The sequence below is a fragment of the Calonectris borealis genome, chromosome Z (assembly GCF_964195595.1).
Source record: "Calonectris borealis chromosome Z, bCalBor7.hap1.2, whole genome shotgun sequence".
NCBI classification, from domain to species: domain Eukaryota; kingdom Metazoa; phylum Chordata; class Aves; order Procellariiformes; family Procellariidae; genus Calonectris; species Calonectris borealis.
In genome coordinates this window covers 65,215,709-65,504,066 of record NC_134352.1, presented here as the reverse complement: position 1 = coordinate 65,504,066, position 288,358 = coordinate 65,215,709, and the positions used below count along the sequence as shown (strand labels likewise).

The 288,358-nt window shown below is 40.0% G+C and overlaps 5 protein-coding genes across 17 annotated transcripts; 1 reads left to right on the top strand and 4 right to left on the bottom strand.

Moving 5' to 3' along the window:
* Positions 1–88,647: 88,647 nt before the first annotated feature.
* Positions 88,648–114,602, bottom strand: DEPDC1B (DEP domain containing 1B). The gene is made up of 11 exons (XM_075137376.1): positions 114,535–114,602; positions 113,598–113,863; positions 108,363–108,498; positions 105,963–106,090; positions 101,672–101,802; positions 100,594–100,641; positions 100,006–100,146; positions 91,867–92,033; positions 90,252–90,428; positions 89,398–89,583; positions 88,648–89,075 (listed from the first exon to the last, which is right to left on the bottom strand). The coding sequence occupies exons 1-11, from the start codon at positions 114,580–114,582 to the stop codon at positions 88,914–88,916; spliced, it is 1,590 nt and encodes a 529-aa protein (XP_074993477.1). The 5' UTR covers positions 114,583–114,602; the 3' UTR covers positions 88,648–88,913.
* Positions 114,603–117,970: 3,368 nt separating this feature from the next.
* Positions 117,971–129,698, bottom strand: ELOVL7 (ELOVL fatty acid elongase 7). Its single transcript, XM_075138325.1, has 7 exons — positions 129,605–129,698; positions 127,355–127,545; positions 124,907–124,987; positions 124,436–124,492; positions 122,586–122,691; positions 119,643–119,779; positions 117,971–118,376 (listed from the first exon to the last, which is right to left on the bottom strand). Exons 1-7 carry the CDS (start codon positions 129,666–129,668, stop codon positions 118,173–118,175), a joined length of 840 nt encoding a protein of 279 aa, XP_074994426.1. The 5' UTR covers positions 129,669–129,698; the 3' UTR covers positions 117,971–118,172.
* Positions 129,699–172,391: 42,693 nt separating this feature from the next.
* Positions 172,392–204,541, bottom strand: ERCC8 (ERCC excision repair 8, CSA ubiquitin ligase complex subunit). 7 transcript variants are annotated; one of them, XM_075137372.1, is made up of 12 exons: positions 204,410–204,541; positions 200,696–200,791; positions 200,445–200,546; positions 197,762–198,061; positions 196,345–196,426; positions 195,628–195,720; positions 193,392–193,458; positions 190,483–190,586; positions 186,769–186,893; positions 180,417–180,614; positions 174,476–174,562; positions 172,392–172,760 (listed from the first exon to the last, which is right to left on the bottom strand). In XM_075137372.1, exons 4-12 carry the CDS (start codon positions 197,957–197,959, stop codon positions 172,692–172,694), a joined length of 1,023 nt encoding a protein of 340 aa, XP_074993473.1. In that variant the 5' UTR covers positions 197,960–198,061; positions 200,445–200,546; positions 200,696–200,791; positions 204,410–204,541; the 3' UTR covers positions 172,392–172,691. The 7 variants fall into 7 exon arrangements, with proteins under 7 accessions (XP_074993473.1, XP_074993475.1, XP_074993469.1 ...); XM_075137374.1 differs by having other exon boundaries at positions 195,628–195,696; XM_075137368.1 differs by having other exon boundaries at positions 197,938–198,061; positions 204,410–204,538.
* Positions 204,542–204,670: 129 nt separating this feature from the next.
* Positions 204,671–281,744, top strand: NDUFAF2 (NADH:ubiquinone oxidoreductase complex assembly factor 2). 5 transcript variants are annotated; one of them, XM_075137220.1, is made up of 6 exons: positions 204,708–204,903; positions 255,701–255,790; positions 265,633–265,673; positions 267,190–267,276; positions 269,640–269,753; positions 281,126–281,209. In XM_075137220.1, the coding sequence occupies exons 1-5, from the start codon at positions 204,777–204,779 to the stop codon at positions 269,715–269,717; spliced, it is 423 nt and encodes a 140-aa protein (XP_074993321.1). In that variant the 5' UTR covers positions 204,708–204,776; the 3' UTR covers positions 269,718–269,753; positions 281,126–281,209. The 5 variants fall into 5 exon arrangements, with proteins under 5 accessions (XP_074993319.1, XP_074993321.1, XP_074993320.1 ...); XM_075137219.1 differs by having other exon boundaries at positions 269,637–269,753; XM_075137217.1 differs by lacking the exon at positions 269,640–269,753 and having other exon boundaries at positions 281,126–281,744.
* Positions 281,745–282,249: 505 nt separating this feature from the next.
* SMIM15 (small integral membrane protein 15) lies at positions 282,250–285,157 on the bottom strand. 3 transcript variants are annotated; one of them, XM_075137224.1, is made up of 4 exons: positions 285,043–285,133; positions 284,749–284,824; positions 284,263–284,367; positions 282,250–284,076 (listed from the first exon to the last, which is right to left on the bottom strand). In XM_075137224.1, exon 4 carries the CDS (start codon positions 284,047–284,049, stop codon positions 283,825–283,827), a length of 225 nt encoding a protein of 74 aa, XP_074993325.1. In that variant the 5' UTR covers positions 284,050–284,076; positions 284,263–284,367; positions 284,749–284,824; positions 285,043–285,133; the 3' UTR covers positions 282,250–283,824. The 3 variants fall into 3 exon arrangements, with proteins under 3 accessions (XP_074993325.1, XP_074993323.1, XP_074993324.1); XM_075137222.1 differs by lacking the exon at positions 284,263–284,367 and having other exon boundaries at positions 285,063–285,157; XM_075137223.1 differs by lacking the exon at positions 284,263–284,367 and having other exon boundaries at positions 285,043–285,130.
* Between the last annotated feature and the right edge of the window lie 3,201 nt (positions 285,158–288,358).

Genomic DNA, 288,358 nt, shown 5'->3' with positions numbered 1-288,358 from the left:
ACAATAACTTGACTTTATATGTTCTTATGAGCAGAACAGTAGGATTAGAGAAACCAGCTACCACCTAACAGCTGAAGAGTTTGTCTTGGTCCAGGCAGAAGGATATGGCTTGCATCAGGTAAAATTCTAAGACAACAGAAGGCAGCGACTGGGAGAAAAGATGAAGCTTTAAGAACAGATTAGAGAGACACCTCAAACAGAACATGTCTTTGTCAGGAATAGTACAACCAAACAGCTCACTAAGATATCAGCATTTTTGCTTACGACCCCAGGTTCGCTTCCTTCACTAAAGCATATATTTTCATGCATCTAGGTATTGAGCGAGATCTGATTTAGATCATGCAAACAAATAACATCTACGCAAGAGAGTTAGCTGAGCTAGGAAGGAACACAGTGAAAGGAAATAGTCGTCTTAATTTTACCTTTCTAATGCAGTTATGTTGCTTTAGAAGATTAATGAGTGAGGAAATTACAAAATGCTGATCACGTTGCTGCTAATTTTTCTTATATGTTCTATTACAAGCAGCATCTCATTAAAGTAACAGAACTGAATCAGACTCTGCCCATGAGTTTAGGATGGCCTGGCAACTACTCTATCTGCAAAATTAGAAAGAAGTTTGCTTTGCTGCTGAGGTCAAAGCTGGATTTTAGGAAACTGAATTACATCCCTGGCATTTCTCTATCTTAGAGGGAGCACAACTGACAGAAAGTCACATTTTTCTCTGTACTTCAATTTATGAATGTATAGCACAAGAATAAATTTGCTATCTTGGTAAGTTTGTAAACTGCCTCTGTTAAAACAGTGAAGCTATATTGATGCAAGCTGCTTTAGTTTTTCATTTCAGAGCTACTGGTCCTTCACTGAAGTATAAAGACAGAGAATATTTTGCAATAATTATTTATATACATTTCTCTGCTTAAATGGAAGGAATATTATCATCAGGTGACCTTATTTTCCAAAATGACATTAAAACTTAAGACTTCTTATTTGTTTGGAAGGTCTAAACTGGACAGTTCCAGAAATTGCAGTCAAAAAGTTACAATAGGATGATATACTTAAGTATACAGGAGATACATTGCAGGGGTTTACACTTACAAGGAATAAAATAAACAAATAAATAAATTTTATCTTTCCTACCTCCCCCCTCTCCACCCTCTAACATATCACTAGTAAATCATGGGTAAAGTTTTATCTATTGAATAGACAGGCAAAACTATAACTGATTTCAAAAGGTCCTTGAATTATTCCTGACTTCACTGTCTATGCAAAATAATTTTGTCTTCAAATTTATCAAATCCACATCATACACAGCATAATGATTCAAAAGCATGATCACCAGCTTAAAAACTTCAAATTCAATGCTTAAAAGAGGGTGCTATTAAAATAACTCAGTGAAATTATGGGAATAGTAGCTTTAAAGCATGAGAGAAAGTAGGCCCTATAATATAACGGAATTCTATTTTAAGTGTTACATTTTCCTTTAGGCTTTTCATTCATTTGGAATTTTTAAACTTTCTAAAGTGTATCAAGCACTTCTCTAATGTGCAAGATCACATTAGTCTGGTTCATATTTGACTGGATAAAGTGACAGATAATGCAAATGAGAACACTGTCAGAATGAGAATAGAAGTCCTTCATCTACAAACACATTTAATATTCACATTCTGAGTCATGAATTCTAGGAAAACAAAATACATTCTCTCTTCTAAATAATCTTGCTCGGTATTAATTCCTTTTTACCTAAGTACAAAACAATTAGTCTGTTACCGAAAGGGAACAAATACAAACTGACTATCAGCAGAAACAAAATAATCAGAGTTCTTCCCATACTCTCCCCATAGAAGGAACCCCTGTAGAACATTAAAACTTCTGTTTTCAATTACCTACCAGAGTGCCATGAACGAAAGAGAGGAAAAATTTCTCTTTTAGGTAGCTTAAATGTTGCTATTTTGTATCTATGACAGTTATGACACTTTTAAGACATAGTAACGTAAGTGAAAATTTAATTTTAAAAGGAAATTTAAATACTCAAACTACATTTCCATTTGCATTTCAGCTGACTTTGAAATAAGTATGTCCTGTAGCTATATAGGTGGTACTAGTGCTTGGATTTCTAATGCTGGCAGTTATGGGAAGTACCACTTTTACCATCTGGCTCCTATGATTCTTCTAGTATAGTCTGTTTCATGTCAAAATACTATCAAAGTTTAACTTCTGTTCTATTGGCAGTATATTTTTCCTTATGGCTGATTCTCCTATATTAAAACAAATTATAAGTGTTCTTCTCTCCATTACTGAAATGGTTGCATAATCTCTTGCTACATCATCATCTGTTACCAAGGTTTAAAACTCAATTAAAATGCAAATTAAGTCTAGACAATGCAGCGAAAATTGTTACACATGAACAAAAGACAAAGCCAGATTCGGCCAGAAATGAAAATGTTTGAGTTGTAATTGAATTTACAATTATTTTCATTGGAATGCCTTCACAAATAGCATAGTAAACCAGTAGTGAATAAAGCCAAATGCAAATGCACCTGTTAAGTTATCAGAGCCAGTTCAATGTTTAAGTGAAAAATGGTGGGATGAGATAAAAACAGCAATATCTTCACGATTCCTTTTACTCCCTATTACATGTCTAAACTGACTAAACAGAATCTCTTAGTAAACAATCATGGAGGAAGACAGAAATCTAAATCTGTTTGAGCTAGGAAGAGAAGAGAGATTTCTATCACCATATATTACAGTGACACTTGAAAAGAACAACAGGGCGTCTCTATTATTGAAGGTTTCTCTGCAGTTTTCTTTCTTCTTTACAGATTCTCAGCAATTTAATACTTTGTTCAAAGTTTGTGAGAAGACTGCTATTCAATAATATCATGACCTTTTTCTTCCCTCTTAGAAAAACGGGGATAATTTAAATATGAAGACAGATATAATATTAGTTTTTTGTGAAAATCAGTGCTATGATTCCAGAAGCCTTCTGTTTAATTCTTTATTCATTCTCTGCAAGGATAGGAATCTGTGAGCAGAATAGGTTTAGCATAATCATATCTAAGATATGTCTTATTCCCTGGGTGAATTGAAAAACATGAGCAGGGTTAGGCTGAGATAAGCATTGGGGCAGCTGATGAAAGAGCAAGTCTTCCCTTAACAAAAGTACTCCCTTTTATTAATAATATCTTTCCCAACTTATTTTCTGTTGCAAGTATATGTAACACTTCATTTTAGGTTTTCAAAATATCTAGTTTTTCAAAACCTTTCATCTTATCATACAAAATGTATACCAAAATAAGGATTAAAGGAAAAATCTTACGTTGTCTAAACTGGAGAAAAGCAATAATACTTATTACCATTATTTCTATTTAATGACTTATTTCTGGTTTAAGGTGTTCTATAATATTCCTCACAAAGGCTAGGAATTAATGGGAAACAAGTTTTGCATTAAATTCCACATTTCCTATGTTATTGTATTTAGCTTATTCTTGTAATTAAAAAATAGTACAGAAAGTGTTCATACCATTTCTTTTACGTATCTAAATGAGGGATATAACTGAGCAATGTAAGGTGTCAGTATAACCACTGGCTCTTCCAGTGAGCAATACAGAGTATCTAAGAGTGGAGGTACCAGACACTTTGGCTCTTACAGCAAAGGAATTTTAAACCTGTCCTATCCCTACCTCTCCAGCTGTCTGTCACTGGGGTTTGTCTCCACACAGCTATACTAACACAACAGAGCCCTCCTGACAATATTTCAAACCAGATCACTGACATGATTAAAGATGCCTCTCCCCCCTGCATGTTTTTGTAAAGGGTTGCTTTAACCCAGATCGTTGCAGTGCTTTGGTTTGCAGCCTGGTCTCTTGATGCAGCTGAGAGGACAGCAAGTTGCTGCACAGGAAAAAGCTGGCTAAGGTGGGAGGGAGCAGGTGAGCCCTCAGCTGGCTTTATTACTACTACCAGCATAAAGTACATATCTGTGAGGTTAGCATCTTACCTTTTTCCAGCTGTATAGGAAGATTGTCTAGCCTGGCCTTCAATGTCAGACATATTTAAAATAAGGTGTGGTGGCTTTGACTGCCCAATTGGTTATGCTCACACACAGGAAGCTTGCATTGTATTTAAACACAGGGAAACAGACCTCCTCCCAGTAACACTGGTCCCTTACAACTTTGAGTGTTGCTAGCCAGAGCTTTTGATGGGTTTCCGTTAAAACAGAATGCATTAAAATTTTGCTCTATTTTCCTATGAATTTGTTTGATTTGTTAAAAAAAACTTCGGCAAAAATACCCCCCCGATGTTCTCTGACCCATAAAATGAGGATCAAACACTATTCCTTTTTGGTCAGTGTACAGTTATTTTTCTAGTAAAAATAAAGAGGTTATTTCTTCTGAGAATTTAAAAAGCCAACCAGATTCCAGGTACTCATTGGTCTAGAAATAAGAACTAGGTCTTGTCACCTACCTCCATTTATATGAACAAAGTCTTTTTTCACACACTATTACTCAAGATGCTATGAATCATGACACCACACTTGGAAGTGATTGCAGTGACCATAAAGAACACTGACATTTTAGAAAGTGTTTTTAAACAGCTGTGTAATAAACAATTGCAAAAAACAAAGACATAGTTATTTCTCTGATGGCTTTGTTAAATATCCACCAATACCACAATCTTAATACTACCTAATTTTGTTACATTTCTTAAATAAGTTCCCCTTTTTTTAAAAAAAAAAAAAGTTACCTTGAATTTCCAATTTATCTGTCCATTATTATATAAAGACTTCATCAGTCCTTGGTCCTTGTTCGCACACTTCAATGTAAAAAGACTGAAACTTTAACATCAAAGATAGTCAAAGTCTTGCTAGTTGCAAAAATTACCTAGTGAGAGCTTTGAAAACTTCAAGGCATTTGTCTTACATTGGTTTCAATAGGTTTTGCAGGAATGAGCATTTTTTGAAGTTCAGGAATTGCCTGGCTCAGTCTGTAGGTGTCTGTGGGACTCTATTGAAAAAGAACCCTGTCTCCTGGGATACTAGTTACTTCTGAAAAATGGGTATAGGGTATTTTCAGGATTTTGAACCAGATGTCCAACTGAGATTCAGACTTTTTTAGTATAACTTAGTATTCCTAGGATACCATAAATCATTTATTGAGCTATTTATTTCTTGAGCTTTTCTATGCATCAAACACAAGAAAAGGTCTTGACACTGAAAAGGCAATGACATTAGTGCTCAAAAATGCTGCACCACTTCTTCCATTTGACAAATGGACCAAGAAGACAGCTAAAGGGAACATTTTCTTTTAAACCTAGATTTTTACCTTACTAAAACTAGAACATACAGAAAAACAGAACATACAGGAAGGTTTGCTTGAACTACATTGTAAAAAAAGCCAGAGTTTTTAAAGTAGCACTTGTATAACAATTTTGTAGACCACACTTGGGGAAATGGAACTAGTTATGCTTTTTGAAGTTACTTTTCTTTCCACTGTCAGGTCTACTTGAAGAAAAATCCAATTGCTTGCATGCAATAACCACAGAGAAGCAAAACACGTTTAATAAAATGTAATATAAAGTGGTCAGGAATCAAGAAAATATGTTTTGGTTTTACTTTTACTTTGTTTTCTTATTTACTTGAATTAAATAATTAATTTTCTTTTAAATGTTAATATGATATGCTACAGACATGATAGCACTCATTTCATCATCTGACATATTACCTGCTGATAGACTAAAAGTGAAAGATTGTTTTAAATATTCTGGTTTACACGGTCCAGTAAAAACAACATTTGCTGTTAATGAGTCACTTTGCTATCTAAAATATAATGAAATGCAGAGCTAGCAGAGCAATGATGTCCCTGCTAAGCTTTCATCTACAAAGTATTAGTATGAACAGCAGCAGATATATATATCTTTAAGATAGGGTATAATTAAGAGTGGAAACAAAAGTGAAAAAACACACATCAAAAATAATGCTTCCATATGTGGAAGCAAGCAATGCTGAAAATGCCAGCAACTTATTCAAATTATTAAATTTCTACTTTAATTTTGTGCTGTGTACCTGCCTCAAAGGCAAAAGTACCTACCCACTTATGCTTAAAATACCATGGGGATGGAAAGGAAGGAAGATATAATACAACTGTAATGTAATACGTTAAAGGACATGAACCTACTTTCATGGACAATGCACAATTAACCAATAAAAAAAAAGACAGAAAAGAACCAAATGCAAAAATTATGTAGAGAACTATCAGTGAAAAACTGAGAGAAATTTTTCCACTATTGCTGGCATGCTAATTCTTTTTTCAACAGTTTATCTCACAAACTTGCAGATCAAAAACCTCAAAGTTTTGGTTCATAATCCTATCAAATTAATTATTAAATAAGTCAAAGATTTCAACAGGTTTTGGTAGTAATTCACATCCTGAATCTCTGGCACTGTCAAATTGCAAATCCATTTAGCTCAATTAAAAAAAAAAAAAAAGAGATTTGAGGACTTTGCATAGTTCTTGACAGTTCTTGAAGAGAACCACAGGTAAAATACGATTTTGTGTGCATAACTGTGGCTCCTAAATGAATTCAGAATACATCAGTTCAAATTTTCAGTTGAATTAGTGAATTGATTCACAAATATGATATCAGAAAGAGAATGGAAAGAAGGAAATTGGTTTCCACAACAACCAGTTCCACTGACATTACCATGATCATCTAAGCAGCAGAAAAACATCTGGGACACTTAATCTCTACTCAACACCTCTATGCAGCAGGAATATCAAGAGTGGTTTTTGTACCCGTGTATTTTCCCTTGGCTTATCTGGATCCTGAATTCCAGTTACAAAAGACCGAACTCCCAAGCACTGATTCACAGATAAAAGAAAATAATCGATCAAAATTTGATAGACATAAGCAAAAAAGCCTTTTGTAGTTTTGCATAATTCGAACTTGCAAAGGAAATCACCAATCACAACAGTGAATGATTCACAAGTAACTTCAAGACTCTTCCCTCAATATTTAACATAAATAATGTTCAAAATAAATGGAATTTAAATAGTTTAATGTCTTCTTTGCAAGACTATGACCAGTTTTGGAGCACTGAATTGCATTTATTTATTTCAGTAAGAAAGGTAAAGATCTGATATTAGGGCAACTTTAACAGCACAGAAGGCAGTGTAGTGGGATATGCTGCCTGGAAACACCATGGCTTCCCTCTTTGGAAGGCTTCTAGAAAAACCTCTCCCTTAAGTGGAAGTATAGGTATATTTAACTATGCCATGGGACAGCAGCACGAGCCAACAAATTATCTTCCAGCCCAGTGACTCCACCATAATGCTGTGAGCTAATTAAATCCTGGACAGACAACTGCTCAGTGCAACCTCCAGCACATAGAATTTCCCTACACATTAGGTACAGCCCAACAGATTCAGACAGAGAAATGAACTATGTTCAACCTTAACATACAAGGTTTTTATTTCTATTCACCTCCCAATCACGTGCAATTGCAGAGTCTCTCAAGAAAGTAGTGGAAACACTTAGTTATAGCAAGTGAAGATCTGCCTCTCAGCCTACCTGAAGAAACAGGACAATATATTGAAATTTATTGAACCAGTCTTGCCCTGGTTTACAACATAACTATGCAAAACCCAACCTGCAAGTTGAGTTGACTATTCTTAGCACCTACAAGCTAATAAGATGTCCTTTAACCCGTATCTAAAGAAGGGGTACAGGGGGCAGGGGGACACAACCCCAACCAAAAAAGCCAACCACACTGTGTCACTTCCAGCTGACGCCATCTCTACCGCTCAGCTAAGTCCAGGCATCCTTGTTGCCTTCTGTCCTCAGAAGTAAGTGGTAATAGTTTCCTTGGTCCTGAGACTGCTAGAGGTTATTTTGACACCTCAGGCTGGTCCTCTGCTCCTACCTGGTTTTAGCAACAGTCCTTAAACCTTGCATTATAAACATGCATATATTGAATATGCTCTTTGAGCCTCCACAAGTGTAGATAGAAGTTAAAGTCTATATTTTTAATTTATTCAAGCTCCAAGTGATCCACTTTTCAGTGAAGAGGCAGCTAAGTGTGTTAGCTGAGTGAAGATGCAATTGAGTTGTGCTGAGATAATGGTCTGGTACCATTCCATAATTCCCGAGCATTGCATATTTCAGTGCTTCTGTTTACTCACTTCCCACTCTACTGCCTACACCTGAAGACACTTTCTAGTTCATACACAGTCAGCATTTAACCCTTTGTTCCATGCAGCATCCCTTCATTTTTCAAACAGCTCACTGCAATTCACTCAGCAAAAGCCTGCCAAGCAGGCTGCCAGTTGAGCAGAGCCGCACAGGAACAGGTTGGGTTTGCACGCTTAGTTAGAGCTCCTTGTTACAGTCCAAACATTAGCCACAACTCACGGACTGTTCAAACAGCCTTGGCTCTCAATCCAGCCCTCTGATGAGCAGGACGTCAGAAATGAGTCAGCTGTCCTCGGGGAGGCTGAACTCCCTGTATGTGCTGTTCTTTGGATGGTAATTCAATCATCTGACATTTAATCACCGAGACCATCTCTGTCCATGTGAGTGCTTCTCTTCCATTTCGGTGCAAAATCCAGGAGACTAACCTGTCTAACCATGCAGTGGAAGAGAGCAGAGCAGTGTAAGCACAAGAAGGAGCAGTTATAACTAAAATACCTTCTAGTCTGAAACTGTCTCTGGAAAGAGAGTGAAAGTGGAGATGAAGCAGAGTACCTAACAGCGTAAATAACATCCACCACAAATTCAAAGGTGGCAGCCAAAACTCCCTGTTTACCTGCCACTGTACTAAAAGGTTTGACCTTTTATTTCACCATTACTTTCTCAGTAGGAGCATTATGTTTTTATGCTTTGAAACACTTAGGACTGAAACAGCAACAGAAAAGATAAACAAATTACATATAGATCACAGTGTACAAAGTGTGATTTCAGTGTCCTGGATGGATAGGCTAACAGAAATCTTGCATTCACAGTCTGACAATCTATTCAAGGCTAAACCTGGAGAATCACTTATACAGCAGGCAAACATTGTGCTCCAGTGTTGCCAGAGATACAGTTAAGTAGGAGCTACCATCTTCAATCTCTATTACAAGAAAACTTGCAAGAAGTATGGGAGGAGTTTCCTGGTTTTAACTAACAAAAATTACTATTCTGGAGGGTGCTGCATGCAGTGAAATGGCTTTATCTTTCATTATGATATTTGCAATGAAGTAGCTAGGCCATTATAATCTGCCATTCTTCACACAGTCTTTGCAGCTCTGCTGCACCGATCAATTACAACTGACCACTGACGCTTTGCTCCTGGCAACCTGCATTATGTAGTCCTAATGCTGAAATTTTTTTGTGGTATATGTGCTTGGCTACTCCGATTTATCTGTGGTGTGACATTTGGGGAACAGCCGCAATTCAGCTGTTAACAGCTTTCTGCAACATTCCCCACACTGTCCCCATTGATGATACATGCTGCTAAATTTGACCGCAGATAAACCTGAAATGCTTAAAGACACTTTTTGGTGAAGGAATGGCTCCATAGCTTCAAGCAGAGGGTGGATGGAGCTGCTAGCAGCTCCATTAGTATTTATTTCATCTGAGGGAAAGCAGGCCTCCCTTATTCAGGCAGGTAAACATCAGACCTCTTTGGCAAAAATGTTATCCTGCGCTTTTCCAGGGTATCCTGTGTTGTTGTTCACTTATCTGCCTTTGTGGTTGTTTGAGGTCTATCCGGAAGCTCTTGTGCCAAAAACCACATTAGAAGTTTAGTTTTCTTGTTCTCTGAATGCCAACTATACCTAAGAGATGTTCATCCTGTCCAGTGTCCTATTCAGAGTCCATGTAAAACATGCCATTAAAGGTTCAGAATCACTGTAGTGTTGCCATATATCCAAAACCAGTGAAAAAAAAAACAGTATTTTTGTACACATGGGACTGCAGATCAACACTTTCATATTCACTCCTTTGTTAACTATTTAATGAAAGACAAGGATAACAGTTGCAAGACTGCTGCTTTCTGTACAGAGACCTGCAAAGCAGAAATGTAAAACTATCAACTAATTTCAGTGTGGCCTGCAAGTAGTTTTAAGATGGCAATGATTTTCTGTAGCTATTGAATCAGGCTGTATTAAAGCAACTGATATGTTTTTATAAAACAATATATTGCACCATCTTTTCCTGACCCATTCCTGTCCTGATTAGAAATACCTCTGAAATTTCTGTAATCACTGGTTTTATTTCCTCTGCAACAGGAAAATATGTAGAAAATAAGGTATACTGTTGTGGTGAATTGAAAAGACATGTCTTTAAGGGAGAAAAAAAGAACATAGACACTTCAGTTATGAAACACAACCAGTACATTTCTGATGCTTTGTCCTAGACTTTAAGCACTCATGTGCTTCTGTTCTCTGGTACAAATCTTTGTAAGAATAGAATTTTAATCACACATCCTCAATACGATGCAGATCACACCAACTTCATTACATCTCTGGTATGAGAATTGGCTGATTATCTGATAACAAGTCTTTTTTCACACTTAAAAAACCACAATATGTTAATATAAGCCACATTCGATTTCTGAACTTTTTAGCTGTCTGGTGTGAGGGAAAGCCCTGGAAGAAGAGAGTCTGCATATCTCAAGAGACTCTACTTAGATGGGTTTTTTTGGTATAAGTCTATTTTAGTAAGGTACATTGCTTATTATGATGTTTCCAGATGTTCCCTTCTTGCTTGCCCTCGCACGAAGTATTCTATATTCTCTTTGGCTTAGGACACTTCAGGGGCAGACGGCACTTCTGACATAACAAGAGCCACACAGCTGAATAGCATACTTGCTGCTCTACACCCACGCTCTGCCAGTATCTGTCTGCTATATAACATCCTGGAGTGCTTTAGAGCAGCAGGGAGCTGCTGGAGAGAAACCACCAGAGAGGCCTTGTGGGTGGTCAAAAGAAAACGGTAACTTGAAATAGAGAACCGAGAAATATAGAGCAGTTCCAGCTCAGACTAAATTCCGATTTCCACCTAGTAAAAATGAAGGGTTATATGTAAAGGGACACACACCCTGTGGAGATTGTTTCTGAAGTGTGTTAAAGCTTCCCAGTAGGCATAAACATTGAAATCTGCAATCTTTGGTTCTATCATTACAGGCTCAGTAGATTTTAAAAGTGCAGAGGGAGAAGACAAACAAATGACACAGTTTAGCTGCTGCTGTGGATGAAAAATTGAATATGAGCCGGCAATGTGTGCTCGCAGCCCAGAAAGCCAATTGTGTCCTGGACTGTATCAAAAGAAGCGTGACCAGCAGGTCAAGGGAGGTGATTCTGCCCCTCTACTCTGCTCTGGTGAGACCCCACCTGGAGGACTGCATCCAGCTCTGGAGTCCTCAGCACAGGAAAGACATGGACCTGTTGGAGCGGGTCCAGAGAAGGGCCACGAAGAGGTTTAGGGGGCTGGAGCACCTCTTCTGTGAAGACAGGCTGAGAGAGTTGGAGTTGTTTAGCCTGGAGAAGAGAAGGCTCCAGGGAGACCTTATAGCAACTTTTCAGTATTTAAAGGGGGCCTACAGGAAAGACAGGGAAGGTCTCTTTATCAGGCAGTGTAGTGACAGGATGAGGGGTAACAGTTTTAAATGGAAAGAGGGTAGATTTAGATTAGATCTTAGGAAGAAATTCTTTACTGTGAAGGTGGTGAGACACTGGAACAGGTTGCCCAAAGAAGTTGTGGATGCCCCCTCCCTGGAAGTGTTCAAGGCCAGGTTGGATGGGGCTTTGAGCAACCTGATCTAATGGAAGGTGTCCCTGCCCATGGCAGGGGGTTGAAACTAGATGATCTTTAAGGTCCCTTCCAACCCAAACCATTCTATGATTTTAAATGGAGTTAAAATGAATACATTGAAAACTATCCATGGACTTATAAACTTGTTTGCAGTTCACATGATGTGAGACATCTTTTCTGTCAAATGTACATATTATTGATCCAACTCAGCACCACAGTAAAGGTTTTATATCCCATTCTGCCAAGTTAAGACATTGAAAGGCTCAAATAAGAACTTTTGCTGCTGACTGCTCCTATAGCCACAGTAACAAGTGAGTAAAAATACATTGAACATTGGAGACTCCAGTGAAAAATTTAAAACTCATTCAGGAAATGGATTTTTCATGAATATTTTTATAGCAAAGCTTCTGTTGATTTTGAATCAAATAAGAAAAGAGTTACTACCCAAAAAAAGGCATGCCAAGTTCAATATCTCTACTATGCAACAAGTGTATTAAGAAGTATTTGATAAGGCAAGGTACATAGACACAACCCGAAAGCATTTATAATGACGTCTCCTTTCTATTCATCCAGCTAATACAATTCTATTTACCACACACTGACAAATATACACACACTCTACGTAGACAACTATAAAGGACACACCCCTAAAACATGTCTCTATTTTTAGCTCTTTCTTGAATCTACCAGTTCAGGAGTAGTGAAATGACACCTACGCCATAACAAAACCCAAAACCAATGCATGTCATGTTTTTGCAGCTATAAACGGAAAGTAGAAACTCATACCATATTTTCAGAAATCTATGAATATTTGGAAGAATTGGTTGAACTCTAAAGGAAATGTCAGTGCAAAGTAGAAACCGCTTCGAACTGGTGTCTAAGGTTCCTTCCGAATTTGTATGTTTTCAAATCTGACTAACACAGTGATACCCAAAGGGAACAAATCCAGCCAAAACAGAACTAGAAAGGACAAACAAATCCATTTATAGCAACATTTCCAATCTACAAGGTTCTGACATTAAAATTTGTGACCTTCACCACCATGGCTAAGAGAAATCTTTCAGTGAATAGCAAGTTTTTCATTCAACAGCAAGACCTTCAGTAGGATCAATATTATCTGTGAATTCATATCAAATTCAGTCATCAGTTTCAGGTTAAAGAAATGGGAGATATCCTTTGATACTAGCAGAAACATGGATTGTAGTGGTAAGATTCACTTACATGAAGGTCCCATAGCATTTAAATAGGTGTAACCTATTTACACCCACCTGTTAAAGTTAAAAATTTTAACCATTAACATTCCTCCTTTTCCTCAGTTAATGAGTTTTTCAGGGACTAGATAGGAATCATTATGTGTAACGGATTTCCGTGAAGTAGAAGGCTTAGGGACCTGCTAAGACAGAGGGACCCTGGTGCTATCCAGCTCTCCTCTCCATGCCCAGAAAACCACATAGAGGAAGAAGCAGGTCTTGTTGCCAGCTGCCTGTTTCCCCAGATATTAAGGACTACCCACTTGCTGCTGCTTCTTCAGTCACCTTCACCTGGGAATACGCTCAATAAAACATGATTTCTGACAGTCTGACAAAATTAGACTGCATCATGATCTACTCACACTGAGATAGCACACAAGTAAATCCAAACTTTGGCCTGGGACATTAAAATCACTTTAGATAGCAGCTTTTTACATTATTATTTCTGCCATAGTCCAAATACCCTGTTAATTGTCATAAAAATAATAGCATTTACAATCTCAAAGTTAAATGGTTTGCATAAAAGTAGATTCAGAGTAATGTCAACCTTGGTTACAACACCAAACGAGATGTTGCAGAGAGACGATTTTGGCTTGAGCCAGGAAAAACGAAGATTGCCACCTTAACTAGAAGTGTAATCTTTTCTTCCCAGCTTCTTGGAGACACACAGAAGCAGAGCTAGCTTTCCTATCTGAACACAAAATATCAAGTTCATAACAGGAATTTTACCTCCTTGTATTGGGTTTGCGTGGCAAGGTTTTGGTAGTGGGGGGGCTATAGGAGTGGCTTCTGTGAGAAGCTGTTAGAAGCTTTCCCCATACCCAACAGAGCCAATGCCAGCTGGCTCCAAAACCACTGGCCAAGGCTGAGCCCATCAGCGATGGTGGTAGCGCCTCTGTGATAACATATTTAAGAAGCGGGGAAAAAAATGTTGCGCAACAGCAGCCAGGAGAGAGGAGTGAGAATATGTAAGAGGAACAACTCTGCAGACACCAAGGGCAGTGGAGAAGGAGGAGGAGGAGGTGCTCCAAGTGCCGGAGCAGAGATTCCCCTGCAGCCCGTGGTGAGGACCATGGTGAGGCAGGCTGTCCCCCTGCAGCCCATGGAGGTCCATGGTGGAGCAGATATCCGCCTGCAGCCCATGGAGGACCCCACACCGGAGCAGGTGGATGTGCCCGAAGGAGGCTGTGACCCTGTGGAGAGCCCACACTGGAGCAGGCTCCTGGCAGGACCTGTGGACCCATGGAGAGGAGCCCACGCTGGAGCAGGTTTGCTGGCAGGACTTGTGGCCCCGTAGGGGACCCAAGCTGGAGCAGTCTGTTCCTGAAGGACTGCACCCCAAGAAAGGACCCACGCTGGAGCAGTTCATGAAGAACTGCAGCCCGTGGGAAGGACTCATGTAGGAGAAGTTCGTGGAGGACTGTCTCCCATGGGTGGGACCCCACGCTGGAGCAGGGGAAGAGAGCAAGGATGAAGGAGCGACAGAGACAACATGAGATGAAAGGACCACAACCCCCATTCCCCATCCCCTTGTGCCACTCGGGGGAGGAGGTAGAGAAATCGGGAGTGAAGCTGAGCCTGGGAAGAAGGGAGGGGTAGAGGGAAAGTGTTTTAAGATTTGGTTATATTTCTCATTACCTGATTTGATTGGTAGTAAGTTAAATTAATTTCCCTGAGACAAGTCTGTTTTGCCTGTGACTGTAATTGATGAGTGATCGCCTTGTCCTTATCTCGACCCATGAGCCTTTTGTTGTAGTTTCTCTCCCTTATACAGCTGAGAAGGGGAGTGATAGAGTGGCTTTGGTGGGCACCTGGCATCCAGCCAGGGTCAGCCCACCACACTCCTCATGACAGGAGATAACAGATACCGCACTATTATAATGCTTTGTGGCTTCAGCCACCAATTTCAGCTCACAAGGCCATTCCTCTCTACCTTGTGGAAGAGCTGGTTTACTTCCATCCCCACTCTGCACTAAAAGCACAGACAGTGATAGCCAGAGCTTTCTAAATTCCTTTTTCTTAAAGGAGAGGAAGGTGGAGGAGAAAAGCGGTTCCCCCTGCCTCCCCCTCCATAAAATAAGTTCTGAACTGGCTTGCTTTTTTTTTTTTTTCGCCTTCAGGTTCTAACGGTGCTGCTTAAAACAATTCAGAGGGAAAATATTTTTTGAAAATGCCACCACTCTTGTACCAAACAATGGCTGTTACACACAATAGAGCATTTCCAAAGGGCTACCAAGTGCATCAGATAAGTTGGCACCTGCCTTGAGGCCTGCAGGTCAGGAGTTCTGGTTACTTCTTCATTCACCTATAGACACATGGGGTTGCATAAAAGCAGCTCCATCTGGTGTTAAGAGACCGACTCATTGATCGCAGTGATTGTCAGAAACGAGTCCCCTCAAGCGGTATCTTTTTTCCTTGTCACTTCAGAAAGAAGAAAATGTGATTTAGCTAGCACTTCAAGTAGCGTTAAGTGCTTGTTGCTTGCAAACTTATATTGAAAACCTTCTAAAAATTGTTGCAGTTGCTAGTATTGTCACACTGTCCCAGAAAATGTTTGTTAATAAGGTAGAGAATTCGCAAACAAAACATAGACAAATGGACAAATAGTCCATTGAAAGACACTACCTTGAGGAGTATATTTTATGTACTAATAGCCTTTTTAAACTGCCTTTCCCCACCCCTTCCTTCATTCCCCAAGTCTCCATCACATTTCTAAGGGGAAGATGAAATAGTCATGGACAACTCTATACAAGCTGCTTGACTGAGTTTGAAAGACACTATGCTGAACTGCAACCACCATCAGGAGCAGTGGGCTGGTCTCTTCAACAAGGTTGGTGTGCCAAAAACCTGACACAGTAAGAGTTGCATGAAGTTGGCATGCTCATGTTTCAGAGACATGAACATGGCTGGGTTCAAAGGCAGTTTGAAAGTGCGAATATCCTAGTTATATAGTTGAAGAGTCAGCACAGGATCAATATAGTAGCAGCAAAAAAGGGAAACAGAATCAGATGGAGAATTGATAAACAAGAATACACAATGAAATTTGTGCAAGGCAATGTGGTAGAAGTTAAAGACTGCTTGCTATCATTGCTTGTTGTCTCAACTTGGTTTTTTAATCATTTTTGTGCAATTTAAAAGGGACCTTGAAGGAGACCCCAAAAATATCACTTGTAAGCATAAATTACACACTAAACCCTCCAGATGTGAACACAGCACAGGTCGAAAATGCTATAAACCTAAAGAAATGCTAAGTGTTTCCTAGTGAATCAATGTCCAGCTTAGCAAATATCATTGCTAACTGAAGGTGCTACCTGTCCCTCAGCTGTTTCTTTTACCATCCATCTAACACAACCACCCAATGGCTTTGCGAGTGGAAGGGAAGGGTTATGAGGCACTTGCACAATCCAGGCCAATTAAGATAACTCAAACCATCTTCATCAGGTGTTTAATCTTGCCTAGCTGACTTTGCCTGAAGCAATACAAAAATCAGTCTTACAACCCCTTCTTTCATCAGCGGACTGTACGTCAGTATGGAGACAAGATGATGAGCAACATAGCAAAGCTATCTTCAGCTGGCATAGCTGGATCCAAGGGATTTATAGTCTTCTACTGACCTCTCAGTCTAAAGGCAAGGAAGCTCACTGAAAGCTTAGCTTTGACAGTACGTGGGGTTGCACAGGGAGCTTTAATTTTCTTAGTGGTTTCCAGCATACTACACCACAGAAAATCATCAATAACAGAGCCATGGTCTGTTCTGCCTCTGTATGACATTTCACCCAGATCATACTCTTTTCCTCATCTTAGGTTAGGTGCCAGGGGTGCCAGCTGAGCATTTCTGTAGATTCTTACAGTTTTTCTTCAAGAAATGTATTGAGAATTGGTATTAAATCCCATATAAGAGAATAATCCTAAATACATACCTATTTTTGGTCTAAGGAGGAATGGATCACTGCTCTTTATAAACAAATTCTAACAAAACCATTCTCATCACAGGCAGACACAACACTGTCTTCCCTTTATTTTGGTTATTTACTCCTATTCCTTGGAGTACATTTCTTTTTCCCTTAATAACAGATCAGTTCACATGCAAAAAGGTGTTTATTAGGCTTTTAAGTGGACTTACATAGAGAGGTGTATGGTCTGTAAGCAAATATGCTTAGAGAGATTAATACTACTGTGAACAACACATGTTACTTCACCTTCATATAACAAGAGAAAAAGAAATCAGAGGCTTTAAAAAATTAAAAAAAAAAAAAAAAAGAAGAGATAAAATGCCATTAAATGAATAAAAACCCAGGCCCAAACAACAACATTATCAGGGAGTCATCCTAATCACTAGTCAAACACTATATTTTATATAGAAAATACAGGGTCTGGTGTATTTCTGTTCTTAACTTGACTAAGTCTCTTTCTATCTAGATAACAATAACCAAGCCAGCCAGGCACAAACAGAGAACTATCCATATGCAACAATTAATTAATTAGACCAAAATTAATTCACCAAAACTGCTAGCTAATTATCAGAAAGAACAAGTGAGAAAGTGAGTCTCTTTCAATCACATGAACTTCCTAGATGCATACATACTTAGAATTTTTTCCCCAAAATTTGAGCTTCCCCATACACAAAAAGTTTTGTCACAGTAGGCATATACTAACAAAATGGAGAAGAACAAAGAGTCCAGGAGTTCTCAAAGGAGCAAGTCCGGAATGAAAGCAAGAAAGCACACAACTCCTACCAACTTTTCACCACCAGGGCTCTGCGGCCGCTCAGCGTGGGTTGCCGCATTAGTCCAGTTACGGGTCTTTTCAGTCTTTTCAAAGTTGGAAATGATCCAGGAGATTGGATTCTCTACTCCTGTTCTTCCTCTTTCTCTCTCTTTCTCCACTTTTTTTTTTTTTATCTTGGCATGGAAAAACACAAGGGATAAATAAGCAGGAGGAAAGAGAATGAGTAGAAAACAACAAATTTTCAGATTCAGAAATTCAAGATTAAAGTTTGCATATCTCCATATCAAGCTAAAAAAATAATGTAAAAATAAGCTACTGAAATGTCTTCTAAGAACACACCATTTTAAAGTTTTAAGTGAAAACCTTCAAGTTTTGTCTGGGAAACTCTTACCATTCAGAAATACCAGGAAGGTTACTTTCATATTTATCAGGTGGACAGTCAATAAATCTGTGGCATTTTTAAAGATTTTCCTTCAATTTCTAGCACTTCTTTTATGAAAATAGATGCTTGCTCATGAAACAACTCATTTCTCTTTATTTTAATGGTTTTGTGTCCATCCAAAGCTCTTTTGTAAATCGTTACAACTCAAGTCATAAAAAGCTTAGCATATTGCAACCATTAAGAGACATATTTCAGCCAAAACCTGCCAAAGAAGAAAGCCAAGAAGAAGCAAGTCTTCTTCCTGAGCAGGAAAAAAAGCGAAATCACAGATAACTTGCTGTCTGGTTCAGTAGGGCATGAATGTACTTTATTCCAAGTAAGACTCTTCTCGAAGGAATCATTTAAGAAAAGGTAACATTTATTTCACCAAAGAGGAGAAATTCAGATGCTGGGCACCTGACTGCAAAAGATTTATACTAATTATTTTCCACATAAGATGGTAAGATGTCACCATTAAAAAATGATCAAAGACTACAAGTATCCAGTTTTTTAACAGTTGCTTGTGGCTGCCATGGGTTACTTTGTCATCTTCAATCTTTTAGAAATCCATTACTCATCTCCATGCCTGAATGGCTTTAAAATCATAAGGACAAGTTGCTCGTAAATATGTGTCAAGAATTAAAGCCAGAATTAAAACACCATGCCAAAATGCACTTGGATGGTTCCTTCTCATTCTCAACTTATTTTGCATTATTTAATACTGTTTGTCTCAAAATACTGTTTTGTCTCAATTACTGTGACCAGGAGAATCCATAAAAATGTTCTTGTTGCTATCTTGGTCAGGAGGTAGACATGGCAAACAAATCTCATTTTACTGTCAATTACAAACTCATCATTCTTTTGCAAGCTGTTTTCTAACACAGGTGCTTCATCTGCAGCCAGACACTGGCAGTAAGGGCTCACTCTGCGACTGGCCAGTCAGTGTGAAAATAACTTGGAAATGGTGTAGGGCAACAGGTAACAGAAGGAATGCTCTTCAATAGTTAGCTGCATTTTCTGGATCAATAATATTTCTTTTCAAAGTTGCAGCCTTTTCTGATTTCAGACTAGTGCTTTCTCCATTTTCTCAGCCGATCGGCTGAAAGATGACTTCCTTGCACTGAGGAGAAATGAGTCTGAATTGGTGCCATTGTCTTCATTGGCTTTTCCAAAAAGTGAAATACTTCATATTGACTTACTTAAACCATTGCACAAGGAAGTTAAAATGTTACTAGTAATATAGTGTCTTATATATGTTACCAATAATATAGACTTTCTAAAGTCTATATGCTAGACTACACTTCTAGTCCCCCAAAATTAATGTTTATTCTGCATATTTTGTCACTTCTTTAAATGTTAGCTACCCGGAAACTAACATGTGTTTTTCCCTCCCTGAGTGCCCCTGCTTCCCCCACACCATTACCTTTAAAACTAGCCATGATTTTCTGGTAAAAGTAAATACTGTAATTTCCAGAAAGCACAACAATGTTGTCCAGCCATGACTTTTGGAAGTTCCAACAACGAGCCAAAAATCCTGTGGGGTTATTTAGTCTTTTTCACAAGTAGTTACTTATTTTAAAGAACGTCAAGATTTTTGAAACATCTTCCGGTACAAATGTAGGAAGTTCATCACAGAGACTGAATAAAGAAGATATAATGACATATTAACACATTTTGATGGGGCAAGTCCTTTTCAGAAATATATTATAGTTAACAAAAAGTCACTTTCACTCTTATTGACCTGTCATGTAATTTTTTCTAAAAGGAATACACCCTTTGCAAGTTTTATATCCTTATTTATTAACATTTCAAAATAATTGTAGTCAAAATGAGGCTGCATTGCAGTTAGGTTACCAAAAAATATCATCTCACTTTTTAATTTTGTAAATTCCCCGACAATACATTTTTCCACATACTTTGGAAATAAACAGCCCTGGTAATGATATGAACACAGAACACTTTCTTTAAATGCAGCAAAACATACACGATAATCAAAGGAAAAAAGCTGAAGAAAGAAGCAAGGGACTGGTATATTTATCACAGTGAATATTCAGGAACAGTAGCACAGATTTTGTAAAAGTCAAGAGGGCACTTGACACTGCATATTTCCAATCAGTATTCATAGGCAATATTTAATACTCTTGATCTAATGGATAAGAAACGCTACAGTGCTTCAGGCATCAAACACTGAGCGAACAAATAATGCCTGCAATCAACAGGCTAGCAAGCCCACATTTGAAGCATGAAAAAATTAATGAAAAGACAGGAAAAAAAAGGATCCAAGAAGAGATAGGAGCATAGGTTTTAAACAAGTGTTGAAAGTCTTCTCAATGACATTAAACATATTGAAGCACTGAGCCAGACAAGTCCTGGATATGCTGAATCAGCTTAGTTTAACTGAGTTATTTTATATTACAGCAGAAAAGTCACAGATTACATAAAACCATTGGTAACACATGTAAACTAAAACAGATACAGAAGAAATTTTCATATAAGTGTCCTGGTTTCAGTTGGGATAGAGTAAATTTTCTTCCTAGTAGCTGGTATAGCGCTGTGTTTTGGATTTAGTATGAGAAAAATTTTGACAACACACTGATGTTTTAGTTGTTGTTAAGCTGTGCTTATATAGTCAAGGACTTTGGACTTTTCAGCTTCTCATGCTCTGCCAGGTGCACAACAGGCTGTGAGGGAACATAGCCAGCACAGCTAACCCAAACTGGCCAACGGGGTATTCCATACCGTATGACATCATGCTCAGTATATAAAGCTGGGGGAAGAAGAAGGAAGAGGGGGGATGTTTGGAGTGATGGCATTTGTATTCCCAAGTAACCTTTATGCGTGATGGAGCCCTGCTTTCCTGGAGATGGCTGAACACCAGCCTGCCAATGGGAAGTAGTGAATGAATTCCTTGTTTTGCTTTGCTTGTGCACACAGCTTTTGCTTTCCGTATTAAACTGTCTTTATGTCAACCCACGAGTTTTCTCACTTTTACCTTTCTGATTCTCTCTCCCATCCCACCAGAGGGGAGTGAGCGAGTGGCTGTGTGGGACTTAGTTGCCAGCTGGGCTTAAACCACAACAATAAGCTATAAAATCTCTTAGGAATAAAAAGGGCATTCATCTGCTTCTGTTATCTCATGTTAGCAAGGCTAACTTTGCTACTGCAGAGATCTCTTAATGAAATGGGAAATGCTCGCACTTTCTTCCCACCTTACCAGAGTGTCTGTAACTGCAGACTGTTGAATAATTCTCATTTCATCAAATATAAAGCAATGCTATCTCCTACCAACACTTTGCTACCTTACCTACCCTTGTTTTTACCTTGGGACCCTTATGTTCCATTTTGTAGAAGTACACAGCTGCTATTTTAACACTCTGTAATGTCTAATTGCGTGCATCTGTTACAGGTTGTTTGTTAAAGGAGCATGCAACAGGTTGCAGTAGGTTGACATCAGGCTGACGGCCATACTGTCTGAACTTTGATTATGTTATTCAGGTAGTATCCTTCATTGTTTTCAGAAGCAGCATAGACTACCAGGATTTCCTTCTCATCATTTGGTTAGAACACTCAGTCAAATACATTCAACATTGAAAGTATGTGAGGAGATGCCCCAAGGAGTGATGTGTTCTCTCCTACTGCTGAGCACATTTTTGCCTTCTCTACAGGAAAAAAAAAGATGAATCGTCCGGTGGTAGAAACCATTTGGAGGACTTCTTGATCCTCCATTACCAACAGCTATGGAAAAATAATAGTATGGTCCTGACAGCGCTTCCTTGGGCAAGTATTAACAGCACAATACCATGCCCAGTCCTGGTTTGTTCACAAAATCGCACAAATGTGGACTTACTGTGAGCGATAAGAAAGTAGCTCCACTTAAGCAGCCTCTCAACAGCAAGACAAAGATACAATGATAAAATAGAGTGGGGAAGCACCAGCAGTTTTATTGCCACCACTGAAGTTCCCCTGTGGAGGAGAAAGGGATTTGATGCCACTCACTGAGTATTGCTTTTAAAGTACAGAAATACTACTTCTGGAGGCCTTACTTTAACTTAAAAATAGACACTTTAAATTTATCTTCCTCTGTTTGAATGGTTCTCACGCAAATAGGCTTGCCACTCATTTGGGAGTTTTCCTGTTGGTTTCGGCAATTACTGAGCCACACCTGCCGGCACAGAGAAATCTTCATGCCAGCCAGCAGGAAACTGGGACAGAGCCTGCGTCTGCGGCAGAACACCATCATTACAAACCACAAGCACATGCAACTTTCTTATTCCACATCCTCTCCCTCAGAAAACCTATGCCCTACAGCTTACTCTTTTGTGTGACAAATGTCAGGTTGGATAAAGAGGAGGAACATCAGTAGACTTAAACCTCCGATGCTGAGGCATTCATTAAAATTCAGGGCTGTTCCTCCTCATGTATACCATGCTATTAGCTATCAGCTGCCTGAGGAAGGTTACCATATTCACATGCAACAGAAATCAAATGAGGAGTCTCAGAAAACAAGCCATGATTTTCATTTAGCTTAACCCTCCTTCAAAAGTACAATGGTAAATATTTCCTTTAAATAATAATTTAGTAAAAGTATGTAAATGTCATAAATACTAAAACAGCTTGGACGTATAAAATGATAGCAAGACAGCTAAAAACAAATCAATGTTAAATACTAGTATATGTAAATATACTAGTTGCACTCCTATCTCTTTCTTCCTTGTGCAATTATATTGTCATTCTGTTTTGGGGAGGAGAGAGGAATTGTTTGTTTTTAGTGCAGAACTAGATGGATAAATGATAGGTCACATAATAGACAATTTTGTTATATATCACTTGGCTTTAGGGTCTAATTCTGCATAGCTTTTCACATCCTTCACACTATCAAATAAAAGCTGTTTGGTGGCCTCTGGGAAATGTGTGGAATACCTTAATCCAGTTCTTCATCCTCTAGTTTTATAGTTGACATAAATTAGCTAGATCGCACAAAGACCAACTGGTTTTCATTCAAGAGCAGTGAAGGCAAAGGACTGAACTCCAATCAAAATTACAAACCCCTTTAAAATCTGTTTCTTTGCCAAATACTTGGGGGGGCATGTGAGATGGGGGAGAGAGATAGACTGACTTAAAAGCAACACTAAAAAAAAGAGAGCTTGGAAATTAGGAACTGAAGCTTACACTTCCTTATGAGGTTAGCCATCTGAATTGTTTGTTAAAGTCGACCATCAAAATCTCTGATTTAAATATCAGGTTTACACAAAGGGCAGGCATGCTTATCGCAAAGCTTAAATATGCCATGCTGCTTGTCCAGACAAACCAAGCAGTTACAAAGATATAGAAAGGTGTATGAATAGTGAGAACATGCACAGTAACACTATATGCATGGATTTTAAGACCAATTTTTAAGCCAACTACTAACAAATTCGTAAGGAAAAAACCAGACCTGCGGGTATTCATTACAAGGACTCCTGCACATAGCAGGAATTTTGTTGATTTTCAGCAAATATGCCCACAAAGATGACATTATAAGAACTATTTTAGGACATGTAAAATGATTACACTTTGTTCCAGTGACGAGATGTCACAGGCATACTGCTATGGCAGCGTGTCTCAGCAATTGCTGTTATCATACCTGTTTGGAACACAGATTATTTCACCAAGCTGTTAATCCAGAGTCCATCTTAGTTGTTTTCTTGCAAGTCTTGTGAAGAAATATGTATAATAAAGCTCAAAACTGTACATGTTTAATTGTATTCTAAATACAAGTGCTGAAAAAGTAGCATGAGCTCAGATACTAAATAATAAGCAGCATGAAATTCCTTATTTTAATAGGTATAGTATAACAAATAACTTTCTTCTCATCCAGCAGAAATAAAGACCTTGTCATTCATACTGCATTCCAAACTCTAATCACATGAAGCACCTGGGAAGTTATTCTGCAATACATGGAGCACTAACATAACTCACATTTTACTATAAAAAAAAAAAACAACTCATCATTCTTGTTCATTTTTATTGGTAAAGCCTGCGTTCTCTTGAGGATAATACCTTACTGAAACACACTATTAAGTGAAGGGATATTCACAACATTTAAAGGACTTCCTCATAGTGTCTGCAAAGCAACAATGCTTTATTTATCAAGCGGTGGAGACTGTTTTCCTATTTAGAATTGGAAAAATCTACTCATTTGTTATTTTCCTTGTTTGGGCATTTCTGGAATTAACCCAAAACAAAGCAGATGTTTGGAATTCAAACCACTAGTTTAATTTGCAATGCATATCACCATGCCAGAAGCTGGGAGGCTATGTCAGAGAAAGCATTGTTCTATGCATGCCCTCTTATACTCTTCTGTAAGTATCTGCTTCAGGCCGTCGTCAAATGGAGACTACAGCACTCAGTGTAGCTTTAGAGTTACCAAGATTTTTATGGTTAGCAGGTAGCACCACTGACACAGAAGAGAAGAGGGAAAGCACAAATGGGTAAAAAGTAATATGAAAAGGAAACAGCAGAAAAAAGTAATAGAGATTATTTTTATCCCTGGAGTTCCCAATAGATTCCACAAAAGCACCTTTCAGAATCAGTTGGACTAATCCAATTTTTTGCTCAAAACTGAACATGTATAATGAGCAGTGACCCATACACTTGCACCACTAAAACTAGAGAACATATAAGAAAGATTTTTCCTCCCGTAGAAGTTGACAGTTTCACTAACTAGGTGAAACCTCATAAATTGTTCCAAGTTTAAAGCTGAAGTTTTTCCACTTCTGTTAAAAATAAATTCTACTGAGAGGCTAAACAGGGACTGTTTCAAAATATAACTTCACTATCCCTAATTGGATTAGCTTCCACTTCATTACATTCATCTAACAATGAACAAAGTACCTTAAATGGAACCATGTTTGGTTTTTTGGTCACTCCTTCGTAAACCATGAAATTAAGCTATCAAATTTAATAGTACAAGTAACAATTCTTCATTGAGCAGCAGAATGATGAAAGAGAAGCCTCAACAATGCATGCTCAAGGAGAAGGAATACACACTACAGACACATCTAGGAATAGTTTTCATTTGCCTGTACTATGTCCGCCATGTTTGCATCCATATGTGTATATCTCATGGCTCTTTTATTTAAATCCATGATCCCTCACAACCATTCACACTAGAACAGAAGTATTTAATGTAATTTTTAGTGACCAAGAAACACCTAATAGAGAATTTTTGCACATCCTAGATACTCATGTTCCAGTGACTGTTGATCTTCAGGACTATGCCAGGAGGAGTGTGAACCAGAGTGTGAAAAGCAATCACCTGGCAAGAAGTCCAGGAGCCATCCTGTACCATACCATGCTTAGGCCAATTCTGAAGTCATGAAAACACGAGAAGGCGGGCACCCCAGCTAAGAAAGTCCTTGTCCTACGTGCCTTGTATTCAACACCAGTTTTTTTTCTGCAACCTGAACATGCTAATTGCATGTTGATTAGCAACTTTTTAGTTCATTTTTCCTCTTCTTCTTAAACAGAGTTGCCTGGACTTCATTTGTTCCTGCTGTTTTGCGTTCTTACCATTCTAATGTTCCAAAGCAAAACAGTATTTATTTCAGAAGAATAAGTAGCAATAACAAGCTGCTTCATGAAAACAAGAATGGGATGTAAACAAAAGAAAGTAGTAAAAAAATTGCCTCCAAACAGAATTTCTTCAAGGTTTCTATATCCAGCTGTTGAATTGTGAAATTATACAAATGGCGTAAATTCAGCACCAGAAAAAACCTTCTATGCTGATCTAGTAATCTTTAGAGTAATAATTCCTTGTTATATATCAAATTCAAAAGGAGTTCAGTGTGATGCACATGGCAGAGTACTGTGCTGACAGGTGCTGTTCAGTAACTTTGGTCTAATACAGAGGTGGCAGCTGGGAACCCAACACCAAGAGGAAAAAGCTGTTCTATTATAAAAGTTTGCTTATTCATTAAACTGGTTACTCTGATGGCTCTGAAGCTGTATCTGATTCTGTCAAGTTGAGCAGCTGAAGATAACCTGTCTGGAACAAGGACTTTCCCCAGACTCTCTTCCGTGTTATTCTTTCAAAATCCAAGATACACCAGCATCTTAGCAACGCAAATATTTAACAAAATCTGAGCTGAGACTTTGGGGAATTAAATAAGTTCATTTCCTCTGGCAGTTTATAAGCTTTTATTTTCTCTTAAAGAAAATGCACATGCCTTCCCTACACATATAATCTGGTTAATGCATCCCTTGTGCACCTGCTTTTCAGTGTGAACTGATAATGAAATCCATTACTATGAAGTGTGTAATGAAAGTAGTACAATTTAAAATCATCCATCCAATTAAAACATTTTTAATAAAATATCTACAGATTAATAAATCTATCTGCCCAACTAAAGTGTTCAGCAGTATTTGTATTTGAGTGACTGCCCAAATTTAGACAAGTATCAGAATAGATTTACCTTGTAGATTAAAAAAAAAAAAAAATCCCAGAAATAGACAATAGTAAGAAGTACTTGGAATTGGAGTTTCTCAGCTCTGATGCAATGTTTACATTAATTCTCCCTCAAACTGGCTGATTTACAAGTACACAGACAACACACATTTTCAAAAATAACTATTTTGTACAAATGTGCTGAATTCAGACAGGAAAATCACAAAGACACGGGATAAGAAAGTATAAATCCTTGAAAAAAGTTAGCATAATAAGTGGGTAATTTGGAACTTTCCCAAAAATCATGAAAAATGTAAGGAAAAAATGCAGGAAAACAAAAAGCTGTTTCACAACTTGATGTACTATGAAAAATATGATACAGGGGAAGCTGCTATTCTACATGGTAAAAACAGCTTGTATTTTGAAATCAAAACAACATTATCAGTGCTAAAGACTTTGTATTAGTGATAACACACACATGAATGCCAATGAGTTATCCCTTTATCACCTCTTAGGAGATAAAACTTCTCAGTGAAAGACACCAACTAAAGATGGCTCATAAAACACAGTAAAAAATCCATTAATATAGGTATTGACATATTTCATGTTGCATTTCAGACAACGGCTGTGATTTGATCTATAAATCATACATATTGGTCTACTGGACAAAAACAAAAACCAGAGATTACGTACAAAATACAGTCCTTACCAAGCTAAATTCAAAAGCAAACAGGATCCTGTACATTTTCTGAAGCATATATATCAGAGCCATTGCACGTCAACCAGTGGAACTGAGTACAGCTTTACTTCTATGCTATTTTCACTATTCTAGGATTTCTTTTTTCCTTTTAAACCAAATTAATCTGGTGACCGGTGACCTTTCCAATTTAACAGCCTTGAAAAACAAAGTTTTCAATTTATAAATTAAATTATTTAAGTTTCAGATCTCTAATGAGGTTGCATTCTGAAGTGGTGTTCTGAAAGAATTGTACCACAAGAGAACCTTGGAAAGAAATATCACGAACTTTTACCCTTCCCACATTTGCACTGAGCTGAAGAATAATTTCTGCAAAACTTGTATGGTCATACCGAACTGTTGGTATTTAATATCCAAGCAATCGGCACAGGGTTTTGATACAAACCCCAAAAGGTACTTCAGTGAGCAAAGATCTTAACCTTAGCTGAGTACAAGTTGCATCTTATTTTCAGTTTAAGCAGCCATGTGTAGCAAATAGGACTGATGCATAATCCAGCAAAAATATTTCTGCAGCTATGTGTGAGTGAAATTTTTATACTCCATATTTCTCCTGAGTTTTACAAGTATTCTTTCCTCCTTGCCTCAAAATCGTTACAATGCTACGTCCAGAGGGGAGGAAGGAAGAATGGAACCTGATACAGGTTTTAATTTAACTTTTGTCTCTTAGATTTTTTTTTTAAAAACTCTTTTATTCCTTTATTACTGACTGATTTTTATCCACTTTCCCTTCCGTCAATGATGATTCTTACAATAGTCCCTTCTTCAACAAAGTTTAATAAAAACAAAACAGGTCTCTACCTTTCGTGTTATTTATGCGAAGATTATAGACATAGACGATATTGCAGGCAAAAAAAATCCCACCTGAAAGTTTAGTACAGCAATGGCGCTTACGCAAGGCAACATTTCATGTATTAAGTAGGGGCAATGCTTAATATTCACTGCTCAATGCAAATTAATGAGTTTGAATAAGGTTCCCTAGAAAAGATGCAAACAAGCAAAGGCTGAGTTATATTACTGTATGTGTTACAGTAAAGAAATACGTTGTTAGCTTTGTATATTCACTCCCCCTGCAGTCCTAAACTCAACTTCCAGAGAGTCTCAGTTCACTGGGCCAGTCAAAAATATCGGAAAACTGCTTGTGCACACAGTGGAAATTGCAGGCTTATGCTAGAACATACCACAAGAAGCAAGGTAAAGGATTAGGGAAAGAAATGTCCCATCCCAAGTTGTTATGGTAATTGAGCAAGCAAAGAATTAAGCTGTACCCAGAATTGGTTGAGAAATGGGAACTTTCCCAAAATTTCTAATGTAACAAAATAATTTTTATTCAAATGAAAGATAAGCCTTTTTTCCCCTTCCATGGAAAATAAAAGAGGAAAATTATAAGAAAGATACGGCAAGGGAACAAGGGCATACTGTCTTACATGCACACAATATTTTTGGGGGGTTATTTTATTTAATATTTCTTAATTATACTCCCAACAGCAAGTCCAACTTTGTCCTCTTCAGCAGGCAAGTCTCAACACTAACCTTTGCTGCAGCCACTGTTGTACCAGCTTTGTAAAGGATGAGGGGCAGGATGGATTGCTGTGCTATCCCCAGGCGGAGTACAGAGACGTTACATCAAAATCAGTTTAAGACAACCTGTGAGACACAGAAAGGAGCACAGTTATCCAAGAAAATAGGTGAGGGACAAAAGTCATAAACAGGTTTTTAACAATCAAAAAAAAAAAGTTTAAGAAATTGCAACTCAGATTTAAGACTGTTTTTCAATGGTATCCCCTCTACATAGCCACAGATTCTGTCCAGGAATTCTCGCTGAGAGCAATTCTAGCCCTGCGTTAAGGAAGATGCTATACTAATTTACTGTCAGCATGACCCCACACAGGGAAGCTTTCAATACATGGAAGCAGAAGTGAGGACACAGCAAACACTTAAGAATGGACATGAAAGCCAAGGTCCTTTTGTTTTGATTTCTATACCACCACCAGAATGACTGTGCAATTTATTTCACAAAAGTTTATTAAATCTGGTTGATTTAAGGAAGCTATTGCAATACTGAATGCCAACAGCATGATATACACAATTTTGCTACCTAGAGACTGCAAATTTCTACAAGATGGAGACAAGGGAGACTCAGTCCTAATGGCTACCACTGGGATGGCCAAAACACAGAAAAACAGAAAACCTGGAATCTATGAAACCAGGTTTGTTCTGCTTTGTCTATAAAGACAGGAAAGGGCAGAGGGAGGAAAGAAGTAGAATTTTCCTGGAAGGGCTGAAGTCTAAATATATTTAGGAAATAGAAAAGGAACCCAGAAAAATGGAGGATAAAAAGAGGACATTTCAGAGACTGAGGAGGTCAAAGAAGAATTACGTGATTTAGAGATGCTCAGCACAACAAAGGAGACCCAAAAATTTGAAAGGATCCTGATTCAAAGCCCAAAGGGCACACAGGAGTAGGAACTAACTAGCTACAAGGAACGGCAGACATGTATGTTACTGCTTTACCCAGTCTAAAATGAATCTAAAATGTTTAAATGAATCACTGTTCTTCAGTGCAAAGTCTCAATTTGATTTATCAATATTCTGTTCTTGGAAACCACACACCAGAACAACCTCAGTGGGACCACCTACCCTCATAGAGGTATCTTTCAGGGATAGCAGAGCGCTCACTGCCACTGAGTCAGAAGGTCCCACTTCAGGAAGGCGTGTGGCAGACTCTACTTGCAGAAGACAAGGCATGAGTGGCCACTGTAGATTTAATAGCTATGGGGCTGATCCAAAAACCAGGGGGAGTTTAAAAACCCAGGTGTGCAGCAGCAGTCCAAACACCAGCCTGTCGACGTACCATTGGGAGATTTTGAGCAGAGCAGCAAGAGAGCACAAATACTAGTTTGATTTTGATGTGGTCTAACAGATAGCACATGGGCCAAACCACCTTGCTTAAAAAATACTATTCAGCTCAGTCTTTCCCCTCATCAGTAAGGAAGACCTGATGTTCAGAAACATGTGTTACCACCAGCTAAATAATGACTCCCAAACCTACACATGGCCACCTGCTTAGACCCCAGACAGGCTGATACAGAGCAGAGGAAGGAGAAAGTTAAAGATTCTCCATATCACTGTGGCAGAGAGTATGGGGAAAACGGAGAGTGCAAAATCTGTGATTCAATTGCTGTAACTCTGCCACCCTGCACAAGTCACTGGAAGGTTCAATTAATCCTTATGAAAGACTTTGGAAATGGGAAGGGGTTTTTTTGCTTTGTTTTATCTTTTTAAATGACTTAAGAAAAAGTGCCAACAATGCCAACTCTCACTCCTCCTTTTTGAAAAATATTATCAAATGGAAAATGAGAACTGGTGAAATGCAAGGGAATCATGCGAATTCTGCATTGACAAATTAGACACCTGATGGCAAGGGCTGACAAAACCACCATTATTTATCAAGCTGATATCAGGTTTGCACTGGAACTTGCAATGTTTCTCCTACAAAAAGAAAACTTGGATGGGAACTGTTTTAATGCTTCCTGAGCTCAAAAAAACCTTCTCTACTGCTGAAATGCCTAGGAAATACACTCTATTTGTCATACAGTCTGAGAACAAGCATACGGTAGTGAATAAACTGTGCTAACATTCTCTTTCTGCCCAAAATGTAAAAAAGGTGACCTTGAGTCACAAAAAATAGCTATGAAGATCATGCACGTAAACCAATCTGGTTAAATTACTTGGACCTCGGCTAATGCTGTGACGTGTTACCAAGGGCTTACCATGTGCAAAACCCAAGTTTTGTATTAGATTTGGACCTTTCTGCAAGAAATCCCCCATATAGGACAGAAAGTCTCAAAATAGACATCTGAAAGCTTCCAAACTGTGTTATTATTATCCACCCACCAAGTTAAATTACTAACAAAAGAAAAAAAGATGTAATACCCTGCAACATCCTAGGCAGTTTCCATGATTTTACATAACATGATATGAATCTGGCTTTGTGAATAACTGTTGTCATGGCAGCGGTATCATGGTCCCAAAGGGAAATAAATCCTCCTAACAATTTGTGGCAAACCAGCCTAGCAAAGAAAAAAATTACTTCAATCTTGTTAAAGGATTATTGATTTATTATTTGAAGCTCAGCATTGGTTATTGAAAAATCACTACCATCTGTTTTTTGTATGTGTTTCCAAGAGCAGAATGGGAGATAGCTAAAGATTTTCTTTAGGGAAGATTTTCTTTCAGAATATGCAATTTCTGCAAAACCAGACTTTTTTCTCCCACCCAGCACAAAATTCAACGTTATTTAAAAAAAAAAAAAAAAGAAAAAGAAAAATCTGAAAATAGGTATTTAGTTCTGGTTGATTTGAAGTAACACAGCATATTTTGAACAACTGGAAGGAGGCAAAACATTTCTCTTTAAAACAGTCCAATATTAAGCTGAATTTCTTATTCATTGCCTGCAGAAGATGTGCTTGCAGTGAAGGAGGTGGATAAGACAAAGCTTATACCAAGTGTTTTTTCACATAAATAATTGACCTGTATGACTCCTACCCACATGGAAACCACACCCAGTTCAGGAAATCCCACACCTATTTCAGCATAGGGACATCCTGGAGTGCACTGGAAGTTAGGAGAGCATTATGGGGAAGCACTGTCTATGCTTGCTCTATTTCTACATCCTTCTCAGCCACTCTCCCACCAAAATTGAGATGGGATACGGGGAAAGATGGGCCTTTGACCTTTGCCACTACAGGCATTTCAATGAGATTCAGGCATCTGAATTGCTTATTGAAGATATATTTCATTTTGCTAGATTAGCCTACCTGGGATGAATCAGGCTTCTCTACTGGATGGTGTCTTCCGTGGTGCAACATAATCCTCTCTGACATTGATATGTTATCTTAAGGAATGGCCATCTCAAGGTAGAGGTCATGTAAAGATGCAATCTAATAACTGGAAACCGGAACAATAACTCAAAACTTAAACCAGGAAAATCTGGTTTAATATGGAATTGATCCAATATTAAAGACTTGGATTGTTCTGGAGCCGAAACAGAGTATTCCCAAATAATAACCATATTGAATAATGGAATTCTCTGTAACGTGAAAAGCCTTCATTTTCCCAGTTGCGCTTCTAATTTAAGTTAAATTACTCTATTGATCTCTCATTCCCCTCAAATGCCACACTGAGTACCCAAAATTTTAAATTTCTTTTGACAATTAAGAAAAGTTAGTTTCATTATAACTGGGGCTGATTAAAAATTTTAAAAACTTAAATGCCTATTAGTCCAAATTGAAAAAGGAATTAGTTGGCAGCAACTAAATATCAATATTATGCTTGCAAAGAAATCCAAATAATTATTTTTTCTAATTCATTGGTTCACAATACAGGAACATTTTATTCACTGTACCCTTGAATAATGTCTGATAATATTTAAAATAATGCTTGGAGCATCATGCCACTAGTCTGGCTGGTCTTCTGGTTAAGGCTAAGGAAACCATTTCCTCCCTTCAGATACAGATGTCCTGTGCTGCCACAGCTCCCTCTTCCTTGGGTGACTCACTCGCCCTCAGGCTCTGAGCTCAGCTGGCTTAAAGCTGAAACCTAGCCCCAGCAACAATTCCATGAGATATATCCACCCCAGTTAACAGAATAGCTGATCTGCAAAGCTACATCAGAGATAAAAACTTAACTGATGTTTTGGCTTCTATTTATTACCACCAGAAAGGGAGATTTCTCATAGTTTAGCAAGAAGACTCTCAGCAAACAATGTGCCTAGCTGACGTTGAGTAGGACTCAGCCACATCCCTGTTTAAGGCTCCATTTCACTCAATTCCCTGTCCTGATGACACAGGGTTGAAAACAGAGGAGGGGACTTCCTTCTTCCTTGCCAGCCCAAGGACAGCAACTGAACAATCTCCAGCTGAGTTCCTCTAGGCTACAATAGACAGCACATCCCAACGCCTTTGCCTCCTGTCTTCCTCATCAGGTCACTGGACTGCCCAAACTGGGCCCTTCAAAACCTTACCAAGGCTCGTCACATCCTCCAGATGAGATAGGTATGATGAAGCAAGCAGCACTTAAGAAGCAATCCTTTTGAGAGGTTTCTCAGCTTTGCTCCCATTCATCCGTGGCAGGTTTTTTTATTGATACCTGAGTCAGAGAACCAAATGTGCAATAGAGAAAGCAAACAGCTATTGAGCACATTTGGGGGAGGAAGGGAGCAGGGAGGGGAAAGGATGGCAGAGACAGGAACCATCTTAATAGCAGAATGAGCCGAAAAAGGATAGAAGCTACCAAAAGGAGGACGTTTCCCACAGCAGAGTGAGCATCATGGGGAAAAGAGACTGGACTGGGAGACAAGATTAAGCAAACATGAAAGGGTCTGTTGTGGGCAAGAAAAGTTGCAGATGATAATTCTCAGCTCATATTTTACGGAAAGTTTTACGTTCCTCATGTAAGGATGAGCATGCTTTTCGTCCACACAGGAACACGGAAATTCACTCTAACAGAATTTTGTACGAGCTTCATCCCTCAGCAGAGCTGAAGCTGGCTTGTGAACTCCTACTCCCGTTGTTTTCCAAGTACTTTATGAGCTGTCTGTCATACATTGAAATACAACATTTTATCCCAAGGCAGACATGTTCGGTCCCATGCAACAGACCCCACGTCTCACAGGAAGGATCTGAGGAAGCTAGCAGCAGTGATGCGGCACAAGTTACTAGAAATTCAGGAAGTTTGGGAGGGATTAGAGAAGGGTCTGAAAGATTTCCTCCCAGGAGAGAGAAGGAGGAGACAGCAAGCAAAGTAGTTAAAAAAAAAATTTGACCTGGATAAAAGAATAAATGCATAAAGGAACACAAGTAACGGGAAAGAATCAGTAGGAAGGGGAAGAATATTAAATTAACCAATCTGCACAAGTACAACCGAAGTGTCAGTACTTTTCATTTGGTTTCCAATCCCTTTGTGACAAAATTTAACTCTCAGCATCTTAAAATATGGTAGTCTTGCCAGCCTAGACAATACATCAGCCTGACACTAAACATCCCTATGTTTGTTTTTATCTATATCATGTTTTGGTAACTCAGTCTCTGGTGTACTATTCCTGATTGCCACCACATTCTTGTCATCTGAAAAGGTTATTGAACTGTACCCTGCATGTAACAGCAGCAGCTATACTTCACTGCGTATTGTGAAGTTTAATGAGTGTTCTTAATGACCTTTCAAAGATCATCAAAACAAAGTAACTATCTCATCAGCACATAGGAAAAGTGAAATTAAAATAGGGAATCAGTATGTGTGGGGGTGATTGTTCATGTGCATTAATTTCATCTACCATTTCTCTATGTGTTCCTTTCAGTTCTGTAATGAAGCAATTTCAAACCAGACATTTAAGGCTACATCTGCAGCTACGTTTTATAACTACCAATTTAAAGTTCTAAAGAGCCATGTCCATAATTTCCAAATTCAATTAAATATGAGAAATATTTATAGATACAGTTATTACTTCTACCATTATACTATGGCAAATTGAATCATCTACTAGAGATACTCCAGCTGATCAAAAGAATTACTATCAATCACTCGGAAATAAGGGAGTGAGAGACCTGCAGGCCTGGCATTCCAGCCTTGCAATGTTACAATAAGATCACCATGTTTCTTCTAGAGTTTCTTGACCTTTTAATGTCATGACTATTAGAAAACATCCTGTCTAAAGGTTTTTTTATTTTTTCCAGAATCTTTGTATATCTACTCTCAGTTCCATTTTTATTGTTCTTTTTTCCCCACATTTCCTGCTGTGTACTTACAACAAGAGCCTTCGATATCAAGAATCACAGTACTTTTCCAAACCGGATGCTGTCATGCCTCAGTTTCCTTGCTCTGCAGAATGTGCCTGAAATCTTCAGCTCAGATAGTGAATTTCACTACAAACCCTTCTTATGGGCAACCCATTTGTAATTTACTCCACCCTTTTCTCTTGTGCATGGGGCTAAACCTTTCTCCTGCTTTCTCACCAGACTTAACAGTCATTCTTGGCTTTCCTTCTGCACTTCATCAAAATGCTGTTAAGACCCCTGCCAACCTTGTTTCTCAACTTCTGGCTGTGTTTGCTTTTGTACAGAAAATTTCTTGGTTATCCACATGGCCTGTGATTGTGCTTGTCTGACATAGATGCTTGGCTGCTTTGTGCAGAGGACACCCCATCTGGGGCCCTTGTAGGTCTCAGCCCAGATTGGATGAAACTATTGGTGACACATCATACAACTGCATCAAAACCTGAACCTGAAGAAAAAAACAGTTTTATTCTCATCACTGAAAGAACCAGGAGAGTAAACCTGAGGAGAATGCAAGGAGAGCTGAAAACAGCTTTCATCTAGAGGTCCGAGAAGTATGAGTTACTACTGGGGCATTTATCCAGGTACGAGCTAAAGACAGTTAAAAATTTTCCAATGAGATATTTCATCAAGGAAAAATGGTTATGTGGAAATTTATTCATTTCAAAGTAGTTTTGCCTCAAAAAAGCACTTATGGAGATAAAAACATTTTCATATACCTGAAGAATTGCTTTGACCTTTTTAAAAAAGGAAATTTCTATCTGCCATTTCAACCGAACTCTTCATGTTTTAGTTTTAAAGAACACAGAATTACCATCAAAATGGAAACAAAACATCTCATGTCAACTGAAATGAGTTTCCAGAGTTTGTTTCACTGAGAACACTGAAATGTATTGTTTTCATTAGATTTTGGGACAGATACGTTTTTTTTCCTAACAACTGTGGATTTGCAGATATAAACCAAGATCCCACCCTGTTCAAGTCCTTATTGTGCCAAAACACACTGCTGAGGGAAGCTGCAAATATTATGCCCATACCGGTGCACCAAGCATTAAGGAACTCCCCTCTCCAGAGAATGGAAAAGAAACAGATATCTAATGCTGCTTTAACAAGCAATGGCAGAAATTAGAAGGAAGGCTCCTAAACATTATTACTTGCTCGCATTCATTCCCAAAGCCACCTAGGGGTGGCCACAGGTCAGACTGAAGATAGCAACGTAATCTTTACTTAGAACACCTAAACCAACTCTGGCTCAAGTGAGCTGCTGAAGCAAAATGCCATGCAGTTTACTTACGAATATACAAGACAATTGTTTTACTTTCTCTTAGATTTCTTTACAGTGGCTCACTTTTGTGATAGTTAATGCTTCTTGAGAATGCTGGTTTGCTTCAATTTAACTCCTTAAACAGAAAAAGATGCAAAAAGCATGAGAGTATGTGAATTGAGTCTATGAAAAAGTGATGACTTTATGTAACAATTCTCAGTAATTTCTACCTACTTGTTCTCAAGGCTCCGTTTTCCCAGAAACATTCCTGGAATTTAAGATCCTAGCCTATGCATATCTACTCCAAATAAGGCAATTGTTAAAGACTCTTAGCACTCAAACAGTCTTGGCCTAAAGTAAAATATAAGCCTAATCTTGGTGAAACCCGTTCTGCCCTATTTTGTTGATAGGAAGAAAAGAGGCAGGGTCAGAGGAATGGAAAATTCCCAAACGGAAAATAAAGAATGCAGCTAACAAAAGTGTCTTTTAAAAAAGGCTATAGTACTAAGAAAATCAGGAAGGTATAGAGGCACATGATTCTTAGTAAGCAGGAGCTTTGACTCCCAGAGAAGCTGAAAGGAAGCTAGCACACAGGAAGGAGCCAAAGGAGCAGCCAGGAAAAACCTTGGTAGAGAGAACTTGCAAAAAAACATGGAGCCAAATCCCCAGGAACACTTGAGCATACAGATGAAAGTGAGACCAGAAATGGCAATGAAATGATTCACTGTGTTGCCCAGATCCTGTAGTCAAACTGAGCTTGTGTACATGGTGTTACAAAGCGGTACTCCAAACAGGCTTAATAGTAAATGTGCTGATTACAGCACAAAAAAAAGCCGTGCTCGACTTCTATACCTATATAGATCACTGCCTATTGCTATGCATTCCCTGTACTTTCTGAAGCAAAGAGCACTCGCTTTATAAATACATCAGGATAAACTATATGCTACTTCCTTCCTAGAATTTGTCCTCAAAAGGATAAAAAGAATACCAATGCCGGGGTGGGGGAAATGGGAAACGAGAAATAGCCATTTAGGACCATTTAGGAGATGTTCGATATTTACGGCAAAGCATATCACGGTATCATGAAGCAGATTACGGTATGGACTTCTGTAAACATCTCTGTGTTGGTTACACAGCCCTTGTTTCTGAATGCTTTTTCACAACCAGTAAAGCTATATAATTACTTTTTTCCTAAGTAAGACTCTGGACGAATGATGGTTATCTATATCACAAGGAGGTACAAATCGCTCTATGTCAACTTGCCCTGTGCTCCCCGTGACAGGGGCTGTGCCAACAGCTTTGACAACAGGTAGCTGCATGTGCTCACAGGACAGTGCCTAAGCTAGTAAAATCCACCTGACGCTTGCCAACAGGGGCATGCTAATGTGCTACAGTGTCTCAGAGGCTCTCGCAGTAGGGTCAGCTTGTTTCCTGCTGGCCTGGAATACATTAACCACATGATTACGCTTTGGAGACTACAGCTTGCTTTCCATGTCCATCACATGCCTGCTCTCATCATGGAAAAGGGATGCAACTGCCCTTCTTGCCTGTTCTGAAGTAGGGCATTAGCTGATGTTTTTTTCCCCAGAAAAGAAACAAACAGTAAAAACCAACCCTTAGAAGAGAGGACTGCAGGTCAGGACGATACTGAAAACTGAAGTGTGGGAATATAGCAATGGGAATGCTGCACTCCCAGAGCTGCACAGTGAGGGGGAAGAAGGAAGCTGAACAGCTGCTTTGCTTTAAGATATATATTTATATCATTTGTCAAACTTCGCAACTCCTTACTACCCAGTAGACGATGCGGGGGTGGATGGAAGAATGTCGTGACCGTCTTCATGAATCTCATAACCTTCCAGAGAGATGGATAATGATGTTCTGAGAAAGGGGTTGCACTTCTGCCTGAACTCTGCCTAACGGGGCAAGAACTGATCAATTCATGCAGAGGGGTCAAACAATACAGACCCAGGCAAAATTTACCCAGGAACTGTTTTACCACAGTGGAACAAAAGGCTCAGAAATTGACTGTAACAAAACCAAACTGCAATTCTGCATTGAGAAGGACAGCAAGAAGCCTTTTCTTCAGCCCCTTTGGAAAGCCAGATTCAGTGCCTGCAGGTTCCATTGCAGGACTCTGCACTGTGGCCATTCCAGGCCAAGAGAACTCTGGACTTGAAAGCCAGAAAGCCAGAAACCCCCCAAAACCATGACCAGATTGAAGCAGGAACTTTCATTATTGCATTCCCACACATATACATGGGCCATGCCACTTCACATGAATCGGTTCAAATTAAAACAGAAACCTGATTTTACTTTGGTTGGGTTATATCAATATCAAAGGTGTTGACAATGATATTTGTAAGTGTGACTACTAAACGTTAGCTTCTGAAAAGACGCTGTTTAAAGCAAAAAATGAGCTTATACAAGTTCTTAAATGGGCAATGTGAGAGATCATAATTAAAAATGATGCTTCTGTGTCTGTGTGTACACATGTATATTGTCAGGGTTTGTGTTTTTTTTAAATGAGCTAACGTGTTTTGCTTTACAAATCTTGTTCCAACTAAGCAACATTCTTAGGGCATTTCCTTTTATGTACAGCTTCTAAATAAAGCAGTCGTCTATCCTGCATCTCCCTTGATTCTTATCAGATGCCTGCAAATGCCATGTACAGTCTGCACTGGACTTTCCAGAAAGAAAAGTACAAAATCCCTAACCGTGAAGTATTTTAAGTCATAAGGATCAAAACTACTCTTAGCAGAGGTAGTAAAAGCAAATAAACATATTTATAAAATCAGACTGGCAAACATCTGAAATGTTTTCCTGGCCCACTTTACAGTGAATAAAGGACACTACTGACACAAGCAAAAACGACATGAGAGAGAAAACTTGTTAGTATCTAAGATTAAAAATGCAGATTTCTACTTTTCTACATTGCACCAGAAGATTGCATTTGCTCTTATTTCTTTATCATTTAACACTGTTTTGCTCCTATGAGCATCAAGTTTGTATCACAGATTTTTCTCTACCACTGTATTTCAATATAACCAATCTCCCTTACCCCACCTTAACCTTTGGGTGTTGTCACATTACCATATGTCTCCCCTAGAGCAGAAGGGAACCTTTTGGCTGCACTACTAGTTGCATGCTCAACTATACCTGGGAGCAAAGGGAAGACCTGCACTCTTGGTATGGAGGAAGGGAGAGAAACCTGTCTGAACTCTAATGCCATATGATGTGTTTGCTTATTTTCCCAAGTATTGGCCTCAAATGTCAATACAAAGATACGAAGGGGCTTAAGTACTGTTTTGCTAGACAACCTCAAGAAGCCTGAAAAAAAATACAATCAGTGATTATTATATAAATCAGAGTTATTTTGTTAACTCAGGCAAATAATTTGACCATGATGTACCTCAAGTTGGCTTATTAACTTAGGACTAATAAAATACATCTATGGACAGGACATTTAAAGAAGATTAGTTGCTTGCAAGTCACAAGGCAACCTTAAATGAAGCAAACCTTCTAAGTGAACAGTCTTATTTTTGTTCATTATGTCATAAATATAGATCTCCTCTGTTCAGAAATATTTCATTTTTCTTTAATTAAATTTTTTTTCATGTTATTTTTCTTCTTAATAGTGGTTTCATTTTTTATTTTCTACTGACAATACAAAATTATGCTTTGTTGGCTGGAACATGCATTCTATTAATTTGTGAGATTGGTCATATGTGGTTAGAAACAGCCTGAGCATATTCCCTGAAAAACAGCAATTTTAAGTTTCTGTGAGCAAGGCATAGGAGTAAGTGTAATTTCGCCAGGCACATGTTAGAAAGTATTTTGTTATTGATATTCGCGCCCCATTTTAATATATAGCTAATGAACGTGAAGGATACCACATGAAAGTAAATGAGTATTTTTCAAATCTTCTCTGCAGATTGCCAAGTTTACTTGAACTGTTCTTATTCATGTCTGTTATACCAAAAAGTCAGTGAGCAATGACAACTAAGCCAGACTTCAAGATGCATTATTAATAACTTTTAGGGATTTTCCTATGAAAGATGCATAACAAAAACCTTGAACTGTCAGGAAGATAAATATCTTCAATTTAAGTGCACATTTCCTACCTAGCTTCTTACATGTCTTTTCCCAAAATAGATAGCCATTGTGTCTGTCATAATAAAAACACATTTAAAATTTAGCTAGGCACTTAACAGTGTAAATAGGCAACTAATAGGTTTTTCAAAGGAAACAAGAACATAAATTCCTTACATTCCCTACAGTTTTAATCTTCAGATACCTTAAAGTGTGCAAAAGATAGCCTAAAATTTTCTTATGTGGATGCCCATGTTTAGGCACTTGAAGTCATCCTCTGGTACTTAGCTAAAGCCAAGTTCAGAAAACTTCCCCAGCTGAGAAAATAAATCAACATGAAGCATTAGTGAACACAAACCCTTCTCCCTGAGCAGCTTTATATACCAGGCTCTCTTGTGTAACCCTACATGGCACCATCTTGGCAGGCATCCCCACTCATAATAAAATTTCCTGGACTAAGTGTAGCTAAGCTAAGAAATGCAAAGTTAGAGAACACAGAATGTACATAGGAACTCACAAGTTCACGTTGCTCAAAGCTCCTCATCCTCATTTTTGGTCAACAAAATCCTCAGCTATGTTTTAGTGCAAATGTCATCCCTTCTTTAAAAGTGTTGAAACTGGCAACTGAATTGCCTCCATTAGCTTATGAGTCATCTTTGATTTCTAGCTTGCAATTAGTTTGAGACTATTTTTGTTTTCACTCTCCACTTCCTCTAGTTTTCTCATACTGAATTGGTCAAAAAAAGGAAAAAAAAAACAAGTAAGCAAACAAATAAAGGCATTTTTACATCAGGGGCATATTTAAAGGAGTTATTTCCTCTCAGCTTCATCATACCATACCTTTAGGCATGCTGCCTAAAGTCTGAATTTCATTTGCAGGGTCCTTTCCGCATTCTGGAAAGTCATACTCAGTTTCTTGCTTACTGACTGTTTGTTTTCTGAAAGCTTCCCCCATATCATTAACTTCTGCTTACAGGCTAAGCATCCCTAGATTTCTTTATGCTAGGGAAGAGCATAAAGAAAAAAACAATAAATGTTTTTCATCTTCACAAATACTCTCATCCAGTTTGAATGTATTGTATTGGATTTTGTCTACAACCAGATTTACACTGTTACTTGCAAGATTTATTTAGGCCACGACTGACACATCCTTGTGGATGTCTCTGCAGCGCTACCTTGAAGTTGTCACCTTTGGCTATTTACCACAATTACTTGTACACAATCTTTAGAGACAGCATCAGAAGAAGCCCCCATGCACATACCTACAGCATGTTTACAACATACATACAACATACAGTGCTGCTGTGTGTACTCACGGTAATCCCATTCTCTTCTCAGAAATAGACTATTGCTCTCCTTTCAGGACCTATTGCCATTTTAGTTGCATTTTATAGAAGCCTGAAAACCACATTCAGTTCTCAGTTAACAGAAGAATCACCTCTTTATAATCACATTTCCGTCATGCACTGTCAATTATTATTTACCCCAGAATTTCCAAACGCTGCCTAGCACATGGCCATCACAAAAAGGCTTTTCTTTATTTTAAGGAGCAGACCTCACCACACAATACATTTATTTCATTTTCCATTTTGTAGCATTAGCTCTTCATCCACTGGTAACATATCATACACTTTGTCTAGCTTTCACCCCACTCTTCAGCCTATGGTATGAGAGCTCCCTCAAGGTTCCAGCAAGAAATTAGGAAATTTACTGAGGATGAATTTCAGACCTGTTGTATCAAAGAACAAGTTATGGGTACAGTCACATCAAAACATAAGTCTAAATACCTAGGCAGTCCTTAAAAAGAAGCAGAAATTAGGGGTGATTCTATCAAGAAAATTTTTTGAGTGTTTTTTTCTCCTCAGTGCATTTTAAGTAGAAGGCAGTAGTGGAAAAAAAAACACTAGTCCTGAGAGCACTTGAGCAACTTCAGAAGCTTCTTCACACCAAGTGAAGAAATCATGCATAGATGAAGAAATGTGTAGAATTCCCAGAGTACCACAGCCCTTGGCAAACACCTTTGCTTTAGCAGATGCATTCAATGCATTTATCAGGACCTGCAAGACCTTGAGCCCTCTACCTTCCAGGCAGCAAAAACAACGTTTGACAATTTTGAGGACAAACTCTCAAGAGGGATACCAAGAATCCCCACTGAGACCTGAGTTTAACTCATTTAAATGTTATGAAGTTTTTTTACAAATAGTCTTACTTCTGTTGCAATGATTAGCACCAAGTAACCTCACAAACCAGAACATCCTTCTGAAAGAAGTTTCCCCCAAGCCAAGGTCTCCTGTGTTTTTCAGAAATATCCCACTAATAGAAAAAGGCAAATATGATCTTCTCTCTCTCTGGTTTATCTCTTTTACCCAAAACATCAACCTCAGTTAGTGAGAGGGGGTCTCAGCTGGACCCTGGAGAAAAGGGAAGAACTTTGCCTAACTTTCTTTCTTGAAGCAGACAAGAGTAAAATGACAAAAAAACCCAATAAACCACAATCAGGATCAACATTGTTACCTGCAGCCAAAAATCTTTAATTATGTATATTTACAAAATTTAATACTAAGAATTAATTCACAAAGACACCCTATATATAAACTTAAAATTAATTTCTGCCCTGATGGAACCTGCCACCCAACGGAAAATGCTTTTATAATTCTCAGTTCTGCTGGACCCGGGTTTCATTTCTACAGGTGCTTTTGCTGCTAAATAAGTACTGGCTGGGAGAGTTTCACACTTCAAGAGGACTCACAGGAAGCAGTAAGAGTTGCACTGGAGCACAACACTACAGAGCTCTTTATTGCATCCTGTAGGTTGTAACCCTTTAAAGAATTTAATAAAAACAGTTTGAGGCCTACCTCTGGCACAGGCCAAAGAAGGACACTTTCTTGAAGATTTAATGGTGAGGACTGGAAGTGATGAGAAAAGAAAAGGAAGGAAGCAGAGATCCTCTGAAGCAGAGAACCCCGTGACATCTCTGGGGAGCGTCTGTGATGGCACCAACCTCACTGCTCTTGAGCAGCTGCAGGCGCTGCCCTGCCGCGTTTGGTCCAGAGCTCCAGCAGGCCCACATGCACCGCGGGGAAGCTGTGGCAGGACTGTGGATCTACACTGGGAGTGCTGCATTTGGGCAGAGCCTTGGCTGGCTGGGGCTGCGGGTCCCACACGGTGGCTGTCCCGGCACTGTGGGCATGAGGAGGGTGCCGGCGCCTTTGGCACCACTGATATCCCCCAGCCAGTTCTTCAGCCTTCCCTGACGGCCTCCTGCGGGTACTCTGTGCTAGCTCCAGTTGTGCTGGCTGTCTGGAATGGCAGGCAGGTGTGGAGGCAGCCCTCAGGGCTGGTGAGCACTTTCCAGCCTGCGAGGAGATCCTCAGGGAGGATCCTCCCCTCTCTCACCGCCCTCTCAGGCTTTCTTTGCTTTTGCGCTCTTGGTGCCAGAAAAGCTCAGGCACTTGGCACCTCTTCCTTGGCAGGACATGGTGTCAGGCACCGAGGATGCTCAGGAGCGGGGCAGCTCTGCCACCACAGCCAGCACCAGCCAGGAGCAGCGGGCAGGACGGTGGGAGGCAGCAGCAGGCAGCCCCGTGCCCCATCTGCCTGGGCGAGGTGAACAACGCAGCCTACATCGACACCTGCTGCCACCGCTTCCGCTTCGTCTGCATCTGGCAGCGGGCCGCCAGGAGACCTGCCTGCCCGCTCTGCAGGCAGCCTTTCCACCGTGTCCTGCACACAGTGAGGGCGGATGGCGACTATCAAGAGTACGTGGTTGGCTCGTCCGCCCGCCGGCAGAGGACCGCGGCCAGGGAGCAGGTGTGCAGCAGATCCCCGCAGCAATGCTGCCACCTGCACCGGGTGCCCACCAACACCGGCCTGCCACTGGGAGCAGGGGGCCTGCAGGGAGGGACCCAGCGGTGCGGGACGACGCAGCTCTGGGGTCCTCCCACGCCTCTGCCCGGCAGGCTGCAGGGGAGCGCCTGGCCACACCACCCATCCTCCACATCAGCATGGTGGTGCTGCAGCCTCTTGCCATCAAGCTCTCCGAAAGCAGGCTCCAGTAAACATCCGGACACCTCCAAGCACCAGCGCCATCCTGTCCAAGCCCTCTGACCGGCAGCTGGGCTGCGGATCCTGGAGACCTGCTCGTCCAAGTGCCATGACAGCCCTGTCCCTGCTAGGTCCTGCTGAGAAACCTGCTCTGCCTCACCCTGCTTGAGCAGGGGAGAGGGACAAGAAGACCTCCAAAGAACCCTTCCAACATACTCCATTCTGGGATTATAGTTTTAAAATAAAACTACTTCTAACTTGATAAAGCGGATGCCAACAGCAGTCAGGAATACTTTATTTCAAAAAAGGGGCATTTGATCAAGCTGTTCCCAAGAGGTAATATGTTTCCAAACAAGCCAGCACTTCTGCACACCTTGGACTTCAGCTAAACTGAAGCACTGGTCCCTACAGCAATTTTACCGAGATGGAGAGAAGCAATCCTATCTATTCTCGCAATGGCACCACACTGACCCCTCTCAGACAGGCTAGCAGAGAAGTGGTATTACTAAGCCCACTGCTTCCTCCCCCGTCCAGTAGGACCCAACCCTTTCCCCCACCATAGGTCCTTCTCTGAGACAGCCCATGAGGAGCCTCACACATGTCCACAAGCCCCTGAACAACATCCCCTCACAACGTTGGTGCGCCCCCAAATGTTCTTGCCCCGCACCCTGCAGGCAGTGACCCCCTGCAGCCTGCAAGGCCCCCGGGCAGCATTTCTGCAACTGAGCCCTCTCAGCTCTGCAGAAGAGGCCCTGTCTGGAGGACACCCACCCACTTGAACATGAGCCAGCAACATGCCCTTGCTGTAAAGGGGGCTTACGGACTGGAGGACCTGCCATAGGAGGAGGGCAGGCTGAGAGGTCTAGGACTGTTCAGCCTGGAGAGGAGAAGGCTGAGGGGGGATCTCATCAAGGTGTACAAATACATGATGGGAGGGTGCAAAAAGGACAGAGCCAGGCTCTTTCTAGTGACAGGACAAGAGGCAATGGGCACAAACTGAACATCAGAAACCACTTCTTTAGTGTGAGGGTGACTGTGCACAGGCACAGATGGCCCGGAGAGGTTGTGAAGGCTATTGTACTGCGGGGAACATAAGCCATCTAAGCATCAAAGCAATCCTGACTATTATGGCGACAACACTACAGCAAGCCCTTTGAGAAACTTTGTCAGTGGGAGAAGTGATCTCACATAAAAGAAAAAATTCCTGCAAAACATTCTGGCAAAACACAGCTGAGGCACAGACAGTGGCTTTGGAGGAGACTATCTGATGATATAAGGCATTCTTGCAGGACATTGATTTGCTCCCAACAATTGAGTTCTTTTCATGACAAAGACATCTGGAAAGATCATGGTGCTCAGTAAAGTTGTTCATTTGATTTTCTATTTTAGTCTACAGCAGATTCTAAGTACCTGTAACTTTTAATGTAATCACATAAAGAATATTTTAATATATTGACATTACCTGCTACTGTACAAGAGATTTATTCCACGCATTCCTACCTTTAGATCCCCATTCTTTTGCATAGTCAAATAGCTAGATAAAGGGCGCATTGAGATTAATCTGAAAGTTAGAAATGCCAACATCTGTGCAATACACAAACATTCAATAAAGGAAGAAGAATGCAAGTAAAGAACAAACTAGGGTGGGCAGTACCCACACTCCACCATAGGTAAATATCCAAGTGTTTACCACTGCATTCTTCTCAATATGGTAATGTGTATTTTTACTATAGAAATACATACGAAGATCTGCAGAGCTTTTATCTTTTTGTCAACAAATAGCGAGTCTGCTCCTTTTACAGGTACATGCCTTAATGAAAATAACCTTTAATCTACAAACTGTTTGGGGATAAACTTGGATACAGGTTCTTTTTCTTTCCTGTTTGCCCTAGTTTTTGCTGGCCTGAGTCAAGACCCCCTGTTATTTGTTGTAAATCACCTTGTTTATTTTGTAGACATAATGTTGTTCTCAGGACAGTGTGTTTGTGATAACTGGGTGAGCCCCGATGCACTTCTGTTTTTTCAAATTTACTTTTAAAAGAGTTTTTGAACTTTCCTGTTTCCATGGCCTGAGAGTTTTTTGTTCCTTATGTGAAAGAGGGACAAGGTTTTTTAAGGGAAAATCATCTGGAAAAATATTTTTCCACCAAAGGAATTCTGTCCTGGGCAAACAGACTATGATAGGTATTTTCATATGTTGCTTGACTTAAATTTCAAAAATGTTTTGATAATAGAAATATAGCAAAAGAAACTAAATAAAGTATTTAGAAACATTACGGGAGCTACCTGACTGGATATGGTCCTGGGCAAACCGCGCTAGGTGACCCTGCTTTGAGCAAGGAGTTGAGCTAAATGATCTCCACAGGTGCCGTGCAGCCTTAACTACCCTGTGATTCTCTCTGTTGTAATTAAAAGGACACAGAAGATTGCAGGTACAGAATATCATTTAAAAAACTTCCAATTTTAAGTTGCACATACAACTTCATAGTGTCATAAGCATTGGTCAGTTGTTCAACAAAACGGATATTCTCTTAAGCAGCTGAATGAACTCTGCATTTTAAAATATATCTGACGGACATTTCAACAGGAAGATTTGTTCCTGACTTTTTTTTGGAAAGGAGAGGCTGGATCTAGGGAACTATCTTTGTAAATCTGTCTTCATTTAACTAAACTATCTACACAGTTTCCTTTCACCATCCACCATTATTGAAGCAGGAAATAGAAAGTTTTATCTTGGATTTTTCTTAGTGTTTTTTTTAACAAAATTAATTCAAGTATCAAACTAATGGTACTTAACCTAACATTTACATAATTTATATAACATAACCATTTACATAACATTTGCAAAACTGCCTTAAAAAATTTGCTGTGAGAAATTAAAGCCATAAACCTGAATTTAAAACTTCCATTTCCTCTAAAAAGCTAGTCCAAAGCATTTAAAAATGCTTTTCAATTCACATCTGAGTTGGGAGAACCCTGTTTTTATTTGAGCTTGTCTAGCAAATCTTAAAAACAACATTTAGATTAAAAAATAATAATAATTTTCTCTCTAAAATAGCTTTGTATTAAAGGTGAAAAATTTCCCGCTCTGCAGAATCTGCCCTGTACATATCAGCAACATATTCCCCAAGAAACAGAATTAAAACCAGATGAATATGGAGCAGAGGGGAATGCTAAGCCTGATTTGGAAAGAATTCTTTAGAAATTCAGGGTCCAGATGGTCAGCTGCATCTCAAGCCCGGCTAATGCTGGTACGCAGATACGCTTTGTCAGACGACAACAAACACACGCCTGTTCTGGTTTAGGGGCGGCTGTGTAAACCAGCTCCCAGCTATGCGAGGAAGCAAGGCAGCAAATACTGCCAGAGCTGCCCTGGTTCATTGCCGTGAAGCCTAGCCCCATCATGTCTTTGAGCAGCACCAGGAGCTCCCCTTCCCTGCGGCTCTCTGAATAGACCAACGCCGGTCTTGTCATCCTTGTGGATACAACTGCACAAGGTTTATGGGATAAGGACTGTTAACCACCCTCCAGCTACACTTCTGAGAAAAAATTCCTCTACTCTTCTTCTCGTATGAACCTTCAGTTTCAGTTGCTGATAAGTTTTGCCAAACTTCATTTGATTGGAGTGAAATTTCCTTTAATGGATGTTTACTTCAAACTGAATTTTTGGGACACAGGTTAGCCACAGAGTTCAGTGAATCTGGAGAAGGCAATGAAAGGAAAATTTGGATAAATAAAGCACATCAGGGATGTGCTTTCAGCTATGCCTATAAATATTCCTGAATAATAAAACTTCTGAGAGGAAGAGAAAAAAAAAACAAACCTTTATCTAACACATGCACTACAGAGACCAAGTTCTGCAACTGAGTTTTCAGAAGACTTGGATCAACTGATGATATTCCGTCCTGTCTCAACTCCTGCAGGCATCACATCTATTTTATGTTGGAGTATGCAGAGACTGAAAATAATGAACAGTTGACATGTCTACAGCTGGAGAGTCATAGTGGACTGACATCCCAAATACAGAGCAAGTACATGTTTCCTTAATCACCACGACTCTCCTCACTATTACAAGACTGATTTTGATGTTGTACGAGGCTAGTACTAAGGCATAAGCAAACATGGCAATACATCAGGGAGTGAAAGCATCTGGATAGAAAAGGGAAAGACTAAGACAGAGAGATTAACAGGTTGGGAAAAACAGAGGAAAGTAAGTAGGAAAAGGGATCAACATGGCTAGTTAGCTAGAAGAGGGGAAAAGCTACCATAGACTGGCACAGAAAAATATAGGAGAGGCTGCCAAAGGTGAGGAATGGATTGGTGTACAGGAAGAAAAGAGATATGTAAAGACACAGAGACAGCTATAAGCACCAGATTATAATCATAGAATCTCAGAATAGTTTGGGTTGCAAGGGACTTTCAGAGATCCCACAGGCAGGGATATCTTTGACTAGACCCATTCAAAGCCCCATTCAACCTGACCCTGAATGCTTCCAGGGAGGGGGCATCCACAATTTCTCTGGGCAATCTGTTCCAGTGCCTCACCACCCTCACAGTAAAGAATTTCTTCTTTATATCTTATCTAAACCTACCCTCTTTCAGTTTAAAACCATTGCCCCTTGTCCTGTCGCTACAGGCCCTGGTAAAAAGTCTCTACATTTCTTTTAAGTCACCTTTGTATATTGAAACACCACAATAAGGCCTCCCCAGAGCCTTCTCTTCTCCAGGCTGAACAACAATCCCCCAAGAAAACCTGAAAATTAACCCAGGATGCCAGTGTCCCTGAAGGGGACTGCCCCGAGGCAGCAAATGCAGCTGAAACCGCTGCACAAATCCATGCCCTTTCCCTTAACGAATCATCTGCACAGGAGTAACTGGCAGAAGTAGTCCTAAAATTTTGCTACAGTTGTATGTTTTCTGTGACTTGCATTTTGATTTCGAAGATTCAAATCAAAATCGGTGGGGACCAGCTGCGCAACACATGTCACAATCCAGCACTGGTTTATATTTCTGCTTTCTTCAAATCTAGTGCCATGTGAAGTCTTGCCATGGAACTAGCTTTGTTTAAATTTAGGGCTTTTAGAATTATCAAGTTAAAATGTAATTTTGTGCATGGATTAATATTATAAATGCTTTTAGCACTATGCTGCTTTTAAAATAGACTATTTGCAATTTGATGATTTATATGGTCTTATATAAGCTATTTCACTGAATTTTATTAATAAAAGTGTAATTGAATTTCAAAATTACTGTTTGACAGCTGATCACTTACAAATCTGAATGGTGAGAAAATGAGTTTAAAGAGCAACTAGGGAAAAAAGAGGAATAATAATAAAACCAATAAATTACTATAAACTGTCATTCTATCGTAATTACATGATTTGCTTCTCAATTCAGCTGCCCTTTAATTCAGTCATTAGTGAATATCTGATCATCACAGAGTATAACACACTTTAAAATATTTAGTGTGTGTCAGCAAGACTTTACACACAAAGTGGCACCTGTAAATTTCAATTGTACAATAGTAGCTTCAGGGTCAGATTTATTTCACCTGGTTATAATACATCAGGGCCGGGGGGGAAGCGTATATGTGTGTGTATTTATATTTTCACAGCCTGTCTGTTCACGGATTAACTCTCTCAATCAACATCATTGTGTTATTCCTAAGGAATCCTCAATCCAGATTTTGGAATTTTGATTTTATACGCATATCAACCAATTCCCTGAAGCAGCGTGATAATTTTTTTTTTCCCACAGGAAAGAGTAACTTTATCCAAATTAAAGTACATGCATAGTATTGGATAGTCAGACATATGATGGTGTAAAGCAAATCAATAAAAAACTAAGCAAATACAAAGTGCTTAAAAAAATCCCTTCACACTAAGCTGCCTGTGGATTATCCCCATGGTGAACAGCAAAAACTACAGGCTTTAATATAAAAATATCGCAAGCTACAAAAGCGGGGAAAAGTTGCATTTTTCGAACTTTTCACTGTAGGTATCTGAAATGCATTACTAAATAAAGACAACAAGGGACTATGTTACTGCCTAATTTCATGGAGGTAATTCCACTGAAATCTATTCTCTTAACTTCTTGTATACTTTAAAATGTTTTGTGCTGTTTCTTTCTGCTATCTTGATATGCTGTACATGTAAACACCTCGATCTGCCCAGATACAGCTTCCCATGGCAAAGCCTCAATTCAGTGTTTTTAACTCAAAGTTTTCTTAAGCCTTTTGCACAAAACTCCCAGAGCATTTGAGAGCAACTGAAGCAGGGAAGGGGGTTGGACTAGAGCCACACCCCTGGGGTTACTCAGGTTAGTTGCCGACTGCCCAAAGCCATCGCAGCCCGTGCATACAAATCCCTGTACAACGGACACAGCGGGTGCCCCAGGCAGCCTACATCCTGCGGCAGGTAAAGCGCACGCCGTCCCCGCTCTGCGGAGAGGAATTCCTCTTACCTGTAGGGTTGTCCTCAGGGAGCTGCCCTTCATTAGGCAACTAGAGGGCCGTTGGTTGGGGAGGACCTGCCTTCCCGAGCAAGCAACGAGCCGACCAGGAAGCTGCTCAGCCAGTGTAGGAAGCAGGCTAAGAAATTACCCAGACAAAAGACAACGCGGTAGCACAACGAGTAAACACGGAGGATAGTTCTCTACTCCTGAAAGCCAAACAAACCATGGCTGGAGTGCAAGCTTGAACCCTGGACCACTGCTCCCCCACGGGAACGGCAAACATGTTTCTTGGCACGCTGCTGGCTGTGCCAACTAGCACGGGGGGACAATGCGTGCTAGCTGGCACAGCCTTGAAGGGTAGCGCATTGCGGGGGATGTTCCCAGTAGGAAGAACAGACAAGGTTTCACTAGGTTTGCCTCCCTCCACCCTTCACTGTCCCAAGCTGGCATTTTACCCTTAAACACCCCCACCATGCCAGACTCCAGAGCATACTGGACGTATCACATTTCATACTACGAAAATTTCACCTGCAGCAAATTTTCTGCTAGAAAGCATAATTTCAACATCATTTTAGATACTTTCCACCAGGGAGGTGGGTGTGGGGGGCGGGGAGAGAAATAGATAAATAAATGAAGCCTGAACTGGTTTAGGGCCATAGGACCCAGAGCTGTGGGTGCGCGTATAACCTCAAGTTCATAGTGAGCTTCATCCCTGCTTTATTAAGGATTCCAACACTGCAGTCTTGCAAACAGCTACCAGATAAAAAAAAAATCCCAACAACAACACAGACTTTGCTTACCATCAGGAAAGTACAGTTATAATTTTGCAGCAAATTGTGATCAGGAAAGATCAAGAAAGAGCAGATTCCAGGGAGAATAAGTACAGAAGAAAATAAGTGTATTTTTTCCAGAACAGGCTATCTTAACACTATTACAACACACTGTAAATTGCTTAATATCTCTGAAAGTGGAAGCTGCAATGAGCCATGAAAACCTTCTGAGGATGAAAAGCATCCTCAATGAAGAGAGGAATTTTTAAAGTAATGCTCCATGTGGTTTAGACGGATCAAGAGTATCTAAAACCAGGGATTATATCAAAAACCTTAGAATCTTAGCCAGGACTGGAAAGTATTTATAATGATTTTATCACACATTAGTAACAGACTTTGAAGGTGATAGTTTGCTCTTAAGCTGCAACAAGTCTTACTAAGAGATAGAATTAAGAGTCAGTAGCGGAAGCTAGAGGAAATAATGTCCAAAAGTAAGCAATTATGCTGTCATTAAAACAACATGTAAGTGTAGCATTTCAGAAAGAAGCTAGTGTAAGACTTCCAGAAAAATCAAGTCTTCAAGCCATAAAGCATCGCCTTCAAATCTCTCAGTCCAACACATTGCAAAAGTAGACATTTCCTGGCTTTTCAGCTGATGGCTTCTGAAAGGGTTATTTCACACCTTTTTCAGTATTCTTTTCCCACCCTACCAAGTACGCCAACAAACGTTGCTAAACACCCTACAGAAAACTGCCTTTTTTTCCCTTCTACTATTGCTGTATTTTCCTCGTGCATTCCAAACCTGGACATAAAAGGCCATATAGTCCCATTACACTGATGTAGCTCTTTTCTAGTGCTATTTCTTTTGTGGATTTTAGATTCTATCTTTCATTATTTCTCTTGCACGAAAAAATTACTGGAAGACTGACATTCGATCAGTCCGTATTGCACTTTTTGGGGAACACCAGCATTATGACTATCTCTTCCCATGTGTTATCCTATACATCAGTATTCCCACAGCTAGGCACATGACAAGGCAATTCAATCTGAATGCTTGAATAAAGGGCCTTAGTGTTATTTCTGTGAGAAGGCTTCAGGAAATGGCTGTAATGACTGGGTTTTATGTTCTCAGACTTTGTTTTGTCATTAGGAGTAGCTGGCTTCATCCAAAATAAACTTGAACAGATTATTCAGAGAAACAGATGTTTTTCAAACAGAGAGATTTATGTTTAAATTAAAAAAAACCTGCAATGTCGATTAGCAGGGCATTAGGTAGATGTTCCTATACCTTTTAATCTTAATTAAATGCTCAGCACATTTATAACTGGTCTTTTCAGGTCTCAACTAATGTTTTAATTTACTGTATACACACATGCTGTGCTATATCCACTATATGGGAATCTATTATAAAAAAGGTTAATGATTAACAACTTCCCCTATCTTCATAATTACATAACTTGATAGGAAGCATCCACATGGAGATAACAGAGGCAAATAACAGATTTTATATCCCTGAAGTCCAAGGGCAGCATACTGTTAGAAATTTCATATACCAAAAGGCTGGAGCAAGGCCAGTCTTTTTAATGGTCAAAGACAGGTGGATGTACAAACACATTTGTGCCAGACACCACATTGCACCGCAAATGCCTGGGACATCACAGATCTTACCATCTGTTTAAATGGATGAGCCACAGATGTTCAAACCTCCGTATGAGCTGAGTCCAGAAGCTGCATACAGTATGCAGATTCTGAAAACTGCAAATATTAAAAATCCAGCCCTTGATTTAATTTTTAAGTGTGGTTTCAAGTATAATTTACACTTTATAGTTTTTCTCTGCGTAAATGATGGCTTGTACACATAAATATCTACTCACCACAGTAATTTTATGTCAGTATATGTATTACTGAGAGTAAAGAAAGTAGAAAACACATACTTATACAAATATATCTTCTCTTCTCTATCACTTTACTCATGAGGCAGGAAAGAAGAGGCAGAAGGATAGAAATCAACGCAGAATTCTTGGCTGTAAATTAATGAAACTACAACCCTTCACATCAATGCCCAGATCTCAAAGAGTTTAGGGAGGATGAGATCCCTAGATAATAAGATAAAGAATAGACAGTCTACATTTCAACTTCTTAACTAAACAACTTAGCTAAATGTTGATTTAAAAAAAAAATTCAAAATGTTTTGATACAGATTGAATGAAATCTTATATTTAAGATTTAAAAACAGCAAGCAAAATCAGCGTCACCCAAATTCAACTTTTAATTGTGCATGTAAATTTTTGTACATGTACAACCACACACTAACTTTGTTTTGGGTGTGTATCATCATAAAAATCACATGTAAAACACCATTATTTTTAATGCTGTAAAAATAACTACATTAAGGAGCTTAATGTTAAGTAAGGGCCTACATTTTCAAAATTCAAAGACAGAATGAGCAAAATCTTTTCTTATTTTTAATTGCATTTGCAGAAAGGTTGGAGACCCTAGGGGAAATACAGCTATCACTGAAAACTGGTTGAGTCACATACTGAAATTCAGCATAACAAGATCAGCGGTATTCCTCTCCCCTACTGTGTCAGATATTTATGTACTGTGGTCAACTGCAATTTTTTTTAACAGTAACCAGAAACCTTAAGATATAGGAGAGCTGTTTGGGATGACTACAACCACGGACAAACATAGATTTGATTAATCACTTTTCATGGCATGTACATCCCTTATGTTCTCAAAATTCTGGTTTTCCAATGAAATTGAGTATAAAACAGCTTTCAAGGTTTGCCAGCTCAGTTTACACAGCAAACAGAGTCCCTTTAGTCCATTTAACCCTTTTCTGTCATAGGCCATAAAGCCACCTTTCACCTTCTTCCACTTCAGCTCCTAACTTACCCTCAGATCACTTCCAAACACACATCAAGCACTAAGAAAATATTTGTCATCCACACCTTAAAAAAAAAAAAAATATACACAACTAATTCCATACAGGTAATACACAAAAAGCTGTTTCTCTCCCTTTATCTTTTCAAATCCATTACTGAACTGAATTTCATTCTTTAGTTTGGCAGCCTACAGATTATATACTTGCAGTCCTTACTTGAGAGCTTCCAACCACGAAAATTCAAAAAAGTTTTGATCTGCATTCGTTTGGCAGAACTGGAGAGATAAATGAGATCATACTTAAGATATGATGTATCAAGAAAGCTAAAAAACTATCCATGGGCTGTAATTCAGGTTCCAGGCTATAGCAAGACTGAGCTTTGCTAGCTCTCAAAATCACTGTGACAGGTAAAATTTGCTGGCAAATTATTTAATACAAAGGACACCATCATTTCTCATTTGGACAACAGCAAGTTCCAGCGAGCCCCTGAAGGAACAGCGTGTTCTCTGTACACCAGCCAGGAGCTATGCTGCTTGGGGAGAATATTTGTGTTACTGCCTGAAAATTTAAATACATCTGTATTCTACTTTGGGTAACAATACTTTCCTTCAAGGAAAGCAAGCTGGAACACAGGAACAGAGTATTATTTTTTCAGATGCACAAAACTCAAATCCTGACACAACAAAACCAAAGCAATCCTGTCCTTATCCTGACAATGCAAATACATGCAGTCAACAAGTACCGTTTTTACTTGAGGCCTTTTCCACATATATACAAATGTAAATGCTCAACTGCTATGAACATCCACACATGCATTTCTGAAGTATATTTTAGTATCAGTACAGCCACTGCACAACTGTTTACAGAAAGTGACTGCAAAGGCAAAATTACACAAGCAAGCCAAAAGCTGCTTCATTAATAATATGACTTGGAGGTTTTTTCTTTTGCCCTCTGGGCCCAATTGCGTCACACACTTTGCTTGAAGTATAAACCAACATTTTCAAGATACTTCAAAGATATTCATTTGAACAGCTAATTTTAGCTTCAACATCCCCATTTATTCCCTTTGGTTTCCTCCTATCTCCAAACATGATTGGAACTCACTTGTTTTTTCTTCTAGATTTCTTTCTTTCTTCTCTGTCTCTGCCCCACACACTGCACACCTTTCAATCTACCAGAAGAGACAGATATCACAGATATAAGTTTATGCTGCTTTAAGAGGATATAATATATTATTGTACTGATGTGATTACACTTTTTTTGCTTTTTCCCAAGACTATTTTAACTCTTAATGATCAGCCAGGAAGAAAGCAAAACTCCTCCCATTTAAAAAGAAAAAAAAAAAAAAGATTTTTTGTTGATCTTAACCTAGTTATTTATTTTTCAAGCTCTGGAATAATCTTTATATAGTGCATAGTTAATTTAGAAATTTAAATTGACCACTGTAAATGAGAGAAGAAAAAGTTCAATATATGTTAGGTTAAACGAAATTCTTTTTTCTTTTTCTTGTGAACTCTAAATTTCTGGTTATAAGTTCTATATTTTTTGTATGAAAGATTATAATATAAACCATAACAACGCAGTCACATTGATACATTCCACTGTGAAGCCAAAGTATTTTAGATCTGTAAAATTGAGGAATATAGAAATATTTATTTCCAAGATAAGCAGTGCCACACTCAAAGTCACTTGATGTTATCATTCAAATAATATTACATAGCAACAGCAACAGAAGGCTCTGTCAGATCCTTTACTAATTTTGACCCATACTTAATTCCCAAGGGCTGCCATTAATTATTAGCAGAAGCAAGGGCATGGGCTAACTGCCCTACTGAGCAATGCTTGTGCCTTTCTGGGGTTTTATAGGATCACTCCTGTCTGTTGTCTACATGAGGAAACCACCGCTTTTACAGGCTTAAGATATGTCCAGTGGCTAAGGTGGGCACATTTTTTTGTGGGTGTTCCCCCCATTTTTTGGGGTGTGTTGGAATGGAGGTTTCTTCACACAACTGACATCTGGCACACAGAGACACAAATGGAAGAAATGCTTCTACTAGCTGCAAATGGCTTACCATTAACTGCCCACCAGGAGACTGCAACACGGGTAAAAAGCAGGACACACCTGCAGCCAGTACTCTGGTGCTGTACCGAGCCCACACAGTTTCAATATTTGTAAGCAAAATGTTTACAAAAATATTTTCCAAAACATGTGGGAGTTTTTATATGAATTATGTTGCTGTAGGTACCTGAACTCACGCTGAAAATTCACTAGCAAAGCATGAGACCTTCAAGTTTAAAGGGGAGTTTAGTTCTTTTTATAAGCTCTTCCAAATTACGTAAAGCATTTCTTCATATTGATCTTACATTTAAGCAGACAAACACACATGAATTTTGTCTGCTTCGATCAAACACCAATACATACAACTCAGCCAGTAGGACTTAAGGTAGGCACTATATAAAAGCTATAACTTGGGCTGTCTTTCCTGCAAAGTTAAGCTCCCTTGCATTTGTAGAGAAAAGCCTCTGGCATGTTTTAAACAAGAATGCCAACCTGAGTCTCTCTACTAAACAATTGGGAAAACCTTTTCAAAGTGTTCTGAAAAAACCAGCTATCTAGACTTCCTAAAGTGGGTGTAAAATATTGGAATAGTTATTTAGCATAACAGGAGAAAAAAAGTTTCTTTCAAGTAGCATCAGTATAGTCAAGGAGGCACTGAATTATGAATTAAGGGAGCATCTATACAAGAAGCAGTAAAATGTTCAGTGCAAGCTAATTCTGCCCTAATTAGCCTTGGCACAATGTACCTATACTGCTTCTGGCATCAAATAGGTGTCCTAATGTAGACCTTCACTGCCCCAACTCTTTGCTACAAATATCTCTAATACAACATCATATTGCAGATATATTCCAGGATTTCATTTTTCATTCCTTCTTTGCGTGATGACCTGCTCTGACTTGCCCAAGGTTATGTTTAAATTGTGCGTATTTCCATCCTGTGCCTACCATCCTGTTTAGTCTATAATCTCGTAAGGGCAGGGACTGCCTTTTACTACTTGTTTGAACAGCATCCAGCACAATAGGTCTTTGATCCAGCCTGTAGGCACTGCTTGCAGTATGTTAGATTCCAAATATCACCTATAGAATTCTGTATCAATACCGTTTCAGTTCCTGGAAACATGGTATTAACAGTATTGAAACAGTGCATGTATCAGCTACAGCACAGGACCAATTTTCCACGTTACACCCCTTAAGATCACAGCAAACACAGTGCCAAAAGGAACTCACTTGAACTTGCAAGTTTTTTTCCATACTCTCTCTTTTTTGTTGAGCACAGAAAAACTAAAGTAGCAATGTTCAGAGCTAAATAACCTGACTAGATTAAAAAATTATCTGAGCAGACATAACTTTCATTCAAATGAGACATGACAAGTCACATGGCTATTCAGACCACAATACCACATTCTCCAAGTTTAATATCTCACCAAGTTATTTCCTTGTGCTTCGCATACGTCAGAGAAACTATGCTGAAACCAGTCTTTCACATCTAAGAGAACTACTTTAGATTTCTTATTTCAGAAATATCATAGAAACTAATAATTTATACTATAATTCACTGTCTCACTTAATGCATACCATCTCAATCAAATTCATTTCACTGCAGTTTAGGTTTTGTATTACATATATAATAGTGTACCTATTTACTATATCTGATCAGTAAGGTAAAGCCAGCAAAAGTTATCTCAAATATTACCTGTGTGAGCAAAACAATTTTTTGTTTAACTTCATAAAGCCATTTAGAGGAATTAAACAGTTTATTTTGCTGACCCATGTCTAACAAAAATGCTTTAGACAGTATCACCATAGTATTGACTTCAGTTTGTGACGGTCACTTTAATGTTGCATGACTCTCTGCATTACAACGTAAAACATGCAAGCAGCAATATTGCGTTCACTATAGGACACAGTATGCATTTGAAGTAATACACATGCACACCCCTCACAACAAGAAATTCAATAAGCGTAAGGTCACCAATACAAAAGAAACTGTTTTACTGCAATGTTCACCATAAACTCAATAGCCAATTCTTTTAATTTTAGAGGTTGAAAGTGTAGCCAACCACTGCATAAAACAGGAATTTGACAATAAAGGACAAACATATTACTAAAATTACATTCCTATTTTCTACTACAGGTTCAAAAAAGAATTTCTTTGCTAGCAAAAAAATATTTTTAAAGAAGTTTTAGAAGGGCATTTTATACCCCCAGAAGCTATAAAACTGATCAGAAAGAGCAAGTCAGCTGTCTGAAGAACATTTACTATGTTAAAATTATTTACTCACACAAATCCATCTGAAAAGCTACGGCTTCAAGAAGAAAAGCTAATAAGAAACAGCATAGGCTTATATCCTGCTAGCAGAAAGTATGTACTTCTTGGTATAACCCAAGCTATTTACCCACAAACGCTGGCTTTATTACACCACACAATGAAATTATGTTTCCAGTGGAAAAACAAGAAACGTGGAAAGTTCTTTGCATGAAGTAATACATTTATAGCAATGAACATGATTTTGTAGAATTTACTAGAGAGGTGTAGAGCATTAGTTTAGTAGCTTTCTAAATTCTGATTTCAATCTGCTGCTCTATTGTTTTAAACCTCAGTTGCACAGAGGTAACACCCGACAATCTCAGGAAACCAACAAGGGAGTCACTGTGATAACTCCATCTGATTAAACCGCAGATCCTGAACAGCATTTCCCACTGGTTTCTAATTCACTGTGAGTAGAATTTGTTTTTAAACCTGTGAACTCTAATGTGCTGGCATTTCTCTTGCTACAAAAACAACCTCTACAAATTAAGAAAAGCACCACAGAAAAAAAGTCGGGGCGGGGGGGGAGGGTGTTAGTTAAGCTTTGCAGTTGTTTGAAATACTAGATGTTAACACTGTCCTGCTTTTTACCAGTATGTCTGTTCTTATTTAGAGAAGATGCAGGGAGAAAGTGTGAAAGGAGTGGGGGTTCTTTATTATACTGCAAGCTGAGAATTGTGTGCATTTCTTCAGTAGTTCTACTGCAATTCTAGTGTACAATATACAAATTGTATGTAAGACGCCACATGTCTTGATTAGGCACATATGAGGTGTAATGCAGCATCACTATATTTTATTATAGAAGAACAAAAAATATAGGGATCAAACACAGCCCGTTTCAGAAATGAATGAACCCCAAATGCACTGACCGCATGCAACATCATGAAGCTATTTTAACCCTAGCAAGAGAAGAGGTACAAAGTTAACTGTACCTGATCTCACACAGCACAGAATCTCAAATGTTAGCTGCTATTGAACTACTTCCTAAACACAAGCATTCTTGTTTACAGTATGTAATTAACAGAGTTGAAAAAGTCAAAATTACTCACAGAGTCCTGAAGATGCAATAACAAACTATCTAAGACAGGAAATTCCAGTGCAATATTATAAAACTAGAGTAGGAAGAAACATGCATAAAGTCAGGAACTGACAGGCCTCTGGATTACTGCAACTGTAGGAATCATGCTCGTGCATGCTGGGCTATAATTTATGAAACGGCGCCCGGGAAGCAACCAATCGCTTAGCTCCTCCTAACAAGTCCAACTGGCTGTGAAAAGCTGGAAGTGCTGCACAGAACAATGAAGAGGAGATATCCCACATATTAATCTGCTTATCTACAATTGCTTTCTGTGTGGGGAGAGGGAAGCATGTAACAAGGAGAGAAAAAAATGTAAGAAAAATCACAGCTTCACTGTTGAAACAACAGAATAAATTTCAATCAACAGGCAAATCTTCCATTGCAGTCCAATGGCTAGTACTATAGTCAAACATACATAGCATCAGCTAAAAGATTTCAGAAGAGCCATCTTCCTTAGTAGTGATTTTTTTTCACATTATTGACAGCGCTACACAAAGTAGATTTATATTTCCTGTGCAATTGTTTCAGTGCTTTCCTGCTCTTAATTTAAATATAATGTTACTGCTTCATGTGAAACATCCTTTCATAAAAGCTGATTAGAGTAAGATTTTTTTTTTTTTTTTCAGATCACAGGTGGCTGTTCAGTGCATTAATGAGCAGCCCTTCCTGGAGAGCCATCTGCATGGTCCTAGGGTTTAAGATTTAGAAGACCATCATTTACCAGAGAGATAAGAGGACCAAGAAAGTGAGTCTTCAATTAATAACCAAAAAAGAAACACTTTAAACAATCTGGAACAGACCAGGATTTACACACTAGAGCATATGGAGCCAAAGTTGTCCTTCCTTCAAAATTCCCTGGTTTCGAAATGTGGGTTTGACCAATTTGGAACTAACACCACTTCGATGTTTTCTGCTAAATAACTTTTCTGAAGTGCTTCAGACTAAGAGAAAACATTTCATTCTCAATTCTGGTTTACTTTATAAAATTTTATAAAATAAAATTTATAGTTTAATCTGGTGAAAAATACATAGAAATCTGGCAAGATAAGAAATTTTGACCTTACAGAACTATCTTTCTGCAGAGGTGCCCGCTGAATTCTCCATGTTGATAAATGTTTATTTATTCAAAAAAGAAGTAATAAACAAACTTTTATATATAAAAAAGCTTTTTGGAAAAAAGCTCTTTTTGAAAAGAGCTTTTAGCCTGTTTATACAGAAATCCTAGTAATATTTAATGAAAACATAGATACTTTGGGGTGAGTTAGCATGAATTTTACAAGGATGGAAAACATGAAGATTTGGTTGCTTTATTTTTAAATCCTTTTTACATATGGTTATTCTTCACATTCCTTCCCTTTTTTTCCTTCCTTTTGTAATCCATGTCTTAATATTTTCTGAAATCTCCTTGGCAAAATGTATTTTATAAAACCCACTCCCCTATTTGCTGTCATGACACCCATATTCAACAGCTTCTACAGATATTTTGCAGCTTTATCTGCTTTCCCAGAAGACAGTTAGTAGCTGCAGATGACCATCTGGACCACCTTGTCCTGCTGGGCATCATTACTTGAATTAGAGAAACGGAAGCCTTTAATCTCATGAACTGGATCTTTTTGCATACGTAAGCAGTCTCCTCCCCAGGTCTCCAGTCTATCACTACATGTAGTAATCATGAGCTATTTCAGCATTGCATCCTTTTAAACGGCTCTTGATGAAAAATTACTATGCAAAAAGAAAAAAACCAATCTGCTGAAAATCAACAGTCTATAACAGATACTCAAAGTGATATTCAGTTACCTTGTTTCTGTTAATCTGAAGAAATTCTTAATGTCCCACAGATTTCTGAGCAACAGATAAAAGGAATAACTTTATTCAAAGATTCTACAATACCACAATGACTGAAGAACAGCCACTTCCAAAGAAGAGAATTTCCTAACCAAATGGAAGTGATAGCATACATAAAAATAAAATATAAAAATATTTTTTAAAGGGGTAATATTATACAATTTAACCTAGAATTTTGAAAATATTCTAGTCATACCTATGGGATGCATACAAAATCTTCAGTTATCTATATCCTTTGGCAGCCTTGTCACCAGCCCATATTCTATTTGACAAATACTAGAAAGAAACACAATGGCTTGGAACTTGAATTCATTACCTTTGCAAGCCATGTCTCCAAATTGAAAAAGGAAACCCTGTAAATTTCAACTTCAGCTTCCTGCTGCCATAACATAAGGAAAATAAAGCAATTACCAGCTGGTTTCTTTCCACGGTGACTGAGGAATGCTCCAAAGGACAGCATTTGCTAATGAAAGGGGTAAATGAATATATATACACACATGCTAAGGTGTTTTTTTGGACTAATTCAAGTAGGATGCTGCCTTTACCCCCAAAATAGGCTTCACAGTCCTCCCTTCTACCATAGCATCCATTGAGACTATGACAGGCTCTGCAGGTAGGACGGAGAATGCTTCCCCCCCCTCCTTGCCAAAAACATCCTTCTTACTCCTTTTGCTTATTTTTATCACTTTCACAATTAAAATGTGAAGGTGTTAGCTCTAGTTCTCTCAATAAAGAAACTTACCACAACTCTCAGCTACACCCTCAAAGAGTGGCAGTCTCTGGTTTTCCTTCTCAAGATCACAAAGAGCATTAGTTCCTTCCATTTCCACCAGTGCAGGAGATATACATCGCCTGAAACCCACATGCAGTGTTTTGAAAACAAAATCCACTGCAGTACCATAATAAATTGGTACCATTCCCTTATTTGCTGTATAACTCTGGACAGTATCACATTGCCATTTTACTGTTGTTAAATTTAAAACCAAATAATTTACTGAAACAAAATCTGCAGTTGAGAAAAGCTTTCACTGAATAACTGGAATGTCTGAGGTAAAGCAATACAGTTAATCCTTCAGTACTTAAGATATCATATCCTTGGAATTTCATTTTTTTCTATCTTGTTAAATTACTCATCTCCATAATAGGAGTTTTCTGCATGTAATTCATTCTTTCTGTACTAGGCTCTCTTTCAGAACTCCCTGATTTATTGTGTTTCTGGGTCTGCCACACTGGTATTAACTTCACATCTACTAATAAAGTCAGCAACCTTAAAAGTAATGCATTCCGCTGCCAGTTACAATTTTTTTTTTAATGATTCACCCACAAACAATTTCTCTTTGTCAATATTTGAAATATTTTTTTTAGCTGAAAACTTTTTAAACACTACAGCATACAGCTTAAAAGGAAAACATATCAAGCAGGAACTTCAACACTTACCTGCCTGGAGGTTAGTCTTTCTGGCAGACTGAAGGGGAATCCCATTTTCATACATGAAAGTGTCTGGGCATAGTAGATTCTGAATGTTTAACTGAATGGAAGAGGCAGGCCCAGCCTAGGCATGAGTGAGGCAGCTTGGCAGTTGCAGCTGGCTCTATGGGCAAGTGCTAATAGGGGCCTTTTCCTTCCTCATCTCTCCGTAGTTAAGTTGGGACCTGTGAAAAAAGGGCTAGGCCTATCAGTGGCAATTAGGTTGACCAAAAGAAGAATGCAAGATTAAGCTACATTCTAATATATTTCAATTTCCTCAACACACTTTCAACCCCATTGTAGATTATGCTGTTTATCTCTTAGGTTTCACATTCCTTTATTTCTGCTGTTCCAAGAGTGTGTTGTAGATGACCAGATATATATGAGCTGAAACATCTGCAGATTTACTTGATCCTGCAGAACGTATTTGTGCTTAGCTTTCCTAGGATTACTTGCAATCTATGAAGTTCATACAGAGGTGATTGTTGCCAATTTCTCTGTATGCACTAACTATATAAGCAGTATCCACAAAATCGTACCTGGCAATGCACACACACTAAATTTATGGAAAGAAAGGCATATTGCTGTTACACCCAGCTCTAAAAACAGCAGCGAAATTCTACACACAAGGACAGCACTGAAAATAACAGATATGAACAATGGAAGTAGAGATTTGTAGGCAGGCTACAAGAGAAATTCCGACTGTTTACTCATTTGATTAATCAGCAGGTATAATCCGCTAGTGAACCTTACATGAAGAATAAGATTTCTCTGATAATATTAGGAAACAAGCACTGTATGTTGAATGACTTGAGGTATAAACAAACATACAATGGTTTAATAAACAAGTTGTTCATGTCTCCAGATGCTGATTTTATTTTATACAGCAGCAATGCCAACAAATACCAGATCATAAAAGATAATTGTGCTCTGTATGATAGTTTTGTGAAGGAAATTTTTTTAACAGTGTACAAAGAAACATGGAAAATATGCAAGGAATAGAACACATGATCCATGAATACACATCCTACGTCAGAAGGAGAAGGACCTCATCCACCATGTAACTATATAATGATTTAGCAAAACAATATGTAAAAGAATGTGAAACTCCTGCTTACAGTAAACAAGAACAACCTCTAGTTAAGGTTACATTATGTGGCTACAAAAACCAATACAAAAACAGTATATGCATAGCAGATTTTTTGGAAGGGGAAAAAAAAAAAAAGAAAAATCCTATATACATATATTCATTTAGGAACCCAAGGATTCATTTGTGCTACTGGTTCAGATGCACATGAACAAGCTCAGACTGCTACACTTACTACTAGAGGCACAATTAACTGACAACTTCAATACAAAATCAATATAAGAAATTTGCATAGCTAATCAGTTCTGCATGGAGAGAGGACAGTGTTGTACAGCCTGGCTGTATTATTTGCACACCTTAGTACGTAAGCCTGCACAAAATTATGCTGTATTATATGCACGTGCTTGTACTGCACTCAGGATGGAGATGCTTCAAGACCCCAAGTAACTTCTAAGCCAACTTGATATTTAGTAAATATTCTTATTTCAATAACTAGAATAACAACCTATTATTGATTTTGTTAATAGAACTGTTGCACTAAGTCAGACGGAAAATTAATTCAGCTCTGTATCCCAAATTTGAAAGTGAGCTGTACGGGATGCTTAGTGGAAGACATGCTTGCCACCACCAAAACAAACAACCACCACCACCACCACCACCACCAACAACAACAACAAAACAAAAAAGAAAGAAAAGAAAAAAGAAAAAAGAAAAAAAAGACAGAAAAAAGATAGGCCTTATAATTAATATCCTTTGCCTTTTAATAAAGCCTAGAGGGTTTGTCTGAGATCTAGAGCTCATTTCGTATACAAAGAAAGGAAAAACCCACACTCTATACAGCATTTTTTAAAAAATATGAGAGTGTAGAATTCCTCTCAGTTGAACACATGCCAAGGGAAACACAATATTAAGCAAGTTTTCCCATGATCATTGACTCTGGAATGGAATCCAGTCTTCCAAGTCTTACTCCAGGATTCAGCCACAAGATACCCATCTCCATCACTATTTACTGCAGCGCGTTACAGCTTATAAACTACCTATGAGGCAGTGAGGTTATATAAACTGCTACTGTATGACTGAGCAGCCTGCATACATAGAATCCTTTTACGCTTTCAAAGTTGTATTACCTATATCCCAGACCAGTGATGATGGAAGATTGTTAAATCTCACTGGTCCTCTGGAAAGCAGAGTCGCATTTAGACTAAGGAGAGGCCAAAGCCAAGGGAAATCAGTTCACCCACGCTGGCTGGTCCATGAAGGGAGAAGAATTATTCCAGAAACAGCAGAAGATATGGGGACATCATTAGGAGTCTCTCTAACTGGAGAGATATAGAAGAATTTATAGACTCTCACAAATACACAGGAAGCTTGATCCAAGGGAGAGGATCACAGGAGACAAACATACCAAAAAATGCTTTCACTTGCACATATTCTCTCTCCCACAGAGGTAAGAAATTCGGATGAAGAGATGGAAGAGAAACTCCATGATCTAGAGAAGCAGTTTCCATAAGAAAGGGCTCCTTTTCTCCATAGTAACTATTAGCATCTGGTCAGGAATGATGAAACTGTCTCCAAATGCCTAAGACAGCATGTCTTTAAAAGAGTGATAAACCTTATGCTCAGACATATGCCAAATAAGCTAAGAAAGCAGCCAACTGAAGTTCAGCACCTAGCAGACCCAATATGTTTGCAGTGATGTCGATAAACCTAGTAATTACCCAGCTAGGGAAGCCCTACAAAGCTTCCACTTTCTTGCTCCCAGAAAAGTCTGATTGTATTAGAAGAACTTGTTTTCATTGAGAACATAAGCACTAGAAAGTTTAAAAATGAAGCTCTACAGTTGCATACAAATGCATACAGATGCATTCAGTCCTTTGAGAATAGATAGCAACTGTGTTAGAAACTAGTTATAAAACTATAAAACCTGGCATTTTCAACTTCAGAATCCTAGATTTCAGAAAGAGTGTAATATTTTGCACAGGAATTGCAGGGGAGGCTTTTCTTGGGGGGAGAAAGGTGAGATGTATGTAGCTTTCTAGGTTTATACTGAGAAAAACAGTATACATTATATCTGCCACTCTAAACCTTCAGTGATGGTTGGGAGGAGCTGATAGTTCTCAGCCCACACAGCAGAGTAAGCATTGAAGCATACAGTTACCATTCAAAGACATTACTGACAAGGCCAGGAACCTGATAGTCTGCTGGATTGGGTGGATCACTGGGGCCAAGCACTGGCTCTGAGTATTGAAGAATGAGCCCTCCCATTATCTCTCTCCCTATGCTAACCTGGGAGCATCAGGCTTTTCTTTCATTGCTCCCAGTTGGGAAAAGTAGAAATATTCAAACTATTTTTTGCATCTTGCTCTCCTATAAATAGGTACAAAACAAAGTGGGGAAGACTAAACCAGCACATTTCCTACCTAGTGCAATTCCCAGAGGTGCCGTGAGTGATATTAACCAGAAAAACCCAAAGCACTTTGTGGATACCCCCACCAAGTCACTGGGAGAAGGAAGGGAGAAGAGTAAGTCTATCAGAAGAAATTAAAGTTGCAATGTCAAAGGAGAAGAGGGAAAAAAAACAGCCTATACTTTACCTTTTTTGAGAGCCCCACAAGTTCAGCAACCGATCTGTGCAGGGCTGGACTCTTGCCCCAATCTTCCCTCTCACCCCCTCTGGCAGTCTCAGATGTTCTCAGTGAAGCAGCAGCTGTCACTCTGGCAGCAGCACTGTGAGCCCAGCTGAGTTCATACGTGCAGTTATTTTAGCACATTGCCTTTTTCTTTCTTCTCAGAAAAAAATTCTGGCAATTTAATACTTTGGATAGCTCAGCTAGACCTGGATAGGATTTGACTGGGTAGAGAAAAAAAAGCCCTAAACAAAACAGTTCTTTCAGTGCTGGTATTCTTTTTCTCAAACAACTGTTGTGAACACGGGCACAGGAGATTTAAGAGGAAGAATTTTCTTTCTGGTGGGAAATATTAAGCAATCAAGTTATAAGCATAGCAGGTCACGTTTTTGGTTGCAAAATGCCAACTGAAATTGTCTTAAGAACATGAAATAGATTTTTAAGAACTGCCAGTGTCACCTCTAGACCACAGTCAAATTGTATAAGCCCGTGACAGGGAAAACCATGCTGGCACTTGCTTCCATCCCCTTTTCTCTGTTGTTCTGCTCATAGCAAGCAATAGCCTGGAAGCCGAGTCATGGTTTAAGTCACATTTCTGCCCAATTCATCCTTCTCTAAAGTCACAGCCTATCCACTGTCTAGACATAGATCATCCATAGTCTTTTCTGGTCAGAGGTTTTCCAATCTAGACAAAATATGAAAAGTTTGGAGACAACACTTGAACATCCTATGTCCTCTTACCCTTATTGCAAAGAGAGGCTATATCTTTCTGTGTTCGTAAATAAGTTCTAATAAATTCATAAATATCATCACCTGCAGCACTGTGTGCAGTTCTGGGCCCCGCAATTTAAGAAGGATGTTGAGGTACTTGAACGCGTCCAGAGGAGGGCAACAAAGCTGGTAAAAGGGCTGGAAGACATGTCCTGTGAGGAGTGGCTAAGGACTTTGGGTTTGTCTAGTTTAGAGAAAAGGAGGCTGAGGGGCGACCTCATTGCTCTCTACAGCTTCCTGAGGTGCTGATCTCTTCTCCCTGGTACCCAGTGATAGGATGCGTGGGAAGGGTCCAAAGCTGTGCCAGGGGAGGTTTAGACTGGTCATTAGGAAGCATTTTTTCACTGAGAGGGTGGTCAAACACTGGAACAGGCTTCCTAGAGGGGTGGCTGATGCCCCAAGCCTGTCAGTGTTTAAGAGACATTTGGACAATGCCCTTAATAACATGCTTTAACTTTTGGTCAGCCCTGAATTGGTCAGGCAGTTGGACTAGATGATCGTTGTAGGTCTCTTCCAGCTGAAATAGTCTATTATATTCTATACTAGAGAAGGTAAGGGCTTTGAAATTTCTTTGCACTGAAACATCACTAGCAACAGACATCCATGTGGTAAGAATGGCCACACATGTCAAACCTGAAGTTCATAGAGTCTGGGCTCCTCTCTCACACTGACAAGCAGACAATGCCAACGAAAGAGTGAACGTGTAAAAAACGCCTCTCCAGAATGCACTTGCAAACTTCAGCAAGCTGTGGATCAGCAACGCATTGAGCCAAAGTTGACATCATGGCATTAATAACTCCCAATTAATACTTTTCTTCTATTGATTTATCCAGCCACATTTTGAACCACATAAGCCTTCAGTATTTATAGGAAATTGCTAGAAAGAAGTCCACAGCTTAACTACACAGCCTATAAAATCCACATCCTTTAGTTCCAAACGTGATACCTCCCCCTAGGTTAATTTGATGATTCCAAGTTTTTGTATTTGAAAATGCAACAAATAATTGTTCCCTATTCTCTCTCTCTCATATCGTAGACACCAATTTTACCCCTCCATCATCTATCCTCCAGGCTGAAGATTGCTGGTTTATTCATTTCTCATGTGGAAGCCCCTCCAATATTCTCTATACGGCTACACCATCAACTTCTACATTGGCATAACAATATTCTTTTGATAGTAAATTGCTATATATCCTATAGTGACAGCAAATGTCCTACCTGTCAAACAACTGTCACCTCTCATGCTTGGACTCACTCTGTGCAGAACTGAAAGAGGTTCCTAGCACTGTCCATTCTCATTCTCTTCCCCCTCATCTCAGAGGGGGACAGCTTTCACCTTCTTCTATAGTAATGAAATAACAGAAAAGCCTCTTACTGCACTGTATGTCTGAGAATTTTTGATAGAAGACCAGAAATAGGAATCATGGACACAAGGACTTTTCCTTCCAGCTTAATGTCACTTTCAGTAATTCCATTTATTTCCCTTTTTATGCTTGGATTAAGTCATTTAAAAGCTACATCATTATTGTTAATATTGTTGCTGAACCTGATATTTCAGTAGTTATTAATTTTCAGTACTTTTATTACTTTTTCCTATTAGCATAAGTTGCTTTGGCAGACAAGGTGGCAATCTTAATGGTTGTCTTCCTTGTATTATCAGTTTTTCAACCATTCATGTGTACAGCTTTGTTTTTAAAGTTTATTAAATTCACCAAACGTTATTAAGTTCCTGGATCCAGTGATGTTCATTTTTAGAGATAGTGCACTTGCTAAACTCCTGGAAAAGTGTTATATTCTCTGAGATTTACTTACGTCATTGTTGGAACTGAAACCTCTTCACCCCATGAGAGAAGAATAATGACTAGTTTTGTTTTATGATCACATACAATGAGAACTTGACCTTTGCATTTGAGCACAGGTTGTGTGGGAGAAATTACTCTTCAGGGCATCTGTGTAATCGGCCCTAAATGAAATCTGAAGCTTTAGCAGTAAGCGAGACCATTGTCTAAGTCTGGTGCTAAACCTTTAACTCCATAGCACATCCAAATGCATGATAAGCTATTTGGCAGCAGACACCAAAAAAGCAGACACCAGTTTGACCTTATAGGGTGGGATGAGTGAGAGAATTACTAGTTCAGACTCTGTTATTGGCAGTTAAAGAGTAAACAAGATGAAACACATGATGAAAACCCTTTCAATTTCACGTAATTAACGCAAGACATTCAACTCAATTTACGACCATATATTCACACACATACGTTAAAAAAAGCTAAGCTGTTTTTTAAGAATCAGCTGCCACTTAAAATAATTCTTTGGTCTTTAAGACCATATATCCAGCTGACCTATTTAAGATGGCATCTCTCCATTGCCAGTTCTCTCTTCTAGGTAAATATATGTAAGACGTTTTTCTTCCGCAAAAAAATTATGACACGTTTGGAATTGTTACCGTTTCCTTATGCACATCTTTTAGCTTCATGTGATAAAAGTGCTTGAGACAAATTCCTGTGAAATTCTTGTTCATTATGCTATGCCAGATCTCTGAAGCAAAGATTAAACATTCTAGAAAACAAAGTATACATTCTAATTTCATGATGTCATGGTTCCTTGCAGTATTGCTACAGCTGGAGAAGAAGAAGAAATCTTTACTTTCCTAAGTTATCACAATACCAATAAAATGTTGGATTTTTTTTTACATCATTGCATACTGAGACACTCCTCTCAACCCACTACATACCTAAAGAATTGAGAACGATGGAGCCAATAATTTTTGTATTGGCAAAGTAAAATAACCTGATCTCCAGGCTGAAAATATATTTCAGAGTTAAATCAAGTGCCCAAGATTTAAAAACAGTTAACAGAGTCCTGCAGCTGTCATTCCATACAGATATTTAGTCAGTGAATGGGGAGGAGCAATAGACTAAAAATCAGAGCCTGTGTAAAGTTAGAAACAAACCAAAGCCTTAAAGTGGTCTTTTAGGTGACCTAAACTTTCTGGTATTGGGTTTGCGTGGCAAGGTTTTGGTAGCAGCAGGGCTATAGGGGTGGCTTGTGTGAAAAGCTGTTAGAAGCTTCCCCCATGTCTTTTAGAGCCAATGCCAGCCAGCTCCAAGACAGACCCACCGCTGGCCAAGGCAAAGCCCATCAGTAACCATGGCAGTGCCTCTGTAATAACATATTTAAGAAGGGGGAAAAAACACTGTGCAAGAGCAGCCAGAGGAGAGAGGAGTGAGAGTATGTGAGAGGAACAACTCTGCAGACACCAAGGGCAGTGGAGAAGGAGGAGGAGGAGGTGCTCCAGGTGCCGGAGCAGAGATTCTCCTGCAGCCCATGGTGAAGACCATGGTGAGGCAGGCTGTCCCCCTGCAGCCCATGGAGGTCCATGGTGGAGCAGATATCCACCTGCAGCTCACGGAGCACCCCACACCAAAGCAAGTGGATGCTCCCGAAGGAGGTTGTGACCCCATGGGATGCCTGTGCTGCAGCAGGCTCCTGGTAGGACCTGTGGACCCATGGAGAAGAGCCCACGCTGGAGCAGGTTTGCTGGCAGGACTTGTGACCCCGTGGGGGACCCTAACTGGAGCAGTCTGTTCCTGAAGGACTGCACCCCAAGGAAAGGACCCACGCTGGAACAGTTCATGAAGAACTGCAGCCCATGGGAAGGACTCATGTAGGAGAAGTTCCTGGAGAACTGTCTCACACTGGAGCAGGGGAAGAGTGTGAGGAGGAAGGAGCAGCAGAGACAACGTGTGATGAACTGATCACAACCCCCATTCCCCATCCCCCTGAGCAGCTGTGGAGGGAAGGAGGTAGAGAATTTGGCAGTGAAGTTGAGCCTGGGAAGAAGGGAGGGGTGGGGGAAGGTGTTTTAAGATTTGGTTTTATTTCTCATTACCCTAATCTGATTTGATTTGTCATAAATTAAATTCATTTCCACCGAGTAGAGTCTGTTTTGTCTGTGACGATAATTGGTGAATGATCTCTCCCTGACCTTATCTCGATCCATGAGCCTTTTGTCTAGCTGAGGAGGGGGAGTGATGGAGCGGCTTTGGTGGGCACCTGGCATCCAGCCAGGGTCAACCCACAACCCGGGAGAACTATATAAAGCAACAGAGAGTAACATATCATGAAGATTATGCACATAAGCTGAGCATCAGCCATATGTCCTTGTTACCAAAAGACTGGTTTCTTATCTTTCCTCCTAACAGAGGAAACATTGTGCTACATACACACAGACACAGAAATAATATAGGATACTATAATTTCTACAGTCTTAATATGAGCAGAAATGTTCATACTATTCTATGAATGTTAACTATCTTATACTACCAAAACATCAATTTCACTAATCACTGAAATGCTCAACCATCTTTCTGTGACCTGTTTTGTATAGTAGCAGGAGAAAACAGAAGAATATTATTATAGTCTCCTTAAAAATAAATGGATACAGTATGCAGAATGCCACTCAACTACTCTTAAGCAGTGCCTCAAACACTTCAGCTACAATACCCACAGTATCTGTGGGACTAGATAAAAAGAGTCCTTACTAACCTGACCACTCAAACTGAACTTTTAAATTAAATACGGAATTTATAATACTTTTTAATCCACTACCTGCAACAATGAAAGCTACTGAAATGTAGAACACATGTTCAAAAGCCTAGACAATATATCCTTCCTGTCTTCAGGCATTCATATTTTTTGTTTTAAAAAATCAAACTATTTCCAAACACTCCTAAGAAATGCCTTAGAATTCTGTCATCTGCTAATTATTTCTTCAGTTTTCTTTCCATTAAGCTGCAAACATTAGTACTAAAACAGAACAATACTTGTAAATAGCCAGACAGTTATTGAGGTTGACTAGACACATCAAGTTGCACACAGTAGTAGCCTGTAAATTTTCAGTCATTTTAGTTATGTCACTAACAAACAGTTTCTAGATCCTGGGGATGAGGGGGCAGTGAGAAGGGGATGGAATGGAGGAGTACAAAAAAAAGGTCAAGTTATAAAAAACACATAGAAAGGAAACCTATAGAAAAGCAACCTATAGAAATCCCACAGAAAAATGGTATGATCTAGATTTTTAAACAGATTCATGTCACATAAATTTGTTTGACTAGCCAAGAAATGACAAATGGGTAGTCTTAGGCAACCAGTGTCCACCCCGAGGTAACAGAAACAAAGCCATACATTTTAAAAACCCAAATACTAAAAGACCACTTTTGAAATATACAGTTTCCAGAAAAAGAAATTTAATTCACTGTTCTATGTTTCTAAGAAAGCTACGTCTACAGAGCAAACTCTGACAAATGCTGCTGAAACACTGCAAGCCAGATCAAGTTTTGTCATAGTTTGTGAAAAGTATCCAAGTTATCTGATGAATTTTGTATTAGAGTTCAAAGCAGCTGATGGTTCACTGGGGATCACATTGCCCATGCAGCGTATTACAAGCCACAGGTAAGGGCTTGCAAAGCATCCACAAGGACCTCCCACCATATTCTCCCTGTAAGGAAAGTAAGTCAGTCATCTCATCCCAATGGAGAGCAGTATGTTACAGTGCCAACTGCATTCTATAGGATCAGCCAGTCATGAACCAAAAACAGCTTGTGGTCACATCTGTGTATCCTAAAAAGCTAACATTGTGACAACTTAATGGAGTAATTGGCACAAAATATGTAAGCTGCCAACTGTCAGAAAGAATATCAAGTTGCTTTTAGAAAAGAACGGAGTAGGAACTGAAAATGTTATAGTACCACTTTATTTTCTCATCTCTTCAATTCTGGTCACTCGGTATCCAAGAGGATACAGCATAGATGGAAAATGGGAAAGGACTACCGAACTGTTTAGTGGTGTTGAGAACCCTACATATAAAAAGCGATTAAAAGAAATCATGACATAAGCTCTCTTTGGAAAAAGGAAACATATTTGTCTCAAAAAAGCCAGTACCAGTGGATATGCACTGAAATTAAAAGGCAACAGAATGACAAAAAGTTGTTTTGTGATTTGCTATTACATATTCAAAGTAAGTACTTAAAGATGTATAAATATCAATAAAGTTATCCTATGTCCAAAATAAAAGTTTGTATGACTTTCCATTTTCAATATTCAAGAAAATGGCCCTTCAAGCTATATCCAGGTAAGGAAGAGATTGCCTTTACAGATATACCATAATGTAATGAATAGGATTGGGAGTCCCTTTGGAAATATCTTTCATTTCTGGTATGGAGTACTAGCTTTTTTCATTGGCATTACCTGTTCTTTTAAAAAAAAAAGTATGCAAGATCAGCAGTGTTTAATATGCTTCTGGGTATTTACATGAGATGAATACTGTAACCTTTTTAGGTGTCGCAATGGAACAGCACTAATTCTTTTCCTCTTTTAAAAAAAGATTGTTCAAGTCGCTTGACAACAAAAACATTAGACAGTCTGTATTCTAGCCAACTGACCTTTAAAATGTATTTGTTTGACTATCAAGTACTTTTTAATAAGTATGGATTTGGCACTAGACACATTCTTGCATAATTCCCATTTTCATAATACATATGGTGGAGCTCAGGAGCTATTAAAGGGAAAAAAAAAACCTTACAATGTAGTCTTTGTCAATAGCTGAACCATAGCTTTCCAGTTACTGAGTTTCCTGCGTCCCACCTTAATGCCAGCAAACATCGGCACAAAGAAGTCCTTCATTCTCCCAAGCTAACAATGAACTGGAGAAGGTACCACTTTTTTGAACCTACTGTCATTTCCCTCAAAAGGACCTAACAGGTCAAACTTGTCTTGCCCTGCTAAGTCAGTGTAAGCATGCGTTAGAGATAGAGTTTGGGAAATCAATAACATCTAAGGGATTAATATTGTACGTGGTCTAAATAAAGAGATACCTATTTATATTTATTTTTATTTATAAATAAAAATTATTCTATGAAAATTATCTACAAACTTTATAGGCAAACATTTAAATGGTTTTATCAAGTATATTTGTCAATATACTGATTGCTGAAGAATCTATAAAGATCCAATGTGAGAGACATTTGATATTGAATCTTACTAATGAGCCATGCAATAAGAGTGGGGAGAGACTTATGTTTCATCAGAGTAAGGAGCCTAGCTAGTCCGGTATAGAAGGCAATACCCAACCTAAGTTAAATAATTCTTGTTTTAATTACGGAGAATGGCTGACTGTCCCCTGAACAGCAAAAAGTGAGTTTCAGGAAGGAAGACAAAAACTTTATAGACTTTTCAAGTACTACTCCATACTAATTTTAAGATTCTGACTGAAAATCCACTACAACCCCTTTGTAAGCATTTTTAATAGTTAACTTTTTCTACTACTATAATAAAGTGGCTCCTAATTTCTAATCCAGATTTGTCTGAATTCAGTTTCTAGATGCTTTAGTCTGTTATGTTTCATTGTGTAGATAATAAGGCTAAAATTACTAAAATTTCTCTCTTCATAATGATGAAGTCATCTTTTATAATACTCTGAATGTTACGCAGATCTTTTGTTAGGGACATCATTACAAACTATAGCAGTAAATAAAAAGGACATGTCCTGTAGGAAGCCATGATATTTAGGCATTGTGGATGAAAATTCTCAACTTATATATAATACAGGAGACAAGCTTTTTTGAAGCTTCAGCTCAAAGAACACACACCTTAAACCTTTTGGACAAGCTAGTCAGGTTGAAGTAAAAAAATATGTAATTGTGTAAACATGACAGCCCTTACCTATGACAGTTCATTGGGATTCCTAAGTCTGCCTGCCAAGAAAGGAGTTAAACAAGGCAGCAATTAAGAAAGTTATAAAGAAATACAGTCACAAAGACAAAAGCATTCAAAGGAAAACAGGAAGGGTGAAATAATTCAAGAGATTGCAGTCAGAGAAGCAAAGACCGTTTTGGCTTTTAAGATGTGGGATGCAAAGAATCCATGGGGTGGCAGGGGAACAGTAGACTTGTCGCAAGGAGAGAGGTGTGGCACACCAAGGTTGATGCTGAATAGCTGTAACTGATATAAGTTTTGATGCCTGGATATCAGCCTGGAAGAAGGATGGATCTCACTGGTGTAAGGCTCTTGGGAAAAGCTTACCTATTAACTGAAAGAAATGCAGGTGGAAACAGAACCTGGAAATACAGTCTTGTGCTTTTCAAGAGGCATGGCGCAAGCTCGGCGCATACTGGAGAGTTGGCAGCCCTGCAAAGGCAATTGCAGCATGCTGCGTGGTGCCAATTCAGTGAGATTCACAGGCAACTGGTCCAAGCAAAGGAAAACCAATGTCTCCGTGAAAACCCAAAGGATGATTAATGTGAGGCATTTGGAGTGTTACTAGCAGTGTGTGTGTAAGATAAAAAAAATTATGCTTCTTTACCATCTAGAGCAATGCCTCTGAAGAACTTCCTGCAGCATCAGGACAGCCTGCAGTGCTGCAAAATTATTGTTTTCCCAGCCCTATATCAAAGTGCCAGGCCCCCTAAAAGGGGAACAGTGTCTTCAAAGCTGCCCTAAATGAAGAAGATACAACAAAACAGAATTCCAAACATAAGTTGTTTCGTCAGCATTGAACAGACTAGAACTGCACTAAATATCAGAAGCTTTCTAGGATCCTCCTAAAGCACAAGGCAATGAAACAGGCTCACTGAGAGAAGCATCATCAAGGTCTAAGGGGGGAAGAAAAGATGCAATAGGGTGTGTAAAAAAAGAAAAAAAAATCCAACAATACTAACAGATTGCACCAGCTTTAGTAATAATATAGCATACTTTAAAGAATGACTAAAGTACTAAAGCATATGGACAAATCCTGTGTGGTTTATTATTCATATAGAGATCAGATGACAGCAAGTTGGGCGGGAGTGTTGATCTATTCAAGGGTAGGAAGGCTCTGCAGGGGGACCTGGACAGGCTGGATCGATGGGCTGAGGCCAACTGTATGAGGTTCAACAAGGCCAAGGGCCGGGTCCTGCACTTGGGCCACAACAACCCCAGGCAACGCTACAGGCTTGGGGAAGAGTGGCTGGAAAGCTGCCCAGAGGAAAAGGACCTGGGGGTGCTGGTTGACAGCCAGCTGAACATGAGCCGGCAGTGTGCCCACGTGGCCAAGAAGGCCAACGGCATCCTGGCCTGTATCAGAAATAGTGTGGCCAGCAGGAGTAGGGAGGTGATCGTGCCCCTGTACTCAGCACTGGTGAGGCCGCACCTCGAATACTGTGTTCAGTTTTGGGCCCCTCACTACAAGAAGGACATTGAGGTGCTGGAGCATGTCCAGAGGAGGGCAACAAAGCTGGTGAAGGGTCTGGAGCACAAGTCTTATGAGGAGCAGCTGAGGGAACTGGGACTGTTTAGTCTGGAGAAGAGGAGGCTGAGGGAAGACCTCATCGCGCTCTACAACTACCTGAAGGGAGGTTGTAGCGAGGTGGGTGTTGGTCTCTTCTCCCAAGTAACTGGCGATAGGATGAGAGGAAATGGCCTCAAGTTGCACCAAGGGAGGTTTAGATTGGACATGAGGAAAAATTTCTTTGCTGAAAGAGTGGTCAGGCCTTGGACCAGGCTGCCCAGGGAAGTGGTTGAGTCACCATCCCTGGAAGTATTTAAAAGATGTGTAGATGTGGTGCTTAGGGACATGGTTCAGTGGGTATGGTAGTGTTGGGTTGCCGGTTGGACTTGATGATCTTAGAGGTCTTTTCCAACCTTAATGATTCTATGATTCTATGATTCATTCTAGGGATACTGTTACGTCATATAGTTTGAACTCCTACCTGTAATAAAACATCATCCTCGCACATTCCCTGCAAAAGAATGACAATTAGAAGCTGGATTGATTTTTGTTTGTTTACAAGCATTTGTAATAACCAGTTGCAATTATAGGTCTCAAAGCCCTTAGAGGTTTTTGAACAAAGAGTAGTAGATGAACCTGGCTACAGAAAAACAACACCCATTATTATTGAAAAGAAAGTTATGAAAGAAAGTCAACAAAGGAAAATTTGAGCCTATTTGACTCTAAGCAAGAAAAAACCCTCTTAGTAGCCTGTCCTGTTACAAGACTAGCTTAAGTTGAAGAACTCAGATAGGTATTTCCCAGATAGGCCTAAACAAAGACTTCGCAGGTGAGCCTGTAGCTTCAGGAAGTCAAACCTGATTTGTATAGCCCACTCCATATTCGCGGTTTGTTAAAAAAATTAGAGCCTTTATAAAATTTAAAGTGTGCATTAGTTACACATCATAGAATGTCCTGTTCTCCAAACCTGAGCTGTCTGAATATGTGGTGTTCCTTGCTTAGTTGTACACAGTGCAACTCTTCTGTGCAGATTTGCATGCATTTTACTCTTGCATTTTCTCAAGTTATGTAAGCCTCTTCTATTGGGTTTGCGTGGCAAGGTTTTGGTAGCAGGGGGGGCTACAGGGGTGACTTCTGTGAGAAGTTGCTAGACACTTCCCCCATGTCTTTTAGAGCCAGTTCCAGATGGCTCCAAGACAGACCCGCTGCTGGCCAAGGCCGAGCCCATCAGCGATGGTGGTAGTGCCTCTATGATAACATATTTAAGAAGGGGGGAAAAAGTTGCTGCGCAACAGCAACAGCAGCCAGGAGAGAGGAGTGAGAACATATGAGAGGAACAACTCTGCAGACACCAAGGGCAGTGGAGAAGGAGGGGGAGGAGGTGCTCCAGGTGCCGGAGCAGAGATTCTCCTGCAGCCCATGATGAAGACCATGGTGAGGCAGGCTGTCCCCCTGCAGCCCATGGAGGTCCATGGTGGAGCAGATATCCACCTGCAGCTCACGGAGCACCCCACGCCAAAGCAAGTGGATGCTCCCGAAGGAGGTTGTGACCCCATGGGATGCCTGTGCTGCAGCAGGCTCCTGGTAGGACCTGTGGACCCATGGAGAAGAGCCCACGCTGGAGCAGGTTTGCTGGCAGGACTTGTGACCCCGTGGGGGACCCTAACTGGAGCAGTCTGTTCCTGAAGGACTGCACCCCAAGGAACAGTTCATGAAGAACTGCAGCCTGTGGGAAGGACTCATGTAGGAGAAGTTCCTGGAGAACTGTCTCCCATGGGAGGGATCCCACACTGGAGCAGGGGAAGAGCGTAAGGAGGAAGGAGCAGCAGAGACAACGTGTGATGAACTGACCGCAACCCCCATTCCCCATCCCCCTGAGCAGCTGCAGGGGGAAGGAGGTAGAGAATTTGGCAGTGAAGTTGAGCCCGGGAGGAAGGGAGGGGTGGGAGGAGGTGTTTTAAGATTTGCTTTTTATTTTTCTCATTACCTTACTCTGATTTGATTGGTAACAGACCAAATTAATTTCCCCGAGTCGAGTCTGTTTTGCCTGTGACAGTAATTGGTGAATGATCTCTCCCTGACCTTATCTCGACCAATGAACCTTTTGTTGTATTTTCTCTCTCCTGTCCAGTTGAGGTGGGGGAGTGATAGAGTGGTTTTGGTGGGCACCTGGTGTCCAGTCAGGGTCAACCCACCACACCTCTCCTCACCCCAAACTGGGAAAAAAGACAGAAAATTTTACCAGAATTCATTGTTTTCTAATAGCCATGTTATCTATCTGCTTCATAATCTATCATGCTCCATTTGAAAGGACAGAAATGGGCTGATGTGTTTATGTTTAATCCAGATGTATAGAAATTCAGGGGTAAAAGCATTTAGATCTTTTGAAGGTTTAGGACAGCTTTGTAGATAGCATCCCAGAAGAACCTAAGTAGTGCTGAATTACCTGAGGTAAGTTTATGGATGAGGTAAGTTTATGCACCCTTTATGCATGCAGATATCTAAAGTCTGAAGAGGTTACTAGCTGAGGCTTACATACCCGGTGAGAAGCAGGCCTCTCTGTCAAAACCAGACTAGGTATTTCTGCACTGTGTTCTCAAAAGGAGATGTGGTGGGGAGCACAGTGCAAACATCCCAGTGATTTTCCACTTAGATAGTCTAGGTTCGCTTGGGTTTATTAGTTTCATTACACCTGGACCCAAGCTAATTCAATTCAGAGCACCTGTCTCTGCCCCTACTTTTGTTCCTCTCTGTTAAAGGAAGGCTTATTAAATAGAAGAGTTGCTCACAAATCTGGGGTTTCTATATAACAACTAAAGTGCTGGGCAAAAGCCATTGTGCTAAGGACAAAACTTGCTTCTAATGAGGGACTGTTAAGACAGCAGAGTCAAGTATTCAAGAGCTAGGAAACATCATAAAATGGTAGTTACTCATGCAACATTAATTCACAATCTTTTCTTTTGCATACCCATTAGGTTAGGGCCTAATTACATAAGCACATACTATTAAGTCCACAGGATGCCCAAAGCATTCAACACTATTTTTGTTTCAATAGAGTGAGTGGACAGGAACAAGAACAACATACACTGTGCTGATTAACATTAAATAGGGTTCTTTGTCTTAATACCTTGGCTTTCCTATTCTCCAGCAAATAATAAATATTAACTATCCTCAATAACATATTGAAAAAGAATGTGTTACAGTGTTCTGGTCACAGCACACTAACAAAGGCTTCCGTCTCAGGAAAGGCTTCCATTTTAACAAAATTCTTATTTTCTCTCTCTAATTGGAGAACATTTTTGTAAGATAATGCTCTGTCTGGTGGGGTTTTTGGGGGATTTGTAACCATCTTTTGCAAAAGATAAACATATTAGCTGCTGTTGCTCCAAGCTGATTTTGCCTCCTTGAAGGCAAATAAAAAAAAGAGAAAAAGAGAAGAGGGATTTGAAAGAAAAGCAAGCATTAAAAAGCACAGTCTCTATTCCTGAGGCTGATTTTTACTTGCAGCCTTGCTGCTGTGAGAAACACAGAACATGTTTTTATTAGCTACTCCAAAACCTCAGAATATTGTTCTCATCACATTGTGTTTTTAATGTCTAAAAAACCACTTCAGAGTACACAAAAAATGCAGTAACAATAAAGGAGTAAAACGTGTTTGCGAAATTCAGAAAACAAACTGGCTGAACAAAAAAGGCAACATGTTTTCCCAGTTCCCAATGTCATGCTCAAGTCATTTAAGCATGTTCTGTTGCAGAAGACTCAGCTGCAGCCTTCACGATGTTGTTATTGCATATTCAGTTCTACTGTCTAACTGGATAAAACTACTTTGGAGGTCAAGGTACACAGAAGGTTGTGTTCAAGCAGAGCAGAGCAATTACATCAGCTGCTGCTGAGTTTGCCAATTGAAACTGAATTTATAAACCAGGTAGTCAGCCAGTTTAAAACAGGACTGCCACTTGATGAGGATTATAATCTGAATCATCAACTTTATATACAATTAGATCCTTATTAACATTAAAGAAACCACCACTGATCATTCTAGCATTGTGATACAACATAGGAATAGCATTTTACATTGTGAACAAATAATTTGTGCTTCTGAGCTGGTGTAGGGGGATGAATATTGATTTCCCTTCACTCTCCAACTTTCATTTTTTTAAGCATCACAAAGGAAGCAAATGCCCTTATATGGAAAGGTAAGAACACCTTTTATTCTCATAGACTCTTAGAAAGAAATAACAAAATACTTGCCTATTCTTCCCACCTCCCTCCCCACTTTTTCTTGCCCTGCCCCAGTCATTAATGTTATACAGACACACTACTTCAAGGCGACATTAGGAACCTGAAGCATGTAGCATTCAAACGACAGTTCCATGTGTTCCCTTTTGATGTTGTTTCACTGAACTACACAACTAACTCTGAAATACAGTACTCTTATCTAATCAGATCAGTAAGTAGGTATTTTAGTATACCAACAAGGCCAACATTTGAGACAATTTGTAACAATTTTACAAAACAATAAACATTCCTATTACATAAAGAGAAGTTACACTGAGATATTTAAGCCACATATTTAGCTACAGCACAGTAATATCACACCAACCCTAATTTGCAGGAATGTATTTTATAAAACAAAATTCCAAAGGCTTTTATAATAGGAACATTGTCTCTACTCCTTTTCTTGGAGCATGTTTTGAAAAACGTCACAAGGCTGACCTCTGCTGGGTCATAAATCACCAAGCACCTAGAGTGATATACGAAACATTAAATAATTATGGAGGAGGAGAAAAAGAAGGAATTTTTCATGGGATCCCAAAATATTTTGCATAGGTTTCAACATCAAAAGGACATTATTCTTCACACAGTCTCTTGCAACAAGAAAGTGAATATATTGCAAGTCATTATAACAAACAAGAAACTAACAATCCCACTACTAATTCTCTCACCAGTATTTGAATACAAAATTAGCTACAGGATTCAGAACTACTGTTTTTTATGAGATTAAATTTAAAAACTAGCATTGCATATAAGCTTTGAAATCACATAGCAAATCTTAGTCATGCACAAGGCCAGATCCTCACATGAATAAGCACTCAGGTTAAACAAGGAAATAAAAGAAACATTTGCAAACATGTAAATACATTACACTGTGCCTTTTATTCACCTTTGGAGTCTGTCTAGAAGTGCCAAGGTCAGTCCATCCTCTCTTCAGCAGGCAAGCTCAGGAATCATTGCCAGAAGTGTCTCTCAGTCACCGCTAAAGTTTCAGAGAACCTTGCAGTGATTTCAAACCACAATTATAGAGAAAGTGTAAAAAATTCACAGGAAGAAGTAGCTATAGACAGCCTTAAGTTAATGCTAAGACAAGAGATACTTCAGGCTGCTTTGGATGTTCAAGAGTTGTCTTTCCTAGATATGAATATGATCAGTTCAGCATCACATAATCCCAGGTTAAAAAAACCAATACTAAGACATACATTTTAAAATTCCTGCTTAGATCATAAAGCAGCAATTACTGTATTACTATAATTCATACCAGCCACCAGATCACATTTCTATGTATCTTACTCTTTCTCTCAATCCCAGGCAAAGCAACTGCAGCACACCAGAGACATATCTTACCCTCCCTGACCAGAATGCTGGGCAGAGCAGAGCTGATCTTCATTATCCCCAGAAGCAGCTGTGCCCTGGCAACTCAAAAGGTGACCCCTCTTTGCCTATATTCACTGAGGTTTGGCTGAAGAACAAAAGTAACAAATGCTGTTTTCTTTAGTTGCCTCAAAAATCAAGAGAGGAATGAGAAATCAACTGTTTCACATCACCTCCTGAATATCAAGTCACTCAGTGAAGCTAATGAATTTGAACAGATGTGTGACTTATGTGAAAATCCATAGCATGCAAAGACTGAGGAGCCCTGAGATTTTGTCCAGTATTCCACACATCACGAGTCATTATACTTTCGCTCTGCTCACCCTGCCCTGAGCTCAATGACTTGGGTTTCAGTAAATATCCACCAGAGAGATCTTCCTCTGAAGACACCCGGAAAAGTTAAAATTCATCTCATTCCCATCATTCAGTACCCTCAACATAAAAAACCATATCCAGCTCCATCTTCCATCCACTGAGTATTACTCCCTTCTCAATTCTAGTCTTTGCTGCTTACCAATATAAGTACTTCTTTATGTGAATGTACTCCACAAGAAAATCAAGTGACCTCCTGTTCTTGTTTCTCATAAATGGGAAAGACTGAAGTAATGCTAACTCTCAGTTTAAGGAAATAATTCCAAATACTCACCTTGCATCATCTACAGTTTTACAAAAGCTGCAAAAACTGCAGTGTTTCAGTGTCAGTCAGTCAGTACTGAGTGTAGAGGTCACACGAGATGAGTCAGCTGGTTTTATGTAACAACCTCCAGTTTAGACCTTCAAGAACCACATTAGCCTCTTGCCTCAGCATAACGTCGGGAAGCCTTGTTCACTATGGGAGAAACCTTTTTAAAGAGCTGTAGTTTTCCAGAACACAGTCTTTCCTCCTCTTTTTTTTTTTTACGTGACCTACATGTCTTGTTCTCAGACATATAACTTTGAAGTGACCACATTTGAATTAATTTTCAACCTGCACTGTTCCTTATTAATGCCTCTATTATTACTGAACAGTCTGAAAACACTACTGAGCTTAGCTAATGATGCTAACAGTGATTTTTATATTTATTTTCATGTCCTCAATGAAAACACTGGCTGATGATAGGAAAATCTAGTACCAATTTCCTGCAAAAACCAATAAAGAATATCTCCATCATGATTCCCTTCTGCCTACATTTAGGCAGTTCTTAATCACTTAAACACTTACTGACATTATCCAGGAATAATTTTATCAGATGCTACTAAATGAAATGCCATAAAAAGCCTGTTGTACCAACAGTTTTCAGCCATATCCATGGCTCCATCAGTACTTCCAAGGAATCCATGAAAACCAAATAACATCTAAGTCTATTGTCAGTTTACCTAAATCTATGCTAAATAAATATCCCACCTTCAACGAAAAGTTTTCAGCAGTCAAAACTTGACACACATTGTAAAATAAACTTGTAATCTCCATCACTAACAAAAGCAAGTTTGCCATGCAAGACAGTATACTCTCTATAAAGAATTAAAACAATGCATTGACTAAGCTTTAGCTCTATTACTGTGCTTCAGGTTTTCCCACTAAAATTCTGTATCAGTTTTTCCACTGTTTTGCCCAGGTTTGCCATCAGACTTATTTGCTATTGGCTATTTGGATTATTCTCAATTATCCTCTTGAATAACAGTGTATTTGGCACTGTTCTGGTATTTTTCTTGCCTTTGCCAGGACAAGCAAGAGATTTTTTCCAGCAGCTGTAGATACCCAAAGTTCCAGAAAAGCAACAAAATTGAAAATTACTGTCCCTAACCAATACGGTTTAAATATCCTGCCTTTTTCAATTACTTTTAGAAAGGACTTCACAAACCTGTATCCGCTTCCTTCTTTTTAAACACAGACTTGAGCATCTCCTCTATGTTGTTTAATTATATTAGTAAAATTAAATGGGAGTTAGGCACCCAAACAGAAACTCATGAAGAGGGACTTACTTCACCTAATTTATATGTTTATTCTTAGTAAATTTGTCAACTTCTTTATAGCTAGCAGAATGCAACACTCATTTCTCAAACATGATTCATATAGAAAGAGGAGATAAATAGTGTCCTAGATGCATAACTATTCTATAATCTGGATTTCTGGGGAAAAAAAAAAAACCAACAACAACAGAACTGACAACTAACACAGGAAGAGATGTTGATAAACAAATACCATACAGCAGATACTTGAAAACAGAGCTAAAAACTTGTGTAAATTCTAATTCCATTTTACAGGCTTTGTTTTCCTGAAAAGCTTGTCACCTCACACTTCTGCTTCAAGCCTAATGAATTGATGAAAATGTTAATGCATTACAGCTGGTATAAAGTACACCAGCTGTTCCAAATTAATAAAATTAATTCAAGTGCACTTATATACCTACAGAATGGTGGTATCTATGTGTTTGTGGACTTAAAATCTAAGAAGTATCAGCTTACCTAGAGCTACAATAACTAGAATCATAAGCCCTGAGGCAGTAGGAGACTTAAAAAATTGTGATCAAGAGATAAAGCAAGTCATTTGAGTTAGCACAATCTCTGTGAAAGAAAGAAACACTCTTACAATGTTAAACATCTTTTTAGAAAAGAAAGGCATGTCACAGCAATAACTTAAAAAGCATGGTATGTTAACATACTACTTTCTTCACCTTAGTTCTTGTTTCCACTTAGTAGAATGAGAGGATGAGATCACTCAAATTTTGCCTAACCTTCCCCCAATATGAAGTGAAGTAACATCTGAAAACAGCTTCAGAAAATAACATCAGTCATCCATCATTCTCTGTAGTCATATGTGTAAGCAGCTGATATCACAATCCTGGTAAATTAGGTGAGTTAAAGACTTCTTACAAAATATGAGCAATTGAATAATCTTTATGTATTAGCAACTAACAATGGAAGCTATTACTCAAGGAACATCAGAGGACTAAAGCAGAAACAGAGACGTGCACCAAAAGGTTTTCCAGATGACTGATTGTTAACCTAGGAGCTGGAGCAAGCCGTGTTTGTGTAAGAAAAGAAAGCAATGCAACAATCAGCTAGAAAGAGCAATGTTAAGCAAAGACTCAGCTGCCTTCCCAAGAAAGGAAGGTAAATACTGTTCTTCCCTCTTCTAGGAAATGCTGGAGCAAAGCTGTAACAGATGTGTCGCTAGGAACCAATAGATAAGGAGAGAGGTTAGTGCTCCAGGTGGGGTGGGGGGTGAGAGAAACGAGATTGCTCTGCTGCAGGCAAAGAACTTAGCAAAGCAAAAAAAAACCCAACCAAACAAAAAAAAAACACTGCAAAACCAAACAAAACCACCCACACAATAGAAGTTTCTACTCAAAGATCTTGTCCAAAAAGCCTAACAGTACCATGACAGCTAATGGCGTTACATTAGAAGTTTCAGTACTAAGGAGTTAAACAGCATTGTCCAAATTTGGCAAGAAATAGTTCCTACTTACATACGAGCTTACAGGTGGATATTTCACATGCTCCTCTTAGGTGACAAACATTGGTCTAAGTAGGCTGAAAAAGCAGCTGAAACAACATCTTCTACCTTTATTGAGTCTTCCACCTGATGTGCTTTAAAAGAAAGTCAGCTAGTACTACATTTAGCGAGCCTCTTCAGAAAATAGCCACTAGGTTAAGCAAAAGAATGTCTGGCTTATGGTCCTCTCGGTTCAAGGGAAATAAACCCAACAGAGCCCCTGTTGTTCAGTCTTGGCAACATCAAGACACTGCAGGGCTTTAACACAGAAGTAAAGGTTAAGTTCTTGAGAAAGCTAATATCAAAACTGAAGTTTCTATTGACTATAGCTTAGGGATACAGAATCTGTGTTTTTTCTAAGACACTTCATCAAGCCCACAGTCTTCTCTGAACTAGCTTTCAAGCTTCCTTTTTCTGACCTCCATCCTGAAAGGAATAGGCAAATTTACTTTTATGTTCATACCATATTCATCTTGCGTATTTGCAGTTGGTTCAGTTATGAGACAAGGAAGAGATGGAAGCATAGTCACCTATATTCTATTACTAAGATAAGCTTTCTTAAGTGTCTCCCAAGATAGGGCAACAGTTAAAATTTGGCCTGTGATGTTATCTCAAATAAAGTTCCCTCCCTACAGTCCCTTTAAGGTTTTAGAGGACATTTTGTGGCAGTATTTTTTGCACACTTGGGAATTGTGAGCAAATGGACTTGCTTGGTTTGTTTTTACCACAGTCAAGGAAATGATTCTTTGAAACAAAAGTACAATTGATCCATAGAAATATATGACACATCTTCAACTTCTCCTCATGGAAACTAACGAGGAAATCTTATTACTGTTTAAAATAGGCTCAGGAAGGCTACAGATGTTTAAAAAGTAACAATGGGGAAAAAATTCAACATGACAGTAGAAGGCTTATTGGCAGGCAGTGAAATTATTTCCAATGGCAAAAATTGGCTTCTACTTCTCCTCTGCAATTTAGGAACTGACGTCAGAGATCACTTAGGGTGGGTTTCCACTTTTATGCAAGACTTGCTTTCCAACTAGCCTTACTTATTATTATACTTCATGGATTAGCGTTGTAATCAAATTATTATACATGAGTAGTCTAGTAATAGTCAAAGTTTAACTGCGCGTAAGAATACAGAGAATACTATGACACACCTAAAAGGTTATGTCACCCTTGAAGACCTAGGACAAAAAGTAAGAAGTGGCCTCAGACTACTTCTAATATTAGTTTTAATATTTCCTTATTATTTGAAAAGTGTACCCTTTTGCATCAATTTTGCTTAAAAAAAAGATTATTGATATGAAGTCCAAGTACAACCCGTGTGTGAAAACAGATCATGGAAACATGTACTGTCCAAAATCACATTGCCCAAGAAATATTCCAATCTATTAAACTAACAGCCTTGTATGTACATCTTAAAGCTTATTGACTGCTTAGGAGGTTAGCAAAGTGAAAATACTGCCAATGTTGCATTACAGGACAGTCACCATATTGCTTACTAAAGTGTCGGATAGAAATTTGTTGAGAGGTCAGCTGTCTTCTCTCCTGCATAGACTACTCTGACATTCAATAACATATGAAACGCTGCTCTTCAAATCTCTAATGGACAACATGAAATCATGACTTTAAGTAAATATCGGAAAATGATAATGCTTTAATAGCTCAAAAGTGCTGTCAGAATCAAGTATGTTATACGCACAGTCAAGTTATAGATACAGTAGATTTCACAATGCAAAACAAGTTAAATCTTTAAAGCCATGTTTGTTTCAATATCACTTCAATATTTGAATTCCATTTCCAGAGGAAATGCAAGGCTTCAGATTTTTCTGATGTCCTATTGTCAAGCACCCAATTTTGTATGGTGATATTTAGTAGGAGCATATGGGAAAAGATTTAAAAGACTGGGTTGTTTAAAAGAATGGTTCAGCACTGCAGAATTTAATGGAATTTCAACAGGTGTTGACTCAAGCTGTAATGCATCATATGAATCAGAAAATTAAGAATGTGTTTTTACAGTTTTCCAAAGTAAATCCTATATATCAAGAACACTAACATTTACAACAACAAAACAAAATCCAGTGTTTCATACTTATTCAAGCATGTACAGCAAATTAATTCCTCAAGCTATATGTGAACAAACACAGCCTAGTTTATGCAAGAGACTCATTTTCAGAGGAAAAAAAAGCTGTTGACTAGTTACCAACAATACATTACACACAAATACATTTAGACCTTAAAACGATAGTCAAATCAAACTACAGCAATATCACCCATGTAGATTAATCACCTTGAGTTTGTTGGGTTTTGGCGTTTGTTGTTTTTTTTTCCTTTTGTTTTGTTTTGTTTTTTTTTTAATAACAGACATTTAAAAAAATAATGATTTACAAAAATACTGATAATGGCTCACATTTCTACCATCTCAATACCTTCCTCTTCTTTTGACCTTTTCCACCATCTCGGCAGTATCTCCGGTAGTTTTTTGAGCAACTACATGCTGCTCAGGCTCCTTTTGCATAAGATCCATTGATAATATGCTCTGACTCAGTTCGCTGATATATTTCGAAGCATTTACATCCGAAAGCTTCTGGTTCTGTGAAATGGTTGAAAAGGCTTTTTTAAGGCCCACATCAGTATTGGTGGTTTCTGTTTAGTTTTTTCTGGAAATAGCACCGCTTCGGTTTCAGGGGTAGGAAATCGTACTCTATACACTTCGGGGTAAGATTTCTGAAACTAGAAAAATACATGAATTTAAATGAAGAATTCACTCAAACTTATAATATGAAAAAACTATTAAAGTGCAACCTCCACCTCTGGAGCAGGAAAATTATTATTTCTCTAATGGACTTTCTATATCTCTATATAGAGAATTAGGTAATATTTTCTAATATGACTTGATTCATCACAGTTCCCCCACTCCAAATGATTAAAAAGTTAGAAATCCCCAAGAGTACCCACTATTTTAAATCTCATATTCCTCTAGAGGACCACATGTCTAAGTCTTGATAAAGCTTTTTAAGTTAAAATTAAAGACTGTGGAGGAATTTTTATTTACTTTCTTGAGCTTTTTCTTCTTATCTTTCACAGATATTTCTTTATTCATTGCAATTTCTTCCAATAAAGCTGCCAGTGGTTCTTGAGAGCCATTTGCCCTTTGGTATTCAAATTCATCTGTACTGATTTGGTGACAAAATGATGGAGGAGGAAAAGTTGCATCAGTATCAGCTCCAGCATATTTTATCTGACGAAAGAGTAAAAAAAGAGCAGCTATGTTTTCTGCAATAAATTTGCAAAAAATGGTTTAATCAAATTGACCACCTGAAGTGATTAAGTAGAGAAGATACGGAATAAAGACCCTAAATTGTACCTCCTATCTCCTGCATTAATTGAGTGAGTTCTAGTAAGTCAAAAAATGTGACACAAAGGAAGCCTATTTAACTCTTGGAATAAGTTAAAAGTTATTTTTTCAGTAGTAATTAAAGAAGGAAGAACTAAAAAGCAGCTTTGAACAAAACAAAATACGGTATCAGGAAACAGAAAGGGTTACAAAAAAGTTAAGCAAGTAAGCATGGCTCTAAAAGAAAATCAGAATATTAATGGAAACACTTTTTAAACCAATCACAGTTTTCCTCACTACCACAAACATAGTTTGCCCATTCCATGGAGAAGATAGTGCTGACCAACAGGAAAACACATTTTAGAGCTCTTGTCTCTAAGCCATTCAAGATCTTCTTAGTTTCATTTAAATACATGGTTATGGTTGAATATCAGCAGTCAAAATTAATTAGCTCTTCATAAGCTAGCAGAGGCAGAACAAAGTCTTTAAGAACTGTTGAACTTCGGAGCAGAAAGGATAAATTTGATCTAGAAGCACACTGACATAAGAGGCTTTTTTCAATAGATACCTACTTGTACTCTCTGGAGATGTATAACATGTTCCTCTATAGAAGATTTTAAGGCAGAAGGAACACTTAAGATCTCTTGATAATTGTCCATGAGAAAAGATACTAGTTTAGCAGCAAGCAATTCATCCAAGTCTATTTCATCCTTTGAGCAGAGTATACAACGGGAAAATGCTTGAACCATCTGAGGAAAAAAAAAAAACTGTTATGGTGTATTTTTGTGTTTGAGGGGTGGGGAATCAGACTGTATTTAAAAAGTGATCTTTTAGAAAAAAGATTTTAACAGCACAATACTTACTGTACTTCCAATGCATCAATATAAACAAAAAAAAGGTGTATTGTGTACAGTGACATTATCTGAGTTGACTGAAGATGGCTCTTGCCTCATATAATCTAACCCTGACTTTAGAATTAGAATGGCTGAATTCCATTTTATTCTCAAGACTTAGTCAAATAGCCACTTCATATGGCTTTTCCAGTTAAACAGGGCACAAGTATTTCAGAGATTTTAAAAACAACACAGGAATTTAATAGAAGTTAACCGCCAGAGGGAAAACTTAATACCATTATTTTTAAATCATCAAACCAAATTTCAGGTCCAACTCACTTTATGTAGTCTCATGATCAAGCATTTAGTTACAAGAGTTTTCTGTCTGTGCACCAGTCACTTCTAACATTAAAAGCACAGAAGGCAATCAAGGTTTTCTGTGATGTACCATAGACTACATTGCTGAATTAAAACTTAGTACAAAATACTTCAACTGTAAAGGATTCGCTTCTAAAAATAACATTTAGATTATAACATAATTATTTTAATCAAAGACCATTTACAGTTAATTAAATTGTAACTTTAGCAGTCAAAAATTTAATTATTTTAATAAAATACTATTAATAGTTAATTAAAAACTTAATTGCTATGGAACAAATTTAGATTTATGCATGCTACTATAGGATTTTTATGGAGTGGCTTTACAGCTGAGTTTTCTGTTGCCCTTCTTGCAAAAAACTTGAAAATTAACCAAAAGAAATACATGTCCTTAGCCAGTCGGAATTGCTAAATTATGTCTAATAACTTGTAACAACATGCTGTTGCAAACTTCAGTGATAACTCTACAAGTAGTCCTACAGAAAGAGCATTAGCAAAAACTAGGGCTTTGTCAAAATCTAATTAAAATTACTTTCAGACATTCCTGTAGTTAAGTGATGAAAAAAAAATCAGTACTGAAATAAACTGGTAGGAATTTTTTTTAAATGCTGAGAACAAGTAAATCAAAACATTCAGCTACATATTTCTAACTATGACTGAAACAGGCAGTCTGTTTCTCTCACACTGTTTGCAGTGATAAAGAACACCAGAGACTTCATCTACTGTATTTTTTTTTCTACTCAATAGTGAAATCAGTGATGATTTCCTCCAAATTCTGAGCAAATTCTTCATTTGCTCACAACTTACCAAGAAATCCCAATTTATTCAAATTCAGAGTAGCTTTCCAGATAGTTAGAATAGACAAACTGTTCTTCAAACAAGCAAACTGTATTTTGTGTACCCTCTCCAGTAAGAATCCTTTATCTGTGCTACTCCAAAAACTTTGCCTAGATCTTTTGCCTTACGCTATACGTACCAAGGTTCTGGTCCTCACTGATTCAGAAAGAGGTGGCAAATCCTTGTTAAAGCTAATTCTTGCCATCATCCTCACCAACAGCTGCAGTCTTTTCCGATTTTCTGGTGGCAGCAGGAGACAAGATATCTGAAGAGCTTCTACAGCCTTGCTGTGTTTTTGCAGCAGACCTGGTTTATACAAAATCAGAAGATTTGGCAACATTTCTCAATTATGTATTTCCATAACATTTAACATAACATTTCTAAATCTGTCTCCCCATATTCCTTTCCTCCTCGATCAAGACTGCCTTAGAACTCCACTCCCCAAAGAGACTAGGAAGATATCCCTGGAACTGGACTACTACTAGAACCGGATACCTTGTTTAGGTATTTACAAGATTTCCTTCTGATGCATTGGGAGATATTAATAATCATAACCAACAACTCCAGATATTAGTAGACATGAAAAACTACAACATTTTGGTTCATCCTTTGCTCTTTTATATCCCTCAGCTCTAAACACAACTAAGATGTATGCACAGATGTAGCAACCACATAAAAAAGTCCGGGGCAACAATGAGAGAATCTAAACAAAACATGTGCTTATGCATCAATGACAGCCATGACACTACTGACATGTCCCTCACACCTATAGAAGTTAAATCTATGACTAATTCTACTTAACAAACTCTTGAGAAAACACAGAACGTGAGCATGGCAGAGATATTTGAAGACTGGACAGGCACAGTAGAATCTGATAGTAGTTTAGGTACCTATAAAGAGGTCTCACCACCAAAATGTCATCTTCTGTGTTTCTAAGGCTCAGTGAAGGAAGCATCTCCTACACATTTGCCTAAATAGCACTAGTATCAGAACAAAACAGAAGTCAGGAGCAAAATATTTGCATGACTGAAGTCTAACAGTAATTTCTCTTAAAAAAGGAACAAGGGACACAACAAAGACATACACTTCTTTTTTTTCCATAGGATTACAGACATTGGAAGGGATCTCTGGAGATTATCTAGACCTCTCCCCCTACTCAAAGCAGGGTCATCTACAGCAAGATGCCCAGGATTATGTCCAGTCAGGTTTTGAACATCTCCAAAGATAAGAGATTCCACAGCTACTCTGGACAACCTCTTCCAGTGTTTGACCACCTTCCAATTAAAAAAGCTATTCTCCTATGTATAAATAAAGTTTCCTGTATTTCTGTTTGTGCTCATTGCCTCTGGTCCTGTTATTGGATATCACTGATAGAAAGCATTATGACTGCCTCTGTTAAGACAAAAAAAGGAGGGTAATTGTCCTAGGCGATTCCCTTCTGAGGGGGACAGAGGGCCCAATATGCCGACCAGACCCATCCCACAGGGAAGTCTGCTGCCTCCCTGAGGCCAGGTTAGAGACGTTACTAGGAAACTCCCCGGTCTGGTGCGGCCCTCTGATGATTACCCGCTGTTGGTTATACAGGCTGGCAGTGAGGAGGTTGCGGAGGGAAGTCCAAAAACGATCAAAAAGGACTTCAGGGCACCGGGGCAATTGGTTGAAGGATCAGGAGCACAGGTAGTGTTTTCCTCAATCCCTTCAGTGGCCGGGAAGAATACTGAAAGGAACAGGAAAACACACCTGATTAACATGTGGCTCAGAGGCTGGTGCCATCAGTGGAATTTTGCCTTTTTTGGTCATGGGGAGGTTTACATGGCACCGGGCCTGCTGGCAACAGATGGAGTTCAGCTGTCTCACAGGGGGAAAAGGATTCTCACTCATGAGTTGGCGGGGCTCATCGAGAGGGCTTTAAACTAGGTTCGAAGGGGGAAGGGGATAAAACCAGGCTCACCAGAGATGAGCCTAGGGGTGGCATGCCAATGTTAGGAGTGAGATCGATGGCCCAGCTCAAGTGCATCTACACCAATGCACGCAGCATGGGCGCCAAACAGGAGGAGCTGGAAACCATTGTGCAGTGGGACAGCTATGACTTAGTTGCCATCACAGAAACACGGTGGGATGACTCTCTTGACTGGAATGCTGCAATGGATGCTATAAGCTCTTCAGAAGGGACAGACGAGGAAGGAGAGGCGGTGGGGTGGCTCTGTATGTTAGGGAGTGTTTTGATTGTATAGAGCTCAATGATTGCGATGATAAGGTCAAGTGCTTATGGGTAAGGATGAGGGGGAAGGCCAACAAGGCAGATATCCTGCTGGGAGTCTGTTATAGACCACGTAAGCAGGATGAAGAGGCAGATGAAACATTCTACAAATGGCTGGCAGAAGTCTCACAATCGCTAGCCCTTGTTCTCATGGGGAACTTCAACTTACTGAATATCTGCTGGAAATACAAGACGGCACAGAGGAAACAGTCAAAGAGGTTCCTGGAGTGTGTGGAAATAACTTCCTGACAGAGATGGTGAGTGAGCCTACCACGGGAGGTGCCTCACTTGACCTGCTGTTTACAAACAGAGAAGGACTGGTGGGAGACTGGGTGGTCGGAGGCCGGCTTGGGCTTAGCGACCATGAAATGATAGAATTCTCGATTCTTGGTGAAGTAAGGAGGGGGGTCAGCAAAACCACTACCATGGACTTCGGAGGGCAGACTTTGGCCTGGTTGGGACAGTGGTTGAGAGAGTCCCTTGGGAGACAGTCCTGAAGGGCAAAGGGGTCCAGGAAGGCTGGACATTCTTCAAGAAGGAAGTCTTAAAAGCTCAGGAGCAGGCTGTCCCCATGTGCCGTAAGAAGAACTGGCAGGGAAGATGACCGGCCTGGCTGAACGGGGAGCTTTTGCTGAGGCTCAGGAAAAAAAAGACAGTTTACTACTTTTGGAAGAAGGGACAGGCAGCTCAAGAAAAGTACAGGGATCTCATTAGGTCATGCAGAGAGGAAATTAGAAAGGCAAAAGCCCAGCTAGAACTCAACCTGGCCACTGTCGTAAGAGACAACAAAAAATGTTTTTACAAATATATTAACAACAAAAAGAAAGGCAAGGAGAATCTCCACCCTTTATTGGATGCGGGGGGAACATTGCCACCAAGGATGAGGAAAAGGCTGAGGTACTTAATGCCTTCTTTGCCTCAGTCTTTAATAGTCAGACCAGTTATCCTCAGGGTATTCAGCCCCCTGAGCTGGAAGACAGGGACAGCAAGCAGGATAAACCCCCCATAATCCAAGAGGAAGCAGTTAATGACCTGCTACACCACCTAGACGCTCACAAGTCTATGGGGCCAGATGGGATCCACCCGAGGATACTGAGGGAGCTGGCGGAGGAGCTTGCTGAACCACTTTCCCTTTATCAGCAGTCCTAGTTAACAGGACGACTGGAGGCTTCCCAATGTGAAGCCCATCTACAAGAAGGGCCAGAAGGAGGATCCGGGGAACTACAGGCCAGTCAGCCTGACCTCGGTGCCGGGGAAGATTATGGAGCGGTTCATCCTGAGGGTGCTCACAAGGCCTGTGCAGGACAACCAGGGGATCAGACCCAGCCAGCACGGGTTCATGGAAGGCAGGTCCTGCTTGACCAACCTGATCTCCTTCTATGACCAGGTGACCTGCCTAGTGGATGAGGGAAAGGCTCATGGATGTGGTCTACCTGGACTTCAGTAAAGCCTTTGACACCGTCTCCCACAGCATTCTCCTAGAGAAGCTGGTGGCTCACGGCTTAGACCAGTACACTCTTCGCTGGGTAAAAAACTGGCTGGACGGCCAAGCCCAGAGAGTTGTGGTGAATGGACTTAAATCCAGTTGGCAGCTGGTCACGAGCGGTGTTCCCCAGGGCTCAGTACTGGGGCCGGTCCTGTTCAACATCTTTATCAACGATCTGGATGAGGAGATCGAGTGCTTCCTCAGTAAGTTTGCAGATGACACCAAGTTGGGCAGGAGAGTTGATCTATTCAAGGGTAGGAAGGCTCTGCAGGGGAACCTGGACAGGCTGGATCGATGGGCTGAGGCCAATTGTATGAGGTTCAACAAGGCCAAGTGCTGGGTCCTGCACTTCAGCCACAACAACCCCAGGCAACGCTACAGGCTTGGGGAAGAGTGGCTGGAAAGCTGCCCAGAGGAAAAGCCCTGGGGGTGCTGGTTGACAGCCGGCTGAACGTGAGCCGGCAGTATGCCCAGGTGGTCAAGAAGGCCAACAGCATCCTGGTCTGTATCAGAAATAGTGTGGCCAGCAGGAGTAGGGAAGTGATCGTGCCCCCATACTCGGCACTGGTGAGGCTGCACCTCGAATACTGTGTTCAGTTTTGGGGCCCTTGCTACAAGAAGGACATTTTGGTGCTGGACCGTGTCCAGAGAAAAAGCTGGTGAAGGGTCTGGAGCACAAGTCTTATGAGGAGCAGCTGAGGGAACTGGGACTGTTTAGTCTGGAGAAGAGGAGGCTGAGGGGAGACCTCATCGCGCTCTACAACTACCTGGAGGGAGGTTGTAGTGAGGTGGGTGTTGGTCTCTTCTCCCAAGTAACTAGCAATAGGACGAGAGGAAATGGCCTCAAGTTGTGCCAAGGATACTAGGAAAAATTACTAACAGAGTGGTCAAGCCTTGGAACAGACTGCCCAGGGAAGTGGTTGAGTCACCATTCCTGGAAGTACTTAAAAGATGTGTAGATGTGGTGCTTAGGGACATGGTTTAGTGGGCATGGTGGTGTTGGGTTGACAGTTGGACTCAATGATCTTACAGGTCTTTTCCAACCTTAATGATTCTATGATACAATTCTAAGTCTAGCTCCCTCTTCTTTACTCCTCCCACATCAATCATTTATACACATTAATAAAATCCTCCCTGAGCCTTCTCCTCTCTAGGCTAAACAGTCCCTGCTCTCAGCCTCTCCCCATATGGCAGATGCTCCAAGCCCTTAATAATTTTTGTGGCCCTCCACTGGACTCACCAACTAGTGCTGAGTAAAGATCTCCCTCAACTTGCTGGCTCCCTCAACTTGCTGGCTTAACATAGCTAAGGATGCTGCTGGTCTTTTTTGCCACAAAGACACACTGCTGGCTATGGTCACATTAGTGGCCACCAGGACTGCCAAGTCCTTGTCAGTAAAGCTGCTTTCAAGTCAGTCACCCCCAGCAGGCACTGGTGCATGAGGTTATTCCTCCCCAGGAGAGGATTTGGCATTTCCCTTTGTTGAACATTATGAGATTCCTGTTTGCCCATTTCTCCAGCCTGTCGAGGTCCCTTGCATGGCAGTACAACCCTCTGCTGCATTAACCACTCTTCCCCATTTTGTATTACTTGTACGCTTATTTAGGGCACTCTGTCCTTGTTTAGGACAGTGTCCCACCATCCAGGTCATTAATGAAGTGTTAACCACTACTGGCCCCATTATCAGCCTACTGATTGACCCCCAGCTGGACTTTGTGCCGCTGATCACAACCCTCTGAGCGCAGCAATTCATCGAATTTCTGGTCCACCTCACTATCCACTTATCTAGTCTGTACTTCCTCAGTTTGCCTGTAAGGATGTTGTAAGAGACAGTGTTGAAAGCTTTACTACAGTCAACATAAACATAATCCACTGCTGTCCCCTCATCCTCCATGCTCGTCAATTCCACACTGTAAAAAGTGGAAGATGTTTGTTATTAAAAAAAAGAACAGAAGTGTGCAGTAGGGCAGCCAAAACAGACAGTATTCCAAGAAAAGAGTGGTAGAGCACTGTAGTTAATTTCATTTTCAAAGCAAAGCTTTTTCTAATTTCAAAGGAAGATTTGGCAGATTTGGAAGATTTAGAAGAGGCCCTGAGAAATAATAATTAACCTTAATGAGATTTATACATAAAGGATTATTATAACCTGTGCAAAGAGCAAGTTTAATCTTATCAAGTTAGTAAAATACCTGATGATCACTGACACTTTAGTCCTATTTTCTTAGCTATTCTGAAAACTAATTTCAGCCAACCTCTTAGAAGATAAGTGCTCTAGACAGTCTTCATTCGAAAACAGAAGTAAGTGAGGCATCTTGATATGGATACACAAGCCACCTATGATTTCTGCAAATATTTTTTAAGGTTTTAAGGTAGAGATTTTAGACATGTACAAATCATATCACTGCCTCAGATGACTAAAAATATAATCTGATAACACTTTCTTTGCTGTTTCCTGAAGTCTTCCACTAAACAGAAAGCTTATCCACTGAAGGAAGAAGGAAGTCGTGTAATCACTGTGGAAAGGCTGTAATTCCCTGAGGGTAGCAATATCAAAAGTCAAAGACTCAAAGATTGAAATCTTGGTTTGCAAATGTCTTAAGATTAAGAATTATTGCCAATTTAGCAAGCCGTACTCCATTAAAAAAACTACAGATGCAACTGCAGATATGGATTTGCTTTTCCACATTTTGTAAACGCACAACTTGCTAAGCAATTACTGCTTCACAGACAACATTCAGTACTAGCATTGACACTTACTACAAAATAGTATTTTATGGAGTGTGCATTATCCTCTACATTTACCTACTGCTTCACAATGGTCTGTACATTAGCCTTATTGTTAAGACTTAATTACATATTGAGCAGAATCGAAAACTTTCTCCTTTCCCTCTGAGCTGAACCCCCCAAAAATCCCTTCCTCCTCCCCCTCTTCCCCCGCCCCCAAGAATCACAGATCAAATCTCAGAAGAGAGTCTGAGAGGTTAGAGAAGACCTTGCTACTGAAACTACAGATCAGGCATCTCTGATTTATATTTACTTGTTTGTTTTCTTACTACTGGTTTTAAGTAGTTTTGAGTACAAAAAGGAGAGTTAGGCTTCACCACAGGTATGCTGAATTGTCTTCTTGAATTCCCTCTACTGGCGAGACAGGGGGCATAGTCTTAAATTATAAAAAAAGTGGAAAAGATACCTGGGGATCATCTGGCCCAACCCCATGCCCCGGTCAGTGAGGGTGCCTGACTCAGGTATCCCAGATCACCCCACTAAGGCCAAATGCAGCTTTTTAGCATTCAAATACCTGTGTTAGGTGTCTGTAGGAGGCAGTTTAGGCAAGACTTCTAGAGAAACATGACATTTTCAAACATACACTGCCAGTACTTTAAAGTAAATTGTGTAAGTATGGAGATGGAAAACAAGCCTGTATTCCCCATAATTTTTTTTGTGTAAATCTATTTTTATTAGTCAGGAAGGATTCCATTATTATTTTGTGACAGAGACCACAAAATGATTTTTTGTCTTTTTCAAACACTGCATGATTTCCTTTCCTTTCCACATAAACATTCTCCTTCTCATGTTTACATCTGTGAAATACTGCAAAATAAAACTCTAAAAAACCTGAAAGGAGTGAAATACAATGCAAAAGCAAACAGAAACAGGAGAGGAAGAATTTTTAAAGATATTATCAAGAATATCTGTTGTCTAAGAAGTCAGAAAAGGAACTATATTCAGTTTGAAGCAAGATTGTCAACTAACAAAGTATAAAAATACTAAATTCCAGAAATAAAAGTGTTATTCTGAATTCCTTTTTCATCTCAATAGTTTATTAAAAGCAATTTGTTCCCACTTAAAGAAGCTCAGAGAAGTGACATGCTACAAAGCATGTTTACTTTTGAACTCAGTTGTTCCTTTGTGAAATGTAACCATAAAATGTAATCAAATACTTTCACATTTACTGTCTTTCAATGGGCCATATATAGCTACAGGATAGGTGAATCTGATATGATGTGAACCCTTAAAAAATTATAGTTAATAACTAAACTATTGTTTCTTTAAAGCACTAGATTAGTTAATGTCTATTTTATGTTTAAGCAATGAAGAATTTAAATTTCCTTCACATGTCATATTGCCAGGGTTAAAAATGGTCCTTACAGCCCTAATCCTTTTTAATATAGATTTCAGTCAAGCCATTTCTATAAGCTTATGTGAGTTTTTAAGATGCCTAGGCATTTGTAAAAAAAGAAAAATCTGTTAAAATCCATCTGTTAGGTGTGGCAGTGCTAAGCAATGAACAGAGGCGTTTAAAAATTATAAAGATAAGCAATGGAAGACTTTTGAACTAATGTGATCAAAAAGACACAAAAATAAAACTGCCTTGTGATATGAAATAAATTTTAATATTAAACTGTTCTCTATGTAGAATGGACAGGACAGGTCCTAAAGAAATGAGCTGTGATACTATTTGGGTATGGTAAATTAATTCCAGGAAGTTAATTCAAAAGAATAATTTTCTCATTACATCCCAAACTACTTACCTAACACACTAACAAAAACATCAAAAAAATGAAATGTGAGAAGAGGTTCTTTCATCTGGCCAAAGTAGTCCACTATAGTTTTGAAGACATCTCTTTCAAATCCTGAGTATGTAGGCTGCTTCAAATCTGAGCAGCTGGGCCCTGAAAAGGGAAGAAAAAAAAAAAAATTAGTTTGCAGCCACCAACCAGATCACTATTTTCTATTCCAGCCAATAAAAATGCAACATCAAGTAGGAAAAAACCCCAAAAAGTAGACTTATTCTTCAAAACATAAGTGAGATTGTATTGATCTGTTGAATTGTTCTAATATGTCTAGTGAAAACCCATAGTAGAGGAAAAATATGAATAGAATATTTAAACCTTTACATATTTCAATATATATATATTTAAATATATTGAAATAAGCTACACTGGCAAGAGAATATATGCTGGCTTATCTTTTCCAACTTCGTTTAAGGCAATGATCAGAAAAAATATTGAATGTGAATATAAACAGGATTTGATAAAGTAGTAAAGGCACAGTCAGTTCAATTGATTTTTAAGGGGGTGGGTTGTTTTGGGGTTTTTTTCCCTCCTGAATTTACTTACAGTTTGCTAGACATTTCATTGCTGATAATATCCAGTGAGGTAGTTCCTCTGCATAGGAGAGAAACAGACAGAAATTAAAAGGAGAAAAAAAACTGTGAAAAATTTTAAACTGTAAGATAAAAGTGAAGCTGAAAATTCTTTAAGAAGTTCCTCCTATATAGTAGATCGACTGATTGCAAAGGCAGGCTATACCTTAATATAGGATTTAGCTTGAATTGCAACTATACCTTAGTACCTCCAATTCTCAGTATCAACCATTTATGCCTACTGCTCTTACAACTCAATCAGCAAAATGGATCATATCGCAAATCCTTAACCTGCCCTGCAAAAATCAGCCACACCTTCACTAGTGCATTACAGTGAAGTGTTTACTTTGCACTGAAGATGATGAAAAGCACTCTTACATTCAGTTTTGTCATTTCTGCAAAGAGGAGGTTAATATCTTGAGGTGCTCCAATTGTCTTTAAAATGTATATGCTCTGGAGGAGTTTTCATTCGCAAACCAGGTTCCAATCTCATATTTCACTTCTCTACAAATCTTGTGGAAAATGTGATGGCAATAATATTGTAAGTGATATATCACAGCAGCAAAGATGCTTTACTTTCTCCCTGATGTGCAAAGTAGTTTTAAACCCAGTACTAAAACACATTGACTGAAAACTCAAAACTAAGAAATTTTAAGCATCACTCAGTGTACATTTTGATTCTTTCCCAATTTTTAATACACATTTTCCTCATGTAAACACTCCGGTTCAGGCAGTTAAGGGCTGGGGTGACAAATCCAGCTTGAAGTGAAAAATATCCCTATCTTTATAAATGAAAAGTTGCTGCTCTTTCACCTTCATCTTTAAACCCTGCTAAAGCAGGAATATGTTTAAGAGAGGAAATATGGAATAAACACCGATTCTTGCTATTAGGATGTCAGACGACAACAATGGCATACTTTGTAAAAACTCATATAGATGTGGTCATACCAAGTATAAAGATGCTACATGTTAGTATAGATTAGAATGAATACTTTTTCATACTAGTAAATTACAATATAAAAAAGTTAAATGAAAACTTCTAAAATACTCACTTGATTTGTCTTCTAAAGTGACAATGCCTTGCTTATTGACATTGTATGCATTTTGGACTATATGCTTTGAGTTCACAAGTTGTGTGTCTAACACTTCATCCAGAGAATCCAAACCCAAGACCTTCTGTAATCTGTAAAAATACATAAACATATAGTTCACATATCATCTAATCTGAAAAAGGCAAACATGTAATATTAGGATAGATACTTCATTTCATAGAACCATAGAATATCTCAAGTTGGAAGGGACCCATAAGGATCATCGACTCCTGCTCCTCACAGGACTACCTAAAACTAAACCATATGATCAAGAGCATTGTCCAGATGCTCCTTCAATTCTGACAGGCTTCATGCTGTGACCACTTCCCTGGGGAGCCTGTCCCAATGTCTGATCACCCCTTCAGTGAAAAATCTTTTCCTAATGTCCAGCCTGAACTTCCCTGACGCAGCTTCATTCCATTTTCTTGTGTCCTATCACTGGTCACCAGAGAGAGGAGATCAGCACCTCCCCCTCCACTGCCCCCCTTGAGGAAGTTGTAGACTGCGATGAGGTCACCCCTCAGCCTTCTCTTCTCAAAGCTGAACAAACCAAGTGACCTCAGCCGCTCCTCCTAAGTCTTGCCCTCGAGATCTTTCAGCATCTCGGTCACCCTCTTCTGGGCTCTCATAGTTTGATGTTATTCTTATATTGAGACGCTCAAAACTGCACACAGTAGTCAAGGTGGGGCCGCACTAGTGTGGCATAGAGTGAAGCAATCACCTCCCTTGACTGGCCAGCAACGCTGCACTTGATGTGCGCCAGGACATGGTTGGCCCTTTTGGCTGCCAGGGCACACTGTTGTCTCATATTCAACTTGCCATAAACCCAGACCCTCAGATCTCTTTCCACAGGGCTGCTCTCCAGCCTCTCGTCCCCCAGTTTGTACATACAACCAGGGTTACCCAATCCCAAGTGCAGAATCCAGCACTTGCTCTTGTTAAATTTCATATGGTTGGTGACTGCCCAGCTCTCTCATCTATCCGGATCGATCTGTGAGGCCTTCGTCAAGCAATATTATCTCTGATTCTCCTTTTGCTATTAACATTTTAAAAAAGCTCTTTTTGTTGTCCTTCACAGTGCTGGACAGCTTGAACTCTAATAGAGCCTTGGCCACACAAATTTTCTCCCTACAGAGGTGAACAGCATCTCTGTAGTCCTCCCATGTGTCCTTGCTTCCAATGTCTGTACACTTTCCTTTTCCACCTAAGGTCTAGAAGAAGATCTTTACTCAGCCAAGCCGGCCTTCTGCCCACTTGCTTGACTTCCAACAGTTTGGAATTGCCTGCTCCTGCACTCTTAAGAGATGGCTCTTAAAAAGCAACCAGCAGTCACGGACCCCAATACCTTCAAAAGCGGATTCCCAAGGGACCTTACTAACTAGCTCCTTCAGCAGTCCAAAGTCTGGTCTCCCCATATCCAAGGTTGATGTTTTGCTGGCAGTTTTTCTCCTATCGCCAACAATTTGAAACTCAACTACTTTATGGTCACTGTGATCAAGACAGCCACCAATCACCACTTAGCCCAAAGAGTCCCTCTTTGTTTACAAACAAAAAATCTAGAAGGGCACCTTTCCTAGTCAGCTCCCTTAGTACCTGCACCAAGAAGTAATCTTCAACATGCTTCAGAAATTTCCTGGCCCTCTTTGTGTCTGCTGTGTGATATTCCCAGCTGATGTCTGGGAAGTTAAAACCATCCATAAGGACAAGGGGGCGGTTGATCTAGAGACATCCCTTAATTCCTCGTAGAATAATTCATCAGTGTCATCGTCCTGGCTGGGTGGTCGATAATAGACTCCCGCAATAACATCCGCTTTATTTGTTTTCCCCTTCACCCTTACCCAGAGGCCCTCAACCGTGTCGTCACCAACTGTAAGCACCATACAATCCAACCCCTCCCTTACATACAGTGCCACTCCCCCACCCTGCCTGCCCTGCCTATCCCTCCTGAAGAGCCTGTAACCGTCCATCACGGCACCCCAGTGACAGGACTCATCCATCAGGTTTCGCTTATGCCTATGATGTCATAGCTCTGGGACTGAGCCAAAGCTTCTAGCTCCTCTTGCTTATTCCTCATGCTGTGCGCATTAGTATAAAGATATTTCAAATGCACTCCAGTGTACTCAGCACACTGTGGAGCAGACTGAAGGACCTCGCTAGCTCACTGTCCCTCAGACATTGGCCTGCTGCCCCCAGGATTACCTCTAGTGAATCTGGTTTTATCCTTTTCCCCCTTCAAATCTAGTTTAAAGCTCTTTCAATAAGCCCTGCTAACTCCTGCACAAAGATCCTTTTCCCCCTTTGAGACAGCAGGCCTGGTGTCCTGTACACTGACCCATAACCAAAAAACCCAAAATTCTGCCAGTGACACCGGTCTTGGAGCTAGGTATTGATCTGCTGGGTCTTCCTGTTTCTTCCCTCATCATTCCCTGCATTGGAAGGGTAGCGGAGAACACTACTTGTGCTTCTGATCCCTTAACCAATCGTCCCAAGGTCCTGTTGATTGCCCTTGGACTTCTTGTTGCAACTTCATCGCTGCCTACATGAAAAAAATCAACAACGGATAATAACCCGAGGGCCATACCAGGATAGGAAGCTTTCTTTTCACATCTTTAACCTGTCCTAGGGAGGCAGCAGACTTCCCTAAGAAGTGAGACTGGTCTGCACATTGGGCCTTCTGTTCCCCTCAGAAGAAAGTCTCTTATGACAATGACCCAGCTTTTTTTCGTTATGGAAGCGGTTTTGACACAGGGCTTAGGCCGACTTAACCTTGGTGACACCTCCGACCTAGATGAACCATCGTCCTCGTCATTGTTCAGTTCCACTTGCAGAGCCTCGTACCAAGGGCATCTGGGAAAATGGGATAGTTGCTGAGGAGATGCGCTTGCTGCACTGGGCAGGAGCTTGTCGCCATTGCCCCCATCCCTTAAGTCAACGCTTTCAGCCAGGTGGAGAGAGGATAGGGAATCCTTCATATCATGTGTCTTCTCTGCCTGACAGGCCTGTCCCAGGGAAGGTAGGGTGCGGTTCCAGTAATCTGTCTCTCTCTCAAGACTCCCTGATACTCCTCAACCTACTCACCTCTTCCCAGAGCTCTGTCCCTAAGTGGAGGAGTTCCTCTACCTGGGCGCACCTCCCACAGGTGTGCTCACTGCTGCCAGCCGGTACTGGCCTAAGAGCAGGGCGCAGCCTGCAGCCTGACACCTGGGTGGCAGCGTGTTCCCACCGAAGCTCTGTCTGGGAAGCTGCATCAGTCGTGGCAGGTGCAGAGGTTAGAGAGGCCATGGCTTTCTCTGGGTGGATACCATTGCTCCCTGGTCGAGCTGGCAGAGCTACAGTGCCCTCCCTGTGTGCCCTGCCATGCAAACTGCCATGCCACACCCTGTTTGCCCACCCTGCTTGTGGCGCTCTGGCCACTAGCGCTCCATAGGGGCTTCTTTTATAGGTGGGGGGCATGGGGCTTGGCCGCCATTGCTCCTGGCCTTGCCCAGGTCTCCTCAGCCGCTGTCACACGAGCTGCAGGCTCCGGGTAGCGGGTCTCTCCGCTCCCCTGAGGCTTCCCCGGTTGAGGAAACCCCCCTGTACACCACGCTAGAGTGCTCTGCTGCGGATTGTGCCAGCACTGGAGCTGCTCACCTTGGCATCAAGTTTATTACACGGAGATAATGTGCTAGGTTTAGGTGAAAGTAATCATTAGTAAGGCCTCAACTGAGCTGTAAAAATAGCTAATGTATATTTTTTTTTTCTTCTGCATAAATAGTCTAAAGAATGCCTTTAACTTTGCATAGGATATTCCTTTTGGAAATAGTGAAGAACATCTGAATCTCAAAGCCTTCTGCACTCCGTTAGCTACTCCATTTCTTGTCTCATACAAAGTATTGTACTTGTCATTGAAAGGTTTCATGGTATCACACTTCTACAGAAGTGCTTCTATTCCATAGCAAAAAGAAAAAAAGAGAAAGACTGAGGAAAAAAGTGATTAAACAAGAAGAAGCCCACACAATAAAAGGACTTGTATAACGCAACAGGAAAAATTCAAAAAGGTATTAAGCACAAGAAAGTTTCTTTGCAAAGTATAGTTGCTGAATTGGTTAGCAAAATAACAAGTGGTACAGTTAGTCTGGCCACTATGGCTTTGATGGCAGAGATGGAAGGTGAGTGGCTGAAATTACGAGCATTACCAGAGAAGGCAGAGGAGACTGTTACCTATTACACAGTTTTATTCTAACAGCAAATGACTCACAAATATACTCACCGTGACAAAGTCATGGATTTCCATATCTCTTCTATATTTGTTTGTGTTAGCTCTCTGCGGAACACAAGTTTGCATGCCGGTACTTCCCCTATAGCTATGCTGTGCCGCTTGTACCACATCTCAGAGTTCTGAAATCAGAAAAAACACTCCTCATTAACTGGTGACTTTTGAAGTATTAAACAGTATTTATAGTACAGCACGCTCCCTATTACAAGTATTTTAAATATTCCTAAATTCCAGTAAAGTCTCCAGGATACAAGAGAGTATTTAGAATTCACATACATGCAGCATCTTTTCTCAGTTACGTAACTTGTCCAAAGCTGAAAAATTATGTGTGTCAGAATAGCCATTGAAGTTCAGCAGTCAATGGCCTCTAGTCTTGTGTTCAGATCCTCTCCATGATTAAGACTCACTTGTTTTGAACTACCACTCTAAGATTAAACATCTGCTTATGGAAAAACTACTGGAGAATTATTAGATGAGATCTCAAAGACTGATATTCATACATGTTCAACGTATATACGGATCATAACTAAACATTAAGTTAATTAGCAGGTTCTATACATGAAGAAAGTAAAAGTAAATAGCTACAGCTGAAGACACCCATCAGATCTAGTCCACCATTATAACAGAATAAAGTAAAGCAGAGAATGCAAGAGACTACTATCCTTTACTCAACCTTCACATCCAAGCTCGATGCTTAAAGGTTGTCATCAACGTGTCGATGGGTAGACATACAATACAGTGTCAGCAGCATACTTCTCAAGGCAAAACTCCTAATCATTCCCAGTTCGATTTACATCACAGAGCAGTCCTAAAGCACATTAACAATATTCCTTGTGATCACAACCGAACCACAAAATGCGCTCCAGAAATGCACTTAATTACTCCAAGCACTAATCGTCTGTCATTCCATGACACTAGACTAGAGCTAGTTTGAAACAAATAGCACCCTCTGAAATTAGTATCTGGTCTTCCACATCAGTACTTCATCACACAGACACATGCCCATCAATTCATACAAAGCCAATAAGTGCTCTCATTGACGCTGGAGCAATTTCAGGTGCCACCACTTTCAGCTACCTCTCTGCTTCAAAATTCCAAAGGTGTGGAAGCTACACCTTTCTATAAAAGAGCCAGCAGAAAGAAGCTTATTCCTTTGCCTCAGTTACTTCAACTCATGGTCCACTGTATTAACCAAAACTGCGAATGAAAGATTTTAAGCTATGCCAGACTGTATGCTGTTGCATCTGAGTCAGATGTATATAGGCAGTCTTTTGCTAACTCTTATCAGGCCTGGATGCTTAGATAGAAATTTAGAGCAGACAGTTGGAGGCTGTAACGTGTTAAAACTGCAGCAGATACTTGCTCAGTAGCTAAAATACTCTATTTTCTTTACTTGTCTTTGGCATTATCTTTTCTTTCTTCCTTACTATTGAAGTTCTAAGAACCGTGCTTTCTCCTCTTCAGAAGCCTGCTGTTCATGAAAGGTGCACTCAATCTGCACATAAGTAATTGGATTACAAATATGGAATAACCATTCACTTAGGACCCTCTAAATGGGGTCCTGCTGCTGCTACCCCCAGCAAAATAGTAGGAGCTACTTTTCCAAACAGACTATTGATCACCAAGAAATCCAAGGCAAGTGTCCTGCAGTGATAAGCGTTAATAAAAAGGCCAAAATTATTAAAGAAGTCCCAAGAGTTCACAAAATATGAGAACACTCACATACACACAAGATACACTAGAGGAAGGATTTAGAATATACATAACTCCAGAAGCCTAGGTTTTTAAGATGACCAGGTGGCAAGAATTGATACAATTTTGGTTTACTAACAAAAGCAACAGTTTTTTCAACAATTTTACAAAGGCTGGATCAGTCCAGGTAAGTATGGGGCAGTATGATTCTCCAAGCTCACAAAGGGTAACAACAAAACCAGGACCACTTCTCCTTAGCCACAACATATTCCTTATGAAAAAGGAAACTGAATCACTAACAACCTCATAGCAGCTAGGAAGGGAGTAATACTGTATATATTCTGCTACATGAAGTGTCTGAATAAGAGTTACAGTGTAAGTGACAGAAAAGTAACTGTTTTGTCTTGTAGTATAATAAATGCCCTATTGGAATTTGAGCAAACTGGAGTGCAAGCATAATGGCAAATACAGCTATGCTGAACTTAGGATGCTCAGGACATCATAATCGGTAGCAGAAAGAATGCTCAAAGCTAACAACCCCAGCAAATCGTTAAGAACAACTTTACTTCATAGATTCAAAATAAAAGTATTTTGCATTTAATTTTATAACCAAGTATTTTGTGCCACAACAAAGAGATCATTAGTTCAGTTTTGCTTTCCAAAGATGCTTACATCTGGGGAAATGAAAACTGAATATCTTACCATTGTGACTGATTTTACTGGGATGTGTTCTTGGGAAGTGCCAGCCTTCGGTTCATTCCAGTCTGGAAATTTAATTACTTCCTTTCCACATGAAAGTTTCTTTGGATACGGCTTCAGCGGTGAGGAAGGAGGAAATCTAAAATTAGAGAATATTTTTAATGCCTCTGAACTCCACCCTATTCCATATTTACTAATGCAAAACTGTAGTAGGACTTCACATGCAAAAATACAACACATGCCTTGGACATTCACGGTGCTACTTAGTTGCCTGAAGACCGGTGGTGAGTGACACGTAAAACATCCTAAAGTGTCTTGTTTGGCCTCCATCTGCTGCTCCAGAACAGTTCAGGTCCTTTGTACCTCCCTTGACGTAGCTGAGCCTTGGGTAAATATGTGATATCCCAATGCATCTCAGATAGCACCAGCTGCCTATGCATAGACAATCGACTCATGTCTTCACTAGAAGATGTTGATTTTGGTGAGAAAGTTGTGGGTAGATTTTCCCCATGTCAAGTCCACTGCTAGCATGCATCTCCTAAAGCAAACCTACACAATTAAGTCACATGACTAATGCTTGGATTTAATTAGTGTGCATGCAAGTGTCCACACAAAGTTTTGTCCACATTACCATGTTCTTCTGTGTTTACGTACTTTCTGTGCAAAGATCATAGCCACCTTTTCTGGAGTCTTTTTCCATCTTGTTGTGCAGGAAACTCATTTATTTTTTAAGGCATTTCAAGAAGTGCCTTGAAGAAATGAGCAGAAATAAACCCTAAGCTAGCCCTTGCAGAAAACAAGGAAAACAAACTATCCCAGATCACATTCATCTCAGTCACATCTCCAGCTTGACCAGAATTAAATTACTGCCAAATCCAGGTCAGAGCATGTCCAAAGGGATTAATGGCAGCACATCAGAAAGACAAATCAGTTCGATGGCAACATACCATCACACTGGCCTGGATCAGATCTTGTTTGCCTGCACTCCTAGGTTTTAGATGCTAAGATTCTGATGCTTCAAGAAATTGCTTCAGCCTCACTCACTCTTTTAATCAGACTGTAAACACAGTTATGTCTGTGACCACGCAACAAGAGCTTGTACACCGCCAGAGAACATGCATTTATATCCTACCGGAAAGATTCTCGTGCTCAAGAAATTCTCAAGTTTTCTCTAAAATTTCACCCTATCCTCTCAAGGCAGTTCCAAATTTAATTAGCTTTTAAATTAGTTTTATGTTGCAGTTTTGTTAGTCCACTAGTGTTATGCTGCATGAGTTAAACACGTTATGGTTTTGACCACGCACACTGAGTCCATTTGGCATACTCCACAACGCTCTTCAGCAGAATATCTGCAATCCAGGGAGATATCACTTCCTTCGGACAAACTCTGAGAAGAAGTAATAAGCACCTTGCACTAATCCTGCAAGACTTACTCTGCCTTTTAAAAGTAATCCAAATTACATTGCAGATGTTCAGCTGTTGAGTGTTCTCCACTATTTTTCAGCTATTTGTTGTTTCTTAGAGTTTAATGTTAAAATGTCTGCAGTCTTTTTTCCCTTTACCTTACAGTATTTCCAACAGTTCGCTGTTTCCCCTCCAGTTCTTCACAATTTTTAGCTTTATATCATTTGCTGCCCTGATTCTCAACCAAGCAGAAAAAGGAGGTGTGTTTCCCTTTTTCAGGTAGCATTACAGCAAGACCTAGATAGAGCCAAGTTTTTGGATGAACAATAAAAAGCCTCTGATTTTATGACGAACAGAATAATGTTACCTAAAGCTAACAACTGAGGAGCATTCAAAGGTTGACATGTCAAAATTAGTATGGTTTACCGCCAGCAACACCAATTTTAGGAGTTTATACAAGGAGCAAGTAGAGATACCTGTTTGTGTCCAGGGCAGTGGATAGAGAACAGGGTCAACTACCATTGGTATCAATGGTATAACAAGTACCACACAGCTGAATTCCCACAAGTTTACTAGCAATGCAAGAGTACTAACCCTTTTGCTTTTAATACAACTGCTTAGATTCCAGAAAAGCCTGACAGCTTCCAAAACTGTAACTTCTCATTTATTACTGTAGACTACACGGAGCCAGTAATTCAGTATACACAGATAGATAGTCTTTGCTATTTTTAGAAGCCACACTGGTACTCACCTTCACATTTAATACTTGCCCAATAATCTCAGGCAAATCAACAACTCTTTTGCATACTCTGTGGAGTGAACAAGAGCAGGTAACTACACTTATGTGCGAAGTTAATGAGTGACACAACTGTGCACCACAGTGTACAGTTACAGTAAATTAACACAGGAATTTATAGAAAAGGTATGAAGCATATCGAGGTTTCCAGAGTAAGCACTGTCAGTGGAATTAAAAGCGACTTGTGCTGCTACCCGTACCGACACGGTGAGAAACTTATTCGCAACGTAACATTAGGAAAGTCCACCAGAGGGAGCTGCCAGGACATGAAATACATGAATAAAGGCGGGCTGGAAAACCGATGTTTAGCCCTATAAATAGGCGAAAAGCATGTTTTAATACTTAATTTTTAATACTTAAAGCCAAACACCAAAACGATAGCATACATAGTTTATTTATGCACCAACCCCAGTGGGAAAAAGCTGGCTCCAATTTAAGATGCCTGAAAGGCATGCAGTTTTAGTAAAAAACATGTTCAATTAGTAACTTAGTTATCTTTTGAATGGGAGGTGGAGAAAAAACATCATTAAGATAGCTGTAACAAAAGAGCTGTCCTGTCCAATAGCAGATCATTAGGCAGAGCACGTAGAAAATGAAAAGCACAGAAATATTTCACCCAACCGACTTCCACAGCCTGCAGCTTCCCACAGTCTGCAGCTCAGGAAAGTCATGGCTGAAAATACAAAGGAGGAAAGAACAAAATAATTTGAATGTGTCATGATGCCAATGCAAAACAAACAAACAAACCAACCACAACCACACAAACACAACAAACCCAAACCAAAGAGATATAGCGTAATACCAGCAGTTACCAAAACCCATATTTAATCTTTTGGCAGAATGGATGCCCAGAAAGAAAGGAGACGAAGTACTTAACACCTATAGCACCTATAGTGAAAAAAACCATGCAGGGATTGCTGTCCTAAGGAGAATAGACAGAGCGGGACTGGGCTAGGAACATACCGAACCAATAACACACCTACCACCATATGCTGTACCACCACCTAAGTGCTTTTCTAACTCTGTTTAAACAAGTAAAATGCCCACTCCCCACCACTCCTTTACATTTAACCTTCTCCAGGCCAAAGTCAAGACCTAAGATCCTCTGCAGCTCTTCTTGTCTTCCATGCCTGTTTTCCAACCTAAACTAGTCAATAGCTAAATTATCCCAGTGTCTTGCCCTTCTATAGCAGCCATAAGCAGATGGCCAGAGAAGAATTTAAGAACAAGACAAGCATACATAATACTTCCTTAGCACATTTTCCCATCCTTCGGGCGTTTTCAGCTCAGAGACTGCAGAGACATATATTGGTTTTGCATACTTAGCAACAGATATTCTTGGGTGAGCCTCTCAAAATACTTTCAGATACACTTCCTTTGATACACTGTGTCCTTCGCATTTGAGTCCCAGATTCTAAAATTTAACATTTTTCTTGATTAATTGTTACAAAGTATTTCCCATTTATGGAGCTAAGTTTGGAGAGAACACTCATTTTTTATTCCCTGCAAATAATTTAAAATTTCTTTCATTAAAGTTGATTGAAACTGGTTTGAGTATTTAACTTATTTGGTAGGGAAGCTGTAGCATTCAGTGTCATCTCCTTCAGAAGGCAGGCTAAAAAACAGCTACCACTTTTACTGAAGATGTCACGCGGTATCATAAAGAACAAGTTGAATCAGTGCTAATTTGTTACTGGAATTAAATACAAATCTGACCCAATCTGACTGTAAATCAACTGAACAGCACTGGAGTATGTTTAACATGAACCACAGTTCTTTTATAAGAAAGTATATTGACCCAAGTTTGCTCATGACAAAGTAGAAGAATTACATCATATATACCTCTTACTTTTAAAGTATTCCAAGTTAATAAATAAAATTAGGAGAGTAGTGAACAACTGCACTTACAACAATATCTGTACAGACTGGTCAGCAAAAAATCTTAGGCACACTCTACAAACAAACTAGTTAAGATCACAGAGCAAAATGAAAAATTGACTTCACCCACATCAAGTGGAAATTCAGTATTATATATATTTTTCCAAAGACCATATTAAGAAATCATTAAAAAAATTAATACATAAAATTTCTTTAAGTATATAATAATATATATAATAAGTAGAAACACAGCATTATTGCTGACCTATTTTCCCTATTGCTCTGTATGAAGATAGCTCCCATTTCCTCAGAAGAAGGCTCACCACAATATAAGTTACAGATCCATACTTAAGATAAAGGTCATTTTTACACTACTTTTTCAATGAACAGGACACTACAAGATGGTACAAATTCAGATCCCGCAACTTCTGGATACCCAAACCTTAACTGAGGTCACAAAAGGTCAAAGAACCCACTCCAGTAATACTAAGCTTTCATTACAAAGAAAATTCTTTTCGTCTGTTAACAAGCCACCAGTTGAGAGACTAAACAGGGATAGGTAAGCAAGCATCCTTGAGGATGAGCAAATAAAACTTTGCCTGTTTTAATTTCAATCTACAGCCCAAGAGGTATATGAAAAGGCTATATCATGAGTGACTTTTAAATTCACAAGGCCTTTCTCTTCTCTCAGGAGGAGTGGAAAACAGCATCCAAAATAATCAGGGGGTTAGGGGAGAGGGAGAACAACTGGAGTTGGATGCTCAATGGCATCCTCACTTCCATCAACGTCTTCCTGATGTGCACTTTTCCAACACTGACAAACCTGATGTCTACCAACAGCAAACAGAACTCTCTACCTTGTAAAAGCTGCAAAAGCTTTTGTTAGCATTCATAGAATGTAACCCAGTAAAAGTGCCCTTCAAAAATATTTAAAAACAAACAAGGAAAAAAACAAACAAACCCAAACACCAAGCCAAACATTAAATCATAACAGTTGCCTATCACTAAAGAAAATAAAGTCTTTAAAAGGAAGCGGGAGGGAAGACACATTAACACTTTTTCAGAGGCATTCTACAAAAACATTTGTAAGACCAATACACAAGAGTTATTACTCCCTGTTTCAAAAGCCAAAATTTTTCAGTCACCCTATACAGATTTACCTGTATAAATGGCCATCATCTTGAAAGTCCTCTTTGCCCCATCTTCCTTTAATATCTTCAATAACATGATTTTTCAGGAATTTTTTAAGCAGCTTAACCGTTTGATTGCGAGTCACTTCTGGGCCAAAGTTTTGATTAGAGCCAAGCAGTTCATGTAAACAGTCCACTGCCTCCGAGGCTTTGAAGCAACGCTCGTAGCTTTTGAAGCGACACCGATGCTTCCGTAAAGGCATCCCAGCACGAAAAAGTTCTATTATCTCGTTCCACTAGGGAAGAAGAACAAAGCAAACCGTTATGGGAGCTCTTCTCCTAGAAGCATTTTAGTTGTACAAAGCAACATCAGAATGCAGACAGATCTGAACACGGAACTATGTACTTTTTTGATCATCTGCATTTACAAGCACATTAAAAATCTAAAACTATGCTTTAGATAGTTGAGATCTGAGAACAAACACAAGATTTAGGAAGCTGAAAGATCTAGAGCCCCATACTACCTACGGCTCTACAGATACAACCTGAACCTCCCCTTGGCTTTTAACCTGACAAAAGGGTTAAAAGCACTAAAGCTCCGCTCTGCCGGCTTCAGCCGCCGCCCCAGTCTCGCGGGGCGCACGGGTCCAGCCGCCTCACACAGACCCAGCGTGGGGAGCACCAACACCCAGAGGGCGGTTGGAGACCGCTCCGCAGGGTCCCGACCGGGGACCAGCTACCAGGGACAAGCCCAGGGCCCGCCCGAGCTGGCGGCGCTCGGCCCTCGGGCCGCAGAGACCCGGCCAGCGGGGCAGGCCCAGGCGGCCAGACTGCCTCAAGACAGGCGGCCGGTACCCAGGAGACTCTACAGAGCCGCCGTCGGGCACGGAGACCCCACCCGGACGAAGTAAGGCTACACGAGGGACAAAGGCGGGGACAGGGTACCCCAGCCCAGGGGAGCACTCACCAGCCGGGTGGCGCGGTAGGGCCCGGGTCCGACAAGCCTCGGCTCCATGGACGCGGCTGGGCCTCGCCGTCTCCACGGAAACCTGCAGCCGCACGCGCCGCGCCCGCTGACCGTTTGAATCCGGGCCGAGAGGCGCCGCCTTCGCTTATTGGGTGGTGGCGGCTGCACGTGACGGGCCCGCGCCGCCCTTGATTGGCGGGAGGAGCCGCTGGCCCGCCCTGCCCCCGCGGCAGGCCGCGCGGAGGGCCGGGGCCGTCTCGCCGCCTCCGCGCCCCACCGCCGGCCCTGCCTGCGTCCCCGGCCGCACTCGCGGGGGCTCCCCCTCTACCCTTCCCCGGGCTCGGGCGCCTCTGCCCCACCGACGGTCCCGCTGACAGGCTTCCACGCGTGCCCGCGCTCCTCGGCCAGGCGGGGGGCCGAAAACAACGCCGCTGGACGCAGGAGGAGTACCGGAGGAGAAACGCGAGCCCCTCCGGGGCAGTCTGCTTTAGTGGGACGTTTTGGCTTCCCAGAAGATACATTACTTAATTCTTAGAACGAACGTTAACTACGTGGTGGTGTTCCTCCTGCCTCTAAGGAATACAAAATCTAAGGAATACAAAACTTCAACCCAAGTCCCCTCATTGTCAGTAAACACTCACTATAACATTAACGATTTTGCTGGCTGTTGCACTCCTTTTTCTAGGATAAGTAACATAGAATACATTTCAGCGTGTAAGATGCACAACTGCTGGACTTGGAAGTTTTTCCTGGCTCATAGAATAGAATCATAGAATCATTAAGGTTGGAAAAGACCTGTAAGATTATCGAGTCCAACCATCAACTCAACACCACCATCAACTCAACACTACCATGCCCACTAAACCGTGTCCCTAAGCACCACATCTACATACCTCCAGGGATGGTGACTCAACCACTTCCCTGGGCAGCCCGTTCCAATGTTTAACCTCTCTTTCAGTATAGAAATTTTTCCTAATGTCCAAGCTAAACCTGCTCTGGCACAACTTGAGGCCATTTCCTCTCGTCCTATCACTTGTTACTTGGGAGAAGAGACCAACACCCACCTCGCTACAACCTCCCTTCAGGTAGTTGTAGAGCGCAATGAGGTCTCCCCTGAGCCTCCTCTTCTCCAGAAGCTCCTTTCTGTTCGGCACCTGTCCATCTGCAGAGCTGCTTAGTTTTGACCATATATTCTCTCAGCTCCTACTTGAGCCCCAGTGAGTTTGAAGAAGCAGTTGCAGATCTAGATCCCAAACCAACAAACAAGTATCTGGCCCCTCACACCCAGCTGCAGGATGCACTCCTCCATGCATATTTTGGGGGGGGGGGGGGAGCAGATAATTGCAAAATCAGAGGTCACAACTAGGAATTCCCCTACCAGAATAAGTGTCATCTGCAAGATTAGAGAGGAATGCCGATTTCCCTCCAGAAGAAGCAGAGGGTAGCATCATCCAGGTTATGTTACAGACTAGCTATTAGCCTTTCCCCAAAAGGCCTGCATTTCCCAAACACGTTTGAACCCTCAGGCTCAAGAAGACCTAAATGAATCAAATTGTCCCACCTTCTTCATCAGTACTTAGTTAATAAATTATTATACAAAAAATAGGCAAAATTTAAGCTTTAAAAATAAATCAGAAAAAAATCCTTTCCACCTGTTTGAAAAAAGAGCATCTCTGTCCTTACGACATGACCCCCTTTGGAAGCCAAGGGCATGCGCACAGGCTGGAGGCTGGCAGGATTTGAGACTTAAGAGTCATTAATTGCGTTTCCCACTGAAAACATGTATGGTCCCTGATCAGCAGCACGGCTGTCTTGGATTCTGTGCTAAAGCACCTCTCTGCGTGCACTGCCAGGGAGCCGAAACTCAGCACTGAGGATTCCAGGATGAAGCATCTAAAATTTAGGGGTCGCAATATACATCTCAAGCCATCCCTTCTGGGATCTAATTTCAATCTGCCACGACAGTTGATAGCTACGAGGATTAAATAGTGGAAAGATAAAATATAATGTTTTTTTAATTTGTTTTATAAAGACAACTTGTACGAAATCTTGTAAGAAATCATTTGCAACACATGTCCAAGATAAAATTTAAATAAATTATTATAGCATTAACAATGAACCATAAATGTCAGTATTCTCATAAAAGTATTCAGGTAACAAAACTTACTTTCTTGGAATTGTACAATAGGGAGGCAATTAAAACCTGCCCCAAAGTTTTGGGTATTTGAAAAACCCCACAGACAGATCAAGCACAAAGCAAGTACCACAAGCTTCTTTTCTGTTAGTAGTGAACATAATAAAAACCAGTACTTTTAAAGATAACGTTAATTTAAATACCTTTACTCCTCATTTACAGGTCTTTTGCATGCACTAATTCCTTAGTAAACTCATACAGTACAAATGCAACTTGCATAGAAAGAGCTAGGTCCTTTGATTTCTATACGTGTGACTCTAACAATCTGCCTAACCATGGAAAACAACATACTCGTTAATTCTGCACGGTCTGCCCCACTCTCAGCAGCCCCACTCTCAGCAGCTCAGAGAATGGCACGTATCTTTTTGCCTAGTTCCGGACAAGGTGACTGGTGCTATTAATGGAGAAACTTTAACCTTGAGTTAAAAACAAACAATAATAATCATGAAAAAAAAACAACAGAAAATCTTTCCAGGCATGTATTTCAATAGATAATGGAAACGGAAGAAAACAGACCACAGTACAATCATGCTAGGTGACATTTAGGCTTCAATCAAAATAATATTTTTTTACAATTTATTTGAGGACTAAGATTTTGGCTATTGAATTACAAGATTTTCCCCCCCCCCTAAACAGCCAAGGCTACCAATATCAAAATATACCCATAGATACATCAAATAGTAAGCATATTAGGCTACTTTGGTGAACAAATCAGTAAGATGTTTCGATCATTACACTAAAAGACAGTTTGGATAATCCTCAAATTAGTAGGTTTCCGACATTTAGAATGATGTTCAAGTGAGTAGAACATGAAATGAATTAAGTTATCTTAGTAAAAAACAGTATATCCAAAAATCTATGATCTTCAAATGAAACGCCATACCTTGACAGATTAACATACATTCCTTTCTTTAAAGTAATATAGTTTGTAAACACATGTAACAACATTTGTGTGTTAACTATATTAATGATAAGCTTTAGAATCTATAAACAGTATTTATTGAAGATTCATTTTTTTAATAAAATGCAGCTGTCTCAACAACTTAACATTTAAGGTGAAGTAATTTTATCCCCTCATTGTTCAAAGTACTCAGTACTTGTCATACACATTTTAATTTTCCCAATGAATATCTTTATTTTCATACATCTTCTAGATAGAGATCATCTATCCATTCATTTCTTATAGGATAAACATGAAGAAGTTGTTGAAAAAATACCTTTTTTTCTTTTTTTTTTTTTTTTAATCAGAGATCCATGCTGCTCCCCCCACCCTCCAAATTCTGAATCCCAAATAACTTACGGTAAAAATACAAATTCTGTTTTGGAAGAAAACATACAAAATATACACCATGTAGTGTGTGCACCTAAATATCTTGATTGTCAAGTAGCACAAGTTTCCACTTTGACATACACACTTTTTTGTTTTTAGAGACAAGAGTTTGTTTCACTGATCTTTGCTGATCCCATTTCTTGCCATCTTTGGTAGTCTTTGTCCCTTCGTGTAAGCGTGGTACCAGAAGTGGAGAAACAAGACTAAAAACATAGAGCCATACAGCCAAATAATAAACATGAAAATTGGATACTGGTATGGACAATCATCCATGATGTAGATTTGTCCTATATGCCCTGTAATAATAAGAAACTGGACCTGGAGGGAAAAAGGTGAAGAAAATAAATACTTTTTAAATAAACGACAAACTTACTACAGAAGTTTAAAAAGATTCAGCATAACTTGCATACAGAAAAACAGAAAGCATGTTTGGGTGGAGGCTATTTAAAAAGACAGAGATGCACCTTTAGAGCCTCTCTCCCAAAATGTTATTCCACTGAAAAACATGTTCACAGAGTAAAGAAAGAGAAGTCCTGGGACAAACTGAATTACAAGCAGCACTGAGAAACCCATACTAGGAGAATGGGAGCCTGTCCTGGCCATTTCAGAGAAGAATGAACAGTGTTTGACCTGTGACAAATGGGAGGCTCCTTTTGAAAGATTAGCCAGAAAAACAAAAAGGCGACCATTATAGGATTGGTGAACATGAATTCCCACCTTCCTCGCATACTAGCATGTGACACAAAGGTCCACAGGTCCCAAAAAACAATTTAATGGAGGATTAAAAAAAAAAAAAAACTTTCCACATGAACTCCAAGTTAATAATCCACTGGTAGTGCCGCCAAGACAAAAAGTCTTTACGTGAGTTATAAATATTCAAGCTAAATTGTTTGGAGTTACACATGGTTACGTGAACTATGCTATTAACACCAGACCTGGTGCAAGCAGATAGCCATGGCTGCTTCTCCCTGCTCCTTTCCCTCCTCCAACAGCATCCTTGCTCAGGCCAAACTAACTGTTTAGCCAGAAGCTGAATTTTGAAAATTCAGCTATTAAAAAAGTCAGGCATGAAAAAGCACCCCGAAAGTGATCTAATGCTGATAAAACACTTAATGTACTTATTGCAAGAGCGGTTTTTAATGCTCTGAGTTAAAGAGAGGTAAATTCTCTAAATGCAAACATTTTCTATGGAATAACGGACGTGAAATGCTAAAGAAATACTTCTTTTTCATCACTACTAGTCACATGTGTATTCTGTACATTAATTATGTTTTCTTGGTGTAAAATTACTCATTTTTATATGGGCAATGAGTTTTGTAAATACATTTACCAAGTACTACATAACTGAAAAGCTCATGTGTCTAAATCTGTGATTATAGTGAACGCTGAAGTCAGCAGATTTAAGTATATAGCTAAGGGAAGCTCACAACTTTTGTTTTACTCAATTAAAACATGAGTAAACCTTGCATCAGCTGTAAGCTACACACATTAACATAACTAAAAGTACAGATGTATTGCATTAAGTCTGTGTTAGCCACAATCAGCTTTCTGAGAGGTGTTTGTATCAAACAGAAAGTTACTTACTAGTTGTATAGTTGTCATGTATTTTTTCCACCACAAATATTTATGATAGGCTGGTCCCAAAGAACAGATTCCATAGTAAGTGTACATGACAACATGGACAATACAGTTCAGCAAAGCATGAAATGTTCCTAAACCACCTGTAGAAAAACAAAACATAGTAGTATTATTGTATCAGGTATTTTAAAAGCCACCTCAGGTCCTAATAGTTTGTTTTGAGTCGGGATAGAAAAAACACGTACCACAAAACCTGCAGACTTTGATTAACCCTCAAGGTATTTAACCTGAATTGGGTTGACACCAATTCTGAGGGATCGCATCAGTTTCCTTTCTCAGAAAAGGCTTATCTAAGCATTTCCAAAACAGCAATAAAACTTAGCTGATCTAATTATCTGTAAAAGGTTTTAGTGGAATTTCTTGTTCTTTGGGTTCATTTTTTTATTATTTCTTATTAAAACATATACATGATGGAGACGCAGAGAATTTAGTAGAAACAGTGCTCCTCCTGTTTTACACCTCCTTTCCAGACATCATGATGAACTTTGCAAACCTCTGGAGGGTGAGTAATAATTCTCTCCCCAACACAGATTTCCAGATTCCCAGGGAAAGTAGTACAGTTTCAGACAGTAAGTTTTTGGAATCATGACCTAAGTGAGGGTCTTGCAAATTCATGGTCCATCTCAAAACCACACTTACAGTGAAAAGGAAATTTAAGGCCAAGTAGCCCCATTTGGGGCAAACTCATGACTGAAATTGGTAAGATAACAAACATTTCACAAAGCAAGTAAGGAAATACTTCCTTTTCCATTGGATCAACTATGGAGTTAGATGATCCTGCTCAAAGTAATTTTATTTTAATGAATACAAGAAATTATAGTTAAAAATGATCCAAGAAGTGGCAGACAGCAAAGTATTTTTAAGAGAAATAGGAACATGAAAATACTGAGCATTATGAAGAAAACAAGATGACATAAAAGCAGACATTTAGTGAGGAAAAAAGGCCAATTTTCCATTAAGAATCATTCAAGTTAAAAATAAAACTTATTTTGTGATTTTAGTAGCTCATACTAATCTTCCAGCTTGATAGATCGTAACTCCTGCAGCTGTGATTGCAAACTTTCTTTGAAACTTAGCTAGTTGTATTTTTAAAAATAATTTGAGTGTTCTTACAGTTCAAATGTACATACTTTTTTTGGCTTGCAGAGTGAATCAATTCAAAAGAAAAAATAAATAGTTAAAGCAGAGAAAAAAAGAAAAAACAACCTAATGAACAGTACAAAAATATGCTCCAAAAATCAATATTATAAGCACCATTTTACAATTTGCTGTTAATATCAGATCAGAGAAAAAACAGCATCTCCTTTCAAGTCCATTGGCTTTTTTTACAAACAGATTGAAAACTCGATCAATGCCACTATTTAGAAGGACAAACAGTGATGAAACTGAATACAAGATAATCACCAGCAGGACTGAAATCCTTGGAAAAATTTGTAAGTTATCAAACAGAACAATATTTGGAAAGATTAGTAAAAAGATAAACAATAAAGTTGTAGGAATAAACACAGCTCTTCATGAGTATGAAGGACTATTATTAGCAGAGGACAAAACAGCTCTTGCACACTTTACCACATGGGAAATTTGAATCTGATGCAAAATCAGAAGCCTGTAGCTGGTATACTGATCCGATGTCCAGATAAAAGGCAGAAAGTTAATCACCTATAAATTGAAGCTTTTCAAGGTTGAAGAGGAAGGACTGTTAGTTGCTGGGGTTTTGTGGGGTTTTTTTTGCAAACCTATGAACACACTGAACTGCATGCTGAGAAAACTATTTACCGTTTCATCATTAATTTAAAATGGCAGTTACTCAGCAACATTTGAGAAAGACATGATCAAGGCACCAGCTTCCTAGTAACAGAAACTCAACAAATATAGCAGAAGTATATCCCTTTAGACACTAGGAAAATCGGCACATTGGAGATGTTCAAAAGATCCCATCTACAAATCTTCTGGGCTGCTTCCAGATCTTATTTTTGTATTCATAAAACAGATACTAACAGATCAGATTTAATAAGCAACGGTTCTCTTCATCAATTCGTCACCAATTTTCTGGGAGAAAAAAAACATGCCAGAGAACATGAGTGAAGAAACATGTACAAAACAAACCTTGGTAGAAACTCCTAAAAAAACCCCACACCCTCCTAGAGATGGACTACTAAATGACGGTGCATTTCTCCACCCTCTGCTTATCAGGCTATTCTCATAGTGGTGCACACTAATAATACAACATAGGAAGATACATGCACAGACACACAGAGCAGGAAAGGAGAAAGTGAAGGTAAGCTAGAAGTGGACAAAGACTTTCAATTCAGTACAGTTCAAATAAGTTTCTCTAATAAGTATGGTCCAGAAAATATTTCAGTAGTTCTGTGAAAGCCAAAGTAGTAGATGTAAATAAACCCCAATTATGCTACTTAAAGCCAGTAAAAATAACTGCAACAAAGCCTGAGTAATTTCTTAAACGGGCAAAAAAAACCCGAGAACACTGTCCTCCCCTCCAACTCAGTTCTTATATTTCAGGGGGACAAATGGCTTTGAAGTAGTTTCAACAGTTATCCGCCTCATACGTCTCCCCTAGCACTTCTGATTTTGCAGTCACATCTCTTTTTCCATGTAAAAATGCTCTTTGCTTATATACAGCTCTCTCCTCTGCACCTTTGCCCCCCCACGAGACACCAACTGCACAAATGCTGCCAAATAGGAAAAATGAGTACTCCCCACCCATTTAAATAATTATGGTGATTTCAGATGTCCCATGAAATACTGCAGACATGTAAATTTAAAAACATTGATGTATGCAAGATTTTTAATTCTGTTCTTTAAATATTTTTGTCTAGCATAGTTAATTTTTACTACCAGAAGATAGAACTTAAACTCTCTCTCCACTACCTGCAGCAAATTTGACTCCAAACCACCAGGTCCATGGCATGATGGAATGATGAAAGACATGCAGGAATGTAACTTGGTTGTTTTTCTTACGCAGCACAAAAAATACCTGAAACAGATTTTTAATGAACAGAATGTTACATGAGATAATCAAGGCCAACATACTTACAGAAAATGGTATGCATCAGTGCTGGTTGCTCACTGCTATACATTTAAAAATTCTTCACAGTTGCAGTCTTGGGAGAAGAAGGGAAACTGAGGCTCTGGATATGCAGACTAGTTTTTAAAAAAAATTAAACCAGTATGTAAAATCCACCTGTGGAGTCTCAAAAGCCAGGGCAAGCTTTGAAAGCAAATATACAAGGTTGAGCCATGACCTATGTGTGAAATGGACAGCATAAGATGGACTTGCTTGGATTGAGAAGTATCTAGAAGCATCAGATTTTAAGTCCCCTGAACTACTAAGGCAAGGCTGTTTGAGAAAGTTAACCGAAGGACTAGCAACAGATAGAGACAGTAGGAAATATTAAGTTAGAGAAATAGCACTTTATTATGAACACTGACTTAGCTACCCTTGGAAAAAGGCAAAATTCGACAGAATATATGTAGGTATTTTTAATCGATATTGACGGGCCACATTTTAAAGGACAGACATCAAGGGAAGTGTTAAGGGAAGACAGAGCAAGAAAACTGTGTAAGGAGAAGTCAGGTCATGCAAAGGGTAGTATCAGATGACAAGCAAAGGAACACAGAAGAAATGAAGTCTGGTGTGCCAGGGAAAACATTTGGAAACAGCTGACTTAAATAGAGCTAAGAAATTACTCTTGCAATAAAACCAAAAAGCAGCTGAGAAACAGGTACCTGACTGGGTGGATTCAAACAAAACGAATTTTTTTTAAAAAGAATTTTTCAGGTCCAGGACTAATTAAAAAGGAGCAGTCTAACCAGTGCATAGTAAAGGTAAATAGAGGACTAAACTTGTCAGGCTTTTCCAGTTTCAGCATTCCTGGCCCTTCCATTACCATTCCATTTAGCTCAGTCAGTAAGATCTTCCAGTGTTGAATCATGAGTATTTGCAGATGAAAGTTAGATGGCTTGCTTTGCTCACAGGGTGTAGAACATCCTAACTACTCATGAGTCAGCTCCTGAATCACCACTATTGTGCCCCACACAACAGGGCAAATGAAATCGCAGCTTATTCCAACACTCAGAAGCTCGTTTGAGAATAAACCAACCCTGCTAGGTGTTGGTCTCAGGAAGAGGGGAAGGCAGATGGCTGCTGGTGGCGAGCGAGGTCTGCATCTGCTTCAATGCATTGCTGCTCAGATTTTCTTTGAAATAGGTTAGAGTGCCAGCCTGATACCAAACACATCTATAGTCATGACCCCCAAGGCATACACAGGAATTTAGAGCAGGTAGGTATGGCGATTTATGCTGTATTCAGAGTTGCTGATGCAAATATTCCAAATGCGGAAGATAAAATCAGAATATGACGTGAAAAAAAAATTCAGCATGATCAACGCCGTTTTTTATCTGCAGTGTTGACAGAAGCATTGCCATAGCACAACAGGTTAGTGTATTCAGCTGTTAAACAGACAAGTTATCAGGGCTTCCTAAATTTTTAAAGGCGTGTTCCCTCATTAACATTTTTCCTGATAATCAAGGAATGACAGTGTAATGGGACAATAAGATGAGAAGAGATAATAAGGGTAAACACCTTGATGGTATTCCAGTAATTGAAGATTGGACGGCTAAATAAAAAGTAATTTATGCTCCCAGCGCCCAGCAGCACCGGTTCTTCTACTGTGAAAAGGAAACGCCACTATTTCTTTTACTAGGCTAAAAATACTTACAGTGTCTAATAATTCAATGAACTTGGAAAAGTAGTAAAGCCAACAAGTTCGTACCATCTGCAAGAGTAAAAACCAGAAATTGTGAAATCGTAAGAGTCATAAATAAAACTAAGCAGCTGCAGGAAAAATAAGTAACTATATAAAGGAAAGTATCGGGACGAATAAGTGGGATCACAAGCTTGACAGCAATATTTAAATATACGGTTTGTTTGGTTTTTCTTTAAAAACACAAAACATTTTTTAATCCTGAAAGAATTTTAAAACCAAGAAGAACAAGCCAACAAATACATTGCCTCTTTCTTTCTCCCAAACAATCAACATCTCCAGTTAACTCACATGCTCTGCATTATGCAAGAGGGCATTTCCATTTAGTGCCTCCACTCCACAGCAGTGCATTCGGTTGTTCAAAAACCATTTCTAAAAATAAAGTCAGTGCAGCATAACAATTCGCCTTTGTGTTTGGCAACTTACTCTTAGAGCTGTAGGTGACCGCGAGTAGTCAACGATATCACAACGGAATGAGTACCCTGTGGCCCAACCCGACATAAGAAACTGGAGCAAAGAAAAGGGAAAGGGCAAAAATTTACTTTTTGTCTTTTGAAAAACTCATTAATTTCAGATTACTTTTGCAATCACCAAGGGGAGGGGAAAACAATATTAAAAACTTGTTGAATCAGCAACCTTGTCAATCATCTATCTCTGTGTGGGCTAGCTACCACAAAATCCTTTGTTGTTGCATATTAATGAATTTCTAATTCCAGGACCACACCTACGGACAAGAACTTTCTTCCTACACCCATCATCTTAGCATTAGTAACCGGAGAGGACAAACAGCTGCATCTCAAAACCAATGCTAAAAAAGCAACTTATTGTGTAAATCAGACCACAAAACCAAATCAAAAATCTTGACATTTTTTGAAAATTGCTATCACAGCCAACCATCTTAATACTGAAAAGAAACCAGCACAGTATCTTAATACTGAAAAGAAGCCAGCACAACAGAAAATATGGCTTAATACCATTAAAGACAAGGAACGAATCAATATGTACTACATTTTTAGTACCATAGTTTCTAAAATTTTGCTTAGTTAAGCTGCATGATTCAATTAGTCTTTCACTGATGTGAGCGATGAGAAGCTAGGGTTTTACAAGTGAGAGCACAGGCATGACCAGAGGACTGTATGTAACAAATTTCATTTAATCTTTTCTCTTGGAATATATTAAAGCTCTGACAAGACCAACATTGTTAATATTACACTTGGCTCACTCCCCTGCCAGCCACTAGGACTACTGCATCTTACGCCTGTTTATAAAGTGCTTCTCATCCATTGATCATCATAATCCACTCATGCATGATAGGAGGTTCAGCTCTCTTAACAGATGGAGGGTTTTAGTCCATTTAACTTCTTAAAAGAATCAGTTAAACAAAAAAGGTTTGAAACACCAAGATAGCACAACACTAAAGCACCCACCAAATGGCTTGAATCCAAAGAGGGAAAGAATCAGCTTTTTGCCGAGCGCCAGACAATAGCAGAAATGCAATCTGTTACGCTCTATCCATGCATTCTTTCATGAAATTGTAACATGGAAGTCTTGACAGCAGACTAATTGAATACTGTGTTAGTGACAGACGCTAACAGAAGTTTAATTTTTGTTTCTGAGGGTTATAACCAAAACCAAACTTGTCACCAAATCACAAAAGGGAGTTTGGCGATTTTTCAAAACAAATGGTTGTGCGTCTTGCCCACCGCTTTCCACACAACAGTCATGACACAAAGTAGCTGCTGCTGCACGGCCTTTAGAGTGGTGTTAAAAGAAATGTCAAGCAGTTCACTGACGAAATTCATGCAATTGAGCTAACACAAAGGTGTCCTGCCAATTTGGCACAATAATTTGACAACTTTTCATTACCAGTTTGCCAAACCTGAAATAGCCACATAGCCAGATTTAACACAAAGAGGGTCAGTACTAGCATAGTGATGTTTCACCAAGCAAATGTATAAGGCTATCATTCACACAATACTATTGTTAAATAGCTACACTTTTAAAACCAATCAACCAAAAAAAAAAATCCCCAACCAACTAAAAAAACCCAACCAAACAAAAAAAAAAACCAAGCCAAAAAAACCCAACAGACATTAGCTACCTTAACGTTTAAGGTTCTAAATTAAAGCTTCTACATAGTCTATACCATTCATGGTTAAGGATTTTTAGGTCATTCAGCCCATAACGCTATACAACTCATCAGGCTTTCCAGTCTTAAAGTCTAACATTTGCTTGAGCTATGAACTACAGCAAAATCTCAACATTCCTTTTGAGAGAAAGAGCATTTCCTATTTTGGGGGTGGGGGAGGAAAATCAATGCTAAAGACTTTCATGGTTTGAGTTTTGGGGGTTTTGTTTGGTGGGGGGTTTTTTGTTTGGTTTGGTTTGGGTTTTTTTTTAAGGATGAAGATCCTCAAATTAGATTTTGCTAACTTCTGTCATTTAAAAGGCAAATCTAACTAAAGATTATCCCATAGTAAACATACTCTATACATCACTGTGTTTGAAACATCAGTGTTGACTATCACGTAGTAGGACAGAAACAATTACAACAGACTGAGAAAAACATGTAGTCTGCTTTACCTGCTACAGCCCAGGGAAATTAAGTAAGTTATGAGACTTTTTAATTTTGTAAATTATATATAATGACACAAAGTATTTTACAATCTTTCTTTCTAGGTATGACTTACTCCCTTTTTTCAAGTATCAGCTCAGTTAGTTTAGCATACTGCTTGGAGGAGTATAATTACAACAATCAGAATAATAGGTTTTTGAGAATTGCAGAAATATATTAATAAATTTATTAAAAGTTAGTATGAGGATAGTTGGAGACACAAAATATATAAATACATTACAAATAAAAGTAGTACTTACTTCGTAAGTCATATATAAAGAGAGGGCTACCACACTAAAATTATAAAAAGCCATTATCTGCCTGAGTTCAAAAGGTTTTTTATTTTCCATGAGTTTGGGTCCCAAGGAAGTGACAAAATAAATGTAGGTTCCAATGATAAAAGTTGTTGGAAAAGGTGAAGACATGAGTGGCCAGCCTTCCAGTCTTGGATCTAGAGGAGGGAAGGGGGAGGAGGGGGAAAAAAAAAAAAAAAAAAAAAAAATCAGATCTTTCCAGTACTTACTAAATCCTAAAACAGCTACAGAAAGGTACTTAATTCTCAACGGTTTAGGTTTTGCTGTCACTGATCATGTTTCAGAGCCCATTCACCTCAAATCCATACCGACTGGATAACAAGATTGAGCACCTGTAGGATTCAATACTTCTTTCTGCATCAATTCTTCAGGTGTAATGAAGAGGAGACACAGAATCATGAGTGACACAATTTTCGGTCTAGAGCTCTCCTTCATGAAAACTCTGCATTTTCACACATGAACGGGGCTCAGAGGGCAGCATAGGAAGGCAATGCACAAGCAGATCACTGAGGCTGCATTTCCACGGGAGACTTCATTCTTCTGGAAAAGCATGAACCTGATTTCACAAGTTCAAGTCGCAGACAGAGAGTAGCCCTCCTTTTGAAGATCCTCGAGCTTTATAAGCAGTACAACATTAGAAATAGGAAGTATGGGTATTTTAAAGTTAGAAGACCTTCTGCCCCATCAGCTGGTATTCATAGCTTAGTACTTGAGGCTTGTGCCTATTCAGTGCAGACATGTCACCACTTTCGCAGCACCAGAAAACACACACTTTCGTACTATAAGCCTCCAAACGGCAAAAGTGTTGCAAGTTCCTCTCCAGTTACCCCAGACAGAAGTATTGCAGAGTCTCTTTCTCCTACGCACGCCCCACTCCCTCTCCCTGCGGCTGAGGCTGGCAAGCATTGCCTCTGAGCTTCACCGTGATTCCACTGCACCCTTCTGTGGTTCATCACTGAGTCCCAGCCCACGAAAGGCTTCCACATTTCTCCGTAAGCAGGAGAACCAATATGAACTTCATGTATTTGTTTAATTTTTTTTTTTTTTTAATTTTTACAAACTGACTTTTGGAAGATTTGTTTCTGAATGACCCCAAACTTAACTATTGATTCTGTAAACTGCTGCTTTCATGGTTTGCTGCTGTATTTTGGGGGTGAAATTATACCACTGCAATTTCTGTTAAGTGTTTAATTCATGGCCAAACGTCTTAAGTCAGTGATTTTCAACACACAACATTCAAGCAACCTATCACCCATGAGACCCTCTGATGTTGTTTACAGCCACTGGAAGTTCTAAAGCAGATTGAGGAGGAAAGCACGTTATAATGCAGCTCACAGCCTGTAATGTGCCCAGCGCTGCTGCCCACAGACCAGCAAGGATTGCGAACCACAGCACTAGGCATCTGTATGTGTTGCATTGCAAGAGAATCACCAGCTCTTCACAGCTGACTGCTTTTTCTGCATCCACCCCTTGCGCTGGTACTACTAAAACTTGCCCATTGGTCTTCCCAGCTTGATCCTGAGGAAACCGTGTCCCGCCACTGAGGAACACTCAGGGATGCCACTGCAACAGATGGGTCTTAACCCCAAACTTGAGATCTTGTCTGTCATGTTTCGCTAAGCATACAGAACTACTGAACAACGTTAAAGCGAAGGGTGTTTAACATCCTTATACCAGCTGCAACAAGAGACTAACATTCCTTTTCAAAACAGAACTGTGACAGAGTTAATTACTCTGAGGATTAATTTCAAGACACTGTAACTTATCAGGGTTTTTATTTCTTTTACTTTGCAAAAGCAAAATACAGTTAACACCATGCACCTAGCTCAATTAACTGATAAAATACCGTTGTTCGGTAATGAAAAAGAGTTAAAGCTTTATGTTCAGCAGCACAGGAAAAACGTAAACTATATATTCAAGCAAGCCAGAAACTCTTACAGAAGAATCACTGTCTGCACTTTATTTAGTCTGAGGTTATATCCATAAACTACCTGAGTTTTGCTTTTTTCCTTTTTTAAAAACGCAGAAACTAGTCTGTTCTTTATAGTTAAAATGTCAATAGGTAACCTGCCAAGTCTTAGAACCATTTACAGGAAGATAAAGCTACTTTAAGTTGATAAACAGTACCCCTCAACAGCTACACATTGCTATTTAGAATTATTGAAAGTTAGTAAATTTTAGATTTAAATGACTCACCAGCATCTTTAATCCATTCATCATACAGTAGTACAGCCTTTGATGTCAGATTGCTAAAGGCCATTTTCACTGGATTAAGATTTTATGATGCTGCCTGCAAGAAAACAAACCAAAACAGAGATACGGATTTTTGTAATTAATAAAATAAAGGTCAGTAAAGTGTTTTGGAAAAGATTTTCAGGAAACAGAATGGAAAAAGTATAGAGAGGGCTAACAGAGCACCACAGGTGAAATATAGTTCAGGGAGCGTTAGCTGACCACATTGCACTATGCTTGGGGCTAATTTATAGCTGAGCTGTTACGCACAACAATATGATTTTGTAATTTCTACATACCAAACAAGGTGCTTCCATGCCATAAAGCATTATCTCAAGAAACCATGCTGTGGTTAACCATTACAGTTAAGGGGAAAATATAAATAAAGAGCAGCTGCTTAAATTCATTTTTATTACCATCTCCACTTAAAGTCCAAGTCATTGATATGTGAAGAAGTTCAGCTTTGCAACATTTACTATTGAAAATTTTAATTTTCTAACTGAGAAGTATTTCTAAGGTAGGTAGGAAGGAGGAAAGGTGCCAATATGTCTGCATTCTCCTTTTAAACATCATAATTAGCTACATTATAATTAGTATGCAAATCACACTCCGATGAATCAACTGTTTCCACACCAGGATCATGAAGTGTCATAGTACCACTGGTGATACCATTAACTCACAAAAATTATCCAGTACATCCAGTTTGCGTGTAGCACCACCTACATATGTAAAACTTTTCAAAGAAGTATGCTTATATGAATACTGATTTTTGCTCCAAAATCAAGTACTCATCAGCCTTTCCCTTGCCTCATTCCTCATAGAAAATACTTTTAAAAATCCCAACACAGCTGAAGGGTGTCTCTCCTATTCCCACTCAGTGTCTCACTTCGCCATACGATTTCTCTCCATACCCCTGTGCGATCTTCACACTGTATTCACCTTTGTTAGTCCAAGCTGCAGCACACTTTGATAACCAGTTCCCTTCCTTTGGCTGCCCTTCTGCATGTCCTCCAGGCTAAGCTAGCTGCAGTTTTGGAGAGCCAGTTCTGCCCTCATGATGGTAACGCATCTCTCTCCTCAGATCTCCCCACGGTCATCTTCTCATTTGTCCTCACCTTAACACTCCTGAAAAATAATTTCACCCGTATCTCCACTTCTACAAGTGCCTCCTGTTCACTGCCATTTCACAGGAGTTTTTAGGCACCCCAAAGTACACTACACCCACCCTTCATCACAAGGTACAACACAGACAAGCCTGCCTTCATTAGAGTTCATCTGATTTACCTCTTCCCAAATCTCATTTTGCTGCCCATTTGTTTTCCTGCTTGTACTTCTGTCCTGTGTGTCTGAACATCTGAAGCCACCATTAATGTCGTGTTCAGAAAATATTCCCTTTGCAAGTCTCTTTAAAGTTCACATTTTCCAGAAATACCATCCTCCAGCACCAGCATTTCCCCACTTAATGTCACTGCCATTTTCACATGCCGTATGTTCATATTACAATGTTTGCTACAAAGCTCTATATTTATAAAGGTGCTGGCAAAATCAGAAGAAGCAGGGACATCCTCTTCCTTTTCTAAAACGTCAGTGGCCCTCTTCCTTTTGGCTCGAGCAATCACATGAGAGAAAAGACTTATGGATAGAGACAAATTATAAATATCCCTGCCATCTTGCTCCATAAGCTAAACTATGAATGATATAAAACACACGTAAACCCAATCCTGTCTTGAACACCAGGTTTCTTAAGACTGCCTGACTATGACAGCCAGGCAGCTCAGCTGTAACTGCTGGGGGGAAGTGTTAAAAATCTGTATTTTATAAATACTTACTTTATTGAAATAGTTAGATTGATTACAATAAGCTATCCTTACAATCCAGTATTCTTCCCATTTCACTCTTATGAGAACAGCCTATCAAGAGATAAGGCACGGCAAACAGAAGGTACCTTGCTCAGCGGTTATAACGATATTCTACCAAAGCCTACAGACACCTTGTGCACAGTATGGCTCAATATTTCAATAAATATACTCACTGAATACAAATAATCGCATTATATTTAATCAGTTCTTCAACAAGAAAAATAGTTCACCGATTTCATTGCTGGTCAGTTTTCCTGCTCTCATCCTGAGGAAGATGTTACTGGAACTCAGACTGGCTAGCTCAACATGCTGATGAAAACCTAAGTTAAACAAGTAACCTACTGCTTCAAAACATGCTCTCAAAAATCCAGAAAATTCTGTGTGGATGCTGGCACAAAATGAATTGCCATTTATTATGGGCCGGGTGGTGTTGATTGACATTTCCTCCCTCTTAAGGTGCAAACCTCTCATCCTGACAACTGCAACCTAACAAATAGGCAATTCTTTACATTTACCCACTTGACTTGATGACATCACTTTAAGTTTGCATTAGGAGTCAGACAAATTGGGACGAAAAGCAAGCTTTTTATCTGGAACCAGACTATTTCCAATAGATGGCTTCTGCTCGTAGTAGAAAGGCAGCAGATGAAAATAGCAAATCCTCACGTTTCCCAGGCCCTGCCATACTGATGGAGAGGCATTTGTCCCACCTCTCCTGACCCCAGCATTCACAGCTCTTCTCCCTTTAAAACAATTCACAAGAGCTAAGAAAGCAGATGCTTTTAGCCTTCAAGGTTTCTCTTCTGTTCATAACCAAGCAAGCAAGGTACAACTCCACAGCAGTTGCTAAACTTATTCTGAAAGTTTTTGCAGTTTAGTTACTATCCTTGAGAGAAGGACGTACCAGCTAAGGAGCGGCCACAGCCTCACCACACAGACATACTGACTGATCAATTACTCTGAATCTGAAGGTAAGCAAAGTACAATAAGTTAAAACTAATTATTTTAAGAGTAGGAGTAATGTCTTCAAGAAAGACAGTGCTGTTCAGAACTTTTCTACAGTTAAAAGATTTATTTAAAATGAACTTTCATATATAACACTACTACTTCACTTTCAATGTGCTTTACAGTTCTACTTATTTTCTTAACTTAACTAGCTACCTAGTTTTCCTTTGTAAATCCATTTCTGTGAACAATTGTTTGCATTAATGTTAGGTTTTCAGGATTTTTTTGTTTGTTAACTACCTACAAGTAGGGTTAATGGCGGCACAGAAGATATTTTGTCTTATCCCTTTAAACTTACTTCACACACAAATTCATACGTACTGGAAAATAAAAAGATCAAAGCTTGCTTTTTTTTTTTTTAAAATAGAAGAATAAAAAAACCCCACATATCCACACACAAGATAAACAACTAGCTTGTGCTTCAGAAAAAAAACAAACCATTTTTGAAAGACTGCTTTTTTACAATATAACCATGTTGTTAAGAAGTAAGCTGATAACGCTTTGACCATAATACAATCTTCCATAAGATTTGGCAGTTTTGAAGTCTTCAGAGCTTATCCTCTAAATGCGAGACTGGAAATATTTGGCCTGAAGGGACAAAGACTTGGGGGCAGAGGAGGCCATTTGTTAAACACACAGCTTTAGTTCTTTATGCTGTAAACTCATCTGCACATTAAGTATTTGTATAGCCACAGATCAGTCAGGAAAATATACATTTAGTTTACATACCTGCTAATGTACTTACAGAACCAGCACATCAGCACTTTTATTTCCCGTGCTCCACTTTCTGCTTGTAACAAAATTTAAAAATGCAACAAAAATGCACTAACAGTAGGGAATTTTATTTTTAAAATAGAGTGTCTAGATTGTAGTAAACACTCTCAAAATTAGGGAAGTCACACTAGCAGACTCGTTTTCAAAATTAGGCTATTTTAAATGACATATTGACATGTAATTGACATGGCAATTTACATAAACTTAAAAAAATGCAGTCATATTAAGTTCAGTCTGCCCAGCTTGAAAAGTTCTAAAGAACATAGAGGCAGCCCTCTCAAGCACACACATTCGGAAAACAAGAACTGAAATCACCTCAAAAACATATGCAAGGTACTCAGCTCTTAGAACGAAATAAGCGCTATTTTTCTTTTTTCTCCTTTTTATTTAAAAATGTCAGTGGAAGTAATCCTGTGCACCTAGGTTCAAGCCAGCTGTACTAATATGATTTCTGAAGACATCTTCAAACAGATGTGTCTTCACCATTATAAAAATAGGGGGTGTAAGTGAGGCAAAGGAGGGAAAGGGCTGTGTTGAAAGAGCAAAGTCATTTGCTGGCCTCTGGTCCCCTGCAGCTCAGCGGGCAGGTGAAAGAGGCCACTAACTGCAGCTGAGTTCAGGCATACAGCTTGGCAGAGCCAATTTCAAGTTGGACCATTACCTTTACTGGAGAGGCAAGAGTAGATGATAAGATTGTTTACACCAGCCAAAAATGCCTCAAATACCATATGAGAATGCCTCACGATGACAAGTAGTAGGTAATAAGTTGTTGGAAGTGCTCAAGTTGGGTTAGCACACAAAACTATTAGTGATTCTTGTAATGGGAATTACTGGTATGCCTCAAACATTCCTTATTTTTAAACGAGAACAAGAAGTTTCTCACATTCCTTTGCGTAACCCACATGAAAGATATTTGCCATTCTTGATGCTCATTTATTCCCCCTACATAGTTTTTAAATATTAAAAAAGATATCAAGAATTGCTTTTAAATAGCAATTTTACAACAAGGGTTTTATGTTGATGGCTACTGAACAAAACAAGCAAATAAAAGAACTTGACAGAAAACCAAGCAAAATGAAACAATCTAATGTAAGCTCTGTCACTCAATAAAACAAATTCTAAAACTCAGTGGGAACTTAAAACACTTAAAGTTAAGAATTTGCATTAGAGAGCAAACATAATTATTAGAAAGATGGACAAGCTACTTTTACAGGGACCTCTCAGCAAAAGATTGGAGAATATGACAATACAGTACAAACTTCAACAGGATAATTTCCACCCAAGGCAGATCCCAAAAGCAAAGGTTCTGGAGCATCACTCCCTGGCCTGGCAAGCAGGTAATGACGGGGGAACCCTCCACTCCGCAGAAAGCGTTGACCCACACAAGTCTGATTTCAAAATGATAGCTTAAGAAATGACAGTAATACTGCCTTACATATTCAGGCACAATTGTGAAACTTCCATGTTTCAGAATCACTTGGTATACTGTTGTTAATTCTGCTCTTGAAGTTCAGAAGGTAATTAAATCAAGACGTTTCACAGATGGTATCTTAAGCTTTACCTGGGAAATACCAGCTCTGCCCTTCCTATTTCCCAAGGCTGTGTGCTTACATAATTGCAGTTATTTTAACTATATTACTCCCTTATGCCACATGGCAAACAAATACAAACTGCCTATTACATTAGATGGATTACACACCTATATTCTGCAACAAAGTTTTAAACTTTAGCCGCGTGTCAGCTGTTGTTACGGATTTCCCTGAGAGAAGTTTCCGTCACCTTCCCCATCCTCTACGCCTTCTCTCAACCATCCAACCCATTTTTGGAAAGATTCATCTCACAGGCAAGTTGGCTACATCCCCTGCTTAGCATTAGGTGGCCTTTTATTTTTTGATAATACTGCTTGTAAATACTGTTCCTGTTAGACGACAGTTCTGCCCAAGTGAGTGACAGAAGGCAGGCAAGGCAGCCCTATGCAACAGAGGTGCTTTGAGAAATTTCCAAGTTTTGAGAGATGTCTTAGTTAGTCGTTACCCTGATTAAATTTGAAACTTTGTCTTTGAAGCCAGTCCACTTTAAAACACAAATCCTAACTCCTTAGAGTGCATCAACAATCTCTGCATGTACATTTTAGAGTAGACATTGGGGAGAGAATAGCAAATTTCAAAATAAATATAAATTCCTTTTAAAAAAAGCAGGCATCCTAAAAACAGATGAAAGAGGCTTAGAAACTATATTAGAATGTCTACTTGTAAAATTCCCCATTGGCAGTGTTCAGTAAGAGATCTAATACTTACCCTGTGTAGTCACTCTTGCTGAATTATTTACACGGTATCTCTTTATTTAATGCTTTGCTTTTTAAACTAGCATCAAATCTGTCGTTCACTTACATGAATAAAGTAGTCTGTAAGCAGCAGAACTAGTGAAAACACGTTTCATTTCAATCACACTTCAGATTGGTTTTCTGCCAGCCTAATGGATTTCTCATTCTGATGCTGCATAAAATAAAGACCAATTTGTATTTTCTTCCACACCTGCCTATAAATTGTTGAAAGAACTGATACTGCAGTCTTCACAGGAAGGCTGAACACTGGCAACAGGCACAGAAAAGCCCCTTCCTATGGGAACTATTTCAGGGATACAGCCCCATTTTGTGCCCAACTCCCAGCCAGAATCATATGGGCATTCTCCTGGTCCGTGTACACTGATCCAATCACAGCGACGGCTGGACGGGGAAGCCCCAGCATGCAGTCCCACAGCATCACTGCCGACGGGTCTGGTCCTCAGGCAGCTGCAGGGTAAGTCACAGCAGTTGACTGACCCAACTGAAAGCTTAGTCTTTTAAGAAAAAAGTTATTTTTCAGTCAACTCGGACCTGAAAGGCTGAACAGGCTCAGGCAAAGGAAGCATTGAGACATACGAACTGGGATGCCACAGGCAGGAAGAAAGGTGGGAGTCGCAGCCCTGTCATAGATCCCTTCAAGCTGATAGTGAAATCATGTAGGGAGGACACAGGATCATCATGTCCAGTCCTGCATACTCATAGACAATCGCGTACTAGATCCGTAGTCAAGAAGTTCACACACTGCACCTCAGCAAGTCATCACTCTCTCCATCACAAGCCTCAAGGGACACTCTACAACATGAGAACCGAAGCCACCAAAATTACATTGTGCTACACTAAGACAGGAAAAGATCTGACATCGCCAATATCTTAAATATCTTAAATGCAACCTGGGGCTGCAGTAACATAAGTGAAATTGATCCTAGGGACTAATGGCCCACATCACAATGAAAGACACATCGAGTCCAAACAGTCGCTGCAATCATAGCCTGGAAGGAAGTGTCTTTACAAGTCTGAACCCAGTTATCAATTTAACTGCAGTATGAGAAAAACTCTGGGCAGGCCCCATGAAAAGATTCCCAGTTTCACTTGGGAAGTGAACACCATGGACATCAGTGTATCTTCCCCACTTTTCTCTCCCCATATTCCCAATGTTAAAGAGAAAGGCAAACACATAAGCGGGGGAAAAGCTCTTAGAATTTTAACTCGTTATGAGTGTTCCCCTGCCTTTACCAAGGCATTTGCATGTCAGCCATCCTGCAGCCAACTAGTCTCACCCACCTCCTCCTCTGCTGCGGTGAATGGCTCCTGCACCCAGCTTAGGACAGAAGCTCTTCTCGTTGCTCCCCCCAGTGCATGACTTGCACTTGGCTTCTTAGCCGGCTCAAAGTCACCTAGCCCTGCCTACATGGTGAGCCCTGGGGCACGTATCGCATGACAACTTTCACCTAGAAGTCAAAATAAGGTTCACCTATGATGTAATTATTTTTATTAGTGCAACTTCACTTCCATTAGATGATATATCATCACTCCTATCAAAGACCTTTGGCAAACTATTGATTTAGTAATTGGGACATATCCGACTCAGGTTAATCTCCTCCTTACCCAAAGGACTTAAGATTCTCCTTTTTCCTCCGTGCTTATGATGTAACTAGAAAACTTTCTGCAGTATTTCAATTTTTCTTTCAAGACCAGATCAACTAAGCTTTGGATCAGTTTAAACAGGCTTTCACGAAACGAGCGCCAGTAACACAATTTTCAGCTGTGCTACACAATCATCCTACTCATACACCCAGTACTCCCTACTCATTCCTCTACAAGCCAACATCTTCATAATGTGCTGAGCTTTTACCCATTCTGGTTTTTTTCCTCTACAGTAGGGACAGTTCTGATAAATACAAGAATTATTTACAGCTGTGGTGTTTCTAAAGTGCATACTCATTGTTAGTAACCAAGCAAACCAGCATATAAAACTCTGTACTGAACTAGAGGGGTAAGGAGTGGTATTTACTTGCACTGCAAGTAAACACAGTCTGGGTTTTTTAACCTGAGTAGGAAGTACATTATTTTTAAGACACAATTTATAGGTAAGCTCAAAAAAGGTAGAAGGAGTGCAAGTGCTAACTAAATACTTTGACTGAAAGGGATCAAAGATATCTGATGACATCAAAAGTTTGCATTTTATGACACTAAAAATGAAGGGATTTTGTGGACGCATCCACAAAATAGACTAATGACATTTAATTTCTTCTCTTGTGGTGATGAAGATTGCTAGTTTTGAGTACACACTGTAGTTATTTGAATGCTTTGGTAAGACTCTTCAACTTTCTACCAGACACCCCTTTTAAGGTGAAGGATATGGAATACAGATAAGAGCTTCCTCGTATCAGTTATCAATACCTTCCCGATATACCTCACAAAGGACAGGCCACAAGCGAAACAGACTCAGCGAACGTTGCCACGATTTGTGATCAATCTAAAGCTCTCCCTCTTTCTCCTCTGTGATATCATTACCCAAACTCTATCATTCTTGAACCTGCAGGGAGGATGGCTTAGAATTGACTCTGGTTATGAATACTATTGCTTGTACCTAGCTGCCTGATTAAAATTACTCATGTCAAAATACAAGAAGGGACATGAGTGAGACCATCCCCTTTCTTCAGCAGCAAGCTGAATCACTGAGTTGCCTCCATCATATCATCTACCCTAACTAACAGTTAAGAGTTAATGCATGAGTTAACTGCATATGAGAATCTCATACATCCCATTAATTACAACAGAAGCAGTTTGCTACCAAGGACCTTAAAGAACTCAGTTTGTGTTTACCCATCACTTAATAGAACAATGACGTAAATTGTCATTAAGTAGTCACAGTGGGGGGCACTCCATGGAAGCTAAACAAAGAGAGAAATGCAGAGCTAGACTTCTGCTTCCAGAGAAAACTCCTTAAAATAAATGGGAACAAGATTTGTTACACAGCTAACAAATCTAGCCAACACCGATAGAAAAAAAGCAAACAAGCCTTCTTATTTCCAAAGACATCTTGTAACCAAGTAATCAATGGCAATGTACCTGTAGCTATTCAGCACTGAAGAAAAATAAATACAGAAAAATTAGACCATAAATTTCCACCTGTGGTAGACAAAGACAGGGAGGCAGTGCTGCCTTTTGTAACATGAAAATACAGCAGAAAGGAGTTTCATAGGAAGGGGGGATAAAAAATGTATATAATTACCTTAAGAACACAATATTCACCTTAAGAAAGAAGAGGTGAGGAAGTAAAGTGAAAAATATTCATCATTACCAAAGGAAGAAGTATTTTCCTACAGTCACATCTTGTCTATAGCATACACTCAACTCAGCTACTGTCACCGTAGTTGCCATGGCAAAATGACATTGCAAAGTCAATGTCATTTTATGGAACTTTTATGCACCAGCTGTAATCTTGCTGGGTTCAGAACATTAGTAAGTAGTAAGACTGATAACACTGGTGCGGAGTTGCAACATATTATTTTGTTCACTCTTTAATGCAGCAATTTACAAAAGCTGAACTGCTCCCACACCACTCTCATGCTGACGTGGGCTAATTTCCTTTACCATTGTTTCCCACCGCCTTGTACTTGCTCAACCTACCCACCCTCTGTGTCCTAGGCCATATCCTAGGCAGCAAAATAATGCATTCCTTCTGCTCCGATTTTGCTTGCGTTGCATTAGGCAGACATAAATTTTAAAGGCAGCTGACCTAGAACTGACACCCTGCCTTCCCTCCCCGCCTTTTTTTTAAGCTACCATGCAGCATAGCGGACATGCTCTGGAGCACTGTAAGCATCAGCAACTGCACTCTCCCTAGGAGGCTCTTTCAAAAGAAAGCTGGAACCAGCTGTGCTAGCACCTTCTGCAAGGACCCACACAGCGCGACCTTTGGGAAGTGCAACACAGGCAGCGGCTGCAAAGCGAGAGGCGATGCCAGAGCCTCACGGTGACAAAAGCCATCTTAAAGGAAATCTGTGCTAAGTGTTTTTAAACTAAAGTCTCAGAACACTACCCAAGGAAGGGTGCTGACATTATCACAAAAAAAGCTGCTGTTCCCAAGTTCCGTCTTGGCACATCAACTACTGTTGTGAACGTGCTTTTTGGAGTGCTCCAGGAAGCTACTACACTGCCACATCCTAAGTCTTTCCAGTCCTGGTCATTTGTACAGCTGCAGTTGGAGGTTCCAAATCACTGAGGGATGTGCAATGAGATACAAAGGCCTTAGGTTTTGGGGGTTTTTGTTGTTGTTTTAATCAATATTCTTCAGCATGATGAAAGGTCTAGTTTATCACTACAAAACATTCTTGTAAGAATTAGTGTCAGGCAACCTATGAAGGTACGTTATATTGTTGTTTGGAGACTCAGGCCTCTCAGCCAGAACTAAACAGAGCAGTAAGAACATGAATAGACTTCCAGTTTCTCCTGGCACTCCTGTTTTTTCTCCTGCATCCCAAAGAAAAAGAGAAATAATTAGTTTATACTTGACCAGAGTTACTGCAGAAGTGAAATACAATTTCAGAAATGGAGGTGGAAAAGCCAGATGTTTCCCAGTAAGTGCCTGTTGTACTCTGTACTCAAGGGAGGAATCACAGAGGGATGGAGAACAGACAGCAAAGAGACATCTGAACGTTAGGGACAGCTGGAGGAAATGACCATCCAGACTCATCCTGTATTCAAAGCCACTTGTCAAGGTTGCATTGTGCTTATACTTTGAGTACAGGGATGAATGCATGGAAATTAGTGTATTATAAAACCCCGTTTGATTCTGTTTGAAATCTGAGTAAGCTTTTAGGTACCACTCAAGCTGTCTTGGATGGTGTTTACACTACTTCATGGTCGATAATCTTCCTCAGCACCTTTCCCTTTTGAGGTGACTGCACCCCTTGGAGGGTGAGCCAGTTTGACAGAAGTTGGGTGTGAACAGAAGAATGGGAGCATCTTTGCTTTGACTCAGTACTAATGGCAGTTCCAGAAACGCTCTCTTCCACTTGCTGTGCAGGTACCCTTCTAAGGGTTATAGAAGTGTTGGACTTCCAAAGGGTTCCCATGAAAGCCCTGGGGGTCAGGACTCAACAAACAGTATGGAATAGGAACATTCATAGCTGCGTACAAGCAGAGAGAGGAAACATCCAGTCAAGGTGACTCAGAGCAGTGAAAGGCCTACACAGTGGAAGTGTCTTACACCATTTTTAAAACCAGATCTTGTTATATCCAGTTATATCCAGTCAAGGTGACTCAGAGCAGTGAAAGGCCTACAGTGAAAGTGTCTTACACCATTTTTAAAACCAGATCTTGTTATAAAAATTCAACTTTAAAAATATATCAGTTCTTTGTTCAATTTTCACGCAATCAACATGCAGGACTTTGCATAACACAAAATGCAAAGTAGAGGCTGATATTATGGACAAAATACATTAATGACATTACACAGCTGTGAAGATTTACTTCTGCTCCAGATCTAGTTAGCTAGACCTTAGTTCCTTTGCTAAGGGGAATTTTTAAAAGTGCTTCATTATTTTGTACTTTCAGGAAGCTCAAGAACAGTGTATAAAGCAGCATTATGCAGGCTGTGAATTTATAACAGCAGAGCTTTTTAAAATCAGCTTAAAACACCAAATAACAACTTCACAGAACAGAATGAAACACCACATTAATGCACAGATTTCATCACAGATCTGTTGTAAGGATTTTCCATCTTCTTTCAGTATTTTCCACTACTACAAGAGAATGTAGTTTTTACCATCTTTCCAAGCATTCAGAGACCACCTAGGACCGCAAGACATCTCTGCAGTTTAAAATAGATCAGCTCAGCCAGAAAGCGTGTGGGGATGAACCAGCTACATCTGGCTAAGTCAATTGCACTTTTTTTTTTCTCTTTCCGATCCTGAAAGATTGCCAAATACAAATGGCTCAAAAAAAATGTATCCCATCAACAAAGTGCATTAGGCAATGGATATACCACATCAGAATAACACAGGAGACAATAATACTTCCAGCACAGAAGCTTGGCAAGCAGCAGAGTATGCAGCCTAATACTAATGTTCCTGTAAAACACCAGTATACAAGAAACAGACAAGTGTCTAATAGCCTACTCAGCATGCAACAGCAGTAAAAGAGAAGATACCTGGACTGTCTCCAGTACAAAGAAAGATTAGGCTTATATATAACTATGCATTTAAATTATCAAAAAAAGTCTTAGTTAGCATTTTTCATGTACAGGTTTCAGTGCTTTGCAGAAGAGGTCAGTGTGTTTGGTTTACTCTTTGTATGGAGCACTTAGTCACCTGAGAAAAAGGGGCACCTTTTCCATCAGTTAGCACAGCAAAGCTGCGAACAAAAGCGAAGTGTTGGGTGCCAGTTCAATATTCCAGTTACTATGCAAAACTATCAGGCCACACAGCACTGCCTGATCCTAAAGCAACGCTGCAGCCCTCATGACCCGAGCAGGTTTCTAAGCACAGTGGTTTGTCTCCACTCTTTCTCTATTACCTCGCCTCAAGATGATTTTCTTGTTCACACTCAAACCAAGGAATTTGCTTTCATCCACACTCACTGTCTTCCATACACATTATATAGCTGCAGGTTCATCCAGCCGACTATATCCAAAAAGTGTAATGCTTTCCCACTGCTGTTGGCTCAACAGATGAGTCAAGGTCATATAATTTCACCATCTGTAAAAGCAGCTCCCTTGCTTATCACAAAAGTCTGTCTAGATTCAATTAAGTTTTGTCCAATGCTCCAGCACCTTGGATGAAAGCAACCGACAGCACGCAATCACACTTTACAAGGATATGCGTAAAGTCTATACAGGATAAAAGCAAGAACACCAAATTGCACAATTTCCACAGATTTAGAGGCAATTTTCCATCCTATACTTTTAAATGTAGTTTAAATGGGGTATCTAAGCTGTTCAGTTTTAAAATACAGTATCAGCCTCATTTCAACAGATTGGGAAAAACTCTGGATCAAACCAGCACGCAGCATGGTCCAGTCCATGTTCAGGAACCTTTTTTCTGCAACTTTCAGATAAGCTTCCCTAATTGATCAAGTGGACCACTTCAGTTTATGAGGAGCAGTTTCAGGATGATCTGAAATTCAGCTGGGGGATTTTTCATCCCGTAACATTTCAAACGCTCATTAAAGGACTTGCTGAAGGGAGGCACAGAGAGCTCTAACAGCTGCTGTATTTTGCACTCCCTCCTCCCAACCTTTTCCCTTCTCCAAAATGTAAGAGTCATGTTCATGGTTAGCAGTTAAAATGAGTGGACTTCCTGAACACCAGAGCTTAGCATAAAACTATTTACAGCCTTGCCTTACAGTTTTATCACTTTTTCACGTACAAAAAAACTCAAGCAGACTCCTCTTTTACAGCCTAACTTGGTACAGAACAAAAGATGCTACAGAAACAATGTTGTCAGCACAATAGTAATAATGCAAGTGACCGAAGGAATTAGTATCTGTAACAAAGTTTCTGAGGACTACACCTCACAAGTAGTTTTGTGAAAGGTTTAATTTCAAAGTTGACAGTGAACACTGAGCTTACTCCATTAGCCTCTTCGCTTCTGTACACAGTGTCTCCTACACATCTCAGCCACAAGAGACAAGGGTGGACAGGGCACTTCCAAAGTGCATTACAATAATTTCATTAAGCTTGTCAGACCCATTCTGTACAGTTAAAGTCACAAAAGTGAGTTTTTTATTTCAGTACTGAAAAGACAAGCCAAAGAACTCCGACTACAAAAGTGATTAAAGAATGTATTTAATCCAGATATTTCCAACTGTACATCTAAACTAACAAAAAAGGGATTTTAGTGGATGTTATAAATGCAACTACTGTAAAATACACTAAAGTATTCACGTGCAATATACCTGAATCTAAGCAATTTTTACCTGTACAGGAGAAGGCAACACTACCATCTACTACTTCTCTGAACAGACTATAGACATTTCCATCCCCATCTACTCATAATGCCACATGGTAAACAAATACCGCAGTATTTACTTAGCTGAATAAATGAGCACATCTGACCAATAACCTTGATACTCTTGATGCTTCAGCCAATACCTTTTCATTAAAAACAAAACAAACAACATTTTACCAGAAGAAAACGATTGAAAATATTGGCTGTAAAGTCTTTTCAAAGAAATCAGATACATTTGACAAATATTATATTTCAAAACATAACTGAACAGAAACACTTTTCCTGCCCCCAGAAAAAGATCTTTTCTCTTTCACTGGCGATAACAGTTCTAAACCAAGAAGTTTCTCCTCCCCAGTCGCCTTGCACTCTGCTCAGGTACACATCAAAAAACATCAGCTTCAACTACTGGTAACAATTTCCAGGCACTTTATTTTTTAACAGATCAGGCAAAACCCAATTTAAAAAAAAAAAAAATCTACTTGTCACCTCAAATAACTTTCCTGAAAGAAAGGGCACAGTACCAATGTGAACCGTACCCGTACTCTAAAAGCATACAGAGAAGCATTGGATCAGGTTTTTGTGACTTTGCTTTAAGCCATTTCGGGACTGATGATACAATGCAAATTATTTCCACATCAACAAACTGATCTTTGTGTTTCAGACTCCAGCAAGAGTTGTCCCCTTCTTTTGTTGGAAAACAAAGAATAAAAGGAATAGAGTTATTCTTAGTAAGCTATGTTTTTATCTCAGGCATACCCATAAACCCAGAATGCCATCACTGGGAAGGGAGCATTCTCTTGAATTCTACTCGATGTAGAAACTTAACAACTTTTTGCACTGCACATACTATTCCTCTGTACAGGTTTTTGCAGTGCACCATACGAAGTTACGCTTATATCCACACACATTTGGCGAGGTACTGCTTTAACAACAACAACAAAAAAAAAAAAAAGAAAAAAAAAAGAGAAAAAAAAAAAGAAAGACTTTGAATAGAGGCTGCAGGCACGGGGCCCAGTGTGCAAGGCACCATATCAATATAAAAGATAATCCAAACTACAAAGAATTCACAATACAATTAAACGCACGCAGGCAGCACATAGGAATTCATAAAGCTGCTACAAGCAGCTTCTCTTGAGCATAGCCTGCTCAAGCAGAGCAAGTCTGACTGTTTACAGGGTAAGTTTGCAATTATAAGTGCACTTTTAATGGTAGCAATGTCATTTTAATGAACCTTTCCCCCCATTACTCATACCTGCTCCCATGTCACCCTTCACTTGTGCTGGAACAACCGTTTTTTCTGGCTGCAAAATAAAATAGATTGGGAAACAGATCCAGGGCAGGGGAGACAGCCTCGCAGGAAAGGAAAGGGTATTTTTAACCCAGACCGGTTCCTCAGTGCTTTTCAGCACCAGCCTTCACCAAGGGTTATACCAGCACAACAGAAAGGTGACACAAGGACAAAAGCACTCAGGATAAAAGAAATGCTGGTGAAACTACAACATCAGCCTAAGCTGGTATCATGAGGGGAGTGGAGATAAAAGTCCGTGTTCACTGATTTTACTGTGACAACTAATACAGCCCTGACACAGTTAAGAAGGGCAATCTGAATACCATTGCTCCTGGCAAATAAGATGATTCATAGAGTTTGACACCTATATTTGTCCTCCTTGTGTCATCTGTCCCATTCTGCAGGTGGAACCCAGAGCTTGCTTTGGGCTGCATAGGCTTTACAAATAGTTTTTAAGACATTAGTTTTGTGTGCTAGCTCAGGATTTCAAAGTTAAAAAGGCTACTGAAATTCAGTTCCTCAGATTCTCATCCAGAACCAAGATAACAACCAAGACACTTTTACACTGGTGGTGCGCCAAACTGCGTATTCTTCTCACGTTACTCAATTTATGAACTACTTATAGGTCTTTTTTAGTCAATGTGTTCAGTGATAAAATGTTTTGTGTAGCCATCATAAGCAGACAGAACATAAATAGCAAAATACATGCAAAAAAAAAAATTAAAAAGACACATGGAAAGCATTTTACTACACGAAATCAGTTAAAAGAGACAAAAAAAAAACCTATTCAACATTTCCAGTTCAATTCAGCATTAAACACTGAAACCAAAGACAGGTAAAGTAAAGAGACACCTGAGTTGCTCTGGTGTCTCCCATCAGCGTAAACTTACACATGTAATTTCAGCCGAAATAAGTTTTTCTTTCTGGATTTCAACTAAGTATCAGAAAAATAGAAAAAAATCTTAACTGCTACATCACTTGCAACTTTGCAAAACTTCTTGTAAATTGAACACTTGACAACAGGCTACAGAAAATAAAAATATTGCATGACCCTCTGGCTTTCATTTTCTTGCCTTTTAAAGGAACTACATTAAAAAAAGTACAATCAGGCTTACAAAATGAATTATTTATTTTATTAATGCTATGCTTTTGTTCTAATATTCTGATCTTTGCAAGGAGTAAAAGGTTTATCTTCACCGTTTGGGCTGCATTTGCCCTCTAGATGCAGCACTGTGTGCCACTGGGTACTGGAGGGAGGCAAGCACATGGGACCTGCTCCCTAGCAGGAGCTCTGCTCCAAAAATGCAGAGTAACTACCCAACTTTTAAATAATATGTAAAGTAATTTTAAGTGAGCAGAAAGATCCTAAAATTAAACCTAAAACAACTGTGAAACTTTTGTGACATGCTTTAAATCTATTTTATGGCAACAATTATTCTTAATGTTGGAATAGCCTCTGTTCAAGTTTCCCAGTGCTTAGCTCCCACCCCTTTCCGCCTCAGGGTCAGCTTCCAAGCACAGACCATCTTCCTCCTAAATACTTGGAAAGGCCTACCAGAACTGCTGTTTGAAGCATCCATAAATTGCAATAGAGAAAAATGTAATCAAATCTGTCAGTTCTCAAACTTAATATGTACTTGGGCAATGGGGAAACTGATGAAAACACTGTGCCTGTGTATCACCTGCTGTGACTTCAGGAAAGAAAACCAGAACGGTCAAGAGCTGCGGTGAAAGACAGAGGAATAGTGAGAGGAACGGAGTATTTCTTCCTTTTCAGCTACCCAGGCTTTGGGAAGCAGCTTAAAGCTTCAGACATCCACTAGCCTGAAGTCAGTATGAGTGTTAGGCTATAAAATTATTTTTATAAAGTCATGTTGTGCCGCTGAAGATGACAGCATCCCATCTATTCATCCTTGCCTATGTGCCATAGCTCTACTACCCATATTTTACAAATGGTCCTTAATCCACTTTAGACAACGCGAGTCAGATTAGTTTAACCCGTAGTTGGGAGCTAAACTATCTCATTTTGGCTGGGGCAGACCAGGGAGCTCACACCAGCCTTCACCAGGAAAATTACAGGGCAGTGGCCTCTGACAGCCATGCCAAGGCAGAGAGGCATCAGGGAGGGAGAGATGCCACCTGAAGTCTGCAAAGTCAGATCCAGAATACGACAAACATGATTTCACAAGCAGCTAACAAAGATCCAGAAAGGGACCGTGGCTCCCTTCCACCTCCTGCACCTGAACTCAGCACAGAGGCGATGTCCTCCAACTTTCCTTGCACACATGTGCCCCCTGTGCCCATCCCATGCACTGCTCACCCCTCTGCCTCGCTCTGCATCTGCCCAACCTCCAGAAATTTGTGTGTTAAGCAACCGGACAGGGGTAGGCCAGAGGAAGAGATAAGATAAGCATTAAACTAGAAGCAGTAGGCAGAAGTAGACTGAAGAGGAAAAGCAGGAGTCCAAGGTAGGGGGAAAAAAAAAAGTTTCCTGGTTTATTGCAGCGGAGTGAAACAAAGCCAGGAAGGGCACGGCAAGGGGAGCACACTCAGCAAAGGCTGTCAAGTCATGTCAGGATACAGAAATGTACCTGATTAGTTCTTTTACTGGTATGTAATTAGTTGATAGGTATTTCATGGTATTTGGCGAGCTTCATAACTAGTTAAATCCTATTTGGCATGTATTACTTGACTAATGCCGTGGCATCTTTCCCAACACATTCCATGAATATTGCTTCCTGTACCATAACTTGCCTCACTCTACCAGTAAATAAATACTATTTAATAGAAAGTTGATCGACACATTATAATGAAATACCATAAAGTTGTGTTATTCCCCGCACTTGCAACAGGTGCTGCCTAGGAAGACTTTAAGCCTACCTTTGGCTAGGTCTTCATATCCTAGATCTTTGTACTTTTTCTTCAAGCAAACGTGAAAGTACAAGCACTCCCGTTCCTCAGTGAAGCATTTTCAGAGTACGTCCACACTGCCTAACGCCGTGTCGATAAATAACGACGCTACCTCTACCTGAGGCAGCTCCAAGGCAGCCTGAATGCTTCCCGGGCAGCACCCCAGATGCCAAGCAGCAGAGTAAGTCAGGCAGCACGTTGTTCCCAGGCTGCTCCGACAACCAGAAAAACTAGTTCAAACTTCTCCCACATGGCAATGTTCATTACAGACCTACACAAGGGTCTGGGAAGGACCGAGTTACAATGGAGAAAGGAAAAGAGTATCCATACACAGCTGTAAGCTGTTCGTTTAGTTAACTTTTCTTGTTTTCCGACACAGGCAAGCAAAGAAATCGGTAAGAGCTGGTCTGCAGCCTCACTATGCCTTTTCAAGCATCTTGCGATTCTGCCCTAGCAGCAGTGACGCCCAAAACCCAACCAAAGTATCAACATACTTAAAACGTACTTACAAATTAAGTATCAACGTACTTACAATGCTCAAACAACATACATGACATCCACAGTCGCAAAGGACAAGTCCGAGAGACTGGCCCAATGCAGCCTCATCAGCCACACACGCCGGCACCCACCTGCTTCCTCAGCTCATGGCCTTGCTGCTGCTGCCAGTCCTTGGGGACCCGCCATGCACAGCAGCAGAGGAGACTTGTCTCCGAGGAGGAGGAAGGCAGCAAGCCAGACAGCCGCCTCACTTTCAACTTGCTAGACAACCCCTGACTAGACATCATCCCTCCAGCCCTACATTTTAATATCATCTTAAGCACGAGGGCCACACCTCTCCCCTGGCTGTCTCCAACCTTTGCCCCTGCAGAGAAAGAAGCGTCCATTTCTTGACACCTGGGACCACTCTTCTCTCTGGGGGGTGCAGAGGAGAAAAGGCATTTTTCAAGAATAAAATCCCTGATACAGCCTCCTGTGCAAGGTGGAGGCCATCCCCATGCCTCATCCTTGGTGCGACTTGTTCTTCAAGACAGGAAGATGAGCTCAGCATGTGGGGGGCATAGCCAGAGGGCTTGGAGGGACAGGCACCATAGCGTGCAGGGCAGAGCCAGAGGATTTGGGGGAACAGGTATCATGGGGTGGGGGGCACAGCCAGAAAGCTTGAGGGCCAGGCAGCGCAGGGTGTGAGGTACTGCCAGAGGGGTTGGGGGAATAGGTACCGTGGGGCACAGCCTAAGGTTTGCGGGTAAGGCACTTGAAACGGGGTGCAGACAGGGACCAGGGATGCGGGTGCTGCCTGTTTTGGGGTGCAGCCAGAGGATGGAGTGGGGAGGCACAGCGGGGCACAGCCGGGGGTTTGCGGGAGAGGTACTGGGGGCGCGGGGGCGAGCAGGGAGTTTTGGGGGGAGGTCGGCAGGAAGCACCCCGGGCCCCATCCCGCCCAGCCCTGCGCGCACAAGCGTGGGAGGGACCCCGCGAAAGGACGCCAGAGGCACCCATTCCCAACACCACCCCGGACCCCGCGTCCGCCGCGCCGCGCCACGCCGCGCCGCGCCAGGCGGCGCGGAGGCCAGCGGGCGGCCGGCAGGGAAGCGTCGGGCCCCCGGCACCTCCCGCCCCGCGCTCCGAAGTTTCCCGCTCCCGCCAGGACCACTCACGCGGCAGCGGCGCGGCCCCACCTGTCCCCGCAGCCGCCGGGAAGCAACTGCGCGGCGGGGCGGCCCGGCCGGCGGGAGGGCGCGCAGGCGGGGGCGGCCCGGCCCGGCCCGCCCTGCCCGGCCCCCGCCGCCGCGGCACCGCCCCCCGCCGCGCTCCCACTCGCGTCCGGGGCCGCGCTGGAGGCTCTGAGTCAGCGGCCCCGGTGCTGCCTCTCCCGCCGCCTCCCGAGAGGCGGAGGGGGGCTCGGGTGCCCGTCGGCAGCGGCGCCCAGGGGCGGGCGAGCAGCCCGCGGCGGGAGGCCGTGCCTGCCCCCGCGGCCGGGCTCCCCGGGGTGCCGGGACTAAGAGTACCGGTTTTCTGCCTGTTGCGCTACCCACCGCTGCGGTGTTCAGCGGCTTCTCCGGACGCCCCTAGATCTCCCCGTCACTGGCGCTTTCTGCCAGCACGGAGAAGCGCGAACTGCAGCGCGGCTTCTTGGCGCTACTCCGGGGTCGGTGGCAACTCAAGGCAGCGCTAGGAAGACGTAGTAATGTCTTGTTTTAAAAAACAAAGCACAACTGGTCAGCTTTAGCTCAAAGCTTCAGGGCACACTCTCGCCCCAAAAAGAGTGCAGTACTCCTCTCTTAGAAGCTCTTTAGGATGAAGGTAACACTCCCCAATGACTCCCATCTAGAGAAGTATGGGGCACAAAGACAGGCGATGGGGAATTCCTAGCGTGTAAATAGGTGCTCCGTCTTATTTCATCTGTCACTTTAGTCCACAGAAAGCTATAAATTACAGCTTTTTGAGATGGTTAGCATGGAGATGATAGCTTGAGTCAAAAGAAGAGGCAAAAACAAGGAGCAGGGAGAGGGTATGAAGGCAAATTGAAGAAAAGAGGCAAACTCCTTTTATGATGTGCGGAAAAGCACAAGATGAAGGGACTGTGAGCTGATGCTGTGAAATGAATACGTAGTCAATGTGTAAGTGCAGAAGGGGCCTCTGAGTTGGAGGATAGCAAGAAACTCAAACTGGAAGCTTGAGACCACAAGAGGCAGAACCAGCACAGAAAGCTCGTTATGAGTATGGAAATATTATGAGAGGCTGAAAAATGGGTGGTGGGATGGGCATGGAGAAGCTAGCTTATAACAGAGATCCTGCAGAAATTCCACATCACTGAGTGATTGATTAGGCTGGAGATTAGGAGGAGGACCTTGAGCTTTTGGATTTGGAATTGTTAGGATTATGACAGGTGAAGAAATCCTGGGGCTTTTGAAAGGGCATCTTAATAAGATCACTGGATTTGGCCAAAAAGGATATGTAGAAATAGGATAATCCATTGAGCAATACTGTATGTCTCACCTAGGAGAGGAAAATCACAAAACAAAATTAAATCACCCCATTCCCGCACTCCCTTAATTTTCAGAAGTTGGAACCTTTTCTTTGATTTCTTAGTTCAAAACCATTTTTTCTGAGACATCAGCCAAGAAAAACTACAAACAGACTGTAGGAACCAGCACATCCCTGCTCAGGCAGAGCCCTTGGGAGCCTTAAGCCTAATAAGTCTTGACTTGTCCAGAGGGATGCGGCTATGTGACTCAGTAAGCAACTAATATTCCTCATGTGTTGTAATATCTATTTTGCCATGCCTGATACGGCTGCCTTGGCGGAGACAAAATGGGACACTGTGGTGCATAACAATAAAAAGTAAGTAGGTCACCTGTAGACTTCAAAATGCAAGGCTGTTGTCATTAATGGAAAAAAATAACAATTACCAGATGCAAGCTAACACATTTGATGTCAACAGTGTTAGCAACAACAGCTGCTACTTCTCTCTTTGGAGCCCCATAAAGAAAGTAACTGGCCTCACCTTGCATGCATTTCAGGAGCAAAGGTAATTCGAATCATCAAGCAAGCCTGTGAGGGTTGGGAGAGGACAAAAATAATGGTTGACCTGCTCATGGCAGGTAAATGATTAACATGCGGCAGGGGAAAGGCAGCAGGAAGGAGACAGCTCTGCCCTGCACGCACAAAGAAAGCAGAGACACACAGGAAGTCAGAGGCATTTGAATTGTAATTTACAATTCAATTGCTAGCAGCAACCAGGTTTTCTCAGTGCTTAGCACGTGAAATTTGCTGTAAATTTGAGTAATCTTTTAAGTTCCTTACATTCACTATCCAAGAACAGAGCAAGAGGGAAATGAATGTAGACACTGGAGACAGCTCTCCGGCTTTTACACGATGAAGACTTAACTCCTTGTCTATGCTGAACAAAGAACTGTGCTTGCCGTGAATACTGCTAACCAATGCTTTTCCTTATTTTGTTGCTTTACTAGAAACCAAATAGCCCAGATCCGACTTTTCTACTGACTAAAGGATGTTTAGACTGCCATTCTGTTGATGAGATTGTGAGTCTTTTAGAGATGGGTACTCTCTAGGACTGTGTTTGAAGCCTGAAGGACTGGTCAGCAGGAGAATCACAGGAGCCGCTCCCTATAGTGCACCGTGTTGGGAGCTTTTGCTGAGATAGTAACAGTTGTAACCAAGCAAGGTAGTCATCCAAAGAACACCAACAGGTATCTGCATACCAATCTTGAAGAGATGCAAACATTACCCAAATCTTGTTTGCTTTCCTAGAGAACATCTGGTTTGCCTGTGCACCTGTACTGGTGTTCTTGAGTCACAACAGCCAAACCTGTCCCAGGCAGGCTCTGTTGCAAATAGCTTGTATTCCACAGCTGTAACAGCACAGCGCATTGCTGTGTTTGGCAGCTGGCCCTTCTCATTTTCCAGTTGGAGTTACTTTCAGACTTTGCTTACTGCTTATTGCAGAAAAAATTTGCTTTTTCTACTTAATCCTCTGAGCTGGAACAGTGTCCTTTGTGTAGCTGAGGCAAGTATGACCATTTCCCTGCCTAGGTCTGTTCCGGAGAGCCATGCATCGGTCTTTGTGTAATGCTGGCGATGACCTTCCAGGAGCAGTTTCCAAATGGCAGAGAAATTCCTCCTCAGACATGTATCATCACTTTTTCTGTGGCACAAGGTGAGCACATGACACAGTCCTGCTCATCTGTCTATGGATGAGCTGAGTTGTGCAAGGAGGTTCCCCCCCTTCTCTCTGTGGACATACACTGCAGGTACCTGTACAGAAGTGAGTAGCTGTTGTTGGTTTTGCATGGTTTCTTGGTGCCATGAACCCACCGCAAGCTACTGCAGTATTGTCAAGTCAGCTATGTTTCAACAGTTACATGTTTACCTACATGTTGAGCTCCAGTTTTGGCATTTGAACAATAGTGAATTTGATAAATTCCTGCAAATGTGACAAAGCTATTCAGATAGGGAACTTTCCATACAAGTCCACCTATCTCAAGTAACAGTATTAAAATCATTAGGTCCTTACCATGAAAAATTGTTTTACTATTATGCAGCTGAGACTGGTGCTAGGCAGGAGTGAAGGAAGGTGCTCCAAAAGTAGAGTGAAAAATGACTATTGCAAAAGTGGAAGCAATAATCCTAAGTGTATGAAAAATGTCTTTAAAGGGGATGTTTAACAGAAGTAGTGTCATGGTGTTATATATATATGATACACATTCGTGGTATATACACATTCTATTATATATGTATATATTTTGAAGTTCATATATAATGTGTATATAGTATATATACATTATAGACACATACACACATACATAATATACTATATATAAAAATATGCATGTAATGCATATACACACACATTATATAATACAGTTTATTATATACACACTGTGCTTCTTGATGATGAAAACTAGTAGTGACACACCTCTTCAGAGTATTGCTTAAATGCAGGCTGATTGCAACTCTATCTATACCAGGAAGGAGAAGTAAATCACCTGCAAAAAGTGCATTGCAGTCAGCCACATAATGAGAAAACCAAACGTAATGAGAAAACCAAAGCCAACGCACTTGGCCAGCCGATTCCCAAATTACAATCTTGCATGACCATATTTTTCATTTTAATCTGTCCCATTTCTGAAAACAATATGTGAAAAAAAGAGCCACCCTCACTAACGTTGTGAATATAATCTCCAACTTAAAAATGTATAAATGTGAAGATTTAAATGGTTGCTGTGCAGTATGGATAGCCATTGAATGAACACTCCAAGTACGTTCCATGATACTGCAGACAGTGGCTGTTCTGGTGCCCACAATATCTCACAGCTTTTCACAGAACTCTAATTCAGATGCTATCTACCAACTGTTTGTTACACAAAGTTTATAGCTAAATCTTTTGTAAGTCAAATTGTAGCTGTATGTGATATTGACTGTGGTGGTAGCAAATGTTTTATTCTGTAGGAGCTCACATAGACGAAGCTAAAGGAAGTAGTAATCTTTTCAGGATGCTGGAGGGTTGTGGGGTCTGTTTGTTGTGCCTGGGCCACAACATTATGCCATAATCACAGCCTTATCCATGAGCTGGGTGCATAAACATGTGTGGAAAAATAAGTTCCTTTTAGAAAGCAGTGCTCCATGACTGCAAATGCATTCTAACATGTACCATAAAAAAAAAAAAAAAAAAAAAAACAACAAAAAAACCACAACAAAGAAGTGAATGCTAACTCTGCAGAATACCTGCTGTGCTTGATAGGCCTTTGCTGGCCAAACTGGCAGGTGCCGGAATGCCATGGTGCAATACACCAGAAGGGTTCAGAGGTCTAGGAAAATCAATAACAATAAGCTATTAGTACAAACCACACCACCTCTAAATCAGAGTAATCAATGAGAATTTTTACCGGATTTAAAGATTGTTTTGTGCTGTTGGAAGCAAGTGAGTTAATTAGGCAAGCAGAAGATAAACCAGTACAGCTTAGGGAAACTCTTTGGTGCTAGTGAAGACTTAGCTGTGCATGTCACTGCTGCATGCCACAACAACATGTCACAGCAGTCCTGCACAACATCTGCAAGGATAAGAGTAAGGTCTTTCTCAGGTGTGTGCTTGAGTAGCTGCTGATTTGTGTTTTGTCTGAACACAAAAGGGACAGCTCCTTTATCCAATCAGCATGTAATGACACAGAGATGTGTAAACAGCTGTATCTCTAGCATCATTTTCCTATTTCCTCGCTAGTGAAAAGACCATGCTCTGGGAGTTCGTGGGCTGCCGAGTTCCCTGAACAGCAGATGGGGATGCCCGTCAAAGAGTGCTCTCTTTGCTATGTTCAGTGTCCATGCAAAAGCTCCAGCTAATTTTACCAGTTTCCAGACATTTTGCTGTGAGAATGCATTACAAAGATGGTACACCTGGGTTAAGAAGTGAGAAGAGACCTTCAAACAAGAGCCGTGGAGTTGTTTCATTTGTTTCATACTCAGACAGCCAAGGCTCAGGAGATAACTTATCAGGTAACTGAGCATCACAGTGAGAAATGGACATCTACAAAAGTTTTGAGGAAGCCATTGAAAGCCCACCTCCCCCTCCTCAAAAACCAACCATCTATTTTTCTCACCTGTCTCTTCTCATATTTCTCATGCCAACGTCCACAAGAATTCCCATGAGTGCTGCTAAATTGCAGAGCCTTGCTAAGAGCAAAGCAGCTTCTCTTTCCTTTCTCTGTCAATCTCTGACATACAAACAAAAACAAAGGAGCAGAAAAGGGAGCTTTACCATTAATTACAACAAATCTACAGTCCATTCTGCCTTGGCAGATATGCCAGTACTCACAGGATGCAAAACTACAGTAAAATCATACCAAGAAACTACTTTCCAAAATTGATTTTTGGTCACACTACTTGTACTTAACAAGGCATTGTGGAAACCTAAGTCTTTCATGGATTTTTTCTTTTTTTTTTTTAATTTTTATAAAACTTTCTGCAGACAGGATTGGGAGGAAGAGCAGGAAAATAAAAGGAAAGAAACAGATAAGCAAAAGGGAAAGAGGTATTCAACACCATTTCTGTCAATACATTACAGCTTTCCCTGATTGGGGTTCCCATCTGATTTCAGACAAATCAGGCTATCTTTGTCCCCATTTTCCCCATGACAGTAATGTCACCTGTGCTTGGTACACAGGCCATGGATTAGTAAATTACTTTGAAACAGAAGATTCCCACTCATGCTCAAGGAAAGGTAAAGCACGGAAAAACGGCCTTGCGGCAGACACACTTTTCCAGACACTCTGAAAAGGAGCCATAGGCAAGATATGTTTCAAATGGGTCAAATAAGTATTGCCACTTTCCTAATAAGGGCTCCAATAAAGAAACCAATGATACAGTGTAAGGACTTGCTAATCTAGATTAATTTTTAGATAAGATGCTAAGAAGAATAGGCTGGGAATTTCAACACATTTCAAATTTTGTGGCATGATAGAGGAGTCTTTGTAGTTCATACTGTGTTGTCATAGCTAGGTTACACACAGAAACAGGTTGGTTTTGAAACTGAGCTTCTTCACTGGCAACATGAGACCTGTGACACAACAATTCCTGAAAAAGAAATCCTATAAGCTAATTACCAATCAATCAAACAGAAAACTGTATTACATTTAATAGCTAATTACACTTCTTCTGTGGTCTCTCATACCTATAGTACTACCACAGATCAGGTATTTTAAATTAGGCTTTTGGAATTAAGCAAAAAGAACAAATGACAAAACCAAAAAAAAACCAAAACAAAAAAACCCACCTAAACAAACAACAACAATTTCTTCACTTATGTATTTGTTTTTCTAGAAATATTTGCAAAAAGCATTAAGGATATCTTCCATTATCATGCTTCTATATATAGAAATGTGGACACCCAATGGCTTTCCTTTATGAAAGGATGCACTGTGCAGGTCTGCAGTTACATCCATAAACTATTAGAGTCACAAAAGCCCATCTCACTCACAGTCTCACAGTACATGTTCAGATGGTGCAGGTGTTCTGCAAAGTAGCAGTGGCAGTCATGAAGAAAACGTTGGAGAGTCACAGATCTGTTTTAACCTGAAGAGTGACAGAGCACAGTCTGCCACTGTCAGTAGAAAGGATGTTCATGCTTCTCTTTGGAGTGAGGTAGACACTGACCAAAGAAGTTAAATCAACTATGATTTTACAAGGACTAACCTGCAGCATTTTAAATATATTTTTTCCTACGACAGGTTACAATCTTCCCGTCTCTACAAATAATGAGCTGAAACTGCAGGAGAGGGAAATGTGCACAAACAAATCTTTTGGAGAAAGCTAAGAAACAATTTCTTATAGAGACACTATCCTTACAGAAATCAGACTTGGATTTCTGAAGAAAGAGGCTGTCAGCTTGATCTTTTTACCCCATTATTTTGGGGAAAGAGGGTTCTAGCAGAGAATATACCCAGTTGTCTCAAGAATTTCTTTCTAAAGAAAACCAAAACCATCAAGACTCTAAACGCTGGCTGTATGCTGCACCCCAAAGAAGAAGAATGCTCAGGGAGTAAAGCAGCTGAACAAGCCTTAGTTTTCTGCTTATTGACAGTATTCCCTGCATGGTGGATCCCTGTCTTAGTCATGTCAGTGAGAACTTGGAGCAAGTTCATTGGTTCAGACAATTTTCATAAACTCTGTAATAATTATCAGCAAAAATTTGCCAAGAGTTTGAGTCACTGTATATTTTGATCGAGAAGAATGGCTGAAAATAATATTAAGTGATACACCGTCATCCTGCATAAGCATAAGAAAGAGCAGTAAGAATTGAATGAGTAACTAGTTCTAGTTCTGGTATTTCTTAATTTAAACACCTAACCCTGAAACTGCAGCAAATCACACTTTCCCAGTAAGAAGTGCAGCAGTCGATGCACTGAGCCTCTCTGTTCAGTTATCCATCTGCCCAGTGCAAAAGCCTGGGAAGATCACAGCTCTGTCACACTAGGCTGGTCTTTTCAGCATTCTGCCCAGAGGGGATGATGCAGCTTCCACTTCACAGTGTTGTTACCCAAACAACTTTACCCCCAAACCCTTTCCTGCTCAGTTCTGCCCGTGATCTTCCCTTTCCTCTCAGCCGATAAATTCATGGCGTGGAAACAGGCGTCAAGAATATAATCCTTTCTTGCATCTTCTTTCTTTGATACCTTTTACACTCTCTCCAAGGGGTAGTAGAGAGCCCACAATCTGAGTTTTAAGACTTCAACAAAAAAAACAAAGTGAAAATAAAATGCCATGTGCAAATAGCTAAGCTGCGCTCAACAGTTCTCATTCACTTATATGAGTCTATCCCCATCCCTCTCCAAACAAAAAATTTCCGATCCTTTCTACACACTCCTGACCGGCTAGCACAGACATGCACACACATCACTATCTTTTCCTCCAAGAGGAAGAAGGCAGACAGTGTTAAGAGTATAACAGAAACTTTTATTCAAAGCATTACTTGTTGTATCGCTCTTTTTTTCAACCTTTACAATCAAATCTGACATTTTCACAGGAAGCACCTGAGCCACCACCATGCACCAGCAAGGTAACACACGCCTTCCCATTGTGTTTAAAGTTCTCCTTCTAAAGAAGGACACACACTTACATTACTATCACAACAGTTCACATAAACATACCTGAACTCCTTTTATTCTTCCCAGCTCAGATGGCTGTAGTAGCATAACCACAGCAACATGAAACTCAGAGCAAGTGACTAAAGCTTCCTTGAGGGCTGAGTAAACACTCTTCAGACTGCCGAGCCTGACAAAGTTGAGCTGTACTTAATTGGCACCATGGCAGGAATGGAGGAGAGAGTAGAGGAGCTGTCCCCATGAGGTTATCAAACACTTGCTTGGGCTGTTACTGAGTTGGGCATCACCTTCTTTGGGGGATTTTACAGGCCTGGCTTTATTAGTGCCTCGTGGAAAAAACCCTGCACACTCCTTTGCAGACCAACACAGAAGCATTTTTATTGCCATACTATCCTTGATCTTCCAGGCAGCCATGACAGTGTCTTTTAAGTAGACACTACTAATAAACAGTACTACTGCTGATAGAGATGTGACATGCTTACAGAGATGGGCTAAGTAGTCTGATTTTCTATGAAGTGCTTGAAATTCCTTTATTACTACTCATCATAAATGTCACTTGCAACAGTTCAGAACAATGAGTTTTTGCAGATAAAGATGTCTTCTTTATGTATTTAAAGGAGGGTAGCAGAGCTGTCAAACAGTGAGGCTCAAGGCAAGGTTTAAAGATATGAATAGTAACGTGACTGGAAAAACGCTTTCTGTCTTGGAGAATCTGCCGTGAAACCTAAAATGTTCTGTGAAGGAGTCTAAGGCCAGTATGGAAGGGAGGTGGGGAAAAACCCACCGAACAAACTAGTGAAACTTTTAGTCTGAACTCGGCGAATCAAATGGTTTCTTCTAAAAAAGATCAGTATCCTCCTATTCTAGCTGAGAAACTAGACTTGTCAGTGAGAGACTTAAAATGCAACAGGGTATGTTGTTGCTACAGGGTATATCCCGGGCCTGTATTCCCACCGAGGACTCTCCTAGGCAGACTCTTGTCATCTTCCACAGCTGCATCTGGGGACATGTTAGGGAACTGCATGAAACAGCATTATGTCTTACACTGCACTTCATAGTAGGTGCTGTCATTCTCTCTCTCCTCCAGCTATTTCTTTACTATTGGGGCTGAGAATTTTAAAAAGTTCAAGAGTAAAACGTGGAAGTGGGAATGTGGCTTCATATCAGATGGCAGAGCATTATTTGACTCTTAGGTGTAGGTGGGAGCTGAGAAAAAATTCTTTTAAGTGTACTTGTTTTCATATCTCCACCCATTTTGACATGCCTTTACACTCACTGTAGGGTAGCCACAGGCAAAGTAATGAGTTATAAGAGCAGCTCAGACAGATATTGGCTGAGATTAATGCAAGTCTTTACAGCGTGTTGAATCTTACTTAAAAATCCCAGCGTTTCAAAAAAAAGCTTACACTTCCTTGGTTGTTATTGTTCAATGAATTGTTCTGCACTAGTCTACAGGATGTTACTATGGATTAATACATAGTCTGATATTCTTCAGCTGGAGAAATTTTGGGGGCTAAATCGTCGGTGAAGTTTGCAAGACCTACATTCATGGACCAGTTTTGCACCTGAAGTACCATTTTCTCTGTGCATGCGACACCCACAAACACATAAACCTAAGATTATTAGACAGAGCATAGGAAGAATTCTGTATTCTTATAAGCCAATAGTTTCTCTTCAAAGCTTAACCACTGGATAGTAGAAAACTGTTAACTGAGGCTACTGGTCTTTTTCTGTGATTCTAACATGGCTTCTCAAGTATTTCTAAAGAATACTCTGAAGCTTTCTCACCACTCTTCTTCCTTCCTGGCAACTGTTGTCTTATCCAGAGACTTACCATGGTTGAGGTAAACCGTTATATTTATTGTGCTCACTTTTCTACCGAGAGATGCAGTAAGAGGACAGAATGGAAATTTTAAACTTATGTCAAGGTTTTCAGAGACATTTCAGGCTCTTGTCTTCTATGCTGCTCTTGGCTTGGTCTTGGTCTTTGTTATTTATAATGAGTTCTACATACATAAAAAATCTCAAAGGCTACACAAGCTCATACATATGAATGCAACTGAAATCTCTCTCCGCAGACATAATGTCATTGTGACACAAAGAAAGGACTAAATTACTTACTATTGCTTACTATTCTGTCTTACCATTTTTAAGCCAGCTTGTCTCTTTGTCATGTACTGAAGATGAAGAAAAAGAAGTTATCCCCAAGCATCTTTGTTTCTTCTGGTGGCAGTATTTTCATATATGAAGTCATACAGGAATTAGTGCTCTTTGTCGGGACATGCCCACTAATCCTTCTGGCCTAAGATTCTGCAAATTGCAGAAAATACTGAAGTAAATCATCCTACGTACTACCTGTTAATGTAACAACAACAACAACAACAACCCAATTAAAAATAAATACTTGAGGAAAGCCAACCTCATTCCCTTTCTCCTACTCTCTTTTTGGTTGTCAGTTGGGTTAGTTCTTGTCCTAGGATGTTTGGTCTTTGATTCTGGTAGAGGATCTAGATGCTTCCAAATCACAAATGCATTTATAATAAAACTAATTACTTCTATTTTTAAGGCAGAAATTTAAAAGCCATTTGAAATTTCATTGAAATTCCTAAAAACAAAGAAATTTCACAGTCTAGTCTACCTTATACTCTTTCTTTAAAAAGAGTTTAGCTAATTCAGTCTAAATGGTGAAATGGCTTCTACTGTGATTTTATGGTGAGGTAGAAACAAATATTTCAGTATCATTAAAAAGGGACTAAGCAAACTGCTGTGTAGGAAACCTCTCACTGACATTGGAAACTGCTTTTGATCACCTTGTGTAAAGGAAAGATCCAAATATCTGTTAATCTTATAGGGAAATCCAGGTAAAGTTGTAAAGTTTTGAGCATTTAGACCATGTTTGGCCCCCAAATTCAACACGAGTATAGATACCTTTTGGAAAACTCCTACCAGTGCCATAGCATTGAGTTTTCTTATCTGAAGCATATTGTGTGCTTTTCCAGCTGCACATGCACATTCTCCTCTGCAAAAAGCCCTTTTTTTTGTTTGGTGTCCCCCACCTGGGCCTGATTTGCTGCATTCATTCTTTTTCCTCTGTGCACAGCCTCCTCTATTCCACTCTGAAAGCACCCAAGCCACTCTCAGAAAACTTACTAGAAAGCTGTGATCAAAATCTCCAACAAATTGTGCCACTGAAAGACAGGTTCTTACACTTGCTTGCTCACAGTTAGAGGCGTTTGTGGCTCCCCACCCAGGCATACAATATTAGCCTGCATTTGTGTATTTTCCATGTAGGATCTGAGCTTGTCTTCCTATCAACCTGTTAAGTGTGAACAAGCTATTGAAGCATTACTAATAACTGAATTTCAGAATGCAGCAGGCTGGAGTCAAGTGTCAGGGAAATGCGTGCTTTTCCACAGATGCTTTAATGGTTAATCTTTAACAGTTAAAAGGCTTTTAGATTAGAGTTCCTAAGAAAACACCTTATTTTTCCAAACAGGCTGCAAAGAAAGGTGGGGAGGATGAGAATGGTCTAAGTAATATAAAAGGGAGATGGATGGACAGAAAAAGAGGAAACAAATAACCGAGTAGACAAAGCAGGGGAGTTTTCCTACAAACTCCTTCCATTATGCTGGATTTGTTTTTAAGACTCTGCCCAAGACATTGCAGGATTTTCGTGCATGGAAGGTAACGAGCAATCCCGTTCTGCACCAAAGCTTTCCTTCTTGCAACCTGAGGAGAGGTGAGGCAAAGTTAATTTTAACCATTTTGAACTCTCTCACCCAATTGCCAAGGACGTCCCGGTGCCTGTTTGGCCTGTCTTTAACTTAACAGCCCTGAAGGGCTCAAACGCTGCAGGCTCTGGTGGCTGCTGTGGTGCAGCCCAGCCAGGCAGAGATGGTGGAGACAAAACCAGGGCTCTTTCTGCTGACTGTCCCCGACTTTGTCATCTCTGGCAATGCCTTTGTCGTCTTGAATAGGTGATAGCTCTGAGTGGGACAACATTAGGTGGATTTGGAATAATGCAGAATATCTACTTACTTGCAGATTTCTGCAGAGACCAATCAAGGAAATCTTCTCTTGTGCAGCATGAGCTCAGATTTTATAAGATTTGGGAGAACTGTTATTTTCCTCAAAGCAGATTTGGCAACAGCTTTTAACAAAGTTAAGCATCCTTGACAAGGCAGGGGATTGCACTGTAATGCAATGTACCTTAGATATCCCCTGTATTTCTTGGTTAATTATCCCGTAATGATTTAGAATACACTCATGGATGTTTTGTTCTTCTGCTAATGTTAGATGAAGATTTACCTCTTATATTAAACCATTCATATGTTTAATATACCTGTTATAGTATTGAGTGATGTGTGTTCTGATACAACGAAGGAGTTAAAGCTTTAGGACAGTAGAAAGGAAGAGGAATTGATGATGTGATCATGCAAAAGAAGCAAGGTCTAACATTTGTCAGCTATGGTCAGTTGTCCATTTTCTGGGTTAATGATGGCCTGGGACACCCACGACAATGGGACAGCATGGGATGCAGCTGAAAGCACAATGCAGAAACATCTCATGAATATTTAAGAGGTAACCATAAATAAATGTCTGACTCATTTTCTAAAGACATAGGGACAGAAGTGAGTCTTGAAATTTGGTAAGAGTGAAAAGTTACAACCTGGGTAGATCAGCTTGGAGTAAGGTAGTGAAAAGTAAAAAGGGTGGAGATAGTTGCTGGAAGAGTAAATGAACGAAGCTTATGCAGGCAGGCTAGGTAAGAATTATGAAAAGTATTGCAGAGAAAGAAAAGCAATTTGAAGAGGAGATGATATTTTGGGAGAATAAAAGCGAAGGTAAAAAGAAGGTAAAAAAGCAAAGGTGAAAAGAAAATAGCCAGATCTTAGCACAGGAGCTAAATTGAAATTTGGCACCTTTCATTAAATAGGTGGCAGATTGGAAATGTGGGAGTAAGTGAAGAGGAAGCCATCACGATGGGAGATGAGGGAATGAAAGTCAGTGGACTCTGGGCACAAAAAAAAGGTTAGGCCAGATTTTAGGAATAGTTATACAGGAAAAAGTGGTAAAACCTCAATGCTGGATGGAGCAGAGCTTGCAGCGCTGTATCATGCAGGCTGCTGGTCTTAGATACAGTGACAGAAGACAAGGCAGTGAGAACATTTTAAGAGAAATTAAGTAATTCAGTTTGGACTAGTGAAATGGCATTTAAGAAATGATGGGGAGAAAGGCAGAAATGTGAATCTGGGTAAAGAAAGATCCTAGAGAAGTAGCATCTGCAAATGAGGATAAACAACAAAGCTGGCAGCTGTTTTGGATTGCACAAAGTTATAAAACTGAGAAATACTCTAATACGACAGTTAGTAGCACTGCTGATTTTCAAAGATTTCTGCAATACTTCAGCTATACATATTTTTTTTTATACTGCTTTATGTCTTTTTAGATAAACCAGACCTTGAACATTTATATGATCACTTTTGTTCATAACCGTAGGATTTTAAGAAGCTGCAGGTGACTGGGGAAAATAATTATTAACATAGGTCAATTATAAAATGAAAATAATATTTAAATGCCAGGTTCTCAAGACAACTCTTTTCTGCCAACTTTAATGAACAAATGCTGCAAGTGTGGGAACTAAAGGGCTGCTTCTTCACAGAAAGATACTGCACTGGGTCCAAGTGAGTTAACAAGCAGCTAATGTTATTCCAGAAACTGCATGTTAACAAAGGGTTACAAAAAAGCTAATGAAACCTCTCTCCCATTTTTCTTATCCTGTGGTACAGTTCTGCTCTAACATAGACAAATGGCTTTCAGATCAAAGCTCTCATGTCCTTCTGCTCAAAATACTACCTGAACTGGCAAACCACTGTGTGCACCTGAGCACGTAGCCATGCCAGTCAAATGGAAATAGAGAAGAAAGGGGAGGACAGGCCAAAGGACTGCCCAGAGAGGTGATATTTCAAAAGCACACAGAACTACCAGTTTTAAGCAGAAGAGCTTGATGAATAATATTGGATGAGTAAAAGGTTGAGAACATCAGTGTAGAAACAGGCCAGGATTAAGTCCTGGCTTGGAGAACTGTGTGTGGGCATGGCTGTGTGCAGAAGAGAAAAGAGATGCCAATTAACAGCAATAATTATGAACAGCCTGCTGGGGGGAGAGGGAGAGGAGGCAGGAGTTGGGATCATGAAAGATTTGTAGTTAGCTGACTCTAGGTAAAGAAATGGAGATAGAGGGAAGATGTTCCTGCGCACTGGCCCACGCGTAGCAGGATCTTCACCTCAGAGTTTGGGAGATCAGGGTGCCACAGAAGTGAACACTGGCCTTGGTGATGCACCACTGCAGCATGGAGGACTGTCGAACTTGCATATCCTGTGCATCCTGGGGCACAAGCAGGGCTCTACCTTCCATTCTATAAACTAGAATGGCTCCTTGGTTTCCTTTCTCTATCTTCATCTTTCTCGTGCCTGTCAGACTTAATGCTTGAGCAGTCCTGTGAACTACTGGACCACTTTCCACCTTTTGACTTGCATTGTTTTTCCTCTCTCTGGCAGGAAATAAAACTTTGCTGGCACAGTTTTCAAGGCCACCAGAATATATAATAAGCCTTCCTACTGATACGAGATGTACCAGTGAGACCTTATACATGTTTAGGGCACACAGAGCAAGCCTCCTGAAGTACTGAAACCTATAATCCAACACTGGGGAATTCTGCTAAGCAACAATATAATTCTTATACCCCAGAGTTCTGCATGTCTCACAGGTATCTACATTTAATATAGTAGCCCATCACTGAGCGTTATTTAAATTACTTTGATATACTTCATTAGTCAACCTAAACTTTAATAGTTATCCATAGTGGCAGAACAGGATGAAGCAGCTGTTTCAAACATTCATTTAGGCTCTCAGGTATATTAGCTGTCTGCAAAACAATTAAATGTTCTGGAAACTTTCTTTAGAAACAATGATGAATAGCATTCAGATGGCAAAGTTCCATGCAACTCTAGAGATGCATTTTTTTAACTTGGGAAACAATTTATGCGCTACCCTGAGAACATGCAATACACCCCAACTAAGTGCCAAACGTGACCATTTCCCACAGATGATGTGCAGAAGAACTGCTCATTATAAGGCTCCTGTTGCACAGAGCAAAACACAGAACAGCATCAGACCATTTGGATACTTAAGATGTTTAGCTTCAACTCATATAGGCCATAATGCATGATTCAGGTACAAAAATATATTCTTTCGGCCATATACTCCGCCTGAAAGAACTAGTGATGGGCAAAAGAGCTTCATTCAAATCTACTATTTTATAAAGCCCCAAAACATTTTTTTCATGTTTGCTAGCATGAGAATCATAATTAGCTGATTTCCTGAGGTGTTACGGAACAGTGTAGGAGGCAATAGCAACAGTATTTAACTGTTGAGCAACATGAGACACTCCCTACTGACTGCCACAAAACATGAGAACTGGATATTCTTACCATACACCTACTGTTTTGTATATCTTTTATCACAGCAAACATGGGCTCCCCAAACTGCTGCATTCATAGTGCCCTGTTGACACAGCATATGTACAGAAAATAGGAAAAAAGCATATTAACACAGTTATAAAGCAGTCTAGCCATGGCTGTATTAAGCTCCATCTAGGTGAATTGACGCAGCATCCCAGCAAGGTACATTAGCCTGTGGTGGGGTTGCTCATGTAAGCTCTGTATTATGCTGCTGCCTGCAGAACTGACGTACCCTAAGTTAGAGGAAAGGATTCTCTTTTTTCTCTTTCTTTTTCTCAGGCTACCCCCCTTTCTTAAAATGGCACTGACAGATTAAAGATCCACCATACAGACCAAGATATATTTGTGTGGATGAAAGTAGAACATTGCAGGCAGGCATTAATAGCTACAGTTCTTTCAGAGGCCATCCTGAACTACTAACAAAGAGGATTAAGAGTCAATTTTAAATTTTAAATACAAATAGAACTGGCTCGCTACCAAATCTAAGTTTATTCTTGCCAATGATCTCCAGCAAGAGCATAATATATTTCTTCATTTATTATGAATATGGTTTTTTGAGCTAACTTTTCTAAAAATATGATTCCAAATTTTCTTAGACTGTTTTAATAATTCTGTTGGAGGCTAAGACTTCTAACTAATATAAAGCAAGTAACCTGTTAAATAAATGCTTTGCAATCAATAGAAAAGAAAAATGCTCAGTATCTTTCAAATGTGGCTGCTGAGAACAGCAAAAAAATGTTTTAATAACCCCCCCTTTCTCTGCCCCCCACGTTAATCTATTTTGTATTAAACAAAGGCATATTATTTTTGTTGCTAAATAAATTACCCCAATCTTGCTTAAACATGTTACTCTAGATTACAAACATATGGCTGTAAAAATAACTGGTTGGACTGATTTAAACTGCTGATTTTAATCTCTGATTTGGCATGAAGAAATTTACTATAAAACCTGTTTAGGATCGCAGATGCATCTCTGTCCCACAGCTGCAAGAAAAGGGTGGATTTGTAATCTTCCAAGTGTACAGACCTCAGTGACTGACTGAAAGTCTCCTTCTTAGCACAAAGCTAAAATGCATAACTAAAAATATCCTGGTTTCTTTCTGCCTTAATCTGAAAGCAAATGGTGATAAAATGAGAATTAATAACAAAGCTGTATGCCTATGCAATTAAAAAATTCTTTCACATTTAAATAGAAAGCTGCCTTAATAGCCTCAGATACTTTTTTCCAGTCTCTTGGGGTTGGTGGATTTTGGCAGGGTGGTTAAGGGTTGCCAGCACAGTGGATGACATCGGTTAGCTGTCATCTGGGCAGAACGTGTGGGCTGGTGGGTAAGGCTGACTACACAGCACACAGATACGATTAGAAGGGATGAAGCTGTGGGGAGTAGTTATGCACCTGCCTGAATTCCTGGCCACTCACTCATCCCTTTTTATCCTCCATTTCTACCGTTTTTATAAAATAGACTAAAAGAAAACAAAAAAAAGAGGAGGATGGAAGAAGGCATGTCCATTTCGTAACTCAGCTTTAACCACACAAAAGGACTTTATTGATATGTTTTACATACTTTTCTTTAGTTAGGTATTATAAGCATTAACTGCTGTCCACTGAAACCAATATACTGCCTTCAAGAACATCTCTCAGGTGCCAAAACCTCAGGACACATCTTAGTGGCTAAGCACATGGCCAATACTCAAGCTTTCTTTATGGACTACTTCAACCATGTTAGTTCCTATGTTTCCCAACAGTTCCCGTGGTTCAACCGATATGCCCATAACTTGACTATGTATCTCAAAATTTACTTGTGCTATGCTAGCAGTAGGCTTACCTGTTCATTGTGGCAGATCCTAGGCCAATGTGCACTGAAGACCTTACAATTCTCAACTGTATGCACTAGAGTTTTATCTGCATTAAAAAATGAGGTAGGAGGAAAACCAAGAACTATCCTCCAATGGTGCCAAAGCAGTAGTATTTTAAATATACTTATATCTTGTGTGCATATATATGTGTGTGTATATACATATATATCTCTATATCTCCATTCAAGGTAGGATAAGGACCATAACACAAGGGTAAACATAAGGTAAAAAAATATAACAGTCAATTCTATTGATGTTCCCAAATCTAAGAATTTTTCAGCTTTACAATGACAGCGGTCTTAAATTCTGGGCCCTAAGCTGACTCAGCATGTGAGGAACTCATTCTTGATTAAAAAAAACAGATGTCTTATGCAGTGAGAAGCTGGCCTGACTACAAATCCAAACAATGCAAAAAAAGGTGGCAAAGAAATCCCTACATTTTTAGTCTTGTCAGCCCGTGTGTAAGAATGAGTATATTGGGTATAGAGAAAAGGGAGGTAAGCATATGGTGTTAACTTTTTCTTCCCAATACTTCGGAGTTAACCATATTTAAATTCTCACGAGCTAATGCTTTCTTCCAGGTCTGTGTACACAAGGAAAAAAAGAACAAGGTTTTTGCTTGGATGTCTCAATACCAGATTCTTTCTGAGCATCATAACCTAGACATAAATAATCGGGAGTCCTGTCTTACTGCCTCTGCAGAACTCAACTTTCGCTGAAGCTGAAGGAGGCTTGTTTTAGGCTCTCTGGATTTCTTGAACTGGGCTGGCTTAGACTGACTGCCACCTCCATTGTTTCCTTAGGCCAGAAGGGAAAGGAAATTCTTTGATCTCTTACAAGAACAAATAAATTCTTTTCCCTCTTTTGGTATCTGCTGTATCAAGCTCAAATAAAAATCTCTGCCTTGGCAGGCAAAGCAAGTCTTTTAAGCAATAGTCAATTCCCAGAACGGCCTGAAAAGATGAAAGCACTTCCCTACCCATTCTGATACAGAGTATGACTACTAATCCCAGTACCGCTACTGCGATAAGAGTGCAGTCCATTCCAGCTTCAGCTCTCTCTTTAAACTCTTAACTTTCTTACTGTTTTTAACAGGAACTTAGAATCCAGGCTTAGTCACCTGCATCTCAGGTGACTAACTTTATTTCAACATGAATACAGCACCCCTTTTGACACCTGACTGGATTTTCAAATGTGGTTTTTTTCTGACTGACATAAGAATGGGAAGTGCAATTAAGTCTATACGACCCCACTTGCTGCATTTCTGATTCTGAAAGAGCTCTGATACTATAAAAATACATGCTATAAGCATAGAAGCAGAATAGGCATAAATGAAGGGGAAGACTTAGATTTAATTATCACATTTAACTTACACATAAGGAAGAGACGCATAGTTGCAGCTGGCACCGTTGGCTTAGTTCTTGGTTCTTTCCAGTGAAAAATAATATACAGGATACTTTCACTGTCCTTTAAAATTTTTCATTTTGAAGATACCAACACTTTACTTACTAATTAAGTACAGCGGAAATAAAATAATCTTTTTTTCTAGAAAAAACTTAAATAGTAAATTTACCACATCTACACAAAACTAGAAGTACTGAAGGAAATCATAACATATATGCCATTATTCAAAGTAGAATTTTCACAGAAATTGGTGTTTGAGATGCTGGCTGTACCAAGAGGTTTCAGACCTTGCAAACTAAACATCATCTATTAGCTACTGCCATTATATGGGAGGTTTGCAGGTACTGGATTGTAGAATGAGCCTGGATTCTTGCCCGGATGAGACACAGATGTTTTTAATTTCCCTCACCAGAAACGCCTCTCCTTCCAGCAGAGGACAACAGTCAAAAGGGAGAATGACATCATCAACTGATACCAGAAGAGAATTTGGAAAGATTCCTGTGCAGAAGATACCAGCTGTTAGTAGGAGCAATAAGCCCCCAAGGCAACTAATTTCTATTTTCAACTGTTTGGGACAGCTTCAGACACTAAACCTACAGGTGCCTGGGTGGATAGATACTTGGGCAAATAATCCCCAGCCCACCTCTTCTTGAGCTGGATTCCACACTGTATTCATGGTGCAACTTACGCAAAACTGACGTGCAAAAAGTTATTCAGCAACAGTATGAAAATGAGCCCCATAAAAGTATAGCGGGAAGTTTCCACGTTTCCAGATAGATCCCTATTTAGGGTCCTGTCTGGAAGAATTTCATGGGATATGGCCCTGATGAGAAGGAGGGTCCAGGAAAGCTGGTTGATTTTCAAGGATGGTCCATCCTCACATGCATGAAATAAAGCAGAAGTGGAAGGATGTCTGTATGCATGAAAATTTGACCAAACTCAAGATGCAAAAAGGTGATGGAGCAAATAATCCTGGAAACCACTTCCAGACACACAAAGGACAAGAAGGTAGCAGTCAGCATAGATTTATGAAGAGAAGATCACGCCTGACAACCTGATAGCCTTCTACAACATGGTGTCTAGTTTGGTGGATAAGGGGGGAACAGTGGATGATGTCTACCTTTAGCAAGGCTCCTGACAGCCTCCCAAAACACCCTTATAGATAAGCTGACAAAGTACAGACTAGATAAGTGGACAGTGAGATCAAAAAATGGCTGAAGGGCCAGGCCCAGAAGGTTGTGATCAGTGGCATGAAGTCCAGTTGACGGCCAGTCACCAGTGGTATAACCCAGGTGGGGCCAGTACTGTTTAACATCTTCATTAATGACCTTCACGGTAGAGCAGAATGAGCATTCAACAAGTTTGCAGATGATACAAGACTGTGAGGAGTGCTTGATACACCAGATGGTTGTGCTGTTACCATTCAGAGAGACCTCAGCAGACTGGAGAAATCGGCAAAGAGGAATCTCACGATGTTCAATAAAGGTAAATGCCAAGTCCTGCACCCAGGGAGGAAAAAGCCCATGGACCAGAAAAGGCCAGGGACCAACCTGCTGGAAAGCAGCTTTGTGGAAAAGTACCCAGCACTCCTAGTGGACACTGAAGTGACCAGCAATGTGCCCTTGCAGCAAGAAGGCCAACAGCATCCTTGGTTATATTAGGAAGAGTACTGTCAGCGGGTTGAGGGAGGTGATCCTTCCTATGAGGAGAGGGTGAAAGAGCTGGGACTGTTCTGCCAGGAGAAGAAAAGGCTCAGGGGGGATCCCACCAATGTGTAGAAGTATCTGATGGAGCCAGGGAAAGGGAGAGTAAAGAAGAGGAAGTCAGACTTTTCTCAGTGGTATCCAACGATGGGGCAAGATACAATGGTTACAAAGTGAAATACAGAAAACTCCATTTAAACCTAAGAAACTTTAAGAATGCTCAAACACTGGAACAGGTTTGTAGGTTGTAGAGATACTCAAAGTCCAACTGGACACAAGCCTGAGCAACCTGCTTTAGGTGACCGTGTTTTAAGCAGGGAGGTTGGACTAGATTATCTCCAGTGGTCCCTTCCAATTTCAAGAATTGTGCACTTAAAACATGGGAAAAGGAACTAACCTGAGAAAGGCCATTCCAAAAAACAGGAGAATTAACGCAACATTCTTATTTATTGGTTTAACTCATGATTTCTCACCTTTTTTAATAAATGTAATTTTTCTACCTCTCCCATTTTATATACCATTCCCAGTCCACCATAGAGCTGGTGGGTTTTTTGGTGGGTTTTTTGTTTGTTTGTTTTAAAATCAACACATTTATAGTCACATTACAGGTAACTGAAAACTGATTGGAAAAAAAAAAAGCATTTATTCTTTGATAACTAGCTCTGTGATTTACTGAGCACATTTTTAGAAATTCAAATACCAAATACATGCACTACAGTTGGCATATAAAAATGATATGCACAATTATAACATGCAAAAAAAGTCACCCTCTTCAGGACAAAAATCAAAATGTGTAGTCTTTCTTCCAATTTTTTCCCCAGTTTTTCCAATTTTAGAAGGAAGCGCCACAATTGCTAATGAAAACAATCATTTGAAAAAAACAGAAAATTCTCTTCTCTATTCCTTTAAAGTGACAGTGTCAGGCTGGTTCTTAACTTCAGCTGTAACTTCTGGAAGTCTACCACCCTGCAGCTATCCATTTAATAGCGCTACTTAGATTTTGGGTCTCTCCCAGCAAATACGCACTACATATGAAACTTGTTTAATTACAACATTCTCTTGATAAGCCCACTCCTCACTTGGTATCATTTTACAATGCTAGACTCTAGATTGATATAGAAACTGACAACCTGTATCTTGTATAGATATTAAAAAACAGAAGTACAGTGAATTAATTCTAAAATGCATACTAATCATAAAAATAATACACACTATACAAAGATTAAATTATTATCTTTCATTTATTTGTACAATATTTTTTCCTTTCGCCTGTGGCCCTAATATCTGCTCTGTTTTGGAAGGAATTTTTCCTCTACAGACATGCATCTACATCTGACGGCAACCTCTAACTCAGCTCTCAGATTGGTGACTACACTATGTCTGAAGCACAAACTAGTGATTGAGACGAGACAATAACCCCACAAAACTCCTCCCTGTCAAAACAGAGCAGGCACTAGGACCACAAATTCAGATGAAAACAGTTTTGAAGGAGTATATTTGATATTTCTAACTTGAAATGTGATCCACTGTCTGCCTTGCACTGCACCTCAAGCCTGCTTCTGTCCAGGAATTCTTCACGCTGGCTAGGGAATTGTGAGAGATTCATACATAGAAGACTGATCTTAAAAACCTGCTAACAGGAGCAATAAAAACTCTAATTAAACTAGTTTCTACTCTTAACTTTCTGGGACGGATTCAGATACTAGTTGATGGGGTGCCCATGTAAGCACTTGAATAGATGATCCCAGCTATACCTCTCTCTAAACTGAATACTGCATTTACGGAGAAACTTATGCAAAACTGAAAATGCAAAAGAACAGGCACAAAATCCTGTTGGCTCCCACAGCACACAACCACTTGAAAATGGACGCAGTCTGCTCCATCTAGACATTGATAAAAATAAGCTGGAAGTATCCCTGAGCTACTTCTCCGTCGGGCAAAATCCTCTGTATCATGTCTCTTGGAAACAGGGATTATCTCTTTAAGTATTAGTGATACCAGAAACAATGCAATATTAACTGGTCCCAAGGGCTTTTATTTTTCCATTATCAGCTGTTCAACACCGAATAAAGTATACCAATGCATAAGGGTAAGTATAAAAGTCAGTAAGTATGAAAAAGTAATCCTTTAGGTTTAACTGTAACAGTGAAGGAAGAACACAGATAACAGTGGAAACTTATTTCTGAAAGACCTTTCTCTAACAGAACTGTATCAAAAATCCAGTGATAATAAATTTGACAATATCCAATTCTGTAGATGAAGTCCATGAATGCAGTGCCTGAATGTCAATTTTGTATCAGCACATAATTGAAATTCAGCCTTCATCATCACTGCTGCTCCATGCGTCTTCATATGCTGGATTTAAATGCTGTTGAGGCAGAGACTAAAGAAAATAAAAAATTCTCTCAGTGGTTTGCTTAATTAAAAATACTAAAATCAAATAAGGGCAATGCTAAAGGTATTTCTTAAGTTACTACATGTAGACAAACTATTATGTCTCTCATGGATACTGGATTTTTTTTTTTTTAACCACTTCTTTCACCATTCCACTGATTAGAGATAGGATAAATTATGAAAAGAAATAGTAATCTATTTAATTCCAATTTCAACAAAAAAAAATCTGGAGCAGTGACTGGAAGTTTTACAAATGTCTGGTATAAAATATAACAGATAGATATTACTGTGTTTGTTTTGAGGCTCTGGTTTCAAGTCATAATTTCCCTGGCCCAGCGTAACTGAGCACTACTGTCTCAAGAAGTAGTCCTGGCCTCTATCCACATCCAACAACTATTTCTCACCTCAGCCCCCCTAGGGTCAAGCTGAAGGGTTTGCGCAGCAGTGCACTGAACCACAGTTTTGACTTGGGATAAATTTTTTTTCTTGTTTACTTCTATCTTGGGTTCAGATTCTGATCATAGCTCTTCTAGCACCTCTGAAAGGGAGCAGGAACTAGTGGCCTATGGACAGCAGAACTGCTTCTTTCAGAGGCAGTGCTCATCTACAACATTTGCAAACAGCAGCTGTAGCTTAACAGATCTCAAAACAATGGCACATATTACATACCTCTACCATGTCAAATTTAAAGGGGTAGTTCTAATCAGAGCTGGGTAAATAATCTTGTTGCTGTGGGTTTGTTTTTGTTTTTCAGACTAAGAAAAAACAATTCATACACATCAAAATTCTCAGTTACAGCAAAAATGTTCATTTCAGGTCAACGGAACACATTTTGGATTTAGGGTATCTAACCTTTGAAACTACTTTTTTCTTCTTTGCTTAAGTGTAGGATAGTTTTGAAATAAGTTGTCTTACAAAGCAAAGTAAATGTTACAAAAATTTTATGCTTATCATTTCCCCATCCAAAAGGAACATTTCAGAAATTTTAAAAAGTCAAATTTGTGTATGCTGAGCCAAAGCATAAATATATCCTGATTGTTTAACATTAGTACAGTTTGCCAGCCTCTGATTCTGTGAATGGTTCCTTAAAATCTAGAATTTTTCCCCCTCAGACTCTTCACTGAAATTTTTATTGCCCAGCTTTAACACTAAGAGAGAGAAAGTACTCTCTTGGAAAACAGTGTTATGTATGATCTTCCCTGTAACAGCCTGAACATCTTGCCTCAGACACTAAAATAAGCTAATTTAGAACCTTCTTTATTATATTTCTGGATCAGAAATATTTGGGTATGAAGTGTGGCATTCCTAATCTTACTATTTAATACACAGTAGATTCTTAAACAATCTAAAATACAATCTTTGGCACCTTTCCAATTCCAAAATAGCATAAACTACAGAAAACAGTATGGAAATTAAGGAAGCTAAAGTAGAAGTTGAAAGACAGATAGACAAATGACAAGTACTACTTTTAATTAAGTGAGAAGCTAGAAGTCTGCAAAAGATTTCACTAAACTATGAAAGAAAACGTCCTCTCAAAACCCCAGCACAATCAAAAGATTGCACAGGAACAACAGGTGATTCTCCTCTTCATTAGGAATTGTTACAAACTTTGATGGTGAAATACATGCTTTATATCTAATTTCCACACCACCCCCCAAGTATAACAGCCATAAAAAGTATAGTTCAAACTCACAAATTCATTACCTTTTCAGAAATGTCATCAGGAACTGGCTCTCGAAGAGCTGGTATCCATGCAAGGATATTGCAATCTTTGCTACCACTATAAAGTTCCTTCAAGAAAGCAAGCAAAAATTACTTTTACACAAATTTACTGAACAATGACATAGATATAATGTCGGGGAAAAAAGGTGTATGAAATATTTATTTAAAAATAAGGACAAATATACAATTTCTAATTTGTACTATAATCTTGATAAACAGTATTTTAAATGATATGCCAAAACAAAAATGAGTAAGTTTTGATGTTTTTCCCAGATTGCTCACCAAAACAGCACTACCCACACTTAAATGAACTTCATTGCTGAAATACACTTTTCTTCTTCCCTCTCTCATGTCTCCTGAAAAGACACCTATTTTAACAGTTAGGAAGCTTAAGAGATGATTTATTTTCAATGGAAAAAGAAAAAAAAAAAGGAAAATATTTTTTATTATAATTATCAAATATTAATCAACTCAAAAGCATCTAGTAATATATGTTAGAAGAGTGCATAAGTATGGAACAAAGAAGTATTAAGTAAATGTACTTTCAGTATGCCTAGGGAAGGAAAAGAACAAATAAAGAACAATTTGAAGCCTGTATCCTGTTGGGAAGGCCGAGATCAGAAAGACCAATTTATTATTTTTAATATAAATAACTCTATTTATTATGGTAATGACTAAGGAGTGAGATCCCATTGTGCAAGGCACTCTGCAAACACATGGAAGCAAACAGTCTCTACACCAAACAGCTAACAGTCAAATATAGCTTAGTTTTCTTAGATCTTTATTAAAGGAAATACAGACTTATCTGTTACTTAAAACTGAGGACATTTTGCTAATGAGAAATACTGCACCATCTTTGCAGTAAATTTTGCACCAATAATGCTTTTATTTTCCAAAGTGCTACTTAAACGAACACTTAAATGAAGATATTCTCATATGCCTTCAATCTTGAATCATACTCCTGCATATTACATGGGATGTCTGACAACACTTGAGTATCGCCGTGCATTTAAACTGCCTGAGTGAAACGTGTATTTTTTCTGTATTCAGGCCAGCAGTATGAAAGCCTTGCTTTAAGCATGTTGGCTTTTACACTTAAACTAGCAACTCTGTGCATATGTGCACATTATTAATACATTGATTCAACTTAAGTTCAATAAACTATTACAGTTCTGTCTTTGCAGAAAGTCTCCTATATTATGTAGACTCAATTCTAGAACTGCATGAATTACGCTGACGGTTGGTGCAGGAACTTAATGCCTAACTCCTATAAATACCGATTTATGTGGGTAATCTTACTCAAGAGAGCTGACATACTCACTTTTGTAAAACTGTCCCATGCATGAAGTTATTAAGTCATAAAACACATACAAGATTAGAGTTTATAATTTTATGAGAGAGAAACATCCTGTTTATCTTGCTTAAAAGAAGACAGGTCAAAGTTACACCAAGGTGTAGGTCAAATCCCACTTTATCCTGTCAGCAGTACTCTACTCAGGCCTCCTGTCTTTGACAGGATACAGAATATCACTAGAACTTTAAAACGTCTTCCCAGGCAAAAATCACTCCTTGTGAGCAATCTCATAGTGACATCAGCACACTTCCATTTAATCTTTATTACCATTTGCCTCACTTTCTGATCCTGGCATTGCAAGATCTTCAGTTAATATCCCCTGCATTCAGTAATACTTACAATTAATTATTACAACCTGAAATGGTGACTCATACTTAAGTCAGTCAAAAGAAGGGCCAGTGAGCTCCATGCATGTTTATAGTACAATATATGGAAATACTATGCTTTAAGACTCTGAGGAAAGATTGCAAATAAAACCTAACTTAACTTTCAGTTATCTTCCGTTATTAGACTACCATTGGATTTGCCAAATACCTTGCAGATGGCACTGGCATTCCCTGAACAATAGAAGTAGCTACAATTTAAAGCAAAATTGTTTCCTGATGCATACCTAATATTTTATGACATATTATTCGTGCATGGTGCTTTACTCCATTTCTTTTTCTGAAAGGGAAACGTAGGTCTTGTTTGTTTACTTAAATTATTTTAAGCAGCTAATATGGCACAATGGTATCTAGCGTATTAGATCCAACAGTAAACATCATCTAAAAGATTGCACAATGAAGATTTCCTTTTCCACACACCCTTGAAATTACCGACCTCCTATTAAATTACTGGCTCTTATTAAAGGGCCAAATTCTGCAGTTCTTATTACTCAAGCAGAATAACATCTTATTAACTTTACAGAGATATTTATGTAAGAACAATTTAGGCCAACAATAATATAGTGGATTTTATGGCTCTATTCCCAGGATCTCAAAAGGCATATGTACACACATTAACTAAATCTCACACCACTCTATGGAGACAGCTCCACAGAATATCTCAAACACAAAAGGTATTCCACACAAACCTGCTAATTAATTTGGACCTCATAAGAACAGATGAAGACTAATATAATTGGATTGTGAATAGCTAGTTGCCTGGGTTTCAGTGATCACATGTGATGATATGGTTCCGAGCAAACAGAAGACACTTCTCACCTCAAAAACATAATTGTGTAAAGTTAAAGTTCCTTTTAGAGCCTATTCCAGTTATGAGGTGAAACAAAGATAGTGATTAAAATACAGTTAATGAACAGAAAGAACGTGAGGGACTGGCAGCAACCAATATCAATCAGAAGTTTTGAACATAGAAAAAAATAGTAAGAAAATCTAAGGATCAGATTTGGGGGTGGATAGGACAAAAATCACTCAGCAGGGTTAAAGACAGCAGAAAAAGTTTAGAAGACTATTAATATGAAGAAAACTCTTAACGACAGAAACTCACTACTAGATAGAAATGGTAGAAACTATGCAGAAAAGATGTAGACCTTGTTTCATATGAAGATAATTACTAATCTCAAATGTAAGTAAGAAAAATGTTAGAAAGCTATCTGCTACACATTTCACCAGATGCATAATTTATATCAGAGAGACTTAGAAGAGTTGTCTAAGACCACTTCTGGCTTGCTTAAGTTAATTATGTTTTAATACATATTGAAATACTACAAAGCTGAAAGTGAGCTAATATGCCATTCATTAAAAAAAAAAACCAAAATAAAGTGGAACGATACAGATACAAATGAACTAACTGACATTTCTTTAATCCTAAACAAGTCAATGGAAAAGGTGATTACATGATTCAGGTTACTGTAGAGTTAAGATACAGGAATATAAACAACATCAGTCAACATGGTTTGCAACAAAGCAGGTTTTGTCAAACAAAATTTTATTTACAAGTAGTAACTAAAACCAGAAATGCATAGCTGTGAATAACTTCGTAACATATTGATTTAATATTGCTTGCAAGAGTAAAATAAAACCGGTAGCTATAAATTTTACGAACGACTGCATTCTCAGAAAATGAGTTTTAACTGGGAAATAATAATTTCTATTGGAATTATATGAAGACTGATGAATGTACTTAATTGTCTCAAGACAGAATGAGCTATTTGGAAATATAGGTGTGAACACAGTCAAAATAACACTACCACTACCTTTGGTGTTGACACACTGACTATAGTAATGTTATTCCATCAGACTAACAATTTAATACAGCTAAAAGCAGAGCATTTAAAGAAAATCCAGTCACACTTCTAGAATACAGAACTGAACTCTGGAAATGGTGATTCTGAAAGAGAATCAGGAATCACAACAGATAAACAAATGAAGTTGTTGCCAACATAAACGTATAGCTATAGTGACTGGGTCCTGCACTTCGGCCACAACAACCCCATGCAACGCTACAGGCTTGGGGAAGAGTGGCTGGAAAGCTGCCCAGAGGAAAAGGACCTGGGGGTGTTGATTGACAGCCGGCTGAACATGAGCCGGCAGTGTGCTCAAGTGGCCAAGAAGGCCAACGGCATCCTGGCCTGTATCAGAAATAGTGTGGCCAGCAGGAGTAGGGAGGTGATCGTGCCCCTGTACTCGGCACTGGTGAGGCCGCACCTCGAATCCTGTGTTCAGTTTTGGGCCCCTCACTACAAGAAGGACATGGAGGTGCTGGAGCGTGTCCAGAGAAGGGCAACGAAGCTGGTGAAGGGCCTGGAGCACAAGTCTTATGAGGAGCGGCTGAGGGAACTGGGACTGTTTAGTTTGGAGAAGAGGAGGCTGAGGGGAGACCTCATCGCGCTCTACAACTACCTGAAAGGAGGTTGTAGCGAGGTGGGTGTTGGTCTCTTCTCCCAAGTAACTGGCGATAGGACGAGAGGAAATGGCCTCAAGTTGCACCAAGGGAGGTTTAGATTGAACATTAGGAGAAATTTCTTTACTGAAAGAGTGGTCAGGCCTTGGAACAGGCTGCCCAGGGAAGTGGTGGAGTCACCATTCCTGGAGGTATTTAAAAGACGTGTAGATGAGGCCCTTAGGGACATGGTGTAGAGGGCATGGTGGTGTTGGGTTGACGGTTGGACACGATGATCTTAGAGGTCTTTTCCAACCTGTATGATTCTATGATTCTATGATTCTATGATTCTATGATGCAGTTCTTGAGTGCATGATCACATAAGTGATCCTTTTCTAAGGATCTTAAAAGCTAGGATACAGACACTATGCAGAGATATGCATTTCCAGGGCTGGAAAACATGATTTACAGTGAGATTTAATGAACCTCACCTCTCCAGTTTATCAAAGAATACTAAAAATTACTTAATATAAACACACTAGCACTTCTGTTGGGAAACTATTCTTAAAAACACAAAAGGCTTTTTAAACTAGTCAAGAACAGTCCAGAAAAGATGTGCCTTAGCTATAATGTGAATATTCCACCTTTCAGTGGATCTAGTATCTCACTGCCTACTCATGCCAGAACTGCTTTCCAGGTCTAGCAAGGCTTATTAGCTTGAGCTCTATTGCCTCACCTGTAATGTGTCCAAAACTTTCAGTGAAGTCCACCTCAGTGAAACATTGTTTCAGTCAAAGTTACTGGACTCAGAGCAAGAGCTACCAGATTAACTTCTATGATGTATTGTATGAGAGGTCATGAAAAGATATCCATGTGGTGCCCCTTCTGCCTCAAATATTTCTCCCCGATATCTCAGAAACAAAAGATGAGAAAGGAAGAGCTGGAACATGAATTACAATCCTCAACACCTGAGGGCACTATGTAACAGCCTTATAAAAATCCATACTAACATGCACTTGCCACACCACAAGCCAGAAGAACCATCTGTTGTAAAGTATCTCATAACAAATTAAGCTTTGTTATCCATAAGTCGTTTATTACAAGAGAAAAATATACCATAGGAGGAGAGGAAAAGAAGAAAAGGCTGTCAGCAGCATGAGTCCCTGTAATGCCATGGTATTTCTCAGGTGAAACATTCTCAGATTAATTTAAGAAGCTCATTATGTTCTCAACACTTCATCCAAACTGTTCATAGATCCAGTGCTTGGCATAACTACAGGCATTTGAGCAAGATCACCTTAGCAAAGTACTTGAGAGGTTTCTCAATACTGATAGCAATACTAATGCACTTCACCTAAATGCACTTTTACATTCTTCTTTACTTGATTATTCTTAGGTATCTCAGAGAAAGACAAATGCCTCCTCTTCAGTCTTACAGAAAACAGGCAAAAGCCTTAATGCATAAGATTTATTAGTGACAATATAAGCCAAAAAATTACTATAGATACGTTGAAAAATTACCTATGTGAGACAAAATGAATAGTGGAAAGAACCAAATATAGAAAGGGCCATCCCAAGAACTTGACCAAACTTTTCTTGCTTGACACATAGGCCACAGAACTCCCTCTTATGTCAAGATCTTTGATTAAAGCACATCTCAGAAAAGTTAACACTTTTTGTGCAAGTGGTTTGGCAATCTGCATAAATATTCCAGGTTGTCTGGAATATTGTTTTCACTTTACTTACCTGAAAATTAGGTTGAAATACACAGCAGTCGACAGTACTGTAATGCCCTCTAAGCATAGTTACCAGTTCTCCTGTGAAAACTGTATAAACAGCAATGGTACTACCATAGGGTACAAAGGCAAACTCTGGATTACAGCCACAAGAGATGGTGAATTTGAGTCCTTTTCTACTTTCATTACAGACTTTCCCATAATTCACCTGTAAAATGAAGGATTACGCAGTTAGCTATTAACTAAAACTACAGGAAATAACTTTACATGAAAAGGTCAATTTCATTTCTTCTTTAATACCCAATAAAATTAATTTTAAGCTTCCCAATGTTAATACAACTCTTGAGCTGTCTATCAAGAGAGTAACTTTTCTGTTCATTAAGGCAGGTCCTGCTTGACCAATCTGATCTCCTTCTATGACCAGGTGACCCGCCTAGTCATGGATGAGGGAAAGGCTGTGGATGTGGTCTACCTGGACTTCAGTAAAGCCTTTGACACTGTCTCCCACAGCATTCTCCTAGAGAAGCTGGCAGCTCATGGCATAGACCGGTACACTCTTCACTGGGTAAAAAACTGGCTGGACGGCCGAGCCCAGAGAGTTGTGGTCAACGGAGTTAAATCCAGTTGGCGGCCGGTCACGAGCGGTGTTCCCCAGGGCTCAGTTTTGGGGCCTGTCTTGTTCAATATCTTTATCAATGATCTGGACGAGGGGATTGAGTGCTCCCTCAGTAAGTTTGCAGATGACACCATGCTGGGTGGGAGTGTTGATCTGCTGGAGGGTAGGAAGGTTCTGCAGAGGGACCTGGACAGGCTGGATCGATGGGCTGAGGCCAACTGTATGAAGTTCAACAAGGCCAAGTGCCGGGTCCTGCACTTCAGCCACAACAACCCCATGCAATGCTACAGGCTTGGAGAAGAGTGGCTGGAAAGCTGCCGAGAGGAAAAGGACCTGGGGGTGCTGATTGACAGCCGGCTGAACATGAGCCGGCAGTGTGCCCAGGTGGCCAAGAAGGCCAACGGCATCCTGGCCTGTATCAGAAACAGTGTGGCCAGCAGGAGTAGGGAGGTGATCGTGCCCCTGTACTCGGCACTGGTGAGGCCGCACCTCGAATCCTGTGTTCAGTTTTGGGCCCCTCACTACAAGAAGGACATGGAGGTGCTGGAGCGTGTCCAGAGAAGGGCAACGAAGCTGGTGAAGGGCCTGGAGCACAAGTCTTATGAGGAGCGGCTGAGGGAACTGGGACTGTTTAGTTTGGAGAAGAGGAGGCTGAGGGGAGACCTCATCGCGCTCTACAACTACCTGAAAGGAGGTTGTAGCGAGGTGGGTGTTGGTCTCTTCTCCCAAGTAACTGGCGATAGGACGAGAGGAAATGGCCTCAAGTTGCACCAAGGGAGGTTTAGATTGGACATGAGGAAAAATTTCTTTACTGAAAGAGTGGTCAGGCCTTGGAACAGGCTGCCCAGGGAAGTGGTTGAGTCACCATCCCTGGAAGTATTTAAAAGACGTGTAGATGAGGCGCTTAGGGACATGGTTTAGTGGGCATGGTGTGTTTTGTTGACAGTTGGACTTGATGATCTTAGAGGTCTTTTCCAACCTTAATGATGCTATGATTCTAAAGTTCACTCTACTCAATATCAGCTTTAAGAAAGGGAAAGAAAGATATGCCTAAAAATCAGCAGTTCCACACTTAGAATTTGCAGAGGCTATTGCGTGCCAGATCTACACTGAGCACCTAAACTGTCACTGAAATTAGAACTGGTCCAGGAATTACTGCCTTGAACATTTTCCTAAATGATCCAACATCATAATTTCCTCTCAGATATTGAAACTATTAAAAGAACTCCTTATGCACAACAGTATACAGTTATAAATCATAGAATAATTTGGGTTGGAAGGGACCTTCAAAAATCATCTAGTCCAACCTCCCCTGCAATAAGCAGGGACATCTTCAACTAGATCAGGTTGCTCAGAGCCCTGTCCAACCTGACCTTGAATGTTTCCAGGGTGGGGCATCTACCACCTCTCTGGGCAACCTGGGCCAGTGTTTCACCACCCTCACCATAAAAAATTTCTTCATTTTATATAGTCTGAATCTACCCTCTTTCAGGTTAAAAACATTACCCCTGGGCCTGTTGCGACAGGCCCTGCTAAAAAGTCTGCCACCATCTTTCTTATAAGCTCCCTTTAAGTACTGAAAGGCTGCAATAAGGTCTCCCTGAAGCCTTCTCTTCTCCAGGTTGAACAACCTCAACTCTCTCAGCCTTTCTTCATAGGAGAGGCGTTCCAGCCCTCTGATCATCTTCGTGGTTCTCCTCTGGACCCGCTCCAACAGGTCCATGTCTTTCCTGTGCTGAGGGCTCCAGAGCTGGATGCAGTACTCCAGGTGGGGTCTCACCAGAGCAGAGTAGAGGGGCAGAATCACCTCCCTCAACCTGCTGGCCACCCTTCTTTTGATGCAGCCCAGGATACAGTTGGCCTTCTGGGCTGCCAGCGCACATTGCTGGCTCATGTCCAGCTTTTCATCCACCAGTACCCCCAAGTCCTTCTCGGCAGGGCTGCTCTCAATCCCTTCATCCCCCAGCCTGTATTGATACCGGGGGTTGCCCCGACCCAGGTGCAGGACCTTGCACTTGGCCTTGTTGAACCTCATGAGGTTCACATGGGCCCACTTCTGGAGCTTGTCCAGGTCCCTCTGGATGGCATCCCGTCCCTAAGGCATGTCGACCACACCACTCAGCTTGGTGTCATCTGCAAACTTGCTGAGGGTGCACTCGATCCCACTGTCATCGATGGTATAACAGGCTGCCCAGGGAAGTGGTGGAGTCACCATCCCTGGACGTATTTAAAAGACGTGTAGATGAGGCCCTTAGGGACATGGTGTAGTGGGCATGGTGGTGTTGGGTTGACGGTTGGACACGATGATCTTAGAGGTCTTTTCCAACCTGTATGATTCTATGATTCTATGATTCTATGATTCTATTAAACAGTACCAGTCCCAATACTGCAAGACTTTAGTGCACAGATTGAAGAAAAATTGACCTACACTACCTTCTGTCCTGTACGTGCCCTTTGTTTATCAGAGTTGACTCCTGTTGCAGAATACTATATTTCTGAAGCATATATGCCAGTACGATGGCAAAGAACTGAAGCATCAGTCTAGACAACACAGGAACTAGCCCTAAGGATTTCTCAGCAAGTCATCCCTTAGTTGGGGAAGAAGGAACAGAGGAAAAACATCCACAATGTAGGGAAAGATTCTGCATCTCCACCTCCTGAGTTACCAAGAAAAACTAGGAGATGAATAGGCAATATGAAAACAACTGAAGGGCAAGCAGAAGGATAGCATAAGTAAAGGGTGAAGTAAAGGAATTAGAAGAAAGACACTCATGAAGGAGAAGCAAATAAAGAATAACTTGCTAAATTATTATGGGCTAGTTAAGATTGATAAAAAAGCCTATCTTTTAACCAAAGCTAAATCACCACTGGGAAATTCAATAGTGTTCCCTATAAGGGCTGGCATAGGAGCAAATGCTACATTGCTAAGATCTGGCTTGTGAGGTGTGTAGGAAGGCTTGCAAATAAAAGTAGTATAAGAAGTATAGCTTATTAGCGTCTGTACGTTTCAAGCTCTTGACAAGTACCATACAGATAAAAATCTCACCAAAGGTTGAAAGTGGAAAGTTTCCAAACATGCTAGAAAATATTCCAGTTGGATATATGAGTCTAATTAGATCCTATCAGACATCAAAAGTGTATTCATGAGAAAATACAGAAATATATTCATGAGAACAGTATAGTTTACCTCTAAGCTTAATTAAAACAAAGCATTAGAATTTTGACAAATAAAACATACTTTTTTTTTCCATGAAGAGAGAGAAGTCCACTACAAATACCTGAAATTCACACATTATTTTATGACTTAAAAGAAGCATTTTTTCTAATAAAAATAACAGTATTTTAAATTTAAATTCATTAATAGTACATAGTATTATATATAATTTTTTTTTTTCAAATAGTATTGTCCTACAACATATGCTTTTAATTTATGCTGAAAAACAGAGATTCACTTATACATACAATGTTAGCAAAGCTCTCTGTGTTAATTTTAAAGTTCCCTACCTAAACCTCATGGCCTATAGTTTTAAAAAAAAAAAAAATCCTAACTGTGAAATCTTTTGACTACAAGTTAACAGATTTGTAAAGTTTAGCAGGTAAATATTCTAATACATATTCTAATAATAAGTCTTGCTTTGTCAGGTTCTTGATCCATACTATATCAATTGCCTGAGTCCAAAGTTTGAGGCAAATATAAGCATCAGCATAATATCAGCATAAGCCAGGCAAGAAAGACGACTACTTGTTGCTCTATTTTTAAAGTATTCTCTTTCATAGCAAACAGCACTTATGTAAGGAAAGTATAATAAAAAGGAGTCCCGAGAAAATCTCTCTCAATCATCATAAAAATGTGTACAAAGAGAGTTTGATTAGCATACAAGTAGGCTGATATTTTTTCATATTGAGAGGATATTTTCATGAGATGTGGAGGTTATGTCATGTCCTTTGTGGATAATACTGCTTGTTTTGTAAAGACAGTGTTTGTAAAATATCGACTGTGTTAAGTCTTGTTAATACTGATCATTTTAAGAGGCATATTACTCTGCTGATAAAGAGCAATTAAACTCCTTTACACAGCATGTGAGCTGTAACAGCAACAATTCCCAAGCCACACCACTGCTCATAACAATGGCATGCACAATGAAAGGGATGAGTAGAGGCTGGGAAAAGTAAATTATATGGATATACTCAGCGTAAATATTCCTGCTTGATAGAGGAGCAACGGAAAGGAAAGGATGCTGCCAAAACAAGAACTGAAGAAAGATCTTAAAAACTGGCTTTGTCCTTTGAGCACATAGACAAACAGAAAACCTGCTTCCTTTTTTTGATTCTTCCTATACTTAGTGAATCAGGACTTTCTATTCCTTTTTGTGACAAAGGATGTACGCAAGATGTGTATGACTCCAACATTCGTTTCTCTTACTTACTGAAACAATCCACTAGCCCCCAAATTTGGCTCATTGCTCAAAAAAATTCATATCCATGGCTTAATTTCTATACCTTTTGAAAGGTATAGAAAAAAATTACAGATATCAAAAGGACTGGCTAGTAGGGGAAACAGAGGGACTATGGTGTGAACTTGTATTACCTGTACATGCATTTATTTGTCTGCTGGTGCCTTGAAATTATTTTAAATAATACCTCTGGGCAGTGTGTGAAAATACAGTACTCTGGACAATACAATTCTGGGCTTGAAAAAGCAAGGCAGGATCAAGCTATTCCACACCAAATGAGAAAATTGTAAAATCGCCTGTGAAACAAGTCAATGAACTAACAGGCACAGAAAAACAAAAAACAATGATCCAGCTGGTGATAGGAGAGCGAACAAACTGTATTATCTACTTTGGTGATGGTGATTTCAAGACAGAAAGATGTCTGTATATGAAGTGCTGAGAACAAGCTGGCAAATACGAGTAGCATGGAGATAGAAAAGTCCTTTCATTTAAATGTCCATAAGGAATTCTTTTTGCTGTGTTCTGAAACTGAGCAGCAGAAGTAAAAGATTTCTAAGGTAGAGTAAAATTTCTTCCTTTCCTTAGCAATCATAGACTATAATCATGATTGGCTAAAATCCCATGGAAACTGAATTACCTAGTATGTCCTTCTTTCAAAATAAACATAGGAAACAATTCTCTTTACTGAACAGAAAATTAAAACAGCTACCTTCAGCAAAAGACAAGCCATAGAAGGGACTGGAGCAGCAGTAGAAATTTAATTTCTGCCTCCCACCCCAGTTTGGTTGCAATGCAAATGTAGAGGGACAGATATTTTTAACACTGCTACACAACTCCACAAAAGAGATTCCACAAAAACACAAAGAAAGTTGCAAGAAAGCCAGGCAGTCAATCAGTGAAACTCTCAGGTATGGACAACTGTCCTGTGGATAGCACGCTGACAACTAATAGTTTAAAAAAAAATAAATTCTACCAACAGTCACTGCATTAAGGTTTTCATTACTGTCTGAAGTGTTTTCAGCTGTGCTCACAAATTACTGAACTTAAAGTTACCATATTCAATCTTTAAGTAGATCCAGTTTCTTCATACTCTGTTTTTTTAATAATAAGTAGAAATAAGAAAAGAAATTTGGAAAAAAATGCTCACAAAATCTTCTAATGATGAGATTAAGCAGCTATACTCTTTATGAAAATGAATAAATATCCAAAGCTGTAATGACAATTGCACAAATTATAAGTCTTCTAAAATTAAGTGCAAGTGAAAACATAACTGAAGATTCTTGAAAACTTACTAATGTGTTTTCTCCAGTGGAGCTGTTCCAGAGTCGCATCCGATCATCTGTACCAATGGTCAACAGATGAAGTCCATCATTTGTATAGCATAAACCATTAACTCTCCCATTGTGAGCAGTATTTGCTGTCAGGAAAAAGAGGTGGTTCAGATTTCCACGGAAGATTTACTATTTTGTATACACATTTTTACTTCCATGTATAGTACTGAAAGGGCTGTTTAAATGGCAACATATCAGTAAATTAATAATTTAACTCTTGGTTTATAAAAGCATCTGGCTGGTGACCGGTCACCAGCGGTGCTCCTCAGGGCTCAATTCTAGGGGCAGTTCTGTTCAATATATTTATCAGTGATCTGGAGGCAGAAGTTGAATGCACCATTAACAAGTTTGCTGATGATACCAAACTGGGAGGTGCTGTTGACTCTTTTGGGGAACAACAGGCCTTGCAGAGGGATCTAGATAGATTGGAGCACTGGGCAATGATGAATGGGATGAAATTTAACAAGTCGAAATGCCAGTTCCTGCACCTGGGACGCAGTAATGCCAGGCACAAGTATAAACTGGGAGAGGAGTGGCTGGAGAGCAGCCCTGCAGAAAGGGATCTGGGGGTGCTGGTCGACAGCAGGCTCAGTATGCGTCAGCAGCGTGCCCTGGCAGCCGAGAGGGCAAACCGCATCCTGGGGTGCATCAAACACAGCATAACCAGCCGGTCAGGAGAGGTGATTGTCCTGCTTGGTTATTCAGCGCTGGTGTGGCCTCACCTGCAGCACTGTGTGCAGTTCTGGGCCCCACAACTTAAGGAGGATGTGAAGGTCCTTGAATGCGTCCAGAGGAGGGCAACAGAGCAGGTGAAAGGGCTGGAAGACATGTCCTGTGAGGAGCGGCTGAGGACTTTGGGCTTGTCTAGTTTGGAGAGAAGGAGGCTGAGGGGCGACCTCATTGCTCTCTACAGCTTCCTGAGGAGGGGACATGGAGAGGGAAGTGCTGAACTCTTCTCCCTGGTGCCCAGGATGTGTGGGAAGGGTTCAAAGCTGTGCCAGTGGAGGTTCAGACTTGACATTAGGAAGCATTTCTTTTCCAAGAGGGTGGTCAAACACTGGAACAGGCTTCCTAGAGAGGTGGCTGATGCCCCAAGCCTGTCAGTGTTTAAGAGGCATTTGGCAATGCCCTAAATAACATGCCTTAACTTTTGGTCAGCCCTGAATTGGTCAGGTAGTTGGACTAGATGATCGTTGTAGGTCCTTTCCAACCTAATATTCTATATTGTTTATAGAGTACTATCAATAAATTCCATTGAGTTCACCCTGCAATACTGCACATTCTTAGGTATGTTAAAGTAGCTAAAATCCAACTCAGTTATACCACAGCAAACCTAATTATGGTGCCCATAAATTAACTCACTGAAAAATAGATACTGCATTATACTGCAGTACACAATTTAGACATACCTCTTAGGTAAAAGGCGTTATCTGTTTTTCAAGAATTTTATTTAAAAAATTGTTAGCTGCATTTGGTTTAGTTCAGCTATATTTCAATATACTTAATATCCTAGTCTATCTGATTGCCATTAGATTATCAAAAAATCATCTTGAACCTGTCAGGGAAATAAAGTTGAAAAGAAAGTTGTTGTGTTTGAACAAGACAACGTGTCATTCAAAGGAATGTGTAAAATGGCACTAATTATCTTGGGAGTTACATAGAATTTTGTTTTTCATAAAAGAAAATTTGTCCGAATTTTTCTTTTTTCATAAGTCTTTGATTTCTTTAGAGCATTTTCATCTCAGTAATTTCTTGAATTTCAATGAAATTTCAAATTGTTGAAACCAAACATCTATATTACAATACCACAATTTACACAGCAGAGAGTATGGTTACTAAAACAGATACTTACTGCTACTTCATATCCTCTAATTGTACATTTTTGAAAATTAGTTTGACTTTGCATGTATTTTGCTACATGCAATTTAAGTTGCACGTAACAAGTCAGACTGACTTGCAGCCTTAATTACTATGATTTATGCTACGCGAATCCCTTTGTTCAGAGCCATGATACACAGTTTCTACTACAATTCCAAATACTATGTATTTCTACCTCAGAGCAGCGACCATTTGAGTACTTTTTTGGCCTGCCAAAATTAAATATCTTTTTACAGAATTGATGAAAATTCAGGAACTATAACTTAAAGTTCAGAAGATTCCCTTTAATTTAGATTTTTTTTTATGTATGGAAATGTGACCTGAAGATACATAAAAATGTTAATGTTGTAGCTAATAATAACTGATAAAAGGCACCATTAATGCAAATGGAGTTAAATCCAGTTGGCGGCCGGTCATGAGCGGTGTTCCCCAGGGCTCAGTACTGGGGCTGGTCTTGTTCAATATCTTTATCAACGATCTGGACGAGGGGATCAAGTGCTCCCTTAGGAAGTTTGCAGACGACACCAAGCTGGGCGGGAGTGTTGAGCTGCCCAGAGGAAGACAGCCGGCTGAACATGAGCCGGCAGTGTGCCTAGGCGGCCAAGAAGGCCAATGGCATCCTGGCCTGTATCAGAAATAGTGTGGCCAGCAGGACTAGGGAAGTGATCGTGCCCCTGTACTCGGCACTGGTGAGGCCGCACCTCGAATCCTGTGTTCAGTTTTGGGCCCCTCACTACAAGAAGGACATTGAGGTGCCGGAGCGTGTCCAGAGGAGGGCAACAAAGCTGGTGAAGGGCCTGGAGCACAAGTCCTGTGAGGAGCGGTTGAGGGAACTGGGACTGTTTAGCCTGGAGAAGAGGAGGCTGAGGGCAGACCTCATTGCGCTCTACAACTACCTGAAGGGAGGCTGTAGCGAGGTGGGTGTTGGTCTCTTCTCCCAAGTAACTGGCGATAGGACAAGAGGAAATGGCCTCAAGTTGCGCCAAGGGAGGTTTAGATTGGACATTAGGAGAAATTTCTTTACTGAAAGAGTGGTCAGGCCTTGGAACAGGCTGCCCAGGGAAGTGGTTGAGTCACCATCCCTGGAAGTATTTAAAAGATGTGTAGATGAGGCCCTTAGGGACATGGTGTAGTGGGCATGGTGTGTTGGGTTGACGGTTGGACACGATGATCTTAAAGGTCTTTTCCAACCTTAATGATTCTATGATTCTATAATTTGACCGTATGGAAATGAGTATAATTTAGCTCCCTGTAAAATCAAATATAATCATAAATTTATACTCTGTTGTATACTTTATGCAGTATAAAAGGAATATAATTGATTTTATGGCACCACATATGAGAAAATATTCTAGAGGCTCGCATTGGAAGCAAGATTAATTTAAACAAGAAAAGGAACGCGCTTTTGTGGGTTTTGTTTGTGTTATCTTTGTTTTTAAAGTAGGGTAGTTAACTATTGGAACAGATTATGAAGTATGAAGTGATTGCTGTTTATATGAAACCTAATCTACAACAGGAATGAATTCTTCCGCCCATGAAACAGATGGCAAAATTTCCCATTTTAGGGGGAAAACCATTCAGAACAGATACAATACTGTTGCCTAAACAAGATCCCCAACCACAAACACTGTCTCTGTAACAGAAGTAACTGAATAAAATTCAATGGCCTGTATTAAGCAGTAAGTAAGAACTGGATTATCACTACTCTCCTTGCTGGTCTTAGTATTCAACACATTTAGGAAATACAAGAATGATTCTAGTTACATATGGATTACAACCAGTTATATTCTGTATTACCTGCCTCAGAAGATGCTTTGGACTTTTCTCCATTGTGCTGATCAAGCGTAGTCAGACATCCAGATGCTCTCCTCACATCCCATAATTTTACTCTACTGTCAGCACTAAGAAAAACAGATTTGCATACATTAGGGAAATTGTGTGCACCCTGGTTCAATAACTGTCTTTAACCAACCCACCTGGCACTCACCCCAGGCCAGCAACTATTCTGAAGTACTCATCATGCAGTCACATTCAAGCCAACAGAATTTAATGAAAAGATTTTTAAGACAGACTTCAGACATTCATTCACATGAATTAATAAATATAGCTGGTACACTACAGGCACCTAAGTTAAGAGTGAATCTTTGTTTACAATACAATACTCTCGCCTCTTTGTCTACAACATAACACCCTTGCATACATACATAAGACTACGAATAAACGTGCTAATTCTTCTGTTGATTAAACCGTACAGACTCCAGCATTGTCTGTGATGGCTGGCTGGGAACTCAGGCTCTTGCTATCACAGATCTACAGTATGACTAGTACACAAGTTGGCTGCATAGGTCTATATGCTCTGTTGTCATACGGTGCTATGGCAGAGAAACATTGAGAGCTTGCTTCTGTAGGAACTCACTGGCTTTGTCTACATTACCAGGGTGGCACAAGGAGGGAAAGACCAAGATTCAGGCTGCTGTCATTCATCCTGGTTCCCAGGCTGCATGCTCACACTTCGCTCACATTCTGTCTTTGCCAGCAACAAAAGCTATAGTAACTGTTGGTACGAGGTACATACTCAGACAGCAACACTGCAGGCAGTGCGCTTTGTACGGCACCTTAATGTGCAGCTTGATCTGTGCATTCCAGTAATATACCTCTGTGTGCACCACAAGACTCCCAGGTATAGATAGGAGGTAAATTCGTAGAAAAGACCACTTCCCATGCACCAAGTCACCAGAAACTATTTGGACAGTTCCCTGCAACTTAACTGTCCTTTTGGAGAAAACAAACAAACCATAAATCACTTTTCACCCCAGCTAAACAAAAACAACTGCATCTATTTGATCTACAGCTGGAAAATATACACAATCAAACTGCTTCTTAGATAAGCAGTCTTCTAACTGAAGTACTACATGCTTTTTCCTGCGTGATCTCAAGTTAGATCAGTACATTAATATCAGGAATATATATAGTATACGTATACCAATTGACCAAGGCAAAACCAACTATTTTCTTATCTGTTCTGCATCTGACAAAGCTAATGACTAATTTGTTCTTTTGTGCTCCCCTCCACCACAGACTGATTCTGTTAACTTCCAAGTGGTATTCCAACGGAATATGCTGACAAGACATTACTTTGCTGCAAACAAATATTCTAAGACGGTGAATAGAGATATTGCTGAGGTTTGAGGTGACTCTAAAATGAGCAACAAACTGCAGGTAGTTCATTGAAATATTTTTAACAAAGGCATAGAAAGAGCTTCCTTATTATAAAAGCCTACAGTTGTCCATTTTTGATGAAGCAGTTTCTATTGGCTAATCTTTTCTAGCCAGTTATAACAAGCAAGAAGGAGCTTATAATCTTCTCTAGTGCCTGAATCTGAAATGTGTGAAAGAAACCAAGAAAACATGTCTCTTCTTGACCATTCCAATCTCCTGCCAAAACTATGGAAGAGCCGAGCATCATATAGAGAAATTTGAAATAACACGTTTCACATGCAAGCCACATAAAACCCCAAAATACATTTTCCCTTCCCTGAAGTGATCACAAGCAAACATACAGTTGTCTTGGAAAACATCTCCTGATGCATGATTAGACCAAATTCTCTTTTTAGCAGTACCAGTCAGTTTTCCTCACTAACTCTTCGTCATCTCAGTGTTGCCAGTTCTTGCCCATATTTGTCTTAGCAGATGGCAAAACTGAGTTATGTTATTAGGAACTAGTAGTCCAAATATAGCACTTAATTAATTAATGGAGCCATAAGAAACATGTTTAACATGCAATTATCATAAGGCAACATGACAACATAGGTAGATGCAGTTTATAGTTATACGACTTTGAAGCAAAATGTTTCGGGAGACATCAATAAGTCGATATTTAATAAACAAAATTTGCTACTATTTCTGTGATGGAAAAACAAGGAAAGAATTTTTCATTTGCTAAAACAAACAAATAAATCACACTGTTAGAAAATTTCCCAACTATGTTAAGCCTTTCAGAAGCTTAGCATCAGAAGCCAAGGGTATGCAATTCTGATACCAACTTACTCAAATTTCATTCTCAACTTATAAAACAGCTGTTCATCTCCACAGTTTAAAAGAAAAAACAGGCCAACCATGAAACTGAGAAGAGAAATGTCATATTATAATCAAAAGCTAACATATGCAAAAGCTACAGGAAAGCTAAGATGATCTTTTAGACTGAAAATGGCTGGAATTAAAAAAAAAAAAGGCCCAGGAATATCAACTGGCCCATCCATACTCACTGAATTACTGTAGCTTGGAAAGTTATTACCCATCAGCTAAGCTACCTGCATTATGCTCTTTGACATAATTGAGCATGATTAACCAAGATGGTACTTTGACCTAAACGTGGTTTAGTTTGTAATAAAACAGATTAGCAGGGTGCACACTAATAAACTGTAAGAAGTAAGTATCTCTATAATGCTTTATCATTTTCCTATACCTTTAGATGCAATTACTATTTCAAAATTCTGTACAATCTTCCTATAAAACAAGCATGACCTGGATAGCTTTTCAGGCTTAGTTCTTCTAGGCAAGATCTACAAAACTGTGAAGAGGTTAAAGTAAATGACGAAGATTAACTTTAAAAGTGCATTTGAATTGTTAAAAACATGCATAATAAATACATTAAATTTTACCATCAGACATTTTTAATGCATCTAACTGTCCAGCAACATCTATACCTTGCTGTGGCCAAAATATATTCGTGACGTGGGGACCAAGACACTGCCAGTACTTCTTGCCTGTGACCTAAAAATTGTATGAAAAGGCTTATATGATTTTCTATGAAAATATTTATACACACCATTTTATGTAAATAACTAAAAATAAAAGCACATACTTAGTTCTATAGGATTCACCAATCCAGAACAATAATCTAAAATTGTAACATGAATTTGAATTTTGTGAAAATACATTATTTTGGGCTAGAGGTTATTTCTCTTTCTTCCTCTTGCTCAAGAGGGATTGCAGTGAGCTGAAAGTGATACATTGAGTATTACATGTGTATAACTTTTGGTAAGAAAGACGGTTTTATCTATGCAAAACACATTATAGCACAGTCACAGCTACTGAGTTTATACTGTTACTAAATTTTAGCACTGGTGTTCTCACATGCAGAAGGAGCGTTCCATTTGTTTTTCTTCAAATCCTTTCAAAACGTTTAATAAAAAGTATATTTACCTTACGTGCTTAAGATTAAAATTTTATTCAGCTTATCCTCAAATACTCTTGTCCTGAATTTGGGATATTTTTTCCCCTAATTAGGTCTGAAATATTAAGATAAACGTCTTCTTAGCAACGTCATACCCAGTGCAGCTTAGTGGCACGTAATACACATATATATATATGCACACACATCTTAAAACTTGGAAAGTTTAAAAAATGTTTAGACAAATGTTTTAGACAAATACAGACAATAGGAAGTGTAAGATGTCCTAAATGGAAAGATTGCAATCATGCTTCATGTAGTAATAGAAACATATTACTGAAAAATAAACTAAGTTAAACAAATACATTTTTGCTAATGTAGTTTAAAGCTATGTGAACCACCTTGTTTCTGGTACCTCTTCTAGTAGTTGGTTTTCCGTTACTTGAAGTAATCAAAGGGCTGTGATGCCCAGGATAATGGAAAAAATCTTCATAATAAGGTACTACAGGACACACTTGGAAACCTCAGGGCAGACACATTTATTTGATTCCATTAAGTAAACTACAGCCAAACATTTAGCTCCATTTCAGCTGCTAGAGTTAGCCTATGTGAAAAACATTCATACCTATTTTCAAGACACTATTGAGTGCTTCAAGTTCTGTAAAGAATCATTAGATTATTTTTAGTGGAGGACATAACCTGCTTCCACTTGTTCCTCTCATATTGCACTTGTACAAAGATAAAACCAGCTTGTGCCTGGAAAGCACTCACTCTTGTGTCAAAATTAAGAAGCCCTGTTGAAACCGCACTGATTCTCTAGAGAACTATTTTTGTGCCTGCACTCTCTGGTGCTCTCAGTTCTAGAAACAGAACATTGAGACACCCATTGTGACTGATTCAGTTCAGAAAGACTTACTGGCTTAAGCTCTGCATCACACCAAAGCACCTAGGCTGCTTTTAGACTTGAGCTGGCCAGTGAAGAAATAGAGCAGCATTTGCACATTGCTGTGTCTGAGCGAACACTTCTCTAGTTTCTAGATCAGATCTGGCTCTTGCCCTGCTGGTTTGAAGCATGAAGATTTACCTTGTAATTACCTTCACCTGAGCATGTGTATATACACTCATACTCCAGAAAGTAAACATTAGAAAAGAGACATTAAGGGCAAATCCTCATTAAGTGCAAAAAGTAATGGATTATGCAACAATAAACCCCTATGCCTACTGAATTAGGTAAATGCAACGGATTAAATACCACCCTTCTATAGTAAGTAGTATCTTGTACAGTAGCCTGTTACAAAGAAACTTCTAAACAAATCCATGTAAGCACCTCCATAGGAGATTTTATTAAAAATAGTGAAGGTTTTTTTTGTTTTGGCCTTGGGGGTTTTTTTTGTTTGGGGTTGGTGTTTTTTTTTTTTTAAAAAAAAAAAACAGCACCCCATATTGAATTTCCAAAATTCACACAAAATTGTGAACACAAAACCAATGCCTATACTTAACCATGTAATAAATAATCACTATTGATTAGCTTAAGAAAATGCCCAAACATCTGTAATAACTGTTCATTAATTAATATTTGTATTCTCCCGTTCATTAGCACTAGACTAACACCCAGAAGAACCTTTTGACACTGTGTAACTTTCACAACTGGCAATAATAAATTACTCATGTTACTTACAAAGAATACATTGTATACAGTGTTTCTTTACAGGACTTGTTTTACTCAAAGTAGTTATTGTTTAACATTTATGTTTCAGACTAAAAAGTACCCTGCAGAATGTGAGAACAGGATCCAGACTTCAAGTCACAGAGCTGTACTTTGGGGCTTTTGGTACCAACTGTAACAAGAGAAACAAAGACAGCTAAAAAAAAAAACACCCAGCATTTGAGAAAACAATGACAAAAAATCTTAGCAATGACAAAGAAATAGAAGAAAAATGTTAGCTGCATAACAGTTCATTTAGTCAGAGCAATGCATTCTATTAACAGATTTACATTTTAGTCCAAGTAAATTTACCATATAACAAACAAAATTTAGAAACTGGGGGCTTCTAAATACTGTCCTAATACAGGGACAGTACTTATAAAACTTAAAAATTAAAAATATCTCCTCTTTAAATATTTTTTTTGCTAGACATAGTTAAATTGTGTACATGTGAGCAATAAACACACACCCCTATTTATACAAATTTACTATGTTTGGAGCTAATAACCTTCAAATGCTAACTGATGTAATGAAAGGTAACCTAGTTATAACTAACAAGAAGAATTGATTGATACATTATTTCAGAAGACCAAATGTGATATTCTTATCGACATCACCTGACTAAACAATAATACTTTATTTTACCAATGACCTAGTGTCTTATGAAGACTCAAATTATGTAAAAATAAGACAGGGGAGGGAAAAAACCCCTACTGAATATTACTTGCTTTTTACTATAACCCCAAAATACATAGGGCATTTCTTAAAAACACATACACACCTGCTATTAAACAATGCTTTGTAGCAACTGGAGACATGTGATGGCTATAGACTGTTCCCTCAAAGTGAAATACATCTGCAGGCTGATAATAAAAAGATCAAATTAATCACAGCCCCAAGTATGTTATCAGAATGTAAATCCTCATTATTAAGTATTTTTCAAGTAACAGCTACAAATGAGACTAATACAAATATTACTATTTACATACTAACAATAACTCTCCTGGTTAGAAACCAGATCACGCAAACATTGCAAAGTAAATAAGTCTGTTCCCAACACTAGAACAACTATGCCAGAGCTCAGAGATGACCCAAAAGAAACACCAAGAAAACTGGATAATCTGAAGCATGAATGGGAAATTATTTATAAATTATCAAAAATTTATAAAGCTAGCAAGGTTGTAATATGGAGAAAGAGGCACTTTCACTAAATTTAGAAGCCCCTTGTTATTCACAAACATCACATATTATCTTCAATTCCTCAAAAAAAAAAAAAACCCACAAAATTATTAGCTCCTTTTTGAGTGTTAAAAATTAATGAAATATAATACTGGCTTTAATAATCAGTACAATTACTTTCAGGTACAATTGTTTTTGTTACCTCATTCTGAAATATTGTCTATAAAAATACCTCCTTAAAACTACGTTGTCTGTGTTTTCACATACATCATTTGGTGGCAGAACAGGTCAATCAATAACCTTCACATCAACACTATCTTAAGTGATGCTCACAGAACTGCCTGGAAAGCGAACTGAACTTTGCAAGAAGATTTAGTAACTGCAAACACAGCTTCACATCTAACAAAAAAAGAGGTCCGAATTTATTCTCTACTGTGTCCCTAGGATGACAGACCTCTTATTTTTTTGAAATTCTTTCACTATGCAATTCTTACACTAACATTCAAATAGCATCAGTGTAAATCCATTAATACATGCATACTGGAAACAGGATAAACTGCAGTCCAGAATTCACAATTCAACAATTAGATGCGAGGATTAGTGAGTCAAAGCAACCTAAAATCCTACAGAATCTGTTTACTTTAATAAAGCCAGTTAAATTGGTTAGCATTTTCCTAATGGTTTCTCTCGTTCTCCACCAATTTTTAGAAATGGTGTCTATAGTGCTTACTACAGCAGAATTTTGGACCTAATGACCCTGAATGCCAAGACCACCAGTCCTTCAAAAGCAGTATTTAGCCTTGGTTACTAAAAATAATTAGCCCTGCTGTGCACTACCATCACACTCAACAATCTCCAAGAATGAACTTCAGACTGGTCCTTGGTGGACAAGTTAATATAGCATAAAATCAACTAGCTATATTCTTGTTCACAGCAAAAGCAGAAAGGAATTGTCCCAAGGGTTCCAGGCTCTCATACAGTTTAGACATCCAGGTCTTCAGAAACAGACAGGTACACACCAAGGTATGCGTGAATGCCAGAACCAGACCACCCTCTGCTGCACCCACAGTTCCAACAATCGGCTGGTTTTCATCCTTCTGGATGCTTGGTCCTGTTGAGCTCTGGGTGAACTGCAGATGCGGAATGAATAACAGGTATACAAAGAAGCCTGGAAGTTGTAGAAATTCTCTCTTACTTGTAAAGTATTTGTATCCCATATTTTCAAGGTTTTATCAAATGAGCTGGATGTAAACATGCCAGTGTCATGAGGATACCACTGAACTGTCTCCACACTGAATCTATGTACATCAGGATGGCTCCTAAAATCAAGGAAAAGATTCCAGTTGGTTAGAGTCTTGATAATCATCTTAAAATTGCCTTGATATTTGATGACAAGTTGAAAACATAGTTTAAACATTTTTTTTAATTTGTACTGAAGTTTTACAGAAGACCTAGTTGTTTTGGTGCCTCAATTTTCAATCAACCAATGTTAATTACTTTGAAGAACACTCATTTCAAGAAACCACAAATCGTTCACTGTTTCAAAAATGGTATCTGTAGCATATCTCAAGATAAGACACTCAGTCTGAGGCATAAAAGGCATTAATGTCTTTTGAAATTTTAAAATTCTAATGTTTAAAGGTCTAATGTATAACTTGAGGGCCTAACACCACAAACCATTTATGTTTGTGGAATCCCACTGCCTTAGAAATGGATCCACTGAAAAATACAATCACATATACAGTTCAAAATATTCATGATTATTAGCTAACAATTACCGCTACACAATTATTGGAAATTCATGTATACTGAAGCCACCAGATAGCAGTGGACTGAGTTACTGAGAGTTAGCTATTTTTGCATTTAGAAATGAAAGAGGAAGAACAATATGAAACTTTCAACTCAACTATGCATAGTAACTGAATGTAATATAATTAATAATACATTAACAGTGGTGGGAAGAAGGGACACCAGAGTCAATCTTGACAGCTCCAGGATATGATTCAATTGACCAGGCTCTGAACAATACAGGTCATTTCACATACCTGCTAGGCCACTCATATCTGAGCTAGATCCACATGGATCCAGCCTCAGGGCCCAAAACCATGCTCCCAGACTCAGAAGAAGTACCATGCTGTTGTGGGTTAACCTTAAGCAGCTAAGCACCACCATAGTCGCTCACTCACTCCCCCCCTGCAGTGGGATGGGGGAAAGAATCCAAATGGCAAAGATGAGAAAACTTGTGGGCTGAGATAAAGACATTTCAATAAGTAAAAGGAAACAAAACAAAACAACCCACAAAAAAGAGAAAAACAAGTGATGCAAAACCAATCCATCACCACAGGCAGAACGATGTCCAGCCAGACCTTGAGCAACGGCAACCCCTGGAAAACTCCCCCCAGTTTTACTGCTGCACATGACATTTAATGGGATGGAATGTCAATATCCCTTTGGTCAATTTGGGTCAGGTGTCCCAGCCTCTTGTCCACCCCTAGCCTACTTGCCGAGGGGGCAGAGTGAGGAACAGAGAATGCCTTGACACTATGCAAGCACTGTTCAGCAATAGCTAAAACACCAGTGTAATCAAGACCGGTCACAAATCCAAAACATAGCACCATACAAGCTACTATGATGAAAATTAACTCCATCCCAGCCAGACGCAGTACACATGCAAAAATAGTCCAACTGGCTCCATCTGCAGCTAGTGAAGGTCTCACAAGATTTCTTCACTTCAGCTCTTATCTTTGCATTGTTCTCTCAAGTGTCCTCGCCTCCAAAGCTACTGCAGGGGTATCATTGTGTAAACGCAGATTCAGATCTTCTGTATTGATCTGGCACTACATCTAAGCTAATAAACCTTCATGCTTACTTGGGTTGCTAGAAAGCACAGAAGCCAGCATTGACAATACTAAGCAAGAGCTGTTGAGCAACTGTTGAACTTAGTTTACTAACTCCTGCATTGCTTACCTCTGAAGTAGACCCAAGAGTGGCCTGTTACTTTGCCACAGTGCTAAAAATCAACAGATTTTGTGCACTTATTGTACAGAGGGGTCAAGCTAAAAATCTTCAGTACCTGCAGTGCCAAGAAATCAAGCCTGACTCAGCGTGAACTTACTCCTGCAGAGGCATTTGTTTGCATTGTGCAGAAAAATCTAAACTCATGTAACTAATTATCCTGGTACAATAAATACAAGTGCACAATACTGGACTGTGTTCAGCACTGCACCAGAGCAATCAATTCTCCCCATAATCCAGAGGACTGAGGAATGAACTAAAAAACTCTTGAGTAGCTCTGCAGGAATCACCTTTGATCTAGCTAGGCTTAGTAGTGGCCACATGCCATTCAGCCTGGTTTCATGTCTCAGGGCTTTATGTTACTCCCAATTCATTCTATATGCAGTATTTCCCCCCATTATTCCGAATATCCGAATATATCTTTTCTACCAAAGAAAAATACAGAATTAATTCTATGGATAGTAAGGTGACTGCCATTCAGTAAATCACATAAATCTTCACAAAGTTTCTTGCTTTTTTTTGCATGCCAAAACCCATAATGCATTATGCTAGCCTTCAAAGATTTCTGACACTATTTTCTACAGTCTTTTTATCCTAGAAATAAGAACACACATTAATTTGTGAGTTTAATGCTAGTCACACAAGAAATATCAATTTAAACATTTAATAGAATTTTTGAGTACATACCTTCCCACAGAACAAAGCGCTTTACATGTGTAACTTGGTTTTCTGCTCAAGTTTTCAAGGTCATAAAGTACAATAACACCATCTGACCCACCGGATAACATGCTGAAAGTGTTAATAAAGCACACAAGTTACAACACTCATGATTTCAATGTGCTCAATATAATTGAGTGTTCAGCAAGAAAATAAATTCATAGTACCAAAATACAGTGAAGTTCTCATATACATTTTTACCAACTAAATTCTATACTTACTATCTTCCCTCGACAGGCTCAATATCAAGGGTGTTGATACCACTCCCATGTATTCTTTCCACATCTCTATCTTTATTTAATTCCAAACTTAGAACCCTTAAAACAACAACAAAAAAAAAAAAGAAAAAAAGAGATATGAACAACAAGAACAGAATTGTAGAATGTTACTATGTAGCTCTGAACAGCTCAAACTGTAGTTTCGTGCTTCCTCAAGGCATTTAACCATCCCCATTATTTTTTGCAAAACTAGACTTGCAGGTCTGGAAATAAGTCCTGTGAAGTTGGCAGAAAAAATATTTTATTCTTTATGTTGTTTGGAAGGTAAGAGAGAAATAAATATGTAAAATAGGCTCAAAGAAATAGCAAAACTGCATTTGGGGTCAACATATGAAACAAAATGTGGAACGTAATTTGAAAACACTGAACAAAAGAAACATTAAGAAGCAGTTGTTGTAGTTGCAACAAGTATTCGTTACTTGGAAGCTTCATCATGTACCATCCTTCCAAGCTTCATCTTGCTTGGAACTACGGACATCTAGTGGACAGCTTCATTTAGTTTAACAATTACAATATTTCCTTTAAGGAAACAATGTTTGTGTGTTATGTTTTCTGTAACATTAAATAAAAACTACGCTATCCACATGATGAAGCTTCCAAGACAAACTTTTCTGAGCTGCAATTAGTATCTTGTACTACTTAGTACTAGCCTGTATCTTTAAATATGCTAATATTACATAGTAAAAAAAAGACAGATTCTGCTTCCTTAAACCAAACTACCTGATATAAAATTAGCCCTACAAGATGATCAGTGCTTCCTACAGCACTGTTTTGTAAAAACACTATCAACAAAAATGTAACTAAGTAGATAATTTGAAAGCTGTAAGGCAGAGTGCTCCTACTCAGCTTCAGCTTGAGTGGCAAAAAGCTTGATGTGAGAAGCTTAGGCTGTTATAGGCAGACCCTCAGCAGCATGTCTGTAGGCATGCTTCAAAAGCAGCAAGTCATTTAAGCTCTTTTAAAAGCTGTGAAATATAATTATGCAAGAATTCACCTATAAATTACATTCCATTTTTTGTTTGTATATGAATTTTGTCATATACAAGATACCTAGTTTAAAACTTCTGCGCTCAAGACTGAATTTTAGTGATGCAATAAATCCCTCTAAGGAAATGTTTTAAAACATATGACTTTAAAATATAGTTATAAATACAACCTACTGCAGACTATAAATTATTTCTTTTTAAAGTCAAAATTAAAATGTTTAGGAAGGGAAATGTTAGGTGGACAGTTGTCCAAGTAACATAAATTCTCCCCACTGTGCTTCCATTCTAGAAGTCATGGCAGTCCAGTGAAGTTCCTGCTGACTGGGAAAGGGAAAATACAACCCCCATTTTTAAAAAGGGAAAAAAAGAAGACCTGGGGAACTACAGGCCAGTCCGTCTTACCTCTGTGCCTGGGAAGATCATGGAACAGATCCTCCTAGAAGCTATGCTAAGGCACATGGAGGACAAGGAGGTGATTCGAGGCAGCCAGCACGGCTTCACCGAGGGCAAGTCCTCCCTGACCCAGCTAGTGGCCTTCTATGATGGAGTGACTACATCAGTGGACATGGGAAGAGCTACCAATGTTGTCTGTCTGGACATCTGTAAGGTCTTTGACACGGTCCCCCACACCATCCTTCTCTCTAAACTGGAGAGGTATGGATTTGATGGGTGGACTGTCCAGTGGATGAGGAATTGGTTGGATGGTTGCATCCAGAGGATAGTGGTCAATGGCTCAATGGCCAGATGGAGATGGATGATGAGTGGTGTCCCACAGGGGTCCATAATGGGACCGATACTGTTTAATGTCTTCATCAATGACATAGACAGTGGGATCGAATGCACCCTCAGCAAGTTTGCAGATGACACCAAGCTAAGTGGTGTGGTCGATATGCCTGAGGGACGGGATGCCATCCAGAGGGACCTGGACAAGCTCCAGAAGTGGGCCCATGTGAACCTCACGAGGTTCAACAAGGCCAAGTGCAAGGTCCTGCACCTGGGTCAGGTATCAATACAGGCTGGGGGATGAAGGGATTGAGAGCAGCCCTGTCAAGAAGGACTTGGGGGTATTGGTGGATGAAAAGCTGGACATGAGCCAGCAATGTGCGCTGGCAGCCCAGAAGGCCAACTGTATCCTGGGCTGCATCAAAAGAAGGGTGGCCAGCAGGTTGAGGGAGGTGATTCTGCCCCTCTACTCTGCTCTGGTGAGACCCCACCTGGAATACTGTGTCCAGCTCTGGAGCCCTCAGCACAAGAAAGACATGGACCTGTTGGAGCGGGTCCAGAAGAGGGCCATGAAAATGATCAGAGGGACGAAACACCTCTCCTGTGAAGAAGAGCTGAAAGAGTCGGGGTTATTCAGCCTGGAGAAGAGAAGGCTTTGGAGAGACCTTATTGCGGCCTTTCAGTACTTAAAGGGAGCTTATAAGAAAGATGGTGGCAGACTTTTTAGCAGGGCCTGTTGCGACAGGATGAGGGGGAATGGTTTTAAACTAAAAGAGGGTAGATTTAGACTATATAAAATGAAGAAATTTTTTAGGATGAGGGTGGTGAAACACTGGCCCAGGTTGCCCAGAGAGGCGGTAGATGCCCCATCCCTGGGAACATTCAAGGTCAGGTTGGATGGGGCTCTGAGCAACCTGATCTAGTGGAAGATGTCGCTGCCCATGGCAGGAGTGTTGGACTAGATGACCTTTAAAGGTCCCTTCCAACCCAACACATTCTATGATTCTTAACACTGAACACTACACAAGTGCTGAGGGCACAGAAAAGACGTAATCATGTTGTCAAAATGCACACAGAAAGGAGCTTCCTGAATCACCAAAATTCATTTCAATTTTAGAAAGACTCTTTTTATAATGATACAGCCACAAAAGCTGCATCCTTGCAGGTAAATCACCAACACAAATCCTTCCGGTTGATGGAGTTGTGTGAGCGACTGAACTGAGGTTGGCTTTATTAGATTTATCTTGAAATACAGCTGCAAAACTGATTCTCTGATAATGAACAATTATTACCACATTATAACCTTTAGCAGAAATATTAATAAGCGTCTCTGTGCACTCACCACTTTCCACAAAAGCAGCTAGGAACCTAATAAAACCCCTGCATCTAATTCTTTTGCAACCTGCCAATAGGCCAAGTTTTGGAAAGAGGGAGGACAAACTGATGGGGGTACACAAGCATCACATAAATCGTGTTTCTTCACAAAGCAGAGCATAGCCGCATGCAAACTGAAACATCTGGTGAAAGATAGCAAGGGCAGTAATACCGAGGTACAATTTATTGCCCCCACCAGAGCACCATTACTCGGCCCACCCCAGGGCTGCTAATCCATACACGTAAAGAAAAAAAAAACAGGGAAACTCCGAGGCGGGGCACGGCAGACACGCGGGAGCCTCTGCCGGGGAGCCCAGGCCGACTCCGGGGGCTCCCGGCTCCTCCGCTCTGGCTCCCCGCGCCCGGAGCGCACAGCGGGGCAGCGGCAGGGCAAAGCTGGGCTCTCTCGGCCAGAGCGGCAGCGAGGGCGGCGCCCAGCTCGGGCCGGGCGAAGGCCCCCCGGTAGGGCGGAGGAAGGGGCTGCCGCTACGGCCTCGCCTGAGGTGGCGGCTCCGGGGCCGCCCCGCGCAGCGCAGCCCCGCCCCGGTCCCGGCTCCCCACCGGTCCCCGCTACCTCCGGGTGGACTCGGCGCGGCGCAGCCGCACTGGATCGTCGAGGCCGGCCTGCCGAGCCGCAATGAACCCCAACATGGCGGGACCGCGAAGCCACTCCACACCACTCCGCCATCTTGGGCCAGGGGTGGTCGGGATTGGCTCGGGGCAGGCCGGCCTCCACCAACGGCGAGCGGCGTTGCTGGCATGCCCGCCACCGATGGGCGGAGCCGGGCAGGCAGCGGGGCGCCGGTGAGCGTGTTCAGCTGGGCGGGGCAGGACGCGAGGCGCACGTCACGCGGCCCGCCGGGGCGGGGCTTGCGGCGCCGCGGCGGGGGCGGTTGGCGGCGGGCACCTTGGCGGCGCGGGGCGCGCGGCCACCCGCCGGGATGAGCCGGCCCTGGCAGGCGCTGCGCGCCCTGCGGCTGCGGCTCCTCGGGCCTGCCAAGGAGCTGGTGGGCACCGACCAGTTCGGCAACAAGTACTACCGGGTGCCCCAGCACGAGACCCGCGCAGGTAGGCACGGGGGCCGCCGGGCCGCCTCGGTGGGGCGAAGGGCTGCCTGCCGGCGGGGGCCGCGGACGGGGGCCCGGCGGGCCGGTGGCGGTGGCTGAAGTCGAACGTGCGCGGGGAGCCGTAGGGTACGAGCGCCCGGGCGTGCTGCCTCTGCCCGCCGCCCGGGAGCGCCGGGCGGTTCTGCGGAGACCCCCGAGCCGCCGATGGAGAGCGCCGAGCCCCAGCGGAGCGCGGTCCTGCGTGGTCCGTGACCATGCTGCCGCTGTCTGTAGAGAGCGGGACGGTTTGGCGGCTGCTGCTGCTGCCGCCCCGTTACAACGAAGGGCGACTCTAAGTGAGGGGAGGGTGCAGCTGCTGAGGGGACGGGCCCGCTCTGCGCGGCTCGCTTCGAAAAGCACGTTCGGTTTCTCTTTAGGCTGATGCGAAAAGAAACCTAAAGCCAGCCATCAAAAGATGTTAGTGTAGGCATCACTCTGTAGTAGGTAGGTAGGCAGCAATACACAAATTGACTCTTCTTGATAATTCAGAGCACTTCTGCATATGTTTTTAAATGCATTCCTGTATGTATGCTCGCTGCACTCCTGAGGAAAAACAGTTTTCTCGGTTTCTGCTTGTGTTCCAGGAGCCTGGGTGCTCTTATAGCGTGTCCTCACATCATTCTCTACAGATGCTATGCTTACGCTGCACTGCTAGGTATAATTTATTGAAGGCAGCTTCCCTGAAGGTGTCTTAATTGCACATGCTATAATACTTCACAGTCCTGTTTCCTCTGCTGCACAGGCTTGTTTATCAGCTTGCCATACTCCATATGTTTTGTATGACCGCGTCAACTAGAGCTGTGGAGACTTTCTGCTTGATACTCTTCAGACTACAAGGAGAAGCAGAAAGTTTGAGGCTGTGCGGTCACTTGAATCAGTACCCTTTGTAAAAGGAAGGGAGGGCAGGGGCGCACACCTTCCCTTCAGAAATGTGTAATGTTTTACGGAGTTATTTTGCCTTCAGAGCAGTTCCCTTGACCTGTTCTGCTGTGCAACTTCATGAACAACTGGCAGTGACTTAAAGCAGGTCTGCACAAAGAAGTGTTTGGGAAGGTGATGTGCACACCCTTTCGTCAGCAGTGTGTTTTTCCTCTGGGTTAATATGACAGGAAGTTAATAACTTTCAGGCTTTCTGCATCTTGCTTTCAGCTTTTGGTCTTCTCAGTGTTGGGGTTCATGGTGACTTGGAGGGGTGTACAAAAGGCTGTGTCTTCTAGCATACAGGAAGCAGTAAAAACTACAGTCAAACTTCTTGTGTGTGATTATTTCAGTGTCAGTCTTTTACCAGTAAAAATGACTTGTTTTACCAGAAATACTCACAGTCTTTTTCTCGATATTTGAGTTTATGCTGGCATGCCTTTCACAGTGAAAGCCGCCTGATGAAACTTTAAGACTGATCTCTGTATTTAGAACTTAATTATACGGTAGTTGTAGTGCCAGTAAGAGGGCAAGGGAGGTGGGACATAGCTATTGAACTCAACAGGAGCACAGAATAAGAGGGTTTTAAAGTTAGTAATGAATTGAAATAGTTGTATCTAAGATCACGTTGTGGTAGCCTTTATGTTTCCCAGTTTTTCTTCAGACGAACTGTAAGAATATGGAGCATAACACTTTAGAGGTGAAGTTGTGCTGATTTTGCTTTGAGCAGAGAGAGCTGGCTCTTAAACACTCTGCAGTTGCAACTCTGGCTGATGTGAGTGAGAACAGCACTTCTAGACATGTTAAGGCTCTTGCACATTAAGTATATTTTAGTGATACTGATGACACAATGCAGGTCTACTGAATTATCAGTACTCCTCTGTTACTAGATTTTCCTCTCTCATTCTTCCACTTGTCTTACTTTCTTTGTCTTGATCTGTTGAAAATTCTGCACCACCAGCTTGCACTGATGCGATATTTTACTGCCACCAAAAGGGAAGGATCTCTTCCCCCATTTTCTTTCTCACTGCTACTAACTTTTCACTATCATTTATTTGACCTTCCTGCAGAAAACTTTAATAGAAAAATGGATTAGAATAACTTGATGAAGAATAAATGGTAAGCTAGAACTGGCACAGAAGTGGGAATGAAGAGGGTGAGCTGTTAGATAGCATAAGGTTATACAAGATGTCTTGAACCAAAATCAAGAGCTAGAACTTTTACAGAGTCTCTAATACTTTCTAATCATAGTCATCTCAATTTTCCTCTGCCTTCTCGTAGTTTGCTATTAAGATTTTTATTCCTCTGATCTGACCGAGTCAAATGCATATTATCTGGGAAAAATTGTGTATTTTAAAGAAATATTAAAAGGCAGAATAAGAAAAAAATATCTGGGCTGATGTTTTATTCACTCTTCTCATACTTCTCTTCTGTCTTCGGAATGAAAGTAAGGGAAAGGTTATTGTAATTTTGCTTACAAACTGAAATTTGAGATACTCAAAAGTAATACCGCATCTTCCATAAATGTGTTCATTCACAGTCAGATAATTCTCCCTTACTGTCCTTTTTTATGTAACTAGAGAACAGGAGAGTGCATATGAAAAAATACTACTACTAGAATTCTTGATTTCTTGTGAAAATACTACTTTTTAAAATTATGTTTTCTGTTTAATTTACTGGCGTATATTTGACTCTGTGCACTAGCTGTCGCTTTAGGTGATCTAAAAAACCCTGATCCCTCAGCATCAGCAGAATGAAAGGATTCTGAATGAAGTAAGCAAGAGTTCCCCACAGGAAAAAGAAATTATGGTGAAACTTTTTCATGAACGTGTTCAAACTTTACTTTTTATTCTGTTGATTTGTTCTGTTATATTAACTGATGGAACTCACTGTTATGATCAGACACACTTGACTATGAGATGTGGGATGTAACAATCATTAAGGAGGGAGGGAAATAGGTAGAATGAAAATAGCTTATTTCAGGAAAATGGGCTTCAAAAAATTCAGAAAATGGATAAGAGAGAGCCTAGGTTTGGTCTATTCCAGAGCAGGAATGTATGCCAGTTCTCCCTCAGGTTTGTATTGTCTTGTGGCTGAGGATAAGTCAGTTTGTTCTATCACTGCCAATCCACTCGCTGGGGAAGCGATCACAGGTGGTTACACCCATGGCCTTGGGTGGTGGTCACTAACTTGCTCTCACCTTATGACACCTTTGAAAAGCATCCTGTGCTGGTCACAGTTTTGTACCGCGGGGTCACACCAGGACTTGGGGGCTTTTAAAACTTGTGAAGAAGTTTAAAGGTATGAGGAGGGGAAGGAAATTTGGTTTAGTCTGTAGAAAATAAAATGTGCATGTGCAGAGAATTTCTGAAGCTCAGTTTTGAAAGAAGTTAGGAATTTGTAAGTGTGGAAGATAACCATATTGAAGCAATGCTCTCTTTTTGGAGAGCATTATTTGTTGTACATTAGGAAAATCTGCAGCATATATAGTTCATCTCTTACCCTGTGTCCTGGCCATGAAGAGATCAGTGCAGGATGGGAGCAGCACTGGGAAGAAAATTAATTGTAGAGGAAGCATTGTAGAGACACTCAGCTGTGGTGCACAGGTTCCACTGCAGGGTCCCTGCGGTGTGTCTGTGTCACGCCCTGCTGTCCTCTGGGCTGGGGGAGGGCTGATTAGCCCTGGCGCAGTGCCGGGCCCACGGTGCCTTGTCGCCTTCTGCTGTATTTGAGCAAATAAGCTCCTGCAGAAGGAGAGGCAGAACAGAGAGGTGCTGCTTTCTCTTTCGTGTCCTAGGTGTGGTAGGTCTGTCAGGACCCAGACCTGGGGCTGGGCTTTGTTTCAGCCAGGCAGGGAGATCCCCGCTTCAGCGAACGGTGGGCATGGATGGCGTAGGTAATATCTACACCTTCTTGCGCTTCAAGCAAAAGCTGGCTGACAGCTTTCTTTTGGCCTGCCCTGCCTGGTCCTTGACAAGGCTTTAGAATAGAAATACGTGGGGCCTATGGTGCAAAGAATTCATGTTTAGTTTCCTTCAGTTGTGAATTGCTCTCTCCTACACTCAGCCCAGAGTCCAGGACGCTCTTGGGCCCTGGGGCCTTGTCTGCATTAGTAAGGAGTGGTAGGAGCCCATCAGTGGATCTGAGTGGCTGATGTTGAGTTTCCTCACACCTCCATCGCATGTGATTCAGAGAGTTTACTTCAGATTAAATTTAGTCTGCTTCCCAGGGCTGAATGTCTACAATACATGTAGTTTGAAGCTCTCAAAAAGGTAAAAAAGTGTTAGGTAAATGCTGCAGGTGTGGCCTTCACATTGTCTTGGCACCTAATATCGTGTTAATTTTTGAAATGTTTTATAAGTGAGGATTTCTTCTTAAAAAAAGCAAGTTGTGCACACAGAAACTACTTTGAGATGTAAACCAGCACATGGTAAATAGAGGCAGCACAGGATTCACTACAAAACCACACTTGCTTTGAGTCACATCTCTACTGCAGACATAGTCTCACAAATATCCTAAAATCTGGGTGTTCAGATCAAACTCAAGATGTAGCAACTGTACCCTGAGACCACCATTACTTGTTTTAGTCACAGGAAAGTTGTCTTGCATTCCTGATTTTGGCTGTCTCTGAATAATTAGGTTATTAGAAGAAGAGCTAGCAACTTGAATGTATTTCATTGTGGTGTAGGGAATCATTGCGGAGATTTAAACAGTGGTATCAGCTGTCAGTGACATACAAAGGTGCTGATTTTAACAGGTGTTTTGCCTTATTTTAAAAAGGTCTAATGAGGCAAAGGCAAAAAGATATGAGCTTGCAAGGGTATCATAGTTCTGCTGGGTAAATATAGAAAGGATTGAGATTTTGGAGAGGAAGGGAAGGAAAATGTAAAACTGAGCTGTTTGGTTGCATTAATTCTCTTGAAAGAGAGAAAGTGAACATTGAAAGTCCCTAGACTGTAAGAATAAGAAGTTAGCAGATTCAGTAAAGGAAGTAATTGCTAGAAGTAGAAAAGGAGTTAAGAAAAATTTAAGTGTGAAGACAGAGGGGAAAGACCCTGGAAAAGGAACCGTTCTGCCCACAGGAATACAGAAGGATTCAGAATTAGGGTAGTTATTTTTCTGAAAACATGGACCTTCAGACATGGTGGGACTGAAGGTACATCGTGTAATGTTTATCAGGGACTTTTATTTTCAAGTGGGAAGAAACTATTACCTCTGAAGTCAAGTCAAACCTTCAACACTATGGTGAGATAGGCTCATTTGGAAGAAAAGATGACTCTATTTAATGACATTCTGCAAGTAATATTTTTTACAAGATTACCTTAAACTGATGACAGTGATTAAATAGTACAACTGCACCATGCTTGTCATGAGAGGTCCAGCATAACTCATTAACTCTGAGATGACTCTTCAGTTGCCAATCCTGAAACTGAATGTGATAGAGGATGGGAATAGACAGTTGGGTAGTGGTGATGGATGACACATTTCAGTGTCTCAGACAAGTATTTCACTAAACAGACTAGATTTATCAATGTAATGCATTTATTTTTCTTATTGTATAACATGCTGTCAGAGCATTGCCATAGCTTTGCTACATGATGAATTGTTCTTGCTGCAGAACATCGAGTGATACTTAAAATGTTCATATTTTTTAAATTACAAAACAAATTCCTCATACAGTTTATACATTTATTACAACAAAGTATATCTTAAGGAAATAGCTGATTCCATTTTCCATTGAAAATAATTTATAAAGACTTTTAATAACCAATTTATTAAAAAAATGCAGGAAGATAAGAGGCACTAAATATTTAAGATCTGGTATATATTTTTCATCTTTTCTAAAGGTTGATTAATGCGAGCTTATATTTAAACTTTTTCAATATCATCACTGGTACTGTCATCTATTGTAATGACAGAAGAGTTAAAATGAGCATTCCGTGAAATACCAGCATATGCAAGCTTTTATAAGAACAGTAGATCAACAACAAGACAGTAGTTCCTTTAAAAATTATTCATCAGTGCTAAAAGCATGGCTCAAGTTTCAAGGTTCCCTTTGGGGAAACTGCAGACTCAGGTTTGACTGGGTTTGGAGCTGCAGTCTACCAGGAGCTAGAAAAAGCCCGAAGCATTCGGTATCCATAGGTTTTTATATGTTGCATAAACTGCGTGGGGGGCTTGTGTGGCCTGAGCCTGTGATGATAAGAGCTTTAAGAAGGAAACTGGCAACCTAAATGTGTTTCTCAGTATTGTAAATGCCATCTGAAACAAAAGTGGCATTACCAAGTTTCAGTTGTAAATTTTGTTGCTAATAATTGAGTGTAGGCCCTGGCTTCTGTGGGAAACCTTTTGTTCATGTGAAATGCCCTCTCAGGTTTGCAGGCCTGTATCTTGTGAACCCTTTTTCTCCACAAACCAGAAATGTGCAAATAAGAAGGAATCTGTGTAAGGAAAAGATACTAATTGCTCAATTGTGTGAAACTTGTAGGATGTCCTAAATCTTACTGAATCTAGACCTCAACAGAAATAGATACCTTTTCTATGAAAGGTAGAAAAATTTACAGTTCTGTTGAGATAAAGGAATCCTCTGTGATTTTTTTGTAGCTGCTTGTTTTCTGTTTAAGACAGTAGCATGTTGCTTTACTGTGCATCAGAAATGTGGAGTAGAATTTCTATTTTTTTTCAAAATTTACTATAAAATAAAATTTTGTGTTGAAGACTAGACCGAAACGTTCCTGTAGTGCTTTATAGTGAATAGAATAGAGTGAAAGGAACAACATCTTATCTCCAAAATGTATCTTCTAAGGTTAGAGCTATGGTTTTCTTTTGACTCTGAATGTTACCTTTCTAACAAACAGGAATGAAGTCTGAGGAAGAGGCAGAAACTGATTCAGATTGTATGAAGCATCCATAAACTGATTATCAAGTGTGGCAGATAATTACAGAATATTGGTGAACATAAAAAAAAGTTTTGCAAGCTAGTTTTTCAAGTGTTGGTATAAAGCTAATAAATTCATTTTAGTTTTACATGTCTGATTTTACTACGGAAACTAGGATATAGGAAATTTGAATTTTGATTAATGAATATGAAACCAAATTTTAAAAGGCTTAATTATTTTGGATACGAAAATAAGTGTATTGAGAAAGTGTTTTTTCCCCATAGGGAGTTTTTATCCAGTTACATACTCTCATATCCAGTGATAGCTGGCGGTTACAGGTTTGTCCAGATGGTGGCAACGTCGTTTTAGAAACGGTGCATACTGACAGCTCACTGAATATTGCCTTGGGGTGAGACCACATAACGGAGAAACCTAGCTCTAAAATAATTGTGTGTGTGTGTGTTTTGTACTTGCATTGCAGACCGCCAGCTTCTAGGCCAGTAAGTCTGGAATGACAAAATAGCTTTTCAGTCTGGGTGATACATTATGCAGCAAAGCAATTACACTGTGAAGGGCTCGCTGCAGATTATAAAAGCATTAATATTGGAAAAACAGTGTTTGGGTGCAGTGATATGTTTTTCCTTCAGCTGCCAGAAGTGAATTGACAACAGGCATGGTATCTTAATCGTGCTGACTTGAAAACCAGGAATAGCAATAAGCAGTCATATGGACAGGCAGTAACTTGTATGTTATCTGTTACTATGGCCAGGTTTGATCTTCAGTGTGTACATTGATATTAAACTGAGATGCTGATCTTGTTGAATTTTCCCTGCCAGTGTTAAGTTTTATATGCTGTACATTTTGTTACTTTTAATTATTGTGATTTTGGTTTGAGAATCTGTTTTGATTCTTTCAGCAGAGGTGTGGGAGGTGTGTGTGATGATTTGGGTTTTTTTTGAGGTCTGTTTGATGGCCAAAAATCAGATAGTAAAAAAAAAAATATTTTTAATTTCCTTGTGTCAATAGCTTGCTTTTTACTGTGTATAGAGAAAGAAACAGTAAAGTGCTGGACAGATACGTGTTTTTAATAGCTGGAAGAATCTTACTTGATTTTGTTAATCCTGCTGACTTAAACAGCTGCCACTTGCAGGGTTCAAAATAGCAGCCCTTTTGGTAGTTGTTACAAACATATTTCGTTAGGCATGTCTTTTCTAAGAGTTAAAATAACTATAGGGTACCTGTGCTGTCTTGATGAAGTTGCTTGCGCTTTGTTTTCCTACCTGTATATTAAAAAGTGGTGTGACTTACCACTGCATCATTCCATTGTAAGTTAGCATAGGTGAGCCTATTGTGGGTTCATGGTGGCAGGAGGAGGATAGCTGTCCCAGAAATAGAGTTTATGAAACTGTCAGCAGTCTTGCCCATATTTCATCCTTGGAACATGATCACTAGAGGTATGAGTGTTGCAGACACGGTCATTATATCAATCAGGATTGTCAGCATATCATCATACCTGCTTTATGGCTAAATTCTATCGCTTTTGGTTTTGTTATCCTGAAATACAAGGAGAATTCAACTTATTTTTCTGGTTCAGAAGGAGGAAAAAAAATTGGTCATTATTAGGTATAAGAACAAATCACCTACTCTGTATAAAGCTTTAGTGTTTGACATTGTACTGGCAAACTAAAAAACAGATTTAATATATAGAAGAGACTTGAAGTGTGTCTGTAGCTGGTACAGGAAACATTTTCTAATATGTCTGTATAATTAATTTCAGCTCATTATTTGTATGAATTTGGATTAACAAGATTATAAATACTATCCAAATGCCTTGTTAATTGTGATTGTCATATGAAAATTTTCGATGTCCACTTTTACTGGTACCTTATTTGGTATATCTTTTTAGAAATGGTTTATTACTGTAAAATAAGACTAAAAAGAAAATTAAAGCATTTAAATAAAAGTGGAGGGGCTACATTATTATTTTATTCATTTTTATTGAACAAAAGAGTGCAGTTGAGAAACTGTAGTAAAAGAGAGGTTGAATAAAAGGAGCTGAGGAAGGTTGGCATGCTACCCTGTGGGCCACTGTAACCTTTTCAGTTTCTCCTGAAGAACAGAGCAGGTGGTAAGGAATTAGGTTTGACTTCTGCTTTGTACAATAAGTTTTTTGTGTTCCTTATAGATCTTTAAAATACCAAATAAAGTTTCTGTCATAAGAGGCCTGGTAGTTTTAAGGTCAAATTTACAGAGATAAGAACTGCTTTGCTTTGAGGAGAGGGAAGAATCGGTTTCATGCTCTGCCTCTGGGTACAGGAGTTGCACAGAAAGGAGGAACATTTAAAAATGAGCGTGACAGGTTGAGGAATGGAAATGACGAAATAGGGAAGTAAGATCTTAGTTTCTAGGTGTCCTGGTTTCAGCTGGGATAGAGTTAAATTTCTTCCTAGTGCTGTGTTTTGGATTCAGTATGAGATGAATGTTGGTAACACACTGATGGTTTTTGTTGTTGCTAAGTGCCCTCCTAGTCAAGGACATTCAGCTTAAGGAAAAAAAAAAACAAACAAAACAAACAAAACAAGCGTTGGGAGGGAGCATAGCCAGGACAGCTAGCCCAGCTGGCCAACGGGGTATTCTATACCATGTGATGTCATGCTCAGTATATGAATCGTAGGCATGTTCCAGGAAGTAGCGATCGCTACTTGATTATCGGTCAGCGCGGGTGGTGAGCAATTGCATTGTGCATCACTCATTTTGTATATTCTATCATTATCGTTATTATTTTCCCTTTTCTGTTCTATTAAACTGTCTTTATCTCAACCCACGAGTTTTTCTCGCTCTTCTTCCGATTCTCTCCCTGTCCCACTGGAGGCAGGGGGAGTGAGCGAGCGGCTGTGTGGTATTTGGCTGCCTGCCAGGTTGAACCATGACACTGGGTATCCGTTATTTATGGCCATGTGCATATGAAACACAGGCTGTTATCATTTCACCCTTCTTAAAGTGAACGACTAATTTGACTAGCCTCTTCTGACTAGATGATCTGGAGGCACCATCAAGAGGAATTGCAGTCAGTATGAAATTTGCTTCTAGTCAGGAGGGCGAAAGAAAGGATGCATTCTGGTAGACTTCTGTAGGCGGTAGTCAGTGCAGTAGGAATTAAAATGTCACAAGCTTTGGAACTCATGAAGGATGTGGACTGATTGATGTCTTGTATCTGTAAGAGGGATATTGAACTCAGGGATGAGGAAAAGTTGGTCCACAGAACTACAACCAGAAAGGTAAAATGGAAAGATACATAGCACTATGCAGCAGGATGACCACTGCAATGCCTAAGGAGTACCCTGAAGATACTAGCCACAGCGGAGTTTAATCTGGCAGAACTAACGTCCTTGAAAGAGGGTCACATTCAGTCACTGATGTCAAGCGAGAAAGTGAAAATGGATGTCAGTGAGAGTGGCATCACCTCAGCCAAAAATTTTATTGATTCTTATAGTTAATATAGAGAATGGGGCAGCACAATTATCTAAGGGTCCATTGCTTGCATATCATCAGTATTTGTACAGGGGTGTTGTTTGGAAGTATATTGAAAGAAAATGCCTGTTTGGCAAATAGGTGCTTCTAGGAGCCTGTCTACATTGGCTTAAGTTTTATTTCAGTCTTGCAGCGGAAATTCTTATAACGCAAAATTTTCAAACACTGTACTTTTCTAAGCAACTTAGACTTCACACACCCTCGACAGTAGCTATATGTTCCCATCAGTCATTTATCTGCTTCGGTGTGAGAAGAAGGCAAAAAGGTCCAGGGCATAAATTGAGGCTTTTCTTCCAGTGCTATGGAGTAATTGTTTCTTTTCTACAAAGGAATCTTAAATTAAGATGATCTAATGAGGCAGCTTAGAATAGCAGAACACTACCAGTGTTTCCCAGCCTCACAATCCTGCCCACTCCTTTTTCAGCCTTATCCATGCGGAGTATTCATATTTTTTCTCGTTTTTGCTTAGTGTATAGCAGTGACTCATTAGTATGGTGAAGAATGCTCAAATTTGATAGTTCTAACAGGAAGATACTATGTAGTGAAGAAATTAAGATAAATTAATTGAGCTCAGTTGCTCCTTCATATTTTGCTGTGTGGAAAATTTTCCCACCCCCATTTGTCAGAAATATTATTTATCACGTTTTGCTGTCTGGATAAGGATGCATCACCCCAAAGGCTGATAGCAGCCAAGGTGAGGTTCTGCCTGAAGCAGGGGAGGAATTAATTCAGGAGCATTGTTCATGTTTGATTAATATAAAGGTTAATCATGCAGGTTGGTAATGAAATTTACTATTGCACTTTTAAACTTAAGTAAGCTGAATTGTTGGTATTGTTTCTCTGAATGTATAGAGCATAAGAGAGGAACTGAACATCTTTTTAATTCAGCATCATCACTAAAATAAATTGGCGTTCAGAGGAGACTTCCTTTTGTAGCCTGCTGGCTGCTTCTGCAGACTGGGTGATTAGGAATTGAGCGGGGGGGAAATAAAATTCCCAGTCATGCAGAGCAGCAAAATCTGTGGCTTCCAGTAGATTGTAGGCAGTATCTCAAGTACATGCATCCTGCAACAGGATATTAAAGGAACACTTGTTTTGCTCCCATGACCAAACTGATCACAAAAGATTAAATTTTTTTTTTTAAGAAATGGCAAGAAATTTCGAAGGCACAGCTTACAGTAGCAGTGTGTGTGGAAAAAACATGGGCAATATGAAAAGACCATGCAATTTAAAAGAACTTCAAGGACAGTTGTTTAAGATAAGCCACATTTTTGGTAGTTCTTGTGAGGATGTTATGCTATGGTTCTGTTTGCTTGGTCCGTGGTTCACTACTCCACTTTAGGTCGTCTTGCATCCGGTATTGTCTCGGTGGTCCTGTGCCCTTACTCAAGGTGGTCCTTGCTACTACTTTTTCAGACCAGCATGGGGCCAGGGCACAGTGAGTTCAGTGTTAGCTTAATTTGTTTGCATCTAGCAGATTTTTTGTTTCCCTATCAACAAGCATTCATTCTGTGTTGAAAGAAATGAAAAAAAAGATAAGTTTAGTGACGAAGAGCTTATGCTATACAAGAGCTATGAAAGGTTCAGGTCGAACACAAGAGAAGCCTCAGAGCTGGTTATTACCAGGAAATTCTACAAAGACTGTTTCAAAATTATGGCTGAAGAAAGTGTTACAGTTGTCTGTTTAGCCATCAGATCTTGCCTACTTGCACAGGAGAAATGGTAACTTTTTCTAATATACTAACTAGAAATTGAAATATTGGATTCTGGTTGGTATAGTCATCACAGTATTGAAACAACTAAATATTATTTTAAACTTCAGATGAACTGATCTTCTAGAATCTTTAAAAAAGTTTGTCCTGATGTAAAAAACCTCTAATTGTGGGACTATGAATGTTTCAGTTAGTGATATGCCTTTCCTAAGTGTATGTAATATATCTTTTTCTATTTTCAGTCAGTCAAGAAACGTTGGTTAATAAATGATGACTTGATTATGGTCAGACCCATCTGTTATGTTTTCTCTTTTACTACATCAGATTTTTAAAAAACAGGCTTTGAGTGTTTTTCCCTAAGAAAGGAGAAGAAACTGATTCTGTTGAAGTCAATGACAGAACGTCTGTTGTTTTCCAGAATTTCACCTCTTTTTGCCATTCTTGCAAAATACCTATTGAGAGAATTCTGTATATAAATGCCTATTTAATTCATGTGGCATGTGTTGACATTTAAACTGATTTAAAAACACAAACTGCAAATAGTTGATCTAAGCAATATGCTAGATACACCGGACTCTAAAATTGCCAAAAACTAAGCTGTTCATGGTTCCATTTTGTGTGAAACAAATTGGCTGTAGTAAAATTTACAGCCAGGTTTATTTCCATGATAAAGTAAACATATGATCTGAGAGTTAGTAGAAGCTAATATTTCTGTCAAAAAAAGGCAGAGCAGTCCTTTTCCTTTGCCTGGCTGCTCATGTCTGCCTTCTAACATTGGCCTCTCCCTCTTTCTCATTACAAGTGTTTGTGCAGCCTTGTGCTAGGTCTGTCATCTCTCTAACCTGGTGCGCTTCCTTTTTTCAGTAAAAGTAGTTACCTGGTCTGGTTCATGGCACAAGCTGTGCAAGTGCAACAGTGTAAGGGAGCAAAAAGTCCCTGGGGATGAGAACAAGGCAGGTCTGCTGCTTTCAGTGGCTTTTCTAGCTTGAAATGCTAATTGAACTGCTAATCCAGGTGCATTGTGGAGTAATTCTAAACAATGAAGGGCTGCACTGTTCATTTTTACCTATCTGTAAATAGCCAGTGGACATTTGCAAAGTACTGGTATTGTTTTTCTTAGCTTGTGTTTGTAGTAGCATTGAGAACTTTGCCACTGTTATCTTATGATACAAAGCAAAATTCTGAATTAAACCTAGTATAATTATAAAATAACTGAAAGAGTAGTTTTAGAAGTAAGTTGTGGTTATTCTCTTATCTGAAATCAGGACTTTTAATACTTTTAATATGGATTACTATCTCATGATCCAAAAAAGACTCTGCATTGAGTTTCATCACATGGTTGCATAGCTATAGATATTGTTAATTTACCATGAGAGTCACCTTATCGCAACCAATGTAATTCTGGGGGAGGGATGGAGAAGGACTAAACCACGCAACGGAAGATGGAGATATCTAAGATACTATTGTGTTGGATGTCCACATCTAAAGAATAATCTAAGTTTCACCCTGGAGGCGTGCTGCTATGAAAATCTTGCTGCGGTGGATCATGGGCTTTGCCATGAAGAATAGTAGGAAGACACAGCTGCACTTTCCTGAATTTCCCACCTTGCCACCCTCTCAGATGAGGAAAAGAATGAATCAGACGGTAGGTGAAGATGGAAACTGATCGTCAAGGATTTGTTAGTTATTCCTTGGTAGAATTTATGAATCTCTTCTGATGGAAAAACTGTTATGTTGAATGATTTTTTTTGGCTCAAAACTTTTCTGAAATCCTCTGCAGCTTGAAAAAGTTGAATTGAATTGTCCTTGCTTGGAATAGCAAGAAGTTTATATATTAATTGATTGTTTCAGACTGCTTACCAACATCCACATACTTTTACTTACCATGCAAGTTGAATACATTCAGTAACCTGGCTTGGGGCAAATTTTTACAGTTTTGTCACTACTCTTAAAAGGGGGTGTAATAGAAATGCTGGTGCAATCCAGACAAGGGTCTTCGTCTTGATTACCAGAGGTGGTGATTAAAGTACATCAACTTGCAGCCTCTGACCTTTTTTGAGCTGAAAGGGATTGTGTTCTCTTCATCAAGTGTTCTTGGATCCCTGTAGATGTATTACGCTGGGTGCAGAGTTCACGAAGGAAGTCTTTCTGTAGTAGGAAGGCATGGCATACTGTGAAGTAGGAGTACAACTAACTAAATGTAAATGGAGAATTAAGTGGAAATAAATTGTGTGAGCTAGAAGAAACTGATAATCTGTGATAGTTGCACAGTGGAAGCCAAAGGCAAATTTGATGTGATGCTTTGTTCTATTCAGATATGTAAAGTGCAAATGCAGGCCCTCTTTATAGATGCGTAAGGGAAGGAAATAAATTTCACCTACTTTTCTTTAAAAATGTTTTTGTTTCTTTTTCCTCTGTTGGCAGGCATGTCCTGAGACCAGGTATGGCTTCAGTGGCTGGATTCCTGGCTGGCTAGGCCATGTATTAAACAGTCTAGACAAAATATTGTTAGGCATTACTTAAGGCTAAAACTACAGCTACCAGGTCGTATATTCTGCATATTGATCAGGTGTGTATTTATATAGGCTGCTAAGTGGATTATAGGCATCTTTACTCTTACACTGACATTGCCTAGTGTAATGCAATAGAAGTGGTGATTCCTGGTCATTGTTTCTGGCAGCCGCCTTTGCTGTATCTTTCTCCCTTCGAGTGTTTTAAAAGAAAGCTAGGAAATCTCAAATATTTAATTTCCTCCTTACTGCAGTTTCATTATCTTTGGAGGCTTGTTTTCTTTCTCCTATATTCTACCAAACAAATCTTAAAAAGAAATGCCTCTTTCTGAAACTGGAATAATTAGGAGAAAAATGAATTCCAGTTGCTGCGTTGTGAAATGTATTTGTTTATATACAGTTACATAGTTATTTCAAATTAGTGACTTTATAGGAGGAAGACACCCTGCTGTAAAACTACTTCGGAATTTGCTGTAGTTATGGGCAAAGAGCAAGAGCCATCTCTATAGTTTTATGTTATCTTCCTGGCTATTGCAGCACTATTTCTCTCATCCATGTAGTTTAAATTTATTTTCAGATATTGCTCTTTTCATTTGTAAGTGTATTACGCTTATGAGCCACAAACCATAGTCTTGCATCTCTGAGTACGGGCTTGGTCATTTAGACAGAAGGATAGCCTTTATCCAAAGTGTTTAAAGTAGATGCATAAGAAAAGGTACTCTAGATAAATATGGATAGTAATGGTCATCCTCATTAGCAAAAAATGTAACCCACCTGCAGCCTGACTAACTGAAGTTTTTGTTTTATACTTCATGGCAAAATAGAAGGTAAAGGAAAACTTTGGAATTAGGTTGTGGATATTCATGGAGGTCTCCTGTCTAGCCAAGGAGGCAGAAAATAAATTTAGATTGATTGATACAGACCCATTTGTGATAGGAGTCAACCTGTCTCAGGTGACAGGAAGACAGAGGAGAAGGGGACAGTTTGCAGAGGAGCTTGAAAACGAAGGAGCTTATAGCCAAAGTGAAAAGTAGAGATCATGTGGAGGGTCTAAAGACAGAATGGAAGTGCTCACAATTTCTGACTAGAAAAGCCATCTTGTAGCAGTATTATAAATTCATGAGTAGGGTAGGGTACATATGCCAAGTCAAGAGAAAATGATGTTGTAGTAATTGAGCCTGGATGACAGATTTAGCAGTGTGGAAAATCAGGGAAATTTTACTGAAAAAATCTTATGCAAAAAGAACCTATACATTTGAGAGATATCCTGAGTATAGGGACAAGAGAGCTCCAATTCTAAAACAATACCAGAAAAAAAGGAGCAGAGTGATGGCATTCTTCATCATGATTGTGGGGAAAGAAAGGAGAATAAGATCTGGTTTAGACATGCTGATTTTAATGTAAAGGTCAGGCATTATTTGGAGGTGTTGGAGAGATAGAGATCTTAAGGCAGGAGGAGGCAAGTCTTGATATTCTTAGAAGAGAAGAATTTGTTTTTGTATATGAGATGGGTGAACCCTGGTAGTAAACTCAAAACAGCTATGGAGGGTGCTTAGCAGTAATTTGTGTCAGAAACAAGCAGTGAGAGATTGACATTATGCTATGACATTCTGTACTACAAAATATTTGTCTGAAGGGTGTTTGTGTTGCAAAGATTGCAGTGTCTCCAGAGATGAAATACAGAAAGAGAAGAGGGGATCAAGGACAGCCAGTGCCATGAGGCAGTAGCCTTGTACGTATTACAAGATAATTATTGGTTACATATTTCTGAGAGCAGCTGTTAGAACAATTGGTGCAAATCCTGTAGTGCACTGGAGCTTTCTAGCACATCTTGCTGTTCATAATGCTGACACACCGGAAAAGGCTGGAAGCCAGTAAGTAGCATGAGAAAGAAAATGTAACTATAGCAAGAAAGGTTATGGTGGTGGTTTTTTGCAAGCAGTATTGTTGACAGACTATATAGAGGAACGTCGTGGTTTAATTCTGGCTGGCAACTAAGACCCACACAGCTGCTCGCTCACTCCCCCCTGGTGGGATGGGGGGGAGAATTGGAAGAGTAAAAGTGAGAAAACTCGTGGGGTGAGATAAAGACAGTTTAATAGGTAAAGCAAAAGCTGTGTGCGCAAGCAAAGCAAAATAAGGAATTCATTCACTGCTTCCCATCGGCAGGCAGGCGTTCAGCCACAACTGGTGGGGTGATGTGAGAAGCACAAAGGGACTTGACCCTGTGTAAGCACTGCTCAGCAATAGCAAAAACATCCCTGTATTACCAACACTGTTTTCAGCACAAATCCAAAACATAGCCTCATACAAGCTACCATGGAAAAAAATTAACTATCCCAGTCAAAACCAGTACAAGGAAGTATCATGAAAGATCAAACAGGTATACATTGGAGATAAGGTGAGAGGAAACAAAGACTCAGATCAAATCAGAGATTTTCCTTTGTAATGAATATAGTTAGAAAGAAATGGATTTAGAGTGACTGAAAAGGTAAAAAAGGCACTCTTCTGTGGGAGCTTAAATGTTGAATCGTAATTAGTATTTAGGGTTTAATCCATTTATAACTGCTGTTTGAAGCAATAAAACAATTCAGAAGAGGGGAAGAGAATAGAAAGGCATAGGCGTTTGAGATTTAGGAGATTCTTACCCGAAAAGTTTTTTGGTTTTTTTTTTCTCCACCAAATATGGAATGTATATTTTTTCTCACATTAATGCACTGTGCATTAATGCCTATTGTTTCTTCAACATCTAGTTTGAAGTATTGCATAAACGTATAATGTGATATAATAATGTCTCTGCAGCATTCAGTTAATTGTTTTTGGGATGGTGCACCTGCTTCTTAGAAGTGAGTAGCTTTCAGCTTAATTTAAATTATATTTTAAGTATTGGTCCAGTTAACAAAAAATGATAAATTCCATCTGTTCAATTGTCATGTAGAAGAATGTTTTATCTCTGAAGCACATTATCATATCTAAAATTGACAGCATAATCTGTTGATTTTTTTATTTTGTCCCACTTCTCCAGGTGTCTTTTGGTACAGTTTTGATTAAAAAGAAGTAATTCTGTACTTAAAATCAACCTGTCTCAAATGATGAGATTTATTTCTGTCACTTTCATGGCGCTGCAGTGGCCAGGCAAGTTATGGTATGTATGTAGTATTTACTACATTTTCCACTTACTTCCCCCTCACACCTTAAAGCTGTGAAGAGTATGGCAACCACTAGGCTTAATTTTCATAATAATTCACAAGTAGCAATAACATTTTGCCTCTTTTTGAATACCCTGCTCATCTGTAGCTGGCATACCACTGAATTAGCTGCATGCACTCCTTTTTCTCAGGGTAGCTTCCCAAGGCATGTTCTGTGGCTTCCCTTCGGTTCTGCTGAAGGAGCTCACAGATAATGAAGCCGATATTTCTGTGAATTTAGAAAATCTTGCATTCTCAGATTGAAGTTTGTAATTTACTGAATATTGCTTTATTGTGAGCCTTTTGAAAAGAGGTTCAAATTTATTTCTGAAGAGTTATTGGCAGACTGGATCTTTTACCTTACGTTGCTGTAGTTAAAGTTCACGCAGTAGGTTAAATTATAATATCACTATTTAATATTTTTAAAGTGCTAGCACTTTAAAATGATGATGTTACCTTGAAATCTTATGTAATGGAAGACCTCATAACTGCTAGGTGAAATTGAAACTGTTTATAGGAGGTAATTGCTAGGCAAGAGTTGATAGTCTGCATGAATAAGATGGCAAGCACTTGGACTGACACTGGCATAATGGCGTTCTGATGCATTTTGTGAAGGAGTGGAGATACAGAGATTCTGAAGTGTTTCTGTAACATATTGAGCCGTTTCAGCTGTTTTCTCTGAAATTCTGTGAGATGAGGTTCAAGAATGCATTAACTCTGTTTTCGAGCCTGTGACGAGTTATGTAGCTGTAGTCCAACTAGATGAATTAAACTGGCGGAAAAAGAGGGTACTAAGATGAAGAATGAGCTGAGTAAAAAACGGTGACGTTGCTGCTTAGTAAAAGATACAGCATAAGAAGGCTGGCCAAAATATAAAGAGGAACCTGCAGTTGGCTCGAAAGAAAAGATTCTATTGAGTGCATCTGAAGATTGGCATAAGTGTGGATGAGTAATAAATTGCTGAAGATGAATGAGAACTAAAGCATAGTAATTCTCCGTAAAGAAAAAGAACCTGCAACTTCTTATAAAATGGGAGAGAGAATGCAAAATATATTTAAAATACACAATAGAAACTGCACATGAGAATATTGGGATTAGTTTTTTTTAAGTATGAGAAACATTAAAGACCTAACAAATAGTATGTCTGCATCTGACAAGCAACAATATAATGGATTAAAAGGAAAGTAATCGGTAGTTTTCTCTGTATCAATACTGATAAGTATTTAGATAATATACCTAAAAGATGTTTAATAGGTGCTGAAGAAAATAGAATGGAGAAAAAACTATTAGAAGGCACCCTGTCCGATGGATGTATGGGTTATGATGTTGAATTAGTCTGACATTTCAGTTATGACTCTGTATCATACGTGGGACAGCCTGATGTGAAATGTTTGTATAACTACCCTTTCCATGGCCAGCTTCCAAAAAAGAAAGTGGATCTCCCATCCTTCCCTCCTTAATCAAGGCTTTTCCCAACATCTGTAAAGCCTTGGATGGAAGAATCCTGTTTTCTGTTTCAGTGCTCTCCTTTTTATACTTTTTCATCAGGGCAGTACTCTGAGCCTGCTCTTCGTGATACAGATTGCAAGAGCAATTCGATTTAGAGAGCCTTTAACATTTCTGTGTGCATTGTTGACTGCCAAATTCTATGTTTGGCTCCAGGGAGGGAAGTTTGTGTAGAGGAAATGCACTGTCATTTGAAGCAACTGTGAAATAGTTTTGTGGTGGTGGTGGCTTGTTGGGGTTTTTTTCTCCATTAAGAGAAAATAGGAGAATAACAGAAAGGTGTTTGGGCTAATCTTTATAGTAGCAAGTGAAAGACAGACACATTTATGAAACAACCATTGAAACTTGTGCTACTTTAGGAGGGACTAGGAGTGCAGTTGTGAATATTAATGAGCACAGAAGGCTAGGATTTGGTGGCAGATACCTAAAAATTAAGTTTAGTGCTTGACTTCTTCCTGTTGCATCAAAGCTGCGCAGAACTCTCATGTTGTGCACACAGCCTATTTAGGACTTTTTGTAGTGATTGTAAATCTTATTGTTGATCATCTCATTGATGGAAAATATCTGAAAATGAGAAAAAGGACAATATGTGCCTGATCATGCATTAACTAGCATGGCCTCACTCCAGATGAGGCTTTCGAGGCTATCATAAACAATTATATTGCATATCACTGAGCAATGTGATTATTTATATTGTTTTGCGAAGGCTGCAACAGTTCTGGAACGCAAGTTTTTCCAGGAACTTGCACACAATTTAATATTATACTGAGAACTATTTTTTAGGGACTGGAGATTGACCATGTTTTCTTTTAAAAGATAAACCTTGTGTATATTGGGGCCATGCAATGTTATGATAGATGACATTATCCAAGCAATGCTTGTAGAATTCTAGAAATGTTTTAGTGTTTTCCTGAGGGATAAAATAACCATTTCCATTCGCTTTTTAATTTCACTAGGTCTTTTCTTGGTGAATATGACAGTTTTTCTCTATAGATCCAGCAGCTGATGGAAGCACTCCGCTTCTGTTTCCTCCTTCCCTATGGGCAACAGAAAAGGAGAGGCCATTGAAAGAAATAAAAGCAGAAGGGAAATGAAAACGCAAGCACATGGAACCAAGCTGTCTCCAAAAGGACATATAGTTTTCAAGTTAGAATCATAGAATCATTTAGGTTGGAAAAGACCTTTAAGATCATCAAGTCCAACTGTTAACCTAGCACTGCCAAGTCCACCATTAAACCATGTCCCTAAGCACCACATCTACACTTCTTTTAAATACCTCCAGGGTTGGTGACTCAGCCACTTCCCTGGCCAGTCTGTTCCAATGTATGACAATCCGTTCAGTGAAGAAGTTGTAATGTTTCTTTTCTCCATTCTTGCTAATGTCCAAATGCTTTTCCGCGAGCTCTTCCTGAGCGCATTCAAGTACAAGGATATCCGACAGGACAACTTGCTGCTGTTGCAGTGTTAAATTTTTCTCTGTGTATCATTCCTGTGTTTCCGTGTTAACGTGCCATAAACGATGGAGACCATGTAGAAAATTCGAAAGTTAATGTTCCCAGAGAGGGCGTATCTTTTATGCTATATGGTGAATTAACTGTCAGTCCTGCAAGTAATGTAGTTTTAACTGCTGTATGTTTTCTATTTTGAAAAATATTTATTATTTGCATTACAAGGCTTGGTTAAACTTCATGTCAATTTTTAAGAAGACTTTTTTAGAGTTTCGTAAGTGGAACGATTACCGTGCTTAGAGATTGCCATGTTACAAAATACCTTTGATGAGAAAATAATTGGCAGTTACAAAAACAAAGAGTGAAATCAAGCCCTTTTGTTTATTTTTATTATTTACTTCACTTTTGGCTTTGCCCGCTTCTAATACTGTCAATGATTATGCTGTATTTTGAAACAAAAATCAGCTTCACAAGGTGGTAGTGCTACCAACCTTTCTAAGCAAAACCTTGTTAGGTGTCTTGCCATTTAGAGACTTTTCCAGTTGCCTTTGGAAGAAGGTGAGAAAAAGGAAATCTTCATGAACTTATGCGCATGTGTGTGTGGGAGGTGTTACTAAATTAAAAGCAAAGCTAAATGAACTGTTTAATATTACTGGCTATTGAGTAGAAAAGCCAAGGAAAATATTGTGGTGATGTTTTAGCTGCCTTGTTAAAAGGGATGAGCAAGGCAAGGTTTGTAGATAGAAGGCAGTATTTTTATTACAACAACCAATTATATTTCCAGAAAAATAAACAGACTGACTTTTGAGCCCAGAAACATCTTCAGTTCTGAGTCGGAAGTTGAGTATTTCAATCATAAATACGTGAGTTTGGGGGCATCTGGAAGGAGGCCAATACAATCTGCAGGTGGTGTACCTCAATGCCATAAAAATCACAATTTTTGTTTATTTGTAATACTTGTGACACCTTGCCGAAATGTAAGTGTAGTGTCATCCTAGGCTTATCTGACTTGTTACATTACTACGTGATGCATTTTTTTATATCCACAGATGACTGAATTCCCCTACTAATACATCTTTTTAAATAACATAAAATTCTGAAACTGTTTCGCTCAGGAGTAGAGCTCTTTTCAAGTGTGTAAGTTTGCTGTTCTTGTTAAACATACATGTGTAATTGATATGTAACGACTTTCAAGGTTATATTGGAAGGAAAAAAGAAATCACACTTATTTAGTAGCTGTAACTATAACTATGGTGCCAGAAGATAGCACTGAAGAAATATGTAGCATATCTTAGATTTTGTGGGATCGCATTTGTTGGATTTGTACTACAGTGAGTTTTCTTTTGTGCAGCTCTGTGTTTCTTATTAACACTGTTTCAATTTTCATTTTCTTGCATAAGTTTTAAAGTATTTTGGTGTTTTCAGTTTTGGTAGGAAGCCTGGAAGTTGGCATGTCAGAGTCCATACAGAAATTGGAAAATTCTGCACTTTCATGTGTTAGATGGCAGTTTAATCAGCTCCCTTTTGGAAGTCCTTGAAGAATTTAATAAAGCATCATGGCCTAGAACTTGAAAGATACGGCTAAAATGGAAGTAATTACTTTAGAGAAATAGAGGTGACATTTTGAAATAATGTGAGACAAAGCTAAACCCTAAAACTGAACAGGAACAAGTGCCCAATGATGGTGCATTAATACGGTTAGGATGGATTCTTGGTGCCCGTCCTTCACATACATTACAGTGCGCTCTCTCAGTAGTACTCTGGATATTTTGAGAAATAGAACCAGATTTTCTTGTTATGCCTCCCTTCCTTTATGGCAGACTCCACAGATAAAGGTAACCAAATAATGCAATATTCAAGAAGCTGTTACAATGAAAGCTATTATAATACATTCGGCTATTATAATACAACCTTGCCATCCACCCTAGCAGAATCTATAGCTATACTCAGGTGCTAAAACTTGTGGCTGGAAACCCTGTGTGTGTTACAGAACATCTGCTTTACTATATAAAATTACTGGTATTAGAGAAGAGATTGATGCGTGCTTTTGTTTTGCTGTTAAAGCTAATAAATATATGACCATGTGAAACGGAAATAGAGTCCCGGCGTTATTTGATCTGGGATGTTGTGACTCAATGAAGCAAAACCAGAGATCTGTTGAAGTAATGTTTTGAGCAAAGTTGAAGGTTTTTTGGTCATGCTGAGTGGCAAATTTGCATTCTAATAATAGCAAGTTTATAAGGGTCAGCTTAATAAGCATGGTTTAAAAGGGAGCCCAGTAGTTTTCTATGAGTGATTTGCCTCTCTGACCTGCTTATTTGCCGGAGAATAAGATTTCACCTAACTAGTGTAAGTCCCCTCCGCATCTGCATGCCAGCATTTTTTCTTTGGGTCTTTTTTTGAGACAAACCTGATTTTCTACATAGACTAGTTCTCTCGTATGGTTTTTGTTGGGTTTGTTTTTTTTTTTAATAAGTAAGTGTGCAGGTTTTCACTGGGATAGAGTTAATTTTCTTCATAGTAGCTAGTATGGGACTATGTTTTGGATTTGTGCTGAAAACACAGTCATACCTAAGGTTAAGAAACCAGTCAGAGAAATTGTATAGATCAGTTAGTTTTGAGAGTTTGAAAATATGATCAACTCTCCGGTCATTCCAGTTCACGCAAAAGAGAATGCAGTGCAGGTAACCAAGAGGGGGTGGGGGGCTTGGCCAAAGAAATGCTGTAGTGACATACTAAGAGTGATAAAACCTCAGTACATTGGAAGTCTTCTGTCTGGGAATTATTCTGCGTTTTTAGATTTCTTTCCTCATTTTGAGAATTAACTGAAGGTTGGTATCTAAAAGAAGATGCCCCATTTGAATTCTTCTGTGAACTGAAAGGTGGTCTTGTGTTTTGGAATATGGTATTTGTATTGAAACATCCAAAAGAGAATCATTCTTTTCAGTGTTAGTAAAGTACATTCAGTAAGCTCCCCACTGACCCCACCACACTTATTTGTCCCTGGAGAGGAGCAAACAAATAGAAAACCAGCCACTTCTTAACTATGTGAATAGATAAATTGTCTTTATCAGTGAATTTTTCTTTGTGAATGGTATTTTTGTATATGGAAAGAACGTGAGAAGAATACGTAATAAACAGACCATTTAGTTTGCTTACAAATAGGAAAAGTAGTATTATTTTACATATTTCATGTTAGTGTCTACAGAAGAGAGAAACAAATATTCTTCTAAAGCAAAATACTTGAGCTGCTATAATACACTTGATAGGCTGCGTGTGCTTTCTAAGCTACTGTAAGAAACAGTAATTGAATCAGAAATTGTATTTTGCTTTACTGTATTCAGAGAACAGCAAACTGTTCAAAACTGTACTAAGTTTCAATGTCAGACATTTGCATATATATTTTCTTTTTTCCGTCAACATTTAATATAAGTCAAGATTTAGAAGCAACAAACTGTCTCTTTGTGTGAACTGAACTTGCTCTCCTTGAATATTGCACCATTTTGACACTATAGGAAATTCTGTACATTTTATTGCAGCTAATTTCTGGGGTTTTATCACTTCAAAATACTGTAAAATGAATAGCGGGTTCAAATAACTGATTTGAGAGCATTTAGAATACATCGAAGGCCTTCCTATTTTATTCTGCTACTAAAAAGGATACAAAATGTAATTTAATTTTTTATGTAAAAGAGAAAAACCAGGTCATTTTTCATGGATTATTACTTAACCCTTTCAATGTTAGAGAGGGATAATGAGGGGGAAAATGACTTGTCTCAAGCTGGTAGGCACTGTATCTGGGCTAGCTCTATTTTAGTGCAGCTCAAATTCTAACAGGAGAAAATTGCAGAAATTTACAATTCAAAGTGTGTTTCATCAGGGAGAAATCCACAGATTGTTTTGACACTCAGTTAGAAATTCAGCATGAAGATGGACGTCTCATGAAATTTGCAGCTGCTGATTGAATTTATATTTCCATAAAGGCCATCAACAGTAGCAGCCTGCAGGGGAAGTGGGGGAAAATGACAAAAATTGTGAGGCTAGCATTTTTTCCTCAGCCTTATAATAGCAAATTACTTGTAGTAAGATCCTACACTGACCAGGATTAAAGAAAAATACAGGCAGCTGGAAGGGAATGATTTCTCAGTTTAATTGATTTGAACTAAAAATGTCTGAATTTGATATTTAAATGTATGTTTAGTCATCTGTACAGTATGTAAAATGCAACTGCAAATCAAGTGTCCTTAAACTGAAAAATAAGACTCTTACTGGTAATTACAGAAGATTTATCATATGGGTAATTTGATTTCATAATAAATTCCCAGGATAGAAAATGAATGATATCAAAATATGCAAAAGTAGGTCGTCTTTATTAGGGGTGAAAATCTTCTCTCATCTCTGGCGGTGCTCTCTCTCGTTGATTCACACACACAGATAGGAGAGGATGTGTAAGATATGCATTTGTTTTTCTGAGTAACAACTCTCATTACGTTGATCATTTAAAAAGCAAACATGCATTCACAAAAACAAGTCCATGTTGTCAAAACAATTAGTAAGAAATGTCATTGAGACAAATAGTATAACCAAATTTAACAAATTTATCTTTCGTTTAGAAGGTTTTGTATATTATTGTATGTTTATGTTTTCATGGAAGGAATGGGGTGGGGGGGAAGCTTAAATATTTTTGAAGTTTCTTGTATTTTGAAGTATCTTGTTTTTTGATAGAAGCAGAATCATTATTGTAATCTCTGAGAGTTTTTAACTCCCTTAACACCTTTGTTTCAAAATACCTGTGCATCTTAAGACCATGGGAAGGTTTAATGTGTAGGTGTTTCCTTTCCTCTTGGTGTTGAGAGATTTATGCATGCACCTCCCAATGCATAGCAAGGCAGCTATACTCACCAAGTTGTATTTAGAAGCGTCTTCCTCATAGTTAGTAGTCTGCCTCTGTGCCATCCTATGCTGCAGTTCCATCATGTCTTGCAAGCTAAGAGGGTCCACAAAAATAAATTTTGAGGTCAGTAGACACCTAAATGTTCCAGAAACTGTTAAGGGATTCTCTGTAGCTGGACAGCGCAGAGTTGTGCTTTAGTATGGTGAGACACAAATCATGTAGTCTTGATATCAGTAAGGTTTCTTAGTATATGGAGACATTTAAGAATGAAAGAGCTTGTGTGATACCTTAATATAAAAACACGGGGATCACATATCAGATGCTCAAACCATAAAGAAATGAGTCAGAATTCTAACGAGATTAATTGAATAACTTCAATTGAGAATCTCTATAAATGTCATTATTTCTGAGAGTTTACATTTTAGAGATTGAATTGGTAAAGTGTAGTAGAGTAACTATCTTTAATTTTACTTCTAAAATTTACTTCTAAAATTAAAATACACTTTAGGAACCTACAAGTCTTTGACATACCTGGAAATGAAATTATTTGATTGTAGAGTTCGTAAGTATCACAAGCTTGTTCTTTCAGTGGTCATAAACTCCGTGTATCAGACACTCGCATTATGGTTATTAGAAGCTATGGAAGTCTGAAGATTGCAGTCCAAAGGCAGTCTTTCTTTTCTTTCACTGGCATCAGCATAAATGCTTTCACATAGAAACCTTTATATGTACTTACTGGCTACAATAGTTGCACATGGTGCTTTAGCTTCTAGTAACAGCAACATACTCTAAAATCAATGGGCACACAACTGGGTATTTAAATACTTGATGATTAGGTACTTACATACTGTGAAAGCACATAGACCTCAGTATTTGATGTTTAGGCTTAAATTTGCTTAGTTAAGCTGGAACTGTGGAAGTAGAAAGTAGTAAAAACTGTTAAGTGGGGACTGCATGTTGCTTTTTGCATGCGCGTTTGTTTTTCTAACTTGCAAAGTCACCACAGAAACTCTTGAGATTTGAGCAGAAAAATAAATTAATGAGTTGACTCAGGTGTAAAAAGCTTTGACTTTCAGGTAGTCCTTGGTCCCTGCTGTTCCAATTTATCCTTTTCCTGCTCAAAGTAGCAGGAAAGCAGATCAGACATTGCTGCAGCACCTTGGCTATGTGAAGTTTTTTTTCTTCTTCACCACCTACACCACTCTGAGCTCACGAAAACCAGCTAAAATATATGTTTTTTTTTTCCCGAGAATCAGTGTTATTGGAAAATACTGTAACTAATGTTTAATACACGGGTCAGCTTAAAGAAACAAACTTTTGAAGCAGAGGCTTAAAAGTAACCTAACAATGTAAAGTAAGAGTTAAATCAAGCAAAAATTTTCAGCTGTTGAAGGAGATGATTCCGCTTTGCTAATATTAATCCACTAAATTGTTGTACTTTCTGGTAAGTATTGTTTCATTTCATTTTTTAAATGTACCAATTACCTTTGAAATACTTGTTTTTCTCAGAACTCTAACCAAGTAAAGATTTTTTTTTTTATTCCTATATATAATGAAATATGACATTTTGCAAACTTTAAATATTAAAAGCTATGGAAGTATGTACTAGCTTGAACAACAACAATAATTAAGCTCCTATAAGCATTAGTATAGCATTCTTTTAATTCTTTTGGAAGGTGTATTACTAATTATGTTTGCAGTCTATTTCCTATTTTTTACTTCAATATCTTTTTAATAAATATGGAATAATATATGTAACATATGTATATAATAAAGATATGTGAAAAAGCATACCAGAAATTTATTGTAAATATAAGCAAACTTGAAAGTAAATCAAAATACAATGACTGATGAAAAAAATCTGATTACACTCTGTCGTGGTTTAACCCCAGCCAGCAAAAATAAACGCCACGCAGCCCCTCGATCACCCCCCCCCGCCAGTGGGATGGGGGAGAGAATTGGGAGGGCACAAGTAGGAAAGCTCCCGGGTTGAGATAAAAACAGTTTAATAATTGAAATAAAACTAAGTAGAACAGTAATAATAACAGTGAGAACAACAACAATAACAGAATACACAAAGCAGGCAATGCACAACACAACCGCTCACCGACCGCGTGTCACGAACGGGGGGCGAGCCCCCCCACACACCTGGTTTTTATACTGAGCATGATGTCCCATGGTATAGAATACCCCATTGGCCGGCTGGGTCCACCACCCCGGCTGTGCTCCCCCCTCCCGGTGCAAGCATCACCCAGCAACAGCCAAAGCATCAATGGGCCATCAATGCTCCTTTCACACCGAACCCAAAACACAGCACACCCCCCAGGCTACTGGGAAGAAAGTTAACCCTGTCCCAGCTGGAACCAGGACAATATCCACCCCTTATTCTATACCATCTACATCATGCCCAGGTCTCACATTTTCCCATACATTCCAATTAGTTACCGCTACTTTTCCCTGCCTTTTGATGTATACACACACAGAGATATCATTCCCTTAGTCCATGGGCCATCCCTCTAAAACGTCCGTTGAGTTCATGTAGTCCATGACTTCGGGTTCCACCTGTCATAACGGTCTTGCAGGGCAGGAGAGATGGTGTGTGGTGTCGGGCTCTTGCATGCGGAGGCCAGTTCTGGGCGCTCGTCTGCTTCTATCATTGTTGCACCTTGCTCAGTTTCATCGGCGTTCATCCTAAATTAATCTGGGTGATTCTTACTGTAATACTGTTAATATGGCATATGGTAACCATAGAAGTGATGACATACAGTACTATGTAATAACTAACATCGTACAATTCAGTTCATTGGCTATTTTCACCCAAAATTAAATCCCCCTGAGGTACACACCGGACTTCCCCATCCTTTCTCATCACCCACCAAGTGCACCCAGGTCCCTGAGCAAAAGCAATCCCACGGATGGGTTTTCCCTTGCCAGAGGCAGGAGCAACCCAGACCGTCTTCCCCAGCATATTTCTCATATGCACGACAGGGATTTTATCTCCATCTACAGCACGTAAGGGTTTGGATTGGGCAGGGCCAGCTCGAGTGACAGATCCCCTAGTGTTGACTAACCAGGTGGCCTTTGCTAAATGTGTGTCCCAATGCTTGAATGTCCCACCACCCATTGCCCTCAGTGTTGTCTTTAACAGCCCATTGTATCATTCAATTTTTCCGGAGGCTGGTGCATGGTAGGGGATGTGATAGACCCACTCAATGCCATGCTCTTTGGCCCAGGTGTCTATGAGGGCATTTCGGAAGTGAGTCCCGTTGTCTGACTCAATTCTTTCTGGGGTGCCATGTCGCCACAGGATTTGCTTTTCAAGGCCCAGGATGGTGTTCCGGGCGGTGGCATGGGGCACGGGATATGTTTCCAGCCATCCTGTGGTTACTTCCACCATGGTGAGCACATAGCGCTTGCCCTGTCGGGTTTGTGGGAGCGTGATATAATCAATCTGCCAAGCCTCCCCATATTTATACTTCAACCATCGTCCTCCATACCAGAGAGGCTTTACTCGCTTGGCTTGTTTGATTGCAGCGCATGTTTCACATTCATGGATAACCTGTGCAATAGTGTCCATGGTTAAGTCCACCCCTCGATCACGAGCCCATCTATATGTTGCATCTCTCCCTTGGTCATGGGCCCACCGAGCTATAAATAATTCACCTTTATGTTGCCAGTCCAGATCTACCTGAGCTACTTCGATCTTGGCAGCCTGATCCACCTGCTGGTTGTTTTGGTGCTCTTCACTGGCCCGACTCTTGGGTACGTGAGCATCTACGTGACGTACTTTTACAGTCAGGTTCTCTACCTGGGCAGCAATATCTTGCCACAATGCGGCAGCCCAGATGGGTTTACCTCTGCGCTGCCAGTTGTTCTGCTTCCACTGCTGCAACCACCCCCACAGGGCATTTGCCACCATCCATGAGTCAGTATAGAGATAAAGCACTGGCCATTTTTCTCGTTCGGCAATGCCCAAGGCCAGCTGGATGGCTTTCACCTCTGCAAACTGACTCGATTCACCTTCTCCTTCAGCAATTTCTGCAACTTGGCGTATGGGACTCCATACCGCAGCCTTCCATCTCCGATGTTTTCCCACAAGGCGACAGGACCCATCAGTGAACAGGGCATATTGCTTCTCGTTTTCTGGTAGTTTGTTATATGGTGGGGCCTCTTCAGCACGCATCACCTCCTCCTCTGGGGATATTCCAAAATCTTTGCCTTCTGGCCAGTTCGTGATCACCTCCAAGATTCCTGGGCGACTGGGGTTTCCTATTCGGGCCCGTTGTGTGATCAGCGCGACCCACTTACTCCACGTAGCATCGGTTGCATGATGTGTAGAGGGGACCCTCCCTTTGAACATCCAGCCCAGCACCGGCAGTCGGGGTGCCAGGAGGAGCTGTGCTTCAGTGCCAACCACTTCCGAAGCAGCTTGAACCCCTTCATATGCTGCCAATATCTCCTTCTCAGTTGGAGTGTAGCGGGCCTCGGATCCTCTGTATCCCCGACTCCAGAACCCCAGGGGTCGACCTCGAGTCTCCCCTGGTGCTTTCTGCCAGAGGCTCCAGGTAGGACCATTCTCCCTGGCTGCGGTGTAGAGCACATTCTTCACATCTTGTCCTGCCCGGACTGGCCCAAGGGCTACTGCCTGAACTATCTCCTGTTTAATTTGTTCAAAGGCTTGTTGTTGCTCAGGGCCCCATCTGAAGTCGTTCTTCTTCCTGGTCACGTGATAGAGAGGGCTTACGATCTGACTGTAATTTGGAATATGCATTCTCCAAAAGCCCACAACGCCTAAGAAAGCTTGCGTTTCCTTTTTGTTAGTTGGTGGAGACATGGCTGTTATTTTATTGATCACATCTGTTGGGATCTGACGACGTCCATCTTGCCATTTTATTCCTAAAAACTGGATCTCCTGTGCAGGTCCCTTGACCTTACTTCGTTTTATTGCAAAGCCGGCCTTCAGAAGGATTTGGACTATTCTCTCCCCTTTCTTGAAAACTTCCTCTGCTGTGTTGCCCCACACGATGATGTCATCAATGTATTGCAGGTGTTCTGGAGCCTCACCCTGTTCCAGTGCGGTGTGGATCAGTCCATGGCAAATGGTAGGGCTGTGTTTCCACCCCTGGGGCAGTCGGTTCCAGGTGTACTGGACACCCCTCCAAGTGAAAGCAAACTGTGGCCTGCACTCTGCCGCCAAAGGGATGGAGAAGAACGCATTAGCGATATCAATGGTGGCGTACCACTTGGCTGCCTTTGACTCCAGTTCGTATTGAAGTTCCAGCATGTCCGGCACAGCAGCACTCAGTGGTGGCGTCACTTCGTTCAGGCCACGGTAGTCTACTGTTAGCCTCCACTCTCCATTGGACTTTCGCACTGGCCATATGGGACTGTTGAAGGGTGAGCGAGTGTTACTGATCACTCCTTGGCTCTCCAGTCGACGAATCAGCTCATGGATGGGGATCAAGGAGTCTCGGTTGGTGCGGTATTGCCGCCGGTGCACTGTTGTGGTAGCGATCGGCACCTGTTGTTCTTGGACCTTTAACAACCCCACAACAGAAGGATCCTCTGAGAGACCGGGCAAGGTGGACAGCTGTTTAATTTCCTCCATCTCCAGGGCAGCTATACCAAAAGCCCACCGGTACCCTTTTGGGTCCTTGAAATACCCTCTCCTGAGGTAGTCTATGCCAAGGATGCACGGAGCTTCTGGGCCAGTCACAATGGGGTGCTTCTGCCACTCATTCCCGGTTAGACTTACTTCCGCCTCCAACACAGTTAACTCTTGGGATCCCCCTGTCACTCCAGAAATACAAATGGGTTCTGCCCCTTTATAGCCTGATGGCATCAGGGTACACTGCGCACCGGTGTCTACGAGAGCCTTATATTCTTGTGGGTCTGATGTGCCAGGCCATCGAATCCACACAGTCCAGTAAACCCGGTTGTCCCTTTCCTCCACCTGGCTGGAGGCAGGGCCCCTCTAGTCCTGGTCATCATATTCGCTATCTACTTCTTGTAAGTATGAGTCAGAAGTCCCTTTGTTAAGGTCGGAAGTGGAATCAGCCCTTCTACTCTGTCTGGGGAACTCACTGGAGACTGGAGCAGCGGTTTTCCTGGAAGAACCCCCTTTTGTGGTTGTTTTCCCTTGCAACTCATGTACCCGTGCCTGTAGGACTGAGGTAGGTTTTCCATCCCACTTCCTCATGTCCTCTCCGTGGTCACGCAGGTAAAACCACGTCACAGGGTGCCCTGGGGTGTATACCCACGATGTCTCCTCTCTTGAGCAGAGGGACGCTTGCTCCTAATGGCTGAGACGCTGGCCCGTGCAGGGGGGGAGCAGGACATATCCTCTTTGAGTTGCTGGACCTCCTGAGACAGTTTCTCCACAGCAGAGACACAGGCTCGTAGGGAGGAAGAGAGACTTTCTTCATATTGCCGGAGCTGGCCAGCCAGTTCATCCACTGTTTGTTCCTCTCCATCTCTCCAGGTCATTACTGCCAATGAGTTTGCATGTGACGCCGGTGCGCTCCGTACAAACTTCCGCCACATGGGTCGGGTGCATTTGACCTCATCTGGGTCTTTGGATAACTGCTCGTTGTTCAGGTCATCATAAATCACTTCCAGCACGGCTAATTCTCTCAGGTACTGGATACCTCTCCATGGTGGTCCACTTGCCTGGGTGGCATATAACATCTTCCTTGAAGGGATACCTTTCCTTCACACCTGACAGGAGTCGCCTCCAGAGGCTGAGGACTTGTGCCCCTTGTCCAATTGCTTTGTCAATGCCCCCTTCCCTAGAAAGGGATCCCAGCTGCTTGGCTTCCCTACCCTCTAATTCCAGGCTACTGGCCCCGTTATCCCAGCATCGGAGCAGCCAGGTGACAATGTGCTCCCCTGGACAACGGCTGAAGTCTTTTCGCATATCTCGCAGCTCACCCAGAGATAGGGATCGGGTGGTCACCATCTCATTTACGGGTTCTGCCTCCTCCTCCTCCTGTTCTCGTGATGGCCCTGGTTCATCTTCATCCCTTACTAGACGAGCTGATTTTCTTGTGCATTTTCTTTTTTGTATAGGGGCGACTGATACTGGCATGGGTTGGTTCTCTATCGCAGGGGGCGGAGTAGCTGCCGTGCCTGCCCTGGGGGGTGAGGGAGCCGCTGTGCTTACCATGGGGGGTGGGGTAGCCACAGGGCCTGTTGCTTTGTCATCAGCTGCAGAGACGTTTCCTTCCCCTTGGGGGTTCTGAGTGGTGTTAAGCAGGGCTCGGCAGGCATGGGCCAGGCCCCAGCACATTGTAGTAATTTGCGTCTCCCTGGAATGGCCAGGGTGACAGCATACTTCTTCCAAATATTCTACTAATTTTTCAGGGTTCTTCACTTGTTCAGGGGTAAAGTTCCAGAACACTGGGGGTGCCCATCGCCCTAGGCATTTGCCCATGCTATCCCACTCGCCCAGCCACTCATAACTATCCAGCCTTGGGGCAGATCTCTGGATGACATTCTTGAATTGCTTACTAACCTTGGATAAAACCGCAACAATATTCCCAAGGAGTACCAAGAGATGTATCTTAACTACCCAGGGATGTTCAAGGTACTGGCAAGTTATTTTAACAAAGGAGATGAAGGTAGTGAGGGTGCCATTCTCTATTTCCTCCATAAAAAGTCTCTCGGAGGAAAAGGTATAATTGCTAATGGTCTCCATGAGGTGGTACCCGAAATGCAGAAACGGCTTCATTACGAATCCCAAATACCAAATAACCCCCAATGCCAGCGTTTTAGTAACAAATCTCCCAGGCAAAACATCATTAATCACGGCAGAGCACAACAGACTACAAAACCCAACTCCAATTTTTAACAGGTACAGTAAAAACAAGAGCATGGTGCAGAACAAACGAATATGTTACCAGATATAAATTCCTTAATATGTTCTAAATAATCTGTCGTTATCTCAACCCTTCGAGCCCCACGTTGGGCGCCAAAAAGGACTGTCGTGGTTTAACCCCAGCCAGCAAAAATAAACGCCACGCAGCCGCTCGATCACCCCCCCCCGCCGGTGGGATGGGGGAGAGAATTGGGAGGGCACAAGTAGGAAAGCTCCCGGGTTGAGATAAAAACAGTTTAATAATTGAAATAAAACTAAGTAGAACAGTAATAATAACAGTGAGAACAACAACAATAACAGAATACACAAAGCAGGCAATGCACAACAGAACCGCTCACCGACCGCCGACCGCGTGTCACGAACGGGGGGCGAGCCCCCTCACACACCTGGTTTTTATACTGAGCATGATGTCCCATGGTATAGAATACCCCATTGGCCGGCTGGGTCCACCACCCCGGCTGTGCTCCCCCCTCCCGGTGCAAGCATCACCCAGCAACAGCCAAAGCATCAATGGGCCATCAATGCTCCTTTCACACCGAACCCAAAACACAGCACACCCCCCAGGCTACTGGGAAGAAAGTTAACCCTGTCCCAGCTGGAACCAGGACACACTCATACGCCAAGTGTCAAACTAGTGAGTCAGAAATATGTTTAGAAAGTTGTTTCTAAATTAGTGTACACCCTTTTTTAGATATTTCATTTTAAGCATCCCCCTTTCAGCCCTCATACATTTTAAACAAAGTAGGATACAAGAGTAAAATTGTGGGGAGTTTTTTGGCCTGTTAACTGTCTACCCACCTTCTTAAGGATCCTGAGGGTCAAATGTTATTATAATAATGAATGTAAATCACAAAGGATGGGGCATTTCCTCCATTTTTTAGAACTGAGATGACAGTTTTGGATTCAAGATGTATATCCCTATCATAATATTATACATATGGAGTTGTCTTTAAGCCCTCTTCAGTAATATTTTTTCTGTCTTATAATGAAAGTAAGACATGATTTGCTTGTGGGGTAAGGTATTCAAGTTCAGTTAGTTTATTTGAGTAAAAAATTAAACTTTCAAGTTGGAAATGAGTGATAACATACTTTTATTTGAACTCTCTGCTGCAATTTGTATGTGCTACATAATACTGGTATTTTGAAGCACAGGAAATTTTTGTGATAGCATTTTGAGCTATCAGTTCAATGTACATGCTTCTTTCCCAGGTCAGGCAATGTTCATGTTCTTTGTTTTGTTCCAATACCAATTTTTGTTTCATTTCAAATGTGATTCCTTAGAATTGTTTAAAGCTCAATCCAAGTGAAAAGTCTGTCTGCATTTTCAAAGAGAAACTTCAGTATTGTTTTATATAAAACATGAATAACATACCTGGATGCAAAAGACGGTTGCAAGATCCTGCTCTTCAGCCTTTCAGGTCTGTGGTTGTTCTCAGCTAGGCAGCAGTGCCCCTCGGATACTGTGGAATAGCCTCCTTCGTCATGCTGGTGTCTGTGCCTTCACAGCCCTTTAGGTTGCCAGAGCTGAGGGAAGGGAGTCCCTGCTGCCACTTTACCTGGTTGTGTCAATCCTGTGTGCCTCATCTCACAAGTTATATCTTTGCCATGAGGTTATTTATAAAAGTACAAAACTTCCTGTAGACCTGGCTGCGTGATGAAGTGGTAAATGTTTTCTCTTTGGCAACCCTGGCAGACCATTATCTACGTTTATTTCAGTCCTTGTTAGGTGTTTTGTTTCCTGGAAGCTGTACAGTGTTTCTCTTGACTCTAGTAGGCTACACTTGGCAGACATCCCTGCAAACCGTTTGCATGTTCAGGGTTGTGCTGTAGTCGGTTGTCCTGTCGTATTAAAATTGCTTCCTCTTCTCCCAAGGAAGAGCTCTTGCTCTTTCCTGAGATCCCTGTCAGGCCTTGTTTTGCCTAGTGGGCTGTCCCTCTGAATCCACGCTAACCTGTTCCCTTTATCAGCCTTCCTTTGAAAATGGCGTTTTGGTGGTTGTCATCCCAGCTAAAACTGTCAGTGAAATGCAAGATGGACTGCCAGGGTCCCACAGGTGCTGTTCTGTGAGGACCGCATCATGTTTAGGCCGTGTTCTCTGATATTCTCTGCCTCCCATCCCTCCACACCCTTTTTTCCTTGAGCTTTCACAACAGTATTTCTTGTTTTCTTCCCAAAGCCATATTTTAACCCATGAAGAGTAGCATTTCACCTGCTGGATGAACCGAGAGGTTTTTTTGAACAGAATATACACATTCAGCACGTCTCTCGAGTTGACTGTGACATTTGCAGAGGGGGTCAGGAGCCCAGTCTTGATCTACTCAGATTTCCAACCACACCACCAACTTCAGAGCCACATTGCACATTTAGAGGGGAACCACCTCCACCTTCTATGTCTGAAATACTAGGACCTCTGTTCACATCTTGCTCAGATGCGAACTTTGCAAGAGTTTTTGTGTAATCGCTTTATAGGTGAGAACAAGCAACTTAACTACAGTAGTAGTTTATTTGTTGTGTTATATTGATATATCTGCATCCCACTTTTTCATCTGAGTCTGTATTTGTGAGACTTCTGTAAGTGAAAGGACTAGGTCGGGTTTATATATGTTCTTAAAATGCTCTGTCTTGGAGTATACGAATAATGCAAGTGCAGCTTCAAAGGATAATTTTGTAATTTATATGATAAAATGAATAGCATATAAATTGTAAGATAAAGAATAATTTTTAATGCTGTTTGAAAGAAGTGTCTGTAGGATATGCATATATGTGAAATGGATAATATATCTCAAAGGACAAGTTCCTTCAGCTAACTAAGTAGCTTAGTAACTAGTAACTTCAGTAACTAAGTTAATTCCTTTTCTTCAGAAGTTGCACTCTTGTATTGACTGTGGCTGAAATACATGAGCGTTCTCCCCTATACTCTGCAATGAAAAGCAAACACAATAAAATAGCAGTACTAGTATTCTTTAATCCTTCAAGCGCTATGCACAGTATTAGCTGTAATTGTGTTCAGACCTTGTATAAGACTGAATTTTCTTTGCAACTCTCAAACCTGTAATCCTTTTGTAAAATTTATTAAAACTTACTAAAAACCAGAAATAGCATTAGCTCCTTGAGACTATGTGCAGCAAGCTGTACTAATTCCATTTATTCTGAAAAAGTGGAGATGGTAAATGAGCATTTGCAAATGATTTATAATTGAAATATAATTAATCATTCAAACTGGACTGTAACACTGCTGTGTTGGGTCATATTGCTTAATTGATGTTCTCCACAGCTGTAACTTTCTTTTCATTTCATTTACAATTCATACCCTTGCTGTCATTTGCCCATTTCTCTTCCCTGCATGACTGCCTTTTTGTTTATCTTCCTGCATTGTGTGTTTATAGAGTACAAGTTATTGTACACTTTCTGTCTGCTTGCTAAATTCCCTTTATACATGCTAAATCCCCATTTTAAGCCATTTTTCATATGTTTATAGAACATATTCAGTACTTCATTCCTGGATTTATTCACATTTTGACAGTAATTGGTAGAAAACTGTTTCTTGAATCTGATAGACCAAAACAAACCAAAAGAACAGTTGGGAGAAAGCTTCTGCATGCCAGAGCACTGAGCATCCATCAGCTCTCCAAGAAAGTGGCATTTGTACTAGTATGATTTACACTTTTGTTGCAAAAAGAATGTGATGTTGCATATTTCTAGTAAGCTTATTGCAGATTCATTTACGAAACAGTGGTTCGTTGTAAAGCTGTAGTATCTGTTGGGCTTTGTGCTGCTTTGATGAGGTAGAAGACGCAAGGCTTTCCAGTGAGCAGGGAACGGGAACGGGTGTTGGTGCATCCTGCTGCCAGGTGAAGAGAGCTCAGGGACTAGAATGACAATGGGCATTTAGCAGAGGGTTTTAAAATCTCTGTCCACTGAAGGAACTCGCTTCTTGGACGAACTGCGATAAAAGGTGTTTTTACTTGAGTTAACCTGACGGTCTCAGATACAGCAGGCTTTCAAAGCATAAGGTTTCTGTGAACATATACAAAAGCCATGGACTCTGATCCCTCAGGAAGTTACAGGTTCAGCATCTTCAGATTATTAAATTTGTCACTCCAAAAAAGAAAATGCAGAACACAGAATGCCTTTTTTCACATATTTATGATACAGATGTCGGTGAATACACATTGACTGCTCAGCAGCTCATAATTCATAGAAGCATAGAATCGTAGAATGGTTTGGGTTGGAAGGGACCTTAAAGATGACCGAGTTCCAACCCCCTGCCATGGGCAGGGACAGTTTCCACTAGATCAGGTTGCCCAAAGCGCCATCCAACCTGGCCTTGAACACTTCCAGGGAGGGGGCATCCATAACTTCTCTGGGCAACCTGTTCCAGTGTCTCACCACCCTCACAGTAAAGAATTTCTTCCCAATATCTAATCTAAATCTACCCTCTTCCAGTTTAAAACTGTTACCCCTTGTTCTATCACTACAATCCCTTGTAAAAAGTCCCTCTCCAGCTTTCTTGTAGGCCCCTTCAGGTACTGGAAGGCTGCTATGAGGTCTCCCTGGAGCCTTCCCTTCTCCACGCTGAACAACCCCAACTCTCCTAGCTTGTCTTCACAGGAGAGATGCTCTAGCCCTCTGATCATCTTCGTGGCCCTTCTCTGGACTCGCTCCAACACGTCCATGTCCTTCTTATGTTGGGGGACCCAGAGCTGAACGCAGTACTCCAGGTAGGGTCTCATGAGAGCCACGTAGAGGGGGAGAATCACCTCCCTCGACCTGCTGGCCACGCTTCTTTTGATGTAGCCCAGGATACGGTTGGCTTTCTGGGCTGCAAGTGCACATTGCCAAGTCATGTTGAGCTTCTCATCAACCAACACCCCCAAGTCCTTCTTCTCGGGGCTGCTTTCAATCCATTCTCCGCCCAGCCTGTATTTGTGCTTGCGATTGCCCCGATCCAGGTGCAGGACCTTGCACTTGGGCTTGCTGAACTTCATGAGGTTCAGACAGGCCCACCTTTCAAGCCTGTCAGGGTCCCTCTGGATGGCATCCCTTCCCTCCAGCATGTCGACTGCACCACACAGCTTGGTGTCGTCGGCAAACTTGCTGAGGGTTCACTCAATCCCACTATGTTGCCAACGAAGATGTTAAACAGCGCCAGTCCCAATACTGACCCCTGAGGAACATCACTCGTCACTAGTCTCCACTTGGACATCAAACCGTTGACCGCAGCTCTTTGAGTGCAACTATCCAACCAATTCCTTATCCACCGAGTGGTCCATCTGTCAAATCCATGTCTCTCCAATTTAGAGACAAGGATGTTGTGTACCACAGTGTGAAATGCTTTGCACAAGTCCAGGTGGATAATTGTTCATAGCATTCTAATTTTATTAGAATAAACTATTTCGTGTTAGAGAAACACAGCTGTAGTAACCCTTCTGACTAGTTTGAATGTCCTAAAATGACAAAAGATTAAAAAAAAAAAAGCAAAATGGCAAATTTCATATGGAGAAGAGTGAGAAATTGACCCCCAGAAATGAGAATGAGTATGCTTCAATTCATTTTGTCCTTACATATAGAAAACATGTATCTGTGCAGTTCAAGTAGAGGACAGTTTTCGCACACTTATCGTATAATGGATAAGAGCTGAAATGAGTGTCAAAGCTGACTGCTTCCCTAGAGGGCTTTCAGGCTGAACTCACAAGGGTACTTTCAGTAAGTTCAATATTTCCTCCTATTGCTTTTACTGCTAAATAATACTGCTAAAAAGATAATGTGTGTTTAATTGTCAGAGGAGTATGCAGAATAAAACCTTAATAAGGTGTAGTTTTGCACTGTAATCACCTAAACTAAGGATTTGCAATTGAAGCCTCTGCCATTTATCTTGCTCTGCTTGCACACTAGTTTATCAGATAGCAAGTTATGAAGTGATTATTTCTTTTTAAGAATTGATCCATGTTTTCAGGCTACTTCTTAAGTTTTTGAGGAGATGCATAATGTATTATGTCATACAAGTATTTCAGTAATTTATAAAAGATCAAATAAAATAGTAGTTCATTTTTAAAATACCAAAAAAACCCCAAACCTAATCTATCACTGATTAATGGTTATGTCTTTTTTTTCTCTCTTTTCCTTTTCTTTGGCCTCATTAACAGAAGTGTTGCCTGTATTAGTTTTTTGAGACTGGTTCATAGCTTTTCAACACTAGAGTCAGAGTTCCAGTAACAGCTACTGATTTGTCAGAGAGCACTTGCATGTATAGAAACTCTGACACCATCCTCTTAAACATTAGCTGCTTGATAATCAGGTGTGAATAAAAACAACTTTGAGATATTTCTGGACAATTTGTACTTGTCCAGAGACTTTTACTAGCACAGATATTGGTACTATGTATAGCTCTTGACCATTTTTTTCAGAATGACATACTCAAAATGGAATAATTGTAATAATCACTTTTTTGGTCTTTGCAACAGTAAAATATTTCTCAATATATATGAGCCCTAATGAATCAGCATATACACGCTGATTGCTAATCTTCCTGTGAAATAATGTTGAATAACTGTACCAAGTATTTAATACAGTTATTCAGACTTCAGGTTCTGCCTTCCTATTCTCTTCCTGCTAGGTTTAAAATGCGTATTTTTAATTTTTATACAGGATTGGCTTCCTACTGCCAGTGTGACTTGGAGTGTTATGTTCTGTTTGCATATTGTAGATATACTTAAGTTTGTATGCATTTGTCTGCTTACCCAATTATAACATTTACAGTGCAGTGAATTTGGGCCTTGTTTTACTTGCTGTCCTTGACTAGAGCTAAGGGTATGGGGAGTGGTGAGGGGGGTTTATTATTTGTTTGCTTATTTGGCTGTAGAGAAGATACTGTAGAACATTTGGATCCAGAGAACTCTGTGGTTTCCTTTTATTGCATTTTCGTCTAGATTTAATTTTGCTGCTTGGAAGGAATTTGTCATGTCTCAAAAGCAATATCCTCATTTGTTTTATAATCCCTTTAGCCCTAAACTCTCTGACAAAATACTCTGTTTATCAGAGAGAGAGGTTGTATCTTTCTTACTGCTAATTGATTCCCTCCCGCCCTCCTCAGCAGCGCAGGCTATCAGAGACAACAAACAGCATGTTTTGATCCTTGTCCATGACCTAGATTTCTAAGGTATTGGTATAGTATCTGTAATGGTACCCATATCCTCAGGAAGAGTGATGGCATCCGCATCCTCAAGAACAATGACAGAAGAGATTATTTCTAAATTAAAAGCAGTTATCAGAATTCTAGACAAATAGACATGGACCGTGTAAACAATGAACAAACTCAACCCAGCAGTCAATGTCAGCAATAGTAGTATTTTAATCACATGATTCCTGCCACACCAGATCCAGTGAGCTAACACCTCAGATGTTAGTTTAGATGCATCTGTAGGAGCTGGTGCCACGTCTTTGGATTGACACGTAGATGTTAACCCAGACCCCACAAGATGGCTTTTACAGATTTATACTGAAAAAACATCTTCTGGCCTACTAAAAACTTAGAGCCCTCTCAGCCCAAAGACTGTATTTCAGGGCCGTCTTGGGTCGGGTTCACGATTGCCGTGCAGAAGGATTTCAAAGCAATATTCAACAACGGTGGAAAGAGTGTATCAGAGTTACTCTGTGAAATCTAACATGGAGTTAGACTGCCACACTGGTGGTAAGCAAAGCTTTTTTCCTTCCACATGCAAACGTTTTAATCAGATTCTTTACCTAGCTTGTCTTCACATCTGGCTGTATACCAAACCCATTATTTTACCAGCTAATGTTGCTGATGCATTTATATATATGTGCATGTATATGCATTTTTAAACTTTTCATCTCTGAGGTGATTCTATTCAGAGATGGGTAAAGTGATGCTGGCACACACAGCGCATGGTTTGCACCGAATATTTTGCAAGCTTGCAAAAGTTTCTCTCTGAATGATCTGAACAGTGCCTATTTTTTTTTTTGTACAAATATTTTATACTTTGTATTTCTGACTGTGCCTTGATACCATTAAACTCAATAGAAAACTCATTGACTTCTGTGTATGTGTGTTTTGACTTTATTTATCATAAAAATATCAGACTGTTCTTTGCAGATTTCCCCCCTGCCAAGATCAAAGTAAAAAGTGGTGTCTTCCATTAATATTTTGCTAGAATATTTTCTTGACTTTTTGATGATGTTTGCAAAACCGAAGTATATTATTTAAATAAAAATTGTTATTGTGAAGTTCTTGAAAACTTGAGCTTGCCATAGCAAAAGTTGTCTTAATTTAGAAAAAATACTTGTTTATACTTAAGCAAATAGTTAAAAGACATTTAAATACAGTTGGCCATAATGCAGATAGAAGTTGTTAAACTTTTGGCAGTTGGAGCAATCAGACAGAAACACGGTTTGTAATTTAAAGAGACCAGTTTGAAAGAGACAGTGGGACACCTGTATGTTAGTGTTTTGAATTTCTTGATTTTCCAACCATTAATTTAAAATTACTTCTGGGAGACTATTCCTGCTAACTTGTGCTTAAAGTTTGAATTGTAAAACATTCTGAAGATCACCTTAAAGGACTTGGTTCTAAACTGTACTAAGCTCTTTCTGTGAAGGTAACCTTACTAACAATGATACGGTACTATATGGTTGTTCTTAGTAAACTGCATGGAGGGGGCAGTGTATTGAGAAAACACCTCCTTCTGATTTCAGTGCGGTCTACTGTTGTAGATCACCTTAGGAGGATCGATAATGAAATAGTTACTAGCATTGCACATTGTGTAATTGGTTTACCTCTCCTGGTGTTTTCTTCGGTTACTGGTTGCATCATCAGCCTGACCTCGGTGCCAGGGAAGATTATGGAGGGGTTCGTTTTGAGGGCGCTCACAAGCCATGTGCGGGACAACCAGGGGATCAGGCCCAGCCAGCACGGGTTCATGGAAGGCAGGTCCTGCTTGACCAACCTGATCTCCTTCTATGACCAGGTGACCCGCCTCGTGGATGAGGGAAAGGCTGTGGATGTGGTCTACCTGGACTTCAGTAAAGCCTTTGACACTGTCTCCCACAGCATTCTCCTAGAGAAGCTGGTGGCTCACGGCCTAGACAGGTACACTCTTCACTGAGTAAAAAACTGGCTGGATGGCCGAGCCCAGAGAGTTGTGGTGAACGGAGTTAAATCCAGTTGGCGGCCGGTCACGAGCGGTGTTCCCCAGGGCTCAGTTTTGGGGCCGGTCCTGTTCAATATCTTTATCAATGATCTGGACGAGGGGATCGAGTGCTCCCTCAGTAAGTTTGCAGACGACACCAAGCTGGATGGGAGTGTTGATCTGCTGGAGGGTAGGAAGGCTCTGCAGAGGGACCTGGACAGGCTGGATCGATGGGCCGAGGCCAACTGTATGAGGTTCAACAAGGCCAAGTGCCGGGTCCTGCACTTCGGCCACAACAACCCCAGGCAACGCTACAGGCTTGGGGAAGAGTGGCTGGAAAGCTGCCCAGAGGAAAAGGACCTGGGGGTGCTGGTTGACAGCCGGCTGAACGTGAGCCGGCAGTGTGCCCAGGTGGCCAAGAAGGCCAACGGCATCCTGGCCTGTATCAGAACTAGCCAGCAGGAGTAGGGAGGTGATCGTGCCCCTGTACTCGGCACTGGTGAGGCCGCACCTCGAATCCTGTGTTCAGTTTTGGGCCCCTCACTACAAGAAGGACATTGAGGTGCTGGAGCGCGTCCGGAGAAGGGCAACGAAGCTGGTGAAGGGCCTGGAGCACAAGCCTTATGAGGAGCGGCTGAGGGAACTGGGACTGTTTAGTCTGGAGAAGAGGAGGCTGAGGGGAGACCTCATCGCGCGCTACAACTACCTGGAAGGAGGTTGTAGTGAGGTGGGTGTTGGTCTCTTCTCCCGAGTAACTGGCGATAGGACGAGAGGAAATGGCCTCAAGTTGCACCAAGGGAGGTTTAGGCTGGACATGAGGAGAAATTTCTTTACTGAAAGCGTGGTCAGGCCTTAGACCAGGCTGCCCAGGGAAGTGGTTGAGTCACCATCCCTGGAAGTATTCAAAAGACGTGTAGATGAGGCGCTTGGGGTCATGGTTTAGTGGGCATGGTGGTGTTGAGTTAACGGTTGGACTTGATCTTAGAGGTCTTTTCCAACCTTAATAATTGTATGATTCCTTGATTATTAGAATATTTGTTCCATCACCAGTTTCAGAAATTACAGCTTAGTGTATCAATAAGGCTTACAACCCAGGTATGTGTGTATTTTTTTTTCTGTTCAAAGAGACAGCTTCCAGACAAATTTTCATATTAATTGTTTGTCATCCTTGACAGATATGTGCAGGGCAGAGTCCTAGACTAGGGAAGTAGCAGTCTTCAAAAAATAGTATAGACATACAACTAGGAGAGAGGAGGGATATGCGGGCATTTAAAAAACAATAAAACCCAAAGCCTGTGTTGTATTCTTTTTTAACTTGTTATTCACATTTTAACTATAGTAAATGCATTTTTAAACTCAGAGTTCTTGGGTTTTTTCTTTTTTTTTTTTTCTTTTTCCTTCCCCACTCCCATCCCACCCCAGACCTTCCTGGCTGATTGTGTAGGTATTTTTCCAAAGTCACATTGGTCTATGCCATGTCTTTACTATCAGCACTTTGGCTGAGTAACTTGTATTTGAAGATTGCTGTTACCTGTCTTACACGTTATGTTACTGTAATTTTTTTTTCTTCTGAAAGCATAATGGGTCATGGAAAATACATATGTGTATGTATGTATATACATTCAATATATCAGTGACTGTATACAGGAAATGGAGTGGTTAAGCACAAATGTGATTAATGTGGACTAATGACCCACATAAGCATAGACCTTTTGATTTAAAAGGGAAAAAAAATCTGCCATTTGAGTCAAACTGGAAAATTTTAATATGAATAACTGCTTTTAACTGCAAAACGGAATCAAGTTGCAGCCTGCACAGTCTAGATGTCTGACAGCTGTTATAAAAGTGTTTTCAGAGGGTTGAGGGATAAGCTTTTCTGTATTAAGCAAAATACAGAATATATCTGTCCAAAGAAACAAAGACGCTAACAGTGTCAAAATCATTCTGGTGAGCAGACAAAAGATGCAAATTGGTGTATGAAATCAGAATGAATCCATATAGGCCTGGTTACCCTGCAATATTACTTTTGTTGGGTTGGGTTAAATAGGGCAGGATTGAGTTGTTGCCTGTTTGGAAGGTGCTGTTCTAAGTCTTTCTTGTTTATTTTATGGAAATCAGGCAAAATTTCTTGATCTAACACGTTAAGATGTTTAATTTCCTTACAGTCATGACAACAGCAAGAACGATATTGAGCAGTTTTTCCTGTTACGTATGCATGTAAATAATTTTCCTGCACTAAGGAAAGAAAAATTTTCTCAAAAATGAAGAACGTGGCTCTTCTTTCAAGGAATAATGTATGGTCTTCCTTCTGGATGTAGGTTTATTTGGGTTTTGTTTGCTTGCCAAGTATGTATATATTGTGATAGATTAGTTGCTAGTTAGTAAATAGTTGGATAGTAAGCTTTGTTTGCAAAAACTTCATTGTTTAGCATATGCTTATAAGAAGGGCAGAATCTAGATGGCACCGAGAGTCATATTTGTTGACATCCTGGATTAAAATTTGGGTCCAAATCAGGCTAACCATACCATAAGCGCATGTTGGTCACGTTTACAAGAGTGAGACCTTCTCCAGAGGACCAACAGTCCATCCTAGAGAAGCTTTTGAACATGATTTATATACAGATCGCTTTCCTTGGGAAACTGACAGTGAATCCTATCAAGATGGGAAAAGTCCTTGTCAATGGAAATTTCAGAGGAGAAGCAAAGTTTTTTGGGACAGCGTCAGATGTGTTAATACCCATTTCTGACAAAAGATATGATGGGACATGTCTCTGGCAACTCTACTTTAAAATTTGACATCTTCTCTGGTGATTTCATGACAATTAAAACCAAAAAACTTACTCTCCTGCGAGAGACCCAGACCCGTAAGTCTGATCTTACTGATTTAAACTACTTAGACTATAGGTGTTTTTTAAGGTACATTGACTAGAGGCTGCAGTAAATGTATAAACTATTTGGACTGGTGTAACCTGCCGGGGCTGAAATCTGGAAGACTGTCAAACTCAGAGATAGGGTGGGAGAAATTATCAAAGCTCTGAATTTGCTGTGACTAGACTTTCTGGGATGTAAGTCAACTCGCTCAAAACTGTCTTGGCTATCTTCAGCTTCTGTTGCAACATGAACCTACCCTTAATCTTTTTGTACCATGTCAAATCCATTATTAGCAGGATACAAATAATATTTAATGAATTGTATTAGCAATTAGCAAAATCTGTTAGCCAAGTGAATTAAACATGGCAAACTTATTGCACATTAGTTGTAAATGCTGTAGAAAATCAGAGCAAGGTGGGAACGATTATTTTGGCACACAGTGTTGGATAGTCGAATAGCAATTAATACAAAATAACAAATAATACTAAGATGGTATGGCTATGATGCTGGCACCGTCAAAGCATGATTTTTGACCCTGAGTGCCAGGTACTTCCAGCTTTTTTTGGACTTGCTCGTTCAGCACTTACCAAGTTTAATATTGCTTGATCCTGCATCCCTGTAAAACTGGAAATCGCTGATCATGGTTCATTTGATGTTAATGGAAATCAGAACCATAGAACAAAGCAACCTATGGCCTTACTTGCTGCTCTTAAAAGTTGAAATGAGTTTCTAATATGATTTTATAAAGCATAAAGAGTTTCAGATGACTTCAAGTGTATGAATTATTGGAGAAAATATAACTACATGTGTAAGTGATAGAGGTTAGGTGCAAATATTAAAACTTTTTGTATTTTATTTTAGTCTATTGATTTATTGTATGATTAAATATAATGAACTATTGAAAGTTAATTAATTTGTCACTCAGCAAAAATTCATTAACTTCATAGAAATCTAAATTTTGGGGAAAGAAAAAAAAGGAATTCTTTGGGAGAAAAGTATTGTCTTAAAATGTTGATGTCTTTCCTAACGTGAAATTCATTATTGCAGAAATACTGGAATTCTGACCACAAGGTAACATGATGATGGTCACCAATGAACAGGGTCCCTCAGCTAAAAGTCTATGCAAAGGAGGGATCTAGACTTGCACAAATTAATGTTCACCTTTAAAAGGGTTGTTTTTCTCTTTCTTTACAACAAACGTTTTTTTCCTTCTCTTCCAGTAGAGGTGAGAACTTCATATCTTGCTCTGAAGGTGATGGGCCACTCGTGCAGCCTATAGAGAAATAATCTACTTTTTGTTGCCCCTAGAGAAGTAGTTCTTTCTCTGTTTGTGTGAAGAACTGCTGATAGTTCAGTTGCTTTACTAACTTAAGTACTGCTTCATATTTAGCAAAAACTACGGTTTGTTGAGGTGTTACCAGACAAAAGAAAGAAATGGGGGATCCATTCTGTTGAGTTTTGTAAGATACTGCTGAAAAAATTTTTAGAAACCTTTGTTTCCAGTAGGTAAAGTTTATGTTGTATTACTGATGATGAAATAACGTCCTGTTAGTAAGTGAAGTACAGTATAATCTCTTCAAAGTACATACCGCTTCAGTAAATAGGTATGCTTTAAAAATGCTTGTTTCATCATAAACTGTACAGCAATGCTGTGCAACTGAAATTTAGTCCATTTGTCTGAAATTAACAAAAGCTGCATATTCAGTCTGTGCATTTTTAAAAAGTTTATTTTTTCTAGGTAATTAATAAAGTGTTTCTTCCGTGGACTCTTACCATGCAGACAGTGCAAATCAGCAAGCCAAAGAGTCCTGGTCCTGAGTTCTCATGAACATCTGAGATTCATTCAATTTGAATGGGAATTTTGAATTGTTGCTTTAATGTGGTAGGTCCATGCATGCACGTGTGTGAGAGGGTGATCCCGTTTCCATCTGCTGATTGCAAAACATGCTGATATTTTATAGCCGACAAGGGCTCTTACTCCGTTCAGGTACCAAAAACATCCAGTTCCGTGTTGATGGTCCCATTTCTCCTCTCACTGATCATGTGTGCCAGTTTGTTCTAGCTGTACACATTAGACAAACTTGTTTGGGGGTTAATAGAGAAATCTTTTTCAAATACCAATTTTGTAAACAGTAAAAATCAATCTAGGGCCATTGGAGATCTTCGAAATAATATATATATTGTTTTAAGAAATTGGTATAGGAAAAATAGTAATTTGGTTATAGAACAACACAAGTTTGGCATTATTCATTATTTAACTTTATTTTGATCTGGAAGCTTCTTCAATGGGTTTTTCTTAATGCAAATGTGGATATATCAGGTTTAGTGACTGCAGTGAACACAACTAGGATGTTTTTTGTGTAGAAGAGGGGCTCTTCCTTAGAAGAAACGGAAAAATTAAAATATTCATTTTATAACATCTGTGCATATCTACAGTTAACCATGTTTTTGTTGTGGAAATGTAACTTAGTTTCTAGGCTTCATAGTCTATAGATAGGGCTGTAGAAATTTAGAAAATAATTCATTAAGTCATTTGCTACCCCTTCACATTTCACTATTTGCCTTGCTGGCTTTGGCTACCCCTTTCTCATGCCGGATGCCTAACTTCTGTTAAACACTTTTGTTTTCAGGCTTTTATACAAATTCACTTCAGTCATCACACATTGACTTTCAGATAGACTGGGTCAGAAAGGCTTAGAGAAGATATGTACCGTAAGAAAGTGTGTAAATCTAAAATGTGTAAATACTGTATCACTTGCTGAAAGATCTGTCCATTTTTAAGACTTCTTGGTCATTTTGCATGCTTGTAAGTTGCAAATCTTGGCTACTTCAGTATTTTGTGTAAATGATGTTATATCTGAGTATTTTATGTGAGTATTCTCACAGTACATCTGTTAAATTCTTTCTGAAGTAATCTGCTTTTTGTTTTATGATTTATTGGCTGTTATTCTTTGGATATGTTGTGTTTTATATAATCCCAACTTGAAGTATTAATGGTTCTTCTATGTTTCTAAGATCTAGTGGTCCATGAAAATGAGGTTAATTTTAAAGTTAAAACTGTAAATAGTGGTTCTTACATTGCTATTTGTACTTGCTTCGTATGTACACACTTACAAGTGAAGTTTCTTGAGTTGCAGTAGCAAAGACCACAGTATTTATTTGAAAATGTGGGAATGAATTAATCAATAGAAAGCAAAATAGTCAATATCTTCAGTATGAAAAACTATGTCTCTAACTGTAAAAGGTTTTAATTACCTCTAGAGAGGCCTCAGTGTGATCTTAAATAAAAAAGTCTAAATTATTTGTCAGTGGTGATCTGCCAAAAGAAACCTAGGGGACGAGGCAAATCAGACCGTTGAATTTAATTAGTGTCGTGTGTACATCTCAAATGCAGAGAGACTTAAAAGCACCAGCACTACTGTGTGGTGATTCTTCAAAATAACATTTTTGGGAAATAATTTTCTGAGTTTGGCTTTACAGTGTGATTTGACTGTGGGATCTGGAGAATGAATTTTTTACATGTGTCTTATGAAAGCTTGCAGCAAAATAAAAAGTGGTGTATTTTGTTAAAAGTAGATAGATAAAAACATTTTATTTGGGAGTGCATAAAGATAGAACATCAATCACAAGTCATGGTAGCAGGTAGAAAAAGGCACTTCGCTACTTTTGCTTATGTCAGTTTACTCTCTGTAGGACGCAAATTATGGACAGTTTTTTAAAAGGTGCTGTACTAACAGTAAAATCTAGTGACTTCCCAACAGTGGAGAAGAGTGTTAGTTCTGAGACTTATATAGGACCAGACCTAATTAGATAGGTCTTCAGCTTTTCTGGAAATCTTCTGTATGGGAAGAACGTAATTCTGTATTTTTATTTTGCTTTGTAGGTAAAGAGTTTGAGAAATTGAATTATCCATGGTATTGTTGAAAGGAAATTATTTTAAAGCAAGTGTGTGAAGTATAGTATCTTCAGTGTATAGGAATTGTGTACTTATCAAACAAAAAAGTATAAATCTTTTATCTTTCAACACTGATTAAAAATATCTAATCTTGGACATGAAAGTATGCTACACTATTTTCTTTGCCTGATGGCATATCTGAAACAGTAAAAATGTTGCATTGCTTAAAAATAAAAAGAAATATTATAAAGAAAAGGAATTGCAGTCTCTAGTTCTTATTTTACTGTATTAAATACTAATAATGAAAAATAGTATGCAGTTTAGCTATTAAGCAGAGATGGGTGAATTGTAACTCCTGACTGCTGTCAGTTTTAAAATAACTTCATCTGAAATACTTGTTGAAAGCATACTGAAGGAATGAACTGCATTAATCACATCATTATGAAAGAAAATATTTTATGCAGATATTTCTTTGTGTTTCCTCAAAATGTCAAATTTCTCTGTATCAGCCTCCCAGGAAGGGAAAAAGCTGGGAGAAAAAGCCTTGGGAATGTTGTTAGTTTTTCTCCCTGTGAAGGATGGGGAACTTGCACATTTTCAGTATCTGCTGTTTAAAAAGCAAATTAAAATACCCTCTCTCTGTACAGTAGCATGATATCTGACAGTCAGTCTGCTGTGTGCTATATCACCAATTGAACCTTAATTCTTCCTCTTTGGCAGTAGTAGAATCTGTGGGTGGGATGTAGATCCAGATTCTCCACACTGGCTCCCCTTTCAATATACTCAGTGTTCCCTATCAGAGAGCTACCTACTAGTTTTTGGTTTTTAACATAGAACATACTTAGTTTGCAAGCATATGTGGAAAAGCTCACATGCACGGAGCAGTTGCCAGTGATAGGAGATCATGTGGCTTGACCACTCTGCAAAGCTAACCGGTGAACTTTCAGTGCTGGTTTTTGACTTGAGAACAGCATCCAGTTTCTGATCCCTCACCAGCAAAGGTGTGGAAGATATCCAGGTGAAGGAAAAAACAGTTGATAGAAAACTGATCGACAGTTCTTCAGAGAAGTGTTCTCAAAGGGAGGGATACGCTCACATGGATAACTTGGGTTGAAATATATTTGTCATTAATAATCCAAGTCAACTGTAGAACATGCAAACTTTTGTTCAAGTTACTGAAACATAGCATTTCGAATTGACATCTAGATGATAATAATTTTCTCAGTATTTTAATCCTTCATTTTTATCCTGTAGACGACATTGCAGTTGTGTGAATAAGTACAGTTCTTTCAAAACAATAACATAACCAGCGATTTAAGTATTATATAGAAATATAGCTAACTGCCTTTTTTTCTTTTTTTTTTTTTTTTTTTTTTTGCTATAGGGCAGATTATACCAGAAAGAAGATTTGTAGAAGCAATAAATCGTCAAGCATATCAGTATGAAATGGGTGACTTTCCAACAGAATGGGAAGGTAAATCTTGAATATTTTGGTTTTATTTCAAGATCATTTTGCCATTGAATGTAGATTCAATATTTTTAATGGGAGGCCTGACTATGTGAATAGCTTATCTGTTATCTTTCATTTTGAGTAATGCACGTTTTTGTTGAACTGTATAGTTATTATGAATTCTTAAAGTAACTCCTTTACAAATAGGATAAATTATGTTTAGGAAATCAGTACTTAAATAAAAATGTAAATATGCCTGTATGATCATGACTTTCTCCTTTTAAATGTGAAAATATTTGTGCCTGAGGAGGATCTGATAGAATAACCAAAACAAAATGTGTTAAACTTCCTAATTATGCCTTCACTGCATGTCCTGGTTCCGGCTGGGACAGAGTTAACTTTCTTCCCAGTAGCTTGCAGGTGTGCTGTGTTTTGGGTTTAGTGTGAAACAAGCGTTGATGGCCCATTGATGCTTTGGCTGTTGCGGGTGATGCTTGCACCGGGAGGGGGGAGGACAGCCGGGGTGGTGGACCCAGCTGGCCAATGGGGTATTCTATACCATGGGACATCATGCTCAGTATAAAAACCAGGCCCCCCCTGTTTGTGACACGCAGATGGCGGTTGGTGAGCGGTTGCATTGTGCATTGCCTGCTTTGTGTATTCTGTTATTGTTGTTGTTCTCATTGTTATTATTACTGTTCTACTTAGTTTTATTTCAATTATTAGACTGTTTTTATCTCAACCCAGGAGCTTTCCTACTTGTGCCCTCCCGATTCTCTCCCCAATCCCACTGGGGAAGGGGGGTGATCGAGGGGCTGCGTGGAGTTTATTTTTGCTGGCTGGGGTTAAACCACGACACTGCAGTGTTAATTTGTAGGTCAGTTGAATTATTGGTGGCACAGTGATAGGGCTTTTTTTTTTTATGGTGGTATTTGGTTTCCTATACTCTTCCTTGCACAATTTTGCAGGGAGTTAGAGAACCTGCTAATAATTAACCATTTTTTCCCACTGCTACTGATGAAAATTTTGTCTGAAAATTTGGGTCATAGAAGGAAATTCAGGGAGGTTAGAGAAGTTCCTTAGGATTAGCTGAGCAGCCCTTGGGAGAAAGAGAGAAAGCAGAAAGGAGTGTATGTTGGTTCTTGAGGCTGTAGGAGCTCGAGCCAACTGTGGGGTTAAATGTGTCTTAACATCCAGGACTCTATAGCATAAGCAAGGAACCCCTGAAATAGTAGATAGAGCCTACCCATTATTCAGTATGCTTTTGGGGGAGAATAATATCTAGGCATCTCCCAGAAGTTGGTAGGTTTAAAGCAAACAAATTTTAAGCAGTATGTAGTTAAACTGTGAAATTTCTTGTCATTGAATATTCTGCTTGCTGGAACTATGCATGAGTTCAAAAAGTGATTAAAAGAATTCATGGAAGAAAAATCCTTCCTGTACAGAGACATTACTGGGGTTGAATTTGTCAGAGAGTTGCAAATTAATGGAGGCTACAGTGTGTTTTGAGGAAATATCGCAACGTACTTGCTTTACCTCATTCTCTTTCCTTTGCGCTCACTGTTGGCCCCTGAAGGAGATGATACTGAGCTAAGAGAAAACTTTGGTCCCATTATATCCCTTCGTGGAGTCAGTAGAGACTGACATCAAATGTTCCCATCTTGCATTTTATCATTACACTGATTCCTGAGGTTTTTTTTGTGATCAACTAAGGCTAGCATTAACAGCTAAAAGGTTCTCAAAGGTGTTTCAACCCTATTAGCAGCATTTGCCAACTGTGGCGAAACCATAGCATCAGCAGCTTCTGTCTTCTACTGCCAAAGTACCCACAGTTGGCTGGCAAGTCTTAATCTAGTTACTCCTCGTTCTTTATCAGTCCGAGATTGCCATCTTCTGAAGTAAAGCAGCAGCCTGGTAGGCTTGTCCTTACTAAGTCCTCTTGTGCTTGACTGGGTCAATTCACGTTATTCAACTTTCTGAAGGTCTGCTTCCTCATCCGAAAGTTCTTCAGCCACTGCTGGTCATCTTAGGTCTGTGTGCCTGTCATGCAATCACTCTGTACCACAAACACTGAGAAGCATTTATAAAGCCTCAGGTAACTCTGCTCTGCTGTGAATGAATTGTCATCTAAGACCTGCTGCTGCCTTTTAAGAGTCAAAAAATGCAATAGTCTCTACCTGCACTTGGCTGGAATTAACATGAAACAACATGGACAGTCAGACTGTCTCGGATGGTTGTGGGCTAATCATCCTTTCACAAAGGGTCTTAAACTGGTTGCCATGGTTTAACCCCAGCCGGCAACTGAGCCCCACACAACCGCTCACTCACTCCTCCCAGGTGGGACAGGGGAGAGAATCGGAAGAGTAAAAGTGAGAAAACTCGTGGGTCGAGATAAAGACATTTTAATAGGTAAAGCAAAAGCCGCGCACGCAAGCAAAGCAAGACAAGGAATTCATTCACCACTTCCCATCGGCAGGCAGGTGTTCAGCCATCTCCAGGAAAGCAGGGCACCATCACGCGTAATGGTTACTTGGGAAGACAAACGCCATCACTCCAAATGTTCCCCCCCTTCCTTCTTCTTCCCCCAGCTTTATATGCTGAGCATGATGTCATATGCTATGAAATACCCCATTGGTCAGTTGGGGTCAGCTGTCCCAGCCGTGCTGCCTCCCAACCCCTTGTGCACCCCCAGCCTGCTCGCTGGGGCAGTGAGAAGCAGGAAAGGCCTTCACTCTGTGTAAGCACTGCTCAGCAATAACTAAAACATCCCTGTTTTCAGCACAGATCCAAACCATAGCCCCATACCAGCTACTATGGAGAAAATTAACTCTATCCCAGCCAAAACCAGTATATTGGTTCAACCAACTTGCTATATGAACCTGTTCCTTAGGACTGCTGGAATCGGTGTAGCGCTAATAAGCCTGCACTATACCTCTCTTCAGAAACCTTAGCACAAATCCATGTGACTTGACAGTGTGGTGCATGGGAGGGTACAGCTGTTTGGAAGGATGCTTTTGGCAAGCACCAGTAGAGGCACCTTGGAGTCAAGGGTCAGGTACCCTGCAGTATGGACTTGCCTAAAAAGATGCAGCTGCCAGACTTGAGATGCACTTTTGCAAGTCAAGGCATCTTATTCAGGTTTGTTTTAAAGAAGAAAAGACAATTGGCCAGTCCCATTTTTATGAGCTGCATTACACTTCTAACACTTAGCTTCATCTTTGTAACTGCGTTTTTTTTTTCTTTGTGATTTTGTCAGCACCAAATAGAAAGAATTCACAGAGAAAAGGAAAATTTACAGTATGCATATAGGTAGCAGTCTTTTCCTCTTAAGTACGGAATTTCTCTAGAAACAGAAAGAAAAGATACATGCATCTTTTTTTCCCCCTGTCCATTCCTTAAACAGAACAGGTGTCAGTGCACTGACAGATAAAGTATAACCTGCACAAAAAAGGTTAACCTGTATTTTTTTTTGTTCAATGCAAGTTTAAACATTACAAACAGTTTTGTGGAAATAGAACATAACTTTAAAAAGCCACAACTGGTACTTCTGCTGTGGGTATAGAGGCTGTTCAGAGAACTATTGTGCCTTTGCTATATATTGGGGTATGAATTAGGGATGTGGGATGCTCTGAAGTTCAGTTCATCACTACTTCTTTTCTGCCTCCTGAAAAATTCTCAGTGAGTAAGAAATGGGAAAGAATGGAAAGAGTAGAGAGTTCAAATAATACCAAAGCAGCCAGTTAGCTGAGTGGGAACAGTTTAATACAAGGTTTTTAGACACACTTTGCTGAAAGGCTCATTACAATTCTGTGCCTATTTTTTCCTCTTTAAGGTTGGTCTAGAAGTTTACAGGCTCACTAGACGTGTGCTGAACTTTCACTCTGTATCTCTGTCCAGACTCTTGGAAATTTCCCAATGCATTCTTTCTGTGGGTGTTCACTTTTTAATTCGTGCTGTTGTGGATGCTGATCATTCCAGCAAATAGTCTGAGACTTTGCAGAAGGATTTCTAAAATACTTGCTGTTTTCTCTGAACAGTAAAAGGTGAATATAAAGTTAGAAGGCTGTATAATATTTCTTACTTCTGTTTTCTCTTTACTCTTGGAATTTTTTTGGATTTTTAGTGTTCTAAATCCTTTCTGCTGGGCACGTGCTTACATCTCCAGGGGCCTTCTCTCCAAATCCTGTGTATGCACTTTGACATCTGCGGCCTCTCCGCTTCAGTTTTGACTAGTTCAGCAATAGCAGTCTCCTTGCCTAGCCTTCTCAAGCTTTTCGCCTTAAGGACTGTGCTAAAGTTTCTGTTGCCTTATTTCCTCTCCTTTTTCTTGGCATCTGCAGAGAGCTGCTTTCACCTGTGCTTTGTTCTGCCAGGACTTAGTTTTTTCACTTGTGGATAATCCTTAATAGCCACCCGATTTAAAAGCACTCATCCCAGCACCCTTTCTTTCTCCTTGTTTCCCTACATCACACTGTGTGACTGGAAAAGAAACCTCTTGAGACCGAAACGAATAAAAGTACTGTCCCTGGAAATACTTAAGAGCATGAGTTGTCTGAGGAAAACTTGCACAAAATCAGGGACAACTGATTGTTTAAGGAGTGGGAGCAGGCCATAGTGAAATTTGAAGAGGATCTGAGTTAAATCTCATTGTGTTCTAATATATTCAGCCTGGAGAGCTGGTAAACTAAGGGTCTGATTTTGGCCCTGTGTTTTTCAAGTTATAAACATGTGATAAGGTAACCGAGACTAAGTAGAAAGCTATAAAGCAAGTAGGTAAACCAATCATCCAGATTACAGACTCAATCTATGCAAGCTCTTTCTCAGACTTCAGAGAGGATGTTGGTGTATTAGTCCTGAGAGTTAACTGAATACAGGGTGGAAGGCTTACTCATGAAGGGTTTGCCTGGAATTTTTCTCCTGAAGATGTAAGTTTTAAGTGCTCCACAGGATTAAATTTCCTAGGTTCTCAGACCTGTGAATTTTACAAAAGTTCTGAATGTCCATTAAGGCTTTTGTAAAACTGAAACGTGCTCAGTATTAAAAGAATAGAATCATAATCCTTTGTGTTCTCCTTAGTGTTAGCTGTTTGTACACAGAAAATTAAGTCAATTTTCATTTTAAAAATCAAAAAATGTGTTTGCATTTGTACTGTAGTTTTGAATTTAGAACATAATCCATACACACAATACAAATATTACCTGTTTTTGTTTAGGTGAAGCCTCTTACATTTTACAAAGTGGGGGCACATGCTTTTCCGTAGGCAATATGGATGCACACAACAGATAACCTTTCCGTAATGTTAGTTCTGAATGTTCACCTACTGTAGAATGTGTAATTTACCTCCTCAGGACATGGCAATAGTGCTCCTGAGAGGAGATCAGTAATTTTACATAACTATAGAGATTCATGACATTGCATGCTTCATGCAGCATTTTATTGCCCATCTAGTCTTTTTTTTTTCTTTCCTGGTAACGTTTACTGATTAATGGGAGTCTTAATTTGCATGCTCACTTTTACACTCATTACAGTGCGTTATGTGCCAGTAGGAGTCTTAAAGTTCAATGAAAATTTCATGCATACTAATGAAATGCAAATGAGTGCTGATGAAAGAATGTGAGGGTCTCAAGGTAGGAAATGTCCAGCTATCTTGCAAAATCCCTTTTAGAAAAAGTAACATTACAACGAGTACAGAATGCAGGAAGTGCCATCCAGATAAAATTAGAAGCAGCAGCATAACTAGTTTGAAACGGAAGCAATGATTCATTTTGCCAAAGCTTTGGGGGGCAGGGAAGCATGTTTTTGTTGCACTCAGTACATACATGTTACCTTCTCTACTTGGTCTGAAATGGTAAGGGCATTTTGTTTTGTTACCGTAGGGAACGGGAGTGTTCATGTGGAAATATTTTCCAGCTATAACTGTCACTGGACACTTTTTAATTAAGTGTATGCATGTGTGCATATGGTGTTCAAATAATATGTAATAAACCACCTACCTGCCTTGTTTCCATCAACAGATATTTAACTGTGGTATAAATCTGTTCAGCAATTTAAACTTGCACTGACTAAAAGTGTAATGGAGAGCGCAAAGAAAGGTGGAAAAGCTTTTCCATTCGTAAATTGTATACACGGACTATATTTTTCAAAGAGAACGCAAAATGTCTTAATTTCAAGATACCATTTACTTGGATTTTGTTAAAATTAGTCCTAACTCAGTAGTAAATCACTGGCTATATTTTTGTATACATTCATTCTTCCTTTAATTGTTACCATGAATTTCTCTTATGCCTGAGTTACGAGGTGTTGGTGGTTTTTTGAACCTTGTGTTGGATACTCAAAATATTGTTGATACCTTAGAAAAAATTGAAAGGCTTTTTAAATTTTCTGTCTGAAAGAGAACCACCTGAAAACTAGTGGGGATTAAATATATGAGAGTCCTCCCATTCTTCGCCCCAAAGACTGAGGAGTGGCCAGGTGAATTATTGGAAAAATGTGTTGCTTTTGAAAGACTGATAAAACTATTAGATGCGAAAGTACAATATACTAAAATACACTCAATTCAGATGATGTTTTCTTTGCTTTTAATCTTGTAATGTATCTTGAGCTGTGCTTTACATAGAATATTTCAGAAATGGATTTGCATAGAGGGGAATATTATATATTAAAGCTAACTAACTTCACCTTATGGCTATAAAGAGATTTTAGTAAATTTTGTTACTGTATTTCTCCTTCAACTACATAGCAGTGAAGGAATCTTTCATTAAATAATGATTTTCTAATGCAGCTCATTAGAGATGTTAAAATGAATTTTCCCGTAGTTATTTGGAAAATGGTATCCAATCTTTGCCTCAGCAAGTTTTATTTAGGGTTAAACTGAAAAAGATTAGTAGTCCTGACATTTATTAGAAAGAAGGAAGGTTGATAGCTCCTGTAAAACCATGCATTCAAATAGTTGTTATAGCTGGAAAGAAAAATAGCACAATCTTATAATTGTGTGCTTTATTTGTGTATTTAAAAAGATACAGTCTGATAATTGAATGTTTGATATGAGAAATCTTCCTAAATTAAGGATTGTTTTGTTGCTTTTGAGTGTTGGTACCAATTGGGATCTATTAATGAATGAAAATGGGTTGCGTAACGCTCCTTGCTTCACAGCTTCTGTTCGCAGGACACATGTCATTGTGTTACCCTTCACTGTTCTGTCTGTGGCTTGTTAAACTCATGCAGATAATTAAATGATAAAATCTTTTAATAGAAGTATTCCATTCATCTGAAAATCATTAATGAAATAACTGCCTAAAAGTTCCATCTGCTGTGGAAAGAAAATCTATTGTAATGGTTATATTTCAGCAGTAGTTTCTTACTGCAGCTTAATTTTTGTAGGATTTCAAATGTTAAGAATTTTTCTTTAAGAGTTAAAATGCATCTGGTGTTTTAAGAAAATACTGGCAATTTCAAAAAAATGAAGCATTTTTAGGTGCTGAGAACTGTGGAATTGAAACCAGTGGTACTATACTTCCATGTGACAGAAGCAAGGCATGGCAAGGCAGATGATGATACTTTGTTGAAAGAAATCCCTTAAATTTTGAAGGTTTAAAACTTAATTTTTTACAAAACAATTTAAACTACTACTTTTCCTTTTTTCTGCAACTGTATCTTTTGTTGGTTAGTGTCTAGTATACATACTTCGCTATACCTGATACCTCTACCACTTTCTTGCTTTTCTGGATGATGTTGGAGCTGTTGCTAAGTACGGACAAAGATGACTTCTGTCAGGAGGAAAGGCTTGTGTGCTATGATTTCCTCTAATAGCATCATTGGTCCGTTTACAAAGAGTGTCTGCCAGGCTGCCAGCTGAGAAGTGCCAGTCTCAGTAATGCCAGTTTAATCTCTGATCTTGCCAGATTTTGCTTTTGGAAATCCTCATGAAATTTAAATGTTTGAAAGTGCTACAGGTACATGCAAAATGTTTTCTAGTTCTATAGATTCAATAGAAAGTCATTTGGTTGTATTTTGTATTATCTTATTGGGCTGGGTTTTTTTCCGCTAACATAAAACTTTTGCAGAAAGGGTGGTGTTGACTGTTCAGTGCTCAGTCACTTCTCCACAATGGCAAATTTGGGTCTAATCTTTGTTAGGACCAGAAGACCTCTGAGAAGAGCTGGCAGGGACTGCTTCTTAAGAAAAGATATTTGAGAATGGTATTTAAAAGAACACACCTTCAGAAAGTGTCATCTGATAGACGAGAACCAAAAGTAATACCTTGCTTCATATCATTACAGGTATTTTACCATTAACCTTGAGTTAAGGCTGTTGGCCTCGCCATCATGGCTAAATTCCAAGCTATGTAATGCCATTTTGCCTCCCTTAATTCCATTCTGATGTTGATCGGAAGCTATTCCTTCTAAAACCACTTTCATAATGTTGCCGAAGCAGAGTGGTGTTAATGTTTCACCCTATGTCTAATTGCATTTTCGGTAGTGAGGTGACGTTATGACTCTGTGCAGCTTTTAGTGTTTTGGACCTGCTGTCTGATTCATTCCCTAGTTCCCCTCAAAATACAGCACAGATAGCATTAGAAAATTAAAATTTGGAATAGTTCCTTCTTAAAGCATTTCTGAAACTTTATAGACAGCTACAGGTCAGACCAGGAATTTGACTGGGTGGTAATGAAAATGTAATTTTTACTCTAATTTTCAAGGACAGTAACAAAACTCTTAACTATCCAAACAAACATGCAAAAGAACATTTTGCCATGTCTCGGCACTTGCAACTGGCTTTCCTTATGTTTGTCCTTCTGTTCATTACTGGCTACTTGCATTCTGCTACTCATTCATTTGAAAAATACGAGCAGAAAAGACAAATGTCTATAAAATACACAACCTGGTACCTACCAATTGTGTGGATTGAGAAGGCATGAAAAAATGCCATGGTAGTGATACTTTTAAAGAGCAATGGATATTGCATTGTCCTCAGTCAGGTAATTTGGTTGTCTAAATAATGCCTGTAACAGTTGGAGCTATCTCTAATAATTTATTGACTGAATGAAGCAAGGCCTGACGGAGTGCCGCTTCTCTGTCTGCAGTGGAGTCCCTTTGGATTGGTACCTCCAGTCAGCCCCACACCAACCATCAGTGTTTGCAATGGGAGTGGGCATAAGTCTATTGATTTTGGTTCATCATGGAAAACCTGAGCCACAGGACAATTGTCGTTGCCACTGCTTTCATTCCTCTGCTGTCTTTTCCAGCATGGATTGACTGAGATGGAGGGAGCCTTCCCTCGGTTGCAGTACCTCCCCCTCGATGCAGTGGGTAATCCCCACACAGCCCCTCAATCTTGCATCTCTGTAAAGGAATTCTAGCTGGCACTAACATAAATACGTTTTCGGCTTTAACGTGCCTGAGGCATATACAGGAATCCTTTTTCTACAGAGTGGTCTAAGGCTTTTCATACTTTCCAGCAGTCACCTTGTCATTTTCTCAGGGTGAAGCTCAGCTCTGTATAACAAGCTCAACAACAGGCCTGGGCTGCTTTTTAAGCCCTGTTTTGGCTGGCAGGGTGGTATGTAAACTGTGTACAACCTCTCCTCACCGAGGTGATTTTCGCTGGCACTCCCCCATCTCCTTCCTTCTGTGAAGACTGGGAGTATTGAAATGGGAAATAGCATCTCGGGTCTTTACATTTTGGGAAATTATATGGCTTGCCACATTGTGGCAAATTCTATTGTAGTTTTTTATATAAACATTTGCTTTCTGTTACAAATTCATCATAATTTTGAGTTTTAATATTGTCTGTGATCCATTATGAAATAATCACGTGATCCAATAATCCAAATTAAATAATCCATTTGATTTTTATTTCTTTTGCAGCATGGATAAGAAAAAAAAGAAGGGATCCACCCACCACTGAGGTGAGAGAGATAAAATGTCTTTAAATTTTCAATTGTTGTAATTAAACTACAATAATAAATTTATAGTAGACTCATCTGTCCAGTAATTTGTCACTTTTGGGAGAGAATTTAGTATGTTGCTTGCCTAATTGATGAAATGATACACAAAATAGGTATCTAACACTTAGGAAAAAGAAAAACAAATGGAAATATAAATTCCAATGTTCTTTAGTTGTTGCTTTTATCATTCTTTAAGATGATCTACATAGATTCTTTAAGGTGATCATAGCCATTCAAGAGTTTCTTTAATTAAATGAATTCTGAAATTACTCCTATGAATTTTTAAAATAGGTCCGCTGTGTATTAATGCAAGGTTTTTTTAATGCTAGTTGACATTAAAATGCAGGTTTCAAATCCGATTGCTAGTGGATTCATCAGTACAGGAAAACAAATTGCACTAACATTTTACAATGCTAATGAGATGCAGGAGTTGCAGCCATGACTTTTTCTGTAAGTGGTTTCTAATGGAACGAAGCCGGGAAATATCCCACAGTCTTTCACGCTGATGAGTTTGTAAAGAGTGGAACGAGTTGGACTGTTGATCCGTGTATACAGACACACGCACATACACTACTTGCCCTGGATTTGTATTACAAGTTGCTAAGCACCAGCTAGGAATGAGTGAGTAGATGAGGCATGGTTTACTACAGAAGATTCAAACTGACACCCACAGGGGCAGATACTTGACTCGCATCAGTAGGAATAACTGTGTCAGATTCAGTGAAGCTATGTTGGCATGCTCCAGCCAAAGATTTGGTCACTGAGATCTTCTGGAATATACTGGTTTGTGAAAAGTTGTTCTGCCTGCCTGTGTGTTAAGATGACCTGGGGAAGCTTGTCAGCTGATGTTTACAAGCCATAACTCATTGAAATGAGCTCCTACACAACTTACAGCTTTTCAACTAATTCTCTCTGCCTCTGTTTTGTACTTGCCACTGAGGTAGAGATAATAAGGGCTATCATACACCCATGAATGGAAGAAGTTTAAGTTAAACTTCCCCCAAAGCTTTTTAAGACTTAAAGCAAATTAACACACTTTGCTTTGCATTAACATTCGGGGAAGTATTAAGTGTGATTTTTTAATCCCCCCTCTTCCCCCCCCCATCCTAGTTACTTGTGCAGAAGTGATACTACAGCAGTTGTTCTAAGCTTGGACTGATCTCCTTTTAAGTAGCTCTGGCTTATACCAACTGTATACATACAACTTTTATTGTTGAAGTTACCACCTCATGTGATACTTGAAGATGGGGAGTGTTGCATGTCTTTTGTCCTATCATTTCCATGAGCCAGAGTGCCATGATAATTGTGCTGAGATAAACCTGTTCCAGAGAATGCGGGCAGCCTTGGATTTGGAATTGGTGCAATAAACCTCCTCCTGGCACTGGAGGTGTTAGTTCTGTTTCAAAATAGGGAGCAAGGAGTCTCTGCAGGTGAGAGAACTGTGGATCAATAGTGTTCTAAATATTTTACCTTCCAGAAAAAACAATTTATGGAGAATGAAAGATTATTGGGAGTAATGGTGCATTCAGAGTTACAGGACTGCTTATACCTTCAGTTTCAAGAGGTAATAGATCTGAAAAATAATTTAGCAGCTAGGTACTTTAACTGCAGGTTTGTGCATTGACCTTATCAGAGCAGAAGTGATATACCAGGAATTTGAAAAGTAGTTATCTTTTCTTTCAAGTAATCTCTAAATTGTTTTTTCCTGTATAAGAAAAGGTAGTTCAAATATATGTATGTTAAAAATTCTTGCTAATATTTTAAAAATAATGCTGCAGTCACATTTTAAATATGTAATAGTGCAGCTTAATTTTTTTTTTCTGTATGGTGATATGTATGATCTACTTTTCTCCTGATTTGAAGCTGTTATACCACAAACTCTTCTACCACAATATCATTATAAATATAATTATACTAGTGAAGCATATATAGAATACTGTTTGGTCCCTATTTGTTGGACTGACTAGCTTTAGCGTTTTGGCTACATAAACTTTACTGGCTGCTATTCTGTATTATATTCCCTTTTTGACAGTAATGCTGATATGGTAAACTGCTGTTTGACAGCTATGGAATGAGGGAATATTTGTGACCATATTTCATGTTGAAACCCTGTATAACAAATCTCCTTGTTCTTTCACATATTTCTCATGAGACTAGACTATTTCTGGAAAAGGATGCAAAGCCCACAGATTTTGCATTTTTGCTTTAATGACATTTTACTGTCAACATCATATTGTAACACCACAAAATAGCACTACAGTTCCTAAAGCATAAGTTTCTGGAGCTGTGCCTATGTTCCTACCTTTGTGGTCTGTAATACCACTTTTTTTTTTTTGATGGTTTTCCTTTTTTTCCTGTCCTTTGCTCATAATCTTTTTTTTTTCTTTGTAGTATCAAATGACATATGTTAAACTTTATTAAAATTTCTGTTACCCTTCTCTGCTCTGTTTGCCTACCTTTAGTATTTTATGTTTGTTTTTTTCATATTTGTCAAACTTGTCTTTTATTCAGCTCTCAGCTATGGATGATAGAGGTTGCCAAACTGCTTAGGCTATCAGGTCTCATGATGAGCTCTATGATCGAACTTTAATTGAAAATATTGCAGAGATATGGCTTCACAAATCAGCTGGATCTTAACTGATCTTACTGCTAGCACTGATGACCACATTTTGGGAATGAGTGGTTTGGTGAATACTGTAGGCCAACAAAATGTGATTCAGAATCATCATGACGTGTCAGTCACTTAAGTGAGAATGAATGTGAGTTGTCCTTCCTTATGCTGGTCAAGGTAGCTGGGTAGTGACACCAGCTAAGTCTGTTGACGGTGTTCTTAAGACTTGATAATGTTTTGGATTCAGGCCGTTCTTTCTTCCACAAACACCTAACTTATGTTTTTTTGTTTCTATTATAAAGCTTTCATTTTCTCACAGAAAAAATTGCTTTACATCTCTTTTTCTTTAGATTTTTTTTTTTTAATGGAAGAATACTCCAGTGACTTCAAAAGAGAACTTGTTCGGTGTTAAGTGTTTCACATACTGAATGGGTTTTTTCCTCCCTGTGCCCCCACCACTTTTTCCCCATTTTTGGAGGAAGTCACTAGACTTCTGTGTACTGGGCTAGTAATAACCCAAGAACACTGCTCATCGCCTTGGTTATTTCTAATCTGACCAGTAATGTAAGGCATGTTAGTGGTTGGAAGCCTTGGGTTTTAAAAGCCAGCTTCTGGGATACGGGAAACAGTTGGTTGCCTTTTGATTTTATTACAGCTTGAAATATGCCAAGTCTCATTCTCAACTCAGTTATGATGAGGGTGATAACTTTGCAAATGAATGCAGATCAAGTTGTTTCTTATGTTGTGCTTAAACATATTCTGTTCCTATGGTAATCAGGGAGTTGATCTTGATAGAGAATTTTGGTTCATGTCTGCACCCACTGTAAGCATGCATGTATGCATACATATACATATACACATACTGCTTTATAACAGGTGAGAATCTGAGCTTATATATTCCTTTTTTTGCATTACTGTAGCATTCTGTCATCTGTCCCTTTATGTATATTGTATATAGTAATATATGCTTGGATGAGGAAAATTTGTCATTACCTTTTTTCCTGTGCAGCTGTAAATTATATTTTAACCGATTTAACAAGTGATGAATAATTAAGTAGACTATTACATTTCTTTATTATGTATATAGAGACTAGATGTATGTAGCATGTTTTTGGGCAAATAGGAAATGTGTCCTTGTCTGGAAAGCTTACAGTTTTAAATTAATGATAATTTTACAAATATTAAAGTATTTTTAATCAAATGCTATTTTGTGGAAGCAGATTTAATAATTTATCACTTTACATGCAAATTAGTTTACCTGCTAAGCATTAATGTGGTCGGAATTTATTAACAAAAATTGTCTTGGCATATAGCAGTTGTTTTATAGGAGTGATGTTCCATCCATGCAAATTACATCTTTAAGAGACTATTCCCTTCCATCCGTCGAGTCATAGTCCACTTTCAGTACAACTCATCAATTAGGTTGTAAGGTAAATGTAAACGTGCTGTCTTGCATAAACTCCTACCTCCCAGTTTTTCTTCTGGCTACAGATTTCACTCCTGATTTAAAACATGGCACCTTTATATTTTGGATTTTTCACATCTTGGTGGCAAAAGGAAAAAAAAATGCTCTTGGGAGGCAGGGAGAAAATCCTTCTCTTTAGGACTTCTTTTTTTGGGCTTATGTTGCTGTTCCATCACCAAAGTGGAAGTCCCCAAATTTAAAAGATGTTAAACAATGTAACACCTGTAGGACCACTGTGGGTATGTCTCACTCTTTTTATGCACCTACATGAATTTCAAGCGAAGTTCTGCTGAAAAGAACTTCTTGAGACTTCTCAGCACTTTGTTGATAGGCAACTTTGCATGGCATTCACAAGCTTTGCTGCATTCTACACCTCCTGTTTTCTTTCTGGGTTACATTCCCTTTTAAAAGAAGGGTTTATTTAAAATTTGAGATAGCATTATGTAAATATATTAAAAATACTAATGAAAGAAATTGTTATTTTCTGTTGGTGCAGCTCCTAATTGAGATAGTGGCTGAATGCCTAAGATACTTGTAAGCTTTGGTTATGGTGCGTGTTTCAATAGAGTATCTACCTCTCTATCTGTCTCTCATCTTTATACAATCAGTGCGTATGTAACGCACAGCCAGGTTTTCCCCCACGCAGGTAGTGGGAGTCATATCAAAATTGGTTTAGGTATCTTGTATCTAAGACACATTGAGTCTTCAGTTTCTAGACCTGGAAGGAACTAAGAGGCATATTTTTAAGGATGTACCAAACCTTAAAAATATCAGGCATATAGTAAGTTTTTAAGCCTTTCTGTGCCTAACTTCTATTTGATTTCTTTAGTATTGCTGCTTTCAGAGGGCATCAGATTTGTCGGGCTTTTAAAGAATCCTACTGTCTGTAACACGAGGTACCTGAATGTATTTAGAAGTCTAACCCTTATTTGTTCCCATAACAGACCTTGTAGCTACACGCTACTTCTGACAGTGTCCTGAGGTTCAAGAGTATCTGAGTATCTTGGCATTGTTTATGGACTTGTCTGTAGAATGGAGATAGAAATAAAGTTACAGACTATCTTGGGGTGCCAGAAAATGCTTGAGAAAAGACCAGAGAAGGTTCTCAAGGCAATGCCTAGAGAAACTGGTATGGAGGGAAATGTGGTTTATCTCTGAACCTGCCAATGTGATATCCTGCAGTTGCCAGATGCACCTATAGCAATGCTACTCTGTGAACACAGATCTTTGTGCTAGAAGTCACTTCACTGTTAAGCCACATGCTGCTTCCTCTGTAGTGCTCACAGGGCTGCATAGCTGCAAGTATTCTCGGTTTAAATTGAAACCTCGCTGTTGCATGTGTATGTATGTTAATATTTCATGGTAAAATTGCATGTTCCTTTAATTAGTGTCAAAAGCCTGAAAACAAATTTAAATAGAAAACCACAGTAAATGACTGCTTTTCTCATGCATTATGTACTTGTTATACAGTAATAAAACTCAGTGGCTTCTGAATTGCACAGTTGGATAGAAGGTGAAATGCTAAAAAAAGAAACTTTTTGTGACAGCTCCTGTCTTCTTCCAAACTATTTCTAGCATTTCCATAATTATCTGTTTTGACAACCTCCTTCTCAAGGGAGGAAAAATGTACTTCAGTGAGTTGTAATAAACATAAGGTTTCAATGACTGTTTCTCCCCCCGCCCCTGAATAATTACATTGAAATTACATTCTGTTTGGTTGCTACAATGTATACCCACTTTTCCCATCTATTTGCTCATAAGTGTTATTTATTTGAGATATGGTATGATCAAAACTAGCTTCGGACGTAGAGATTAGTTTACACAGAATTCATGTTCCTTTAACCAGAATGGGACGCAGTTTAGAAAAATTCTTTGTTTGACACTGTTAGGATTGCACATTATAGTTTTGCTTCTATCTTCTTTCAGGCGCTTCATTTGAGAAGTTTTAAAATGAGAACTCTGACATGGAGATTGTACATTCTTGCGTAGAGAATAGGGCTTAGCAAATGAGTATTTTACTCCTGAAGCCACAAAAAGCTGCAGAATGTGATTTACAGTTCTGGGAAATGCTATTAAAAAAGCATGGGGATAAATAACTCTCTGAGCAAAATATTTTCCACCATTGCTGTCCAGGATCACAACCAGGATTGAAAATTCGGGACATATTCAAATGACTTGACTTGCACTAAATAGCATTTTCCATAGTAAATTGTGCATGATTCCAGAGAGGATTATTACTCAGTGTGAAAGGGCAGTAAAATTTGACCATATAAAAGAGCTGAGCTACAAAGGTCTAAATAGAAGGAAGCGGTCAGAGAAGTCTCTCTCTCAAAAAAAAAAAAAAAAAAAAAAAAAAAGAGCTTGAAGCAGCCATCATCTTTTAGAGTTTTTCCCTCTTACTCACTTTAACTTTCTCCTCAGGTTTGAAACATAGGTGCTTGTCAGCCTCCACAGAAGAGTATCAGGGCACCAGTTTGTCCCATTACTTCCAGTTTGCCTGTGCTGCAAATCCCCGAGGCAGGGGAGAGAGCTGCTGCCGCTCTGCTACTCCTCTTCATGTGGGAGGGAGTGCATGGAGCGTTGGCTCTGTCTCCTAATTCACTGTCAGGACAGCTGAACGGGGGTGGAGGGAGAAGTAACGTGTACCAGGAAGAGGGCTGGTACAGATTACATCATATGTAGAGTAAGGGGAAAGCAAGGACTGAGTCACAGCTACAGTTCCTTGTTTGCTCTGTGGGCATCAAGGCTCTGCCCTTTATTCAGGGCAGAGTGCAGTGGTGCCAGGCTAGTTTGTGATTTTTGCTACTTCTACACAGTTTCATCAGTGATCTTGAACGTATGTGTAGTTCTGTACAAAAACGTCTGCGGTATTATAAAAATAATTCAGGCACAAGTCCCTGCTGACTCCATGTGTTGCCGACATGCTTTACATTCCAGTGTCTGTGCCTTTTCTCTTCCTTTTGCCTCTCATTACATGTTCTTGCCAAATACATATGTGCTACACTGTGGTACCCTAGAGACTATGTCAGCTCATGTCAGAGATTCTGTAGCTCGGAAGTAGCAATATAGTAATTTAGGAATTGCTTCTCTGTAGATTTGATTTAAACAAAAATTGCTGTGAGTTAGAATTAGTATTTAATTGATTTAGCTTTGTAGTAAATGTGGTATTAGCACCGCATTTAAAAGTAAATATTAGGCTGTCATCAAAGTAAATATTTGTACATATATTTGTAATCAATATATTGGTTTAACACTTACACATTAATTGTGGAGTGCTTTAAACCTTAATTGCAATTTTGTGCTGTTACTGATTGATTCCAAAGAATTAGTGCACCTCTCATTTACAGGATTAGGAACCCAAAATGCACCAACAGCCTTCATCTAGAGTGAACTATAACAGATCATCATTAGGAATCGCCTTTCCCTTACAATAGAATGGGAGTCAGAGATTCCCGTTTCAAAAACCTGTGGACCATTAGAGGTCTGTTTCTATATCTGTTTATGTTTAAGGGATTGTTGCAGGTTGCAAGCAAAAGTAACTGTTCTAAAACAGCAGCTATATTAGTTTCGTAATTTTGTTTGGATAATTTATTTGATTTATGTTCAAAGGTCAAAAAAGCTGTTCTACAAAGCCAAGACAATAAGAGATGCCATAAATTGTGATGTATCCAACAAAGATCATTCAGATCAGTTTACTTTTGAATTGTGCAGGATGCATCCTTCTAAAAAATCACATCGAGTGCACAGAACACAGTCCATATTTTAAAATTGCAACTGATCAGAGATTTGCTCGAAAACTAAACCTGAATAAAGCAAATCTTACATTGATTTGACTAATATTGATTGTTGATTGACCAAAGATATTTAGCACATATGTTCTTTACAAAATTACTAGTCAGTTGGCTCAGTGTTTGATTTAAGTAAGTATTTTAGGAAAGCCAGGTATGCCTTTCTAATTCAAACTGCTCCTCTGTTTTTGCCATGCACTGGCACAGCCCTTCATTTACCACATTCTTATTCCTAACATGGCACTACCATGTTCGCGCTCAGTTCCTGAGTTAACAAGACCTGCCCTGGATCAGAACATTCCGTGCTTCCCAGTGTTGACGTCCTCGCTCTGCCTCCTACTCTTGAAATATGATGTAATATCCGATTATTTCATCTTGCCTATTTAACTTGTTGAACTGGAAAATGGAGTTTAGTTAGTCAGTTGGCAATATTATAAAACCGGGTGGATTGGCTTAACTTGTAGTACTTTGCTGGACTTTTAGTTAGTTTGTCAGTGAAGAAAAAATTCTGACATGTTAAATTGTCTTATAACAATCAACTTTTTTAATACTGTTCCAAAACAGATTTTTTTCCTTTCCATTTGTCATTTTTTAAAATTTTTGCTAACTTGTATTTATGAATTTTTACCGGGCAGAGTTCATTCACGATTAAACATAAAATATTCAAACTAGACACCAAAATGCAAATATTCTATGAATATGTAATGTCTGTACAGTTCAAACAAAGAACATCAATCTGTCCAGACGTCTCTCAGTTCTGGCATCAAATAATAGTTAGCTAATCCTATTCAAATCAAGAGAAATCATGAGTATTTCAACATACGTAATAAGATAACTTAGGAAGCTGGAATAGTTTCTAAGTCAATGTAGAGAAGTTACTTATTTTTAATTTAATTTTTACAATTTTTTAATTTTTTTTGATTTTTACAAAACCATCGGAAATGAAATGTGACATCTTGCTTAAAATTAATAATACATAAACCCCACATTTATAGGTTTGGGTATAGTGTCTTTAGAAAATCATCTGGAAAGAAAAAAAAACAAAACAAGTACCAGTCTGTTAAAATAACCTTTAAATAATCTCTCTTGGACATTGTTATATTGGTACTGTATGTCTAGCCACCTGCATCCCTAGAGCTACTTGTTCACAACTTCGGGTTGCCCCTTGTCTTCAGGAGATTGAAAATGCTCCACGAGAGGCAAGTGGTGTTATAACGGATGGCTGGCTTGAAGACTGAGAAGGAAACAGTAAGGAAATAAGAGGAAGGGGAGGAGGAGTTCCTCAGATTGTGGGGTTCAGGAGATGCTGCAGGGTAGAAGGTGTTAAGTACAGGTATTTGCCTGTGGAGCAGATTGGCAAGAAGTGTTTGGCAAAGGCTAGTCACTACTGAGCAAGACCCCAGCTGAAGGAGTAAGCAAGTCTAAAGAAACTTCTTTTCTATTTATGACATTTTCCTACCAGGAAGAACTGATTTTATTTATTTTGTAAGGCTACTAGTTTATTCAGAAAAGGGAAAGCAGTGACAATATGAGAGCTCCATTCCAAATCTTCAGTCTACAAAGCAGGTCTTGCAGTACAGCACTGGAAGGCACTGAAAGTCCTTTGACTAGAGACAAACTTGTAGATTCTTCTCCTTCTGTGGAGTAGAGGTGAATACAGTTTGCAAGCAGCAGAGGATGCTTAGTGATACATCTCAGCTGCCAGAGTTAAGTGAGAGCTTTAAACAAAAATACAGTTTGCAAGAAAAGTGGAAATTTCATGCCAGTGGCGTGAAATACAGCCTGATCCCTTTTGCAGCAATGCGCTTGGAAGACAGCAACATGTCTTGGGCTGTGTTTCCCCCATAAGCAGGCCGTCTTTCATTCTTTGTTCATGCAGCTGTTACCACTACTAAGATGTCAGAATCATAGAATCATCAAGTCCAACCGTTAACCTAGCACTGCCGAGTCCACCACTAAACCAGGTCCCTAAGTGCCACATCTACATGTCTTTTAAATACCTACCACTTCCCTGGGCAGCCTGGTCCAATGTTGACAACCCTTTTGGTGAAGAAATTTTTCCTAATGTCCAATCTAAACCTCCCTGGCACAACTTGAGGCCATTTCCTCTTGTCTCATTGCTTGTTACTTGGGAGAAGAGACTGACACCCACCTCGCTACAACCTCCTTTCAGGTGGTTGTAGAGAGTGAGAAGGTCTCCCCTCAGCCTCCTGTTCTTCAGGCTAAACAACCCCAGTTCCCTCAGCCACTCCTCATAAGACTTGTGCTCCAGGCCCTTCACCAGCTTCGTTGCCCTTCTCTGGACACGCTCCAGCACCTCCATGTCCTTCTTGTAGTGAGGGGCCCAAAACTGAACACAGTATTCGAGGTGCGGCCTCACCAGTGCCGAGTACAGGGGCACGATCACCTCCCTACTCCTGCTGGCCACACTACTTCTGATACAGGCTGGGATGCCGTTGGCCTTCTTGAACACCTGAGCACACTGCTGGTTCATGTTCAGCCAGCTGTCAACCAGCACCCCCAGGTCCTTTTCCTCTGGGCAGCTTTCCAGCCACTCTTCCCCAAGCCTGTAGCGTTGCATGGGGTTGTTGTGACCCCAGCGCAGGACCCGGCACTTGGCCTTGTTGAACCTCATACAGTTGGCCTTGACGCATCAAGTCTGTCCAGGTCCCTCTGCAGAGCCTTCCTACCCTCGAGTAGATCAACACTCCCACCCAACTCAGACCTGGCCCCAATACTGAGCTCTGGGGAACACCACTTGTGACCGGCCGCCAACTGGATTTAACTCCATTCACCACAACTCTTTGGGCCCGGCCATCCAGCCAGTTTTTTACCCAGCGAAGAGTATGCCCGTCCAAGCCATGAGCAGCCAGTTTCTCCAGGAGAATGCTGTGGGAAACGGTCTCAAAGGCTTTACTAAAGTCCAGGTAGACCACATCTACAGCCTTCCCCTCATCCACTAAGTGGGTCATGTTGTCATAGAAGGAGATCAGGTTGGTCAAGCACGACCTGCCTTTCCTAAACCCATGCCGACTGGGCCTGATCACCTGGTTGTCCTGTACGTGCTGTGTGATGGCACTCAAGATGATCTGCTCCGTAACCTTTCCCAGCATTAGGTCAGACTGACAGGCCTGTAGTTCCCTGGATCCTCTTTCTGGCCCTTCTTGTACATGGGCATCACATTTGATAACCTCCAGTCAATCGGGACCTCCCCGGTTAGCCAGGACTGCTGATAAAGGATGGAAAGTGGCTTGGTGAGCACTTCTGCCAGCTCCCTCAGTACCCTTGGGTGGATCCCATCCGGCCCCATAGACCTGTGTGTGTCCAAGTGGCGTAGCAGGTCGGTAACCATTTCCCCTTGGATTATGGGGGCTTCATCCTGTTCCCCGTCCCTGTCTTCCAGCTCAGGGGGCTGGGTTCCCCGAGAACAACTGGTCTTGCTATTGAAGACTGAGGCAAAGAAGGCATTAAGTACCTCAGCCTTTTCCTTATCCCTTGTCACTATGTTTCCCCCTGCATCCAACAAAGAATGGGGATTCTCCTTAGCCCTCCTTCTGTTGCTAATGTATTTGTAGAAAAATTTTTTATTGTCTTTTAAGGCAGTAGCCAGATTAAGTTCTAGTTGAGCTTTGGCCCTTCTAATTTTCTCCCTCCATAACCTCACAACATCTTTGCAGTCCTCCTGAGTTGCCTGCCCCTTCTTCCAAAGGTCATAATCTCTCCTTTTTTTTCCTGACTTCCAGCCAAAGCTCTCTGTTCAGCCAGGCCGGTCTTCTTCCCCGCCGGCTCATTTTTCGGCACATGGGGATGGCCTGCTCCTGCACCTTTCAGATTTTGTTCTTGAAGAATGTCCAGCCTTCCTGGACTCCTTTGCCCTTCAGGACTGCCTCCCAAGGGACTCTGTCAACCAGTCTCCTAAACAGGCCAAAGTCTCCCCTCCGGAAATCCAAGGTAGCAGTTCTGACGCTCCCCCACCTTACTTCTCCAAGAATCAAAAACTCTTTATCATTTTGTGATCGCTGTGCCCAAGTCGGCCTCCAACCGTCACATCACCCACAAGTCCTTCTCTGTTCGCAAACAACAGGTCCAGCGGGGCGCTCCCCCTCGTTGGCTCCCTCACCAGCTGAGTCAGGAAGGTATCTTCCACACACCCCAGGAACCTCCTAGGCTGTTTCCTCTCCGCTGTACTGTATTTCCAGCAGACGTCTGTATCAAACAGTAAAGGGCTGGGTAGCAACGGAGCCTCAAAGTGAAATTGTAGCTGTGTGCAGGTGAGTTGGAAGAGCCTGTGGTGCCATGCAGATTTACAGACTACTTGTCAGGTGTAGAAAAGCCCAGCAGATGCCAGCTTCTCTACCGCTGTTCAGCAGGTGATAGGAAGCCCTGTAGAGCCAGGAGGGTGTCTGGGGAGGAACCTTTCTAACACTCACTGTATTTAATTGCAGTGAGCCAGGCAGATAAACTGAAGCCAAATTTGGAAGATTAGTTATAAGGACCCTGCACATTTCTAGTGTGTTTTAAGGATAATTCCTTCTATAAATATGCATGCAATAGTTTCATTAAAATTTGCATTTTGAACCAAGTTGATTATCCTATTCAAACTTGGAACTACTTGGATCTTTTATTTAAATGCCTGTAATGGCAGGGAAGCTTCAGTCTCATAACTGCTTCAAACTGCAGTGGCTATGGTAATTGAACCAATAGTATTTAGAAATACAATCACAATGTTTTTTTTTTAAAAAAAAAGTATGTGTTCTAGTGAGAATTGAGAATGAAGTATTTGCTGGTGATAATATTAGAAACAGGAAGGACTCAATGCCTATGAGAGAATTCCAGAAACAAACTTGCCAGTATCAAAGGATAAGATGATTCTGCTAAGAAAACTCGTTTGATCCAATTTTTCTAACATGCCAATTGACACAAGATTCCTGATTCACATTTTCTTTAGTCTGAGCACAGGAACCCTGACTTCAGTGTACATGTTAGTGGCATGAATTTAATGCATAAAATGGACGCGTGCAGATACTTTGAACTTGAACAATTTTTGTCCTGGTGTGGATTGTATAGAAGATTCTGAACAAGTCACTTAAGTATTTGGTTTTTGTGTTTGCTAATGAGGATCATTCTTCATGCTTTTTTCAAGACAAACATGGTTATTTTACTTTATATATACTTTGGCCAGTGAAAGCTGATGAAAAGAGCCTTACTTGGGTCTGAAAACCAGATGACAATTATACATCAACATTTAAAAGGGACTTGGAGCATTTGGAATTTAGTTACAGCTGCTATTACCTGACTAAGATAACTTTGTTAAAGTAATCACTGGAAAAGATTTGAAGTTAGCAAGTAGCTGTTCACAGTAAGTGAATTATATTTGTATTCTAATAAATCATTTAATGCTGTTTTAGCAGAGCTATGATGCAGTCTTCAGATATCGCAGAGGTATATGACCTTGTTTCTTAGTAGAGGAGTAATACAAGCACTATAGGAGTAATCCCCTTGAAATCAATAGGTTCATGGTAGATTTATACAGGCATGTGGTAAACAAGGATGGAATTGAGAGATGTTTTAACGAGGTTTTGCTGTACTGACTGGTGAAAATTTGACCTTTTTACACTTGGCAATATTTTTATGTGAGTATGGGAGAATTTTCTCCCTCCTCCCTGCTTCAGTTCGCAAAGTCGTTTATGTGCTGCATGTGTATTTTCATGCTATATAGGTATGTGAAGTGCTCTGCACATCTGTGAATTTAAGTATAGAGGCAATTAAGGACTCAGAAAAAGGTGTTAGTTTTCATGATACCTCTAAGATAAGGTTTTCTTTAAATAGTGCCTTTTTAAATGTTCTTAAATGTTCACATACTTGCTACGTAAACTCTTGGCAATATCACATGTATTTTAATACCATTCCTGAAATAATGTCATGGTCTTCTACTCAGAGAGAAATGTACTGGTCTAGTTTCTCCTTAGCTCTTCCATATACTTGTAATCCAGAGAAAGCTGTTCAGCCTTTTTCCTCCGGTATCCCAGTCTAAATGTGGATATTAGCAGCTTCCTCATTACATGGTGTTGATTACAGTTAAGTTGTATTTGGGTTCAAAGTGTTATAAAAATTCGTATCACCTTTCTGGTTTTGTTTCTAATATTCTTCACTATCTGCCCTAATAAAAGCACAGAGGAGTCTTGTTAGCAGAATTTGCAGATCACCCTTCTAATAGGAAACATATGCTGACAGATAAAAAACAAACTTCAGTATTTTTCAAGGCTTTTTTCTTTGTGTTTACTTTGGGAGTTCTTTGTGTTTTCCTCTGAACAATATGGCAAAGTCTACTAACAGCTGTTTTTCTATATACCTGTGGGCAAGCCAGTAATTGCACTTGCTTCAACTAATAGCCTCAGCATTTCTCAGTGGAAGCAGCCAAGTCCCAGTTCAAGTCATCTTTATTAGCGAATTTCCAGCTTTAACTTGTACCCAATGATGTTTCAGTGCAGAGCTTCTTGAAGTTGAATCAGCAGGTTGTACGAGCCTTCTCTGACTACATGTCCTGGGTGGGTTTTTTCGCCTTGCAGTAGGATCACACATCAGACAGTTGCTTCAGTTTATCAGGGGTGGAGGTAAACCTCTAAAACTAGATCACTTTTATTTGAATTTTTCACCTGTGCAAAGGCAGTAAGTATGATTTTATACCCTTTATGAATGCAGTACATTTATTTTAGCTAACACACCTGGTAGATACCTAGAGTTAACATACAGCTTGCCTCAGCAGTGTTGTGCTTAGTGTCCTCATCAAAATACCCAGTTCACCCTTGCTGGCAGGCAGTCATCAGCTGTGGATGTGCTGGCCTCCCTTGCCTCTTGGACCGTGCTGGTCCTTGGCCTTACTGAGTTGCTTCCGAGCTGCTGGGGCAAGGTTTCCCTCGGTGATTTTTACGCTTATTTTTCCCCTCAGTGTTTTTTCTCCTGAGTTGCTAGTACCATCTCAGTAGTTTCAGTTCTGTCCTAGCTTTCTTTTAGTTATTTTTTTATTATTTTATTTATTTATTTATCTTGGATGGCTTCGGCTTGTGTACTAGCAGAGTCAAGGCTGCACACCTGTTTCTTCCGAAACTGCACCCTGGGGCGTGGATAGCTAAAGGCATAGGCATAGTGAGTTACAGGAAGAAATGCAAGTGATAAATAGCTATATAGCAGCAAGTCCTATATAGAAAACAATGTAAAAGGTAGCCTTGTTTTTAATGCATTTTCACATTTGTTCATGACTGCTATTCAATTTCTTTTCCTTTTTGATCCAGTAGAATAGTGAAACTGGGACACCACAACGCAGTTTTGCTTCAACAACATGATCAAAACATTAAGAACATTTTAAACTAGGGCTGAAATTGCAGTTGTATAAAAACAATTAATTTTGCCACATTTTATTTTACCTATGTACCTGAAAATTTGGATTATAGAATTAAGAAAAACAATGACTGCTTAAAATTTTTTATTCCAACATTGTGTATTGCATTTACATCTGATTTATCTACTTACCTTTCTACTGTGTTCTTAGGAGATTCTCAAGAATGAAAATTACAGAGAAGAAATGAAACAGAAAATCAAAGATATATCTGAAAAGGATAAGCTGCTCCAGGCCAAGGAATACAAGGAGGGACTTGTTGCTGAACCAGTTCATACTCATGTTAAAGGCCACGCGTCAGCCCCTTACTTTGGAAAGAAAGAGCCTTCGCAAGATCCAGCAAGCACTGCGAGTACCTTTCAGCCGGGCTCCTGGATGCCACCAGGCAGCGGCAGTAGTCACAAGAAATAAACAATTGTCATGTACAGGTATCGCTAATGGATAAATATTTCAACAGACAACATAAAGAGCTGTTATATGTAAGTGAGTGTGCAATAAAGTAGTATTAAAGAAGTTTCATTTATTTTTGCAGAACTGTTCAAATAGGCTTGATCGTGATGAACTACTGTAAAATATTTGAGTTTAGTGAAAAACAGGATATGTTACTAGGTAAGTTTGTTTTCAACAGTTGCTGTTCATAAGTTACTAGTGAAATCATAGGTAGGTTTTCCAGCTAACTTAGTTTTCTTAAGTAATTCTAAATTGTTTTTTCCTTGAAGACTCATGTATTTTTAAAATTGTTTTTGATGTAATAAATTTTAGTTGATCAGTACACTTAAATTTTCACAAACCTAGGTGTCAGTTCAAGATAGTTCTTCAGTATGCTTGTTAATTCCCTTGGCACTGCCAGTGTGCTTTCCTCTGGCAAGTGGATGAAAAAGTTGATTTCATTAACGAATCACTTTGACACTACACTGACTATGCACTGTATTAATCTTAAAGATATTCTTGTAACAAATTTAAGAAAACAATCAATGTATTTGGATAATGTTTGCTTTGCAGCCAGCAGTAAGCACAGGATAAAATCAGGCTGAGTTAAACTATGTATAACTACTATAATAAAGGTTAGAAGCACTTGGTAAAGCTGCTACAGGGTTTGGGACAAGGGACTGTCATTAATACTGAAAAAAAAAAAAATTAGTTTTTATTTCTGGTGTATGCGGGGACTTCCCTAAATTATTAGATCTATTTGGCCATAGTTTAGATACATAAAATGTGCAGATTATTTGCTTAGTGATGATGTTTGAGAGGTTCAAGTCAAAATAAAGACCATAAAATTTTTTGAAAAAAGTATCAAATTTATTTATGCAGTGCATCCTTCATCAGTTCTCCTCCATGTGTTTTAAGCTATGTAGGTATCAAAGGTGGAACACACACACATTTGACAACGCTTGACACAAACGAGTGGAGACTTAAGCCCATGTATTTATAAAATGCCGAAATGTCATATTCTAATAATGCTTGCTTTTAACCAACAAAATTGAAAGAGGATGAACAATACTTCACACTTACTTTCAAGTCATTTCCGTTAAGACTCCCCACTTCTAATCCCCCTTTGTGTCACCCAGCTCTACAGGTCTCCTCATTTGAACAATTTTAAGATTTTATTTTTAAATATAATGAAGGACTAGTTGCTAGAAAGCACAACTCTGTGCTGCTGTTTAGAAATATGCTAAGTCTAAAAACCCAATGACTGCCACAAACTCTTTAGAAACTAGACTATTAACAAAAATTAGGCTTTGAAAAATTAATCAATTCTGTTAGAAAAACATGAATTGTAATTAAGGTTAAGTAATTTTGGCATATTTACAACACAAACCCCACTTGGACATTTTCCAGTATGCCAGCGTTTTGCAGCCTGGAAGACAGCGGAGTTTCAAGGGCCATGACAACAGAGATCCCAAAGATCAGAAGGTCCTAAATCAAGGCTAGCAAGTAGGAAGCACTACTGTCACCAGCGTGCGCATCCTCCTCCTGTACTCTCCCACAGCCACCTGCTATAGGTGACGAGGCCACAGGACACTAGGCCACCTGGGCCTTTGGTCTCACCCCATTTATGGCTATTCTTTGAGGCATAAAAGGTTTCTGAAGGCAGAAAACACATTAGCTACAGGTGGAGTGAGTGTTCAGGTGACTGTTAGGGAAAACCAAACAACACAGTAGTGTATTTTGTAGAACGAGTTGCTTAAGACAAATGAAGGTCGTAAGAACAAGCAATCAGCTTCCTAGAGTTTGGGCTGAATTTAAAGACCCGTGATGGCTGGTAGTACAGGAAACAGGAAAAGCTAAGTTAGGTTCTTTTTGCAGACAAGCCCCACCACCAAAGATGCTACAGCAGACCCTGCGGGCACACAGCTGAATGAACCGCAGGGCCATATGCAATGTCCTTAAAGGAAATCGGTAAGGTACGCTACCTAACTCTGAAGCTGGCTCATCTCTACAGCTCTGCTGAAGGTATACCAAAACTTGCCTTTCTGCAATCCAGTCTACCATTCACATTTTCCCCACAATTTGACAATTTTAAGACACTTGTTAAGTCATAGCTCAGCTAAGGAAAAAAAAGTAATCTACCTCCAGAGCCACCCAACAGATTTAATTTTTTAATTTAACATGCAAGTTTAGAAAAGCAACCTGCACTAGAACACAAGTAGTAGATTAAATGATTGTAATAAGTGTCACTTGGGCAAACTTTAACACACATCATCTCAGCAGGAAAAATACACTGAAAAGATTAAATGTCATACTTCAAGAAATAACAGGATCAAGTATCAAAGGACAGTTACAACACAAAATGTACAAGTGTTTCACTAAAGTGGATTCTTTGCACAAGGCAGGCCTTTTTTTTTCCCCATTTAATCCTTCTTTGTTCGTTTGGCTTTTGCAATATTCTCTTGGCGTTTCTGTTTCTTCTTTTGCTCTCGCTCCCTGGCTTCAATCATTTTTGCAAGCTTCCATGAAAGCGCTGCACTAATTATGAACAATGGTGTGAGGGCCAAGATCACTGTCGTAAGAAAGCCGTATGGGTCCTTTGCAGCCCACTCCACGATGTATTCAGCCCAAGTCTTAATATCGAACATTTTTTCTGTTTTTCTATTGGGAAAACCCTATGGAATAATAAAAAAATAATTTCTGAGTATTCAGAAAAATAAAAACACACATACACAGCAAAAACCATTTTAGTATTAGTCATCATCTTTCACTATTAAAGAGCAAGCTCATTTTTGCTAGAAGTTAAAACTAGTGCATAGTATGTGAAAGTAAGCGCAATGTAAACTAAGCATTGACCCTACCTTAAAGTACAGCGTTTACAAAATAATTAGGCATTTCATCCAACAGAGCTTCAGATACAACCAAGAAAAAATTGCTACGTGGAAAAAAAGTGGTGTCTGTGCTTCCTTGGAAGAGAAGGAAAGAGAGCCCAGTTGGTTTATCTTTCTACAGGTTTCACTAGGGAGGCGAGGGAGCCGGCGCAGTGCATGAAGTAGCAAACCAGCCACGGTCGGCAAGCCACAGCCACGGCCCGCAGGGCGCTGTGCCGGCAGCGAGCACCCCGCTGCCCCGTGCCTCAGCCGGCGCAGCGGCGCGCGGGTCGAGGCCGCCACACCGCCCCGGCGGGCTCCGGCCCGGCAGCCGCCACCCGGACGCCTCCCTGGCGGCCCCCTCCCGCCCGCGCAGCCATTGCGCCCTCCCCGCGCCCCGTAACGGCCGGCCGCGCGCGCGCCCCGCCCCGCCCCCTCCCAAGGGCCGCGCTGCGGAGGCCGCCGCGCCGCCCTCACCTGCGGCGGGGGGGCCCAGCGCCGCCTCGGGCACCCTCCGGGCGCCTCGAGCGACGGAAGGGTGGCGCCGAGGTCCCTGCGGAGAGAAGACACAGGCCGTGAGGGAAAGGCGCCCGGCGCGGCCCGTCCCCGGCAGCGCTCGCCTCCGCCCGGGACAGGTCGCGCTGCTCGGGCGGGGCAGAGGACGGCGGCGGCGGGAAGGCATCGCCGAGGCGCGGGGCGGGGCGGGGGGGCTGTGCCATCCCGCCTCCCCTCACTTCCCTCCCGCCGCCCCCCGCCTCTGCCCCACGGTACCGCTGCCTGGGGGTACCGGCCTGCCGAGCGGAAACAGGAAGGAGGCGCCCGCCCCGCCCATGCCGGCCGGGAGGAAACAGAGTCCACCCGCCGCGGCTGGCTAGAGCGCCAGCCCGCCTCCTTGGCGCCCGCCAGACGTCACTCCGGCGGCGGGGCAGCGCCACGCACAGACACACCGACGTGGGCCTGGGCCGAGCGGCCACGCCCTGCCACGCCCTCGGGGGTGGGCCCCGCCCCACCCCGCCCCACCCCGCCCCACCCCGCCCCGCCCCGCCCCGCCCCGCCCGGCCGGGGCGGTGCCTCCCCCGGAGAGCCGCGCGCCGCGCCTGCGAGAGCGGGCGGCAGCCACCTGCATCCCGCCGGTGCCCCCCGCGCTGCCGCGGCGCCGAGGCTTCTGTTCCTCGTTTGGAAAAGGCTGCAGCTAGGGAAGAAGAGCTTCCAAGGACTCTGGGCGGATTTTTCACAATAACCCCGCTGGGGCTGGCGGCAGAACGCGGCTCGTACCCGCTGGACGTCTGGCAGTGATCGGTGACCCACCCAGCCCGGGGAGCGTTTGGGAACTGGTGCCCTGCACGCACCGTGGTGTCACTGGTCGGTACTGTCTCCATTTTCTCTCCCATTATAGTGCTACTCCAGTGCGTGGTACGACCTGTAGGCAGACCGCAAGTAACCTTTGCCAGTAGCTTGGCAAGATACCGCATGTATCTCCTGCACCTTGTGTGAAATCCTGACCCTCTCTGTTGGTTTCCAGTGACTAGCTGCAGTGCACCATGAAGTCCCCAGAGGGAAAAGTGCTGTGCAATAGCTGCTTGCTGCTGTCAGAGCTGTGGTTGTTGCACTGCTCCCTGTTGAACTGACCTCAGCAAAAATACTCAGCTGATCTCAGTATAATCTGACTGTTAAAGCCTTTAATAGCCTCATACTGAAAATTCAGCGTTTGAGGTTTTGCTTTTTGTGTGTTGCACCAAGCCTTCCCTTCTTCCTTTGTACATATATATGTGCATGCATACACTGATGTGAATAAAAACTTCATTATGCTTCCAAAGTACAGTTAAGCATAGATTAGGGTATTAGCTTAGTACGTAACATCTTGCAATCACTTAAATTGTATTGATCAATTCAGGAGTCCTTTCTCTGTAGCATAACAGCAAATACCATAAGGACATTCTGCTTTGTATGTCTTTTCTCTCTATGAATATTCACATTATTTAAAGGGCAGCAAACAGGCAAATAAGAAATATATTTTGTCAATGAGAGACTCACTGGCAAGAGATCTGACTAATCTAAAATGCTTTAGAGTGAGTATGTGGAATGCAATTTTGTGCTATGTGCAAATTTTCATTATTTGTGCATTCTTACTCAAAACCTGTCTGTAGCGTTAAGGCTCTTGCAGTATCTTTTGAAAATAATATAGAATAGAATAGATTATTTCAGTTGGAAGGGACCCACAATGATTATGTAGGACCTACAGTGATCAGTCCAACTGCCTGACCAATTCAGGGCTGACCAAGTTAAAGCATGTTATTAAGGGCATTGTCCAAATGCCTCTTAAACACTGACAGGCTTGGGGCATCAACCACCTCTCTAGGAGGCCTGTTCCAGGGTTTGACCACGCTCTCGGTAAAGAAATGCTTCCTAATGTCCAGTCTAAACCTCCCCTGGTGCAGCTTTGAATCATTCCCACACATCCTATCACTAGATCCCAGGGAGAAGAGCTCAGCACCTCCCTCTGCACTTCCCCTCCTCAGGAAGCTGCAGAGAGCAATGAGGTCGCCCCTCAGCCTCCTTCTCTCCAAACTAGACAAGCCCAAAGTCCTCAGCCGCTCCTCACAGGACATGTCTTCCAGCCCTTTCACCAGCTTTGTTGCCCTCCTCTGGACTCATTCAAGGACCTTCACATCCTCCTTAAGTTGTGGGGCCCAGAACTGCACACAGTGCTGCAGGTGAGGTCGCACCAGTGCTGAATAATCAAGCAGGACAATCACCTCTCCTGACCGGCTGGTTATGCTGTGTTTGATGCACCCCAGGATGCGGTTTGCCCTCTCGGCTGCCAGGGCACGCTGCTGACGCATACTGAGCCTGCTGTCGACCAGCACCCCCAGATCCCTTTCTGCAGGGCTGCTCCCCAGCCACTCCTCTCCCAGTTTATACTTGTGCTCGGCATTACTGCATCCCAGGTGCAGGAACTGGCATTTCGACTTGTTAAATTTCATCCCATTCATCATTGCCCAGTGCTCCAATCTATCTAGATCCCTCTGCAAGGCCTGTTGTTCCCCAAAAGAGTCAACAGCACCTCCCAGTTTGGTATCATCAGCAAATTTGCTAATGGTGCATTCAACTCCTGCCTCCAAATCACTGATAAATATATTGAACAGAACTGCCCCTAGAATTGAGCCCTGAGGAGCACCACTGGTGACCGGTCACTACAACCCTTTGAGCCCTGCCCTTCAGCCAGTTCTTCACCGAGCACACCATGAACCTGCTCATCCCACAGTTGGAGAACTTGTCCAGAAGGATGCTGTGAGGGACAGTATCAAAAGCCTTACTGAAATCCAGAAAAACTACATCCACCGCCTTCCCTTCATCCACTAGGTGGGTGACCTTATCGTAGAAGGGTATCAGATCAGTTAAACAGGACTTTCCCGCTGTGAACCCGCGTTGATGGTGCCTGATGATTGCATTATTCTTTAAATGCCTTTCAACAGCACCCAGTGCGATCTTCTCCATAATTTTTCCAGGAACTGAGGTTAGACTAACAGGTCTGTAGTTTCCTGGGTCTTCCTTCATGCCCTTCTTGTAAATTGGAATAACATTGGCTAGCTTCCAGTCAGCGGGGACCTTCTCAGACTCCCAAGACCTTTGGTAGATATCTGTACGTGTATGTGTGTTACTCAGCTATTCACATGAGTGTTAAAACTCTTAGAAAGGTTATGGGTCCCTGTTTGGTCTGTAATTTGTAGATGTTAGCAAACTATAACAATCTAAATTTTTTGGAGCTTAGATGTTAGTTCTGAGATGTTGTATTTATTGGTATCATTGTAAGATGTTTTTGCATGCTGTGTAGCTAAGTTAAAAGTAGATGGACTATTATGTAAGTGTAGCCTATTTCTGGTAAAATTGAGTATCAGATTAGGGGGGACACAGTTATATTTCTGATGCTTGGATGTCAAATTCAGGTACGTATACAAAATAAGCACTGACTTAGTCAACAGCTATATATAAGCTGCCTAATATTATAATCTTTAGACCTGCTGCAAAATTAATTTCCAGTTCCAGTCTTTCACGTAATAGTAAAAGTCTCACCTGTCTGTTTTTC

Excerpts from the sequence above, each read along its gene's own strand:
- NDUFAF2 (XM_075137217.1), top strand. The coding sequence starts at position 204,777 with ATGAGCCGGCCCTGGCAGGCGCTGCGCGCCCTGCGGCTGCGGCTCCTC. Across the intron at positions 204,904-255,700 it reads CCAGCACGAGACCCGCGCAG|GGCAGATTATACCAGAAAGA; the intron begins GTAGGCACGGGG and ends TTTTTGCTATAG. Across the intron at positions 255,791-265,632 it reads CTTTCCAACAGAATGGGAAG|CATGGATAAGAAAAAAAAGA; the intron begins GTAAATCTTGAA and ends TTTCTTTTGCAG.
- ERCC8 (XM_075137368.1), bottom strand. The coding sequence starts at position 204,486 with ATGTTGGGGTTCATTGCGGCTCGGCAGGCCGGCCTCGACGATCCAGTG. Across the intron at positions 195,721-196,344 it reads AAAGCATTGTTTAATAGCAG|CTGTCTTTGTTTCTCTTGTT; the intron begins GTGTGTATGTGT and ends TTTTTTTTTTAG. Across the intron at positions 174,563-180,416 it reads TATTTCAACCTAATTTTCAG|GAACTTTATAGTGGTAGCAA; the intron begins GTAAGTAAAGTG and ends GCTTTCTTGAAG.
- ELOVL7 (XM_075138325.1), bottom strand. The coding sequence starts at position 129,668 with ATGGCCTTTAGCAATCTGACATCAAAGGCTGTACTACTGTATGATGAA. Across the intron at positions 124,988-127,354 it reads CTTTATATATGACTTACGAA|TTTCTTATGTCGGGTTGGGC; the intron begins GTAAGTACTACT and ends TCTTTGCTCCAG. Across the intron at positions 122,692-124,435 it reads TCATTGAATTATTAGACACT|GTATTTTTTGTGCTGCGTAA; the intron begins GTAAGTATTTTT and ends AATCTGTTTCAG.
- SMIM15 (XM_075137222.1), bottom strand. The coding sequence starts at position 285,103 with ATGGGCGGGGCGGGCGCCTCCTTCCTGTTTCCGCTCGGCAG. Across the intron at positions 284,825-285,062 it reads TTCCTGTTTCCGCTCGGCAG|GGACCTCGGCGCCACCCTTC; the intron begins GCCGGTACCCCC and ends TTCTCTCCGCAG. Across the intron at positions 284,077-284,748 it reads GCTGGGCCCCCCCGCCGCAG|GGTTTTCCCAATAGAAAAAC; the intron begins GTGAGGGCGGCG and ends ATTATTCCATAG.
- DEPDC1B (XM_075137376.1), bottom strand. The coding sequence starts at position 114,582 with ATGGAGCCGAGGCTTGTCGGACCCGGGCCCTACCGCGCCACCCGGCTG. Across the intron at positions 100,642-101,671 it reads CACTTTAGAAGACAAATCAA|AGGAACTACCTCACTGGATA; the intron begins GTGAGTATTTTA and ends TCTCCTATGCAG. Across the intron at positions 89,076-89,397 it reads AGAAGAAAAAGCTCAAGAAA|TTTCAGAAATCTTACCCCGA; the intron begins GTAAATAAAAAT and ends GTATTTTTCTAG.